This window comes from Hemicordylus capensis, chromosome 2 (genome assembly GCF_027244095.1).
Source record: "Hemicordylus capensis ecotype Gifberg chromosome 2, rHemCap1.1.pri, whole genome shotgun sequence".
NCBI lineage: Eukaryota > Metazoa > Chordata > Lepidosauria > Squamata > Cordylidae > Hemicordylus > Hemicordylus capensis.
The window spans coordinates 266,723,116-267,004,013 of record NC_069658.1 but is presented as its reverse complement, the minus strand read 5'-3'; the positions used below and the strand labels follow the sequence as shown (position 1 = coordinate 267,004,013).

General features: G+C 47.0%; 6 protein-coding genes across 21 annotated transcripts; 2 read left to right on the top strand and 4 right to left on the bottom strand.

Moving 5' to 3' along the window:
* Positions 1-7,717: 7,717 nt before the first annotated feature.
* Positions 7,718-81,022, bottom strand: LOC128345048 (G-protein coupled receptor 22-like). Of its 3 annotated transcripts, XR_008316235.1 has the most exons (3): positions 80,889-81,022; positions 9,032-17,372; positions 7,718-7,923 (listed from the first exon to the last, which is right to left on the bottom strand). XR_008316235.1 is itself a non-coding variant. In XM_053296364.1 (2 exons), the coding sequence occupies exon 2, from the start codon at positions 17,300-17,302 to the stop codon at positions 16,013-16,015; it is 1,290 nt and encodes a 429-aa protein (XP_053152339.1). In that variant the 5' UTR covers positions 17,303-17,372; positions 80,889-81,022; the 3' UTR covers positions 7,718-16,012. The 3 variants fall into 3 exon arrangements, 2 of the variants coding, with proteins under 2 accessions (XP_053152339.1, XP_053152340.1); XM_053296364.1 differs by having other exon boundaries at positions 7,718-17,372; XM_053296365.1 differs by lacking the exon at positions 80,889-81,022 and adding an exon at positions 80,161-80,259 and having other exon boundaries at positions 7,718-17,372.
* Positions 81,023-93,207: 12,185 nt separating this feature from the next.
* On the bottom strand, positions 93,208-125,735 carry LOC128344212 (sodium- and chloride-dependent creatine transporter 1-like). 3 transcript variants are annotated; one of them, XM_053293884.1, is made up of 15 exons: positions 125,578-125,735; positions 124,207-124,660; positions 120,796-121,044; positions 114,129-114,260; positions 110,563-110,815; positions 110,049-110,181; positions 108,848-108,982; positions 108,528-108,631; positions 106,883-107,007; positions 106,383-106,495; positions 105,465-105,602; positions 103,979-104,081; positions 103,129-103,229; positions 99,130-99,300; positions 93,208-95,243 (listed from the first exon to the last, which is right to left on the bottom strand). In XM_053293884.1, the coding sequence occupies exons 2-15, from the start codon at positions 124,235-124,237 to the stop codon at positions 95,100-95,102; spliced, it is 1,932 nt and encodes a 643-aa protein (XP_053149859.1). In that variant the 5' UTR covers positions 124,238-124,660; positions 125,578-125,735; the 3' UTR covers positions 93,208-95,099. The 3 variants fall into 3 exon arrangements, with proteins under 3 accessions (XP_053149859.1, XP_053149861.1, XP_053149862.1); XM_053293886.1 differs by having other exon boundaries at positions 124,207-124,355; positions 125,578-125,728; XM_053293887.1 differs by lacking the exon at positions 99,130-99,300.
* Positions 125,736-132,256: 6,521 nt separating this feature from the next.
* On the bottom strand, positions 132,257-191,095 carry USP19 (ubiquitin specific peptidase 19). Of its 3 annotated transcripts, none has more exons than XM_053300943.1 (26): positions 190,941-191,095; positions 190,107-190,383; positions 182,670-182,798; positions 178,906-179,039; positions 178,194-178,568; positions 170,792-171,044; positions 170,266-170,422; positions 170,032-170,103; positions 168,057-168,172; positions 161,595-161,809; positions 160,802-161,000; positions 160,541-160,674; positions 159,234-159,392; positions 159,028-159,138; positions 157,847-157,957; positions 155,387-155,488; positions 152,720-152,860; positions 152,386-152,504; positions 152,112-152,249; positions 151,521-151,912; positions 149,775-149,885; positions 142,574-142,790; positions 141,486-141,638; positions 139,659-139,822; positions 138,392-138,576; positions 132,257-136,597 (listed from the first exon to the last, which is right to left on the bottom strand). In XM_053300943.1, the coding sequence occupies exons 2-26, from the start codon at positions 190,246-190,248 to the stop codon at positions 136,379-136,381; spliced, it is 4,248 nt and encodes a 1,415-aa protein (XP_053156918.1). In that variant the 5' UTR covers positions 190,249-190,383; positions 190,941-191,095; the 3' UTR covers positions 132,257-136,378. The 3 variants fall into 3 exon arrangements, with proteins under 3 accessions (XP_053156918.1, XP_053156921.1, XP_053156920.1); XM_053300946.1 differs by having other exon boundaries at positions 132,257-133,327; XM_053300945.1 differs by having other exon boundaries at positions 161,595-161,803.
* A 20-nt stretch (positions 191,096-191,115) lies between these two features.
* Positions 191,116-201,889, top strand: LOC128347007 (uncharacterized). 8 transcript variants are annotated; one of them, XM_053300953.1, is made up of 4 exons: positions 191,116-191,292; positions 197,954-198,043; positions 198,656-199,786; positions 199,887-201,889. In XM_053300953.1, exons 3-4 carry the CDS (start codon positions 198,685-198,687, stop codon positions 200,885-200,887), a joined length of 2,103 nt encoding a protein of 700 aa, XP_053156928.1. In that variant the 5' UTR covers positions 191,116-191,292; positions 197,954-198,043; positions 198,656-198,684; the 3' UTR covers positions 200,888-201,889. The 8 variants fall into 8 exon arrangements, with proteins under 8 accessions (XP_053156928.1, XP_053156926.1, XP_053156929.1 ...); XM_053300951.1 differs by having other exon boundaries at positions 198,502-199,786; XM_053300954.1 differs by having other exon boundaries at positions 191,116-191,354.
* A 4,115-nt stretch (positions 201,890-206,004) lies between these two features.
* LAMB2 (laminin subunit beta 2) lies at positions 206,005-276,829 on the bottom strand. 3 transcript variants are annotated; one of them, XM_053300940.1, is made up of 34 exons: positions 276,713-276,829; positions 276,402-276,486; positions 268,807-268,976; positions 267,215-267,350; positions 265,092-265,165; positions 258,368-258,556; positions 257,759-257,822; positions 256,398-256,600; positions 254,926-255,046; positions 253,171-253,359; positions 251,648-251,827; positions 250,769-250,881; positions 249,111-249,190; positions 248,165-248,300; positions 245,885-246,043; positions 243,630-243,757; positions 240,475-240,595; positions 240,162-240,354; positions 239,737-239,880; positions 237,710-237,941; positions 230,885-231,048; positions 230,378-230,602; positions 227,911-228,128; positions 225,949-226,045; positions 223,402-223,774; positions 220,963-221,147; positions 217,964-218,205; positions 217,466-217,669; positions 217,064-217,208; positions 215,846-216,053; positions 214,083-214,224; positions 211,580-211,756; positions 208,164-208,323; positions 206,005-206,619 (listed from the first exon to the last, which is right to left on the bottom strand). In XM_053300940.1, the coding sequence occupies exons 2-34, from the start codon at positions 276,427-276,429 to the stop codon at positions 206,483-206,485; spliced, it is 5,337 nt and encodes a 1,778-aa protein (XP_053156915.1). In that variant the 5' UTR covers positions 276,430-276,486; positions 276,713-276,829; the 3' UTR covers positions 206,005-206,482. The 3 variants fall into 3 exon arrangements, with proteins under 3 accessions (XP_053156915.1, XP_053156916.1, XP_053156917.1); XM_053300941.1 differs by having other exon boundaries at positions 276,752-276,770; XM_053300942.1 differs by lacking the exons at positions 265,092-265,165; positions 267,215-267,350; positions 268,807-268,976; positions 276,402-276,486; positions 276,713-276,829 and adding an exon at positions 262,101-262,147.
* On the top strand, positions 230,586-234,891 carry LOC128347008 (uncharacterized). Its single transcript, XM_053300956.1, has 2 exons — positions 230,586-231,498; positions 232,266-234,891. Exon 2 carries the CDS (start codon positions 233,282-233,284, stop codon positions 234,512-234,514), a length of 1,233 nt encoding a protein of 410 aa, XP_053156931.1. The 5' UTR covers positions 230,586-231,498; positions 232,266-233,281; the 3' UTR covers positions 234,515-234,891.
* Positions 276,830-280,898: the final 4,069 nt, after the last annotated feature.

The window sequence follows — 280,898 nt, the reverse complement described above, 5'->3', positions numbered from 1 at the left end:
TTCATCGGAGGCTACCAGTAGCTGTGTGTGGCTAGGTTCCTCCTTCTACAGTAGGATTGGCGGACTTGGCAATCTGTAATGACAGTGTTGCCCCCAACTGCCTTATAACATCAACATCCTGACTGTAGGATACAACACGATAGCTCTGTTGCATGTTTTGGGGCTCATACCTGGGCTGCATATTTTTCCTTGCCTCTGAGGCCATTCTTACCTTGAGCCTCCTGTATTGCAACACTGAGCCACCTAATGGCGCAATGGGGAAGCAACTTGCCTAGGGAGCAAGAGGCTATCTGTTCGAATCCCCGCTGGTATGTTTCCCAGACTAGGGGAAACACTTACATCGGGCAGCAGCGATATAGGAAGGTGCTGAAAGGCGTCATCTCATACTGCACAGGAGAAGGCAATGGTAAACCCCTCCTGTATTCTACCAAGAAAACCACATAGCTCTGTGGGCGCCAGGAGTCAACACCGACTTGAGGTCACAATCTCTCCATTGCAATACCACCCTGATTACCTTGTTTGTGTGCCTGTGATACCCCCAGACCCACACTCTACTAAACAATTCCCGTTCTACTCCCTCCCCACCTCCCAAACTTGGCCACCTGCCCCATGTGTCCGAGCTGCTATATTTAGCCTTGTTCCTGCACGCGCCTCAAATATTCTGTGTTGTTTTGTTTCTCTTTTGCCTGTGCTGCTGCCGCCAAGGGGTCAAGAAGTCAACAGTGGACGCCATCCCCAGCCAGACTCTGGGTGGCTGGCTTCCTGTTGCTCTTTCTCTTTTGTGTCGAGGCACTGTCAGAGGAAATGCCTTTGCAAAAGGAGATGGGTACATATGGTGGAGGGGAAATTCCTGAGGGGCGGCAACATACGCTGCTCCCTGCTGGTTGGGCCAGAAATTCCCCACCACCCGCTTGGCAGGACGAGCTGGATGTAGCCTACGAGGCTAGGCCTCTTATCCATATGTTCCAGAGCCCTTGAGGGAACTATTGGCTGGCACCACACTGCCCAGCAAGCCACCCATCCAAGTGGGAGGTGTGTTTGCTGCTTCGGGGGGGCCCAGCTAAGAGCCTGTCCACACAGCTTCAGAGGGCAGAGGCTGCTCCATGCCATTGTGGCTGTGTGTACATAGCTGTGACCTGCCCCCATCATTCCCAGCGAAGGGAGGTTGCAGCTGTGATGATGCACACCTGCAGAGGCAAGGGGCAGCTGCCGCCTTTGAGATCTGTGTGGGTGGGCTGCTCTTGGCTGGCTTGGGAGTAGTGAGTGCACGTCCCTCTTGGAGGGTGGCTTGCCGCACAGTAAGTCAGCCACTGTGCTGTGAGGCTGTACTAACAGCAGGCTCCTGTCCCACTATCAAGCCCAGCTTATTCTGTCTCTGCAAGAGCAAGGGAAGATCACACCCTCCAGGCTCCAGCCATATACGTTCAGTATGTAGCTTTTCACGTGTTCAGGGTGCTGTATGTGTACCTGATCCTGTCGTTCACCTGTCAGCTATACCTATTTCAGAGTGGCACAAGACCAGCTGTTTTATTTCGGAACTGGGACCTCACAGCTTTGCTGGTGCTTACTGGATATTATAACACCGATTCTAAAAGAACTGCACTGGCAGCCAATATGTTTCTGAACAAAGTGCTGGTTATTAGCTATAAAGCCCTTAACAGCTTAGGCCCAGGGTACTTAAGAGAGCGCCTTCTCTGTAATAAACCCTGACGCCTATTAAGATCCTCTGGAGAGGTCCGGTTATGGTTGCTGCCAACTCATTTGGTGGCAACTCGTGACTGGGCCTTCTCTGTGGCTGTCCCAGGGTTTTGGAACTCGCTCCCTTCTGAAATAAGAGCATCGCCTTCTCTGTTTTTAGTAGGACCCTGAAGACGTACCTATTTTTCCAGGCTTTTAACTGAAATCTAATATTTACATTTTAATGTGTTTTTATCTATTATGATTTTTATCTTTTTAGGAATTTTAAATGTCTGTATTTTGTATTATGTTTTAATTATGAACACCGCCTTGAGATTTTGTATTAGGCGGTATATAAATTCAATGAATAAATAAAATAATAATAAAATAAATAAATAAATATTGACATCCTGAACAGTCTTGGCACAACCCAGCCAAAGTTAAACACATTTAAGTCCTATTGTTTTCAATGGGAGAACCAAGCATGTGCCAAAATATCTCGGCTTTTGACATCTGTGGGACTGACTCAAAGGTGCTTAACTTTGTCTCTTTAATGCTCCGGGAGCGAGATGCTCTTTGACAATAAAAATGTTCTTACGTATCAGTGAGAAAATATGTTGTCAGGAAATGTACATTTAGAAGTTAATACTTCCAGAATGCTTCAGCAGAGCATGTTTCCATATACTGCGGAAGCAGCTTACTCATGGTAATTCCATATATCCCTCTTGCTCACTTAGTGTATGTTGGAGGTAAGGCAGCTGTGGTTGCTACCTGCTGGATAGCCACTCTCTGCTAGGGCCTGAACCAGCAAAGAGAAAAAGCTCTCTCTCCTCTTCCTTTGTTGAATTGCCTGGCAAGGGAGGTAGAGGGGGACACCTTCAAGCATGTGGCTGAGGCAGTGCATTGCATGCATCAATGCTGGAACCAGCTTAACTCTTTCAACAATAAGGAGCACTGTGGAACTGCATGGTGTCTTCTAGGGGTTGCCACAAATTGTGCACTTTGTTTGAGAAAGGTGGGTATGTTCCATGGGGCCACGGATCAGTGGGAGAGGATGGGCTCCACATAGGGCTGAGAAAGACTCCTTTCTGGAACTCTTGGGTCCATCCAAACGGCAATAAATTCTGCTGCGCTGAGTGCGAGTTTACTCACCTTCCACACACTCCCACAGGTAGGGCCATCTCTAGCTTTTACAGGGCCCCAGGTGAGAAAAGGTTGCTGGGGATCCCCTATGATGAATCACTATTTTATATTATTTTTAGTTTATGCCAGCCAAACTTGACAATGTTTAGCCACCCCACCAGCGCTGTCTCAAGCTTGTGTGGAGGTCCCCATAATGAATCAATATTTTTCAGCCTTAGAAAAGTTGCTATCACTGATAGAAGAGTCTGCTGGAACTAGGTGAGCCACCCTTCTCCTACCTTGCACACAGGTTTCTATCATCCTTCCCCACGTGAATTCATCTTATGTTCAGACACAGAGTAGGGCCCTCCTGTGATTTCTGCTGTGCTGCCTGCTGGCCAGCTCTTGTAGTCCATGAAGAACCAACTGTTGGAGAAAAAGTAATAATCGGTTCTTTGTGGAATGCAAGAATCGGCCAGCAGGTGAGAGTGCAAAAATCGGGTGAGAGCCCTGCTCTGTGACTGGTGGATTCACATAAGAAAGGATGAGGGACGGCTGCAGGAGTTTGTGGAGGATGGGTAAACTTGCATTTGGAACAGCGCAGGAACAGTGGCATTTATTGCCATCTGCAGGACCCCCTGAAGAGTCACTGCCTGTCTCTGTTGATAAGGCAGTGTAGATAGATGGACTCATGGTCTGGCTTGGTAGAAGGCAGTGTCGTACATGGGATGGGGTTTGTTCCATTGCAAGCTGCTATGGGGTAAAATTAAAGTTGGTTGTGCACTTGGTATGTATCCTTAATGTGTGCTTCCTTGAGTTAGAATATAGGAAATGGTGTGGAGGGTGGAGGGACCCTCAAACGTATGTAAATCTATAACTTCATAATGCAGTGTTTGCAAATTTAACTTGAACTACTTGAAGAAAACTCAGTGATGGGAGCAAACCTTTTCAGAAATTCTGACACGGGCTGTGTCTGAACATGTGCAAGGTGATCTTCTTTTGTGCAGGTGTTTAAAAGTACACAGTTCCTCAGGGCATGTGCAGACTGCTCTTGCCCTTTGATGAGACATAATGTATGTATATCCCACCTTCCTTCCAAAATGGAACTCAAGGCAGTGTGCACAGCACTCCCAGAGAAACACTAACCAGGCCCAGCCATGCTTAGCTTCAGCAAGGTAGCTACATTTTGTGTCATAACACCACAGCTCTGAGAAGAGCTACATATTATTATTAATTATATAATAATAATAATAATAATAATAATAATAATAATAATAATAATAATAAAAACTTTTATACTGCCCTTCCAAAAGGCTCATGTAAAGGCTTATATGTAATCATACTTACTTTCCAATACATATTATTAATTATTATTATTGTTGTTGTTTACACAGACAGGTGTTATTGACTGGTTTCTTTTATCCAGACATCGAGTCCTTCCCAAGGACCTAGGATGGCTGAATTTTATTATCAGTGTTCTTGCTGTTATTATTATAGATATTGTCACAGAATATAGGCTGTTGTTCCAGTGTATCATCCCTGCTACCTTGTCATGCCTTTGTTTGTAGTCAGTCTGTGCGATCTTTTTACAACAACTGATTAGGTGGTCCACGGTTTCATCTGCTTCTTTACAGGCCTTGCTGTTTGTTGTGGATTTTTCGACTTTAGCTCTTATTGCATTTGTTCTTAGTGCCTGTTCTTGTGCGGCCAATTTTAAACTCTCTGTTTCTTTCTTCAAGTTGCCATTCTTAAGCCATTGCCAGGTCTTGGTGATGTCTGATTTTCCAGTTACATTGTGAAAATATTGACAATGCAGGGGCTTCTTTTTCCATTTTTCTGCTCGGTTCTTGACTTGTTCTTTCTTGTAGGCCTGCCTTGTTTCATTGGTGTTGAATAGTTTCTCGTTATTGACCATCTGAAGTGCATCTTCTTCACTGTCCTTGATATATTCTTCAAGGCCTCTTTTCTCCTCCTCTACTGTTTGATGGACTTGCAGCATTCCTCTTCCACCTGAGCTGCGAGGGAGGTAGAGCCTATCTATATCACTGTGGGGGTGCAGAGCATGATTGATAGTCATTATTTTCCTGGTCTTACGATCTAGCGTCTCTAGCTCTGCCTGGGTCCAGTCTATTATCACTGGGGGTTGTTGTTATTATTAATCAATGAAAGGACAGCGTGCAAAGCACCCCCCTTTTAGGATAGCATCTTTGGGTTGCTTTTAACATGCATTTTATGAATAGGAGTAATTAACACTGCTTTTTCCCCAGGGGGAGCTTGATGTGCTAAGACCCATCAGAATGTAAGTTTTTTTCTCTGCTCCCCAAAATGCTATATTCTCTCTGTGGCAGCCCAAGGCAGTCTGAGAAGAGGGTTCTGCTCCTGTAACATCACCACGAACAATCTGGCCTGTGCTAGATTGCTCCTCCCATCCTCTCTCAATGGATGAATGAGGGGAGATATTCAGTGGTGGCGGCAACTCTTCCCCCCCCTCCCCTGGAATAGGAAGCAAAGGAGCTGTGGCCTTGGTGGGTAGGAGGGAAGGAGGAGGAGTGGGGTGGGCTCATGGCCTGTGAATTTGGCAGCCGGGCTCTAGTTTTGAATCCCAGGAGCACAGCTGACCTTGCACCCCTCTGAAAAGGCCAACCGGCTCCCCAGTAGTCAAGCCTGAATTCACATGAGAGGGAGGCGGGTACTAAGGAGGGAATGGCACTCCCAACACCTGGGTAGCCAATTGCATCACAGTGCGGGGGGGGGGACCAAGAACAGACACACCACTGAAGGGCCAAACTCTATTGCCGTGTAGCACTGTGTAAGGCCTGTTCTTGGGACCAAAGGCTGGGGAGGGGGGGACATCCAGCCAGGCTCCCAGAGCCATGTGCACTCCTGAGAACCAGTCCTGAGTCAGCAAAAAGCAAGGGAGGTGGAGGAGGAGGGGAGAGTGACTGTGTGCTAGCCATGACCTGGGTAGGAGAATGTGGCCATCCAGCATTTTGTCTAGGCTGGAGGAGCCACACACCTTGCGCCGTCCTACTGAGACTGTGGCTAGCACATGGTCCCTTTCCCGCCCTCTTACCTAGATTCTTGTCAACACTTGGCCAGTTCCATACATGGGTATGGAAACCTGGTTGGATACTCTCCTGCCCAGCTTTTGGTCTTGGGAACTATCATGTTAACTTCTGGTGTGCTTACAGATTTGTATTTACCTTGTTAAAAAAAAGAAGAAAGAAAGAAAGGCTGTGCTATCAAGTTGGTGTCAACTCCTGGCGACCACAGATTTACCATTGGTTTACCATTGCCTTCTCCCACACAGTACAAGATGATACCAAAGAGATGTCTGTATCAGGTGGTATAGAAACATGATAACTAAACACCTTCCCCCTGCTAACTGAGCAAAGAGGCACCTTTTAAAATTGGTGATTCGCTTTATTTAGCAGGGGGAGAGTAACTGGCCCTATCCACCCCCAGCACAGCATCCCTCCCGTGGCTGTTATGTTTCTTTTTTAGACTGTGAGCCCTTTGGGGACAGGCAGCCATTTAATCAATTAATTAATTTCTGTATGTAAACCACTTTAGGAACTTTGGTTGAATAGTGGTATATAAATACTTGTCGTATTCATATTCCTTTACAAAGAGCCTTCAGGAAGGAGAGTACTGAAGAAGCTGCAGGGGAGGGTGTGTTTAATCCTCTCCCCCCCTGACAATTTTCATTTGAACCCTCAGATTTGTGTTTACCTTGTAAAGACAATAGAGGTGATGGAAAACTGTTTCCCAGCCTCATAGACACGTAAGCTTCCCTTTAGGTATGTCCAGTTTACCTAATGGATAGCATCTACCTACAACCCATCTACCCTACCCCAAAGGCAGTGGGCCCCCAGACAACTGTCTCCTCTTGCCCGATTGTAGCTACGCCCCTGTACAATCACTTGTATGCATGTACAGACAGCATAAATGCAAGTACAACAGAACACCTACATGAAGTTAGTCTTTTTCAGCATCACTGGAAGCATCCTGAGAGCATGCCCTCCCTCCTGCTGTTACTCCCCTGAGACTGGTACTCAGAGGCATCCTGCCTTTGAAGCTGGAGGTGGCCCATAGCCCTCCGACTAGTAGCCATTAATAGACCTCTCCTCTATGAGGGGCCTGAATCTAGATTCCCTTTAAAAATGGAAGCAGGTGCAGTCATTCATACCACACCACACCTAAATGTAGAGATACACTTGTATCAGAATATAATGTCTGAATATGGCTAGTTTTCTGCATGCTGGGCTCTACCACAGAGGTCTTAGGTCACCTCACTGGGCTTAAGCAGGTGAAGGGGAGGGAGTTCCAAAACGAAAAGTATTCCCCCCCCCCCCGAAACATGCATTTTCACAAGTGATGCTCCAACACCTACCTTGGGCATTTTGTCACCTTGAACATTTCTACTAGGAAGACAGGGTATAAATGTTTAAAACACATAAACATCTTTTTATGTCTGGAAAGCCAGTCATGAATATCAGTGTGGTACACATAGCAGAAGTGAACAATTATTTTAAGAAACTGAATGTATATTCTAAATCAATGTGGGATTTGATGTATATGCAGGAAATGTGTAAACGGATTCATATCGTGTGTGGTGCCTGTGTTATCAGCCTATGGCTTGCAATAAATTGAACAATTTGGGAGCAGACTCTTCTATTAACCACTAGATGGCAGCTGTGTTTCATCTAGTCACCAAAGTTGCCATATCTTCTGAAAAGCAAGGCCCAGTTCTGAAATTAGAAGTTACACTGGAGAGTCATCAGCAATGCAAGGGGGAAATCTTTATGGCTTTACCTTTTAATTCCATCCAGTAGGTCATCCCATAGCACTGTGGTGTTTCTTACTCTTACCACATGAAGCAAACGCTACATCGCCTGCTAAAATAACACCACAAAAATCAGAAAAGTTTTTTATTTGTTATTATTGATCTAACTGATGGAGGTTCTGGACTTTGAGTGGGAAGAGTTCAGGAGATATTTACAGGAAGAGTCACTTGGTCCATAAAGCGGGAAGTCTTTTTGCAGGTTTCCATCCAGAATGCATCCATAAGATTCTTCTCTCTAGGTAACCAAGATCACACCCCAGTGCCAAGAGTAGGGTTGTCTGTGTTTTGAGGACAGAGACAGAGACGACAGATGCATTGCCCCGTTTTCATAAAATCCTCTAGGGTATAACATACCCATAATTTACACAACCCTCACCTAGTAGGTTTGGGGTAATCAAAGGACATTTCTTGGCACTGGACTTCTGGACCACAGGAGCAGCATCCTCAGTCCTGCCTTAATAATATCCTCCATTTCCTCCTCTGGTTGCGCTTTAGGACCTACCTACTGATTCAGACTAGGAAGCTTTGAAGTAAAGAGATGAGTTGGGTTGGCACCAAGGGCAGCCCATCCATGAGGCAGGGAGGGACAATCTCCTCAGGTGTGGGGAGGGGCACAGGGGACAGCAGATGACGGGCTGCTGCCACCAACCTTCCTTACCCTGCTGGGGCAAACCATTCATAGATGGGAGGCATCATGTTGTTTGCCTCAGGTAGCACGTCTTGGACCACCCCCGTTTGGCACTATCCCTCCCAGGGTTAAGAACAGCCCCCCTGGATGAGGCTCGAGACCTAGTCCAGCATCCTGTTCCCCACAGTGGCCCACCTGGTGCCTCCAAGAAGCCCACAGGCAAAAGGCGAGGGCACGCCCTCTCCCCTGCTGCTGCTCCCCTGCAACTGATATTCGGAGGCATTTTGGCTCTGGGAGCACTTTGACTCTGAGGCTGGAGGTGGCCTCTAGCCGCTGGACCAGTAGCCATTGACAGACCTGTCCTCCATGAATTTGTCTAAGACTATGGGAAGAGAGCTGGTCTTGTAGTAGCAGGCATGACCCCTGGTTATAGTGCTGCGAGGCAAGGAGAAAAATCCCTCTCTCCACTCCATGCATAATTTTATACACCTCTATCATGACTCCCTGCAGTCGCCTCTTTTCCAAACTAAAAAGCCCCAGATGCTGTAGCCTTGCTCCAGGTCCCTGATCATCTTGGTTGCCCTCTTCCTGCACTTTCCCCATTTCCCTGGTGGGCAAGGTGGGGCAGTTTTGGTCGCTAACAGCCCTTGCTTCTGTTGAGCTGCCTGGCAACTGTCTGTCTTCCCTCACCAAGGGCCTGCTCTTCTCATGCTCTCTTTACCATCATCCTTACAAAGCCTCAGTTTATGGGAACCCACCTTCAAGTTAAGGCCTTCCGCAGAGAAAAGTAGTTTCTTCTTCACGATTAATTCCTGAGAATAAATGTGCCTGGCCTGAAGCTCTGCTTTCTGACCTGGAAGTAGTAGGCCCTTAACATCATGGGAGTGGAGGCCGGCTATAGTTACTCAGTGGTAAGAAAGAAGCATTGTGCACGAGTTCAAAGGTGGTCCCCTTTCCCGCTGCCATTTTCCATCTTCCAGGACTGAGCCCTGCCTCACACTGGGTTCTGTTCCTCTATCCAAACAACTCTAACTATAGGGGAAATGCAACAGCAACAACTGCAGTTACAACTGGAAGGCAAAACATGAGAGCAGGAGCTAATTTAAGCTTTGAGCCTCCAGACGTTGTTGGAGTACAACTCCCATCATCCCATTGTGGCTTGAGATGAATGGAGTTGTACTCCAACATCTGAGGGCCCCAAATTGGGAACCCCCGCTGTAAGGGATAACCTTGAACTGGAAAGGAGTGTGTGGTGTTTGTGACAAACATGCAGATTCTCCTCTTTCTCCCGTGTTTACCAAATCCATGGATAGTGCATGGAGGTTGTCTGTGGAGCTGCCTCTTGGTACCTGGTTCTTGTCTGGAAAGGAATGGAGGTGCACAGAGTACATTTATGAAGGATATCAGGCATCAGGGTACTTGAGGGATGGTGTGGAGAGTTGCATAGCTGAGGGCTTATGGGAATTCAGGAACTGTGTTGCAGGAGAATGTAAATTAAATGTGACATGATTCACTGCAGCATCAGAATGAAATCCTGACACTCTGTACAGGTAGCACAGTGCCTAATAGGAACTGCATTCACTGAGACAGAGAGTGAGGTGTGTTTGACATCAGCAGCAAATGGAGTAACACTGAAGTGGTGGAGCAGACTAAGAATACTGAAGTTGTGGCAAGAAAGCCAAACATTTCCATGAATACTCAATTTGAGCTGGATAATGCCACACTGGTACACCACCATCAATGCCGAAGACAATTGTAATAAATGCTGACAATTACAATGGGGCTGGTGACAGCAAAGTAACACCGAATCTACAAGTCAGGAATACTCCACAGGACAAGGAGGGCTGGGTAGATGTCTGATGTATCAGGGAAATTGGCTACTGCTGGGAGCATGAAATTAAATCAGCCACAAGCAACTCTTAAAGGATCAAACATGGTTGGAATTAAAAAAACAAAAAACAACTGTGTGACGCATACCCTTGATTTGTACCATCCTATCAAGGCTCATGAAAAATTTACCAGGGAAAGACTCATCACAGCACAGAGAAGCGAGCCTGTGAGATGTCGCTAGGAAATGAGTTGATCTAAAGTATTTCTGCCTCTAAAAATGCATTAGACCTTCTCTGTTTTTTCAATGCATAAATTAACCTCTGCTGACATTGTAAAGCAAGGCTATGGCCATAATTTCAAATACATTTCTTTAAGCTTGCAGCCAAATCAAGGACACCTGGTCTGTTGCCTGCATTTCTTGGAGCCAAAGCTCTGAAATGACAAGCAGCAAGAGGAAGCGTCAAGGCAAACCTCATGCATCTTCAACCAGAAACCGCACGGTACAGAGCAACTGAGCACCAGTAGAGGGCCATATAGCCGCCACCTTGGTCTGTGATGCAGATCATGGGGCATCCTGAAGGCCAGATAGACTGGACACACTTCAGCAAGCGGCCAACATAAAACTGTTCTGCAGCTCTGTGCTGGTGTGCATACACAGTTCTAATTCTGGAGAACTGGGACCCTTGAAGTGACATAATCTTAGAGAGATGGTCCATAGATATCCAGATAAGCTTGCAGAGGCAGGCTTAAAGCTTTCAAAATAACACAAAGAGGTCATTCACACAACTGAAAAGTGGGTAGGATAAGTGTCCGACCCAGATTTGGGAGCTGTGTGTGCTCCCAATTTTCAGTTGTGTGAGTGCAAACTACTAGGTAGGAGGAAGAGCTGGGTAGGACAGCACTGTCCTACCCAGCATTTGGCCACAGTAGGAGGAAAAGCTGTCCTACCCAGCTTTTTCTCTTACCTTGCTTCCACACAGTCACTTCTCTCTCCTATGTAGTTGTTTGCACCCACACAAACAAAAATTTGGAGCATACACAGCTCCCAAATCTGGGTAGGACACCTGTTTGGGGTTGGGTGAATGATCTCAATATAGTAAGTATCTCCTCCCATGGCTTGTGGCAAATGCACAGCTCAGTCACAGAGCACACGCTTTGCATGCACGAGGTCCCAGGTTCAACCCCTGGAATTTCCACTTAAAGCAGGACTACCCCATTCCCTGACTATTGGCCACTGTCACTGGGGCTGATGTTGTAGTCCAAACACAACATCTGAAGGTCTGAGGCTGTGCAGCCCTGAGTTAAAGGATTCCAAGTAGCTAACCTTGGGAGAGATCTCCGCCTGAGACATCAGAGAGCTTTTGCCAGTCAGAGAAGACAGTACTAAACCAATGATGTGCTTTCCTATCAAGCAGGTTCATATATAATAAACAAGAACCATTAATAATTTTGTATGAAAGCAGTCTTCGTGGGGAGGTTATATCCAGGCTGTTATTGAGCTGGAGGGAAATCCACCATTGGCATTATGTGGTGTTTTGTTTTGGGTTTTTTTTGTTTGCTTCCCACCCCTTCTTCTCACTTAGATAAGATAAATACTATCACCCAATTTCAGAAAAACAGATTTGCTCCAGGAGGATGGGGGAATGGGCTGTTCATTGTCACATCTTCCTTTGAAGGAGACTAGTTCAGAACAAGCACTCATCACTAACTGATAAAGGTAACAGACAGTGCACTTGGCTTGATGGTCAAGATACATTTCCCTCTCCTCATGAGATCTGAGTTTTACCACACCTTGGTAATCCACTGAAAGCAAAGCTGAGATCTCACTAGGTGGAAGCCCACGCAGGGAACATGTTCACTGTGTGAAAATGATGCAAAAAAACCCCATTGTGCTTCACACCACTTGCCTTTGTGGGAGACAGTCGGTGTTTTGACAGCCGACTCTTCTATTTTTCTTCTACCAAATCCTCCATCAGTGTCTATAATGAGCAAGTCAGTTCTTCTTTGGTCATGGTTTGCTGTGATGGGCAACATCCAGCACGGCACGTTCACACCCAGTTTACAGTAATGGGAAGCCATTTGTTTTTTCTGTGGTTGTGTTTTTCCTTATCTTCTATCGTCCCCTCTGCCCCTGTCTCAGGTGCAGTCTTTTCTGTGCTGACTCTTCTGCCGCAGCCCTATATCCAGCATTTCTGTATTTATATTTTATGCACCTGTTGTAAAGGAGTTGGCAGGTGTCTTCCCACGCTCTAAAGGAGTGACTCTATAATTAAGAAGTGCCAAACAGGGATCTTCTCCCACGTTATATTTTTAAAACAAACAACACTATTCTCACCACACATTAAGCTAATTTTTTTGCATGTGTACACCTGAGCTCTGACATTAGATCATATTTTTAAAAAGCCTTAACTTTGCAAAGACTAGTAATTTCTTCTTTATAAACCATGGCCCCACTGTCACATATCGCTCTTTTGGAGAACTCATAATTAATTTACGGCTATTTCAGCCTGTCTCTTCAGCAGGGCTTGAGGCAAATAGTAAAGTTTTAAATGAAGACCATATGGCTGCCGGGGGGTGGGGGGCAGGGGGAATGGAAATCTATCAGATAGAAAAACATCAATATAAATATAAATCTTCATCTGGGCTAGATTAAACAGGCGTACCACACTTCTGAGAGGCTTCTCAGGTCACTGGTCCCCAGGGGAAAAGGAGTTCTATAATGGGGTGGAGTGGGGACAGGTCCCACAAATTGCCTCATCATCACATGCTCTTTGTAGATGGTCTAGTCAGGAGGGTGTGCTCAGAAAAGCTTTGATGCATCAGTGGTGGGGGTGGAATGAGCAAAAATGGATGTGAGGTGTTTGATAATTGTTTCTGCTGCTATCTTCCAGTGTGACCACCCCAGGGAAATTATGAAAGCAACCTATTATCTCCCCGATGATCATGTCTTGCCAGGATAAACCTGTGAATTCCAACTTTTATCTAAAGAGACAGCAGGTTGTTCATGTGATATCAACTGGTCCATTCCTCTGGGAATCCCACTGTTTCTGACACATTTCACACTTAACTCACCAGCTCTTTATTACCTTCAACTGTGGGCCACATTACAGCTTCCAGCATATGACACCTATGACTAGAGTACACAAATACACAGAGAGGAGAGAGCCATGTGATCTTCTTCAGCTGCTGACAGAAGGAATCCAGGCACTTCTATAGGCTGGGCACCATTATTTATTTCAGCCAGCTCATTATTATTTTTTTAATTATTTTTTTTGCCACATGGAATGGAGAAGGAAGACATATTAAGTCTTTTGTTGAACACCTATGTGTGAGTTTCGTGTGGATGGAGAATGCTGAACTGTTAGGACTAGGCAGAAATAGGGCCGGTGTCTGTGAATCTCTGTAGGCCTCTGTGTGTACAGTGGTATGTCCATGCAGAGGGCAGCTCCAACCCCAGGTTTTAGGAAGCCCAAAGAAAGGGGTTGGCACTGAGCTACTGCCCACCCACCAGGGCACAGCAGTTTGCTGGCCTCTTTGAAGACCTCTCCTACCATCACTTTCATGCTTCTTCCACCACAGAGTTGCTGAAGAGCCAGGCGAGTCTGGGGTTCATTCTAAGGAGCTGGGAACTTGACACTTGGGCAACTATGCTATTTGGGAAGGGCCACAGCTCAGGGAATGGGGCTGCAGCTCAGGGGCAGAGTATCCACTTTGCATGCAGAAGGCCCCAGGTTCAATCCCCAGCATCTCCAGGTAGGGCTGAGAGAGACTCTGGCCCGAAACCTTGGAGAGCTGCTGCCAGTCAGTCAGTGCAGACAATATTGAGCTAGATGGACCAATGATCTGACATGGTATGAGGCAGCATCCTATGTTTCTACTTTGCTAGTGATAGAGCACATACTTGGCATGCAGTAGGTCCCAGGTTCAAGCTCTGGCGTCTCCAGGAAGGGCTGGGAAAGACCCCTGTCTAAAACCCTAGAGAGCCACTGCCAGTCAGCACTGACAATACTGACTTAGAATGTGGCAGCTTCAGATATTCCACCATTTGCAGGGTGCCGGGAAGCAGTAAGAGAGCATATCTGCAGCTGGTATGCAAATGTCAAGTGCCTTCCTCCCTTCCCCTTCCCTCATGCTGCCTTCAGTTTCATTACAGCAAGGGAATGATCTCTTCAAGATGGAGTGGCTGGTGGAGTGGCTGGTGGAACCTCAGGCTCCCTGGCAGTGCTGGGACTTTTGCAAGTGCCTGAACATTCGTGGGTGTTTGTGGGAGCCCTGGCTGGGCAACGTGAAGGGCAACCTGTACATTCCCTCTGATCAGAGGATGGACTGGACTGGTCCTTGGGAGCCATGCAGATCACAGCTGTGCTCTGCAGGAATCCCTCGTAAGGAGTGATATGAAGCTCCAGGCCTCGCTCATTTCCTTCTGTCTTGTTGGTCTTGGCCCAGCTCCTCGTCTATGCAAGCCCAAACACAGAAAGCGCATGGTCAAGTCCTTTCGCTAGGAGGCCCCCCAGCCCCATATTGGCCAATCTCAAGCCCTGGCACCCTCCATTTCGCTCACCCTCTCCCCCAGTGGCAGGGATGGCTCTTCTTCTCTAGAGATACAGTGTGAAAGGGTCCCAATCCTGTTCTTCTGCCAGTGGAAGTCTGTTGTGGCAGGTGGGTGGGGAAGAGAGCCACTTCTCTTTCCAGGGCAACTTGCTTAGGAACCTAGGAGGCCAGGGCCTAGAGGCGTCCAACTTTGGACCAGAGAGATTGATAGAAAGAGCTGCTGTGGGGCACTGCTACAGTGATGGACCCTGTTTCTCTGAGGAAGCAGTGGCCCAGTAGTGGACCCTTGGATCTGGCAGATCAGCTGAACCCAGCATCCGACGCTGGGAGCCAGTGGCCACAAATGACGCCAGCAAAGGAGAGATGGAAAACACGTGTCTGTGGCACCAAGGCTCTTTGATGAAGGGGTCAGGAAACTAGTTCCCATATGCAAGTGGGACATGAGTACAGAGCCTAGCATAAGCCTCGGCAGAGATTTACATCCTCCAGGCATCAGTCACTGGAAGAGGCAAGTGGGAGAACTACGCCTGCAGTTTGGAAAGGCCTTAGCAAGTGTGGAGATGGCTTGGACCTGACGTGCTGGAACAGAGCAACACACAGCTTGCCAAATCCACGGGGGTCTGGAGACGAAGCACAGCATGATAGTGAGGCTCATGCTGGTCCCAGCCTTTGCCAAAGCTTGTGTTTCTCCCTCACAGGAGTTTTCTAGACCTCCTCTCCCTCCTTCTGCAAGCAGAGCTGGTTCCAGCCATCCTGTACTTAGCCAACAATAAAAAGGGGCTGTAGAACTGATTAGACCCCTGGGGTGCCCACTGGCTTATACAGTAGGGGCTCAATGGCCCTATATGTAGGGAGCTCATCAATGCCAAACATATTGTTGGCACGATACGAAACATTAAATAGTTGTAGTAACACTTGTGGGCCTTTGCAAGGCGAACTGGTCCACACCATGGGTGGGAAACTCTCTGAGCCTTCACCTTTCACCTCAGTCGAGTGGTTTTAGCATGGGCTACAGGAGGGCCTTATGCTTTGGTGGCGGGTGGGGCAGGGAGGGCCTTGTGAGGGATCAGCATCACCTCCGACACTGAAACTGTTGCGGTCTCAGTGAGGTGTTGATGGCTGGCCCTCGCTTCGTGGAAAGACATTGCTCACCCCCACTTCTCTCCTTGGTGGCTTCAACTGAGGGGTTAGCACCATTTTTGTAGTTTCTGGCGTTTTTGAGGGAGGCTCGGTGCCTGCCCCTCATGCTTCAGAGGTTTCAGTGTTTGGCACCCACCATTCACCAGCTTGGGTGAGGCAGTGGATTCCTACACACACCCAAACTCTCCCGGACATTTTGAGGGCTCTACATCTGCGCCTCACTCCTTAGTGGCCTCGGTCAGGCAGTGTTCGGCCCCATCGCTACCCCGTGGCCGTCCCTTGCAGCTTTTGCGCGGTGGCTCCACCCAGGAGTTATGGATGACTGTGCCGCCAGGTGCGGGGTCCACCTGCAGTGCCGACACCACCCGCTTCTTCAACTTGCTGCGGAGTACGTTGCGCAGCTTCTGGCGGGTGAAAGCATAGAGGAGAGGGTGGAAGATGGTGGTGCCGTAAGCCATGGCCAGGAAGCAAACACGCAGCTTACCCAGCAAGGGGCTGGGCCCAAGAGACAGGATGAGCAGGTTGGCAATGGACAGTGGGGCCCAGCACAACAGGAAGGTGGAGATAATGAGCAGGGACATGCGGAAGACTCGCCGCTGGCGCTTCCTCCGGTCACGGTGACGCTTCACTGCCCGCCGCAGTGCAATGATCACAGAGACCGAGGCCTGCACCCCCATGGGTGGCGGCGTAGGGAGCGCGGGCACTGGCTGAGAGAGCCGCTTGGCTTCCCCTCCGCTGAGAGCGCTGCTGCTGGGCTCTGCCGATTTCCGCCGCTTTCTCTTCTTGGTCTTGCGGCGCTGGCTGCGCTTGAAGGTGCTGCCAATGCTGATGTTGAGAGCTTGCAGGATCTTGGCATAGGTCACCAGCATGACGGCCACCGCAGCAAAGAAAGTGGGGATCTGGATGGCCAAGTGATAGGAGGTGCCGAGCTCAGCATGGAATTCCTCCGGGCCAACGCAAAGCACCGTGCGGTTTTGCCATATGCTAGCATGACCAAACTCGCCCTCCAGGAAGGGCACAAAGAAAACAGCCAGGGAAAGCACCCAGACGCCAGTCAGGAGCAGGATGGCACGGCCCGGTGTCAGCACGCGCTGTGCCGGCCGCACAGAGATGTCGTAGCGGTCCAGGCTGATCACCAGCACGTTGGTGGCAGTTGCCACACTGCTAAAGGTGATGCAAGCCTCGTGGAAGCAGCAAAGCAGGGTGGCAGCACGATCTGGGGGCACCAGCACCACCACCATGGTAAGTGGTGCACACACCACGCAAATGAGCACGTCCAACACGTGCAAGTTCATGGTCACCATGTTGCTGACTGAGTCAACCAATCCAGCCTGCAGGCAATAGAGTACCAGGACTGTCAGGTTGCTGCTGACTCCCAGCACGATTTCCAACATGAGGAAGCCTGTCAATGAGACCTGGAAGCCCAGTGGGTAGGGCAGAGTCCATCTGGGGTCAGGGGTCACCCCGTCTGTCGTCTCCAGGACGGTGTTGAACATGGGAGTCTCCATGGCTGAGAGGGGCAGGGAGCTGTGAGCATAGTCCTTGGACTGGGCTGGAGGTGACAGGTGGCTCCCTCACCTGTGGGGAGAGAGATTCCATCAAATACCATAGCAGTAACATCGACCTTTGCATTGACAGCAGCCTGGGACAGTATACACAATGGCCTAATCGGGACCCTAGGATGTCCTCCTTGCTCCACAAACATTGCATAGACATCCCCTCCATCATCTGAGCAATGCCAGTAAAAAAAGACAAGGATACTAAGGGCTCTTCCAGATAGTGGCCAACATGATGTGCAACGGTATGGGATCATACTGCGATCCATGTCAGGGCTGCTGCAGACCCGTAAAGCAGTGCTGGCACTGCAGAGAAAGAGCAGTTGCACAGTCAGTACAACTGTGCAGAATCAGCACTGCCTTAGAAATCCACAGCATCCCCAAGGTGGTTTGCAGTGCCACTGTACCCACTGCAGACCCATTCCCATGCGTTATGGGTCTGCAGCAGCCCTGGCACCCTGCAGTGGTGCTATATCACTGTGCATCATGTCAGCCAATGCTACATTCCAACTTCAGTGCAAATTACGGAGATATATAAAATAAGTGCCATCTGTGGCAACCCACGAATTAACTCTCCCCACCCAAGTTGGGGGGGGGGAGTTTGAAAGGCACAGTTTATTCATGGATTGCCGCAGATTGCCAGCTGATGGTGCTAAGAAGATTACGCGATGTCCTTGTGTGTGATGTAGATTCCTTGTTTTATTGTAATTTGTGCTCAAGTTGGAATATATCACTGTCCAAAAGAGCGCTAGCTCAAATCCTACATCCATTCATGCATGGTGGCGGCACACTTTTTAAAAAACAGGGATATCTCACCACAAGGTGGGGAAAAAGAGCCTGCATTGCCTGCAGTGAAAAAGAGATGCAAGATATGCATTCCCCACCCCCACTGAAGCCTGCCTTTGCTGAGTTTGTCTCTCTCCTTTGCCATATAGAAGCCAGTTCACAAGAACAAGTAAATAGAGGAATTACTTCTTACCTTAGGGTGAGATTTCCCATGTAAATAAAGATTATGCAAGCCCACCTTTCAAGTGAGGGGCAAAAGAGTGTATGGAGAAGAGAATGTGACTGAAAGCTAGGACTGGAGGGACAGATAACCACACAGATGTGCACGCACACCCTTCAGGTAGCAGCTGAGGCTTTCTAAACATTACATGTATTTATCCAAACATGTCCTCAATTACCATGAAAGCAACACTTCTTAGGAATTGAAATTCTACACACACACACACACACGCACACAGTCATTCCTCACCTATCCAAACCCCTACAAATCAGGAGAAATAGCACTAAAGAAGCTTCTGAAGAAGACTTCAACCCCAGCTTTCCCAGCAAACTAAGCAATTGACCTACAAGCAATATTGACAATATTCCTACAAGCAAGTATTTAATCCCATTGGCTGTTTCTGCTCAGGAAAAGCAGCCAGGAGGGAGGAAAGGACAATCTTAAGCAGAGAAGTGACTCAGGGAGGGGAACGCTCAGCCCCTCTGCTGCTTCCTGCTTTTCGGCTGCAGCTCCCTCCACCACTGGGGGGCAGAATGTGTTTACTCTTGTAAACCTGTGACTAGAATGGGGGGGGGGAGGCTGCTGAGGCAGATGCAGTTACGGGGGCGGGGGGAGTGGTGGGTGTGAGAAGGGTGAAGTACCCTCTGCCTACTACTTCTCAGCTGAAAATTGTTCAGACCTGAAGCTGCTTTTCCCAAGAAGAAGCAGCCAGTGCGATTTAAATACATACATTTGCATGCAATGTGTAGGCTAGCTTCAGGGAGAGAGGATGGAAAGAAAGGCTGCTGGTTAAAGCCTTCCATATACTCCGAAAAGAAAAGAAATGACCCTCCCTCCTCCAGTATGAAACACTCACACAAAACCTGGATAGAAATGGATGCACAGTTTATCATAACATATTGCACGGCTATCGATCAGTGCCGTTCCAGAAGGGGGAGGAAAAGCAAAAGCACAACACAAGGGAAAAATTAGCACAAACTGAGGAAGATGCCAGCCAACACCAGCTCCTTCTGGCACTTTGAGAAAGAATGCAAGCCAAATAATCGCAATCACAATTCATCAACCCAGGAAGAAAGACTAGGGCTAAAGATTTCCAGTCTTAAAGAACAAAATCAAACACAAAAGCAGATTAATCTATTTTGGAAGTGAACCCAAGAAGGAAAGCAACCCACTTGAAAATATAAAATATAGCTACCAATACAATGCTCCTGTGATTCTGGAGCAACTGAAGAATTGGGGCAGGCAGCCCCTGACTCTGTCTCTGCGATGCACAGGTGCTCTGTCTTGAGTGGCAGGTCAGCAGCATGCCAGCCAGGGCTATCCAGCTGCAGTCTTGGGCATGGAGGGACCAGGGGCAGGGGGGTCCTAGTGCCCACCTACACCTTTCTGCCAATCCCATTTTAATGGACGACAGCTAAATACATTCTGTCTTTGGAAAAAACCATCAACCCCCCATATAAATGATAGATGCTCATTAACCAACATATACAAAATAATAGTGTTTTCTTGCTTCACCAATTACAAAGGTTAATTTTCAGCTTTGTATTGAGCTTTAAACTCTTCCACAATAGAAACGGAAAGAACACACACAACTTTCTCTTAATCCATCACTGAAGTCTTCTTACCATAGAGAGGAAAAATACAGGGTGCTGCTCATGACCACCAGAAAGTAAGTTGGCAGGAATTGCAGGTTACTGGTGAGCGTGTGCGCACAATCAGTGTGAGTCACAAGTTGTGCACATTTCATGTTGTCTGAACTGGCCAATTGCTGGTACCCCAGCCACACTTCCCTCTGTCACCCGACTTCAAGTGTAGGTGATGAATGTCAGGTTCTCAGAGAGAAGAGAGGCTCAGGCCTGTACACTGGTGGGTTCAGACAACAAGAAAATGAAAAGCAGATGAAAGGAGCTGCTTGTGCTGGGCATGCACGCTCTCCAGGAATCCCTGGTTCCTGCCAAATTATTTTCTAGTGGTTGTGTGAAGATGCCCACTGTCTTATCTGGTATAGAGTGTTGATCTTAACACTGGGAGATTTCTCCGCTTCTCACTACAGTAGGTCATCCAGTAAAATTGGCTTTCTGGCAGTAGATTCAGGAAAGGCAAAAGGAAGTACTTCTTCACACAACACACAATTGTAGAATTCACAAAATGTGAATGATGGCCACCAGCTTAGACAGCTTTAAAAGAGAATTAGGGAAATTCATGCCATAAGTCTATCAATGGCTGTTTCAGAGGCATACTGCCATGGACTGGAACATGGAGGTTGCATATCGTTCTCATTGCTATCTATAGGTAACCGCCATGTTCCAATCCAAGGCAGTATGACTCTGAATACCAGTTGCAGGAGCAGGGGAGGCAAACAGCAGGGGACCTTCATGTCCTACTAGTGGGCTTCCAAGAGGCATCTGGTTAGTCACTGTGGGAAGCCGGATGCTGGACTGAAAGGACCTTTGGTCTGACACAGCAGGACTCAAACCCCTGCTCAGCCGTCAACACATTGGGTGGTCACTTTCTCTTACCCTTCATGTGGTCCTTTAGAGATACAAACAGGGATGATGTTCTCAAAAGGCTTTGCACATTAAAGTGTGCTATATACAGGATCAAAAACGAAGATGAGGTAACCTGTGTTATCCCATTTCCCAGCTTGTACATCAATGGCCAATCAGTCTATCCTCACAAATAGCTCAGGTAAAATGCCTTTAGTTCATGGCACGGTTACATCACCACTTACCTAAAATGAACTGCAGATATTATTCAGCATTTTGTAATGCTGGGTTGTTACAGGTCAGAATAAAAGTTACTTTACAGAAGAAGGTTGGAACAGAACAAATTGTAAAGAGGGAGAAGGGCTAAGCAGTTGACAATCCCCAGATAGCACCCTGCCTGAAGAGGCTGGGGAAGGCTGTATCTACTGTTATTATGGACCACCAGCCATAAATCAATAATTTGTTTGTCATAATATCATATGATGTATTTATACAAAACACAAGGGCTAGCATTGGACTAGACAAGGCCTGCTCAACTCCCCCCACCCATTGTTTTTGGACTACAATTCCCATAATCCCAAGCCATAATGGCCAACAGCCAGGGATTATGAGAGTTGTGGGCCAACATCTGCATGAGGGCCAAAGTTGAGCAGCCCAGGACTAGCCTAAATCCACTTCTAAATGGAGTGTTTAGTCTGGGATTGTCAAAGTTTGTTCACTCTTTTTGTGTAGGGGGTTCAAACAGTGATGTCATGCCTTTGTTGTCCATCAGTATTTTCTCTGTCCTTAAATGGCTACATGTATTAGCACTGACTTTTTAAAGATCAGAGGTACAGAAGTGTAACGGATGCACATGTGGAGCGTTAGCACTGCTGCTTCATTAAAAAAAACAAAAAACAGATGTGGTTTTGAGCTATTTTGACCTATTTATGCCCAGATACAACAGAAACAGGAGTGGTAAAAGGGAGAGAATCAATCACACTATTCTGTACTATGAACCTCCCAGAAGTGTGGATGAGACTTAGCACGATGAAAGTGCACAAAAACATGCTGGTGTGAAAGCAGCAACACAATACAAAATAACAGGTTGCGACTCTAAGCAGAAAAGCAGTGATTGGGCGGTGCTACAAGGAGCACGTCTGGAAATGCCCAGAAATATTTGCTCAGGGCTGGGTGGGGAGAGGTCTATTAGTTCCCGTCCCCTGAAAGGCAGGAAGACTCGTGGATAATTTCCAGGAGCCAGAAAGATCAGGTGTAAAATATGGTAAGATGGCACAGCACTTGTCTTCTGGTTCTCTTTGACCTCTCAAAAAGATCGGGCCAGACATTCTGTCTGCGTCTCTTGAGAGAATTTAGCAGAAAAGGCTGTAATCTCTCCACACACCTCCATGAGACTCAGCTTCAGGAATTCTTTCTTGCACTGCCTTGCAGGCTCGGTTACAAAGCAAAATCTTCGTTACCCCAGTTGCCAGAGAAACTCAAAGATAATGCTGCCAGGGTGCAGCATTCGCGGCTGGGTTCTCTGGCTCTGATCTGGGCAACAACATAAACAGCTGCTTCAGCAAGAAGACAATCTCTTCCATGTTTGGGATAGAGTATTTTTCATACTGTATGCAGGAACCTTGATTTAAACATTCCATGGGGACACCCATGGGAGAGTGTACAGTATAACTGACCATTTTATTTTGCTTTTTTGGTCTGTGCAACCTGTTCTTTCTTCAGGGAGTTCAAAGCAGTGTGCATTTTCCTCCTCCCCTCTTTTAACTTCATACCAACCATGTGAGACAGGCTAAAGTGGGCAAGACAGTGATTGGCCAAAGGTTACCCAATGAGCAAGAATAACTGTCATGATCTTTTCTGAGCGTCAGAAATACCAATCTCAGCCTCTCAACGCAATAGATTACGGACCACCTCTAGTCCTGCCTCAGTTTCCCCTGTAGCCGGGGGGGGGGGGAGGGAGAGCACACAAGAGCACTATAAGCTCCAAGCCATCAAGCTGCCATTACCAGACCTTTTAGAGACATGTCAGCTCCAAGAAGCCAAAACACTTGAGACTAATTAGCTCACTTCAATCTAGCATCCCACAAGACAAGCAATTAGAAGCCTCATTACCGTAGAACAAGAAAAGGGTTATTTAGGTACATAAAAGGAGTTGGGATAAAGTAAAGGTAGGCAAAAAGGGGGTTTCTCAACCACAGAAAAGACGGGAAAGGCACAGTTAGTACCTCTGCTAACTGGGCAAAGAGGCACCTTTTTATTGTGGTGATTCTCTTTATGTAGCAGGGGGAGAGTAACCGGCCCTATCCACCCCCAGCACAGTATTTCTCATTACCGTTGCTGGTGTCTCTCTTATGTTTCTTTTTAGACTGTGAGCCCTTTGGGGACAGGGAGCCATCTTATCTGTTTATCATTTCTCTGTTTAAACTGCTTTGGAAACTTTTTTTGAAAAGTGGTATATAAATATTTGTTGTTTGGTTTAAATGACAGCTTATCTTAACTTTATTATCTGTTTTCAAGACTAGGTTCTTGTGAGCGTACCAACATTCAAATTTAGGATCAGATATCACACAGAACTTCCTGTCCATTGTCTGCCCTCTTCTGGACCCTAAACTTAAGTGAAACAACGGGTTTTATCTCCTTTACAGGTAATGTTATAGGGCAGGGCATGACAAAGGTGCCAGGGAGCCATGGTGCCTAGAAATTTAACCATGGCACTTAGACAAAAATATTCATAGGTAAAGTTATTTAATAAAATATTTATTTGTCCCAGGCAGCAGCCCTGTTTCTCTTCTAAGTATGCTAAAGGGGATAAAGAGAAGACCAATTACCCTCTCCCTCCTCAGTGTCCATCACTACATCCACTAATGTTGTCAAGTATCCATTGCCTGGCTCCTAATTTTTTGGGCTAACTCCTAGATCCAAAAAACAATTGTCAAGTCCTGTTGTGGGGTCTGTATACACAAATCAGCTGCCAAGTAGAGGATGCTTAAAAAATGAATCCATGTCCCCCACCCAAGATTCCCAGTAGCAGGAAACTGGGTGGGTGGGTAGAGGCAGCTGCCATGACTGGCGATTGGGTAATGACATACACAAGACAGCTGTTTTTCACACACAGGTTTTCGCACCCTTCTGTTCTTTTTGGAGACAGAACACTGAACTAGATGGACCTTTGGTCTGACCTCGTAAGGCTATGCTTATTTTCTTGATGTAAAATAACTTTTTATGGGGGGAGGATGCCAAGTCCTGAAAAGTCCTTGGATTAAGATGAAAAAGGAAGTTAATAGCCTCATGACAAGGCCAAACTACACATTTCACTGCAGCCGTGAGTAATGATAGTTGTAGCTGAGGATAGTTGTGTCCTGAGGAGGGGGTGCTGTGCAGCAGAGAAGGGGCAGAAGGAAGGGAGCCTTCACCCAGGTCTTGACACAGACAAAAAAACTGGACCGAAGAGCCAACCCAAAAATTTAGGAGCCAGAGACTGGACATTTGACAGCCTTATCAGACTTCGTGGCAGAGCTGTGGAGAGGGAGAGTAAATGGAGTTATCTTTATCCCCTTTACAAGTAACATACTCAGGACAGAAACAGGGCAGCTGCCTGCTGGGACAAATACAGATTCTATTAAATAACTCTACCTCTGAATATCCTTGTCAAGGTATCATGTTTAAATTTCTAGGTGCCATGGCAGCAGCTTCTCCAAGGTTGCAGGCAGGAATCTCTCTCAGTCCTATCTTGGAGATGCCAGCGAGGGAACTTGGAACCTTCTGCACGGAAGCGCGCAGGGGCTCTTCCCAGAGCAGCCCCATCCCCTGAGGGGAATATCTTGCATGTAGCCTCCCACTCAAATGCAGCCAGGGCAGACCCTGCTTAGCATCCTCCTTCACTACAAAGTCACCCCCACTGTAAACAGCTGACGCAACATGCATGTTGGTCCTATCAAGCTAGCTTTCAAGCAGAGGCCCAGTTTTGATCAGTGTTAAAGGTGAAGAAAGTTGCAACATTCTGTGTGTCGCAGAGGGGGTTTAAAAGCCCTGAAGACAGATACAGGTGGCCCTCGTTATTCATGGGGGTTCCATTCTTGCCAATTAGCACGAATATGGAAACTGCAAATGAAGAAACCTTACTCCTATGGGAATCCAGGGTTACCCTGAAAAAGCACACTAAAAAGCAGGGAAGGGGCAGAAATAAGGGTAGAAAAGCATAGTATCTTGTTCTCCAGGTATGCCCAGTGGCGCTCTTACTCCTGGACCAGGGCCGAAGTCCAGGGCCTCCACACACCCTGGGGCCCCCCAAATCCTCTCTAGTGTGTCCTGGGTGGTGTGGGTGCTGCTGGACTGCACTGTACCAGGCAGTCAAGTGTGATTATGACCTGTGCAGGGTGCCTTAGAATCAGAGGGGGGAGTGGGGAAAGAAATATGAGGGATGGGGATATGTTATGTGTCGAAATGTTTCTGCTAATGCATATTTGTATGGATGAGCCTGAAGCGTTTCGGCACCTCTTTGGAGAGGCGCCGAAACGTTTCAGCGTGGGGTTCCCTTAAGAGGAGGCGGGCAGGTCCTACCTGCCCATCCTCCAAGCCCCCCCCCCCAGCTGTGGTGCTGTTTAAACAGAAATACCTCCGTGCAAGTGGCAGCTTGTGCCCCTTGCCCCTTTACAATGCCGCACTGTGGCGATGGGATGCGTCCCCCGGCATCTCTTGCGCGGCGTCAGCACGTAAATGGCATCCGCACACCGATATTTTAGAACTGGAAAAGGTGCAGAAGAGGGCAGCAAAAATTATCAGGGGCCTGGAGCACTTTCCTTATGAGGCGAGGCTACTTGACCTTGGAAAAGAGGCAACTAAGGGGAGACATGATCGAAGTGTATAAAATTATGCATGGAGTGGAGAGGGTGGACAGAGAAAGAGATTTCTCCCTCTCTCACAACACTAGAACCAGGGGTCACCTCATGAAACGGAAGGTTGGGAAATTTAGGACCAACAAGAGAAAGTACTTTTTCACACAGTGCATAATTAATCTGTGGAATTCTTTCCCATGGGATGTGGTGATGGCCACCAGCTTGGATGGCTTTAAAAGGGGCTTAGACAGATTCATGGTGGACAAGTCTATCAGTGGCTACTGGTCTGGCGGCTGTAGGCCATCTCCAGCCTCAGAGGCACGATGCCTCTCAATACCAGTTGCAGGGGAGCAACAGGAGGAAGAGAGGGCATGCATATACCTCTTGCCTGTGGGCTCCTCAGAGGCACCTGGGGGGCCACTTTGTGAAACAAGATGCTGGACTAGATGAGCCTGATCCAGTAGGGCTGTTCTTATGGAGATAAGTACAAATTACCTATATTTCATACCATGGATAAAGAAACTGAGTTTCTAAGGCCCGTCCGCAGATACATGAAGCTGAGGATAACGAGGGTCTCCTGTATACACGTTGTCCTAGAATGTGCTCAAAAACAAACACACACAAAAACCAAAAACAAACTCTAGTTCTACAAGTTTCCTACATGTCTTTAAGAAAAGCTGGCTGTGGTAGATGCTGCTTGGCTAATGCCTGTGACATCACTAACATAGCCTCCTCCCCAATCTCTGGAGCAGATTTGTGACTGCATTTTAAAATCTTTATTACCTTTTTGGATAAGGTGAATGATGAATGTACTGGTGTATAAAATACTATATACGTCAGTTGAAAATGTTTCTCTCTCTCTTAAAAAATGTACAGACTGAAGTGTGAAGGACAAGACAGAGCTGATCCAGCACTTGATTTGTATATGTATGAAGGCTGCAAAGCCAGGTTCACATCATAGGTGAATAATCTCCTATGACCAATGTTGCACCTGTCTTCACCCTAAATAATTAGCCTACAGTATGTCATGCTGCAAAAAAAAAAAAAAGTTATCTCTTCTGTATACAATGTTAAGAACATCAGAGAGAGCTAAGAACAAGGAACAAGCTGTATGCTACCTTCCCTGCAGAGAAAGAAAGACTGAAAATGTTCAGTTATATATTACCTGGGACTAATTATTAATGCATCAGGAAACTTCAGAGGAGCCATCAATGCATTAGAGGAGAAAGCTTGATGAATGTTCTATACAGTGAAGAAACCACTAATTAGGCACCACCCCCTTCCCCTGTAAAATTAATGCTGGAACTTTCTTCTTGACAGCTTCATCCAAATCCTTTACTTTAGGGTAGTGAAATCTGAAAACCAAACCTGGCAAGTGACTCAATGTATTGAGACAAAATCCCCCACAAATTAGCCTGCCATCAGGAGCTCATGGGGGCTAGCCAGGCAGCACCTGTGTGTTTCCTGTATGTCCAGGATTTAAAAAAAAAACATGACCACAGAACAGAACTGGGTTATTTTTCCCCTTGCTACTGTGACCTACTCAGCACTTGATGAATTTGCTTGTCAGTCCTCACTTTGTTTTTCATGTTTCAAATTCCATCTTTCTGAAGCATCTCACATACGGAATAGCCCTTCCTCACAAAGGCTTAATCAAGCCCCTGCTCTTTACAGTTTTAGGCGACAAGCAAAAGCCTTTCTGTTTCCACAAGCTCTTAATATTTGATAGGTTTACTATTCTCTTGCTGCTGTTTGTTCCAATTGTGGCATTTTGTTTTAGTAATTGCTTTTAGGCTTGAATTGTACACCTCCCTCCGTGTGTTAAGTAGCAAAGCAATTTAAAAAAAAAAGAGTATTCTATTCTTATTTCATGTTGCAATTCCTTCTTGACATATCCCCCCATGAGACCCTGATCCCACTATGTGTCACTCATAAGGCATTTTATAACTGTAATTTGCAAAAGGGCACAATCTGTGCGGCTTCTGTTATTCCTATTTTACAGAGGGGAAATGAGACTGAGAGTGGGTCATCCAAAGCCACAAAATAAATCTGTGGGACTTAAATCAAAGTCCAGCGCTCTATTCAGTGAGAATTCTCTACTCTACTTCAACTGAATTGGATTGCTGTAGATAAGCAAAAGCTTTTGCAGGACTATCTGCTGATATTGGGGGTCAGCTACAGATTGGAGGGGCCCTCAGCCAAGTGCCTTGATGCAGGGGCGTAACGAGGCTGGAGTGGGCCCAGAGACAAAATTTTAAAATGGGCCCCTCGCTGATACGTACACACTCACTTCACATGTGACTTGCCTCTGGGGGGCCCCTCGAGGCGTGGGGGCCCCCAGGCAGCCGCCTCCCCCTGCCTAATAGTAGTTACGCCCCTGCCTTGATGAGCTCCCAAAGTCCTAATGGTACACCTTGGTGGCAGTGGCCACCTTCTTCTTTTTTTAAAAAAAATTAATAATGCAATGTACCCACCCATAATAATGCAGCAACAGGGTGGGAGTATTGTATTATTGGGAAATATATTTTTCCCCTATGGAAATTGCTTTATGAACGTTTTGTTGATATATAAAATTAATAAAATTAATAATAATGATAATAATGATAATAGATGGTGGCCGCTCAGACCTACTCCAGGCCTCTGTTGTCCATATCACCAAAGTGAGCCCCCACAAGATTTGTAGGAGGCTGACTGGTGGTGGCGCCCGCAGCAGCTCGGAGCACTTGGTCAAGCCTCAAGGTCCTGTCTAATATCCAGTGTGAGCTTTCTAATGGCCATGGGTCAGTTCCTGCACTAGCTGACCTCACCATACCAGGCCTGTCCTGGAGCCTAAGGCCCACCACTTCAATGGATGCAACCTGAGGATTCTCTGCCTTAAAAACCCTGCTTTAGAATGGTGAAGAATTTGTTTTTGAGGAATTGTATATACTAGCTGGGCCAGGCACAGAACATCTGTGCCTCTAGTTTGCCACCCCCCTGCCACCGCCCCCCTGCCGCCGTCTTCTTCCCCACCTACCTCCGCCATCCCCCTCCCATGCTTCCCCTGCCTGCCACTACTTCCCCTGCCCTCCTGATGTTGTCGCCGTTTTATTCCTGGCCACCTGCCCGCCCTTCTCCCTTGCCCACCGGCTGGCCACTACCACTTTTTGCCACTCTTTTGTTTCCCCACTGGCTGGCCGGCCACCACCGCCATTTTCTTCCCTCCTGCCCCTGTTGCTATCTGGCAGCTGTTCACAAACTCTAGTGAGAGCTGCCACGCATGGGATTAGTGACGGGTATGCCTAGGAGAGAGAGAGAGAGAACGATAGAGAGAACAGCAGATGAATCCTGACCTGAGTTTCAGCTGCTAGATGGAACAGAATAAGAAATTATATCAGCATAGCAATACTTGCGTTCTGAGGGAAGTTACCAGTGGTATTGCCTTTATGCTGGCAGGATCCTACCAGAGCAAAGGGGAAATTTGGAAATGAAAATGTGGTGGGGGAAGAATGTTTGTTCAGTGGTTGGTCAATGCTTTTAACACTGCCATCTAGAAAAGTGATGGGGTGTTAAGGCCCCTCTCCCCACAGCTCTTCAGTCAGTAATGGTCCCATTGGACATGGAGTTGTGGGGAGGGGGGCTTTTCAAACACCATGTCATTCTTCTAGTTGGAAGTGTTACAATCTGAGGAACATCCCTGGAAAGGATGACACAAGCCTGGTGGATGCTCTCCAATTGGGAATTGACAGAGGGAGTGTGACTCTGTTGGTCCTTTTGGGTCTCTCGGTTGCTTTCAATACTATTGACCACAGTATCCTTCTGGAGCGTCTGAGGGGGTTGGGGGCAGGAGGCACTGCTTTGCAGTGGTTGCGTTCCTACCTCATGGGCAGATTCCTGATGGTGTCTCTTGGGGACTGTTGTTCTTCAAAATCTGAACTTTTGTTTGGTGTCCCTCAGGGCTCCATATTGTCTCCGAAGTTGTTTAACATCTACATGAAACCGCTGGGAGAGATCATCAGGAGATTTGGTGCAGGGTGTTATCAGTATGCTGATGACACCCAAATCTATTTCTCCATGTCAACAGCATTGGAAGAGGGCATAACCTCCCTAAATGTGTGCCTGGAGGCAGTGATGAGCTGGATGAGGGACAACAAACTGAGGCTGAATCCAGATAAGACGGAAGTACTCATTTTGCGGGGTTGGAACTTGGGAGACTATTTTGATCTGCCCGTTCTGGATGGGGTCACACACACCCAGAAGGAACAGGTAAGCAGTCTGGGGGGGGCTTCTGGATCAGAACCTCTCCCTGGTGTCCTAGGTTAAGATGATGGCCACAGGTGCTTTTTATCAGCTTCGGCTGATACGCCAGCTGCGTCTGTTTCTTGAGATGAACGACCTCAAGACGTAGGTACATACACTGGTAACCTCCAGACTGGATTACTAAAATGCGCTCTATGTGGGGCTGCCTTTGTATGTAGTCTGGAAACTGCAGTTGGTCCAGAATGCGGCAGCCAGGTTGGTCTCTGGGTCATCTAGGAGAGCCCATATTACTCCTGTGTTGAAAGAACTACACTGGCTGCAGATACGTTTCTGGGCAAAATACAAGGTGCTGGTTATTACCTATAAAGCCCTAAACAGCTTAGGCCCTGGGTATTTAAGAGAACGTCTTCTTCGCCGTTATTTATTTATTTATTTATATTTATTTTTACATTTCTATACCGCCTTTCGTTATACCGCCATGAGCCCCACCGCCTGCTAAGATCATCTGGAGAGGTTCATCTGCAGTTGCTGCCAACTTGTCTTGCAGCTACTCAGAATGGGCCTTCTCCATTGCTGTCCCTGATCTTTGGAATGTGCTCTCTGTTGAAATAAGAGCCTCCCCATCTCTGGCAACTTTTAAAAAGGCACTGAAGACACATTTATTCACCCAGGCTTTTAATTAGATTTATAGTTTTAAATTTTTAATGCTGGGTTTTAAATGATTGTAATTGTTAATTGATTTAACATCTTAAATGATTTTAATTGTAAACTGCCCACAGACGCATGTTTTGGGTGGTACAGAAATATTTTAAACAAACAAACAAACAAACCTCCATCCACCCCATTCACATGTTGCGGGTACAGAAGTACATTTCCTGTCTGCACCATGCATCTGAAGGGCCTGTACCCAAGTTTACTGTTAAAATGAACAGTCATTCACACAAACAAAAGTATGAACTTACAGAAATCTGTACAGTCTTACAGCACGATATCTGAATTGGGCTATAATGTGGGTCCATGAACCTAAGCAGTGAACCTAAGCAGTGACTCTGACCATAAAAGTCTGACTTGTAAAGCTACCTGCATGGGAGACCACCTGGGGCATGTCTGTAAATGGCCCTGGCCACCTCAGAGGAAGAGTGGGGTATAAATATGCAACATATAACAAAGCTGGACTGAAATGGAGACTAGGTAATTAGCTCCAGAGATGCTCCAAGACATTTTGCTGCCTGAAATATGACACACACACCCCTCATCTGCAGGTGGGTGCTCAGCACTACATAGGACGCTGCCATAAACTGAGTCAGAATATTGGTCCATCTCACTCTGTATTGTCTACACAGACTGGCACCGGCTTCTCTAAGGTTGCAGGCAGGACTCTCAGCCCTGTCTTGGAGATGTTGCCAGGGAGGGAACTTGGAACCTTCTGCATGGAAGCAGGCAAATGCTCTTCTCAGAGCAGCTCCATCTCCTAAGGGAAATATCTTACAGTGTTCACACATGTAGCCTCCCATTCATATGCAACCAGGGTGGATCCTGCTTAGCTAAGGGGACAAGTCATGCTTGCTACCACAAGACCAGCTTCTCCCTGGACCAGCAGCATGGCCTCCTTCTCAGGCCATGCTGCCAAGAGAGTAGTGGCAGCATGTGAGCACTCTCACACTTTGCCACCAAGCCAGGCAGTGACGGTAGGGGCATTCCTAGCTCACATGGATGGGGGTGAGAGGAAAGAAGAGGCATGCTCCAGTGAGGTGAGGAGGGAAAAATGAACAGCATGCCCCAGTGGGGTGGGGCAGGGCAGTGGAAACAGGAAGCAGAAAAGCCCATGGTAGTGAGGGAATGGTGCTTGCCATCCCCTCCCTCCCTCCTTGCAGCTGCTTCCCCCCTGCCTCATGAAAAGGCCATCCCTGACTAGCTGGATAGGGAGAGAACCCAAACAGCTCACCACACCAGGCTTGCTCAGCGTAGCCCTCCCACCACAGCAGTTTTTGAACTACAAATCCCACAATCCCCAGGCACAATGTCCAATAGCTAGGGCCTATGGGAATTGTAGGCCAACATCTGCATGAGGGCTGAAGCCAAACAGCCTTGCCATACACCAACCCGTTGCAGAACAAGGCCCCCTTCACCTTTGTGCTTATAGAAATAGTCAGTATGGCCCTTAATATTTAGTTTCACCACAACTGGGCTGCCAGCTTCCAAGGAGTGCTGTTGATCTGAGGTAAACAAGTAGGCTGTATTATTACAGTCTCTGAAAGGACCAACAAGCCTGGAAGATGTTACAGGGGTCCAGCATCAGGGCTCAGGCATCACAGGGGTACACAGAGGTCAGGAGTGTGTCACAATCTATTCCGTAATTGACAAAGGAGTGTGGGAACTTCACATCTCTTTGTATGAAAAGTAAGAACGTTCTTTCTGTGACGTCATCTTAACCAAAACAGTTGAGACTCCTGGCACCCCAAAGCACGAGATAATTAAAAACAAAACCAGTGCTAATCAAAACACAATTGACTCATATATATTTTAATCCCTGCTGGAAGCCAAACAACTCCCAGTGACCTGGGAAGCAAATAAGCTAGCAATCAAATCTTGAAAACACTCAAATCATAAGGCCAGCAATTAAAATGACAACTTCTGAATCATCGGAGGAAACAAATCAAAGCTACTATCAATTTGGACTGTGCTGCAGTTAAACTGCACAGAACTGCTGCAGCTGATGGCTATTCTGCTGTAGATGAGTGCACAAAACAAAAAGTGCTTAGGAACACAGGAAGCTGCCTTATATCAAGTCAGACCATTCTTCCATCTAGCTCACTACACTGACTGGCAGCTGCAGCTCGCCAAGTTTTCAGGCAGGAGACTCTCTCAGTCCTGCCTTCCAGATGCCAGTAAGTGAAGATTGGACCTTTTGCACACAAGCAGATGCTCTACCACTGAGCTATGGTCCCATTCCGAGGGAAAGATCTTACAGCAGACAGTGCTCACTTGCAGTCACCCATCCAAATACAAGCCAGAGCAGACCCTGCTTAGCAAGGGGGAAATTCAAGCTTGCTACTGCAAAACCACCTGTCCTCCCCACACTTCCATACTGGCTGTCTTCTCTAGAATCCCCATCCTCTATACACTTTACAGAGAGAGCACCCACATGAACTCGTTTCCAAACTGTTGATTTCTAGCATCCCCTGCATTTTCCTCCAATGTTTTTTCAGACCTCATTTGTGGTGGTATCAGCTGAAGCCCAAGCCTCTATGCTGCGGAGCGACAAAGTGTTAGTAAGGCTTTCAGGACTCTTGTACCTTTAAATGAAACACTCCCTTTTATTTTATTGCATCTGTTGATCTCATCTGGGGGATTAGTGAAAATTAACACCACCGAGATAATGAGGCACCTTTTAAATGGTTATAAAGTTTGTCAGCCTCTTTAGGATGCAGAAGCATTTTAAAATCTATTTTGCAATGTAAAGCACTTTGTGATCTTTTGTTGAAAAGCAGGATACTGCATAAATAATCATCATAACAGCTCCTTGAAGAGTCTGCTAAATTGACCCATGTCAATTTCTGTTCTCGTAGCGTGGAGAGGAATCAGTCTTCGATTACCGATTTTCTCTCATCATTTTTCTTACATAGTGAAAAAGGACTATTTCACTATTAGAATAAAATAAAAGAATGAGAGATAATCAATAATTAAAGACTGGGACAGAAACTGGCATGGTATAATTCAAGGCTGTTCAAGGAGCAATTACTCACTAATTTCCCAGCCAGGATCAACTGAAGCAATACAATGAGCTAAACCTGCAAGACCATACATTTTCATTTGAAGTTGCCAGGGACTTTTGCTGAATGCAACATACATGCTAGGGAGATACCGTGGTTAGAGTGATGGACTAGGACTGGGAAGACCAGAGTTTAAATCCCCATTCAGCCATGAAACTCACTGGGTGACTCTGGGCTAGTCTCAGCCTGATCTACCTCAGAGGGTTGTAGTGAGGATAAACATAACCATGTATACCACTCTGGGCTCATTGGAGGAAGAGTGGGATGTAACAAATTTAAAAAAAATTATAGGAAGATCTTGGTTGTGGGGAAGGACACTGCTAGTTAATATAGTGCTATACTGAATGCTGTGAGGAACCTGTGTTTTAATTCTGGCTAATTGCAGAAAAGCAATATTCTAGCAGTGCTAAAGGGCTCTAATGTGGAAGACCCCTGTTTTATTAATTCCATCAGAGAGACCCTGATTAATCCATAGTATTTGTTAGGCAGCCTTTGGGGTGTTTTATCAACAGCATCTGTGAATGGCAAGATTTTGTCCCGCAAATTAAAAGCAGGTCACCTGGCTTTAGGAAGACTGTTCTGAATTCACGGAATGTCTTCCTTTTCTCATAGGACCGTTCTTCATAATTCAAGCTTAAAAACAGTTAATTCCTTGGTTGCCTGTGGCAGCTAAGAATTGCCTTGAGGCAACCAAGCAAGGAGAGCTATTTGTTGCAGTAACACCTAAGTGACCATAGGCTAGGGAGAAAATCTGGGGGGCAAAACATGTTCTCAGATCCGGGGGAACAGATTAGGTCATTGGGCACCCCCCCCTCCCCAGCAGTGATACAGAGCCTCCCTGGCCGCACTGACATTTTTGAAAAACCACAGGGAATCGGATCACAGAACTCCCAGAGTTATGCCTTGTTTGGCCCTACCTGAACCAGACAGGTATTTTTCTGCTTCAGTCCCCCAAAGCACAAAATAAGCTTCCTCAAATAAGTGGGTTTGGAGACTGTGCAAGAATAAGTATATTCAGTATGCAATCCCAAGAGAAAGAGGCCAATGACAAAGACAGCATCAAACTGCAGATGCCTACCATTGAGTCAGTGATGGAGAAGGAACTCTAAACATCAGGTCTGGCCCATCTGGGTTGTGTTCCAGGCACTGTCTTGACAGATTCCAGAGCAATCTGTCCCCTTGCATTTTGGCAACCCTCATCTGCCTTCTTCTGCCAATAAAGTGTCTTTGACATTGACCCAGAGGGGAATCTGATTACCTAGTCATGTAGTGCAGGAAGGGAGAATAAACATACAAGGCCAAATACAGAGCCATCTCCCTGGCATACAAACATTTGGAAAGGGCACTGTATGCACTTACTGGCATGTGAGCTTAGGAAGTTGGAACTGGGGACATCCCACACCCTGTGTGCCTGAGTGGTGACAGGACAGTCCATTCATTTGCCCTAGCAATTCTCACTTTTGCTCAGACTGGAAAAATCCCAGAGCCTCTCCACTTCCTTGTTTCCTGTACCAATGTTCTCCAGGAGCTTTTTCAGACAGCAGGCTTTACCACAGGTTTACCGTGAGGCTTTACTGTGAGTTTGGGGCATAACATTGCAATATTCCAATGCAAGAAGAAGATTTTTTTATCCCGGACATAAATTGGGCTAGGTTCCAATACAGAGGGGAAAACCCGAATCGTGTGAAGTGCTCTCTGAACTATTGCATGGTCTTCAGGGTAAATGTGGCCAAAATGTGAACGCACACTCACCCTCCCAAAGTAAAGTCGCGGTAAGTTGCCATCTGGAAAAGCTCCAGCCACAGGATTTGCAAAGAGCATTTTTTCAGAACTGTATGTTCTATATGTCTACAAGTTCCCTGCTCAAATGCAAGATCTTGCCAATATAATGTGCAGAGCACATTATAATCTCTATGTCAGGTTCTACAAGTGGACCTCATTACTCGCTGTCCTGACATCTGTAGTTCTATGCATCTGCAGTCGGGCAGTTGATACTCAACCTCAGTATACATGGTAAATAAAAGTGCTTTTAAGTGCATATCTGTGGTAGCTAGGTGGTTGGAAATGACCATTTTGCAGTGCAGAGCCATTCCATGGTTCTTTTTTGGGAGGGGAAATTCCCTGCAATCTTTTGTGGTAAAAGGGCAGGATTCCAGCTTTTGGGGGGCATTGCTGGACAAATGCCTGCAGAGCACAGCACAGCACTTTCCGTCTCTTATTTCTTCAGATTTTAGTCATTTTTAGCTATTTTTGCCCTCTAGGAACCTAACCCCCCGATTCCCATTGCCTCAATGCCTCATCCACAGTTTCACTATCCGCGGCTTCAGCCAAAAACGGAACTCCGCGGATAATGAGGTCCACCAGTATTTGCCTAAGAGAGCTCTGAGCCAGGATATCAGGTCTCTGCACAGCTCACAGTTCTTACAGGCTCTTACTGAAGGCCAGCTATTTCAGGTGAACCCGCTCATTAATTAATAGGAGCAATTCATATTGTCTGAGGCTGCAACTTGCTGCACACTTGCTTGGGAGTAAGACCCAGTGAAATCAGTGGGACTTACTTCCCAGTAAACATGCATACATTTAGGCTGCTAGGCTGCAATACTCTGCCTGCTTGCAGACCTAATGAAGCACTTGGAGAAGGACCTCATGCTAGCACAAAACTGTCGTGCTAGCTACTTGCACTAAGCCTGGAACTTGCATCCCATACTAGTGTGGCTCTTCCACAAGCATGCTTGCGTTTGCACAACAGCGCAGAACTGTGGCACTTCTCATTTGTTTTAAATGGAACGGCCGAATCATGCAAATTCTTGGGTTGTTGGTTTTAAGCACAAGTCTGCAACCTTCTTGTGCTAGCACAACTTTGCTTGTTACACAAGTGCTTCCTTAGTCAGAATGTCAGCCAGTGGGACTTGCTTCGCCAGTAGACATGCATTGAATTGAGCTGTATGTGGCCAAAGTGAATTATGACCTGGCTGTGCTGGATGCTGAAAGCGGAGCTTGGCAAAAGCCATCTAGTATGCTTGGAGCTTCTTGTACTTTGGGGCTTGCCTGGATACAGCCCTGGAATAAGCATTACCTCAGATGGCTGCTCTTTTCCCTATTACGCCTTCCCGGCTTGAGAATTCTTGTAAAATAAACAGAAGCTCCCCAGAACAACCCACTTCTAAGAATAGGGGGTTGAATACAATGTGTCTTAAGAACATAAGAACAGCCCTGCTGGATCAGGCCCAAGGCCTCTCTAGTCCAGCTTCCTGTTTCACACAGTGGCCCACCAGATCAGGGGCGGAGCCACCAGTGGGCAAATGGGTTCAAAGAACCCGAGCCACACACCCCACGGGGCCATGCTTTGCAGCCCCAGACACACACCCCGCATCTGACATCAGATGCGAGGGGAGCTATTTCGCTCCCAAATGGGGCTGCGTAGCCCCATTTGGGACCAAAATCAGTGGCTGGAGTGACTCTCCCTGCCTTTTAAAGGCAAGGAGAGTCGCTCCGGCCCACGCTGCTCAATGCAGCGTTGGTCGATCGCCCTCCCAAATGGGGCTGCGTGGCCCTGTTTGGGAGAGAGACCACTCCCCCGCATCTGATGCCAGATGTGGGTGGCTTGGCTAGCTGGCTCCCTGCATCTGATGTCAGACCCGGGGGCAGGGCCAGGGGGCCACCACGGCAGTGGCTGAACATGGGCCGCCACCAGCCTCCCTCCGCCACTGCAGCAGATGACTATGAAGCCCACAGGCCAGAGGTGAGAGCATGCCCTCCCTCCTGCTGTTGCTCCGCTGCAAGTGGTATTGAGAGGCATCTTGCTTCTGAGGCTGGAGGTAGCCCATAGCCACTAGACTAGTAGCCACTGACAGGCTTGTCCTCCATGAAGTCTTCTTCACTCTGCTGTTCACCTAGACTCATTTTCCATGTCCTTCAATTTTTTCCTCCCTTCTTGCCATCCCTTGCAATTAATCAATACATGAGTTCAGATTGGTTTGAAAACCTGAATTTTGGAAGCTGGTTAATGGAGAAAGTCAGTCTAAACAGACTGAATGAAACTTGCATAAGGCCATAAGAGAGAGGCCTGCCACAGCAGGCGAAAGGCAAGCAGGTCAAATCCGGACTTGCAGTCTGGAGACCAGAGAGCAGGTGACACAGGGAGAAACTCTCTGCACAGCTGCTTTGCCCAGGGCTGATGATTGCTCTTGAGCATCTGGCTTCTATGCCAAATATATGCACGGGGCGGCGGGGGGAGGAATAACCATGAAAGATACAATGGCCCGGCAAACATGCCACAATCACAGTGCAAAGGGGTGGCAAGGGCAATTCCACTCCATCCTGTAGTGTGTCTCTAAACAGTAGCAGCAACAGAGAACAGCCTACTTAAAAGTCGCCTACAGGGAAGCAGCTGGTTGAGGTGAACCATATGGATCTCGCAGCCCTTAAAGTCCAGGGAGGAGGACGCACTATCCTCCACAAATTAATCCTGTCAGGAGCTGAGAGGCTAAAATTCTGTCTGATTTCATTACAGAACAAGAATGCCTGCATAGGCCTGCATAGGCCTGCATATGCAACACTTCTAAGCACTTTTTCTGTGGCTACCACACGCCCAACAGCTGTTTAAATAGGCCATAAAAACTAACCATGAGAGAGCCAGGGCCATGAGAACACAATTGCTCAAATGTACAAAAGAGAGAGAGAGAGAGAGAGAGGGAGAGAGAGAGAGAGACCATTTAACATGTGAGACCATCTAATCGATTTTCACAAACCAAAGGAGGAACTTCATGGAAGCATATCCCAGCTTATATCTCTCCAAAAAAAGGGACTGGACGTCCGGTGTTATGATGTCACCCTAAAAATAACTGCATCAATGCAAGAAAAAAATAATGTGGAAGTGAAAGGAGAAAGAGATGCTTGAAGCTAGAAGAAAGGTAAACCCAATATCCACCCCCAGCACAGTACCTCCAGTGACTGTTGCTGGGGTCTATCTTGTGTTTCTTTTTAGATTGTGAGCCCTTTGGGGACAGGGACCCTACTTATTTATTTATTATTTCTCTGTGTAAACTGCCCTGAGCCATTTTTGGAAGGGCGGTATAGAAATCGAATGAATGAATAAAAATAGCCGAAGCATTGCAATGCACAAGAAGTGATGCAACAGGACTTGTCTCATTGATTGGGAGGTTCTGTCTCTCCTGGTAGTACAAGAGACTTTCGAGTCTGGAGGCAGACCCAAAACCAGTGCAAGGGTTCCCAACCTTGAGACCCCAGATGTTGTTGGATTACAACTAGGGATGTGCACGAACCTGTTCGGAGGCCCTTTTATGGGCCTCTGAACAGGTTCAAACACTGGGAGGTTCAACGTTTGAAGGCAGGGAGGGTCACACTTTAAGGGTGGAGGAGTGTGAACTTATCCCTCCCCCTCCGTTTTTGCCCTGCCTGGGCCCAGTATTTGCAAAGTCCTACGGGGCAGCAGTGTACCTCCCTGCCGCCCCATCCACTCCCTGGCTGGAAGTAGCTGGTGGAAGTAGCTGGTGCGTGTGCATACGCCGTATTCACATGCAAGCCTGCCCAATGTGCGTGAGGATGGCGCACACATGTGCGCCAGCTACTTCCGGTCAGGAAGCGAATAGGGCGGCAGGGAGGTATGCTGACACCCCATAGGACTTTGCAAATACTGAGCGCCAGCAGGGGAAAAGCAGAGGGAGTGGTAGGTGCACCCTCCCCTGCCCTTAAGGTGCAACCCCCACACACCATCGAACCACCCCCGCCTGGTTCCGTGCACATCCCTAATTACAACTCCCATCATCCCCATCTACGGTAGCTGAAGGATGGTGGGAGTTGTAGTCCAACAACATCTGGAGACCCCAACACTGGGAATCCTTGGCCTAGTGAATGCTAAACTTAGGGGAAAGACATATGCAACACTTTTAGAGCAGTACAGCCACTCTGGAAATGACTTCACTGTGTTCAGTCCCAATGAGCTATTTCCTCTCTATTTATTTTTTATTTATTGCTCATTTGTATACTGCCAAAATACAAATCTCTATAGTTTACATAATGTTAAAATACAACATAAGATTAAAACAGTTAATACATTAAATAATTAACTAAAATCTTGGATGAATGGTTGTGTCAGTTTTAAAAGCTACTAGAGAAGGCAAAGTTCTTATTCTGACAGAGAGCACATTCCAAAGCCTTGGGAAGACTAGAGAAGGCCCAACTTGAGTCGTCATCAGATACACCGATGGTAACCATAGATGGACCTCCCCAGAAGATCTCAATAGGTGGTGGGGTTCATGACAAAGAAGGCATTCCCTTAAATATCCTGGGCCCAAGCTGTTTTATAGGTAATAACCAGCACTTTGCATTTTGCCCATAAACATATCAGCAGCCAGAGTACGTCTTTTAAAATAGAAATGCTATGGCCTCTTCAGGTTGATCCAGAGACCACCCAGCAGCAACATTTTGCACCAGCTACAGCTTCTGGACTATGTACAAAAGCTGCCCCACACAGAGTGCATTGTAGTAGCCAGGCCTGGAGATTACCAGCATATACACCACTATTTTAAAACCATTCATCTTCACTAATGGACCCAGGTGGTGTATCAGTCAAAAGTTGATTTTTTAAAAAGCACTTCTGGCCACTGCCTCAGTAGGAACTTAGAAAACTGCCTTATACTGAGTCAAACCACTGATCCATCTACTTCAGTATTGCCTACATGGACTTGCAGTGGCTTCTCCACAGCTTCAGGCAGGTCTTTGCCAGCTCTACCTGGAGATGACAGGGATTGAACCTGGGACTTTCTAAATGCAAAGCAGATGCTCTACCACTGAGCTATTATTTCTTGTTTACACAGTCCAACAGGTGTTACTGACTGGTTTGTTTTATCCAGACATCGAGTCCTTCCCAAGGACCTGGGATGGCTAAATTTTATTGTCAATGTTGTTGCTGTTGTTATAGATATCGTCGCAGAATATAGGCTGTTCCCAGTAAAGCTGCATTTTGTAATTGGCTGATGGTGATTTCTGTGGCCCCTATGGTGTTGAGGTGCTCTTCAAGGTCTTTTGGAACTGCACCCAGGGCGCCAATGACCACTGGGATTATTTTGGTCTTCTTCTGCCACAGCCTTTCAATTTCAATTTGCAGATCTTTGTATTTGGTGATTTTTTCTATTTCTTTTTCTTCTATTCTGCTATCCCCTGGTATTGCTATGTCGATTATTTTAACTTGTTTTGCTTTCTTCTCGACTACAGTTATATCTGGTGTATTGTGTGGCAGATGTTTGTCTGTTTGTAGTCGGAAGTCCAATAATATTTTTACATCTTCATTTTCTTCAACTTTTTCAATTTTATGGTCCCACCAATTTTTGGCTACAGGTAGCTTGTATTTTTTGCGGATGTTCCAGTGTATCATCCCTGCTACCTTGTCATGCCTTTGTTTGTAGTCAGTCTGTGCGATCTTTTTACAACAGCTGGTTAGGTGGTCCACAGTTTCATCTGCTTCTTTACAAAGGCGGCACTTGCTGTTTGTGGTTGATTTTTCAACTTTTGCTCTTATTGCATTTGTTCTTAGTGCCTGTTCTTGTGAAGCCAGTATTAAACCCTCTGTTTCTTTCTTCAAGTTGCCATTCTTAAGCCATTGCCAGGTCTTGGTGATGTCTGATTTTCCAGTTATATTTGCAAATATTGACCATGCAGTGGCTTCTTTTTCCATTTTTCTGCTCGGTTCTTGACTTGTTCTTTCTTGTAGGCCTGCTTTGTTTCATTGGTGTTGAATAGTTTCACGTTATTGACCATTTGAAGTGCATCTTCTTCACTGTCCTTGATATATTCTTCAAGGCCTCTTTTCTCCTCCTCTGCTGTTTGATGGATTTGCAGCATTCCTCTTCCACCTGAGCTGCGAGGGAGGTATAGCCTATCGACATCACTGCGGGGGTGCAGAACATGATTGATAGTCATGATTTTCCTGGTCTTACGATCTAGCGTCTCTAGCTCTGCCTGGGTCCAGTCTATTATCCCTGCACTGTATCTGATAACAGATATAGACCAGGTGTTTATGACTTGTATGGTGTTCCCGCCATTGAGTTTGGACTTTAGAATTTTTCTAACTCTCCTGATGTATTCACTTCCAATTTTTCTTTTAACTTCAGTTTGTGCGATGTTAGCCTGGAGAATGCCCAAGTATTTGTAATGTTCTTTCTCTTCCAGGTTCTTGATGTTGCTTCCATTGGGCAGTTCTATTCCTTCTGTTTTTCTTATAATTCCTCTGTTCATTATTAATGCAGCACACTTGTCTAGTCCAAACTCCATTGCTATATCGCTACTGAATATACGGACAGTGTTTAGCAGTGATTCGATTTCTGACTGGGACTTTCCATACAACTTCAGATCGTCCATGTACAGCAGATGGTTGATTTTACTTGATGTTTTAGATGTTTGGTATCCGAGGCCTGTTTTGTTTAGTATTTGTGAAAGTGGGGTCATGGCGATTAGAAACAACAGAGGAGATAGTGAGTTCCCTTGGAAAATGCCTCTTTTAATGCTAACCTGTCCAAGTGTCTCGCCATTGATTGTTAACTGTGTACTCCACATGCTCATTGCTTTTTAAATAAATATCTGAATGTTTTTGCTGACACCAGTTGTTTCTAAACATTTTAGTATCCATGTGTGATGCAATGAATCGAAGGCTTTCTTGTAATCAATCCATGCAACACTTAGATTGGTTTTTCTTTTCTTGCAATTTTCTAAAATCATTATTATTATTATCATTATCATCATCATCATCCATCCATTCATTCGATTTTTATACCACCCTTCAAAAATGGCTCAGGGTGGTTTACACAGAAAAATAATAAATAAATAAGATGGATCCCTTTCTCCAAAGGGATCACAATCTAAAAAGAAACATCAGTTAGACACCAGCAACAGTCACTGGAGGTACTATGCCGGGGGTGGATAGGGCCAGTTACTCTCCCCCTGCTAAATAAAGAGAATCACCACGTTAAAAGGTGCCTCTTTGCCAAGTTAGCAGGGGTCAGTTAGCTATGGCCCCATCCCCAGGGGTGGTATACATGGGTCACCCATCCAGGCATTGACCACACCAAAACCTGCTTAGCTTCAGTAAGGGCAGTATCACGTACCCTTAGAGCATGCTCTGGGACCAAACCATCAATCTGAGATACCAGAGAGAGGTTTGAATCCAGAAGTACTCCCAATACCTGTTCCTTCTGGGGGAGTGTAATCCCATCCAGAACAGTCAGGTCCAAACCATCTCTTGAGTTCCACCCCACCCCCCCAATGAGTAAAGGTACAGTGTGCCGCCGAATCGGTGTTGACTCCTGGCAACCACAGAGCCCTGTGGTTGTCTTTGGTAGTACCCTCCATCTTATTTGGATTCAGTCTATGTTATCCCTGCCCTGCAGGCAGGCATTTAGGGGAGCTATGCCATTTCCTGATGAAGATTGACATGGAAAAATAAATTTGGGTGTCAGCAGCACAGTGATAACAGACCATACCAAATCTCCTAATTATTTCTCCCTGTGGTTTCATGTAGACATTAAAAAGCAGTGGAAATGGTATAGAGCCCTGCAGAACTCTTTAATGCTGAGCTCTGAAAAACCTGGTTCTGCAAGTCTGAAACAGAGGTTGACTATGCACTGACAGCACTGCTGGCTGATGCCCTTTGTTCCCCCTAATCTCTAGCTCACAGTTTTGCACTTTAAAAAAAGGTTCCCCCTTTTATCAAGAAGACTACAAATGATTAACATGCATGTGGCACTTTTTAAAGATGATTTTAAAAAACCACCCACCCGAAGCATGGAGGGTAGGAACAGACAAGACTGGTGGCTGAACCAGCATTGGATTCAAGGGCATGCACACCTGTCCTTTCAGTTGCAAAGCCAAGAGCAAGCCAGACTGTACTATTAAGAACATATTGTAAATTTTGTGAGCCTCTTTGTGAGGTATCTGAATTTAAAAGGCAGAATATCAAGCCCCTCAAACAAATAATATGCTTACCTACACCCTCAGGCCTTTCTCCTGTTATCTTGCCGAATCTCCCAGACTCTGATGAGGTGGGAGTCATATATAATTTGACCTGGAAATGTTCTGTTCATGGCGATGGCCCCAAAGCCAGGATCACACTGTGTGACCAGCCTTCTCAGGCTCGCTTCTTGTTTGTTCCCAGTCTTACTCTTAGGGAACAGACGTCTGCCTTATCCATCAGTGTGGCATCACAAACTTTAAATAGCCATTCCTTTACAGTAAGTATAATCAATGATTTACAAGCTCTAGCAAAGACAATTTTTGCAGCCACCAATATGTTTGCAATTAGTAATTAATAATGGATAATATAGCAGGATTAATCTGACGAAGAAATGGACAAGCTAATTCTGTGAGGTTTTTGCAGAGATGGCTCTCTTTTGTGGCTTCTTGGAACTGGAAATATGATCGAGAGAGACTCATTTTTTTCTTTGTTTTCTATATAAACGTTATGTAACTTTGTTTTGGTTTTTTTAGCTTTTAGAGTTAAAAATATGTATTGTCTGCTTAATTTACAAAAACTCATCTAATCTCCGGGGGGGAAATGCAGCAATTGACTGTACTGCTGCCATAGGAGAGCCAAGTCACCAGATCTTCCAAGGAAGAACCCCTGGCTCATGATAGCAGAGTGGTGGTTTGTTTTATTCCTAGCTGTGACACAGGCTCATCATGTGGCCTTGAACTAAATTATTTCCTTTTAACAAAATGGAGGAGAAGCTGCTCTGTGTGATTGTGATAGGAGGATTGTGAATTCTCCTGTCTCCTAGATGAAGGTGGGTCAGTTCTTCTGCATATCCAGGCACCACCAACATGATGCATGATAGTATTGCCCAAAGTCCCTGTACAAAACTGTACAGATAACTGTACAAAGCCTGGCTAGCAGTGGAGATATGCAATGAAGGAACTGATGCACGGAGCAATGGTTAAGAAAGCTAGATTTGAAAATGCAACATCACAGACCCATGCCAATAGAATGGTTAAAATGGCAAAGCCAAACAAAAAACAAGCATTGGAAATGTGCAGTGGAAACAGGATTACAGTTCCAAAGAGAAAAGCTACAGAGGAACAGAAGACATGAACATTCTGATTGTACAATCAATGCAAAGCATACAGTCTGAGAAGGACAAAGGGGCTGCAGGTAAGATGCTGCAGTGCACTGCAAGAATGAAAATGAAAGCATCAGGCTGCTTGCTGCAAAAGCCCTGCAGATGAGGAAGATGTTTAACCAATGTCGTCAGGGGAGATCGTCACTGTCAGAGGTCGGCAATCAAATTCAGTCAAAGGTTCAAAGTGGATTTGGCTCATAAAATGGCTATGCAAGGAAAGGAATACTTTTGATCCAGATATAATTCCATTAAAGACTCCAAAAAAGCTTGGGCAAAGGCTGTGAGCTATGCCAGGTTAGCTCCCATCAGGACTGCAAGCAGCAATACTGTATCTGCCAACACCAGAAATTTCCAAAGAGGAGGATTCCATTTCTTCCTTTTTGACAGGATCACCCCTTCTCCCCATTTCATTAACCAACCCTTGCCCTGGAATTCCCTATTCCTTGCTTTACATGGAAAGTAAAACGAATAAAACTAGACTTGGCATTTTAATATTTGCATTCATTTAGGAGCGTATACTTAAATCTGCAAGGGGAATCAAATGCATAAACACAGCTTCAAACTATCCACTGGTTTCCATGCTGCGGGAATAGCTGGGATAGAGGGTGGCAGTTCCAACAGAAGGGCGCTGCGGGAGGCCTCAGAACCCAGCCAGGATCCCTCTCTAACCTTTGTGCCTCATCAGGTTGTGGTGCTACTGCACTCGCATGTCACTTTCTGTATGGTTGCCACAAAATGGACACTCCTGCAGCAATTCCCAGAGGTTCCTGGTGGGCCACTGTGTGATACAGGATGCTGGACAAGGTAGGCCTTGGGCCTGATCCAGCAGGGCTGTTCATATGTTCTTAAAAGGGCAGAGATGCCATCCATCCTGCTAGCGGTGGCAAGGCAGACTCCTGATGATGCTTGAGAACACTGTGCTTGGATGGGCTGTAGGGCTATAAGCCCCACTCCTGCCCCAGGCAGGTTCTACAACAGGGGGGCAGCTACCAGAAAGAAACAGGCCTTACTACCCAACCGAGCATGCATCCCCAAGGCTCTGTACTAGTGAGTCAGGTACTGGCTTTGGGGGACAAAGGTGGAGGGGAAAGAAGAAGTGTTCTCTGGCCTACACAAAGAATTAAATTCTATAGGCTGGGTTCATGACCCAAACATTGTGCTAGAGGGCAAGAACCCGCAGCACCTTAGAAACTAACAAATATATTGTGACAAAAGCATTTAGAGGCCACTTTGCCATCCTTACTTAAAATGAGCCATGATTAAGAGAAAAGGGGTCATCTAATCAACCGGATAGACAGAAAGATCTCCACCTAGAAAAATAATGATTCACACAATACATAATTACCCTCGTGAACCTTATCAGATTATTTGGTGATAGCTGCTGACATAAACCCTTTAAAAAAATTAATATGACGCGTAGGTTGGGTGATGGCTCCTCGCAATGGTAGTCAGAGCTTCTATGTGTATATCTCTAGTTCCAAATAGTGGGGGTTGAAGGCTAATTCAGAAAGCAGAATCTTGGGGATGGGGCCAAAGCTCAGTGGTGGAGCATCTGCTTTGCACGTAGAAGGTCCTAGGTTCAATCCCTGGAAGCACCCAGTAGGGCTGAGACAGGTTCCTGTTGAAGACAGGGGCAGAAGGAGGCCAGCTGCAGCCTGGGTCCAGCCCGAGCCACTCTGGCCACAATGCGAACACAGTGCTGGCCAGGGATTATGCCTGCAAATGGGGCTGCACGGCCCCGTTTGCAAGCAAAGATACGCCCCCTGCGTCTGATGTCAGATGCAGGGGGCATGGCTGGGGCACAAGGCGTGGCCCCTGACTGGCGGCGGCTCAGGCTCTTCGAACCTGTTTGCTCAATGATGGCTCCGCCCTGGTTGCAGATTCTGGAGAGATCCTATCAATCAGAACAAAGAATACCAAGCAAGATGGACCAAACACCTGACTCAGTATAAAGCATATACCTTACATATGTATCTGTCTACAGCTGAGCTGACCTTTATTTTGGAACACCACTGGAGTCAGTTATGTGGGATTCACAGCTCCCATAGCTCTCCTGGTCAGCTTGGTGTGAGATTAGCATAGAATGAAGTACTCCAATCTTGATATTAAAGCTTTCTAGATGTGCTTTTGTGATAAGACAGACTATCACGACTATATTTATTATTTTATTTTATTTAACATATTTTTATACTGCCCAAAATTTACATCTCTGGGTGGTTTACAACAAAAACAGAAAAGTTAGAAGATTAGTTAAAACAGATAAATGACAACAAAGAAATTAAAACATTGGTTAAAATCTCTACCCCTGCTAACTTGGCAAACAGGCACCTTTTAACATGGTGATTCTCTTTATTCAGCAGGGGGAGAGTAACTGGCCCTATCCATCCCCAGCACAGTAACTCCAGTGACTGTTGCTGGTGTCTATCTTGTGTTTCATTTTAGATTGCGAGTCCTTGGGGACAGAGATCCATCTAATTTATTTATTATTTCTCTGTGTAAACCGCTCTGGCCATTTTTGGAAGGAATCAAGAAATCAAATAAATAAACAAAAAATAAAAATAAAATAAATGGCAACAAAAAGTTAAAACATTACAGAATTTAACACAATGTTAAAACTATGAAAATGGTATTTAGTTAAAAGCCTGGGTGAACAAATGTGTCTTTAAAGATTTTTTTTTAATTGTCAGAGATGGGGAGGCTTTTATTTCAGCAGGGAGCGCGTTCCAAAGCATCGGAGCAGCAACTGAGAAGGTCCGTCCTCATGCAGCCACCAGACGAACCGGTGGCAACTGCAGACGGACCTCTCCTGATGATCTCAATAGGTGGTGGGGTTCATGATGAAGAAGAACTTCTCTTAAATACCAGGGCCCTAGCTGTTTAGGGCTTTATGGTTATAACCGGCACCTTGTATTTTGCCCAGAAACTTATCAGCAGCCAGTGTAGCTCTTTCAATACAGGAGCAATATGGTCTCTCCAAGATGACCCGGAGGACAACCTGGCTGCCACATTCTGAACCAGCTGTAGTTTCTGGACTACATACAAAGGCAGCCCCACATAGAGCACATTACAGTAATCTAGTCTGGAGGTTACCAGAATATGTACCACTGTTCTGAGGTCCTACCTTTCGGAACCTGCCCAAAAGGTGTTGGGAATTCTCTGTGGTAAGAGAAACCCTTTTTCATTATAGCAGAGTGCACAGAGGCACAACACAGCGGAATTTAGTTATGCATGCATGTATGCTGAGTGAGAGTAAAGTAACTTGGAGCCAGTTCATAGTTTCAAATCCATATAAATGGTATTTATTTATCTAGAATGCCATTCTAGATAGGAAAGTGAGGAGTTAGGATCTCTAATCTATCTAGCTAGCTGGATGCAGATGGATTCTGCATCTCTGCACACATGGTGCAAGGGAGAGGAGTTTGCATGTTGCAAGGTAGAAGGAAGGGAAGAAAAAGAGGGAGAGAGGAAGGAAGTGCCTGGAAGGAAGGAAGTGAGATTAGCAATCGACAGATCAAAGGGATAGTGTCAGAGCAGTAGAGAAGGGATGACCAATGTCTTGACCCTGTAACCCTCTGACTCACTAGTCTGTCCTCCTATGTCATTGAGACAAGAGACAGCGCATAGTCCTTCACTTCCAACAAAAGGTAGGAGTGGAACCACTGCAAAGCAGTGCCCTCAGACGCTCCAGAAGGATACTATGGTCAATAGTATCAAAAGCTACCGAGAGGACCAAAAGAGTCACACTTCTTCTGTCAATTTCCAATTGGAGAGATCATCCATCAGGCCGACCAAGGCAGTCTCCACCCCATAGGCTGCCTGAAAGCCAGTCTAAAATGGGTCTAGATAATCAGCTTGTATCTGAATTTCCCTGAGGCGTCTGGCTGGCCACAGAAAACAGAATATGGATGCTAAGGAAAAACTGATAGCTGGGTGGAAGAGCACACGCTAAGCATGCAGAAGGCTATTGCCCAAGATATCTTATAGAGCTGCTGCCAGTCATAATAGACAGACCAAGGCAAAACAGACTAATGGTCTGGCTCAGTATTCGGCATATATTATTTATATAACTGGGTGGCACCATTCCCTCTAGCCTGCGTGTGCACATACAGGCTTAAACCAGCCCCCACATGCAGCAATCTCGAAGAGCTGCTCACTCGCCCTATTGCTGCCACTGGCTGCTGCTCCCGAGTCCCCTGGGCTCCCAGACAGTGTTCCCGCTGAGATTCCCACATGTTGTTGACTACATCTCCCAGAATCCCCAGCTGCAATGGCTTTTGCTTGGGGATTATGGGAGATGTAGTCAACAACATCTGGGAATCCCTGTTAGAGAGAAGAGAACTCTGCTCCCAGACAGTGCTGCTTCCCCCATGGCTGCTGTTCTGCTCTTGCTTGCTGCTCTGCTCTCCCCCCGCATTCGCCTTTCCCCTGTTGCTTGGGATCTTGTATGGCAAGATCGTGGGAATTGGCTCTGCTCTCATTTGCTGCCGATGCTGCAGCCACGTGGGCTTTTGCCAGCACGGCGGCAGGGGAGAGTTCCTCTTTAATGAAATATTTACCCAGGGAGGGAGGGTGGTGGGATGGGCGCAACAGTGGCAGCAGCTGCAAGAAGTGGGGGGAGGGGAGAGTTCCCTCTGTCACCGGGATGGGAGGCAAGCACCTTTCAGCTCGCCTCTCTGTTTCCAAGTGACTGCATGGGCCTCTCTCCTCTCTTCTAAGCAGCCCGTTTCTGGCCTTCCTCCACATGGAGGAAGCAGAGAGGCCAGAGAGATCAGTGCAGTCACTCCGGAGGGGAGATGGAAGGAGCTCTCCACCTCCCATCCCAGTAACAGGGGGAACTCCCCCTAACCCCATAACTGCAGTGCCCCATCCCACCCTCCCTCGGTAAATATTTCATTAAAAGTGAACTCTCACCTCCTCAAAGAGCAGTCAACAAAGCAACTGAAGCAGTTGTGGGGTTAAATAAAGTGTAAAAAGCTCAAACAGACAAAGGCTGATTTAAAAACAAACAAACAGGTGGTTATCTCCTCAGTCAAGGCTCTAACCAAACTATGCCAGCAAATTTGGAGAACGACACAGTGGCCAACAGATTGGAAGAGGTCAGTCTATATATCCATAACAAAGAAACGAGACTTAACAGATTGTACAAACCATTGCACAATATCCTTAATTTCACATGCTAGCAAAATAATGCTCAGGATCATCCAACGCAGATTAGAGCCCTACGTGGAAAGGGAAATGCCAGATGTTCAAGGTGGTTTCAGAAAGGGTCGAGGAACAAGAGACATCATTGCTGATGCATGCTGGATAATTGAGAAAGCCAAAGAATACCCCCCAAAAAGTCAATATGTGCTTTATTAACTACAGAAAAGTCTTCAGTTGCATCAACCATGTCAAGTTGTGGAATATCCTTAAGAAAATGGGTGTCTCAGAACATCTCATTGTTCTCATGACAAACCTATACTCAAGGCAGGAAGCCACAGTCCAGACAGAACATGGTGAAACAGACTGGTTCCAGATCAAAAAAGAAGACAGACAAGGCTGTATACTTTCTCCTTATTTATTCAACTTATATGCTGAGCATAATACTGAGAGAAGCTGGATTGGAAGAAGATGAACGTGGTTTTAAAGTCGGAGGAAGAAACATCAATAACCTGAGCTATGCTTATGGCACTACTCTGATAGCTGAGAATGTGGATGATCTGCAAGCTCTAGTAATGAAAGTCAAGGAGCACAGTGAAAAAATGGGACTAAATGTCAAGAAGACTAAACTAATGACAACAGGTACAGCAACCAGCCTCAGAATTGACAATGAAGACACTGAAGTGGTGGATAGCTTCTGCCTTTTAGGATCGACCATCAACAGAAAAGGATCCAGCAGTCAAGAAATAAGCCACAGACTAGCACTTGGTAGGGTTACATTTAAGGCCTTGGAAAAGATATTTAGATTCCACGACGTGTCTACACCTACAAAGATTAGAATTGTTCGAACAATGGTTTCCCCCGTGACACTCTATGGATGTGAAAGCTGGACTTTGAAGAAGCAAGATAGAAAAAGCATTGACGCTTTTGAACTTTGGTGTTGGAGAAGACTTTTGAGGATACCATGGACAGCCAGGAAAACAAACAAACAAATGGATCATAGAACAAATCAATCCAGGTTTCACTCGAGGCACAAATGACCAGGCTCAAACTATCATAAGCACATTACGCGAAGACTCAGCTCCCTTCAGAAGTCCATAATACTGGGAAATGTTGAAGGAAAGAGAAGAAGAGGATGACCAGCAGCAAGGTGGATGGACTAAATTTTGACAGCAATGAATGCACCACTGAGAGACTTTAAAGGCCAAGTTGAAGACAGATCATCCTGGAGAGCATCATCTATGTTGCTGACCCCTGCTGACTGGGCAAAGAGGCACCTTTTACCATGGTGATTCTCTTTATTTAGCAGGGGGAGAGTAACTGGCCCTATCCACTCCCAGCACAGTACTTCCAGTGACTGTTGCTGGTGTCTATCTTATGTTTTGTTTTAGAATGTGAGCGCTTTGGGGACAGGGAGCCATCTTATTTATTTGATGTTTCTCTTTGTAAACCGCCCTGAGCTTTTTTGGAAGGGCGGTATAGAAATCGAAATAACAACAACAACAACAACAACAACAACAACAACAACAACATGTGTTTGCTAAGAGTTGACACCAACTTGACAGTACTCACTCACTCACTCACTCAATCAATATTTCCTGGTAGTGAGTTCACAATACTGCTGGGCAAGAGAGTTGAGGGGTAAACAGCTGAGCAGAGGGTTAATAAAGAAAGAAGGACCACGTGGCAGAGCAATTCATTCATTGCTGTTGCTGAATCTTTCCAAACTTTTATTGACTAACTTGATTGAGTACCTTTCCAAACCCTCTCAATGAACCCCAAAAGGCTGAGGTAGGAGTTCCGCTAATAAATTATTAATAATATGTATAAATGATAGAGTATTTGATGCTGGCATGGTGCCATGGAAATAATACAAAATTTTGCTTCCCCCTCCCCAAGAGAATATATAGTTTAGAATGTTTACTTATTGTTTCGATATTCATTGAATATTAGCTGAATTAGTTCATATGTTTTTAAAAGATGTGCTTTAAAAAAATCTTACCACATAAGGAAAATACCCACGCCCACCCACAATACTTTTGCTATTATATATATATTATATATATAAAAACCCACGCCCACCCACAATACTTAGAGAGAGAGAGAGAGAGAGAGAGAGTTATATTTTTAAAAATTATGTGCAATCCTTCTACTGTGATTCTAGAACAGGTTACAAAATGTTTTACTGCTTGATCTGATATAGCACAAAACAATACATATATCAATAGACATTACTTCTTTTGTTGTGCTTGTGTAACATTAATCTCTGGTTTACTTTTAAATTGTTTTAAAGTTTTTTGTATATGTTTTTAACTGGTTTTATGTTATTGTTAACTGCCCAGAGACGAAAGTTTGGGGCAGTGTGCAAATTTGATAAAATAAAAATAAAATAAAATTATTACTACTATTACTATTATTATTGATGCACCTCTTTCAAATAAAGAGTTCTGAAAGTGGTTAATATTGGCATTGGAAAGGAAAAAAGTAAATGATTCCCTGAATTTTAAATTTAAATTCAATTTTAAACAAACAAGGCTTAGAAAACAGGGAGTTATTTTTTATTGTTTTATTTCAGTTAATAAAATTAGAATTTATTATGATTTAGTTATTTAATCAAAATAATATTTATTATTATAATAGAGCCCAGAGCCCCTGGTGGCGCAGTGGTAAAACTGACGCCCTGTAACCAGAAGGTTACAAGTTCAATCCTGACCAGGGGCTCAAGGTTGACTCAGCCTTCCATCCTTCCGAGGTCGGTAAAATGAGTACCCAGAATGTTGGGGGGCAGTATGCTAAAATCATTGTAAACTGCTTAGAGAGCTCCGGCTATAGAGCGGTATATAAATGTAAGTGCTATTGCTATTGCTATTGCTATTTTATAGGCCACTTTTAACCAGCAACTGCTATTAAAACAGAATAAAATTATAAAATACACTTCTTTCCTTTGATATTTATGTTTGCGTGCACGTGTGGTATTTATAGGGGAACACACTATAGTGTGCAAACTGCCTTGATACTGCTGCCCAGAACAAAACTCATTCCGCTCACCAATAGAAAAAATTAGAGGGAGCGCTGCTGGGTGGGCCACTGGCTGTTTGACTCAGTATGGCTACTCTTTAAAGAGCTTGTTGGAGAGTGAAAAGGTGTGCTTGTAGGAGACTCTGAGGCTATTCTCACGAGCAGCAGGAACCAGGCTAAGGGAGCCCAGCCCAGTTCCTGCTGCTCGTGTGCAGCAAGAGGAGCTGCGCAGCTCACGGCGGAGGCTCAGTGGCAAGCCAGCTTACGAAGCCTGCCGCTTAACCCGGCTTTTGGGCGTGAGAGCATCTGAAAATCTGGTTAAAAGATCATTTGTCACTGCAGCATGGCTCCACACCGCAGTGACTCACAAGTAGCCTCCCAGTGTTGGGGGGCTCCCCACAAGGCACCGCACCCTTGTACAGTGCCTTATGGAGCTTCCGGGGGTCGAGGCCCCCCACACCCACCCCTCTGACCCACCTGGCTCCATGATGGGGCTGGTAATCATCTGGGTGGCCGATCTAGATGCCCAGGGCATTCTGCCTGATCGTCTGCGGGGAGAGCGGGTCAGACCCGCTCTCCTCACAGACCTGGTTTTGGCTCTGCACATGGATCATTTGTATAGCCTTATTGGCGGGTATCGGCAGCACTGTGAAATACTTAATTTGGTCCCAGGATCTAGTCTGAAGGCAGCTGAGGCAGCCACCTTGCTGAAGCTAAGCAGGGCTGATTCTGGCCAGTGCCTGGATGGGAGACCATCTGGGAATTCCACGTGTGCCACCTTGAATTACAGCATAGAAGGAAATAAAATATCCCTGTGTTAAGGTAGTTTTACACACCATCATTTTCCTACTTGAATTATCACTTCCAAGTAGCATGCACATGACACACGCACACCTGTGTTTGTTTAACTGTGTGTGCATTATCCATCACATATGATGGTGCATCCACTCTGCATAAGAAAAAATTTCCCTGCATAAGAAAACAATAATCTGTGAAACTACCCTCAGTTCCCCTGCCCCCTGCTTATTTCCTGTATCTCAGACTATAACCAAGACTCTCAATGCAAAAAGTCTCCACACTCTGCTGACTTGTCCTGGGGCTGCTTCATTGCTGTGGGATCTCTTGCAAAGCTGGAGATATTAAAGGCATAAATCTCCACGGAGCGAGGTGCTGGCGGGAGGGGACGTGGGCCACAGCTGCTAACAGACCCATCCGTCAGCAACAGCATGGAACGTGCGTGGGGGTCTCTTGTGACTCATTACAGAGGTGGCGTAGGCTGCGAGTGTCAGGGACAGGAACAAAGTTTGCTCCAAACCCAGAAAGGAAGGAGCTATTGTGAAGTCTACATTCTAAGGGGGAGAGAATGAGACAAACACTGTTTTCTCAGGCATCCCAAGTGCAAGGGTGAGAAAGCCAATGAAGGGATGGGAGAAAATTGCCGAAGGAGAAAGGAAATGCAGCAGAGGTGGCATGCCACAGAATAGTGAAAAAGAGCATATCTACACTACAATCTATGAGGCTATTCACACGGCCTGCAAAAATCGGGCTGAGGGAGCCTAGCCCAATTTTTGCATACCGTGTGAACCACCGGGCTCGGCTGCGAGCCTGGTGGTTCCTGAGCGGGTAACCCGCTCAAGTAACCCTCCCCTTAAACCGGGTTTGCGGAGTGAGCACTCTGCAAACCTGGTTTTTTTTGCTTGTGAGTTGCCACGGCACGGCTACTCAAGAGTAGACCCCCAGCCAGGACGCTCTCCAGCATGCCCTGCGCGCTCATGAAGGGCATGCTGGAGCTACCGGGGGCCGCACGGCCCCAAACTCCCCAGCCGGCTCCATCACGGAGCTGGCAGTCGTGTGGGTAGCCAATCCGGCTGCCCTGGCAGGGCTTCCTGATCATCTGTGGGGAGAGCAGGCTTAGCCCGCTCTCCCCGCTAACCCGGACAAAGCGGGTCTCACTGATTGTGAGACTCGCCTCTATATCAATTTATCCATCATAGTTCCTTCCAAATAATGCTGAAAATTGGAGTGGCATAAGGATTATGGACATTTTTTGTGGGAGATTTTCATCGCTGGCTCAGTTCAGACATCACTGGCAAGCCATGGTTAAGGAAGTGTATCTATGTGTTGGTGTGATGTCTCAATTGACAAATCTTGGTTTGCGACCATCAAACAGGAACGAGAAACTATGGTTAGAAGTGTGTTGTAAACCATGATTTGTGCTAATTATGGTTTGGCAAGACATCTGAATTGACAAACCATAGCAATAGCCCTCACTCCACCTCCAGAGGCTGCTGCATCACAAAGGTGCAAGTGAATTTATGGAGCTGAGTAATACAAGTACAGACAAGCAGTTCCAACCATGGTTTGGCTATTGGCAAACAATTTGGAAACTCAAACCGTGGGTCAGGTTCTAAATTATGGTTAGCACAAACCATGGTTTGTTGAGATGTCTGAATTGAGCCCCTGGGGCTTCGCGCCGTGCCTACTCATGAGGAGACCCCCAGAGGGGAGGTGAAAAGCCGCCTCCCGGCTCCGGAGATCTCGCCAGCATGCCCCCTGCAGTCGCGCAGGGCATGCTGGAGCTTGCGGGGGCCAATCAGCCCACGCTGGCTCCATCTCAGAGCCAGCAATCGTGTGGGTGACCGATCCGGCCGCCCAGGGCTCCCTCCTCGCTCATGAGTGGGGAGAGCGGGCTTAGCCCGCTCTTCCCGCTCACTGCAACAAACCAGGTCTCACGGATCGTGAGACCTGGTCCCCTTTCTCTCAGAACTATGGTTTCCCTAAGGCAGAGAGCATGACTACTACACCTATTTAAGTATGTGGTGCAGAAATGCCCACATTGATGTTATACAGATGAGATTCAAGAACCAGTCATGAACTCTGCCTGCTTCCCAAGGAAATAATTTCCCACTCTCACTAACCTGCATTCAGAAGGTTTCCTTGTAATACTGAGACACAGGCTTTAAACCTTCCCAGTATTTAATTGTCATTCCAAGATAGTAATATTTTGGAATAGAAAACATGACAACCTTGTAATATGACAGCCAGGGGCACAGCAGCTGAGTAACTACCGACTATCTCTCTCTGCAAAAGGACACAGGAATGGAACAGTCCTTGGATTTATTTATTTTTATTTATTTAACATATTTTTATACCGGCGCTACAACTGAGGATTGATAAGGAAGAAGTAAAAGGTGTGTCCCAGCCAGGGTCCACTTAATAAAGGTAAAGCTGCTATGCTACACAGCTAGTCATGTTCTAACTCTGAATCAGAGAGCAATCAAAGGCTGGGACAGGGAATCCCAGACTAAAATCCTTGCTCTGTCATGAATTTACAGGATGCCCTTGAATAAGCCACTCTCTCAGCTTACATTACTTGTCTGGAAAAGGCAAATAAGGGTGTAACTAGATGTGGCATGGGTGAGTTGTGATCAGGATCACAGCTGGTCATGGTTTACTTTTTAAATTAACAGCCGCCGTGGGGTTGTCGGGGAGAATCAGACTGTGGCGCTGGGGTAGGGCAGGATGGTTGCCTGGCCTGTTCTTATGCTTTTAAAAGCAGCTTGAGGGTCAGAAACCAGCAGGTGACACTTTCCACAGCATGTCTGCACATCAAGCAGCTGTTCAGGATACTACTACAGTGGCAAACTGGCTGAAAAGCTAGTGAACCTGGAAGAGATAAGGACTGTGAAATACTTCACATATTGAGAGAGCACACAAATGACTACTGTAGGGGCTCTTCCAGACAGTGATACGTTTCAGCTTCAGCTGGATGAGGGTGGGTCCAATCTAACAGTCTTGGCAATTCCCCAAGAGGGCTGAGGTGGAATTTCCTACAGCCTGGAAGGAGGAATTCCCTCCTTACGATGCTTGTCTCTTACCATAGGGCTTGACAAACTTGGGACACCAACTTACCATTTTGCTTAGAAATTTAATTTCTTAATCGAGGAGACTGAAGTCCAAGAGACTGTATTGTTCCCTATCACTTGGTTTGTGGAATAGATTCTAGTAATTCAAAAGTCAGAGGAGACAGCTGAAAACCCGAAGGCTGAAAAATGAGTCTGGCTGCTAAAATTTTGGGCTGACTTTTAAATCCAAAGAAACTGTATCAAGGCCCTTCCTGCCTTTTCCTCCCTTGCTCATGCTTTTTGTACAAGTCCCAGCACTTCTTTCCTGGACACTGATTAAAAAAAACAAATCTGAATGCAAAAACCCAGGGTGGGTGGGAAAGAAGCAGAAGCAGCAGCAGCAAGAACTGTGTATATTAAGTCAATAAAACCAGCCTGCTTAATTTCTGCCCATGGTGATTTGTGGTTTTGCGATTTCAGAATTTGCAGTCCCTTAGCATAGAACTTCAGTGCCCTCTGCATAAAGTGTATTAAAGAAGTCAGGTCCCTCCCAGCTTCTGCTTTCTCTCCTCATAATCTGATGCAGCACAACCTCCCCCCACCACCATGGCAAATATGTATACAGATGTAAATTAAAACAGACCCATCAAAGCCTGGCACCACAGCAACCTGCTAATGAGGCTAATGAAGCAATGTCAGCTGTCTCTGCTCCAAGGATAACAAGCTCGGCAGGAGCTCCTGAGGCGAGACAGTCCACTGTGACACATATGCTTCAGGGGCTGGGCAAACCAAAAGCGGGTTAGGCACAAGGAAAATTGGGACACATTGTCTCTTGTATATGCATCATTCTTCCCTAGGAACAAGGAACTTGGGTCCCAGGGGAAAAGAGGTGGGCCTGCATTGCCCAGCTCAGGAAGCTGAATCCTGACAGACCATGGTGCTCAGCAAGTGATTGGTACAGAGCGTATCTATCAGTCTCCCAGTGCAAAAACATTGAGAGCCTTGCAGGATCACACCAAAGGTCTACGTAGTCTGTGTAGACAATACTGAGCTAGATGGACCTATGGTCTGACTCAGTATATGGCAGCTTCCAATGTAACATACTGCCTCTTAACTCCTGCAGTGGATAAATGTCAAGGCAGTGAACATCCCACTTATATTCCAGGGGTGTGGACATATGCAGGTAGCTTAACCTGCCCCTTTAGGGCCAGTTTCAACATGACATTTGTTTGCTAGCATCTTAAAAATACAAATGGATTAATAAAGACATGAGGTTTAGAAGCAAGATGTGGAATATTTGTACATCTCCACAGAGGTCCAAATTAGGATTGTGGATAGCTGATGATGATGAAGACTTACTATTTGAGCCTTTAAAATGTAAGCAGGAAAATTCAACCTCAGAACGGGCAAAAGTGAAAAGAGCTGGGTGATGAGGGGGAGGGTGCATTTCTGCAATCAGGACAACCTAATCACAGCTGAAGTAATTCTTCTCAAATTGTTATTTGGGTCTCCCCAATTGATGACATTGTCTTATGGTGTCTAATGGATGCTAAAAACAATGCAGAATAAAAAAGGTTTGAGGCACATTGATTTCTTAGGTGCTAGGACTGAGATGCATCCTGAACAAGGTGCGTGCATGTGTTAAGGTGTATATATTATTATCATTAAGACTATCTTTATATACCACGTTTAAACAAAAACAGTTCTAAAGGGGGTTTACACAGTTCAAATTGTAAGTGAATTTTAGTTTTAGGCATAATCAAGATAAATGTACTATAATAATAATAATTATTATTATTATTCATAATACATTTTATCTACTCCATAAAAATTGTTCTCTGGTGCAGCTCACAACACATTAAAACATCCAATACACATCAAATCACAAAACAAAATAGAATACAAGACAATTTAAAAACTTGTTTCTAAACAAGTTTTAAAATTCTAGATTAGGGCCTCCCTCAAAATTGGTGGCACCTGTTAGACTATCTGACAGTCTCCACTGTGTAGGTGGAAAATTATGTCTCCTGCTTCCTCTGTAGGACTCCTTTCCATTCCCACAATTCAGATAATATTGGCTATTCCTGTATCACATAATACACATACGTAAAATCCTGCCTTCGCTCAAGGCAGCTCAAAATGATCAAAAACCATCACAAAACCTTTTTTTTAAAAAAAGGAATCAAGTAAAAAGCACCATTAACTCTAACTCATCTAGACTTCTGCTTCCAAACATCTTCCTGAAAGGTGAGCCTTGTATCTAAAAGCCATTAAGATCCGTGCTTTGGCAGACCACCTCCGGGAAGCCAATCATATGACAGGGAAGAAATGGCCATGTTTCTATTGGATTGAATTTTTAAAAATTACTAGTAGCCGAAACAAAACAAGAAATAGAATGGCCGGTACACTGTGGCATGGTTTGCAGAACAAAGGAAGGGAGATTCCTTCAGATTGCCTTCATGACTGTAGATATTTATCTTAAGGGGTATGGCATTATTTGTTTATTTATGGATATAAATATGTCTAGATTGCCTTTCTAGTTTCAAAAACATGCAAGATGGCATACAAGATCAACTTGCAAACTAGCAACCATTAAAAATAAAACCACACACAACCCAGAAGATCACTACAGCAGAGCCAAAAAAACCAGAACAAGTTAGCCTTCATGCAAGGCCACAGGCCTGGTGAAACAAGCGGATTTTAACTGTCCTTCTGAAGGCAGAACGACAGATAAAACCACAGTGTTTCACCAGGCCTATAGTGAGGGGACTAGGCAAGTTCCTTGGAGGAGGAAGTTCTAGGACCTGGGCATGACCACAGAGAAGGCCCTATCCTGAGTCCCTATCAGCCATGCCTCTACTGATAACAAGACCTCCCCAGATGTCTATAGAAAGAAGGCAGATTCATATGGAGTAAGGAGGTCCACCAGGCAGTCCTATACCACCCTTCAACAATGTTTCCTAAATACTGGAGTGAGTGCAGTATCAGGGTCAAAGAAGCACAGAAGCGTATAGACTTCAACATAACTAGTGCTTAATCATTTCTAAAATGGTTCAGCAGGTTGAGCTCCTTTGGGAGTCAGAGTTCGTGACTTGAAATCCATTCTCTTCAATCTTTCGCATGTAGGTACTCTGTAACGAAGGGAAAGCATCCTGCACATGCTCAGCCTCAGAGGCTGCCATTGCTTTGGATTACTTCTGGCAAGCCCTGAGCGGACTGTCTCATGTTCTTTAATTCAATGCTGGTGACTACTGGGCTACAATTAGTTAATATTGCCATTTTAGGGTTGCCAGAGAACAACCCAGTGATCCTGCCTGTCCTTTTAACTCTTATAGGGCAGTGGGAGTATGTGCAGTCTCTCTCCCACCCCCCTCCCATTAGCTAAAAGGAAAAGAAACATTGGTCCTACCTGTGAAGGGTTCTTTTTTGCAGTGTCTGATTTTATCCGTGAAGATGGGTTGTGTCCCTATATCATGCCTCAGGAAGACAGGAATGTAGTTAGATTTGCATGTGACCTCCGGTAGGCTGGTAGGCGAAGCTCCCTCTAGACCCCAGTTCCGGACTGTCGAGCCCTAAGATAGCATATACTAGAGGAAAGAGACTCCGGGAAGAAAAAATAAGTCAGAGAAACAACAGAGAGTCAAGAGAGTATCAGAAAAGGTTGCACCAGCGGTAAAGAACCATCTGCAACCCTGGGAGTCGCCACTGCCCACTACTGTGCCCTTGTAGCATCCAAGAAGGAGAGGGGAGTTGAAAAGGTAGTCAGTGGGAGGGCCAGATAAAATCAGACACTGCGAAAAAGAGCCCTTCCAGACTGGTGAAGGACCAATGTTTCTTTTTCCGCAGTTGTCTGATTTTATCCATGAAGATGGGACGTACCCAAGCTAGAGGTCTTGTAGAAGAAAGGGAGGGAAGTGGACCCTAGACTACTCTTTGAAGGACAGTGCGCGCCACAGCTGCTTGATCGGCATGGAAGGAAAATGTTTAATGAAAGGCGAAATGGATGCCCAGGTGACCGCTTTGCATATGACGTGGAGTGGAGCGTTTGCAGAGAAAGCCGCAGAAGTACTTGTGCTGTGTGTGGAGTGCGCTGTAATGTCCCCTGGAACTGGAAGGTCGAGGGATTGGTAGGCTAAACAGATAGTAGCTTTGATCCATTTTGCCAGGGTAAGCTTGGATGCCTTTAGGCCTAGAGATCCAGGGTGGAACGAGACGAAAAGAGCATCCGTCTTACGGTGAGGGCTGGTGCGTTGGAGGTAAGCCTTGATGGCTCTGCACACATCTAGGGTGTGCCATGCTTTTTCTTTAGGATGCATAGGTTTGGGGCAGAAGGAGGGAAGGACTACTTCTTGGGATCTATGAAAGGTGGAATTGACTTTAGGGATGAAGGTTGGGTCCAGACGGAGAATGACTGCATCCTCTGAGAAGGTGCAAACGTCCTTGTGTGCTGAAAGGGCCGCCAACTCGGATACCCGTCTAGCTGAGGTGATGGCAACTAAGAAGAGGACTTTGTAAGATAGGATCTTGAGGGGAGTAGTGGTGATAGGCTCAAACGGGGGCCTCGTAAGAGTGTTGAGCACCTTGTTCAAGTCCCAGGAAGGGAACCTATGAATTGGCGGCGGAGCTAAATTGTTCGCTCCCCAGAGGAAGCAGGAAATGTGAGGGTGGAGTGACGAGGATTCTTTTATATTCAGAGGAAGAATTGTAGCTAGGGCTGATACCTGCCTGTGTAGAGTGTTAGGACGCAGTCCCATGGTTAAGCCTTCTTGAAGGAAAGACAGAACTTCAGAAACACCCACCCCCGATGGTGGCAGTCCTCTTTTGCGAGACCATCTGGAGAAAGCAGCCCAAGTCGTCTGGTATTTGTGGCCCTTAGAGGGGCGTCTTGAGGCTAGAATGGTGTCCTGTGCAGCCTGCGAGTAGCCCGCTTGAGCTAGTCTGGAGCACTCAATCTCCAAGCGTGAAGTTGTAGCCAGTCTGGGTCCGGATGCAGTACGGGACCCTGACTGAGCAGGTCTCTGGCGAGGAAGAGACCATGGGTCCCAGATTGAGAGAGACATCAGATCTGCGAACCACAGACGCCTGGGCCATCTTGGGGCTATTAGAACCACGTCCGCTCTTTTGAGGATCAGCTTTTGGATCACCCTGGGAATGATGGCCATTGGGGGGAAGGCGTAGAGGAGGCCCGGGGGCCAGGTCGCTGTGAGGGCATCCATCTGTTCAGTTGAGGGGGAGGGGTATCTGGTGAAGAATCAGGGAAGCTTGTGATTTCTCTGAGATGCAAAGAGGTCCACTTCGGGCAACCCAAACACTCTGGTGACCTGATGAAAAACCTTCGGGTTCAGGGACTGCTCCTCCATGTCTAAGGTCTGGCGACTGAGCCAGTCTGCTGCTAGGTTCGTCACACCGCTCAGATACTCGGCTATGATGGAGGCTAGATGGGTTTGAGCCAGGCTGAACAAGAGACATACTTCCTTCATTATTGATTTGGACCTTGTGCTGCCCTGATTTGCAATGTAGGCTTTGGCAGCCACGTTGTCCGTCCTGACCAGAACATGATGGCCCCGGATCAAAGGAAGGAAGCTCACCAGAGTGAGGCGAATGGCTCGCAATTCCAGGAGGTTGATGTTCTTTGACAATTTGATGGGAGACCAAGTGCCCTGAGCTAGATGGTGGCCTTAGTGGGCTCCCCAGCCGGTGAGACACGCGTCGGTAGTGATCGTGACCCTGTGGGGTGGCATTAGTGGCATTCCCCTGAGCATTGCCAGTGAGAGCCACCAGTGGAGAGATCGGAGGACCTCTGAGGGGATACAAAGCATCTTGTGCATCTTGGAGGCGATGAGATCCTGAAAGGGTCTGAGGAAGGCTTGGAGGGGGCGGGAGTGCCAGCGGGACCACGGGGTGCACTCCATGCAGGACACCATGGAGCCCAAGAGTTGAGCCAGAAGGGAGAGGTCTGTCTGAGGTCTGTGGAGGATAGGTGTGATCAGGTCTGATATCTTTGCTATGCGTTCTGAAGAGAGAGATATGGTGCCCTTGATGGTGTTGAAAATTGCCCCCAGATGTTGAAGAGTTTGGGAAGGGTTCAGGTGATGCACAATTGACAACAAATCTGTGTTGTTCCAGCAGAAGGAGCGTGTGTTGGACGTCTTGTTGTGCTTGGTGTAGGGAGCTGATCGTATAAGCAGGTCGTCTAGATAGGGGTGGACATGGAGCACTTCCTCTCGCATCTTGGCCACCAGGGCCACCATGATCTTTGTGAAGGTTCTCGGGGCCGATAAGAGGCCAAAGGGTATGACTTTGTATTGGAAGTGGTTGGAGAGGACCCGAAAGCGAAGAAACTTGCGATGTGGAGGGGAAATGGGAACATGTAGATACGCCTCTGAAAGATCTATTGATGCTAGGTATTCCCCTTTGCGCACCACTTCTTTGATGGTATGAAGAGACTCCATTTGGAAATGGTGTTTCTTTATAAAGCGGTTTAGGTGCTTGAGATCAAGCATGGCCCTCCAAGACCCGTCCTTCTTTGGTACCAGGAAAAGGAGGGAGTAGACGCCTTAAGATTGTTTGGCTGTGGGAACAGGTTCTATGGCATGTATCTGGAGCAGATGACTCAGAGCTTGAGACATCCGCTTCTTCTTCTCCGGGTTCTTGGGGGCAGGAGTGATGAGGGAGAAATCAGGTGGATAAGCTGTAAAGTCTATTCGGAGACCGTCTGTGATGGTATTTTGCACCCAGGCATCAGAGGAAGACTGGCTCCAGATCATTGTTACCGGTTCTGCTGGAAACTTGACCCGAAAGACTGGTGGGAGGGTTGGAACCTGTTATTTCCACGGAATCGTTGCTGTCCCTGTTGCCGCCAGTTGCCCCTGTAAGAGGTGTTGAAAGAGCAATGGTCCTTGGAGGAATTGGAATAAGGTCGAAGCCCAGACCTGTAGGGACAAAAATAAGGCTGGGCCATGTGACCTGGGTGTTGAAAATCTTTATGAGGAGTAGGCATTGTCTTCTTTTTATATTTGGTGTCCACCAGGACTTGATCTAAGGAATCCCCAAATAATTTGGCTCCCGAGAAGGGGGAGGATGCCAAGTTAAGCTTAGACTTATGGTCCACTTTCCAGGTTTTTAACCATAAGCACCTCTGAACCGCTACTCCTGCCGCCATGGATCTGGAAGCGTGCTTGGATGCAGTCGAGATTGGAATCGGCTGCAAAGGTGGCTGCTTTGGCTAATTTGTTGATGCCTAGTCTGAGTTCTTTATTATCTGGAGGAACGAGCTCGATATTTTATTTTATTTTATTTATTTATTTATTACATTTTATATCCCGCTCTTCCTCCAAGGAGCCCAGAGCAGTACACTAAATACTTAGGTTTCTCCTCACAACAACCCTGTGAAGTAGGTTAGGCTGAGAGAGAAGTGACTGGCCCAATAAGTTGCTTTGCCCAGAGAACTGCGGCCCTAGAGAAAATTGAGTTTGCTGATGCTGCCCTGATGATGGTAGCAGCACCGTCATGAATTTTCCTAAGGAGAAAGTCACATTTCTTGTCCTCTGGTATCCTCAATTGTTTGTCTCCGTCTTTGTTTATCAACATTCCGGACACCAGTTGTGCCACTGGGCCATCTACTACAGGAGAGACTAAGAGAGACATAATATTATCAAGTAGATTGTACAGTTTCTTAGGACATGGAGTAACTGGTCGAGATGCAAAGAGCATCTTCCGTTCTGCCACCATAGTATCTTTAAAGAGAGGGGGGAAAGGAACAGAGGAGGAAGAGGATGTGGAAGGAAAGACAGCTTGGTCGAGGGATGGAAGGGAGGGGGGATAGCATCCGGAGATGTATCCTTAATGACTCTGCGTGTTTTGGCTAAGAGAACATCAAAGTCTGATTGTTAAAATAGTCTAATTGAATTAACCTGGTTAGGTTGCTCATCCTCTTGCGATAGTTCGCCTTCCTCCGTAGAGGAGGAGGAAGAAGAGGAATCCCCTGATTGTGGTTGAGGCGGGGGTGGTAGAGTAGGGATAGGAGGAGGAGGGGCTGAGGGTAGAGTGGGCTCTTGTGGAGCTGTAGGTAACCTTTTTTTTTTTTGGTAGGATATGGCATATGCCCTTCATAAGAGGACGACGACAGTGGCAATGGGTCCGCTGGATGTTTGGATTTGTGTGATCTAGGAGATCTGGGTAAGAAATGACCCCTCTCATTGGATGGAATGACTCCACTGGTGGGGCTGGAGCCCAGTGAAGATGAGAGAAAAATTGGCTTAGTGGTTTGAGGCACAGCCTGGGGAGGAACGAGTGAGGCAGACCCCATCTCTGATCTGATAAAGGATCGAAGCCAGGCTTCAAATTCGGGTTCTGGCTGTTTAAACTGCCCCTCAGGTACTGTAGAAGGATTACTCACAGATGGAGTCAATTGTCTGGTGGCTTCCAATGCAGCTCCAGCTTGTGCAGCAATACGGCTGGTAGAGTTGGAGAACGATGATTGGGATACAGGGGGATTAGCCGGCAAGCCGGGGTCCCCCTCTCCCATCAAGGATTTTGCGTCATTCATCGCAGGCGTGAGAGAGGCGCCTGTTCCGATATGCGCAGCAATAGAGCCCTCTTGATCCAAAATGAGCGCCTGAGGAAGCCATTTAGACAGGCGCTGTTGGCAGACAGCTTGTAAAAGCAGCCATTCACTGAGACAAACTACTGGCGGTTTCATTTTGCACTTATGGCGCTTGTGTTTGTCGGAAGCATTTTTAAGCTTTTTCAAAGACCTGCCGCCCTCCGGTTCGCCATGCTTGGTCTTTTTTGCTGCTTTTCTGCTGGGGGGCTCGCTTGGGGCAACAAGAGAAGTGGCCGTTTGTGCCTTAGAGGCATCTGCCGGCATGCCCAGCTGATTAGCGGATAGCGGGGGTGGAGAACGTTTCAAGCCGTGGGAAGCTTTTTCGCGGGCTTTAAGGCTCGGAGCCATTCCAGCCCCTTCGGAGGGTGCCCCTTTGGACACAGAGGTGGCTAAGAGATCCCCTGCCACAGTGGGATCCATAATAGAGGGGGAAATGGAGGGAGGGGGGAGTCAGAGGCAACTAAGGCAAAACCGAAAGTAAAAAAGAAGCAGTCAATTAGCCAAATCAAAAACTAAAAAAGGTGTTTGGAATTTGCAGAAATACACAGAGACTCCCTTCCCACCCTCACACAAAGGAAAAAAGGGGAAATAAGGTAGATAAGAACAAGTCTGAAGTAGAAGATTGAAGAGGTTTCCGAAGTGTGTGTTTGCCTGAGGCAAGACAGGAACGGAACCGGGGTCTAGAGGGAGCTCCGCCTACCAGCCTACCGGAGGTCACATGCAAATCTAACTACATTCCTGTCTTCCTGAGGCATGATATAGGGACACAACCCATCTTCATGGATAAAATCAGACAAGTGCGGAAAAACACAGAACATGCCATGTGGACTTGTTTCAAAAGAAAACCGAGAGCAGAGGTGAGGGGCTGTTTCCCTCAATGCCATGAGTGTACTTTGAAGTGGCTTCGCTCAACAACAGGGAGTATGAATAACTCCCTGCTGATCCTTTTGCTCACCTTCCTCTCCAGTGCTCCCTCTAAGGCATGCGCGTGTGCATGTGCTCACACATTTTTTGATGTCCACTCAGTCAATTTTAGATCCCGCTCAGTTTGAATCAGGAACATCCCACTCTGAATGCATATGGACACACATTGCCTTGATACTGCTGCCCAGAACAAAACTCATTCCACACACAGATGAAAAAAATTAGAGAGAACACTGCTCCTCTCCTATCTGATGTGAGATAAAGCTGGAGTCCCGCTATGTACAAAAAAAAAGGAAGGTAGGCAAAAGAATGGAAGAGGGGGAGGCACAGTGGCTGCAACATCTCATAGGAACATAGAAAGCTGCCTTATACCGAGTCAAACCACTGGTCTATCTAGTTCAGTATTGTCTGCACTAACCAGCAGCAGCTCTTCAAGGTTTCGGATAGGAGTCTCTCCCAGCCCTACCTGGAGATGCCGGGAATTCATTCTGAGACCTTCTGCATGCAAAGCAGATGTGCTACACTGAGTTATGGCCTCATCTCCTAAGGCCTTCAAACATTTGGGAACAGGCAGAGCTCTGGGTTGCAATCTGGCAACCATCATGCAGTGGCATATGACAGGCTGTGCCTCTGAAGTCCATAGGTAAAATTATCACAGACAGCAACATAAACACATGGGGCAACCATAACTGTACATAACATTCCAAATGCAGCCTCAACATAAATTTGTTAAAATGTATTATGAGATGATGGTGCTGCTTGTCTTGTTTCCAATCCCTTCCCCAATAAATCCCTAGCATGGAATTTGCATTTCTTCACTGCTATGATACATTGACATTTTCAATGAGCTATTCACCTGTGACCCCCAAGATCTCTTTCCTCATTAGTCACTGCCTGTTCAGGACCCATCAATCTATATGTAGATGTTTTGCCCCAATGTATCTCACTTTACATTTCTATTGAACCTCATTTGATATTCTGTTGCTCATACAGCCACTTTGGAGATATCTTTTTGGAGCTCTTCACAGTCCACTTGGGTTTTCGCCCCTTCACTGCTCATGCCTGACCACGGCAAACCATCTATGAACAAATTAGGTAGCACTAGTACCAGTACAGATCCTTGGAAAACCCCACTGCTTACCTCCCTCCATTCTGAAAACTCTCCATTTATTCCTATATCTCCTGTTTCTGATATATCTGATACCTGTTTCTGATATATCTGATACCTGATAACCAGTTTCTGATATATCTGATACCTGCTAAACTTACTTGGAAGCCTTTCCACTGCTCTGACATGGAGGCTGATTTTGGTGACAAGTATATTTTTAAATTATATTTTTATTGTATATATTTTGCTTGTTGTATATTGTTTTGAGCATTCATTTGTGAGGTTGGATACAGATGATGATGATGATAAGAGAGATTAGCAATTGCACTTTTGCGTTCTTGAATTATTGGGTATGTGCCATCCAGACCTGGTGACTTGTTAATTCGTTTGTGTGAACTTCATCTCTTGTCACCTCTGTTGTTTTAGTGCTTCAGCTGCCATCCTGGAAAATGCAGCTCAGACATTGGTATTTGTACATCATCCACCAACACAAAGACTAACACAAATAATTCATTCAGCTTCTCTGAAATCTCCCTGTCCTCCATTAACATTCTTTTGTCATCTAACAGTCCAAACACCACCCTGTCCCCTCCCCCAAATGTTTCTGTGTGTCATATTTGTAACAATACAGTATATACTCTTCAGAATCTTCTCCCCCCCTTGCTTTATTGTCAACGTACATTTGCTTTGCCAGAGAGTGTTCTCTCTTTTTATTCTCCTAATGTGGGCAACAGTTCCACTTTTTAAAAGGAAGATTTCTTGCCTTTTATAGTTTCCTTAAGTCAGCCACACTGGCATCAACTTGGACAAGTTTGTACTCTTCCTAATCTGGGCTAAACATTCTTACAGTGTTTCTGTTATTGTGGTTTTAAAATTATCTCCAAGCATCTTGAAATATATGACTGACGTCTCTGCCTTTCAACTAGTCACCACCTTTTTTTAGACATTTATTCTTTAGAAATTGTGACTGTGTTGGACTTTCTTGGCAGCTTTCCACATCTTATGTATATTGAATTTGATAACATTTTGGTCACTATTACTAGCTATGATGATACTTACACATCTTGCACTAGTTCCTGGGCACCAGCCAGAATTAAGTGCAGGATCCCCTCCTCTCAGGAAGGTTAAATGGCCAACTGCTCACAAGCATGTTGTATCTTTGTTACTTTATCCAGTCGATGTGAAGGTGGTTGAAGCTACCCATTATAACATTTTCTCCCTTGCCTGCCTCCCTAGTTTCTTTCTCCCCCTCATTCTTAGCATTTTGGTCAGGGGGGTGATGATAGCATGTCCCCAATACTAAAATTACATTTCAGGCCTGGTATTACTATCCACAATCAGCTGCGGTGATGCAGCAGGGGGAAATCTGCCTAGAGTGCAAGGGGCTGTTAGTTCAAATCCCTGCCGGTTCCCAGACTGTGCCTAGCAAATACATTTGTAGACATCTATATTAGGCAGCAGCAATATAGGGAGGTGCTGAAAGGCATCATCTCATACTGCACGGGCAGAGGCACTGGTAAACCATTCCAGTATTCTACCAAAGAAAACCACAGGGCTCTGTGGGCGCCAGGAGTTGAAATTGACTTGATGGCACTATGGGTACTACTTCCCACAGCAATTTTGTGAAGCAACTTTGTGCCCTCTTTGACATAAAGTACACCACCCTGACTGCATCCTGCCGCATTCTTTCTATAGCTCTTATATCCAAAAATAAGCCCACTAGGTTCTCCTGCCAGATTTCTGATAAGTTCATGATACTGGTGCCTTCATTTAGCACTAAGTAATTTAGCTTCCCCATCTTGGAGAAGAAACTGAACTGAGGAGAACTGAGTTCATGCTATCCACTATAATAATACTTAGCATTTTCCAGAAGTTTTTCACATAATTCTTACAACAAGCCTGTAAAGTGGCTAAGTTGTATTCAGGGGTGTACATAGAGGGGAAGCTTGAGGAGCAACTCCTCACTTAAATTTTTTTGAGGAGACTCTGGCTGACATACAATGCAATGTTACATGCACTTTGCAATGTAACATTCATGTAGTTGTGCAAGAGCGCTCTTGCACCAAATACAAGTTATTCTAGTAAAAACGAATCTGTCTAATTTCCTTTCACTGTCCCTACAACTGAGCTTATCTGAGTTTATGTATGACGTCCCTCAAGGCTCCATACTGTCTCCAATGCTCTTGAACATCTACATGAAACCACTGGCAGAGATCATCAGGGGGTTTGGTGCTGGGTGTTAGTATGCCGACGACACCCAGATCTACTTCTCCATGTCAACATCATCAGGAGATGGCATAACCTCCCCAAATGCCTGCCTGGAAGCAGTAATGGGCTGGATGAGGGAGAATAAACTGAGACTGAATCCAGATAAGACAGAGGTACTTATTGTGCAGGGTTAGAACTCCAGAGGCAATTTTGATCTGCCTGTTCTAGATGGGGTCACACTTCCCCAAAAGGAACAGGTTCGCAGTCTGAGAGTACGTCTGGATTCACACCTCTCCCTGGTATCTCAGGTTGAGGTGGTGGCCAGAAGGGTTATCTATCAGCTTCAACTGATACACCAGCTGCGCCCATTTCTCAAGATGAACGGCCTCAAAACAGTGGTACATATGCTGGTCACCTCCAGACTTGACTTCTGCAATGCACTCTATGTGGGGCCGCTTTTGAAAGTAGTCTGGAAACTCCAGTTGGTTCAGAATGCAGCAGCCAGACTGGTCTCTGGGTCATCTCGGAGAGACCACATCACTCCTCTGCAGATAGAACTACACTGGCTGTCAAAAGGTTCCCGAGCAAAATACAAAGTGCTGGTTATAACCTATAAAGCCCTAAACGGCTTAGGCCAAGGGTGGGGAACCTTGGCACTCCAGCTGTTGTTGAACTACAACTCCCATCATCCCCAGCCACAATTATTGTGGCTGGGGAAGATGGGAGTTGTAGTTCAACAACAGCTGGAGTGCCAAGGTTCCCCACCCCTGGCTTAGGCCCTGGGTATTTAAGAGAACGTCTTCTTCATGATGAGCCCCACCACCCATTGAGGTCATCTAGAGAGATCTGTTTCCAGTTGCCACCAGCTCGGCTGGTGGCCACATAGAGATGGGACATCTCGATTGCTGCCCTGAACTGTGGAATGTGCTCCCTACTGAAATACTATCCTCGCCTTCTCTGACAATTTTTAAAAAGCACTTGAAAACCCACCTCTTCACCCAAACTTTTTCAGCTTTTTAAATGGTTAAGTTTTAATCTGTTTTGACTTTTAGATTGTCTAATTTTTTAAAAGATTTTTGTATATGTTTTAACTTAAGAACATACGAACAGCCTTGCTGGATCAGGCCCAAGGCCCATCTAGTCCAGCATCCTGTTTCACACAGTGGCCCACCAGATGCTGCTGGAAGCCTACAGGCAGGAGTTGAGGGCATGCCCTCTCTCCTGCTGTTATTCCCCTGCAACTGGTACTTAGAGGTATCCTGCCTTTGAAGCTGGAGGTGGCCTATAGCCCTCTGACTAGCAGCCATTGACAGACCTTTCCTCCGTGAAGTTATCCAAACCCCTCTTAAAGCCATCCAGGTTGTTAGCTGTCACCACATCTTGTGGCAGAGAATACCACAAGTTGATTATGCATTGTGTGAAAAAGTACCTCCGTTTGCTGGTCCTAAATTTTCTGACAATCAATTTCATGGGATGACCCCTGGTTCTAGTGTTATGTGAGAGGGAGAAGAATTTCTCTCCATTTTCACCACACCATGCATGTTTTTATAGACCTCTATCATGTCTCACCAAAGTCATCTTTTTTCTAAACTAAATAGCCCCAGGTGTTGTAGCCTTGCCTCATAAGAAAGGTGCTCTAGGCCCCTGATCATCTTGGTTGTCCTCTTCTGCACCTTTTCCAGTTCTACAATGCCCTTTTTTGGATGTGGTGATCAGAATTGTACACAGTACTCCAGGTGTGGCAGTACCATAGTTTTGTATAAGGACATTATAATATGAGCAGTTTTATTTTCAATCCCCTTCCTAATGATCCCTAGCATAGAATTGGCCTTTTTCACAGCTGCCACACACTGAGTCAGCACTTTCAATGAGCTGTCCACCAAGACTCCAAGATCCCTTTCCTGGTCAGTCACCGACAGCTCAGATCCCATCAGTGTATATGTGAAGTTGGGGTTTTGGGTCCCAATGTGCATCACTCTACACGTGCCAACATTGAACTGCATTTGCCATCTTATCGCCCACTCACCCATTTTGGAGATATCCTTTTGGAGCTCCTCACAATCTGTTTTGGATTTCACTACCCAAAGGAGTTTGGTATCATCTGCAAATCTGGCCACCTCACTGCTTACCCCTGTTTCTAGATCATTTATGAATAAATTAAAAAGCACTGGTCCCAGTATAGATCCCTGGGGGGACCCACTTCTTACTTCCATCCATTGTGAAAACTCTCCATTTATACCTACCCTCTGTTTCCTGTCCTTCAATCAGTTAGCAATCCACACATGTACTTGTCCCCTTATCCCATGACTGCTAAGTTTTCTCAGGAGTCTTTGATGAGGAAATTTGTTGAAAGCTTTTTGGAAGTCCAGGTATACTATGTCAACTGGATCACCTTGATCCACACACTTGTTGACACTCTCAAAGAACTCCAAAAGGTTTGAGAGGCAAGATTTCCCTTTGTTGAAGCCATGCTTTTCTCTCCCAGCAGGACCTGTTCTTCTATGTGCTTTACAATTTTATCCTTGAGGATGCTTTCCATCAATTTGCCTGGAATGGACGTTAAGCTAACCGGCCTGTAATTTCCCATATCACCCCTGGATCGCTTTTTGAAAATCGGTGTTACATTTGCTACTTTCCAGTCCTCTGGTACAGAGCTTGATTCCAGAGATAAGTTATATATTTTAGTAAGGAGGTCAGCAATTTCACATTTGAGTTCTTTGAGGACTCTTGGAGTGATGCCATCCAGCCCTGGCGATTTGCTAGTTTTCAGTTTTTCCAGACAGTTTAGAACATCATAACTTGTTTTATGTTATGTTACTGTTAACTGCCCAGAGATGAAAATTTGGGGCGGTGTACAAATTTGACAAATAAAAGTAAATAAATAAACTGGACTAAATTTGGTCCAAATTGGTTAGGCAGTTCACAAGTTTGCACCCCAAACGTTCATGCATAGGGTTGTCAACATCCCACTGCCTGAATACGGGACACAAGTGGGGGGAGGGTGTCTTGGGGTGGGGTCATCTGTGGGTGGGGTCATGCTAGAAGCCTGAGTAGCTATACATTTGTTAAAACAACAACAAAACAAGCCCCATGATTTCACAAACTTCTTGTTCACACAGACCATCCCACATAGACATAGAGCAAGTGTCAGGTGAAAAGGTAGGAGAATCCCCCCAGGTTTATGTTTACTTACACACACACACTACACCCCCACTGAAGGCCGCACTGAAAGGCTTTTTTATCTGCCAGAAGTGGTGAGTCCGGTTAGCAGGAGGCTGTTGGTCTATTTACATTTGATAGGTAAACAATTAGCAACTTGCAAGATGTAAATAAAACCAGGTAATTGCTCCTGCAAGTTTGCAGAGACTTCTTTTGCGGACTTGGTTGTTCATTTTCCATATAATATGGACTTCACCCAGACTTCAAAGGACACAATGCAAATGCATTGAGGGATGAAGAAGAGCCCCAGGCTCTGCCAATAATGGGGTGAGAGGGGAACAGCATCCCGTTGGGACAAGAGATTTTTGCCTCAGATAGGGACTTCCCATATAATATGGGACTGTTGGGAACACTATTCATGCATCTGCCATCTTGAATTGAGGTGGATGATTTAATCACAAACTACACCAGTGGGGAATCCTTATGTGTCTATACAGCTGTAGCAAATTTGGTTCAAATAGGTTAGGCGGTTCACAAGTTAGCTCAATTGCGCCTCAAATATTCACACGTCCACCACCTTGAACTTGAGAGTCAGCATAGTGTAGTGGTTAGAGTGTTGGACTAGGCCTGGAAAGACCCGAGTTTGAATCCCCATTCAAACTTGAAACTCACTGGGTGACTCTGGGCCAGTAGTGTATCTCTTATCCTAACCTACCTCACAGGGATGTTGTGAGGATAGAAATAAGCATGTATACCAATCTGAGCTCCTCTGAGGAAGAGCGGGATATAAATGTAAAATAAATAAATAAACTGGAGTGAATGATATCATCACACTGTTGAGGTGTCCCTGTGTGTCACTTATTACAACTGTACCAAATTTGGTTCAAATTGGTTAGACAGCCCACAAGTTAGCCCTCTTGTACCTCAAAAGTTCACGTGTCCACCATCTTGGATTGGGGTGGATGAAATCACCACAAACTACGGAGGTGTCTCTGTGTGTTCCTACAGCTGTAGTATATTTGGTTCAAATCAGTTACACAGTTCACAAGTTAGCCCACTTGCACCTCAAATGTTTACATGTCCGCCATCTTGAATGGGAGTGGATGACATCATTACAAACTACACTGTTGAGGTGTCCCTGTGTGTCACTCACTACTACTATATCAAATTTGGTTCAAATTGGTTAGACAGTCCACAAGTTAGCCCACTTGCACATCAAACACACGCCCACCATCTTGAATCGGGGTGGATGACATCATCACAAGTTACACCACTGAGGCATCCTTACAGCTGTGCAAATTTAGTTCAAACTGGTTAGATGGTTCACAAGTTAGATCAAGCGCATCAAAAATTTATGTGTCTGCCATCTTGAATTGGGGTGAATGACATCATCACAAACTATGCCATTGAGGTGTCCCTACAGCTGTACCTGAGCTGGTTCATATTGGTTCAGGCATTGCGAAGTTGATGGGGGTCGGACACACACACGGAATGTTGGGTGATCTCATAAGCCTACTGGAAAGTAGGCTAAAAATTGCACAAAGGCAGTTGCACAATTGCCGGCCATAAAAAATAATGTCCAGCAATTTCATAGGAAGCTGCCATATACTGAGTCAGGCCACTGGTCTATCTAGCTCAGTATAGTCTTCACAGACTGGCAGCGGCTTCTCCAATTCTGCAGGCAGGATGAATCTCTCTCAGCCCTATCTTGGAGAAGCCAAGGAGGGAACTTGAAACCTTCTGCTCTTCCCAGAGCAGCTCCATCCCGAGGGGAATATCTTACAGTGCTCACACTTCTAGTCTCCCATTCATATGCAACCAGGGCAGACCCTGCTTAGCTAAGGGGACAAGTCATGCTTGCTAACACAAAACCAGCAATCCTCTGCTTCCAAGCTATGAAAACTGTCTTAGACTGTTTCACAACTTTCACAACTACTTTTGCAAAAATTTCTGCATGTAGCATAATTGTGCAAAATTTACATAGCACGCATGTAATGTTGTGCAGTAAGTCAGCCACCTTTTGGGGTGGGGAAGAAAAATAACTTTTGAGGATTCAAGAAACTGATTTTTAGATGTGATGGTGGTGGTGGGGAGAGCTCCTTAAATGCTTAGTGGGGGATTTGCACCCCTGGTAATATTACCACCATCATCCCCATATTCAAGATGGGGGCTGAGAAGGAATAGCTTGCTAAGGCCACCTAGTGAGTTTATATGAAATAGGGTAGATGCAAACCAGCAATTTCTTGATTCATAGCTCAATCTCGTAACCACTATGCTACACTATACCACATTGGCTCACTGCTAGTTACTGCAATCAGGAGGCTGAAGTTTTTCCAGATTAATCCAGAGTAAAAGGACATGATTCTGTTCTGCACTGGTGCTCAGTTGGCATTTGCCATAAACACATAGACGGCTATGTTGCTTCTTTGAGAGAGGTGCAGACTGGACTGTCACAGATGGCAGTGCTGCTCTCTTGGTGAAAAGCACATTTTGAAGTTATTAAAAAGAATAATGCCAATTGCTGCATCTGAGCACTTGCTTTTTCATCTTTCCGGACATCTGTCAGTTCTTTGCCTTTCCTACTGCTCAACTGAGCACAACAGAAACAATGCAATGGAATTGAAAAGCAAAAAAGCAGTATTTTCATGTAACGAAAATAATTACATGTGCACAGATTCCATCAGTCATTACTTTTCTCCTTCTTTAACACTTCAAACCAGGCTGAGGGAAATGAAGGGAAGGACATGCTCCTCATATTTCTGCACAAGGGGTTAAACCGTTAAAATATTGAGCTAGCAGTCCTGCTCTGACAGGGCCAAGGTCACCCTGCCTTCAATATACTCTTGCCCCCACTCCAGAGAGAGACCAATTTCCAGGTCATTTGGAGTTAACAGTACTGCTAGGTTTCCAGTGAGTGTGGCTTCCTTAACCGATTGGGTCTGGGCCAGGGAACTCACCATGCCCACTAAGAAATGGCTGAGATGCACAATGAGGAATGTTTAATGCTTCAGATGTGCCTCATCTTGCTTGGTGAGGGATTGGCTGCTTATGGGAAATATTCACATCGATGAGGCCCCAATCCCACAATCCACAGAGTTAGACACAACTGGGGTTCTACAGTGCATTCCACACATGACCAGCCAGTCAGGTGCCTTATCACTGGTGAGGCGTGCACGCATATGTGGTCATGCACACAAGCGCACGCACACGCACAGACACACACGGTGTGTTAAGCCATCAGTAATTTTCTCAACTATAGGAAGCAGCCCAAGAATCTCATTTTTAAAAAAAACAAAGAATATTAAGCTGTATGAGCAAGCTGCTGCATCATGAAAAGAGTTTCTTTATGGACACTCAGATAATCTGCCGAAAGACCTCTGGGCACAGACACTGACTTGAGAAAAAGGGATGCCAGGCACAGCTCCGCATGGTCCATTAACCCTCATGTTGCCAGCTGAGACTCATAAACTGAGCCACAAGAGAAGATGAGCTGCTGTGGAAGAACAAAGTGGTGAAAATCTGTCTCCTTAGAGTCAGCCCAGCACCGTTTGACCTCCTCAGCCCTATACCATTAAGCAGTGCTCTTCTCTGTGTGAAAACCATTAACCGCACCCAGTAGCAGGGGAGGTGGAAGAGGTTGTAACTCAGTGGTAAAGCACATGCTTTGGATGCAGAAGGTCCTGGGTTCACACCTGGCTTCTCCAGTTAGGACTAGGAAAGACCCCTGCCTAAAACCCTCAAGTGCCACTGCCAGTCCATGTCCACAGTACTGAGCTAGGCGGATCAATGGCCTGACTCAGTAAGGCAGCCTCATTTGTATGCTCAACATTTACTAGAGTGCCCCAGTCTTGTCTTCCCAGTTCTCAACCCTACAGAGTCCCTTTCCAATGCCCTCTGGCTTTAAGTTAAAACAGAGCTCACCAGCCTTGAAACAGGTGAAATAATAACAAACAAAAGTATAGTGTAGTGCAAAGAGAACGAAATCTTCTCTCAGTCATGGGGTTCTCTAGTGACCTCAGACTAGTCGTCCTCTCTTAGCCTAGCCTACCTCACAGGGCTGTTAGGATAAAATGAGATTACCCACAAATACGCCATTTGCTGAGTTTGTATGTTGTTTTTCCTCCAAGGGGCTCAGAAGTTGCTCACCTCATAACAGCCCTATGAGGTACATTAGGCTGAGTGTGAATGACTGGCCCAAGGTCATTCCGTGAGCTTCCAAGAGGGGATTTGAGCCTGGTCTCCAAAGTCCTAGTTCAACACTCCATCCACGGTTACCCAATCCTTTTCATCCCAAGGCACACCAACATTAAAAGGGGTGAGGCACACTATCCCCTCCCCAACACATACATACCTTTCCCTCCTCTGTGGTGGCAAATCTGCCATGCAATCCTAATTTTTTTGTTCTTGCTTCTTTACTCTTTCAACCTCATGTGCCTCCTGGTTGAGTCCCTCCGCTCCAAAAGCGGGGAGTTTTAGAGCTGACCCAGAATGAGTCCGCGCAACACACCGGCCCGTGTCCCATGTTTCATCGGTTGGGAAACATGGCACTACCATGGGTGTAAGTAGGGGAGAGGAGGCCTGTGTCCGCCCCTCTCTCCAGCAGCCCCTCAGAGTGAGGGAGATAATGAAGAAAATAGGGAGGGTGGAGTTAGGGGACCCCCAGGAGCTCAGGTCCTTTGAACCCATTTGCTCAATTATAGCTATGCCCCTGGGCATACTGGCTTCATATGCCACGGTTTGTTCCTTGGAAGAAGGATGAGATACATATGAAGATAAACAAATGAATGCCTTTGAGCATGTACAACATGTTTTTTCTTCTTCTCACCACTGCGCCTAAAGCTCTAGGATCAGAGGAGGAGGACTTTTAGGTCACAGGCTTCAGTGGAGGTCTTTGAGCCCCTGGATCTCTTATTTTAGAAATTCAATTCCCAGAGTTTGCAACAGAAGGCAGCTCCATGTCCTCCAAGAAATCAATGTAGATGTTTACTCCATCCTTTCCCAAAGTCTCAGGGTGGGTACAGCATTTGAAGTGAAACACTTATAGTTGCAAGCGCCACTTCCCTCTTAGGCCTATAAACAGCCATTCCCTTTTCTAACCAGAACACTTCAAGTGCCACCATTCTGACCCACGACTACACTCCTTCTCTAGACAAGAAATGTTCTATATAATCAGAGACAAGATCACACTCATATATTCAGCACTGATCTGGACTAACTATTCCCTCCACACTTATTCCAGTGCCGTACTCCCAATCAACGTCTATGGACCAGAATCTCTACCTCAGCTGCACACATACAATAGGAACACAGGAAGCTGCCATATACTGAGTCAGACCATTAGTCCACCTAGCTCAGTATTGTCTACACAGACTGGCAGCAGCCTCTCCAAGGTTGCAGGAATCTCTCTCAGCCCTATCTTGGAGATGCCAGGGAGGGAACTTGGAACCTTCTGCTCTTTCCAGAGCGGCTCTGTCTCCTAAAGAGAATATCTTACATGCTCACACATCATCGCCCATCCATATGCAACCCAGGCGGACCCTGCTTAGCTAAGGGGACAAGTCATGCTTGCTACCACAAGACCAGCTCTCCTCTCTACAATGAGGGAGGGGTGTGTGAAATTCCAACTATCTACTACCTTAGATGGGAGAATGACAGGGTGCTTAAGTAAGGGCATTAAAGAGGCACAATCGTTATAATGCACCTTAGGATTCATTTAGGAAGGAACCAGGAAATCATCAAATCCAGCCCCCTGTCCTAAAAGGCAGGGTCCGCCCTCCTCCACAATTGAATTTCTCCCTTTCTTCTCCCCTCCCCATTAACATGCATGCATTATCCATATGACTGCAAGCTCCAGAAGGGCAGGAGCAACCTAGCCAGTCAGTTGTCTCACAGCCACAAGACCACAGCATCAATGCTAACATAGTATCTGGGCACCTCACAACCAATCATTTGTCTTCCCAACCCCTGCAGCTTGGCAAAGAAACATCATCATCTTCATTTTATAAGTGAGGCACACTGAGAGATTGACTTGGCTACAGTCAAAAATTAGTCTGCTTTAGAGTTACAAGCAATAATAAATCAAAGACGACCAGCTATCAGACACACACACACACACACACGTGTGACAAAAATCTAGACTCCTAATCTTCATCTCCCATCAAAAAACCACGCCAAACAAATGGAAAAAACCTTCACTGCAAGTCACATTTTTCATCCAAACAAGCTAGGAGGGCTATTTCCCAGGAACCCCCTTCCCTCATCCATCAGACTCTTTCTTTAATCCATAGGGCAGACACAAATCCTGTTCCTAGTCATCCTCAGTAAAAACCCCACTTTCAAGAGACTGAAGATGCCCTTCTATTCAGAGAGCTTTATTTCCACAATACACATTTCCCTGCACAAGAAAATCACAAAACTCGCATGCAGATCATCTCATAACTGGAGGTCCTAAACATATTTTTAATTATACAGCCATGTCTAGTGGCCATTTCACTCATTACTCAGAGGAATACAGGGTTTGGCACTGATGGAACACTTATTTAAGGAGCTGCAGCCTATCACATCTCCCTGCTGAGTGTATCATATAGTGATACACATATATGCAAACCCATTTGTCATACTCACGTTTCACACACTTTAAACAGCTTCTGTGCACACTGAAATATGTGGTGTGTGAAGTGGCCCTATCTGGCAATAGAGGAAAGGAGGCTTGCTGGTTCACATCCCTGGTTTTTCCTTGCCTTCCTTCAGCCATCATTTGACACAACCTTGGTCAAAGTAAGAGTTTCAGCATCTCATGGAGGGGAATGGGGGGTGGGTTGTCAAGGTACAGGAGCAGATAGTTACTAGTGTCACAGGATGGCAAGCCAATGTTGTCAAGAGAGAAAGGTTTGCTGAGACTTTGCATTTCCCAAATATTTTTGGCATCCTAATCCATTCTCTGTGCTTAGGGAACCAACCAGTCCTGCCTCCCAATTTTCAATCCTAAAATGATGGTGGTGGGGGTGGGAGAAACCTCTTTCCAGCTCAAGAATGCAAGGCTCCTGACTCCTTGTCCTGCACCCGTCTATCTCTGAGCCAGGGGGGTCCTCCTTTTCCTCCCAGAGATTTGACTCCCAAATCCTCATCCTTTCTTGCACAGCCCTCTCCTCCTCTTCCCCCAAAGAAGTCAGGAACCCCAACTCACCCTGCCACTCCACCAGTTCCCTGAAGTCAAACTCTCCCCTCCTCCTCCTCCCTAAACAAGCCTGGGCAGGCTTCAGAATCAGACTGCCCCCACCTAACACCTCTTTCCTTCCCAATCGTTCCGGGCCAGGAGCGGGAGCTTTCCACCTACCGGGCTGCTCTGCCTGCCCGTGCACAGGCTGCAGCCGGCTCTGCTGCCGCAGGTCGCTTCCCAAGGTCAGCGAGAAGCGGAGGGCTGCTGCCAGCGACTCCTTCTTGCTGGCCTGCCCACTCCCGGGACCCTCTCGGCCAGACCAGAGCGAGGCAAAGGGGGCGGGGAAAGGGCCACTGTTGGCAGCCCGGGGGGCGGGGGGGGGAGCTGTGTTCCTAGGCTTCGCAGACAAGAAGCAGGTGGCAGCAGCGTCTCCCTCCGCTCCGCCTCACCCTGTGGGGAAAGGGGGGGGGCTTCACTGGAGCCCCAGCAGCCCCTGCCTTCAAAAGCGAAGCTCACGCCCAGACGACAGTGCCTCGGAGCGTGTGCAGAGGGCATCGCTCAGCCCCCTCTGAGAGTTACTGCCTGCTCCCACGCATCTGCCAGGCAGCGGGCTTGAGCCCCTATCCCCAAAAGTCACCCGCAGAGGAAGGACGATCTTGGCGCACTGGCCCTGCTGCCTCTGCGTCCCTTCGCCTTTCGGAAGCCCAGCCAGCCATCGCAGAGGAGAGGGCTGCAGGGGGTGCCTCCCGGCTGCCCCCAGGCTTGGATCCGGCAGAGCTCTCGGGAATCCGCAGCAGCCGCGGCAACAGCCCCGGCCTGGCTGGGCTTTGCGGCCGCGGGCATCACTGCTGCCTGCCAGCGCCTATCCATCCCCAGAGCAGGGGAGCGCCTGGCCGGGCACTCACCTGGGGCCGAAGGTTTGTGGCTCAGCTGTGGCGGCCGCGCAAGCCCGGCTGCGGCATCTCGGTGCGGTGGCTGCCCGGCGGGGGCTGCTCTTTGCCATCCTCCTCATCCTCGCCGCCGCCTCGCCGCCTTCTCCAGCTCCCAGCGCTTCCTTCCAGCTCGGCGGGCTTCGCTCCTGTCTCTCCCTCCTGGCCCAGACTGTGCAGCCAGCGTCGAGCTCGTGGCCGCGCCGCGCGCCACTGCCTGCCTGCACATCTGGAACCTGCGCGCGCGGGCCAAATCTGTGTTGCTTTTTTTCTTTCTTTCACGCAGCTGGACAGACCCGGACGCGCCGTCGCTGAGGAGAGCCTCGCGCCTCTCACGAACAGCTGGAAGAACCTCCCCGACCCTGACTGGATGGCGCGCAGCAGCTGGAAGGAGGGGCTTGGCACGTGCTCGGCAGCCCGGGCTTCTGCACAGCCACAGCACGTGCCGGGCAAAGGGGTAGCAGCAACCCTTACTGCGAGGAGGAAAGGCCTACTGCAGGGTCCCCCTTTCCCTGTAGGCACCAGGGTCACACAAAGTCACGTCAGAGGAAGAGGATAGAATAAATTGCACAAGACAGAATAAATTGGGTAGAATAAATTGCAACCTCAGGCTCTACTACATAATGGTTGCATTACACGCCAGAAGCAGCAGCATGGAAAATGTCTCTCCCGCCACCAGCGTAGAGGCAATTCTCTAGTCCTGACCAGAAGCAATTGCCCCGGGAAGGAACCCGCTCAGGGAGCGGCTGCAGCAATAGGCGCCCTAGGGGACTAAACCTTAGAAAGGATCGGGAGTTCTAGAAAAGCCTTCTTCGATGTCTCGAGATGGTAGAGAGGGGAGGTGATTACTACGCGTGGTGGCTTTGCAGGAATCACCACATTGCTAAAGCTACAATCCCATTGATTAATTGATTGATTAAGTGCTGTCAAGTCGGTGTGGACTCTTAGCGACCACATAGATAGGTTCTCTCCCATTAATACTTCGTCCCATTAACTCAGGGGGGCATAAGATCAGCGTATAGGCATAGGATCATTAACTCCAGTCATAGGATCAGTGTATTCATAGGAAGACACTACTTATATTGCATTTAAAAAGCCTGAACTATTTAGAATTGGCAAATTTTTAAAAGGTCAGTGGAATAAATATGAAGTGTAATACTGTTCTACTATTTGTTTGTTTGTTTATTTATTTGATTCGATTTCTATATCGCCCTTCCAAAAATGGCTCAGATAAATAAATAAGATAGAACCCTGTCCCCAAAGGGCTCACAATCTACAAAGGAAAATAAGATAGACACCAGCAACAGTCACTGGAGGTCCTGTGCTGGGGGTGGATTGGGCCAGTTACTCTCCCCCTGCTAAATAAAGAGAATCACCACGTTAAAAGGTGCCTCTTTGCCAAGAGATGCATTATTATGCATTTATATATCACTTTCCAATCACAAAAGTTCTCAAAGTGATTTACACAGAAGGAACAAGAACATTCCCTGTCCCCAAAGGGCTTACAATCTAAAAAGAAGCAGGAAGGGGACACCAGCAACAGCTGCTGGACTGAATATGGATAGTTGCTCTTCCGCTACTGAATACAAGAGAGCCACCACTTTAAAAGCACTTGGCAATGGGTAAGTATATATTTGAATAGAAATGTTTCCTCACAGCATGTAAGGCAATTAAAATGTATTCAAATTTTACTGGTAGGTATGTTTTCTGGGCCCAGAGTGCTGTGGGAATTCTAGGAGTCAGAGTGAAAAATTCAAGAACGGAGGGACAAGCAGAAGTGGGATGCAGGTTTAAGAAAGCGTGAAGCAGCCCGGAGTGTGGAACAAGGAAGAGAACCCAGGAATGCACGCAAGGGTCAGAGGATCAGTGGGGAAGGACACAGACATTTGTTGTGCAATTGTGGCTTGTGTGTGTGACTCCTGCTGCAAGAGTCAGTGATGATGCAACAACAACATCTACTACAGTATTTATCCATGTAGGATATATTTAGTTATCAGTTCTATTTTTAATTTGCAAAATATTACAATCTTTATTGTGTTCCTAACATGTCTCTGAAGTAGGTCACTATTATTTTCATAGCAGATGAAAATTGCAGGCAGCCTTGTTTGTCCCTCAGAAGGGGCGGGAGAATCCAAAAGTCTAAGTAACGTAATACCTTGATTAGGATCAACCAAGAAGAGTCAAAAATAATGAGGAAGCTTTTTAATTCATCCAAACCCTTTCCTCAGCAACATGTTTTTCTTGCCTTCTGCTTTTGCTTAACATCCAGCCTGATGAGTTTAGATAAAAGCTTTCTCATTACTTTGTTACTCTTTAGCTAGTTCTAATCAAGGTAACTTTGCTATTCTTATTCTGTCCATTATATATTCTGTATATATTCAGAATATCTTCTGTCACATCTCCACAAAAGGAAGTGCCTGATTGGTGGGTACCAGAGACAGAGACTTTTTAGTGTTGGCTCCCCAACTATGGAATTCTGTCACTGGACAGAATTCCCCAACTATGGAATTCTGTCACATGTTATTGGCAGAGAACTGAGGCCAAGAAGCCTACCAAAGCCAAGATTGAAGTCTAATTCCCATCTTCTGGGCAGCCAGCACAGGCACCGAATAGTGTGACTTCCAGAGCAAATATGAGTGAATTGTATTTTACAAGTCATAGATATCCTGTGTTCACATGAGGAGCCCTGCAACCAACTGAGAGAAGGACTTGCCCAAGGTTCTAGTGATTCATATGGAAGGTGTCCTTTCAACATGCATCTGTGCTCATTTGTCAGAGCTGACTTTGGTTGTTGTGTACAAGTGCTCTGATTGTAAGCAATGCAGGCCATTTCCAAGGATTTGCATCATGGCATTCACAATGAACCCATGGCAAAGGTAGGGCTTGAACCTTCTGCTAGCCTCATGGCACAGAGAAGAGAAACTGGAGGCATCTGCAATTGATGAGCAAAGGCAGGAAGGATCATGGAGGCCAGGCAGTAGAGAGGAAAAATGCTTTAAGGAGAAGTGGCCCAGGCAGGAAAGCCCATTGTTTGTCTTGCCCTTAAACCTTGGAATTGGTGTGTGGGGGGGTGTGGGTGTGTGGGGGGGAGTATAGGTTGGCAGACTATATGTTCTGCCAGTTCCATCACATCTCTACAAAAGGTGGGAGGAAGTGCCTGGTTGGTGGGTACCAGATACAGAGACTTTTTAGTGCTGGCTCCCAACTGTGGAAATCTGTCCCTGGGGAAACCCACCAAAGCCCCCTCTTCTTCTTTTTAGATGGGTACTGAGATTTTTATTTTTATTTTTTATTGTTTTATTATTTATTTTATATTATCACTGGCTCTTGAATTAGAAATTAGATGAAAGCTGGGTTTTCATACTGATCTGTTTTTGTCATGATTGTATATTTTGTCTTCTGTTTATATCTGTAAAGTCAGCTTTTGACTACATTTCTGGGGAAAGACTTTGGATGAAATTGAAAGAACTATCAATTGACACCCGCCTTCTGCTATTAATTATTAATCTACACAAGAATTCTTGTCTAAATGTTCGATATACCCCAAGAGGTCATTTATCCTCAAAAAATTCTACCTTTAGAGGAGTAAGACAGGGTTGCATATTAGCACCTATCTTATTTAACATTTATATCAATTCTGTAGTGTCCCGTCTTTCGACTCCTGCTATTTGCCCTCCAAAACTGGCCAATAGACATGTTCCCATTCTTCTATATGCAGATGATATGGCCATCATGACTCAGACCCCCATAGGATTAAAACGTGCCCTTGGTATATTATAAGTTTTTTGTAGGGAGGAATCCATTGAGGTCAATTTCCACAAAACAAAAATCTTAGTGTTTGCCAAACGTCTAAGATATCACAATTGGGTTATGCAGGGGCACAAAATCAAGCAGGTCAACTCGTTTAAATATCTGGAGTTGTCTTCCAGTCTTCTGGCTTAGGAAATGCCCACTTACATTTGACCATACAAAATGCTCAAATTTCTATAAACAAAATAAAATCATTTCATTTTAAGAGAGGGGCCTCATTCATCCCAGTGGCGATTAAGTTATTTGTCGCTAAAGTTTATCCCTTATTTTTTTTATGGTGCCCAATTGGGGTCCCCCAGTAATTTTGGCCCACTGGAAGCTGTACAGTCTAAATTTATTAGAGCTATTCTTCAAGTTCCCCCCTGCATTCCCAATTCTCTCACCAGACGAGAAGTTGGTCTTGCTAGGGTTGAATTGGGTTACTGGACCTGTAATATAAAGTTTTGGTTAAAACTGGTTTTTGCCAATGTAGGTCTGGCTTCCCTGATAATGATTGATGATTTTAACCATAAGTGGAAGACCTTGGTTGAAAATAAACTTCTTCAACTTGGGTTCTCTTAGGAGGAAATTCTTAGATTAGGACATGATCAGGCCTGGCAGGTTATTAAGCAGCGTATTGCTGATACAGAGTTACAAGCGGATACAGCCCATCTAAGGAGTGGTATCTATCTGGGGAAACAACTTTTTAATTCCAAACCGGCAGCATATTTAGATAATATTCTTATCCCTAAATTTAGGCGCCCATTTACTCTTGCCCGCCTAAACACCCTTCCGACGGCTGTTAGGGATGGTAGGTATATACAAAGGGATTCCGTTTAATTTAAGGATTTGCCCCTGTGGAATGGGTGCTGTAGAAACTACCCCTCATGTTATTTTATATTGTAAATTTTACAGTGATGCTCGTTTAAAACTAATTTCACCTCTCCTGGGGAAGTTTCCAGAGCACTCTGATGTATTTTACTTAGAGTTTTTGCTATCCAATTTTTGTAAAGAGATTACCTTCAATGTGGCTAGGTTTTGCTACATTGTTTGTACTATACGCTGTAGTCTCATGTAATATTTTTATTTTCTTTTTTCTCTCTTCGTTCCCCTCTTTTCTGTTGTTGTTGTACTGTCTGATCTATGATCATAATAAAGTTACTTACTTACTTGCCTTGGTACAATTGTATTTTTAAAGACAGGGCGTGTGTGTGTGTGTGTGTCAAATAAAAAAGTAACTCCCCAAACAGGTTGTGTTCAAAACACAAACTTACAAACAGGTTGTGTTAAAAAAGTTCATTTGTAAGTTGGATGTTCATACCTCAGAATGCATATTGTTCCCAAGAGTGGTCATGTATGTGCAGAATGGAGTTTGTTAGTCGTGGACTTGCTTAGTGTTACGGAGCTTGGTTTACAAGTCGGATGTTTGTAACTCAGGGAGTGCCTATAACATGATGTTCTCGGTTGCTGATGGAGGACAATATAGCTCATGGTTTGCTTATTGACCAGAAACTAGATTATACTTCTGTGTTGCCATCTCAGCAAGAGACACCTGTAGGTCAGAACCTCAGATTAAGATTGGTGGGGGTTCTACATCCTATTTCTTAGCCACCTCAAGTTATTAATGATGCTGTGGAGGAGATCAGTTGTAAGGCACATGTTTTGTACATAGAGGATTTCAGGATCAGCCCCTGGTTTTTCCAGGTAGGACTGGGAAAGATCCCTGCCTGAAACCCTGGCAAGCTGCTATCAGTCAGTGTACTGAGCTAGACAGACCGATGGTCTGACTTGGCATGAGGCAGCTTCATAGGAGATGTGACCCTCTTCCCTTGATGAAGATATTCAGTGGAACGTGCACACAGGTTGAAGGGAATGTACTTTGGCTCCCACCGTGCACTACAATGCTGGCGTTTGTTTATTGAGACCTCTTCCTGCTCTAGTAACATTTCACTGTACAGCTGGCATTCCTTCCTCAGCAAAAGTATATAAAACAGAGCAAGTCAGCAATAAGGTGCCCTGATGTACTCTTTATTTGTGCCTCTTTATTTGTTCAGCTTAGTAGATGGAGCCCTTGTATTATGTTACTCTATCATAAGGATGCTTTGGTTAAACAGCCATGTTGTGAGCAGGGCTGTCCTTAGAGCATGGCAAGCAGGGCGACCGCCCCGGGCCCCACTCTTTTAACCCCCATTAGAATTAACTGGAAGGGGGCCCAGCGTTGGCTGATTTGCTCTGGACCCCGCACCCTGCCACAGCTCTCTAAGGACAGCCCTGGTTGTGGGGTGTTGCAACATTGGCCCTGAATAGAGCAGAGGGCTGGACCATTAGTTGCCCAGTTATGGTCAGTGGTTAATCTGATTTAGGGAACCTCCTTCAGCCAATGAGGAAAGAAGTTTGCTCACAGCTGCATGTCGTCAACTGAGAAATGCTCTCTGCTCTGGCACAGAACTCCTCTCAAGGCCCCCATAAAACAGGATGCTGCAAATGCCAGGGATGCTCCTCCACCTTTCCATATCTTCTGAAAGGAGGTTGTGACATTTGGGAATGTCACTCCATGGAGACCCTGAGGATTAGAGCAGGGCAGAAGAGAATTGCTGCTGTTGCTTCTATCCAAGACAGCTGGAAATGGCACTGGAAATGCTGCCAGGAATCAGGCTTGTGCTAGCAGCCTTTGCCTGGAGGTTTTTCACACATAGCTCTATGCCTGGGGTATCTGAAGAGCGGCAGCAGATTTGAGGCATTTTAATTCAAAGGATGAGATGGACCATTTGCATAGCCATCAGCACCTCCTTCGCATAGCCATCAGCACCTCCATCAACACCTTCAGAGAAAGCAGAACAGAAGCTCCTGAGTTTCCCCCCCAAAACGCTGCTAGAAATAGAGGATTTTTTAACCCAGGACATAACTCGGGCGAAGCCAGAATTCGCAGCATCCCTTTGGAGAAAAACAAAGCCGTCTGTCCTGGCCCCTGATAGCCTGCAGGGAGGTCGGGTTAAATCCAGCGAATATGTGGACTGGCACACTCCAATCAGGAGTGGATTGGGTTGGGGGGGGGGAGGCTGGGAGGGAGCCCTGTCTGTAAAACCTCCTGGTGGGGGAAACCGAAGCTGAAGCAGAATAGTCGGTAGTCTGGACTGCAGAGTCTTTGCTGCCATCTGGTGATCATGGTCTAGGAGAGCTATATTTTAAAGACTCTGCATAGCTTTCTCTTTTCTGAATGAAGGGGGAGTACTTCTGCCTTCTCCAAAATAAAAAGGGTGGGAGGAGAGACTCTCTTCCCAAATAGATCATCACAGCATTCTGACTCATATGCAAAACTCTGGCTTGCACCACCACGGCTGGTCTCAAATGCCCACTCAGTGCCGTTTCTCTTGGGTCAAGGTTGGATTGGCTTGTTCTGTCCCAGCTCTTCAGCACCTGGCCCAGCTGGCCCAAGAGAATTGCCAACTGCCTAATAAAAGCATAAACAGTGAAGTAACTTGTTTCTCATTATGTTGCCATGTTTGCTCAAGTGTGTATCTATTATCATGCCCTGTGGTTATGCTTTTACTCTAAGCAGAGAAGATTGCAAACGTGCAATAAAGCCCTATGTTTTTTGCCCCATTGGTCACAGATAAAGCCAAATCAGCATTAGGGTACCCCTAGTGCAACAAAAGATTTGAGGCAGGGCGTTTGAAAATCTGTTTATTAAGAACAGAAGCACACAAATAAATAGTGGTAGTTGGCAATTCCTGGAGAGCCTGACAGGGTTATGTAACTACAAGAATGCTGTTCCTTAAGCAAAACACCAAGCTGCTAATTAATGTATGCTTGAGAGGACTCTTAGCATAGTGGGGAGGAAGAGAGAGAGGGTGAGAGACCAAGTAAAAGAGGGACGGCTGTATACCTTTCCTAATGCTTCAAGTGTGTTGGCTGTTTTTCTTTAGGTCTTCGCAGCGGATGGCAGGGATAGGTGATGGTGTGCAGATATAGCACTCACAGAGAGAGAGCGCTAGAAGAGCCTAGGCAGTTTGGGATGTGAGGTTGGAATTCACAACGGACCCACATTAGGGAGATCTCTGCTGGAAATCTCAGGGAGAGCTAGAGGGGCCTGGATAGTCCAAGGAGCAAGTCCTGGGGCCTGCAGCTGCCCCACATCAGGAGGACCTCAGCCAGTGGAAGTTGCTGGTTAGGGACCAGAGCTTGGGGTTCAGCTGCCTGGGGAAGGGCCAGGTTGGTGCAGTGGGAAGCAGCTTAAGGCTGACAAACCCCAGTGGAAGCAAGTCCAAGAGGGGTCTCTAGGAATGCCCCACCACAGTCCAGTTCCAACTGGTGCAGTTACATGATGAGGTCTTGGCTTAGCCTTCTGAGAACACACACACACACCCCTTATAGGAATTGTTGTGCCCCAGGGCATAGCTGGACTGAGATTGACTTTGTGAGCTGCCCTGAGCAGTAGTATGCTGAATGGGCAGGTATAAACATTTTAAATAAATAAATGGATGCTAATATTATATATACTGTGCCACTCTTTAAAACAGTACACTCCCACTTTGCATGATGGTACTTATCTTGTTTCCAGTGTAAGTAGGAATATAGGAGGCTGCCATATACTGAGTTAGACCATTGGTCCATCTAGCTCAGTATTGCCTACGCAGACTGACAGAGGCTTCTCCAAGGTTGCAGGCAGGAATCTCTCTCAGCCCTATCTTGGAGAAGCCAGGGAGGGAACTTGAAACCTCTGCTCTTCCCAGAGCGGCTTCATCCCTTGAGGGGAATATCTTACAGTGCTCACACTTCTAGTCTCCCATTCATATGCAACCAGGGCAGACCCTGCTTAGCTATGGGGCCAAGTCATGCTTGCTGCCACAAGACCAGCTCTCTTCTCTCCAATTTGAATGGTTGTCCAGGGGCAATCCAACAGTGTCAAAACCTTATTTCCCAGATAGCCTCCTGCCTTGTGGGCCAGAGAACCTACTGTGCTGGCGCTTTATGCTGATACAAGACTGGCTTTCTCCAAGGTACTAAGATGCCAAATCTTACTGCTGACTATGTTCCCATGCCACCAGTGCAGGTGCTGTATTTTGAAAGAGCGGGAGGCAAGTTGTCTGTGAACAGTTATGTCCTCTGCCACTAAAATTGTGCCACCCTCAGCTGACAAAATGTCTCCTGTTCCCTTAAACAATTTTTTATCCTTGAATGTTTGAAGCTGCCTTATATTCAGTCCCTACTCACTTTTCCTGTAACATGCCACTCCCTCCCTACCTTCAGAACCTTCCTATATTCCACAAGATCTTTGGATTGTTCCCTTAATTTCTGTTCCCAGTTGTAACCCAGCTTTAAGCATGCATAATGGTAATTGCACAGATTCCTCCCACTGTAGCCTTCTCTGTCCTTCTGTTGTTTTACTTATTATCTGTTTTATTTTGTAAGTTCTTTGTGGAGTCGAAACCTATTTTTACCTTGTGATTCTTGCAAGTGCCAGGTACATGGACAATGATGTAGGTAGGAATGAATAAGGTGGCTAGTACTGGGGTTTAAAGAGCCAGGTCACGTCAGATTCTGCAAGGAGACTCCACCCATCACTCACCTTGTCAACATCTGTGACTCAGCAGATTCTGCTCTGACTCCTCCTTTAACTTGCTGGATTTGGCCTTCATTCTACCTGCCCTAGCTTTATACCCTAGCCCCACCCAGGGGACTAGTGACCAGCTAAGGCAAAGGCAGTGTTTCCAGTCATCTGGTGCAACTGGGCACATAGATGTTAGTCCTGGTAGTGCTGCACAAGGCCATAGTTTTGCAACTACTTAGGACAGTGTGCCCACACCTGCAGTGCTACAGCTTGTCTTGTGGTAGCAAGCATGAATTGTCCCCTTTTCTAAGCAGGGTCTGCCCTGGTTGCATTTGAATGGGAGACTAGATGTGTGAGCACTGTAAGATATTCCCCTCAGGGGATGGGGCTGATCTGGGAAGAGCACCTGCATGATTGCTTGCAGAAAGTTCCAAGTTCGCTCCCTGGCTCCTCCAAGATAGGGCTGAGAGAGACTCCTGCCTGCAACCTTGGAGAAGCCACTGCCAGTCTGTGTAGACAATACTGAGCTAGATGGACCAATGGTCTGACTCTGTATATGGCAGCCTCCTATGTTCCTACTTACACTGGAAACAATATAAGTACCATCATGCAAAGTGGGAGTGCACTGTTTTAAAGAGTGGCACAGTACTCCTGGGCCTGGCTTCCATGTGTGCAGGAACACCAGCATTGCCTTGCATATCGTGTGGGCCAGTATTTTTGAAAACAAAAATTGGCCATATAAAAGTTGATTACCTGAGTCAATCCAAGTGTCCTCTCCTGTCATGCTTAACAGATCAGTACTGTGACAGCTCCAGTCTGCTAGAGTGGGTAGAAGGAAGATCCTGGCCCTTTGTGGGCTACTGGCCAATTTGCAGTTGACCTCTTCCTCCCCAATTAAATTCTTGCAAAGAATTCTGGCTAGGCAGACCTTTATCTGGTCAAATCAGACTTTTCTTCTCTTTCTGTGGTTGGATCATCTCTGAGCCCGTCAAGCCCTTATCATCTTTTCACACCCATCCTGGTCCCAGAAATCCTACCCCGCTACATATAAGGAGCAAGACCTTTTACCTTCCCACCTGCCAGACTTTCTGTGCTCATGAGGGCAGTGGTAACCCCATTTCTGGCATCACTGCTGGTCTCAAACAACCTCCATTGGTTGCTTTTTGTCGACACCCATTTGCTTGCTGGCTGCTGCCAGCAGCACCACAAAGGAGAAGTAGCTCTCGCCCAGCTCTAGGCTAGAGTGGCATTCACTGCTTCTCACACACACCCCACCACTTCCTCTTCCTCCTCTTTACAAAATGTGTGCAAGGAGGAAATGTGGCCATTGGTCTGCCTGCTAGGTGTAACATGACTATGCATTACCACAACCCCAGCTGAGCAGTCAGGTGGGGGTGGGGGCAGTTTGGTGGGGGCAGTATTTGGTATTTGTTTCGGGCTACCACTGCAGTCACCTGCTCACAGTGAGCATCACTGCTGAGCATCATATTCACACATTATGTTCAATCACATACAATCTGTGTACAGTGTATGTAAATGCAGACTTGTATGTACATACAATAGTACTTCCTATCTATAGCCTGCATTAGAGGGGGCCTGTACACCCAGGTACACTTTTAAAATACATACATTTACAATAAACTTTGTACATACAAGTACAAAAAACACACATGTACATCCACACAAAAACATGTAATATGTACAGATGAAAATGCACACAACCTAATGTCTGAATAGGGCTTTTATGGTTTCCCATCTCTCTGCCCATGGCTTCGGCAGTACAGACAATACCATTCACCTATCAGAAGCTAGAGGAATCCCTGAACCCTGCCATCCTTCATAAGGTCTTGCATAAAAAGTAATGTTTGGCCACATACACACGCCTTTTAATTTCAGTGATCAGAACTGGTGAGTATTGGATATATTGCATTTTAATGCAGTCCACTGGCGGGTTCAATGAATGCCAGTGATAAGGTGACAAGAGTAAGGATTTTTGCTCAGAGTTAAGATTCCTTCACCCAAGTCCACAGATTCTTGCCTTGCACAAAGCCTACCGCTTTGTACAAGTTACCTCCACAAACTTATCCAGGCAGGCCGCCATCACTTTTTGAACTGCCCAGAGAACAACTGTTATGGGGTGGCCAACAAATAAAGTTATTTATTATTAATTATTATAATAAATAATTATGATAATTATTATAATCAAGAACATAAGAACAGCCCTGCTGGATCAGGCCCAAGGCTCATCTAGTCCAGCATCCTGTTTCGCACAGTGGCCCACTAGATGCCGCTGGAAACCTAAAGGCAGGAGTTGAGGGCATGCCCTCTCTACTCCCCTGCAACTGGTACTCAGAGGCATCCTGCCTTTGAGGCTGGAGGTGGGTGGCCTATAGCCCTCCGACTAGTAGCTGTAGATAGACCTTTCCTCCATGAAGTTATCCAAACCCCTCTTAAAGCCATCCAGGTTGTTGGCTGTCACCACATCTTGTGGCAGAGAATTCCACAAGTTGATTTATGCTTTGTGTGAAAAAGTACTTCCATTTGTTAGTCCTAAATTTCCTGGCAATTAATTTCATGGGATAACCCCTGATTCTAGTGTTATGTGAAAGGAATAATTTCTCTCTGTCCATCAAACATGTGTGTGTCTCTCTGTCCCAGAAAGTACAGTATGTTTCAAAGGGAATCCAAAGTTCAAAAGTTTGAGAAACACTGTCCTATGTTTTCTCTAGTAACCCAGTTCCTGCTTCCCTTTTTTTTTGTTTTGTTTTGCTATTGTGGTTATGGTATTGCACAATGCAGTATAGAAAAGTTACGCAGGTAGCTGCTTTATTCCTAATCAGACCACAGATGTAGATCATAGGGTGGCTGGCCCACCCAATAAACAGACACCAGTAAAACTGGCCTAGAACGCAAGGGAAGGCTCAGCATTCACAAAGAGACCATTGACACAACACATGATCTCTCCCATATTTATTGTCAGATGGTCAGATTTGTACCACATTGAGTATGTAACTGCAAAAAATAATAATAATAATAACGGCGCTGGGGAGGTGCAGAGGGTGGTGGGGATTACAGCCTGGTGTCGTGAAGGGAAAAGAGGGGCTTAGCCAACCCTATTTGGCACAAATACTCATATATTACAAATGCATATAATGGGAGGATGTAGCAGCATAATTGTGAGCATCAGTGTGCAGGACGAGAAAGGCTTAATGCACCTGGTCAAGTAGGGTTACCAACATTTGACAAGTGTAGTTTTTCTCACCAGAAATAATGAAGTTCTGGTGGCATACCTTAAAGACTAACAAAATGCATTTTAAGCTTTTGTGGCCACTTTTTAAAAAACCTTTAAAGAGATGTCACCAGATTCTGTTTTCTTTTCTGCAACAGACTAACACACACAACTAACCCCCACCTCTGGCATTTCTTGTCATGCTGGGCCGCATCTTAGTACTTGCATGCTGAGAAAGGCTACACCTGTTGATTAACCACCTGCCTTGCAGATGTGAAAGGTACAGAAGTGCTGCCAGAAAGAAAGATGCTGATTTTTAAAAGAAATCTGTATCTCCAGTGCATCTCCCTATGAGTTTTATTTTATTTGGGAAGGGAGATGGGGACAGCAGACAACCAGCTTGTTGAAGAAAGGAAAAGGAATCCCCCCCGACCATTCCTGTGATAGCCCTGCCCTCTCCCCATATGTTTGGTAGGACACACAAGAGGCCTAGTTGTTATCCTCTCTAGGAGGTCCCTTTTCTTTCTCCATGAGAGGGAAATTTGGGAGTTTCATCCTGAATTCAGGGATTACGTTGAGTTGGCGCACCCTTAATCATGGCTCCAAGGAAGCAACTGTCAAGGCCCGAAAATGGACAAGGATGGTAAAAGCCTTTCGCTAGGGTGGGGGAGCGGGGTGGGTGGGCAGCAGGGATGCATGGTACATTTAAAGTGGCGAGGACAAGAAAGGATGCTTAGGCCACAAAAGGCAATTGCTACATGGTCAGGATCATTGGTGCAACTCTCACTGAAACTGTTAATGAAGCATGATTTGGGGAGTGAGCTGAGGAATAAGGTGTGAGGAGAATAGGCCACAGAGTACTAGAAATAGGTTGTAGTTGGCATTTTCTGCCATTTTGGAAGTGGAACCTGAGGAGTGCAATGCCATTAGCCCACCTTAGCCAGCTAAAACTAGCTTGGGGATTGGGGGCAAAGGACTGCAGGTATAGCCAGAGAGCTCTTTCCCCTAAAGGCTGAGTTTCACACACAGGCCGGAGTTTGACGTGTGTCCTGGAGGAGGTGCAGGGTGATCAGCTGGAGCTTTTACAAGGTGGAAGCATTAAGTAGTCCCACAAAGCCTGGGGTAGAGCTATCCCAATTGCTCCTATTGCTGGAGATTTAGTTGCCAGCCTGTGTGGTATGAGGGAGCGAAGGCCCTTTCCTGAGGATTGAGTGATAATACTGACAGCAGCTGAATGAGGTGATTGATTGCCCCCTCATCAACGGAGGGGAGAGGCTTGGTCTTTGCTGGGTGGGGTGAGTTAGTGAGTAAGGATTTCTTTTCCACTGCTCCTTTTCACACCTCCATGTTACAATATAGTCTCCTGGTCTGACCTGGAGCTTTTCAATCCACTTGGGTAGTCAAGTGTGCCTCACTGAAGACGGCCTTCCTGAGGTGCGCAGGCTGCAAGAGCAAGCTACGGGTGGGGTGGGGCTTTCTCAATCTTTTTGCACGGTTTCCTGGCTCTGTGAGGGGCTAAGCCTTCAGTTGGCTTCCGCCCTTTCCCCCGCTCCCTCTGCCCTCCCCTCTGACTGATCTGGGTGTCTTGTGTTAGTGCTACAGGGAGGGTTCAAGGAGATTAGATCACAGTCTCAAAAAGCGTCGCCTTCTCCAGAGGGGCTGCAGCAACACTGTCTGGTGGCAGCAGCTTTGCCTCAGCTTCCGGGGTCATGTATTCCAGATGGTGGTGGCCCCACACAGGGGTGGTCAGCAATTGCCAGCGCTGGGGGAGAAATGAGGCAGTGTCATCAATGGTCAACTTGGACTTCAGTTGGTTTATGTTGTTTACCTATAAATTCATACCCCACTTAGCTAGCCCAGGCAGGCTCTTGAAGCAGCTTACATCAAATCAAATAACCCTTAATACCGTAAAAACAAAGTAACAAACTCTACAAACACTTTTAAGTGGCAGGCTGAGACCAAACAATTGGTGCCCTGAAACCACCCTTCACTACCCTCCCAGACCCCAAAGGTATTCCTAAACTAGAAGATATTTATAGCTTTTCTAAGAACCGTGAGACACCCAGCCAGGCAGGCCTCCCCAGGGAGAGATCTTCCAAGAAGGTGATCCACCACAGAAACCGGTCCTTCCACTCTCCCTGTTCCTCAACCAGATGCCAGAGACGCCTCACTGCCAGTAGGATAGGCACCATACTTAGCCCAAACTAGGAGCAGCTTGGCATATGCTATGGAAAAATAGATAGCGGAGGCTGTGCATATACGTACTTTTCATATAGAGGCTAGTGTAACATGTGTGAACTCACCTTCAGCCTCCCACTGTTGTTCTATAGCAGAGAATGCTACTGATATTGAGTGAAAGACAGGGCAAGCCCCAGATCCTCGGGTACTCTGAATACGATCCCTAATCTGCATCCCCCGCCCTCCTGCCCAGGGGTGTAGCCACCATTGTGTGAACGGGTTCAAAGAACCCGGGCCGCCAATTGTAGGGTCCACTGAAGCCCCCAGGGGGGCATGGCTCAGGCTCTGGAAGAGCCCTGAACAAACTCCTCACGCCCGGGCTACTAAGAGCCATGAGCCAGCGCTTGCCATCCTAGCAAGCATCTATTCCCCTTTACGTCATGTGCAAAAGGGGCGTGGCCTCAAGCTCCAGAGAGCCTGAGCAAGTGCTTCCCTGTCATTTCAGGCAGCACTTGCTGCCTGAAAGCATCTATTTTCCCTTTCTCTCCTTCTCTGGAGGAAGAAAAGGGGGAATATATGCTTTCTGGAGGGAGAGAAAGGGGAATATATGCTTTCAGGCAGCAAAAGGGCAGGGAGGGGATTTCTCTTGGGGCTCAGTCACGCCCCGTGTGTCTGCCGTCATGCGCACGGGATGTTGTCAGAGGGGCCGCCAGGCAGGGCCGGACCCAGACCACTACTCAGCTGGCTCTGCGCCTGCTCCTGCCCTCTAATCTGTGCTTGCACCTCTCTTCACTTTGATGCCTTGCAATACTGCAAGTTGGCTGGCTGGAAATGGAAAGGTATGTCATGGTTGCTTAGCAACTGCAGAACCCACTTTCAAATGCCATTTGGATGACTGGAGATCACATTCTCTGGATGCTAGGCAACTCCAGAAGGCTCTCTTCCCCAGATCCAGCAACAAAGCTGGCCAGGCAGCCCAGAGTTCATTGCAGTTATCATGGCTTTGCCTAACAGATGGCTGCACAGTGTCTACTACATGCTTAGCACCCCATTCAAATATCTCATTTGTGAAACAAGAGTCAGCCCTGCTCTCAGTCTTTGATGGAGGCATACTGGAAGCCTCAAATATGGCGTGCAGGATAGTTAAAACTTTTGTTCAAGTTCCAGACGTGATCTTATACCCCATATACTCACTGCTGCAAGCTTCTATTCTACTTTGTACTACATAGGAACATAGGAAGCTGCCATATACTGAGTCAGACCATAGGTCCATCTAGCTCAGTATTGTCTACACAGACTGGCAGCGGCTTCTCCAAGGTTGCAGGCAGGAATCTCTCTCAGCCCTAACTTGGAGAAGCCAAGAAGGGAACTTGAAATCTTCTGCTCTTCCCAGAGTGGCTCCATCCCCTGAGGGGAATATCTTACTGTGTTTGCACTTTTAGTCTCCTATTCATATGCAACCAGTGTGGATCATGCTTAGCTAAGGGGACAAGTCATGCTTGCTACCACAAGACCAGCTCTCCTCCTTATATCTTATCTTCTGTGCAAACGCCAAGCAGGGACCTTGCACAATTTGCACAGCAACACCTGCTGGCTTTGCATTCTGGGAAGAATCCATCCTTTCCCTCCAGTTGCTAGAAAAGCAGTAGTGGAAAAGGATGGATTCTTCTCGGAATGCAAGAGCTGGCCAGCAGGTGGAACTGTGAAGATCACACAAGGTCCCTGCTTGGCATGTGTACAGAGGATAAGATCTTGCAAGGAAGGAGCACAGAAGCTTGCAGCAATGTGGGAGTAAGATTGTGCTTGGAGCTTTCACAAAAGCTTAGAACATCTCACCATTGATTGCCATCAGGAAGCATCCTTAGTTCCATACAAAAAACTCCAAAGCTAGTGACTGACCACATCCTGGAAGGATGTAACAGGACAGGAGCATGGAGGGCAAAAGCACAGCTGAAGCTTCACATCAGCATGCCCCTCTAGCATTCTGGATCTCAAGGTGCTGTTATTAATTTTAAAAACTCTCACATGGTCTGAGACCCGGTACTTGAAGAAGCACTAATGCCCATTTGAAATTGTCCAGACAATGAAGTTAAGATCAACTTCACAAGTCCTACTTTCTGGCCTGCCACAGTCGCAGATTTGGTTTGCGATAACTAGAGGCAGGACCTTTTCTGTGGTGACACAACTGTGCAATGCCCTCCCTAGGGAGATTCACTGGCAATATTGAAGGAGGCCAACAAGATCCAGGAGACCTATTACTGAATGTTTTATAACAACTGTAGGTTTTAACTACTACTATATTCATTCATATATATATATATATATATATATATATATATATATATATATATATATGGTGTACCCATCACTAATCCCATGTGTGGCAGCTCTCGTGAGAGTTCGTGAGCACCTGTCAATTAGCGATGGGGGCGGGCGGAAAGAAACTGCTGGCCAGGAGAATGGCCAAGCAGGCAGGGAGAAGAAGCGGCGGCCAGGCTGGCCGGCAACTGTCCAGGGAGGAGAAACGGCAGCCAGAACAACTGGCTACCGGCCAGGGCAGAGAAGCAGCAGGCAGGCTGGCTGCCAAGGGAGAACGAACTGGGGCAGGGGAGAATGAAGTGGAGCTGAAAGGAGGGAGAGAACAAAATGAAGATGGGAGAAAGACAGGGAGAACTAGGGGCACAGATGCTCTGCACCAGGTCAGCTAGTTATTCTGATTCCTATTATTTGATGGATGTATTGTAGTACTGCTTAATATTTTTAATTGCGTTTGCTGCATTTTATTGTGACATTTTATTGTCACTTTTGTAAGCTGTCTTGCAAGGCCTTTGTGCTTAAAAGGAGATATATTATTTATCCCTTAATAAATAAATGGCATCATCCACAGAAGCCTAAGATAGATATTTTATTTATTTATTTCCATTTCTATATCAACCTTCATCAGTGGCCCAAGAGCAGTGCACACCATCTCAAATAATAAAATCCATTTGGAACATGAAATAAAAACCAGCAGCCTCAAAGCCACAAAACATCTTTTCAACCAAGCTTTCTCCGCTTTTAAAAATGTGTTGGTTTTAATTTTGTGATTGATTTTAAATTGTGGAATTGTTTTAACATTTTATATGTGTTTTAATTATTTTATGTTAACCGCCCAGGGACGAAAGTTTGGGCGGTATATAAATGTGATAAATAAATAAAAATAAAATAAATAAAATAGTACATAGCAAGACCATCACAATCCTTAACAAAAACCTGCATACATAGGCAGTCTTCAATTGCTTCTAGAATACAGGGAGGGCATGGATTGGATTTCCCCGGGTAGGAAATGCACAGTTCGTGGGCAGTCACAGAGAAGGCCTTATCATTTGTCAGGCTCAGTATGCTGGGAACTTTTGAGTATTGGGCGACTCTGACCTGATAGTCAGGACTGGACACGGAAAGTCAGGCCATGATGAGAGACCAGAACTCACCTGTTGCAGGGAGCCCTTGCTTCGCAGCAGCTTGTAAGTGAGGGTGCAGGGAATGCAGAGCATGGAGGCGAGGGCCAAGGCCCAGCCAATAGCCTCACCCCACCATGGGTAGATGTAGTTCTTGTTGTAAGTCAATGGCTGGTAATTTACCACATGGAACAGGAAGATGCCCTGGTTAGGGAGGGAGAGGCCAGAGACAGTTTAGCCTTGGGGGTAGAGTGGAGACAAAAACACCCAGTCCCAGATCTGTGGCCCCAAGGGATCAACTTTGTGTTCACTAAACGCTTTCTACAAAATCCATGCTTCATCTGGCTACCACTGAGAAGTGACTCTGTCTAAGGAGAATGATGAAGAATGGGAAGAACCCCATGGCTCTGTTCATGGAATAGGTTATGCCAGGGGTTCTCAAACTGCGGTCTCCAGATGTTGGACTACAACTCCCATCCTCCTCAGACACAGTGGCTGGGGAGGATGGGAGTTGTAGTCCAACAACATCTAGAGACTCACATTTGAGAACCCCTGAATTATGCAAAGCCAGGGGAAGACAGATGTTATATTAAAAGGGGGCTCTCACACACATGGGCTGGCATAGAGGGGGGTAAGGGGGCAGTTCTCGCCTTCCCTGGATTGTATAACACTGGATGCAGCCTGTTGCGTTTTGATTTCTATTTACTTATTTTGTATGTTGTGTATACTTCCCCTGCCCTGGAGAAATTCCTGCTAACACCCATGCTCACACAGCAGTCCCTTCAGCTGAAGCTTGACTTCCTCCCAGTCTGCAATCCAAATGACATACTGGCCATCAAATCCAACTGTGGTTCAGCGGTCAGTGTTGCCACCCCCCTTCAAAAGAGAAGGTGCCAGCATGCTAAAAAAAACTATATGTAAATGTTTGTTCATGTATCCATTCATGTACTGCCTTACTTTTAAAATAATTAAAAACAACAACAACAACAACAGCTGAACAAATCTGGAGGGAGGCAGTGACATGCGAGTGTCAGTCTAAGACCTGGAGACCCAGTTCAAACCCCCACACAATAATTAAACTCATTGGGTGATCTTGGGCCAGTCTTGAGCCCTGTACGCCTAACCTACATTGACTGAGTTACTGTAAGGATAACATGGAGGATTTTTAATCCTGCCTTGGAAGGAGGGCAGGATAAAAATGTAATGAATAACTAAATAGGCACCAGCTAATCAGCACTGTCCATAACTGGTATATGTTGCAAACTTGCAGGGTCTCCCCAGCTCTGCCCCTCCCAGAGCTTGAACCTGGAGAGGAATCCATAATTTTAATTAAACTGAGGTGAAGCTGCTTCTATACTAGCCCCATTGCTTTATACATGTTACAGCTGTCTTCTTCACCTGTAGAACAGCACAATAATATTACTTAAGCTGTACAATTATCCTATTATACAATTTACATTTTAAATTTATTTTCAGAGTTTGGAATTTTATGTTCACTTGTCTTGATCATAGGGACTGGAGAAGGAGAGATCTCTGTCTGATGTCCAGCAAGGTGAAATAATTATTAAGTTCTTACGATTCTTAGGATTGAGATGCATTAACAAATAGGGTAGCAAGAATGTTCTGTGTCCACACAAACACATTACCTGTGGGTGTTGGTCAGCACATGTTCACAGAAAGTATGTGTGCACACATACTTTTGTGATGCACTCCTACCTCTGGAGTAGCATACCTACATGTAGAAAATGATACATATGGTTTGAGACCTAACCACTATCTCTTGGCAAACCTGCATGGGGGCAAAAGAACCTGCTAAAATGTCACACAGGAAAGCACATGCTGTTCTGAGAACTGTGGGGAAGGGCCCTGTTCTTTTTTATGAGGGGAAGGCACATTCTTTTTGATGTAGATGATCCCAAGCTCAGTCCCTAGTATCTCCATATCTCCATGCCCAGTAATCCTGTAGTGATCTGATTCTGTCACACTGTAGCATGACCTAGAAACAGAAGCCAGGATGAGGCTTGGTTTTCAGTTGCCAGTGCCTGCTGTTAAAGGATCTCAGGTAGCAGGCTCAATTTCTACAAAGAGAAACAAAGCTTGCCCTGTGACTGAGGTGGCACAAAAAGGAGAAGAAGCTGCCCATTTCTCACAAATCCCTTCTGTTGCATAAAGTCATCTAGTGACGCATACTTTAAAGGGGTGGTTCTTTTATTTAAGAACATAGTAGCTTCATAGAACATACAGGCTGGTCCTGCAAAGAGCAGTCCTTGAAGCAGCAACAGGGCCTAAAGGACTGCTCCTGGGCAAACCCCACTGAGCTGAATGGGAGGTTTGCATGGGAGCAAAGAGAGGCCTTTTGCTCAGTAATAGATCATAGTGTCTCTTGTTTCTTCAAGCACTGGCACAACGCCCCATTTCCACATTCCTTGTGTCTTTGCACCAGAAGAGTTTATTTCTGAGATGCTTCTAATATTACTTTTTCCAACTCATGTGCAAGGCCCTGGGACCTTCACTGCTATTTGCATATCTTGCTACTTATAACATCTTGCCTTCCCTCCATGGAGTTCAGGGCATTATCCCCAGAGCAACTCTGCAAAATAGGTTAGGCTGGGAGAGGGAGAGAAAGAGACAGCTGGCAACAGAGTAAGGATATGAAGCCAACTCTCCCTGTCAAAGTCCAATGCTCCATCCACCAGATCAGATTGGCTCTTATACCTGATTGTTTCAATAATACTTTCTGGATGCTTTTCTACATGTATTTTTAAGACAAAAGTAGAGAAATGCAATGTTTTAAACTGTTTCAGTGACTTCCTGATCACGTAGGCATGATCTACTCAGCAAAAATGAGGCTCCTTCAAAGCTATTCCGAAGCCTCAGCTGATGTAGAATGTTCAGCTGATGTAGAATGTTCAGCCAGGCTGATTTTGGTAGCCTCTTGTGTGGAATGTTGTTTCTCCATATTTGTTTCTCATTCCAATTGAAGGTGCTGGTTATTATCTTTAAAGCCCTAAAGCCCTTAAGGCAGGGGTTCTCAAACTGGGATCCCCAGATGTTGTTGGACTACAGCTCCTATCATCCCCACCCACTGAGGATGGCCTTCAGTCACAACATTTGGGGATCCAAATCTTAGAACCCTTGCCTTAAGAACCACCACTACAACTTCCACTGCCCACCTAACTACAATCTTTGGCTCTGTTCAGCATGCCAGTGCCATCAGAAGTTTGCTTGGCAGGCTTGCAAGACAGGGACGTCTCTGTAGCAGCATCCAGACATAGGAATGCCCTCCTGCGGGAGGTCCGAGTTACTCGGTCTCTTTTGATCTTTCAGCAGATACTCACAGATACTTAAGAAAAAGTGTGACGTAGAAGTGTGCTTCACACTATGGGTGTGCACAAATCAATTTTTGCAATCTGATTGGAGGTCAAGTTGAATCACAAAAACTTGAATTGATTTGTCAAAAACAACTAACTTGCCTGGCTGCCTTGATTAATCAACCTCCATCCATTTGAACTGATTTGAGTGATTCAGCCGCCATTTTGAGGCCAATTTCCCAGGGAAAACAGGCCTCAAAATGGTGTTTGAATCACCCAAATCAATTTGGGTCCAATTGGGGGTGATTCTCCTTGACCCTGAATCAGGCTCTCTATCTTGCAAGCAATTTGATCTTGAATTTGCGAATTACCCCGATTCAACCCGAATCTATACGCACAGCCCTACTTCACACAAGATTTGGGAAGGTCTTGTACCACAGGCTGCCATCTGGCATCCCTCACATTTGAATATGGTATATGAATGTGGCAGGGAGAGAGCAAAAATGACTGTTTCTTTGCATATGCTGTATTGTTAAAAATGTATGCAAATTTTAAATTGCCACTGGCTGGGGATGAGGTAGGCTTAAAAACAGCACAGGTCCAATCTGATACAGTAGCTAGTTTAAAACTGAGCACTGGTTAACCTGTGTGTGAAATCTAGTTTGAATTCGCCCATCTTCAGGAAGGAGCCCTTCTAATCTCACCCACCAGTCTGACTCACCACACACACTGCTGGAGTAATGACTGCCCAGCACCATTTCATATAGGGCAGAGGACGGTAGCCAATCATGTGGGCGATGTCATCCATGAAGCGGTCAGCTCCTGCAGGGAAAAGCAAATCAGAACCTGATCTTAAGCCAGGTGGTCCCTACCCTACAAGCCTGAAAAGGATGCATGAAAGCAAGGGCCATACATGCTGCGAGGGACTGTAGCTCAGTGGCAGGACATCTGCTTTGCATACAGAAGGTATCAGGTTCAATCCCTGGTGGCATCTCCATGTAGGGTTGGGAAGGACCCCTGTCTGAAACCCTGGAGAACTGCTGCCAGTCAGTGGACAGTACAGAACTAGATGGAGCCAGCGTGGTGTAGTGGTTAGAGTGCTGGACTAGGACCGGGGAGACCCGAGTTCAAATCCCCATTCAGCCATGAGACTTGCTGGGTGACTCTGGGCCAGTCACTCCTCTCTCAGCCTAACCTACTTCACAGGGTTGTTGTGAGGATAAAAATAAGAATGGATACCAATCTGAGCTCCTCTGAGGAAGTGTGGGATATAAAATGTAAATAAATAAAAAATAAAAACTATATTCTGCGACGATATCTATAATAACCAACAGTATTGATGATAAAATTCAGCCATCCCAGGTCCTTGGGAAGGACTCAATGTCTGGATTGACAAACCAGTCAATAACACCTGTCTGACTGTGTAAACAATAAATAATAATAAATAATAATAATAGAAGGCCGTTTCATATATTAATTGGCCAGACTCAGGGAGGAGACTACGTAGGGAGTGGGGGTCGCAATCTCACTTTCCCTTAATTTTCTTGTCCTGAGTATCCCTTGCTTCTTACCGTAGACCCATGCAATCACCACACACTCCCAGAAAGCCTGCCACAAAAGAGTGATTCCACTAGCTGAGTAGTTGTCAAAGAGTTGGAAGACGTACATGCCACCCTAGGGTCACAGGAAAAGAATCCGTTAACGTGCCTTACTGTGGTATCTAGAGAAATGCCAGCCATGGTGACAGCTGGGCTAGACAGATGGGGTCTACAAGAACTTGTGTGCATGTGTTTTGTGCATGCTGTGCATCACACAGACACATTCCACATGCTCACCTGCAGGATCCCTGTTTTTCCCTCCTTGCAGGAATGTCCCCAAGTATAGCAGTTTACTTTGGCCATGCGAAGGAATGACAACCATTTGCTGAGGCTTCTTGGCCATAGTGATACCTGCTATTGACAATCAAGCCTGCACAGCTGCATCCTGGGTTCTGTTTCTAGGTCACATGTGACGGAGTGTTATGTAGAGTGTGAGTGTTACGGACTGGCTTTCATGCCTATAGCTGGAAAAATCTATGTGTATATATATGACAATTACCCTTTGCCACTGAATCTCTAGCTAGTTGGGATGGGACTTGTCAAGGCAGTGATCTCCACTATTTTTCAAGTTGGGGCCACTTTGGCAAAAAACAACAACCCCCAAACACCTCAGTATGAGAGGTATTTCTTACCGTGCTTTTCACAGTGCTGGGAGGGCCCTTTAAGAGAGATGGAGCTCTCTCTTCAGAGCTCTGTGGGGAAAGGCTACACTTCCCAGCATTCCATGCACTCCTTTCAGGGCGCTACAAGAGCTCAGAAGGGCTCCATTTCTCTTAAAGGAGCCCCACCAGTGCTGGGCAAACTACAGCACTGCACAGTGGCAATGGTCACCTCTGCATGGTGCCAGAGGGACTGTACAAAGTATTCCACATGAGCTGATTCAGCTCAGCTGAAACTTCAGGTAGGCCCAATGGCCAGTTAGTCAGAAAGCCACACTTAAGCGTTGATGGGGGCTGCCACTGGTCCCATGAAGAATACTGTGCTAAGAAATCTAAGTAAGCCTAAATCTGATGCACAGATGTTGTTGTTTTTTAATCCTAAGGATTGTGATAGGACTCACGGAAGGAGCCAATCTCTGTTGCGACCTTACATGTACGGAACCGCCTTCCCCTTGGAGGTTTGCTAGAGTCTTAGCCTGAGCATATCTCACATGCAGCATTAAAGCTTTTCAGTCTGAGCAGGTGAAAGCAAGCAAGCGTGTGCGCATGTGTGGGGAGACATGTTTTAACTGGCTACATTTTGTGTTAATCTTAACAAGCGACATGAATTACATCCAAGGGACTACAGGAAGCCAGCCCCCGACCGGGAGCACTGGTGTAACATGTCCCTTCCTGGCGGTCTGCCCCACCCAGGAGATGAGCTGTTGCATTCTGCATTGGCGAAACCCTCCAAAGGCAGACCCATGAGGTGTTCGCTTTGCGCCGCCACCACCACCACCCTGCCCTCCCGTCAGCCTCACCTGAGTCACCATGGAGAGGTCGATGATACAGCAGACGAGGCAGCAGATGGCAGCAGTGACCTCTCTGCGTGGGGAGCCTGCTGCTGGCTGTGGGAACAGGTCCAGGATCCCGGTGATGAAACCCTCCACTCCCACAAACTGACAAGAAGGAAGAAGATGGAAGGAAGAGAGAGAAGGGAGAATTCAGATGTTGGGCTCCCGTGTCTGAAATGAGAGTGGCGTGGCAATGCTCACGCCTGCTGGCCTGGCGACTCCGACCCTTGACCTGGGCACTGTGACCCAAGCAAGACAGCCCTAAAGCTGAGGTGTCTCAGGGTTGGCAGTGCTTATTGAGAGCCTCCTGTTCATGCTCAGCTGCTTTTTTTATTTCATGTGTGCAGCCCCCATGTTGGAGCCAGGCAGGGATGGAAAGTGGGCAGCCAGAAGCACAGTGGCTGTATAAACAATCTCTTCTTAGTGAGAAGAAAATGGCACTCTGCACATGCTCAGCAGCACATTCAGCCCCAGCAAATGCATCACATCTCTTTCAGGTGGATCTTGGTGAGACTCCAATTATACACTCTGGTTCCCCTTTACTTGCCCTATTGACATAAAATCCCCCTCCAATTCCCACCATGCCATTCTCATCTGGTTGCCTCTGTCCTTGATTGGATTGGATGGCATGCTCTCAATCCCTAGGGTTGTTGTTTTTTTGCCAGCCCCTGCCCTTATGCACTTAACAGCATCTTTATCTGCTCCTGTGAGCTGGCAATAATGCATCTTTATGCCATGAAAAAGCTTCACAGGCCAATTTCTGCAGGTCATGTTGCTGTTAAAAAGCACAGGAGCAGACCAGGATGTTTATTTCTGGTCAGCTGGCAATCCTGGCCTTGCGCCGTTGGTATTACCCACCCTGTCCTATCCCTCATGAGTGGCTACCTGGCTGTCCAGCCCCAGGACAAGAAGCATGAAGAAAAAGAGTGTCGCCCAGAGTGGGGAGAGTGGCATCAGTGTCACAGCTTTGGGGTAGGCAATGAAGGCCAGACCTGGACCTGTAAAAGAACAAGGTGACTTAAGAGGGGAGATACTTGCATTAGGACCAACAACTTTGGCTCTTGGACTGTGTCTGAGGAATCAGCATGGCTGCCTGCACTTTTTAAAGAGGGGTGGCGGCTGCAGATAACTATTCTAGCATCTGCCTCCGCATATGGACCTGGACCATTGGCCCCCGCTAGCTCTGCCTAGTCTGTCCAGGGTCTATGCAAAGGTTCCTTCCGAGCTCTGCTGTCTGTGATACCACTGAACAGAGGCCCTTCTGCATGCAAAGCACATGCTCCAATACGGAGCTATTTTTACCCATGCAAAACATCCCAAAGAGTGCCCTACAAGGGAAAGCACTGGGTGTGTGGGTGGGAGGAAACTCCCAATGCTGCACTCACCTGATTCAGCCACATGGGAGATGTCCACACCCTGTTCTGAGGCCATGAAGCCCAATACTGAAAACACCACAAAGCCGGCAAAGAAGCTCGTTGAACTGTTGATCACAGCCAAGATGTAGGCATCCCTGTAGGGGATAGGCAAGTCAACAGCCATAAGCCCTGCCTGGACCAGCCGATACTCGTTGTCCTCAGCCTGCCTTTCACCCCACCCAGCACTAGCAAGGAGAGTATACTGCATTTCTAAACTGCTGGGCCCAGAACTTCCAGCCTGCCTGGAATTCATCATGCCTTTTGACCCAGGAACTCCTCTGCTAAATCCGGGTGTGGGGGATCTGGCTGTGCTTACTGGGTGAAGGAAATATACTCTGCACATGTTCAAGTCTACTCTGTCAAGTGTTCTGGGACTGTATCTCAGCACTGGATACATGTTCTGGGGTCCAAATAAAACTGGGGCTGTGAAGGGTAAGAAACAAAAGATTCCTTCCAATATGGGTAAGATGAGATGGGTGGTATGGCAGAAAATTTCCAGCTCACAGCAAACACCTGACCTCCTACTAGGCCTGCTCAACTTAGGCCCCCCAGTTGTTTTTGGACTACAACTTCCATAATCCCCAGCCACAGTGGCCAATAGTCAGGGATTATGGGAATTGTAGGCCAACACCTGCAGTAGGGCTGAAGTTGAGCAGCCTTGTAAGGAAACTCCTTCATGAAGCCAAACACTTCTTTGCCATTCTCTTCCTGCCGCTATGGGACTGAAAGGGTTTTTGGAGCAGTAGTGTATATACCATCAGAGGCTTTTGGGGACTGTGGATAAGAGGTCCTGTCTTTTTCATGCTATCCTCCCCCAATTCCTCAAATTTTGCACTTAGAATAATTGCGCAAACATTGTTCAGCTGCTTATTTTACCCAGGTTGCACAATCTGGAAGTGTGAGTGTGTACAGAAAGTGGAAGCTGAGATGATGCACATAAAATAGAGGTTAACTGAGGCAATATAAAGGCCTAAAAAGGGCAGGGCAGGGGGAACAGACTCCCTTACCAGCACAACTGAGAACTTGCACCAAGAAAACTTGAATGTTGGGGCTTGTTGTGTACGTTATGGAAATTGGGCACAGCTGCATGCAGGTGTGCTTTGCACAATTCTACTTCATGGGGAGGATGCTGCATTCTCTCAAACCCCAAAGAAATCTTTCTCAGCGCGCGCACACACACACACACACACACACACTCCAGCTTCTGAATGTCACCAGGCATTGTCCACACATTTTCAGTTTATCAGAAACAGAAACTTGCTTTTTTAAAGAAAGAGAGAGCGAGCGAGCGGAGATTCTCAGGATGCTGAATTGAGTGCACTGTATCAAACCTTGCCCTTGTGTTACTTTGAAGCATACACACCGGCCTGGAAAGATGGCAGGGGGTGGTGGGTGTCCCCAAGGGGGATCAGGAGCAGAGGGGGATAAAGACACCGCTTTTTAAATGTGCCCATAGCATTTTCAGACTCTCTCTGGGGCTAAAAACTAAATGTTTTTGAAACAACATATTAAGAAGCAGAGTTTACCAGGATTCGGTCAAAGCTAGCCGATCCCATGTCATGGAACTGAGATTCATAAGGATCTCAAGACACCCATATGTGGGTTGGGGCCTCACCTGTAGCAGTTGTTGTGGAAGCGGTTGTAGCTGCCAAGGGCGGTCAGGGCTCCCAGCCCGATAGCATATGAGAAGAAGATCTGGGTACCAGCATCAATCCATACCTGGGGTGAGGGGAACAGTCGTGGTATGAGCCCCACCAAGTGGGGGCAGAATTCTGTTTGCATGGCCTGGCCAGGCCACAAGGGGCAGCGGTGGTTATATGCAAGGGTCTTCTTCCCTGCACACAGACACTGGCTACAGCCTTAGCGTTTCCCCATCACTTCCCATATTGAAAGCTTCCACTTCCTTCTCTCTGTTTCTCGCCACCCAGTTCTTACCTGAGCCACAGCAAGTTTGGACCAGTCCGGTTTCAAGTAGTAGATGATGCCATCAAGCGCCCCAGGCAAAGTCACTCCGTGTAAGAGTAGCAGGATAAGAACAACATAAGGGAAGAGAGCGGTGAAATACACCACCTGCAAAGCAAGGGTTTGACTTGAAGACTGCAACACAATGCCAGTGACTGCTAGGCTGCATTGAGCCTAGTGAGGTGGAACGTGTGGATGCCTGGATTGGAGGAGAAAGATGGAGCTCAACAGGAACTAAGGGTAATGGAAAATCTCACTGGGAAAATCCCAGTCCACAGCTATGAGAAGACGCCTCATCAAGACCCTCTGTTTCCTACAGTCCCAGTGATTCCCACCCCTGCTTCCTCTAGCTTCCAGAGCAGTAAGTCAGGATAATGATTATGTACATGACCTGTTGAAACATTAAAGGGTTCATTTTCTTATACAGCAAATGATTTGGCAGTTGCACTGAGACTAGAAATGGGAGAAAAGTATGGGTTAACAGTTGCAGAGGGAGTGTTTTTAGTGTGACACTAGAGGAAAGAGGACAGTGAAGTAAAGGCCTTCTCTCTGGGCTCAGTTATAGGAACAGAGATAAACACGTTTGTTTGGTTAAGTTTGTTAATAAGAGAGTTGCATTTAAGAACATAATCTCCATTGTCACCTCTTCAGGGAAGCCATACTGCTGGGATAAGAATCTGCCTCAACACCAACAAGCGATTGGTTGTGTGAACGCTCTCTGTCGTAGGAGATAACCTTAGAAGTGATACGATGCATGCCAGTGATATGATACTTTCGCACCACTGGTTATGCAAGACTCCTCCATACACCACAGTCATTAGGTAACGACTACTGCTGCTAACTGGTGTCATGCACAGGAGTTAAACAACACTGATGTTACACCATGGTGGTATAACTACTGCCTAAAAACAGTTGCGCGTATGAGGCCTATGTCAGAAGTAGAAACAGCCAGCATGTCATCAGATTTTCTCTCAAGGCCCAGGAGACTGGATGCTTGAACTATTTCTAAAATAAAAACAGCTTTTCGGCCTTCACACGTTGATAGGTTCTGTAGTAAGAGCCATATCCTGGGTTCTAGGTTATGGTTGTTGGGATACACTTTTACACTTTCTGCTGAAGAGTTTCTCCTGAAGCAAAACATATACAGACCCCTGGGGGGGAAAAACCCAGTTACCTTCCCAGTGGACTTGACCCCCTTCCAGATGCAGAAGTAGACAGTGACCCAAGTTGTGATCAGGCAGAGGATCAGCTGCCAGCTAAGCTCTCCTGGTTCAGCCAGATCCCCTGAAATCCGTAGCACCTTGTTCCTGAGGGGTAAGGAGTAGGGAGGAAAATGAGCAGATGGTGCAGCTTTAGCAGGAGAAAAGGGTACTTTCAAGGAAACCGCCTTGCCTCTGTTCATACCTGGGGCCAGCCCACCCATTAGGCAAAGTGAGGCAACCCACTTCAGGTGACAGAGTTTGAGGTATCATTACAAGGCAGTAAACCGTTGGTAATTATTATACGTTTATCCCCATGGAGGCATCATTTGGATTTTTATGTCCCCAGCACCAAACTGTCCAAATTGCTCCCAAAGTTCTCTCATTCCTCCCCAGAGGGGCCACCATCTCCCTTTCAGGAACCTTAGCCTCCCACCTCCCCTGGAGACCCCCACCCAGACAGTCCTCCTGAGACCAGCACCCACTCACTCCCAGAACTCAATGACGGGGGAGCGCTTGTCGGCCATGTTGCTGCAGTTTCGGGCGGTGCTATTGGTGCTGTTGCCACAGACGCCCAGGTCAAAGAGCTCCGTGCATTGTGGAGTGTTCCATGAATGGCCGCAGGTGGCCCACGGCAGGGTCTCCGTCAGAGAGTGCACCAAGTAGAAGAGACCCCAGACTAGGATCATGATGTAGTAGGAATTGCAGAAGAAGACAATGACCATGGAGGCCAGGCCCAGACCTAGACACAGAGAGACAGAGCGAGAGAGCGTGCGCTGGTCAGAGCCTACACCAGGGGGGGCTGCACAGCTTTGGCCCTCTTGCAGATGTTGGCCTACAACTCCCATAATCCCTGACTATTGGCCACTATAGCTGGGGATTATGGGGAATTGTAGTCCCAAAACAGCTGGAGGACCAAAGTTGTGCAGCCCTGGCTTACACTTCCTCTCACGGGTTTCCCCTGAAGCAAAACACGTACACATACCCCTGAGAAAACCTGCCTGTTTTCCCAGTGGACTTAATCCCCTTCCAGATGTAGAAGTAGAGATAATGACTGAAGTTGTGACGAGGCAGAGGATCAAAGGCTTAGGAAATCTAAAAGGATTGCCTCTCCCCCTATGAGTTCGGCTGCCTGATAAGATCAGCTAGGGAATCCCTCCAAGTGTCCTGCTGTCATCAGAAGTATGGTTGATGGGAACACAGAAGGAGATCCCTTTTCCCAATTCCCTTTTCCCAGTCTGTAGAACACCCTCTGCAGTGAGATCCAGCTTGCCTCCTCCCCAATTACCTTCAGTTGAATTTAGAAGACCTTTTGGTTCCAGCAGGCTTTGAATCTGACAGATATGGCTGGATGATACTGCTGCTCCCAGCTTGTTTTATTGTGACTGTTTACCTGCTGCCTCTTGTCATTTTACAATTGTGTTACTGTCATTTTTGAAAGTGATGCAAGCCTCCCTTGTGCACTTTTGTGAAGGCAGGACATAATTTTAAGTAAAATAATAATAAGTGGGGGCCTGAAAGAGGGAAGCATTGCACTCACACTGGGGACCTGGTCTACACAAAGCAGAATGAGGTAGGAATGAGGTGGAAGAATGGAATGTACCACTTTCAACTGCAGGTGCCGGATCACATGAAACCATTCCTATGTTAAAACGAAATTAGATCTTCCGGCAAGTAGGGAACAAGCACAGCAGAGAGCAGGGTTGCCACAACTTTTCTCCCCGATGTGCTGGGTGTTGTTTTTTTTTTTTAATCTAGACAAACATTTTTGTCTAGGGCACCCCACCTATGTTGAAGTGGTACAGTGCACTGTACAACTTTCCTGTGCTGCACACATATAGACTGAACAGAAGACTCACTCCCCTCAGTTTCTCCCAGCAAAACTCTACAGCTGAGTTGAGCAGCTGACAATTAAGACTCTAGTGCTCTATTGAGGTGTGTGTGTGTGTGTGTGCATGCGCATGCGCGCAAGGTAGAAATATTCTGCATCAGGGAAACTTGAACCGGAATTCTGTGGCTCGCATCAGATATGCAAATGAAACATGCTGCATATTCTGCTTCTGCTAACCATGGGGAGGAGCAAGGATCTGCTGAAGCCCCTATTCAACTGGGTTGGAAATCCTAATCAGTCCCCTATTTAATTCCTGACACAAGACATTGCCCATAAATGTCCAAGGCTTAAGGACTAGCCATTTGCACTTTTAAAATTATTATTAACATAAGGTGAAAACTTATTTTAGATCAAGTACTATATTTGGCGCCATTGCAGAATATTCAGCCCCGGTGATGGACAAAAGGCAGGCGCACTTTGTCCCAACTGTCATGTATGGAAAGTTGGATAACATAGTTTTAGGCCTCTTGCTCCAAACCTTTTGGGCCCTCCTCCATTCACGGATGGCCAATCCCTTTAACTCTGTCCACTGTGTCCCCCCCGCCCCAGCGCTACTGCATCTCATCTGACTGCAGTGCCTGGGGTGCTCCTCCATTTGCTGATGCATGTCACCAGTGTCTGAAGGTACAAACGCATCGTGTATACATGGTGGCTGGTGCTGGAGTCTGAAACAGGGCGGTGGCTAAACAGTCAACATGCAGGGCTGCTCAACTTCGGCCCTCCTGCAGATGTTGGCCTACAGCTCCCATAATCCCTGAAGATTGGTCACTGTGGCTAGGGATAATGGGAGTTGTAGTCCAAAAACAGCTGGGGGGGGGCCCAACGTTGAGCAGGCCTGGTCAATAGCGACATGGGATTCCCGACACCCAGAGTCAGAGGATCTATGTAGGCAGACCTGGTTCTGTACACATGCACAGCCCATCTCCACTCGCCCTTCTGACCGACTCCCTCGTCACAAGTAGCCCGTTCTATAGCCATAGCCACAAAGCCCCTCAGAGCTGCCAAAGCAAGCCTCCAGCAACCCCCACCTACTTAGCTCAGGCTCCCTGCCCCCAACCTGTGTTCCCTGTAAGAGGGAATCCCAGGTGTTGTTGACTGCAGCTCCCAGAATCCCTACCTGCAGTGGGCCTTGGCCGAGGATGTTGGGAGTTGTAGTCCATAACCTCAGGGATTTTCTGTTAGAGGGAACACTGCCCCCCAACCCTTCCACTTGGGCTTGAAGTGGAACATCGGGAAGCCCGGTCTGTTGCTCCTTCCTCTCTCCCCAACCAACGGGTGGCTAAACACTTGGCCTCAGGCAGCCCACACTCTCTTCTATGGTAGAGGTTTTCAGACTTCCTACAGTCAGAAGACCCTTTCCACATAAGCATTCCCAGTGAGGAACTCCCATACAGTACACTGCAGAGGATTCTGGGACATTTATGGGGACGGATTGTTGTTCAGTGGCAGAGCATCTGCTTGCATGCAGAAGTCCCAGGAAAGACTCCTGCCTGAAACCCTGGAGTCCCACTGCCCGTCGCTGTGGGCCATACTGAGCCAGAGGCACCAATGTGGTCTGCCTTGGTACAAGGTGGCGTTCTGTGTAACCTATGTCATGCTGTAGCGGGGAGTTCTTGTGAGGGGCTGGCCAAATCCGGAGGGTTGCTGAGCCACACACTCCACCCCAATGACATGAGAGTGCACCCTGGAATGTGTGCAACACTTTCCAGCATGTGCACATGGCTGGCTTTCAGGGAAGCTTCTCCGCCATGCAAGATGGCCTTCCTGACGAACCTGCAAGAAGCTCCCATGAAGCCTCAGGGGTCCTTGGAAGACAGTCTGAACACACTACTGTGCTGCAGCACTCTCTTATGGTACTCCTTCACTCTTGCCCTTAACTGTTCAAATCTCAAGACCGCCCCGCTTACAGGAGAGAGGCTGTCCCTCAGTGATCAAGCGCGTGCCTCGTGCATTCAACCTGGGTCTCTCCAGGGAGGATGGGGGGAAACCCTGTCTACAACCTTGGAAAGCTGCTGCCAGCCAGTGCAGTCAATCCTAAACTAGACGGACCAATGGTCTGACTCAGAAGAAAGCAGCTTCATGTGTTCATATATGCCTCACATTGCCATCAGCGCTGGTGGCCCTGGGTTGGAGAGGAGCCCTACCAAACCAGGAGCCTTTTTACCTTTGAAGAGGGGAGCAATGTTCCAGGCGGCGATCCCACCTTGCTTCATGAACTGCCCCAGGGCCACCTCCAGGAAGAAGACGGGGATCCCCCCAACAAAGACGATGAGTAGATAAGGAATCAGGAAGACACCTGCACAAAGAAGGAGAGTCAGCCGGGGGAAGCCGCTGGCTTGGCAGCACAACCTGGAAGCAGCCCTGGCGCCTAAAGGGAGTCCGAGTCTTGGAGACCTCCTTCGACAGATAATCATGTTGTACTGAAAGTAATGGGCTGGATGTAATGAGCCCAGAAATAAGAAGTCCAGTCTCATTATATTTTAGCATGCTTCTCATACATCTCTGCTTAGTGAGCGGTTATGAGCTGGACATGGGAGTCATGTAGCTGCCAGCCTAAGAAGAGGGCAGATCCTTCCTAGCTGTGCGGGGCATGGAAACTCCCCATTTAGGATTACCTGAGCTGGGGAACTTGATCCCTAGTTTCTGTTTTCCTTCTGCAATAAACAACAAGAACTCACTGCAGTGGATATAATCAATTTTTATATATATATATATATATATATATATATATTTTAAATCAAGAGCCCCTGGTGGCGCAGTGGTAAAACTGCCGCCCTGTAACCAGAAGGTTACAAGTTCGATCCTGACCAGGGGCTCAAGGTTGACTCAGCCTTCCATCCTTCCGAGGTCGGTAAAATGAGTACCCAGAATGGTGGGGGCAATATGCTACATCTTTGTAAACCGCTTAGAGAGCTCCGGCTATAGAGCGGTATATAAATGTAAGTGCATTGGTATTGCTAAATTAGATTTTTTAAAAAATATATATATATATATTTTTTTAAGCTTCAGCTATAGTAAGTTTCTCTTTAAAAATAACCTGGTTCAAAATGAAACATGAATGCAATGCAAACCAGTGCTCAGATTATGGAGGGAAAGATGGGGGAAGGACCTTTAATGAAATCCACAATCCTGACTCATCTCAATTTCAGCCAAATCACGGCCCCACTGTAACCTTCTAAACATGTAACTAATGGGGCTATCACAAAAGATGTGGACGGTGTGCTCCCCTCCCTGGCCCCAGTAATTCAAACATTCAGCACATAGCCCAACATACTGAGTAAGGGAATGCCCCTCCAGGCATGCTCAGGCATGTTCCCTGCACATAACTCTTACTCTGTACGTCAGGCACTCGCTCTTAAAACTGAACCTTCTCTTTCACTTTTGGGAGGCTGCTTTTCTTTGTAAAGAAAGAACTGTGGGGAAACCATCTTCGTCAGTCATCGGTTTTTCATATATTTTCAGTCATCAAATTGTCATATATTCCAATTTTTCATAATAAGAATTATTTATTTATTTTGTACCATGCCATATATAATGGCGTGGCACTGAGGGTCAGAGATTGACAAGTCACCACAGGTGTCACCCGATGACAGATCTGAGAGATATTTTATTATTATTTTATACCTATTAACTTCTTGATCTCTACAACTGGCTCAGAGCTGGTACTCTTATTGTTTAAAAAAAAAAAGAAAAAAGCTTGGCTCTACCTAGCAATCAGCCAATTAGAACTATCTTTGGGCTTATGTGTCTAAGATACCAGGCTCTTTTGCCACATGGCAAACTTCAAAACTGAGGGGACTTTCAAAAGCAGGTGGTGATTTGGCATGGGGTGTGGGTCATGTTATATGCATTTGAAAAGGATTTAAAATCCTACTTGGCATGTCCAAATGCTTGGGTGTGCTCAAAAATAGCTCTTCGGATCCCTTAATGACCTGTGCAGCCCATCACACACTGTGCACAAATGATACTGAGAAGTTCTGACCATAGTCTGGCTAAATTTGCCTTGTATTATGAGAGACTTGAAAGGAGAAGCTGTCCTTTCCTCAAGTTCTGTTGATTTCAATTACTGGAGAGTTTTATACCATGCATAAAGGAGTAGGCGCCTCACAAGAGAGCAAAGCTTGTTCACAGGTCAATCCCACTGTGCCCATTGTCCGTAACAGTGACTTACAACAAGGCGGAGATGAGATCTGGAGGGACCAGGGATTTCCTAGTTCATCCTTGCAGTGCAGTGCTACATCAGCCTTTTCTGCTTCATCTCCCCCTGCCCTGTAGCTCTCTGTGTTAGCAGCACACAGATGACCTAAATCAGTGTTTCTGGCTGCTACCAGAAGTCCCTCCTGCCCTTCGCTGAAGCCTGGAGAGACAATGGAACTCCCATGCCTTAACATTTCAACCCATGTGCAGCCAGCGGGGCTGCTAATCTGAGTAAACTCCATGCCCTAGATCTGGGAGTCAACGGTTAGGTGCAAAAATGTGCCCTTTTCCAGGCGTTTCTAGCAACCAGTGTCTCTTAAGCAGGCTGTGTACCACATTTCAGGGGCTCCAGCTCCTCCCAATTCCTCTTTTCCAGTTATGGGGTCTTAAGCCATTTTACACATTCATTGGAGGCAGTCTTCCCTCTAACAGGGATTCCCAGATGTTGTTCACTACAACTCCCAGCATCCCCAGGTGCAATGGACTTTGGCTGGGGATTATGGGAGTTGTAGTCCACAACATCTGGGAATTCCTGTTGCGGGGGGGACGACACACTGATTGGGGGATATGGTGATCAGTAGTGGCCCATCCTAATGAGCCAGGAAGGTACAGCTGCCTCTGGGTTCTGGCAGCTCCAGTTAAATGCACAGCTCTACTTGACGAATGGCCAGTCTGCAGGCAGTGCGGCTCTTGAGTGGGTTGGGAGAGAGCAGAACCACCTGAGCTGCTTCCTTTGGCACCCCTTGGCTGATTAGGAGAAGCTGCTACTGATGGTAGTCATTGCTAAGTTTTCTGCATTTGCATCACTGAGTCTTGTACATACACCGATTTGTGCCATACAGTGTAGGTCACCCCAGACAATTCTTTTTGAGCATTTGCTGGATATACTGTACTGGAAGCTGAATGCTGCATAAGTTAGCATACCCCTGCTAACTTGGCAAAGAGGCACCTTTGAATGTGGTGATTCTCTTTATTATAGCAGGGGGAGAGTAACTGGCCCTATCCACCCGCAGCACAGGACCTCCAGTGACTGTTGCTGGTGTCTATCTTATGTTTCTTTTAGATTGTGAGCCCTCTGGGGACAGGGATTCAACTTATTTATTTATTATTTCTCTGTGTAAACCACCCTGAGCCATTTTTGGAAGGGCGGTATATAAATCAAATACATACATACATACATAAGGCAGTGGATGCACACAACCCCTGTGGCTGAGGCCAAGAAACCAGGAAGCACAGCCAGATTTTCAAGCGCTTGCCCCTGTGGCTGCCATGTACCCAGTGGCCCTATTGAGCAGGGCTTTACTTTGGGACATTTCACTGCACTAAGTCTGTTGCAGCATAGCTCTGCTGTCATATTCTTTGGGGTTTTGCATATTGCTATTTTAGATGCTGGTTCTGCCTACAGCCAACTTGAATGCATTGCCATCTCCACAGGACAAAGGAATCACTTAAGCCCAAGGCAGCAATGGGCACATAGGACGATTCATCCAATTATTCCCACAACAGCCTTGCAGTGGTGGAGAGGAAAGGCTGCTATGCTTAAGGCACCATCAGGGCGTTCTTCTCTGTACGTTAAAAGTCAAGAGTCCCAGTTCTGCTCAGCAGCCATTCCTTGGGCACATACTAAATTCTGCAGATGCTTCTTGGAGGACACAGGCTGGCTTCTGTCTCATTGAGCGGATCTGATTCGCTAGGAGAGTTTCTCATCCCACCCTGCTTATGAGAGAAGCCAATGAACAAAGTGCCTGCAGCTCCCCCACCTCCCTCTCTGAGCATGTGATGCTGCATGTTCTTGCTCATATTCTGTACCTGGGTTGTGCTTTTCCCACTAGGGACAGAAGATGCATGAATACGGAGGGCAGCCATCAGAGTCCCATGGGGGAAGGGCAGGGGGTGGAAGAGAGAGGGAGCACGGCTGTTCCTAATCCAGGACTCTGTTTGAAGGTTCAGCCCATAATCTATTTTCCATGTCAGGGCTCAGTTATAGAAGACGCAGAGCAACATTATAGACCACCTCTTGAGCACATGCAGAGTTCTTTCCTCTCACCTTTTAGCGAACACAGCTACTAGCTAGTCCCTAATCATGTGGACTGAGACATCAGGTCTTCCAGAAAAGAGGGGTGATAGGTTGTAGACATGCAGCAGAAAAAGGAGGTAGTGAGGTGGCAGAATGGACTCATTTCAGACTGCAAGTGGGGTGTGTGTCATTTTTTGAATGTTCCTCTGTGGATAAAATCTCCCTGCAGGTAGAAAACTAGCACAGCAGGAAGCAGGCTAAAGTAGAAGCCGACGTATTTGTTTTCTTTTATTTGCAGGGAATGCTTTGCATGGGAGAACATTCAAAAATGGCAACTCCTCCCCAACCTACAGCCTGAAGTGACGCAGTCCACGTTTCCACCTGATTCTGCTGCAGGCATAGAGCAGGCCTTAGGTTAGAGAGAAACAGCTTTTGTTCAAAGATCAAAGTCTGTTGAAAGAAGAATTATTGGCCACTTCCAGACTAACTCCCCACCAACACACCAAGAAGGGAGAAGAGAGCTGGTCTTGTGATAGCAAGCATGACTTGTCCCCTTAGATAAGCTGGGTCCACCCTGGTTGCATATGAATGGGAGACTAGAAGGGAGAGCAGTGTCAGGGGATGGAGCTGCTCTGGGAAGAGCAGAAGGTTCCAAGTTCCCTCCCTGGCAGCATCTCCAATATAGGGCTGAGAGAGATTCCTGCCTGCAACCTTGGAGAAGCCACTGCCAGTCTGTGTAGACAATACTGAGCTAGAAGGACCTATGGTCTGACTCAGTATATGGCAGCTTCCTATGTTCCTACCGTAAGCTGTGTCTTGGAGGGTTGAAGGGCCTTCAGGTAGATAGCTTCAGGAGGCACAGGTGGCTGAAGAGGGAGAGGTTTGCTGGAAACCACCTTTCTGCCCTTGTGCCAGGGAAAACCTTGGAGTATCAGCAGAGGGTTGGGCTGGCTGTTGGCCATTGCTTCTCTGGTATGCATATTAATTCTGCTTTCACATCTGATCTACAAGTCTTGTTTTTTTTAATGGTTTCCAAAACTTGTATGACTGGAGATGACAGTAGAAGAGAAGAGATGTGTGTATACCTCCGGAAATGAAGCCTCTCTCAAACTACTTTCATATCCAGTTTCTCTCCAGCCTTTGGGCCAAACTACAAACCATATTAACTGATTTATTGGCCCCAGTGTGCTTATTTGTTGAGGAAATAAACAAGGTGGAGGAGGGGGCATCTGGATAGGGACAAGGGAATGGAGGAAGGGGAGCTTTTGCCCTTGCCATGGTCCTGATCCAGCTTGCCCTCAATTGCTATTTACCAAATTAAAAAAGCAGCACATCAGGGTCAGGGTCAATAATATGATTTACTTAGCATGTAGTTTGGCCCTTTCTCATCTGAGCCTTGGCAGGTCTCTTTCTGGAAAATAGGCGCTGCTGGCACTTTTTTTGCAGCTGTAAAAGGCACACACCAAGATAAAGCTGGGTGGAGGGGAACATACGGATGAGTATTTTTTAACAAGTGGTCATTATATAGCTGTCTGGGAACTGATAGGTTGTAGCATTTCTACACATGGAAAGAACTGTAGCCTCTCACAGATTTCTTCTGATCAAGCTCACAGGCATGTGTGGCCAATTTTCCTCACACAGAGAAACAATAAATAAATAAGATGGCTCCCTGTCCCCAAAGGGCTCACATTCTAAAACGAAACATAAGATAGACACCAGCAACAATCACTGGAAGTACTGTGCTGGGGGTGGATAGGGCCAGTCACCATCTGAGCAGATTCTGCCCACTGGTTTCACACATATTGAATTCTCACTGTGGTGATCTTCCTCTTAGAAAACAGCTCTTCTCTATTCACCAAGCCTGACCAGAAAACAAGATCTACCCACAGTGCATCAGGGCTTATGGGAGAAGTTGCTATTGTAGCAGCGAGGTCAAGAAACTAGTTTATGCACTACACTTTTGTCCCCTTCTTCTTCCAAAGAGTTCAGAGTGATGTACGAGGTTTTCTTTCCCTTTCCCACACGCACAACCCAGAGGGATACAGATAATCAAACTCCCTCAGCCTAGCCTACCCCAAGACCTCTCAGTGGGCTATATGGACCAGGAGAGATTTGCACATAGGCCTTCCTGGTTAAAGTCCAATACTCTAGCCACTACACCACAGTGGCTCTCTACAGTGATTGAAAAGGATGGGTACTGAAGAGAGGGATTGGGGTCAGCTCTCCAAAACATTCAGCCGTGGCTTGCTCCTGGCAGATCAAGACTATATTTACCTGTATTCAAGACTTGGTTTTTCGCCAGTTCTTTGATTTTAGAAATGGGAGTGGGGGTAGTTCCATCTTAATTCAGAATCCTTTCTCATGGGTAAGCACAAGTATTTAAACTGTATTTTTAAGGGGGTCGGTAGCAATCTCATGGATCCGCTTTGAACTAGAATCCATTGCCTCATCCAAAGGTGTCCAGTTTTAAGAAGGGGACTTCCTTAAGTGGCATCATCAGCTCTCCATGGTTTGGATCCTTGCCCCCCACCCAGTCCCCAGCTTCTCCACCCAAGAGTGGGTCTCTGCTAGACAGCCCCACAACCACCCAGCCGGACCCCCCAGAGCTGCCCCTCACCTCCTCCATTCTTGTAGCAGAGGTATGGGAAACGCCAGACGTTGCCCAGCCCTACAGCAAAGCCAACACAAGACATGATGAAATCCATCTGCCGGGTCCAGGTCTCCCGTTCAGGAACGGGCAGCTTTCCAGGGCCCATGGGTACCACCAGAGGGGTGGTGATGGCTCTCTCCTCAGGGGTGGGCTCCCCTGGGCCACCCATCGGCTCGGCACTCTCTGCCTCAGCCACCTCCGAGCACCCACTGCCCTCTGTGGAGACAATGAAAAGGCGTTAGCTCGATAGCAGCATGGCGGGGGGGGGGGGGCGCGGTAATGGTAAGCTGTGGGGAAATGTTACTCTATGCCTGCATAAATCCAGGAAAGCTGAAAAGTACAATTGATTCTGGCTTCCTTTTAGGCCCTTCCCCTTAATCGGCTACTAGATCGGAGGGCTATAGGCCACCTCCAGCCTCTGAGTTCCAGTTGCAGGGGAGCCACAGCAGCAGTGAGGGCATGCCCTCATCTTCTGCCTGTAGGCTTCTCAGAGGCATCTGGTGGGCCACTGTGTGAAACAGGATGCTGGACTAGATGGACCTTGGGCCCGATCCAGCAGGGCTGTTCTTATGTTCTTTTTTTGCCATAATGCTTCCAGGTTTTCTCTCTGCCACCACCAGGGCTTGAGGCTTAAATGAAAATTAATAATTCAGCCAGAATCACCTGAAATCATGTGGCTCACAAAGCATTCAGTTGCCTAACTTTCTTAAATTATACTTATGAACAACAGCTATTGCTTTTACAGGGAGAGATATTTCAGAGAGGAAATGTAACGATCAATAATAGAGTTCTCTTCTTCCTAGGTTTCATACGAGACCTCACTTAACATGCATTAGTTACCCCTTAATGTCCTTCTGCAAAACTAGCCGGTAACATATTTTTGCCTCAAGTGGCTGCAGTGAATATCTTGGGTTCCCAGGCTCCCATGCAGCATCCACATGGGTGGGGCATGAGACTCAGCTTATGAGAGCTAAGATTTCATCCTGGGAAGAGTGACCTCTTCCTGGGGGGGGGGGGTGTTGGGAAGCATAGAGATGGGCCACGGCATCCCCTGTGATGTTGCAGGCTGTATCTTTAGGCAGAATTAGGCCACCTGCCTCAGGCAGCAGATTTGAAGATACCAGGCAGAAAACTCTCACTTTAGTTATTCTGTTTTTACCAGGAGGTGCCATTTGGATTTTCTGCCTCAGGCACCAACATGTCTTTTGGCCAAGTTTGCCTCTCTCTGCATCCATTTCCTCCTGTGGCTGAAGGCATCAGAAGTCAGCCACAAGAAAGGCTTGTGTGTGAGAAGAGAACATACTGGGCTCCTGAGCACTCTGAGCTTGCTGTGTATCCTATTGTCTCCCCTGCCGGGGCAGGAGTGGCATTCTCCCAAGCAGAAATCAATGCTTTGCTCCTTGCCAGGGAACCTGCTTGCAGCTCCTGGAATCCTAGCAGGGCTGAAGCCCCTCCCTGTCATTTCACGGAATGCCATGTACTTCAAACACAAACACACTTTGGCAGTAGGACAAACACAAGAATTTTCTAGGCTACATTTTATATAATAAGAAGCTCCTTAAAAAAAACTCTCTCTCATTCTGGAGTCCTAGTTTCGACGTCACAATGCAGGGAGGTGAGTCACTCACTAGGCAGCAGCTCTGAATCCTCTCTCTCTCTCTCTCTCTCTCTCTCTCACACACACACACACACACACACACACACACACACACAAACTTGCACAGCAGTCACCACACTCACAATGGGCTTGTACGTTGTACACACATGTAGAGTCACGCCAGACTGCATCTCGGACCGAAGCTTGTATCTTGGACCATTGCACATGCTGGTTTGCAATCCCCCACCCAGGCCTGAGGGTGGGCTTTGAGGGCCACTCTCATTCAAGCTTTCTACTTCTGGCCCTCCTGGGATTAAGGCACAGCTCCCTCCCCTTGCAAAGGGAGAGCCCTGCCAGACAAAGCTAGTAGGAAAAGATGGGGGTGGGGGAGAGAGGTCTGCGCTGGAAACTACCTCTTCCAGCTGGATCCCAACCAATGGCAAATCCTCAGTGGCCCTGCCTCGTGCCATGAACAGCCAGCCCCTCACACCTCCACATCGCTGCCCCCCCCCCAACCCACCCACAGGAACACCTCACACCAGAGGAGTCCTGTGAATCGCCTTTGTGCTGAGAAGCCTGGCGGAATTACCCGCTTTGGGCAGCACTGAGGACAAGAGTTGTGGGCAGGGCAGAGCCGCACTTGAGCCCAGACACAAAGCCCCTTCTCCTTGTCTGGCTCCCCTCCTCTCACAGCCAACATGCAGCCAAGGCCTCAGCATGTGACTGAACTAATCCCCATTTGTGGGGCTGAGGCTGCTGGACAGCCTCCCCCCGCCCCCCGCCCCCAGTGTTTAGATCAGCCACTGGGCTGGATGCACTCACAGGCATCCTCGGAGGCAATGCTGCCAGGAGCCCGTGCTTTCTCCGGGGAAAAGGAAGCAGGGGCAGGAGGCAGCCGGGGAAGGGAGCTGGGAAGGCGAAGAAGAGGAACACCATCCTGCTCCCCTCAATCCTCCCTCCACCCCGCCCCGCCACCTTCTGCTCCTGCCGCGTTGTTGCCTTATAAGGGGCTGCTGCACAGCACCCTCCAAGGTCTCACATTTGCCAGCTCTGTGCATCGTGGATGAATCAGCCGGTACTCTCAGGGCACTACCAGCTGCTTCAGGCATCCAGGCATGCCGTGTATGGGAGATACGAGAGCCCAACCAGTAGTACACCTATCACACTGGTGCCACCTCCATGAGTTCACATCTTGTTGGCTCCAGATGAATGAGCCTGGAGAAACTACCACCCCTGGTTGTCTCCTCATCACACACACACACAGAGCCATGAATGCAATTTACAGCACGGCAGTCAGAAGTGCATGAGCGAATAGGTCTGTGTCCCAGGCAAAGCACAGAGGGGGGAAGTGAGGAAGCACAGGACATTCTGCCACCGAGAAGCAATGGACTGAAGAGCGGCAGGATCAAGACAGGACGTTCTGGCACAGGGAAGAATGTGGGGAGGGTTGGTCTTCCAGCTGCTTGAACCAGTCAAGCCCCGGCAGAAGGGGGTGCATCATAAAAGCAGCACCTGGGAGGGGTTAAGGGTGCTTGTGCTAACTTTTCTCCCTAGCCAGAGCTTCTTAACCTGCATTCATTTTGGTGGGGACCACAGAATGGCGGGGGGGGGGTCAAGTTACACACAGTTTGGGATGCTGCTTCGTACACAATGAGCAGCCCTGTTACTTACCCCCAAGCCCACCGTCTCAGGGACAGGACTCTGCTTCCCCCCTGAATTGGTCACAGCACCCCTACCCCCTTCCAGAGAGACGCCAGAGAAGCGCAAGGCCAAGTCCTTACCTGAACATGTCTCGGTGGGCACTGGAGCCATGGCACTGGGCTGGCGATAGGGCTCCGTGGCAGAAGACTGAGACGGGTGTTGGGTCGGGAAGCTGGCTCCGGGTCTGGGAGGGGATCGGGGTGCAGGCTCAGAAGCAATCCACAAAGCACTTGAAGGTGAGACGAAAGAACCTCATTGATGGGGATTTACACCAGGGAAATGGGCAGTGGGCGAGAGTCTGGGCAGGGCCTCGAGCTCAAAACCAGGCGGCACGGACAGGGCTGAGCAGATGCTCCATCGCTCAGCTCTAGCACCGAGCTCTGCTACTCGAAGGAGAATGGACAGAGAAAGGCACTGCATCTGCTCCTGCTCCCCTCCCAGCTTGTGCCTCATTGGCTACTGCTCCTGGCATCAGGCTTGTCTGTAGCATTCTGGGAACTGGAGTCCACCTTGCTGCTGGGTACCATGGAGATGCTGGAGGATGGAGATAGGCAAGTGCATATGTAACCTTCTACGTTTTTGTTTTTGTTTTCCTTCTACACTGTCAGGATTAAGTTAGGGAGTCTGATAGCAAAGCAGACTCAAAGGTCAGTGCATACCAAATGAACCATATTTAGATCTATATAAGCAACAATTACAGACACCCCTTGGCTTACACTGTCTCCTTGATTCAAAAGCTGCAAAATTACCTGAACACTGCTATACCCGCAATACTAAAAAAAAATCCAACACCTGGCTTAGTCCTCGTCTCTTTGTATCAATTTGGATGCTACAGGACTCCTTGCAGGTCACCATTTAGAACCACTGAGGTATCCGTTTCTGGCAATCTCTTCTGGAGTTTGTTTGTACAAACACTAGGACAAACTGGACCTTTCAAGAAGTTTGCAATTAGAATCTCTGTGCTGGCTTTCCCCAGCTCCTGTAAACAGCAGCCACAGGGGTGAGAGGAATCCAGATTGGGACGGTGGTGTGGGCAGAGAGTGCTTTTAACTATCTTCCCCTATAATCGTCCCGATCCAGATTGCTTCTCTCCACACAACTATTGACAGTAAAAGAGAAAGAAAAGCAAGCACAAAAGAAAAACTGCACACTCCTTGTAAAGTGAAGTTCAACCCACAATCCACCCAGATCAAAGGACAAACTGCTCAAGAAACTAGAAGAACCCTACAGTCGTGGTTTTTTTTAACGAGTCCATTTGCTGATCTGTACCAACTCGCACAGTTTACTGTAGTCCCCTTTTATGTACAGAATCATAGAATTTTAGTGTTGGAAGGGATCTTGAAGGTCTTCCATTCCAACCCTCTACTCAGTGCAGGATAATCTGGCACAAGCAGACTTTTCTTCACCTTTATCTTACCATGCCAAGCTGCTGAGGATTTAAAATAGCTCACCAATAAAAGAATATCTCTTTTCTTCATTAAGTTCTCTCTCTCAGGAACAAGGCTTGAGACGCCACCAGCAAGCATGCAAAGTGAAACTAGACAGTCACAAGATTGAGAACGTGCAATTTCTAGGGTGCTCTTCCCCCTCCCTTTTCCAACCTTAAAGGGCCGCACACAACACACACACACACCAGTGTTACACATAGCTACCACAATTGCCTCAACTATCCAAAATCTCTTGGCAGTATCTCAGGACCCAGGGAACACAAAACACAGGACGCAGAAGCCAAATGGGAAAGGCATAAAGTGGCATCAGGGGATACGAGAGGCAGACTGGGTGTTGTTATAGCCTGCTTTCCAAAAACAAAACATTCTCAAAGTGCCTTACATTACATAGCAAATGGAGAAATAAAGTGGTTTCCTGTCCCAAAAGGGATCACAGTCTAAAAAGAAACACAAGGCAGGCACCAGCCGTGTCTTTGGGAAGGAAGAGGGGAATCTGGGCGGCCATCAAGGGAGCCCAGTTACACTGACTTTCCAGTCTCCCAAAGCCACACAAAGGGGCATAACTATAATTAAACAGGTGGAGACAAATGTCCCTGAGCCCTCGAGGGAAGGGGATCCTGCCAGTTGGACCACCACTTAATTTCCCCTCCCTCAACTATCCTTTTGCCCTAGAGCCTTTAAAGGAAGGGCATGGGGGGGCCTGTCCCTGGACCCTTGAGGGGAGGGGTCCATGCTGGCTGGACTCACTCTTCGCTTCCACCATCCTGCCTCTCCGGCATGCTGCTGGTCCTGATCAGAGGCCTCATATTTTGGAGTCCTTTCCAAAAGGGGAGGACGAGTGCTAGGCAGTGTTTCTCCCTCCTCCTCTCCTCCTGACGGGCTGGATAGTTCTCAGGTTCAGCCTAACCCTCCCTCAGACTGAATGACAGGGATGGAAAGGTCACTGAGCGTCAGGTAGCCTATCATTAGGCGAGTAGGGAAGGATGCTGCCTGACACTCCTCCCCCTCCCCTGAAGCAGAGAGAGAGCTGGAAAGACCTTCAATTAAAGGAGTGTAGGGACCCTTTTAAAAGTCTGTCCCCATTAAAAAGAACAGATTAAAACCATAATACTCTTACTTCCTCTGCTCGCCCCTCCCCCAGCCAAATAAAATAAAATAATAACATAAATAAATAATAATAATAACTAGCTGGGCCAGAGGCAGAGCATCTGCACCTCTAGTTCGCCCGCCACCGCTTTCTCCCCCCACCCTTCGCCACCACTTTTTTGCCCGGCTGCTTGTTGCCTTCTTCACTCGCCAGCCGCTCTCTTCCCCCCACTGCCGCCTTCGTCTTCTTCCATCCGCCTCCGCCGTCATCATTTTCTTTGACCGGCTGGCCACCATCCGCCGCCATTTTCGTTGCCTGCCAGCTGGCCAGCCAACACCACCATTTTCTTCCCCGTCCCCATCGCATGAGAGCTGCCAGTGCCACGCATGGCATTAGCAATGGGTATGCCTCAGAGAAATATGTATAAATAAAATAATAAATAAATAATAATAATGATAAATAAATAAATAAGAATAAAATCTTTAACTGGTTTCAGTTTACCTCTAAATTCTGGGGCCAAATCTAGGACTGTTTCCTATGGAAAACTTTGTCTGGAGTGGGTATGCATTCATGATATAGAGAGAAAGACAATGTGAATGGACAAATAAGACAGAAGTGGAGAAATATATGAGGTGATTGTAGTAGGTATATATATTTTAAAATGGTTCTGGACCAAGATTATGCATACACTCAAGTGTGTGTGTGAATATGTCTACATGTGTGGGGAGTGTGTGATATTACACACACCCCTTTAACTTTTGTTTGATTATTTAAAAATATTGTCAGCCCTTTTGGGACAAGATTATTAATTCTAAAGAATGCTGAGCCTTTCAGGAAGAGTGGGAAATAAATGCAACAAACAAATGTTGGCATAAGAGTGAGAAAGGGTGTGTTGGGAATGTTGCATGCTTCACCATGTCCGTTCAGTTCTTCTGCAGCAAAAACACAGGCAGTGGGTGGGGGTGGGGGAGGGGGAGAGAAGGCAGGTGGGGGCCTGGGCCCATCTTCACTTTTTATCCCAGGGCCCACTCCAACCTTGCTACGCCCCTGCACACTATTGATTTCCATTCACACCTGAGTGTCAACTGCTGCTCTCTGACCCCTCTCATCTGTGTCCTTTACTCATCTGTTGTTTCTGCTGCCATTTTCAATGCATGGTCATGGGCCCACCTCTTTTCTAGAGTCTGTGAAACCATCAGCTTCAAACTTCTGTCTAAAATCATGAGACCTAGAAGCTTGCATTTTATTAACCCCTGCTAGCTGGGCAAAGAGGCACCTTTTAAACTAGGCACTAGATCTGTTATCATTAGCAGGAAGAAAGCAACAGCTTCTATCCAGCACCTGTGCATTGCCTTTCCAGTGGCTGTTGCAGATGTCTAATGTCTTCCTTTTTAGAGCCTCAGTACCTTTTTGGAACAGGGAATCATCTAATTCCTTTGATAACTTTTCTGTTGGAAAGTGGTATATAGTTTTAATAATAAAATAAGAACAGAAGTCAAGTTTTTCAAATGGCTAACTTCTTCCTGAATCATATTCCATACTGCCCTAAGTGGGCGAGGTCTCTGCATGAGGGAGGCCTTTCTAAGTATGGAGAACTTGGGACAGGTAGTACCTCCAGCTGGTGGTAGGAAGAACAAAACAAGACACTGCTCTTAAAAGAGCTGGTGAAGAGTTAAACATGTGACCCACAATCAGAGTCCCGTCCCCAGCCATGAAAATTTCTGGATGGCCTAACATTTATTCGATTTCTAACAAAACCTTTGCCTGTCCTCCAACTCTGTAACTTGGAGGTGATATTGAACTCCCAACAGCACTGTTGTAAAGATAATATATGCAAACCATTTAAACACTTAATACTGACATAGCCCTTTTCCTTATGTGGTGTTATAGCTTCACATGCACATTGTAAAGGCTGTTTCTTTCCTCCCTTTCTTGTGAGTGTGAGCAGCCCCCATCTCTCAACCCCCGCTCATGAGAATTGAGATTTGGAGCACATTCCCATGGATAGTGTGCTCTGTTGCCATGGTGTCCAGTGAGCAAACAATTCCATGCCACAGTTAAATCTCCTTATATGCAAACATGCCCACAGGGCCCCTTTTCTAGTCTGGGGAGTGAGGGTAAATGCCTCAGAAGGTTAGGCTGAAGCAGGGCCTCAGGCTGTTCCCTTTGTACTATGTGAAAAGAGGCCAAGAATGATTCCAGGGGCCAGTTCCCCAACAAGAACATAGTGTATCTTCATTCTACACCAAGCCCAATAGATGAGCTGAACACTGATGGACTTTAGCAGGCGGCTTCATCCAGCTCTGCCATATGCTCTGATCCACACCACTACAGATTCAGCAGCTTGCACACTTTCTGACTTCTTCTACATTGGCTTGGCTGCTGAGGCTATTTGAGGGAATTGACCAATTCTGTATCTGGGAGCCAGCATAGTGTAGAACATTGAAGCTAGGATAAGGCAGACTTGAGTTCAAATCTTTATTCAGCCATGAAACACAGTGACTCCAAGCCAGTCACTTGTCTCTCAACCTAATTTGCTTCACAGTGCTGTTGTGAGGATAAACATAACCATGTTTATGGTTATAGGTTTCTTGGAGGAAGTGCAGGACAATTTAAAAATGAATTAAAATATATATAAAAGTAGAGGTGGGTGTGGTAAGGGTAGGGTCAATTGCTTGTCAGACATCTTTGAAGAACCTTTGATAGTCTGAAGATCACAGCTCAATTTTTAATTTCTGTTCAGTCATTTGTAATATATCGGCTTGCAGTCCTGCTACGAGCCAGATCCTTGCTCTCTTCCAACATTCCCCACCGTACTTTTCGTAGGGGCCTGGCTGGAGCAGACCACAGATCCATCAAGCCTAGCATTCCTTGTGCTAGGCTGTGGCCAGTCAGATGCCTCTGTGAAGTCGGACATGAAGGTAATAACCCTCCCCTGCTGTCGTCCCCCCGCCACTCCTTCCCACAACTGGTATTTAGAGGCATACCAGCTGACATACCCTGTAGCATAACACAGAAAGTTCAGTGTGGCCCATGTGTCTACAACACCCTAATGCACATGCCCATGGTGCTGTGCAAGAAGGCTGTTTTGAGACATGTGATCGCACAAGGTGGTGACTTATCCCACAACACCCTTCTGGCACAGCATGGTAGGTGTGTGGGTTATCACCCTGCAGTTGTTTTTAAGTTGTTTTCTCCTGTTATGTTGCAGAGTATGTTAGCCACTGCCTCTAAAAGGAGATTCACATAATGATCAACGGTCTGCGATAAACCTCTCTATAAATTTGCCCAATCTTCCAATGCTAAAGGCCATCACTACATCCCATAGCAGCAAACTGTATACATTAATTATGCATTTATTGTAGGCAGTACTTTCCCAACTGTCAGTTAATTTAATTGCATGACCCTGGATTTCCTATTCACAATGCTAACCTTCCCCACTACTCAGAATAAATGTCCCCCCGGCCCAACCTTGGTGAGATCCCTCACTCTCATTCTCTCTGATGCAACTCTACTTCTACTATGCAGCTAGCTCTCAGAGTGGGCTTCTTTAGGGGAGAAGTGCGGGAGAGGCAGACATACTGACAAGGCATCTCCACAAGTTCTCCCTGTTAGTCCATGAGCCAGACCCACGTTTTGACCCTTGCTACCATCTCGGGAAACAAATGTTTGTAGTGATTTTTTGGCAAAATATATCCCCTCTAGAGATGGAAAATAGGTGATAGCATTGATGCACTTACAGCTTTGTTTGTTATCACCTCTTCTTTATCCCTACCCACCTATATTGGGCAGCAAGGATATAGGAAGATGCTGAAAGGCATCATTATTATTTCTTGTTTACACAGTCAGACAGGTGTTATTGACTGGTTTGTTTTATCCAGACATCAAGTCCTTCCCAAGGACCTGGGATGGCTGAATTTTATTGTCAATGGTTATAGATATCATCGCAGAATATAGGCTGTTCCCAGTAAAGCTGCTTTTTGTAATTGGCTGATGGTGATTTCTGTGGCCCCTATGGTGTTGAGGTGCTCTTCAAGGTCTTTTGGAACTGCACCCAGGGCGCCAATGACCACTGGGATTATTTTGGTCTTTTTCATCATCATCATCATCATCATCATCATCATCATCATCATCATTTTATTTAGCAAATTTATTGACCACTTGACTTCCTTAAGACTTGAGGTTGTTTACATAAATTAAATCAGTGTGGGTGTGGGAGGGAACCCCCTCCCCAAAGAAACCCTGGCAGAATAGATAAGTTTTCAGGAGTTTCTTAAAGGACAGAAGGGAGGAGGCATTACGAATCACAGGAGGCAAGGTATTCCATAAGGAGGAGGCTGCAACGGAGAAGGCTCTCCCACGAGCCTGGGCCCCATGTACCTCCCCTGGGCCTGGAACTCTGAGATGGCCCACCTGAGACGACCTCACAGGGTCAATGTTGGACAGGAGAGGTGGTCCTGAAGGTACACAGGCCCCAAACCCTGAAGGGTTTTATAGGAGATAATAATCTCATACTGCACAGGTGATGGCAATGGTAAATCTCTCCTGTATTCAACCAAAGACAACCACAGGGCTCTGTGGTCGCAAGGAGTCAACACTGACTCGACGACACAACTTTTCTTTACAAATGATTAGGGTAAAATTGCAGTAGTTTTTGCACAGAGGAAAGGGTGAGTTAGGGTAACAATGAACAAATCATCATACTCCCTGATAATCTTTGGAGGACATTCCTGCCAATTGTTCCTTCCTTCTGGCACTATCCATAACATTTTATAGGAAGGGGGTGGGGGTGGGGAGAGAGAGACTGACTTTAAAGTTTGTAGACCACCACTGCAAACCTGGCCACTGCAGGCCTGATGATCAGATAATAAAAGCATGACTACACACCTAAAGTTGAAAGTATCACAATGCTATCACCTATTTTCCATCTCTAGGGATGTATACCTTTTCAAAAGTCACAACAAACATTCTTCTCCCCCAGCTGGTAGCAACCACACCAGCTGATTCATGTACTGTATGGATCATCCTGGTTGATCCAGAAAGTGTTAAACAGGGAATCAGCAGGGTTAAACAAAAAAAACAACCTCACCCCTTTTAAAAAGTTGCCATCCTTTCATAGTTCTAGTTTCTTGGAGAGGGATACACATAAGAGCCTGTTCCCTCTTGTTTGCTTTAACCAAGGCAAGGGTGACCAGTGCTATCTAAGCTACCCCTTTTTTTCTTCTGTCTGAATCATGCATGCTTTTCAAGTAGAAACTTATGCATAGTTTTAAGGTCCATTCCCTCCCACCTATCAAGATAAGGTGGACTTTTCTCACAAATATCTCCCGGTATGAAATCAGAAAAGTTGCCACATCAGAAAAAGTGCTAGTTTTCAAACAGTTTTTTAAAAACATAGTAAACTTCTGAGTTTTTCTACATGAAGACTTTATCTCAACAATGCATGGGAAATCAGACCTCAGTTACACTTGGGGCTGTGTGTACTCTGCAACAAGGTAACCCAAATTCCAGTTTATCTCTACAGTGGTGCCCAGACTGGAAGCCCATGCCAGGGTGGCAAGGCAGCAGACAGAACAGCACACAAACACAGGAACAAGCAGTTGAGTAGAATTTAATGACTCAGGACCCAAAGACAAACACCAACTTTATACAAAGAAAAAGCGAGACTGAGGCCTCCTGGGAGCGGGCCCAAGACAGCCTCATTTGGTTACAGCGATTCCGGGTATGGGTAAAAGGGGATGTAGGGCTAAGGATTTAAATAGAGATGGTGATGGCAGTAGCTTCCCACTCCAAGGAAGTCACAAGGGGCAAAGAAATCCAAAAGGGCAGACAAGAAGCAGGACAAACTACAGCTCCCCATGCCTTGTGTGGAGGATGAGAAGGCAATAGCAGGTGCCAAGGGGCCAGCCACCAGCCCCCCTTCTTCCTAACTGCCAGACTAAGCGATGCTGATGAAGGGGCAAAAACAAAGGAGTCAGCGAGAGCTGCACCTCCCTCATGAAGGCCCATGTTGCAGCCAAGGTGGTATCCTAAGCTTGGCATACCAAGAAAGAGCAGACTTGGGAGGGTGGGGGAGGCGAAGGGGGACTGTGGAAGATGGTGAAGCAGGCACCCATGGTATGGCAAATTGGGAGAAGGCCCCTTAGGGGCAGACACCAATGACCCCCTCCCCGCTCCCAAGTAGGACAGGCTGGGTATACAAGAGGAGGAGTGCAGGGCTTGTCTGGGTCCACCTGCCTCAGTGCCAGGCAATCTAACTAGAGCCTTTGGGGCTGGAGCTTCAGGAATTGCACTGGGGGGCTCAATGGACTTCCCTCTGCATGCTGGCACAGAGCAGCCTCTAGCAGGGGACACGAAACGGAACCTTTCCAACTGGTAGGGGAGGAGGAAGGGGTGGAGCAGAAAGTGCTTGTGTGCTCAAGAAAAGGTCACAGCAGCTCCTCCTCCTCCCCACTGCAGGGGTACACCAGGGGTGGGGTGGGGTGGGGAAGCCACAATATAAAGCCATCTTATGTACACTCCCACCCACCCCCAGTGCAGGATGCCTTAGTCAACTTCCTCCATGTTGCTGTAGGATGGAGTGGGGTGCTCTGGAACCCCCTCCGGTGGCAGCGTAGGCGCAACTTCAGGGGCCAGGCTGGTTCCAAAGGGTGGCGAGCTAATTCCCTGCAAATAGAACAAAGCATTAGACAGCAGCTATGGGAGGAAGAGGCACAGGAGACCATGCCACAAATCCATCTCCTTCCCACCCTGCCAGGGATCCTGTGAAAGGACTTTTATCTGCTTCACAATCGGAAATATTTACAATGTTTTTGAAATTCAGAAACAGATTCTGGAGGGGGAGGAGGAAATTATGCATATATATTAGCAAGTTTGGATGGCTGTAAAAAATTGACTCGGACCTTAGATTATTCTCTCATCTTGAGCATTTGTGTGACATACATAATGATGCATTTTGATAAGCATGCAATCACAGATGTGCACTGATGTTACTGAACTGCATTGGTGCAGACTTAAAAGTATAGTTCACATTCTGACTTTTTAAAATTAAGGTTGTTGTCTATACTCACATGCAGCCTTATTAACAATTCCCTTCTTCCCTAGACAACTATCAGCCTAGGCAAGCATGTACTTTGCACTAATAGAGTCTGTTCTATGCCAACGTACCCAAAATTCTGCTACCTCTATAAACTATACCAATGGGCTTATTATCTGCTGATTTTGCGTAATGTATTTGCTTCTGCTAGTAATAGAGAGGAGCAAAAAAAAAAAACCATGCAAGCACTGAAAGGCTGCTCACTTACTGGAAGCCCTAATGAACTTCTCCTTTGGCTTTACAGATATCGCTAGACACCGCCCACACACATCTTACATTTTCTTTGCGGCGATATGGGCTAGAAACTAGTTGCTTATTTTAAATGAAGGCTAGAACTCACAAAGTGCTGAATCTGCAGTAGCAAATACTAAGCTTGCACAGGATTACAGACAAGACAGAACTTCACCCCAGCCCTTCTATTCCAGTTCTCTCCCCCTCCCCCCGCCCCAATATTGCCTTTTTTCTGCTGCTGTTCTGTTCAAATGCAATGAACAGCCCAGCCAATTCCTTGGTCCCCTCTAAACCAGTAAGCAGCAACAGCCGTGACAGGACAGGAGAGATGGCTAGTGGAAAAATATACATGTGGGCAACGAGGACTGACAGAATCCTCCTAACACATTTATTTGCTACTGCAGCTGCTAATAGAGGGCAGATGATGAGAAAGAAATGAGCCTGACCATCTCTCTTTAGAACAGCTTAGGTTTATTAAATACAATAAATAAAACACAGTGAAAGCTTTTCCACAGAGCAATTCAATGCCTTTCTCAACCATGCTGGTGGAGAATAAACTAAGGGACTCTCCTCAGCTTGGGAAGGCTCCCACCAGAACTATGCCTAGATCAGGCTGTCCTCTTTGACACTGATGTGGCTAGAGGCTGCCCTTTTCCTGAGGCACAGCAGGGACATCAGCAGAAAAAGTCTCAAGATGCTGGGAAGAATGTGAAAGATGTTAGGTTTTCACAATGCAGCTGATGGATAACAGTAACAATGGAAAATCATTACACACAACTCAAACAAGGGTGTTACAAAGAAGTAAAACCCTTCCCCAGAATCACAAGCCCTTGCATATCTGGCTGCAGACAAGGGCACAGGTTGTAGGTATTTAGTGGTCTAGGGCAGTGGGCCCCAACCCATGTTCTGTGGACCAATGGTGGTCCATGAAGGTATTGCAGTTGTTCCATGGGTGGAGGGAATTGAGACAATGTAATAATAATAATCCCATGTGCCTCGCTGTGCCACATGCCGTCATGCTCTTAAGGGGCCCCCTTTGGGGGGGGGATGGGGGGAAGAATTGCCTCCATTGTCAGTCTTCCCATTAGGTAAGGGTTATCTTTTCCCCACTGGTAGGCCTACTGGAGGTAAATGTACTGTGATGAGTGCAATATGCTTGTAAGCATTAATAAATTATTAGAAATAGCTGCTTTTTAAATATGCCTTGATATGTGTTGGACTCTCAGCCATAGGCTATGTTAGAAATGTTTAAAAACTGCTTGCTTATTGTGGTGGTCTGCAAAAGCTTTCAGTAATGATGTAGTGGTCCACATAAGATTGGGAACCACTGATCTAGGGAAACAAGAGAGAGCCTTCTTGGACACGAGGAACCATCGCCTGCAGATACAGATGAGCCGGTAAAAGGGCCCCACACCTAAGTCTACAGAGTCGCTACCTCGTCGCTACCTCTTGTGTGTACAGAAAAACAGATGCACCCATAAATTCACAGAGCCATATATGGATCAGAAAAATAAAACCCAAGTAGACCTGTTTGGCTAGGACCCTGTGCTACAGAATGTTTAACGTAATACAGGGCTGGCTTGACACAGGAGGGTGAGAAAAAGACTTCCTCTTGTACTTTAGGCATAAAACTAAACTTGAATGTAGACAGAAAATACCTGAAAATACTGCTTATTAAAAAAAGGGGGGAGGGGAGCGGGAAGAAGAGAGAAAGAAAAGATACTTCAGACTGCAAGCCAACACCATAATAGAGAGGGAATCAAATCCACACGTCTGGAAGAGAGAGTCAGTAGTGCTCCCCCCACCCCTCAGAGGGGCCCATTCAAAAGTGTGTGCCAGAGACCTCTTCTCCATCTGCTCAAAGCACAGAGCTAGTGTCCACATGAAGAAGTTGGCATGACTTTTAAATAATAGGCACCAGAGTGGGGTAAGGACGGGGATGTCAACCCATCTTAGAGTTGCTATCCTAAAGGCGGAGAGTGGCCAACGCAACAGTATAACCATCCAAGTAAAGAGGCCAATATTTGTAGATCTGCAGCCTCTGCTGGAGCACATACATTTACCAGCCCTTGATACACATAGGCCAAAGCCTACAAGAGTCACCTAGACAAGGTACATTCCACTGAAGCTTCCGGGGCAGCTGAACCAGAAGGACCTTTCCTAGGCTGCCAATCCCCATGGTTAGCCAAGGAGTGGGGGTGGAGAGCGCGTGTGCGAGCAACTAGGCCTGGACTTGGCACTTGCTCTGCAGGGAGGTCTTGGCACAAGTGCTGCTTCTTGCACCCACTTGGCGAGGAGCGTCCCAGCCCCTCGCCACAAAGATGCAATACGTGAGAGCCAATGGTGAAGTCGGCTGGCTGCCCCCCTGTCCTGGTGCCTGGCTTCCGCTGCTACCTCCAGCGAGTTTGATAGATGAGCGGGTAGAAGACATTCAGGAAGAGTGCCACAATGGCTGCCATGGTGCCCAAGACAAAGTATCGGACACGGCCTTCATCGGGACACTCTGAGGAGGGATGCTTTGTTCTTTGGCTGCAAGAGCTCCAAGGATTCCTCATCAGCCTCCTGGCAGCCTCCTCTTCAGCCTCCAGTTCCTGCCAGAGCAGAGAAGCCTGCGATGTGGAAACCTGCGTCAGCACTTGAGGAGAAAACAGCAGCAAATCCCTCCATCACCCACACTCTGCCCTGTCCCTTCCCAGAACAGCCTGCCCTGCACACATTTTCACGGCTGCTCTCTCTGCCAAAGCCCCATTGATTTCCCCATCTGGCTACAGCTTCAACAGCAGGCTCAGTTCAGACCCAGGGACTACCCAGGGACAGAGTGAGCAGCACAAGCCACAAGATGATGAAGGGCAAACCCCAGCTTGTCAGAATGAGGCATCCATGTTGGCTGGATGGGAGGGTTCTCCCAGTCTGCAAGTCTCAGTGCCAGCTTAATCCTTTCAACAAGAACCAAGTAATCACAGCAAAGCTTTCTTGTACACACGAAGGTCATTCAGCTGACCAACCAGTCACATTGAGTGAGAACAGGAGGATCATTCATAAACAGCCAATCGCAGTTGAGTTTTTCTTGGCGAGAACATGAGGATCTGATGACAGCCAGTCACATCCAAGCGTTTGCCGGTGAGAATACGAGGATCTTTTATAAAGACGACAGCTAATCAACAGCCCAGCTTTGGCAAGTGAAAACTATCAGAACATTCAGAGACGACAGCCAATCATAGCATTTTTTTTTTTAAAAACCAGATGCACAGGAGAGTTAGTCACACGGGATAACTAGGTTTTCCACATACCGAAGAATCATTCAGACCAGTCAGTCAACCATAGTGGCTTTCTACTTGAGGTTTAGGCAGGCAGAATCCATAGCATCTTCCCTACTCCATTCCCTGGATTTGTAGATAAGGGGTTGCTGCTTCCCATGCTGCCCACAGTATAATGCTGGTTGGGGAGGGCATGTCGGAACCAAAATGAGGTGCCAGTGTCCACAGGCGTGAATGCAATCTTGGCCTTAGCACAGAGGCCTCTCTGGCAGTTTCTCTGCTTGGATACATCTGTATCTGCTCCTCCCCAGAGTAGGTTGCTCTCATTGGCCTCAACTTGCTGAGCACGCAGGCCTAGCAAGCCACTGCAGATGCCAGATGCAAGGCAGGCCATCCAGCTTCAGTAAACCACAGGAGGCTCAGTAGTGGCAAGATCAATGCAGCCTACAGCCCCGGACACAGCAAAGTTTGACCCTCTGCCCAAGAAGTCTCTAGGGCATGTGGAAGCAGATCCCTGAGATGACATGCCAGCATCCCCCAACCCACTCACATCTAGGAGGCTTTTGTCCCAGACCAGGGCTGCTGGCAGTGTGTCTGAAAGAGCATCATGATGGCATGTGGCCAGTGTATTACCTGGGGGATGCAGGGGAGGAGGAGGGGAGGCTCCTAAAGCACCAGCAAAACTGAGTGCAGAGTTTAGCCCCATGCCCTATACATCCACTAAACTTATGCCATCCAGGCTGCTTATGCCCTCTTCCTCCACAAATGCTTGCCTTATTTTGTGTGGTCAAGAGCATCCTTTACTCATTTTGCACAAGAGATGCTGCTGTCATCCAGTGCCCTGAAGCGGAGTATCATCCTCTGCCCCGAGGGGATCTTTGACTCCAACCAACTCCCCAGGCTCATTTGACCCAATGCAGCCTTCCACACCTGAGAGGGGTTTATCTTTCAGAATTCTTCCCAACATCCCTGATGCTGGCCTCTTTTTAGGATACAACCATTAATTCCATTAGAAACCCCACAGCCCATCATCATCTCAGCAAGAAATGCAAACTGGAACCAGCAAACACCTCCTCTTCCACCAGCAGTAACGCTTCAAACCAACTGATGTGATGAGATGCACAAGCAACTGCCAGAAGCTCTCACCTGATTGGCTGCTGCTTCAGTGGATGGGGCCAAGTCAGCCCGAGGGTCTGCAGGGTGAGGCAGACCTCGAGGGGGTCTCTCTACAGGAGAGTTCCGTCGACGGTAGAAAAGCACGTAGGCATATCGTGTCACCACTTGGCTTTCATCCACTGTAGTGACAGTGCTGTCGTCAAAGAGCCGCCATCCTACATTGGGGTGGGGGGTTAGAGAGAAGGCTGTAAGCACAGAATCCTCTAATGCACACACACACACCTCTCCAACAAAGGATTGGACCATGACCCAGCTACCCGTCTGTCTACCACCTGTTCTTCCTTAGTCTCACAGGTCGACAATGTTTAATCAAGGAACAGCATGAAATTTGCCTAGGGCACTTGCCAGATTCCCTTCCATTCAATTCTGCTGTTGCCAAGCAATGGGAAGGGTAAATTGACTGGAAGCAGTTGTGGGGTGGTGGGAGAGTTTGAGACACAGTTGTCTTACCCCCATTAACAACTTCTACAGACCACATTATTGCACCTCCCACAAATGCTAGAACGGTGTCCTGTTTCTCTGTGTGAAAAGGAAGCTTAGTAGCCAGCTATTAGAACTCAGAACAAGATTCTTCACATACAGAATAGTAGAAGACGCCTTGCTTAGAAGCCTCTTCTAGCTAATATTGCTCCTCGAGAAAAAGCCTATATCCTTTCAAGCCTCCAAGATTACCAGTTCTGTTCCCCACTATTTTCCTGATCCCACAATGTGTGAGGATCTTCCACCAATTTGACTCTGGGGAGCCAACAGGAAGGAGCCATTTTAACCATTTCCCTGCAACTCCCTTTACTTGGGGCCCAACTATCCTTGGCTGTGACAAACTCACCCATTATTTTATTTAACACATTTTCTTAAAAACACATTTTTATACTGCCCAAAACTTACACCTCTGGATGGTTTACAACAAAATAAAAAACAGAAAGTAAAAACATTAGTTATAAAGGGAAGGGGACACAATCTTTTTCTTTTCATAGTGGAGGCTAAATTGTGTTGCGGAGTAACTATTTTCCAGTCTTGAGACCCTACTGGTACGCGAGGTAGACCCTTCCTTCGCACCTCAAAGAGGCAGAAGACACCACCCCCTCCGCTGCTTCCTAGATGGGCTCCCTGATGTCCCACGAGATTCAGCCAAGAACTTTCTCTCCACGTGTATCTCCAGAAGCCCCTACATGGATAACTGGAAACTGTTTCAGCCAATCAGTAGTCATTGGACCACCTGCTGCCTCCCCCTACTTACCCATATCGCTGCGCTGGCTGTTCTTGTCACTGGGCAGTCGAGCATAGGCCGTGTAGTGCCCACCAATCATGCCCCCATAATGGTTGATAACTGCATACAGGTCATACATGGGCAGCTGCTGCTCATCCTTCTGGCCAATACAGAACTTGCTCAGGTCCAGGCTCCTGAGGAGAGAGATGGCGCCCATGAGGCAACTCCTGCCTTTGTGTCTCTGAGCAAGGGCCAGCCCAATTCAGGCCCCAACATTGCTCTGAGGTGGGCCAGCTTGCCAAGACACAGCTGGATGGCAACCCACTGTGTTTGTTTTGTTAGACGGAGAGCTCACCTTCCCCTAATTATCAAGGATAGGCAAGAGTGCACCTCTGTGGTACTCAGATGAATATATGAAAAGGGTCTCATGTATACCTGTATAGCTGCTGTGTACTCTAAGCCATGCACTCGCATATAGGCAAGGCCCAGAGTGCCCAGAGAGATTCCTGTGGTAGCTTGCTTTAAGACATGGACTTGTTTACATATCTAAAAAATCCGATAAAGAGCAGAAGGCAGAAACTAAGATGTTGACTGTCAGAAACCTGAACCAAGGTCATTCTGTTTCAGATTTAATAGATTTCAGTAGAGCAGCTGCTGCAGAAGGGAGAGAGAGCTCTGTGGCACTTAAATAAGTTCATCACAGTATAAGACTATTGCATCAAATGCATTAAATGGTCAGAGAAGGTGGTGAATGTACACTTACTCCAGGAGAAATTCTGTGGATACACATATAGCCATTTCATGCATCTGATGAAATAGGCTCTTGCCTATGAAACTATTATATGCTCTGTAGAATTTGTTTGTGTGAAACAGTCAAACTTCCTTATAACCTAGAGATAACAAATTTTACAGGAACAATCCTGCTACTGAAAAATTCAGACACACTATTTTTTACACTGGAATATGGGGTATTCCGAGGAACGGTTATTTTTTTTTTTTTTTTTAAAGAAGAAATTCAGAATATATCTTAACTGTTGTTCAACAGATTTTTAACACTAAATAATCAGACTAATAATTTCAAAGTGACATATGTATAGCTAACATGAACTGCGCAGACTGGTAAGCGGGAAGTCAATATTTTTAATTAAATGTAATTGGATTGTTAAGGTATTGTAAAAACCAATAAAATTTTAAAATGCAAAATGCAATAATGTCAAAGTGACACAAAGCTCCCCAAAAGCAGAAAATCTTTCTCAGATTCAAATTTACTACAATTTAAATGTATCGTATATGGTCATTAATCAATAAAATGAATAATGTTTGAAGTTGCAATCTGTCAAACTGTTTTTACGTCCTTTCTGCAAGCAGATTAATAAAAAATTCTATGACAAGTTTCCTGAACTTTCCTATAAGTGTAATCTATGCAAAATGACTATGCCCAGTCAACGACGGGCCTCACCTACTAGCATCGATATAACACAATCCTCTTTAAAAGGTACCGCAGGCCTCTGTTTTTTCTTTCCTACCAAGAGAGTCTCTTTCAGTCCAGCATCAATTCCATCCTCTCTTCAGAATCAGATGGACTTAACGGCCTCGTGAAGCATCCTCCCCGCCCCCAACAAATCCAGCTGAGCACAGATAAGAATTCAACGTGAAGAGACTGACCAGAAAGGTGCAGAGCTACAGCATACACCAAGTTGGCAGTCTCTGGCTGAATGATGCTAGGACAGTGGCCAAGGAAGCACTACAACCATGTTTGATCCAGGCTAAGAGCCTGTTGCTACTCAGGGGAGATGGCACCCAAATGGCTAGGCAATGCCCAAGTAACAGGATAACATGCAGTGCAGCATCACTCACCTGACTGGGAAATCCACCATATCATTGATCTTGTCCCTCCAAATAAAGCTGCGGAAGGAGAAGCGTTTGAGCTGGATGATGAGGACATTGGGCAGGCGCCACAACATGAGTTGCTTGGATGCTTCACAATGCTGCTTACACTTTGGACAGTACCTGTGGAAAAGGGGTGGTGGTGAGGAGACAAGAGTGTGCCAAGTCAACACCAGCTGGTGCTATAATCAAGCAACTGCACTTTGTTGTCCTCTCTTTTGCTGCATTAACTAAGGAGGACCAGGACAGTGTTGTTTAGGTTTCCAAGACCAAAGTGTCTAGGCTTTCAACACAATTGCACTGTGGGAATATGGTGGCTGACATGAAAATCCCAGGTTTTCCATTTAGAAGAGAGGTTTCTATACAATATGGTTTCAGAGGAAAAGATGTCAGTGTGTGCCATTAATGCTAGACACAGGAGAAAGCTTGACGAGGTCATCTTGCTTGACAAGGTCATCTGAGGGGGCTCTGCTCCGGGTGCCAACAATGAAGGAAGCTCAGTTGTCATGCACACGGGACAGGGCCTTCTCTGTTGCTGCCTCTAGACTTTGGAATGCTCTCACAGTGGCTATTCGCTCCTCAGTCTCCATCATGGCTTTTAGAAAGCATGTGAAGACTTGGCTTTTTACTCAGGCTTTTATGGGATTGTCTCCATTGCTACTGCTTTGTATATTGTATGGTTATTTTTATGTATGCATTTTAATTTTTAAAAAAAATTAGATCTGTTTTTATATTTTAGCATAATATTTTAAATGTGTAATTTTTATAGTCCTGTTTTAATTTCTTCTATGTGAACCACCTTGTGATTGTTTTTAATGAACGGCAGCATATAAATGTAACAAATAAAATAAAATAAATAAAAAGTCTGGGTGAAGAATCTCAGGAATTAGCTTCATTCAATAGAGCTCTCAGCCCTTTCCACGGCCTCCATCTAGACTCAACAGTTCCCACCCTTCTTACTGAACAGCACTCCCGTATTTAGCGTGGCAACCCTTTCCCAAGCTGACCACACACACTTTGGAAGCACATAGAGAAGTCCCTCCAAATCCTCCGCTTACCAGGCCTCCTCTGGGGCCAGCACTTCTGGCTTGGTAAAGAGGTTGAGGCACTGCTCGAGGGTGAAGTGGCCTGCCCTGGCGGCCTCACTTGCGGAGCCTGGGTCCTCGACGCACTCCAGATCCTTGGACTCTACCAGCACAAACTCCTTCAGCCTCTCGTTATTCTTCCAAACCAGGGCCAGGGAACAGTCATCTGTCAGGTCCAGTGGGACATCCCCTGTAAGGGCCAAAATGTTTACAGGTCCTGTTTTCCCTGTCTCCCCACCAGGAATTTTCTATTTAACATGTCTATATACCGCCCAACACTCAAGTCTGGGCAGTTTACAGTAAAAAAGCACAAATCAACACATTAAAACCATCTGAAAACTTAAAACAATATTAAAATCTAGAATCCCCTTTGGGACTCCTACTTCAGAAGAGTAGCTGAAAGGGAGTATGGAACAGGGAGCATGAGGGGTGGGGGAGGCAAACAAGAACACGTAAGATCCATTAGGACAATTCACAAGCCAGAACTTGTTTGTACCTCACAATGATCCAGTGAGGCAGGGTACTAATATTTATTTTTATCATTATTTATACAGGAATTGGGGACAAGATAGGTTTCTCCACCTAAGTTGCCCATCTGAGTTCCAAACAACATTTTATGCATGGGACATCATGCTGGCTCCTCTAGGTTAATGGATGGGAAAGCCAGCAAAGCCGCTAACAATGCAAGAAGGGATACATGTGTGGGAGTTCGGGAGACCGATACAGCTATCTGGAATGCAGGAGAAAGGGACACATCAGGGGTCCCAGTACCTGTGTTTGCAACTATGTAGCAAAGGACAATGTCAGCTATGCAGTGGCAAGCATAGTCCTTGTCAAGATTTTTGGCTCTCAGTTATGTGCTCCCCCCACCCCCGAGTGTGGTGCTGGCTTGGGCACCCCTCAGACTGGGCTTTTTGCATTCCATATACATTTGGTATCAGGCACACAACTCAGCATCCTGAAGAAGGAGCCCTTTTAGTGAGACAAAGCCTGTTAAATCCTCAGAAAACTGGGTGGGAGGAGTACTGAGTAGGCTTTCAGTGCTTTGTATATTTCCTCCCTATAACTATCAAAATGATGTAATATAATATATACAGACTATAAGAACAGCCCTGCTGGATCAGGCCCAAGGCCTATCTAGTCCAGCATCCTGTTTCACACAGTGGCCCACTTGATCCTTCTGAGAAGCCCACAGGCAAGAGGTGAGGGCATGCCCCTCTCTTGCTGTTGCTCCCCTGCAACAGCAGGGGATTGAGAGGCATCTTGCCTCTGAGGCTGGAGGTGGCCTAAGGCTCCAAGACCAGTAGCCATTGATAGACCTGGCCTCCAGGAATTTGTCTAAGCCCCTTTTAAAGCCATCCATGCTAGTGGCCATTACCACGTCCCATGGTAGAGAATGGAGCATTGGTTCACTTACTGTGAAGGCTTCTTCTGGCTGCTGGAGTCAAAGACATCTCTATGGGTTATCCTCCTCACATGCTCCCAGGCAGGACTATGCTAATTAGCTATGAGAACAGAAGCCTACAAGAGCTCGAGGAGAATAGCCCTGATCCAGTTCTTTCAGGCCAAGGCAGTGAAGGTTTGGGGGGGGGGGGGGGAGGATGCCACTTGTAGCGGTAAAATCCAATACACAGGTAACAATATAAAGGGAAAAAACAGAAGGTGCTAACTATATGCACAACTATGCTACATGTAATGGATATAGAAAAAAATCAGACTCAGTATGTTGATTTAAGCTCTGTAGCAACTGTATTGTTATAGTCTTCCATAAACGTTTCTTCCAATTTGACCATTACAACAATAAGGGGAAGACTGTTCCAGCTGTTCCCACAGAAGTAGACAAGCATTCCCAACTAGGTGGGCTGAGATGTCCTTGACTCCAGCAGCCAGAAGAAGCCTTCACGGTAAGTGAACCAATGCTCCATTCTCAGCTGCTGGGGTCAAGGACATCTCCATGGGACATACCACAGCCCTGTACATCACTCTGGGAGGAAATGCCTTTGTCTACTCCTGGGGAACTGCCTGCTGCAGTACTCTTCTATTGAATGCTGCCTGCACTGAGGAGTACGCATCCATTTTGTAGTGTCTAGTTAATATTGAAGGATGCTTCCACGTCGCTGCCTTACAGATTTCATGAACTGGAGCATTTGTTGAAAAAGCAGCAAGATGTAGCAGCTGCTCTCGTGGAGTGTGCCATTATACATGGAGGTGGACAGAGATGCTGTGTCTCATATGCTCGCGTGATGCACACACTGATCCATTTTGCAATGATAGAAGAGGTCACTGCCCTACCCATGGATGTGGGTAGGAAAGATACAAACAATTTATCAGTAGTGTGGAAGGATGCGGACCTCTTCATATATTGCTTGAGGCATTGCCTAACATCCAGCATATGCCACGCTTTTTGCAAACGGTGTTGCGGATGAGGACAAAAAGAAGGCAGATATGTGAGTTGTTGGTGGAAGGCTGATAATACCTTCAGTCGTATGAATGGATCTGGAATAAGGCGCACAGATTCTTGCGAGAATATGCAGAATGACTTGTGAATAGATAGTGCCTCAAGTTGTGATACCCTCCTTGGTGTGGGTGGAAAGGTGTAGAGTACACCCCTGGGCCATCTGGCTTATGTGGTACCGAAGGCAGTTTGTGCTTTGCGTTTGTCCTTTGACTCTACTAAAATGTCCTTAAGGGCTGTTAAAATAACCAAATAGGTCAATGTTATCATACAGAAGTGCTGTTAGGTTAGTTTTAGAATGCGTAGAGTCCACCTGCCAGCTTTTAAAGCTGAAGGTAATGTCTTCACCGAGGCAGCAGAAGCCCTAGATGAAAATCTGATAGAATCCAGTGTGGAGTCCGCCACAAAAGCTTGTGTCTTCTGGATCTTGACCAATTGTTGCCACATTTTAATAGGGTCTGAAAGTGGATCACTCATTAAGTAATCCACCCATAACAAGGATGCTCTGGTGACCATAGAGGCTGCTGCTGAACAGCAGGTTGTCAAAAAGGAGTTGCCATGCACCCTCCTAAAGGCAAACTCCACCTGTTTATCTGATTGATCCTTTAATGGTGCCTCGCCATCCCTGGGCAACAAAGAACCTGATATGAGCTGGAGTACAACTGCATTTTTAATAAGTCTGATGGTTCTTGCTGAAAGGAATAAAACCGGTTTCCCACCGCCGTTGGCTTCCTATTTGTTGCAGCAAGAAGCCATTCCTGTTTTATTGCCTCTGTAAAAGGATCAGGCATAGGCAAAAGAATGTCTCTGTGTCTTGGCTTAGAAAAAACTAAGTCTCCCTTTGCTCCAAAGAGGACTCAGATATTACTTTGGATTGTAGCCTGAGAGTGGCTATGGCTTTTGACATAAGTGGATTAAAGTCCTCAGATACAAATAGTCTCTGTTAGGCATTTCAGCCTCTGGCTCCTCTCCCCCCGACTATTCCCCTTCCTCCTTATCCAGGATATGGTCTGGTCCTGATTACCCCCATCTCCCTCCTTAGGTGCTGCCTCAGTGTCAGCCTCCAGATCAATTACAGGCCCTGCTGGGATATAATAAACTAAATCAATATGGCACTTATCAGGGGCCTAGGTCTTCTGTAGGGGGATCCCCCGGATCTGGACCTGAAAGGTCAGATGAGTGTTCTGACTGCTTGCGTTTATCATTTGTGTATTTTTATACTTTTATCTGAACATGATTTACTAATATGCTTTCTTAGGGGATGGATTACTGATCTTGGGGGGGGGGGGGGGAGAGAAATCCTCAGATGAAGAGGAAACCTGTTGCGCTTCTTTGATTTTCTGCTCCTTTTGTGGTGCTTAAGTTGGATGGTGTCTGTAATGGCATTTTTGAACCATGCCTGCCAGTCGGGGGAACTGTTTTAGGAAGACTAGGGCTTGGCTCTGAAGGACCCGGTGGGGGGTTGCCCCCTACAAGGAGATATCTCACCATTTTTGTTGTTGTCCTGGGACTGCTTTCACTCACCCCCTGGAATGACTGCTGCAAGCGTTTGCCCATTAACAGAGCGCTTAGAAGCCTCTCCTTTTTTGGTGCCATTTCCCGCTCCACACCCCACACCCAACAGCCTGTCTGCTGTGGAGGGCCTTCCTGCCGCCCAGGACCTCATCCCCGCTGCAGTGGGAGGAGGCTGGGCAAAAGAATGTGCTGCAGCCCTCTTCAGCCAGGCCAGGAGGAGCAATGATTCCTCCGACATCTCCCCTGCCTCTTTCTCTCTGCTTCTCTTGGAGGGGTGCTGGGCTGCTGCACACAAAGGTTTCATGGCCCAAAGGCAGGAAACTCGTTGTAGCTTTGTCAGTAGTCTTGCCGGGCAGCACTTTTACAGCCAGTAATGAGGCACTCAGAGGCGGCAATCCCGGGGCTCTGGTAGCCGCGGGGAAGTCACTCTGCCTCTTTCTCTTAGGCACTAGTATCATTCTCATCTGCCCTGTGTGCTCCATGGGCAGAAGGAGGGAAAGACAAGGGCTCAAGGAATCAGGAAAGAAAATGGATCAGAAAGGAAGCATTGAAAATCTGAAAACAGGCATGTTTTTTTAATGAAGTAGAATTAATAGAAGTTAGAAGGAAGAGTGATTTAGCATGTAAAGCAGTGAGAAAACTATCAGGAAAAAACAGGAGTGGAGAGAAGGAACTGAGCTGCCTGGAGCTACGGCAGGACTGAAAGAACTGGGGCGGGGCTATCCTCCTTGGGCTCTTGGCTTCTGTTCTTTTAGCTAATTAACATAGTCCTGCCTAGAAGCACGTGAGGAGGATAACCCATGGCGATGTCCTTGACCCCAGCAGCTGAGGTTAATTGCATAGGTTAATTATGTGCTGTGTGAAAAAGTACTTCCTTTTTTCAGTCCTAAATTTCCTGGCCTTCAGTTTCATGCCATGACCCCAAGTTCTAGTGTTGTGAGAGATGAAGAAAAATTTCTGTTTACTCTCTCTACTCCATGCATAATTTTAAAATACCTATATGTTTCCCGTAGTCACCTCTTTTCCAAACTAAAAAGCTCAATTCTGAAGCCTTGCCTCATAAGGAAGGTGCTCCAGGCCCCTGAGCATCTTGGTTACACTCTTCTGCACCTTTTCCAGTTGTACAATGTCTTTTCTTAGGTATGGTGACCAGAACCGTATGCAGTACTCCAAATGTGGCTGCACCATAGATTTTAATAAGGGCATTAGAATATTAGCAGTTTTATTTTCAATCCCCTTCCTAGTGATCCCTAGCATGGAATTGGCATTTTCACAGCTGCTGTGCACTGAATTGACACTTTCAACTAGCTGTCCACCATGACCCCAAGATCTCTTTCCTGTCAGTCATCAACAGCTCAGATCCTATCAACATATATGTGAAATTGGGGTGTGCATGTTTTTGCCCCAATATGCACCACTTTACACTTACTTACACTGAACTGCATTTGCCATTTTTGTCACCCAATTCCCCAGTTTGGAGAGATCCATTTGGAGCTCCTCACAATCTGTTTTGGATTTCACTACCCTAAGTTGTTTAGTGTCATCTGCAAATTTGGTCAGCTCATTGCTTACCCCAACGTCTAGATCATTTATTAAAAAGTTGAAGAGCACTGGTCCCAGTACTGATACCTGGGGGACCCCACTTCTTACTTCCCTCCATTTAGAAAACTGTCCATTTGTTCCTACTCTGTTTCCTGTACTTCAACCAGTTACCAATCCACATATGAACCTGTCCCCTTATCCCATGGCTGCTAAGTTTACTCAAGAGCCTTTGGTGGGGAGCTTTATCAAAAGTTTTTTGGAAGTCCTGGTTTACATAGTATACTTGATCACCTTTATCCACATGCCTGTTGACACTCCAAAAAGTTAGTGAGGTTTACCCTTGCAGAAGCCATGCTGGTGGTTCTTCTTCAGCAAGACCTGTTCTATGTGTTTAACCATTTGGTCCTTAAATATACTTTCCATCATTTTACCAGGCATAGAAATTAAGCTAACTGCCCTGTAATTTTCCTTATCCCCCTGGATCTCGTTTTGAAAATCAGAACAACTCTGGCTACTTTCCAGGCCTCTGGTACAGAGCCTGTTTTGTAGGGAAAAGTTACATATTTTTGCTAGGAGCTCAGCAACTTCACATTTGAGTTCCTTCCAAACTCTTGGGTAGATTCCATATGGACCTGGTGATTTGTTAATTTTTAGTTTTTCAAGACAGTTGTTAGAACATCCTTTCTCATCACCTTAAACTGGCCCAGTACTTCAGCCTCCAAGCCTGGAATGGAGCTTCTCAGAAAGGGTATGTGATCAGTATCCTCTGCCATGAAGACAGATGCAAAGAACTCATTCAGTTTCTCTGCAATCTCCTTATCCTCAATAATCCCCCTTATGCCCTCATCATCTAAGGGTCCAACCACTTCCCTGGCATGTTTTCTGCTTCTGATTGTATTTAAAGAAGTTTGTTATTCCCCTTGACACTTCTAGCTATAGTGCTCCTCAAACTCTCTTTTTGCATCCCTTATTGTCTCCTTGCATTTCTTTTGCCAGAGTTTATGACCCTTCCTGTTCTTTTCATTTGGGCAGAAATTTTTCTGAAGTTCTGAGTTCTGAAGGAAGTCTTCTTCCGTGACTCTACTTGTTAGCCATGCTGGTGTCCTCCTGAACTCGGTGGTACCTTTCCTCCTTCTGGGTATACATTTCAACTGAGTGCCTATTATTGTGGTTTTAAATAAGCTCCATGCTTTCTGGAGTGATTTGACCTTCCTGACTTTCCCTTTCAGCTTCCTTTTTACCAGTCCCCTCATTTTTAAGAAGTTCCCTCTTCTGAAGTCCAAAGCATCTGTGTTGGACTTCCTTGGCAATGCTCTACTTGCATATAAGCTGAATTGGATTCACACTATGGTCACTATTCCCCAATGGTTCTACAACTCTGACATCTCTCACAAGTTTGCATAGTTCACAGGTTTCAACCTTTGGTGCAGTCACAGTGTTTTCATGATTTTAGCACAGGATATGCTTGGCTCCTTACTATAGCCAGTCACAGCATCCACACTTGCCCACTGTGGGCTCAATGCTACTTTGCACTGGCTTGATAAACCCATAGCACCATGAGGGCAACCTCTCCCTAAGCCTGCATGGCTCCTTCCCATTGGCAGTGCCAGATTTCAAGAGGCCACTCTTTTCAAAACACCAAGCTCTTGTTTTAATATTCACCTTTATCCTCCAGCTTCTGTTCTTTGTTGGCTGCATCAATCTTGTTGATGTAGAACTGTGTGATGTGAGAACTCAGACCTTCTGTTGGATGCTGGTAACCAGGGATGGCAGCTGCAGGCAGGAGGGGATGGAGCAGTCAGCTGTAACACCACAAGCAGCAGACAATTCTTTTCCCTGCTCAGCCTCCCCATCCTGTCCCACAGTATACAAAAAGCTAGCCACTCAGAAAGATTACAGTAGTCTTTCTCAATTGGTCTATTGAAGCACTCTGGTATGCCACGTCACTGATCTGCTGGGTGAATAAGGGAGTGTGTGAGCTCCAAATATGAGGAGTTTAAATTCCCTGTGCTTGGAGCCAACTTGTCCCATAATGCATCAGGAAGGGCCCTTCCCAGTGCATTATCGGACGAGTGATCTAATCTAGGGAGCTTGAAATTCTTGTGTTTCGAGTTCACTCACCCCCTGATGCACCTGGCGATCCTGGCCCTTCTCAGTGCAAGGACCTGTGGCTGGCAGGGCTAGGGAAGAAAGACAAAACATCTAAGTGCTGCCTGCAACATGGGATGGGCCCAAGCAAGATGGTGGGCCTCTGTAATCCTGCGGCTGCAAATGTGAGGCTTTCTTTTTGCAGTTTGCTGATATGGTGGACACAGGATGATAGTGGTGGACAAACATTTCATCAAATAATTTGTTCTATTAGCGCATTCAACCAGGGGTCTTGCCATGTACTTACTAAAAGTGTTTCCTTTGTAGAAAGTTGGAGGGAGACAAAGACAATGAAGATTTGATTGATGAAAGGGAGCAAAAGAAAAATAAGAAGTGTTTCATTTATGAAAAGGGACGAGGGAGAGAGACATAAAAGAGGTGTTCCTTTAAATAAAAGAGGGCGGGGAAGATTTTTTAAAAGTAAGAAAAAGGTATTTGTCACACAAAGTGCAGGAGTGGGGAAAAAGAAATATAATTTTCAAAAGTGGATCTATTTCATGAAAAGCGGGGAGAGTGAGAAAGGATTTTTTAAAATGAAAAATGGGGAGAGAGCAGATGGGGGAGAAGAGGATTTGTTTCATAAAAATGGGGAAGCGAGAGAGCAAGATAAAGAAAAGGTCTGTGTTGGGGGATGGTGTCCCCCCCCCACCACTTTTAAGTGTAGGTGTGCCTCAGGATGAAAGGGAACACCTGCTATTCAGCACGCTTGAGACCTCAAAGAAGTTGGGGTCTTTGGAATCCACACAAACAAAATGGTGCGGTCCTGCCTCATGATAACATTTGCTTTTAATCAGCAATGCTGTGCTGCTGCTCAGCCAGTATTCACCAGTCAAAGAACAGAACATGGTGTATGTGGAACAACTGTGTCCCTCAGACAACCTTTTACTTTTGGCTAGGGGTTGTGGGGCAGGGAACTAGACAAAGTGCAACTACACAGAGCTGTCTCGTTTAATTGACTTTGGGGTTATTTTGTGTGTATTTTGAGAGGTGGGGCTGTACAGACATTCATCTTCTGCCTATACTGAGCTCCTGGAGTAGTATCTACATGGCGGTTCTGCCCCCTGTCAAGGGCCACTGTGCCTGGGGATGATGGGCGTTGTAGTCCAACAAAAGAGTCCCTCTGCAGATCCAAGGTTGAGAACTCTTGCACTAAGGAATGCTGGAATCCTGGCTGCACTGAAAAGCTGCAAAGAGCCCCCCTGCAATGCAGCTTCTCAAAGCTCCCAAAACTTTGCCTCCAGTCTAGGTCAGGTCACTTACCTTCAGGCTTGGAAGCTCTCTCACAAGGCAGCTCCTTTTCCACACAGCTCCTGGCCCGGGTGTCCAAGGAAGGCTCAGAGAAGCCTGAATCCAAGCTTAGGAGGGAGCTTCTTCCTGTGGGGACTTTGCTTCTCACAGCACTGGTATCCCCCAACTCTGGCTGTAGCTCAGGGGCAGAGGGAGATACTTGGGGTTCTGGAAAGAGGTGCGGAGCTTTGGTGCCATCTCCTGACTCCATGGTGGTAGTAGTAGTGTCAGCAGCGGCAGACACAGCTGTAGCACAGCTGTTCCTGGCAGGAAGTTCTTGTTTCTCAGGAGGCTGGGGCGGCAAGCCCTGTTCAGGTGACATCCTGCCTACCTGGAAGGGTGGCTGAAACACACTGACAGAGTACCTGGGCAGGGAGAGAAAGCCGACAGTCAGAACAGGCCCTGCAATGCCTGCAACAGAGAACATATCACAGGTGATGGAAATGCAGCTCCCTCACAGCCACTCCCAGACCAGTCAAGGTCTGGAAATGAGCCCAATTGCAGCCATTCTCCGTTCAGTCACTGCCCATTCAAGCCAGGAGTGCTGCCATCAAGCTGTCTTACCTGGCATAACCTTCTAGGAGTTGGGCCAGCCGTGCATAGGTGAGACGCGACTCAGGCACGCTGATGAGGAAGGGGAAGCCAATGTTCTCAGGGAGACACGAAGCTTTGTGGTCGGACCAGTGTGTTCTCTGACACCCTCTGGAAGGGGACAACGTACTTAACGTGGAGGTTACTTGCATGCACCCTCCACCCCCACCCCCGCTTTTAGCCTTGGAGGAAGCCTTCTCCCACAGCCCTTGGCTCTATCAAAAAAGAAAAGAAGAAGACAACTCACACATTGCAGTAGCCAACACGATAGCACCGAGTGCAGCGCTTCAGCTTTTCCTCCTCCGATTGCTGCTGCTTCTGGCAGGCGGCACATTTGGTGATGGGCCCACTGGGTACCTGAGGGCGCTGAGAAGAGAGAAACCACTTGGGGCAAAGCAGAAGCAATGGCCACCTTGGCTGGAAATCTAGACTTCTTTCATGAAATAAGATAGGCAGCAGGTTGAACCCGAGACATCGGCATGTTCTAAGAGACTGCTGTCCATCTCTCTCTTGTCTGCTCAAGGGCTGCCAACCTCCCCCACAGCTCTGTGAAGGGCCCAAGCATGGCTCTTGGCACTTACTTGCTGAACCTGCAGCTCCACCACACGCTCCTTGGCCAAGTCTGGAGAAAGCACCTCAAAGCACAGCAGAAGGTCTGTAGGGGTGACAGAGTCCAACGAGTGGGAAGGCGGGAACATGCGGTGGAAGCGGTTCTTGTTTACCTTCAACCCAAGAAGAGAAGGAAAGTAAGGTCCTGTATGGGATAAGCCTATTTCCCCCTCTGGTTTCACACAAGACATATAGGTGGACCTCATTATCTGCTGGGGTAATGAGACCTTGAGTCAATGGGAATTGGGGGGTTAGGTTACTTGAGGTTAAAAAAGGGCTAAAAAAAGCAGGGAGGTGGCAGAAATAAGAGCAATAAAGTACTGCATTGTGCTCTCCAGCAATGCAACCCCCAAACCTGCAATTCCTCTGATTTTACACACAAAAATCGCAAGGAATTTCTTTTTTGAGAGCCACGAAATGGCTTTGTGCTGTAAAATGGTGGCTGGAAATGACAGCAGAAGTCATTTCTGGCCACCCAGGAACTACGGATAGGTGAATTTTGGCTATTTTTTGAACCACGGATAATGAGGTTGGGTCTATATAGCCTGACCGCAGATACACAAAACTGCAGGTGCCAGGACAAAGACCATCACTTTTTTTCTGCTTGTGAACTTTCTAGGAACTTGGCTTGGCTTGCCAGTACTCAAGATTTAATTGCAGTTAGAGACACTCTTGAAATACAACAGTCCTATAGTGTAATGTGCTGTGGTAATGAAGCCTTCTAAGGACCAGCACATCTGTCAAGAAAAGATAGGAGAAACAAACACAAGGCTGGAAAGAATGAGAGTGGCGGTGGTGCCAGTGGTGAACCTGGAATATTAATCTATGGAATTCTTTCCATGGGATGTGGAAATGGCCACTAGTTTAGATGGCTTTAAAAGGGGCTTAGACAAATTCATAGATGATAGGTCTATCAATGACTACTAGTCTAGTGGCTATAGGCCACCTCCAGCCTCAGAGACATGAGGCTTCTGAATACCAGTTGCAGGGGAGCAACAGCAAGAGGGGGCATGCCCTCACCTCTTGCCTGTGGGCTCCCCAGAGGCATCTGGTGGGCCACTGTGTGAAACAGAATGCTGGACTAGATGGGTCTTGGGCCTGATCCAGCAGGCCTATTCTTATGTTCTTAATATTGCGGGGAGGAAACAGAGGAAGCTGCCACATACAAGGTGAGACCATAGGTCCATCTAGGTCAGTATTGTCTACACAGACTGGCAGCAGCTTCTCCAAGGTTGCAGGCAGGAATCTCTCTCAGCCCTATCTTGGAGATGTCAGGGAGGGAACTTGGAACCAAGATGCTCTTCCCAGAGTGGCCTCACCCACTAAGGCAGTGGTTCCCAAACCGGGAGCCTCCAGATGTTGCTGAACTACAACTCCCATCAGTCCCAGCTTGTGGCTGGGGCTGATGGGATCTGTAGTTCAGCAACATCTGGAGGCTCTCAGTTTGGGAACCACTGTGCTAAGGGGAATATTTAAGGACTCTAGATTCAGCTCTTGCTGAGCCCTGGCAGAATGTAGTCCTAGGCGGGGGCCAAGAAGTAAAAAAACCTGCAGGGAAGAGGGAAGAAAGATTATGCTAGATGTGGCAGTGGGGAAGGAAGCACTTTTGTGAAGAGTAGCTAGGAAGAGGATGAAGGTGAGCCAAAAATAGGTTTCTTCGTTAAAATCAAGAATTGGGTTCTTTTCTCATTATGCTACCAAAGAAGTTGGGCACAGTACTCTGGTTTCTAAGAAAAAGGTATTGGGTTCAGGCCCATGCCACAGCCATTCCAGGTGCTCTATAATCTTGGATCTTTAACTGTAAGCCTGTGGCAAGGAAGAGTTGATAGCTGTAATATACCAATAGTGAGAGAAATTCACTCTTCACATGCTCAGAGGCACTTTACTTTGTAAATTCCAGTATATAGTCTTGGTAAACAGATTTCAGGATTTATTTTGGTGATCCCTAGCACAAATAAAGTTCTGGACAAGGCACCATTTGCTCTGGGATTTTGTTGCTTTGGTGGATACACAAGGCATGTGCATGAGAGCCCCAGTATGATGTGCTGTGACCAGTGAGAAATGGGGCTGAAGGGAAATACCATACTCAGCCTGGGACAGGAGTCCTGTGGTGCTGGCACACAAGGGAATTTGGGGAGGCTCTGAGTTAGGGAACCCAACAGAGGTGATTAGGAGCCTGGAGTGAGGGGGCAGGGCTGAGTTTTACACTGATTGATCTTATCAGCCAAACACTATCAGGCTGCCAGACTAGTAGTTCTTAGCTGTATGTAATAAATTTCTATCACCTGGGCAGCCATGACCAGATGAAGTTAACTGAGATGTGTGCTGTAAAAGAGGGAATGCATTCACAGAAGTGAAGGCTCTAGAGGTTATCTGAATGTAGGTAGTGCCTCCTATCCATCAAGAGCACAGAAAGCTTCACCTGCTTTGAGCCTTGCCTGCAGCCTCACAATTGCAAGAGAGGATTATTATTTATTTACTTAACCTATTTTTCATACCGCCCAAAACTTGCGTCTCTGGGTGGTTTACAACATACACGGAGCAGAGAGCCACTCCTGCTGTATTCAGGCGCAAGAAGCCAACTGGAATGTGCAATGGGCAGCACACTGCCGTCATCACTGCATAAAAGCAGCACTCACCTCAGCCAGGCGCAGGTTCTCGGGATTCACTCGCATACTATGGGACACGGAATCTAGCACCTCCATGGCAGTGGAGTTCTCTTTGCTAATGCTCACCAGGAACTGTTGGGGAATAGCACATGTTAAGGTAGGCATATCATACAGCCACGGCAGCAATTCTCCCAGTCTCACTGTTGGGACCTGCTCCTTTCACAAAGGCATTCCTCAACGGCAATAGCCTCAGCTCTGTCACCGCCTCCTCCATGGTCACTTGACTCCATCCTGAACGTATCTGCTCAGGCAGCCCCTGGTCCCTTTCCCTACTATTAAACCCCAATGGGATTGTACCTGTTCTAGGCTCTGTACAGCACTGGGCATGCAGCACTGAACAGCACTGAACAGTCATTCAGTTTTTATTACAGTCTTTGAACAATATCACATCTAACACAATATAAAATTTTAAACACAGGCATATTAATAACATAACTGTACACTGGATCTAACCATTAGCAAGCAAAGTGTGACGAACCCATACTGCAGAACAGAATTTTGCAACTTTGCGTGCGATAGACGAATTTGCATCTATTGGCAAATATCTGATGTAGAATTTGTCTGATCAACCTGGCAGATTATATAAGAGGGTCAATTAACCTTCACTTAAGAACTATATAAAAGAAAGACCGCAGGAGCACATGTGCAACTGACTCAATCTCATCAAATTTACAGGGGGAATATCTCTGCTCGATTGGAATTCTACTATATCTACCAGCCAAAAGTTCTGAAGGGAGGGCATTCATATGGGCCCTCGAGAAGGCCCATCTATGTTTAGGGAAAGTAAGGAGGAACAAATAATCTGTTGGGTGAGTTCTCATCACGCCACTGAGCAGGTGGAATGACCTAGATGTCCTCAACAGGTCTTTTTGAAACTCAATATCCCAGATCCTTTGTTTAGTAAGTTCTTTGGCCCTGAACAAACCCACAGAGAGGACTGCCTCAGGTGAAAAACCATAGGTATGGAGTTTCCTGACACAGTTCTTCCACCAGCTCGAGCAGTGCCTATCCAATAAGAAGAAGAGAAGGAGACTAGAGGGCAATAAGTTGATTCTTACCCAGTTTATTAGTATTAGATACCAAGCTCTGGCCTCTATAAAGGTAACGTCCGATTCCAATCTCAGAGGGGCATTAGAAATACATTTGGGGGTCAGAAATCATGTTCTTAAGAACCTGGCTTGGACCCGCTCCAGGAGAGAATAGTTAGCATAGGGTCCCCACTGTACCCCATATAACATTTGAGCCATCAACTTTGCCTTGAATAAGTTGATGGCAGCTGGAATGAACATCCCTCCTTGGCACCCGTGGAAGCTGAGAGTTGCTGATGCACTTCTCTGCAGCACTGAACCAAATCACAGTATTTTGTACTAACAGCAGCGGTGATTCACAAAAGATATTACAGGACCCAACAAAGGCGAATTCACATATCATAGGACGAAGGAGGGCATAATGGTTTCATACTTAATTTGTTGTACTTATACGAGTAAAACTCATTACTTGCAGAGGTTCTGATCCTCACCTACTAACCATAATGGAACTGTGAAAAACCGTGAAACAGCAAAAAATTTATAACTGTTTACTGTACTATGCTCCCATGTGCTCAGGAATGCCCCCCCATACACAAAATACCCCCCAAACCACAAAATGTCACAGAAAAAATGTTTGTTGTGTTTTGTTTGACACAGTTTTTAAGATGTGCATGTGTGACTGTAACTGAACTCTCTCAACATCTGCTGCTGAGCTCCCTACAGTCTCTCTCTTCCAAACTCCATGAAGGCACTTTTCTTCCAGTATCATGGCATGGCGTTAGAAACAAGGAATTTAGGCAACCAACTACAGGAGGTAAAGAGGGGAGAGTGTGCGCGCGTGCATGTGTATATATATATGTATATGTGTATATATGTATGTACGTGTGTGTGTATGTATATGTGTGTGTGCATATATATGTGTGTGTGTGTGTGTGTGAGAGAGAGAAGAGAGGAGGGAGGTGTGTGTGTGTGTGTGTGTGTGTGTGTGTGTGTTAAGAGAGGAGGGAGGGACGGAGGGAAGGAGAGAGCGTCTCTCCCTCCCCTCTTAACTCACACAGGTAAGAGGAGAGGGGTGAGAGAAGGGGGGTGAGAGAGTATTAAATTAATTACTGTTTCACTTGCCTCGTCTGCACACCCCTTTGGGTTCTTGAAAGTGAACCTGTCACCCCTGCTTCCTATGTGATTTGAGGCAGACCTGGGTTTAAACACAGAGATCTGCACTGTCTTATTAAATCTGGCCCTCAAAGGCAAGTTTCTAATGGTATGTCCTGTCTGAAACTTTCAGGCATTTCTGAAGCTCAAGACCACTCACGATACCAACTACAACGCATGATGCTTACAGAAGGAAACGGAAGGGTCATTTCCTATCTTATTCCTGGAAGGGTCTAGCAGCTACTCTTACCTTGACAGGTTTCTTGTGGGGTTCCTTTGCAAAGTAATAGATTGTCAGCACTTTCTGCTTCTGGGGGAGAGGGACCGGCAAATAGAGGAAGGGATCGAACGTGATGGATACCTGCAACCAACAAGATTTAGCAGTCAGAACTCACTGGGCATGACACACTGAGCAACCTCAAAAGATTGATTGATTGTTAAATGTATATACCGCCTTTCATTAAAACAATCCCAAGGGGGTTTACAGCAAAAATTTAAACACAAGATGGTAAAAAAGACACAATTAAAATATTAAGCTAAAAATATAAAACAAATCTCATTAAAAATTTAAAACAAAAGCATAAAAGCAATACAGAGTATAAAGAGCAGCAGCAGAGAATCAAATAAATGCCTGGTCAAAAAGCCAAGATTTTACACTCTTTCTAAAAGCTGTGATGGAGACCGAGGAGCGAATAGCCACCGGGAGAGCATTCCAGAGTCTGGGGGCAGCAACAGAGAAGGCCCTGTCTCACGTGCAAGACAACCAAGCCTCCCTCATTGTCGGCACCTGGAGAAGAGTCCCCTCAGATGACCTCATCAAGCAGGCAGTAACCCTTGGTAGCAGACAGTCCCTCAGGTATCCCGGGTCCAAACCGTTAAGAGCTTTAAAGTTCAAAACCAGCACCTTGAATTGGACCCGGAAACAAACTGGTAGCCAGTGCAGCTCTTTCAAAATGGGTGTGATGTGCTCCCACTGGGCAGCTCCAGATAAAACTCTAGCTACCGCATTTTGCACTAGCTGGAGTTTCTGGATATTCTTCAAGAGCAGCCCCACGTAGACCGCATTACAGTAATCCAGCCGTGACATGACTAAGGCATGGGTAACTGTGGCCAGATCTGCCTTCTTAAGAAAGGGACACAGCTGGCACACTAGCCAAAGCTGTGCAAAGGTACCCTTGGCCACCGCCTCCACCTGAGCTTCCAAAAGCAGAGCCAGGTCCAGTAATACCCCCAAGCTGCGTAAAAGATGTCAGTAGAAAAGGAGCAACAAGTTCCTTAACAGCAGGCCATAGTCAGCTGAATGGAGATACACATACTAAGGCAGTGCAGAACTGCAATAAAGTGTGTCTTAGTGTTAACTCCATGGGCAAAGTCCATCCCTTAGTGGATACTGGCAAGTGGCTAGGGAGCCCAAAGGGCCTGGCATCCTACCTTTGAGCACACAGGGCACACCAGCTTGGATTTGTACTGGCCCTGGAACAGGTCCACAATGAAGGAATCATTCCTCATCTTGTGTCGTTGCCAGGCCTCTTCTGCAACCACCTGGCAGTGGAAGAACAAAAGCAGCAGTGAGTGATTGTCTTGCTAGCTTAACTCTTCCTCTGCTTCCATCAGTTCATGCTCAAGAAAAGGTTCACCTCATCAGGTCGCCCATCCGAGTCCACCGTTTCTGTATAGGGCTTGTTCTGAATGCGATTCAGATCCTCATGGAGCCCATCCAGCAGAAAAGCCATGAATTCCTGGGCATCGTGTTGAGCATAGCCTGTGAACTGACTGGCCTTGCTGGCCACAATTGCCTGCAGGAAGAGTTGAGTGTAATGAGCAATCTGGCTATATGGCCTTGCTAGTGGGAACATGAATACACATACACATAAACCTCTACCTGCCTACCAAAGTTGGCATGAGGAGAAATGCCTAGCAAGATGAAAATGTGCTTGGAGGAACTTGACACAGGATTGTCAGAGGACATATGAAGCAGGAACTGTGCTGAAGCTTTTGCTTAAGTCTAGTCAATACTTTGATGAGAGACCATCTGAGAATCTCATGTGCACTGCCTTGAATTCCATGTCAGAAGGGAGCTTAGATATAAAAATATAGTAAGCAAACTTTGGGCTGCAGGGGAAGGCAAGTGCCACCAGAGTAAATGGCTTCAGGGATGTCGACAGCCTAGATCAAGGATGGAAAAATCCCAGAAGATTACTGCTTAAGCATCTAGGAATCCAAAGTGCTTTTCAACCTCAAACACACACCAATATAAGCAGTGTTCTCTCTAACAGGGATTCCCAGATGTTGTTGACTACAATTCCCAGAATCCCCGGCAGCAATGGCTTTTGCCTGGGGGTTGTGGGAGTTGCAGTCAACAACATCTGGGAATTCCTGTTAGAGGGAACACTGAACGTAAGTAAATCTGCACAATTTCTCATTACTCTTTCCCATTTATTATGATGTCAGGGTGCAGGGGTGGGAAGGCTTATATATTGCAAGGAATCCTAGGTGGGTACCATGTATCTTGAGGCACTCTGTCCTCATACTGGCTGCAGCTGTTGTAGGATCCTCATCCATGTGTGCCAGACTGTCCAGTGCCAGAGATAGGGGCAGTATTGCCCTCACTGAAATAGCACCCAAAAAAGGTAACTACTCATACAGACAGGAGAAAATAAAGTAGAACACTCCTAGAAACTATTGGGATGGGGGATTACATCTGTTCCATCTCTGGTGACACCCCCAGCCTCAAGAATTACCTCTGCCTACAATGTACATAGATAGCCTCATCATAAACTCTGCTTGGTCATGCTACAGTACGAACAGAATGTTGGGCACTTCATGCATGTAGATTATTTTTGCAGCACCAAGTTCTAGGCAGACAGCCTCCCAGTTGTCCACTCGTGCTGCTCCAAAGCAGCTCATCCTCTTAACCTACATAAGGCTTTAAAGGGTGCCTTACCTTCAGCTTGGAAGGCTGGAAAGCATGGTGCGTGCCTTTCCAGAGTGCCCTCAGCAGCATGGCAAAGCTAATGGCCAGGCGCCCCCCAGTTCCCAGTGGATTATTGTAGTTTATTTCCGATTCAAAGGAGCGATCTAAGAGGCACACAAAGGGAGAGGGTGAGGCTCAGCGCACTCTTGTTGCCACTGCTCTGGCTAGCAGGAGGTAAAGACCAACCAGGGTGCACACAGAGATCCCCTCCTGCCCCAAGAGGTGGCTTACCATGGAAGTAGTCTCGCAGCTCCCGTGTGTTGGAGAGGGACTGGATAACACTATTCATGAAGCAAGTGTTGCCCAGGTTCACCAGCCCCGTGAAGCCTGGCAGACACACCTTCTTGTCCTCCTCCTCCTCTTCCTCCTCCACGCTTTCACTGCTGACGGGGCTGTGAGTCATTGGTGGGACCATGCACGTTGGCTTGGGCTAGAAGGGAAAAGGCTACTAGCAATCCAGGAGGGAGGCTTCCATTTGCTGCCAAGCAACCTGCCTTTCCCCATACAGTTTCTAGCTCCTGTACTCTTGGCACTCGCTGCCACCCCTGTACCTCTCGCCTACCCACAACCCCAGCCTTTGCTCCTATGCCACAAACAATACATCCATACCAGTCACAACACTGTAAATGTCTCAGTCACTGCTATGAACAGCCAAGAATCCCATCCATTCAGGGAGGATTGTAGCACCATAACCAATTGCGGAGACAAACAGGGATGCCCAGTACCATTTACAGGTTTCCCTAAAATATCCAGCTAGCGTATTGTTGAACCCAACTGTTGGGCTAGAATTACTTTGAGTCTGAACCCGCCCAATAATTCTGATGTTTTTATTCTGCATTAATTTGAATTACAGCATAGACTACACAAGTTGGACTAACTCTTCCCACCATTCTTGCAAGAGACAATCCCATAAGAATCCAAGTAATTCCTCACTTCCTCTCCCAATAATCTGTCTGCCTGGCTATGCCAGAGCCCATAAGACCCTAGGAAAACAGAGACCCTGGCATTGTGCAGGAGTTCTCACCGAGGGCACATGCAGTTCCTGTTTCACTGGCACATGCTCAGACACTGTCCGGACTGCAACACCATCCAGGCCGGCGTCCTCTGCTCGTGGCTTCTCCTTCTCACCTACTCGTGGCTCCTCCTTAGTGGACAGCGGGTGCTGGTTACTCCCAGGTTGGTTTTTATCCAGGGGGGTAGGGCCTGTTGACATGGCAACCTTCGCACCACCCACTGCACCTTAAAAAGGGGGAAAGTGGGCTTGTGGTTAGCAGCACCATGTGCCCCAAAGGCATGAGGCATGCTGCTCAACAGTCTACCTCCAATGCTGCATGGTTGCTGTACTGAGCATGAAGATGATGATGAGCTCCTGATGTTGGGCTTAACTGAAGAGGAGAGCTAGTCTTGCAGTAGTGAGCATGAATTGTCCCCTTCGCTAACAGGGTCTGCCCTGGTTTATATTTGCATGGGTGACTACACTTTACAGTACTGTCTACTGTAAGGTGTTCCCCTTCAAGGATGCAGAAAAGAAGCATTGGTTCACTTACCATGAAGGCTTCTTGCTGCTGGAGCCAAGGACATCTCTGATTGAGTTATCCTTCTTGCATGCTCCCAGGCAGAACTAATTGAAATGTTTCATAAGCCTTAAGAGCCCTGGATGGATAACCACGCTCAGTTCTTTTAGGCTGAATATGAAACTAACACAGAACATAATAACTACAGAACAGTTAACGGAGTAACACAGAACAGAGAAAGATGTCACCAAGGTTTTGCATTATGGTATGCTTAGGTTTCCCATGGAGTAGGCCAGGACGCCGCCTGGGAGGGCCAAGATGTCCTGGCAGCAAGAAGCAGCCTTCACGGTAAGTGAACCAATGCTCCTTTTTCTTCTGCCTGGAGCCAAGGACATCTCTGACTGGGACATACCATAGCTCTGGCCATAACACTCTCTGGGAGGGAGCACCCTTGACTACTCTGGGGAAAGAACCTGTTGAAGCACTCTGCGACTGAATGCTGCCTGGGAGGAAGCATACGAATCGATCTTGTAGTGCCTTGTAAATGTTGATGGCGCCTTCCAAGTAGCTGCCCTGCAAATTTCCTGCACAGGTGCGTTGAATGCAAATGCGGTAGATGTTGCCACAGCTCTTGTAGAGTGTGCCAGTATGTGTTCCGGTGAGCACAAATGTAAGGACTCATACTTGAAAGATATGCATGCATGTATCCATCTGGCAATAGCAGTAGAAGCCTGATTGCCCATGGAAACAGGAAGAAAATTTACAAATAATGCTTCCGTATGCCTAATGTCCTCTGTACGCTTTAAGTACATCTTGAGACACCTTCGTACGTCCAGCTTGTGCCACTCTTATTCCTTTGGATGTACAGGTCTAGGGCAGAAAGATGGTAAGATGGCATCCTCCGAGTGATGATATGTCAAGGTCACCTTAGGCCTGAAGAAGGGGTCTAGTATGAGACGTACCGAGTCAGCCGAAAATACAGAGATTCTTGTGGGAGGACAAGGCGTGCAGTTCTGAGACCCTACGCATAGACGTTACTGCTATTAGGAAAACACTCTTGTAGCATAAGATTCTTAACAGTATGGATCTTATCAGTTCAAAAGGTGGTCCCTGTAGTACTCGCAGTACACAGTGCTTGCAGTAGATCTGTAGGTCCCAAGATGGAAACCGATGTACCACCATGGGAGAGAGTAAGGTTGCTCCTTGCAGGAACCTTTGAATATGAGAGTGATTTAACACTCTGTCTCTTGAAACCCCTGGGATGATTCCAGCAAGTGATGTCGCTTGTTTCTTTAGCGTATTTGGCTTTAGCCCCTTGTCCAAACCCTCTTGTAGAAAGGCGAGAATATCATTACGAGGAACTGAATTTTTTTGCGACCAGCGTAGAAATGTTCTCCATGTATATTGATAGATGCGCTTTGTTGAGCCTCTTGTGAATGCTACCATGGTATTTAAAACCTTGTCAGTATAGCCATATTGTCTCAGTATTTCCTGTGCAGTCTCCAGGCGGCTAGCTGTAACCAGCCTGGATCATGATGCTCTACTGGACCTTGATGTAGCAAGTCCGCTGATACAGGAAGAAACCATGGTTCTTCGGATACCATGTGGTACAGTTCTGGGAACCATGGTCTCCTGGGGCAGTATGGAGCCACCACGATGACCTGTGCTCTCAGTTGTCGCACTCTGCAAAGGAATCGTGTGAGAATTGGGGTTGGAGGAAACGCGTATAGAAGTTCCGGAGGCCACACTGACTGCTTCCACCTGTGGACATGGGAAGCAGGTGAGGAACCTGCAAAGAAGTTGACCTGTGCTCTCCTGAAGTGTCGGGTGATTTTCTGGAACACCCTCTGGTTGAGTGCCCACTCACTCGGTAGTAGTTGTTCCTGGCTCAGCCAGTCCGCAACTGAGTTGCGGTCTTCCTGCACATGGTGGACTATCACTGATGCTATGTGTTTTTCTGCCCAAGCCATGATCAGCTCTGCTTCTGTCTGTAGCGATCTCGACCTGGTTCCCCACTGTCTGTTTATGTGGGCTTTTGCCATTGTGTTGTTGGTCCTGATCAACACATGTCTGTTATGAATCAAGTCCTGGAATACCAATAAAGCAGGACGAATAGCCCTCAGCTCCAGCCAGTTGATGCTGTGAGTGGATTCTGTTGAGGACTACCGTCCCTGTACTGCCCTGCACAGAAAATGAGCCCCCCAGCCGGTCTTGCTGGAGTCTGTTGTGCTTATTATTTGGGGTGGGTCTAGGAACTCCCTGCCGCAACTGAGATAGCAGCTCATCATACACCACTGGAGAGATTCCAGAATGAGTTGAGGTATGGAGAGTGTAATGTTGGTCCTTTTGGCTATAGGATTCTGAAACTTTAGTAGGAACCAGTGCAGTGTCCTCAAGTGAAACCTGGCCCAAGGTATGGAGTCTAAGGTGGCCACCATTAAGCCAAAGAGTCTTGCTAATGACAGTAATTTTGCTTCCCAAGCCCAAATTACCTCTGCTACCTCCTCTTGAAGAACCTGCATTCGCTCTTCTGGTAAGAAGAGTTTTTCCTTGCAGGAGTCTATTAGTACACCTAGGTGTAAGATTTTGTATGACGGTGTCACGTGGCTCTTTTCTCTGTTTACAAGGAACCAATGCTGAGCTAGCGCTTGCAGAGTTAGCTGAAGGTCCTGATGCTGCTAGCACGGGACAGAGATCTCAAAAATATGTCATCTAAGTAAGAAAAAAAAAAAAAGCAAACTCCCTGTAGTCTCAGGTGAGCGATCAAAGGCGTCAGCACCTTGGTAAATACTCTTGGGGCTGATGACAGTCCAAATGGAAGAGCCTTGGACTGGTAATGTACCCTGCAGTACTTGAACCTGAGTAACCCTCGACTGTCAGGATGTATTGGAACATGCAAATATGCCTCCTTTAGATCTATGGAAGCTAAAGGTCTAGGTGTTGCAGAGATTCCGTTATGGAGCAAAGAGATTCTATGCGGAACCTGCGCTTCAGTACCCAATGGTTCAGAAACGTCAAGTCCAGAACAGAGAACTGTGTCTGAGAGAACTGTCTCTCTTGGATACAATGAACAGAATTGAATAAACCCCCTCGCCGTGTTGAGATGGTGGAACCAGTTCTATCATGTTTATTTCCATCAGGTGTTTTATTGCATTTAGTAAACCTATGTGCTTAATAAGCCAACACGATCTTGGCATGGGTATGAATCTGTTGGGAGTAGTAGTAATTAATCTGTATCCTGTTGCAATTGTACTTAGCACCCACTGGTCTGTGGCGGTCTTCTGCCACCTATGTAAGAAGGCTGACAGTCGCCTTCCCAGACCTCTTACAGGCAAATCATTGTTGCTTTTGTGGTCTGGACTGGCTTGAGAAGTTCTGTCGGTTCTGGTTGTATGCCCTGGCCCCCCTCTGCTTGTTCCATTGGGGGCGCAGGGATCTAAAATCCCTGTCCCTCCCCCGAAAGGAGGGTTGGAACGAGCAAAATGGCTGAAACTGGAACTGAAAGTTCCTCCTGAGTGGTGGGTGTTCCTGCGTGGTGTGTTTTTCTTTTGACTCCACCAATACTTCTTTAAGAGCCTCTTCTCCAAAGAGCTTTATCCCATCATAAGGGACTGCAGCCAGATTTGCTCTGGACGCCAAGTCTACAGGCCAGTGTCTTAGCCACAGATTGTGTCTTCCTACATCTGTTGCAGTAAATGCCCTGGAGGCGAAGTGCCCAAAGTGGCATCTTATACAAACACCTGGGCCTTTTGGATCTTTATTAGTTGATGTCTAAGGCTATAGCTGACAAGCAGAGGATCTTGAATCAAGTCATCCAACCATACTACAGAGGCATGGGATAACACAGATGCTGCCGCTGACACCCTAATGGATAATGAAGAAACTTTGTTTGCTCTTCTAAATGAGGCCTCTATATGCTTATCATTTTGATCCTTAAGCGCTGATTCCCCGTCTCTAGGGAGCAGTGCCCCATTTAACAGAGCTACCACCAGTCCATCTGTGGAAGGAACTTTGAACATATCAGTTGCCTCTTGCTGAAAAGAGCAGTATTTGTTAGCCACTGCTAGGGATTTTCTGTTAGATGTAGCCAGTATCCATTCCTCCTTAACTGTGTCAGCAAGCAGTTCAGGTAAGGGAAAGGCCACCCCTCTGCTTTTCTGTTTGGGGAACACCAGAGTTCCTTTAGTAGCGGGTGCTGATTCTGCAGGTGCTGTGGGCTGGAGCCCCAACGTATTGATGGCCCTGCTCACAAGAGGTTTAAAATCCTCCTGGGAGAATAAATGCTGTGACAGGGTAGATGCAGGGTTGTCCACTCCTTCTCCTCTTCCAGTGGGTCCAACCCTGGGTCCCCAGGTGGAGTTTCCACAGGGATGACAGGTACGTTAGGGTCATTTGGAATATCTGCATGAGTAGTACGTTGTAATATGGTAATAGAACTTGAATCGCCTGCATTTTGTCCTACAGGCATTGACATATTAGGTGTAGGGTTAGGGGACTCCTTTCCAGATCCCTCTGAAGAATGTATCCCCCCTCCTCTGGAATCAGCTTTCCCTTGACTAGTGCAATGATGATGCCTTGTTTCCCTGGTGTGCTTCCTTTTTCTTTTGGCTTTTCTAGGGGAATGGCTTTCAGAGTCCTCAGATGAGGATGATGGAGAATGCCCCCTGCCTCTCCTTTTCCCTCTACATTACACCTTTTAAGGACAGAGCTATTGTCTCCTTAATCCAATTTTGCCATGTAGCGGGCATTTCCTGGGGCAAATTTATCGTTGTCATATCAGTGGGTGCCACTGGAGGGGCATTCATGCTAGCCGTGACAAGGAAGGATCTCACCAGTGCCGAGGTAGCGTCCCTCTGTGAGGCTGCAGCAGCGTCTCTCCTGTGCCCTGTACTTGCTCCCTGGCAGTCTGTGGCCAGCACAGTTGGAGTCGGGGAGGTGTGGCTGGGATCAGCGGCGGCTCTCAACCTTCCCACCAAAGCCGTTGAGCTGTTGGTGAGTGGTAATGGCGCGTGTCTGCTGCTGCTGGGAGCTCAGCCGTGGTAGGAGCGAGGCATCTGCCTGGCCCATGCTGGCCGGCTCTGAGCCTTCCTGAGCTCCAGTGGAGCTTCTTATAGTGTGGGCCGGTTGGGAGGGACCCGGTCCAGTGTCCTCCATTTCAGTTAAATCACCTGCCACGGCCATTGAGGGCAGCGGTGCGGAAAGCGGACAGCCCGGGGCTCTCATTGCAAAGTTCCTCCTCTCGGTGAGAGAACATGCCTAATAGCCTGTTGACACTCCAAAGGCATACAGGGAGAGAAGTGAAAGTAAAAAGCAAAGCATTTTTTGGTTTGTTTTTTAAAAGAGACAGTAGCAGAATAAGTAGCACAACAAACGGAGAATAGACAAGTAGAACAAGAAAAACAATCGTAAGACAAGGATTAAGAAGAGCATTCTAAGAGAAGCTATGGAGATCTGCCTAGGAGCACAGCAGGACTAAAAGAACTGGGCGTGGTTATCTGTCCCCCGGCTCTTAAGGCTTGTAATATGTTTCAATTAGTCCTGGCTGGGAGTATGCGGGAAAGATAACCCAATCAGAGATGTCCTCGGCTCCAGGCAGCAGAGAAGTCCCAGGTTCACTCCCTGGACAGGCAGAGCTGGGAGAGACTCCTCTCTGAAACCTTGAAGAGATCCTGCCTGTCAGTGTAGCTAGATGGACCAATGGTCTAACTTCCTATATGTTCCTATGTAAAGCTACACAGATGTGCTGAGAGGGACTATCCTCCACAATCCAACTGATCTGATTCCTAGTAAGACCCAATATTACAAGCCTCTTCCCCAGTCACAATCTAGAGCTGACCACATCCTCTGAGCTGCCCAAATCACAATTCCTGCACTTGACATCCTCAACCTAGTCACTGTTCTCACAACCACCCTCCTCGCCATGTCCCAAGGGAACCCCAACAGGGCGAGCTCCAAAAAGCCAAGGCGCAGACCTCGTGTGGCAGGAGCCTCCAGGCCCCCCCAGCGCTGGCTGTGCCGTTTCTTCAAACAGATGTCAATGCGGGCAATGGTGAAGTTGTATGTGCACTGGTCTGGCTCAATGAGATTCCTGCAAAACATAAGAAGGGCGGAGCAGTGGGATCAGAGAACAGCAGGCTTATCCTAAAGAGAGTCAAATACTGCTATGAGTTATAGAGAACAAATAAGCAGAGTACCTTGCTCATCCCATTACAGGAGAGGGCAAAAAGGACCTTCACCAAAAAGACTCTACATACCGCCCGCATCAACGTATGTTTGGCAAGCCAACATCAGATCAGTAGCCGCCTGATGAGTTGGCAGCAGCCACAGGCGAACCTCTACAGATGTTCTTAGTAGGTAGTGGGGCTCATGGCGAAGAAGACATTATCTTAAATACCCAGGGCTTAAGCTCCTTAGGGCTTTATAGGTAGTGACCAGCACCTTGTATTTTGCCTGGAAACGTATCGGCAGAACAGTGCTATTCCTTCAAGACAGGAGTAATATGGTCTCTCCTAGATGACTCAGAGACCAACCTGGCTGCCGTGTTCTAAACCAACTGCAGTTTCCAGACTACGTACAAAGGCAGCCCCACAGAGCGCATTGTAGTAATCCAGCCTAGAGGTGACTAGCAGATGTACCACTGTCTTGAGGTTGTTCATCTCAAGAAACGGATGCAGCTGGCGTATCAGCTGAAGCTGATAAAAAGCACCTCGGGCCACCTGCTCAACCTGGGACACTAGGGAGAGATTCAGATCCAGAAGCACCCCCAGACTGCGCACCTGTTCCTTCCAGGGGTGTGTGTGTGACCCCATCCAGAAGAGACAGCTCAAACTCATCTCTCGAGTCCCAACCCCGCACAATAAATACCTCTGTCTTATCTGGATTCAGCCTGTTTGTTATCCCTCATCCAGCCCATTACTGCCTCCAGGCAGGCGTTTAGGGAGGTCATGCCTTCTCCTGCTGATGCTGACATGGAGAAATAGATTTGGGTGTCATCAGCATACTGATAACACCCTGCACCAAATCCCCTGATGATCTCTCCCAGCGGTTTCATATAGATGTTAAACAACATCTGAGACAATATGGAGCCCTGAGGGACACCACACAAAAGTTCAGATTTTGAAGAACAACAGTCTCCAAGAGACACCATCTGGAATCTGCCTGTGAGGTAGGAGTGGAACCACTGCAAAGCAGTGCCTCCCACCCCCAATCCCCTCAGATGTTCCAGAAGGATACTATGGTCAACAGTATCGAAAGCCGCCGAGAGATCCCAAAGGACCAACAGAGTCACACTCCCTCTGTCAATTCCCAGTTGGAGATCACCCATCAGGCTGATCAAGGCAGTCTCCACCCCATGGCCCGCCCGAAAGCCAGTTTGAAATGGGTCTAGATAATCAGTTTCCTCCAAGACCGCCTGGAGCTGGGAGGCCACCACCTTCTTAATCACCTTGCCCAAACCATGGAAGGTTGGAGACAGGCCTGTAATTATTTAACTCTGAGGGATCCAAGGCAGGCTTCTTCAGAAATGGTCTAATGATTGTCTCCTTAAGACAAGGAGGCATCCTGCCCTCCCTCAGAGAAGCATTTATAATCTCTACCAGGCCCTCTACAACAGCCTCCCTGTCGGACAGTATAAGCCATGTCGGACAAGGATCAAGAGGGCCAGGGTCATCACATAAGAGGAGCTGCTGGACACCTTGGCATCAGACTCTGTAACAATTGTGGAGTTTGAATCCAAGAGGATTCAATCACCTCTTCTGCCCAGCATCCCCAGTTTTGAGATCTAGAAGTAACATATGCTAGTCTTTAAAGTACTGCTTTCATAGACAAATTCAGAAGGGAAGGGAGCCTTGTCAGGTTAGTACTGGATGTACAGATGGGAAGGACAGACACTCAACACTGGCTACATTAGTCAAAGGGGGTGGGGGAGAGGAAGAGGGAGAGGAATACCTGAGTTTCACTTGCCACCTGAATACTGTATGAGAGCCACAGCCAGGATGCAGTCGCAGAAAGTTGACATCACTGCAAAGAGAAGAGAGTTCAGATACAAGCTGGCAACACAAGCAGTGCATGCAAACCCAACACAAGGGCCATCCATTCTTCAGCGCCAAGACCAGGTGTCTCCCAGCCCTGCAGCTGGCTACACTAATGGGCACAGTTCAGTTCCAAAAGGAGTCACCATACCTCGTCTGGAACACTAGCGTGAAGTCCTGCTCCCGAAAGAGCACCCTGGACATCTCCTTGTGAATTTCCTTCACGTAAACATGTACCACCATAGAATCATTCCCTTTCTCATATGAATCATTCTTCACAAATGTCAGATTCACAACGGGCTCTGGTTCTGGGAGGGAAAGAGGGGTGGGGGTGGGGGAAACAAAAGATAATTTCAGACGGATTGCCTAAGCAGCACCTCTGTACCACCCACAACCCTACAAAGGAAGGGAAAATATGACCAAAGAGATGGTCACTCCAGCATGTGACCTAGACTCACAAGTGTCCCTGGGAGCAGGAATAGAATGCAGAACATGCATGCCATGACAGAATGCACTTATCAATTAGGGATAAGACTGACCCATACGAGACCCTGGAGAGATGCTGTCAGTCAGTGTGGGCAGTACTGAACTAGATGGACCAATGGTCTGACTCAGTTGACAACAGCTTCATAGGAGATGGGCAACAACAAGATGCAGATCCCCACAGCCTTCCTCACCATTAGCAACAGCCTCTAGAGCATCACTGTCCTTGGACCAGCCTCTCTTCTCAGGGTCCCTGGTTGGCAGAGAGGATGAGAGGTCTTCGTTGAAGGCAGACACAGCTCCTGGCCCCTGTGGAGCCTCAGGGGAACTGGTTGGTTGTGGGATCATCTTCTCTGCACAGGGTCCAAGTTGGTGGGGTAATGCCTCTGCAGAAGCTACAGGCAGCTGCATTTCCATAGGCACCGATTCTCTTTCCAGGTTGGTAGCCTGACAATGAGAGAGGCACAGTCAGATGCTGAGATGACCGCCACACAGTGTATTTATTTAACCCCGCGGTATGCCACAGGCCAGTTTGCATCATATGTCCTTGCCTTTAGAATCATCCCTTACAGCCACTACAAAATGGCAGAGGCATGCTACAAATTGGCCAAAGTCATGGAGCCCCTATGGGCCCATTAAGTCAATATGCAACTTACACTTAAATGGAGCAGGGTGCCATAATGTTTAAGGGATCAATTAGGGAAGCCTGCCAAATGAAAAAATCCAACACACAAATGAACTGGGAGACTCTTGCTGTCACCAGAAATAGTGATAAGCCAGTAGGATAACCAAATTCAGAGAATCAGAAAAAATTCAGTGATCTGTTTTATTGATATTTGCTTTAGTTAAGGCTGTCACTCTTTGGGGCATCTTTGAAGTTTTCCTAGTGGCCAGAAATGAATGACAAGATATAAAGAGCTCATCCTGACCTATTACATCATTAAGTACCTAAAATCAGCTGTCTCCAGTACAGTCCTCAAGCACTACTGAAAAACAGGTTGCTCACCTGTAACTGATGATCTGGAAGAGATCCGTTGACATCCATAAGAATGGGTTCTGCGCCTGTGCAGAGACCACGTGGTAGCCATGCCTCAGCTTGTCGAGGCGTCCAAGCCCCGCCCCCACGCTGTGCGCGTGCTATTTGAGGGCTGGCTGGACGCCATCTTCCTCAGTTCTTGGACGACCGCCGATTTAAGGACGACCATCCGGAGTACAGGTGAGTTCATCGAAGGAGCCATAGGTAAGGATGACAGGTAAGGCCACACAACCATACGCAGACTAGATTAAGCCCTACTGCAGAGGGGAGGTTCGGGAGGGTCTTATGGATGTCGACGGAGCTCTTCCAGATCATCAGTTACAGGTGAGCAACCTGTTTATCTGGGTCGAGATCCATAAGAATGGGTGTTTAGCCAGCTCCTCAAGGAGGAGGGTACAGTAGAGGCTATTGCAACACCCTTTTAAGGACGCTCCTCCCAAAACTAGCCTCTGCAGCAGAGCGTACATCCAGAGCGTAGTGCTTCACGAAGGGTATCTCTGAGGACCAGGTTGCTGCCTTGCAAATGTCCTTGAAAGAAATCCCCGAAAGGTGTGCGGCCGATGAAGTGTAGGCACGAGTTGAGTGGGCCTTGATGGCTTCAGGTGGAATCTTGCCTTGTAAGCAATAGGTAAGTTTGATGAGTTCGACTAGCCAAGATGATAGGCGCTGTCGGGAGACGTTAGTGCCTTTCTTGGGGCCCTTGTAGGCTATGAACAGTCGAGGAGTAGAGCGAAAATCCTTCGTCCTGTTAAGGTAGTATAACAAGGCCCTTCGAACGTCTAGAGCGTGCATTGTGCGTTCCAATGCGGTTGAGGGATCTCTGAAAAAGGTGGGGAGGACAATATCCTGGTTTAGATGGAAGTCCGAGACCACCTTGGGCAGGAATGAAGAGTCAAGACGCATCAGGACTTTATCTGGGGAAAATCTGGTGTAAGGCGGATCAATTCTCAATGCAGTGAGTTCGCTCACCCTTCTGGCTGTAGTTATGGCCACTAGAAATGCCGTCTTCAAGGAGACATGTTTCAAGGAGGCCGAAGCCATAGGCTCGAAGGGGCCTTCTGTGAGCAATGAGAGAACCAGGGAGATGCTCTATGGCTGTACAGGAGTTCTGACGGGTGGAAAAACATTCGACAGACCTTTGAGGAATGCCTTGCTTTGTGGGTGTGAGAACAAGGTCTTCCCTTCGCAGCCCGGATGTTTTGACGAAAGGGCGGCCAGATACACCCTCAAGGAGACGTTAGAGAGGCCTTGAGACTTCAGGGAAGTGAGATATAGCAAGACATCACGTCTGGGTAGGAAGCCACGTGTTCTAGCATAGAGCCGGAATCTGCACCATTTACTGGCATAGTTACATCTGGTGGACGGCTTACGTTGGTTAAGGAGGATGTGATCTAATGTCCGATTCGCCAGGCGGTGAGACGGAGAATCTGTACGTCTGGATTCAGGACTTGACCGTCGTCTTGGGACAAGAGGTCTGGAACCTGAGGGAGATGAGAGAATAGACCGTTTGACAGTTTGAGTACCTGAGGAAACCAGGGTTGGCGGGGCCACCATGGTGTCACCAGAATCCTTGATGTGGGGGTGGCCAGCAACCGGGCAACCACTCACTTGAGTAGCGGATGCGGGGGGAACATGTATGGCCTTTCCTGCGTCCAATCCAGTTGAAAGGCATCCCCCAATGACTGGGGATCGTGTCCTGCTCTGGAGCACAAGTGGATACATTTTGTGTTCTGAGCAGTCGCGAAGAAATCTATGGTTGGTTGCAGCCAGTGGTGAAACAGGACGGCAATGCAGTCCATCCTCAGAGACCATTTGTGGTGGCGCTCCCCGAGGAACACCCGGCTAAGGTCGTCCGCTAGGACGTTGTGCAGACCCCTGATGTGAATCGCTTGGGGGGAGATCCGGTGCCGGATACATCAATGCCACAGATGAACACTTAGGGCACACAAGCTGCGTGACACTGTTCCCCCCGGCGGTTTATGTATGCCAGAGCTGTTGTGTTGTCGATTTGAACCTGCACCACTTGGTCCTGGAGCAGGGGTAGAAAGGCCTGAAGAGCCTGAAACGTAGCTAAGAGCTCTAGAAAGTTGATATGAAATTGGGACTGAGCTCGGGTCCATCCACCTTGTGCCTGATGATTGTTGCAGTGTGCCCCCCAAGCCATGAGGGACGCATCCGTCGTCAGCCATACTGTGGGAGTCGGTGTTTTGAATGGCACGCCACTCAAGAGGTGACTCAGGTTGGCCCACCAAGCCAATGAACGGAGGACTTGCGGGGGCAACTCTAATACCCTCTCTGGGTAATCCAGATGAGGACGGAAGACGGACAGGAACCAAAGTTGGAGCTTTCGAAGTTTCAACCTTGTAAACGGGACCACTGCTGAACACGATGCCATCAGGCCCAGGAGACGTTGTATGAGGTGGGCCGGCTGCTTGGGTTGTCTCTGGAAGAGGGATACTAGTGCTTGGATGGCCAGGAAGCGGTCCTGCAGTAAGTATGCTCTTTGAGCAACAGTGTCCAAAACTGCTCCGATGAATGCAAGTCGCTGAGACGGTTCTAGGTGGGACTTCTTCCAATTTACTTCGAGCCCAAGGTCTTGGAGAAGTGTTAGTATATACTGGATCTGAGAAAGCAACTCTCTTTTGTTGCCAGAAGACAGTCGTCCAGGTACGGGTAAACAGCCACTCCCCTGGTCCTGAGACGGGCAATCACGACAGCCATACACTTGGTAAATACTTGGGGAGCGGTGCACAGTTCGAATGGCAATACTGTGTACTGGTACACTTGATCTCCTACTGCGAAGCGGAGGAATTTCCTGTGCCTGCCTCTGATGTTGATGTGAAAATAGGCGTCTTTCAGATCCAGAGTTGCAAGCCATCGCTCGCCTTGAAGGAGAGGGAGGATCTCTTGCAACCCCATCATTCGAAATTTTCTTACTTTCACAAACTTGTTCAGTTGGCAGAGATCCATAATGGGCCATCCTTCTTCGGAATTTGGAAACAGCGGGAGTAGAAGCCCTCCTGCCGGTATGCCCACGGAACCTGGATGATGGCAACCTTTCGCAGCAGTTCCTGTACCTCCTCCAGAAGAGTTTCCGAGGGAGGAGTGATTTTCATCTCCTTGTAACTCGGAGGGGTCTTGAACTCTATCGCGTAGCCTGTTGATATGATCTTCAAGACCCACCAGTCTGATGTTATATTGTGCCACGCAGGGGCATGGCTCGCCAGCTTGGTGATGTTGCATGGTGAAGGTGGTGAGGCCCTTGCTGGCGGGGATGGGGAGTGGGGAGGTGTCCGTGGGCTGTCCAAATTCTCAAAGATGCTTCTGGGCGTCAAGTGATTTAGGTTTCTGGGACTGGGTATACTTGCCCTTGTTTGCATAGGAAGAGTATGCCCTTGTTTCCATAGGAAGAGTATGACTTCCTGAAGTCACGCCGGTCCTGTTGGCGATATGAAGGAGGTTGCCTTGCTGCAAGGAAGCGAGATCTATAGCTGTTAGAGGAGGTTGAGGACGATGCTGTGAAGGTCCTGGCAGTAAATTTCGATTTCTTCAGCTGCTCCATAGTTGTGTCTGTAGCCTCACTGAAGAGGCCGGTGCCGTCAAATGCTAGGCCTTCAATCTTGTCTTTCATGTCAGTTTGCAGGCTGGTGGAGCGCAGCCAGGCATGACATCGAAGCATTACCGCTGCTGTGAGAGGTCGAGACTCGGATTTGGCCAGATGTTTGGCGATGCTGAGCTGCTGCCATGTCAAGTCTTCTGACTTTTCGAGAGTCTGGTTGAACTTCTTTTTGAAGTCTTCCAAAGGCAGAGAAAGCAGATCAGTATGAAGAGACTCCCAAATGCCATGTGAGTATTTTGCGGTGCATGCGGCATAGTTGGCAACTTTTATAGAAAGGCATGAAGTTGAATAAATCTTTCTGCCTAATAAGTCCAGTTTTCTGCCTTCTTTTTCAGGAGGAGTGGAGTAACGTCGTCCCGTTTTAGAGGAGGCGGCGCAATCCACTAAGAGGGAGTTCGGTGCAGGATGTTTCAGAAGGTAAGTATTATCCGTATCCTATATGCGATACAAACTCTCTAGCCTCTTACTCGTGGGTGTAGAGGTGTGAAGGACTTCCCACGTACACTTCGCTGCCCTGGAAATTACTGGGAGCATGGGAGGCACCACTGGTTGTGTCGGTTGGGCTTTCGACATGAAGTTATACACTGGGTCATCGACTGTGGAAAGATTAGAACGGATGTCGAGGCCTAGAGCCTCTGCCATGGCCCGGACATGTCTATGGTACAACCTCATCTCTTCATTCGGAGAGACATATGTCGATGGCGGGACGTCCACAGGCGGGTCGACATCATCTTCGACATCAGACTCGAAATCCGATGAGCCACAGTGGTCAGATTCGGAGCGCGACGGAGAGATGAGAGGGGCCGTCTGCGTGTCCGTGGTCGCAGTGCGAGGAAGTCCGATGGGGTGTGTTTGGGTCCCCGTTGAGCAGAGTTGAGGGGACTTCGTCTGGGTGGCTTGCGGCACGGAGCGGACTCGTGGAGTCTGAGAAGCTGTAGTCACAAAAGTAGGTAAACTCGGAGGCAAGGCGGCAATCGATACTGGTTGAAGCGGTCTCCATGGTCTCAGCTGATCATCCGCGTACGGGGCAGCTGGAGAAGCAGTACGTGCATCGTCCGCGGAGGGGGCCGTCGCTGGCTGGTGGACGAAGCCACAAGAATGCCAAGATGAACAGTCCTGGAGGTGGTCAGCAACAAGAGTGGTGTCTGGAGGTACGACGGGTGTGTTCGGGTCAATCGTAGACGCCGGAAAACCCGTGAACGTCGACGGCTTCGGAGTGGTAGTAGCAGAGTCCAACATCGATAGCAGAGTCTGCTCCACCGAGGGATCCAACGTCGAAGCTGCCGCGCCGGGAAACGCTTGGGTGTCCACATCGGCAGCACGAAATGGACAGCTAGGAGACACAGCAGTTGACATCGAGACTCGAGGAGTGTGGAGACTCGATGTCGATGGCCCAGGCTGTCGAGTGTGAGGAGAAGCAGGGGCAGATGAGGACACTGGCGTCAGTGCTGGAGAAAGCGATCTAGCCCTCGATATTGAACGGATCGGTATGGATGAGACAGCCATCGAGAGCACGTTCGGTAATGAGTCCGTTGCCGGAGAAGTGGGCGAAGGCCTGAGTGCCTGAGACGCAGTCGGGGGTGACGGGGTGTCCGTGAGATTGACCGTCTTCTGGCGCTTAGTTGGCACTGGAGATCCTGGAGAAGGGTCACCGTGCTTAGCTTTACGGTGCTTGGAAGATGAGTGCCCCAAGCGGTGTTTAAGCAGCGGTGGGGCGTGCATCGATGTAGACGCAGACGTCGAAGCCTGAGCGGTCGGTATCGAGACCGAGGTCGGAGCCAAGTTCTTGGACGGCCGTGACCGACGAGGGGTCGACATCGAGGGAGATTCCATTGACTTCGGTGCTGGCGACTTAGGAGCGGCAGCTGACGAATGCGGGTGGCTAGCCGCTGAAGGGCTCAAGACATCGTCATAGATCGCTGTCCACAGGCGTAGCGCCCTATTTTTACGAGTTTGTTTGGAGAACGATAAGCATATTCGGCAGGTGGAAACATTATGCTGTTCTCCCAAACAGAGCAAGCAAAGCTCATGTAGGTCCTTAGAGGGGAGTTTGGCGTTACAGCCCTCACACCTCTTAAAAGACTTTTTTTTCTTCAGTCATGACGGGGCGCGCGAGCGAGTAGTCAGGGCCGGTCCGGGTCGGAGAAACGCCAGAAGAGACAGGGAAGCCAGAAAAAATGGGTCGAAACAACCTACCGGAGAACGTCAGCCAGTCCGAAGTCATACACAGGTAATTCAGTCCGTTTTTTCCTTTTTAGATGAACTCACAAAGGAAGAATCCGACAGGAGGCGGCAGACCGAAGTCAACACGCTGAGGCGGTCGGAAAAGAACTGAGGAAGATGGCGTCCAGCCAGCCCTTAAATAGCACACGCACAGCGTGGGGGTGGGGCTTGGACGCCTCGACAAGCTGAGGCATGGCTACCGCGTGGTCTCTGTGCAGGCGCAGAACCCATTCTTATGGATCTCGACGGATCTCGACCCAGATCCACAGTTCCTGCCCACATAGATAATTAAATAAGCGGGAGGCTGAAACCCCACATAGCAGTTGGAAAGAGGGAACTTCCACTCAAGGCCCTACAGGTACATTGGGTGTCAGTCAGTCTCAGCCTGTACTTCCTCCAACAAGTGAGTTTCTGGGGAGTAAGACCTCTTAAACTTTCAAAAGTCAATTCCTGTCCTCAAAAGCAGAGAAAGACAAGTAACAAAACTAGGTCGTATGTGAGCAATACATCTGCATTTTTTAATCAACACCTCACTTTCTCCTTAATAGAGACAAGAAAGTGCAGGTCTTCCCTCTGACCCCCAACCTGCAGCCATGTGGTAGAATAAGAACATGGCCCACTGTCTTATTTAGCAGCAGGATAAAGGACCAGCATAGCCCAGCCTTGGGCCAGAAGACTGCAGAGAATCACACACCCCTCTCCCATCTCTGCTCCTCACCTTCAGGTCCAGCGAAGCATCCCCTTCGGCTCCCCAGCCATTCCTTTGGCTACTGACATTCCCACTGAGCTCTGTGCTGCCCATGCTGCTGCTGTTCCCTTCTTCCTCAGACAGACTGGCTTTGACACACACTGCCTTTTTGACGCTAGGGCCACTTGGCAGCCCTGGACTGGATGAGTTCTTTCCTCCTGTAGTTTCGTTCCTCCTGGGGGCCCGTTTTGGGCTGGATGGCTCTTGTCTTCCTCTGGATGGCTCCGTGGTGCTCTCGGGTTGGGGCTCCTCAGATACTGTCTGTGTAGAAGGGTGTTTCTCCTTGCCATTCTCCTTACATGCAGCCCTCTTGGTCTGCTCCCTTGAGCTATCCTTGCAGCGCTTCTGGAAGAGCGGTATTAAACCAGGCTTAAAATGGCTATATTGAGTCAGAAGAGCAGGCTCCTCTTGAGCTCAGTGGACATGGAATATTTGTTTATAGTAAACAGACTCACTGCCAGCCACAAGCAAAGAGTTAACTGGCTGCCCTGAATTACTATAGCCAATATGGCTCCCTGCAATGGATCACTGGCAAGCCTGAGCAAAAAAGGGACCAGTCAAACATAACCAGAAGAAATACCTTTGCTCCAATTCTGCCCACCCTTCCTAGCTTCCAGGGTCTTTTACTTGCTAGGAAGTGCTAAACATGCATGGTTTCAGGAAGAACAAGGCTGAGCCTTACCAAGAGTGAAGCCCAACTGTGCAATGGGATTTTCTTCTGAAGCACCAACTGCAGGATGTTGCCCTTCTTGTACTGGACTTTGCTGCAGGAGCTCTCAATCTCTTCATAGAACTGGCAGCTCCACTGGCGACCATCTGAGGGGTGGTGGATAGGATATATATAGGAGAAAAGTTTTAAGGTTACACCACTCAGTTCTCCTCAACACAACACAATAGAGAAGTCATAGTAATAAAGCACATACCCTACAGGGAGAAAGATCCAGGATACATTCCTGGCATCTCCGATTAACAGGTAGCAGGTGATGGAAAAAGCTTCTGCCCGAGACCCTTGGAAAGCCCCTTCCATTCACAGTAGACAGCACTAGGCAAGATGGCTTGACACTGCATAAGGCAGCTTGACACACTCACTATACACATATCAAGTCACAGCTGACCAAAACAGAAGCACACCTATGCCGATATATTCAGGATAGTGTTGTGCTAGTCTCATGAGATACAATGGCTACTTTAGAGGATCTAGACTTCTTTGTATGGATGCAAAACTATGTTGTGCAACAGGAATACACTCTGAATTGATTTGCTTCACTGGCAAATGTATATTTCATACAGTTGTCATGATAGTATGTTTTTTGTTTGAGGGCTTCTTTAGAGAGTTTGGGGTTTTGTACTTCACATTTTGTGAGGGTCTGAGAAAAAGAAACTGAAATATAGGAGTGGGAAAAGAGGAACTGGAAGCCATGAGCAATAGTAGATAATTGTGCTCAGGACTGTTTCCACTGTTTCCACAGTCATTTCTGCAGCTCCGTGGGATACATTTTTTTTTTTTTTGCTTTAAATTAAGTTAAGCTTCTCAAGATCCTCTACAAGCTGTTGGGTTCTACAAAAAAATGCCATATTTCACTCTCCATGACAACATCACAGCCAAACACATTTCTAAAGCTCTTAATCCTTATTTTGAATGTTTTGCCTTTCTTCCCCCAACATTTTAACAAGGTTCAAATAGGCATTTTTCCTCCCCACCCCACCCCCGCTGTCAGAAACAGCAGTCCCAGCACAGAGAGTAACATGCTCCCAATCTTATGAGCCATGTGTTTTAGGGATAGCATTTTTGAAACTGAATTGAAAGAGCAACATTAGCTGATAATACCAGTGTTCCTTCTAAATTTTCTCACAGGATACATTTTGTTCTGGGTGGCAGTATCAAGGCAATGTGCGCAGGGGCAGATCCAGGGAAGTGCAAAGGTGCAGTGGTACCCCCTGTGAATTTGGATTGAGATTGGGAGCAGCAGTGTCAAAAAAGAATTAGCTTCCCTTCATGCTGGTAGTCCTGCCCTCTCCCAACAAGAGCCTGATCTGTTTGCCTGCAGTTTTGTGCTGCTCCCCCACTCAGCATTTGAATTGCAGAGCGAGGAGGCCAAGAGGAGCAGCTGAATGTGGGGTGGAAGCTGTCTGTTTGGCTTGTCTCACTCCAGGAAAGTAAAACATTAAAAAATCCCAACCCTTATCTGTTTTGTTTGTGTGTAATTTGTTCCCCTTGCTGTTGAGTTTGAAGATACTAAACTGCTTATATCTCTAATCTTTGTGTGTGTGTGTTTTCATTCCCGCCTTATTAAAAATATGTATATGCTGCTTTTTTGAGAACAAAGTTCTCAAAATTGCTTAAATAGCAAAATATGTGGGAAAATGGTTCTCTGTCAACATGTTTCTCCTTATAATCATTACTATTTTATTTTGCTTTGTGCTTGTAACAGTAGACCATATATATAAATAACTTACATAGTGTCTTTTTAATAAGCTTGTAATGGACTAATAGATTGCAACTTCTTGAAAGTAGCTTCACAAATTGCTAATATAAACATTAGGTATTTCCACCAAAAGTCTATTTTTATACACTTGCTTCAAATTCAGATCACAAGGAAAAAAATCTTTTAAAAGCTCCCTCGCCCTTGAAATGCTTGCTTCAAAGAAATTGGGTAACTCCATATACAACATTCTGCTGTCCAGTTTGATACCAAATTGGTGGCTTTTCCTTCTGTAGCGTATAGACAAACTATAGTTGCATATGGTTTTTGCTCAAATGTGATTCACAGAAGAGATCAAACTGGGCTGCTTACTGCTGTGATAGGTATAAAAAAGCTATTTGAATTTGCTTCTGAATTTACATGCTTAGGAATGGAGTGCATGTGGCTAAAAGTCAAGACAAACATATATGTGTGTGTATATATATGAGACATATCCTATTCTTCCTCCAAAGAGTTCAGGGAAGTGTACATGTTCTTCCTCCCCACTTTTATCCTCACAAAAATCCTGTGGGGCAGGTTTGGAGGAGAAAGAGAGTATCTCATTGAGTTTCATGAATGAATGGGGAAGGCAAGTTCCCCAATCCTAGTCTTAACACTAGGTTCTCAACCGTGCGTGTAATGATTGCAGGAAAAATCTGATGCAGAAGAAAAAGGAGATTCATTTTTACAAGTGAAGCAAACTAGTGGGTAGGAGAGTGTTGGATACCTTTTGAGCATGAAAGGGTTTAGTTATCAAAATGTAGGGAGGCTGTGGGCCCAAGCCCTGCATCTTTTAAATGCCTAGCAACACCTCTGCAAGGAAGAGAGGGAGAGCAGCAGGATCGTCCATGCAAATTCTGGTATTGGAAGGTATGTTCAGAATTTCTTCTAAAATATAATCCAACCCACCACCAATTTGCGTTTGACACTCCTGGCATAGTGCATTTTCAAGGGAAAGAAAATCCAAGCCCAAATATTTTTATATATGAAAAAAATATATATTTGGGGGGGATTCCTGTTGCACCCCCTTTAATGTCCTGCTGGATCACCCCGAGTGTGTGCGCGCATGCATTCATAAGGGGCCTTCCTGATTCAACCTGAGCGGGATCTAAAATTAACTGAGCAGACAGCAAAAAAACCCTTGTGTGCACTCATGCACACACCTTAGAGGGGAACACTGACTGGGACCTCTACCTTAAGAAACATTTAGGCTCTTCCGCAATTCCCTTGTCACCAACCAAATAAGTAAGACCATAATGTATGCTGGTTTGGCAATGTCCTCCCTCCTAGGAATCAAGGAAGAGGTTTGATTTACTTCTCATTGCCAAAAGTGGTTCATGCCACTTGTCAAAATCTGATCAGTTGATCTGTCCTTTAGGACTGTGCCATGCGATTCTGAAGTAGCTACTAAGCAAAGCCTGAAATAGGTACCTTCTGATAACTAATATCTGAGAGTAGTCTGATTCTTGCTCATGTACCTTTTTGTAGCTCTCCTAGACACATAGAGTCCCCGTCTAGGTTCCCTGAAGCATAAGCCACTCTACAAGGGGAATGTGTTGCTTCTAGGCAAGAGTTCTCTTCATCCACCATCTAGGCCTATGAAGTAGAGAAGTGCCCCGTGCCTTTTACTGAAGGTGGCAAAGTGCTTCCTGGTAGATCTTTTCCTTGGTAGTTTTGGAGCTGTGCAGAGCATGCGGATGACTCATTTTGTAGACAAGTAGAGGATAGCCTTCTTACTCCCAGCAGGGCTGAGAGTCCTAGGTTCCTACATGTCTACACTTAACACAACTTTGCTGCTGCACCTTTTTTCCTGCTTTCCCCCCTCCCATTTTGGCCTGCATGGAGACTTGCTTTAGGAAGTACAATTTCTGCTACTGGTCGCCTGCACTGAAAAAAGGCAACTGCTGTAAAGAAAGGAGCTAATTTGCCTCCTTTGAGATTTTGACTAAGAACTATTGGGGTGGGGGGAGCCTACATCACACACCAGGTAAATTGACAACACAGCTGGTGTCCGTGAAACAAGTATCCACTTCCTCTGTCTTCAGGGCCCCGCTGCCCATATTCAGCTTCACAATAACCTCATCAGCATTCTGCTTCCAGTCCAGCAGCAGGTCTAGGAAACAAAAAGGGACAATGCAATGTCAGTGTCTCACTTGTTACTCCAAAATGCATTGCTAATTTCTCAAATTGGAGTGAAGGACTTGAAACAAAACAGGATATGGTTATTAACGAAGTACAAGTGAAGCATATCCCTTTTACGCATGGCATAACCGACATATGGAATTCATTGCCACAGGACAGAAACTGTTAGGATGGAAACCAGCACACATCATTAATATGTGAAGGATAGGGGGCTATTAGCTGCATCAGTTAAAGTAAAACCACCATTTTTAGAAACTGTACATGCAACAGTCTATTGCAGGGCTGCACAACTTAGGCCCAGGGTTGATAAAAACCAATGATTTTTTTTAAAATGGATTTTTAAAAAATCAAATTGATTTAAAAACAATTCATAGGTCAAATATATCATCATGAATATTAATCATAACTTCTAATTATATTCTATGAACATGTTAACAGCAGTATATGGGGATGAGAGATAACAGAGCTGATCAGTCCTATTCTGCAGGGCCTTACCCAGATGGCAGGTTTAATCGCGGGATTACGCAACTAATCATTAGTCGCATAGAAGCCGCAGCCTGAAGCTGAAACAAAAACAATTCTGGGGCTGCTTTGATGCAGTGTACCTCCGTTTCCTCCAAATTGTTTTCGTGAACCGTTCATACTGCTTGCTCCCGGGTCTTTCTCAGGTCCCTTCTGGCCAATGGATGTCTAGAGTAGGTAAGATATCTCGCCTTTCCCCCCACCATGCATGTGTGGCATCGCTTTAAAAAAACTTTCATTTTAATGAATAAAAAACTTTTTAAAACAATAACCTTGTTTTTAGGGGGTCTTCCAGAAGACTGCCGACTTGCAATGTTAATACCAACATAGAACCCGCCCCCTCCTACATAAAGCCTGTTTTAAAATGGCACTCTTCTCCTAGGTCTTTTGACAATGAAATTTGCACTGGGGTCAATGGATCCTTTTTTATTCAACTTTTATTTTATCATTTTATTTGTTTTAACTTCCACAAGACCAGGTGGCCGGCAAAATCATCTAGCTTGCGGGAGAGAGCCTGCCTGGCCACTTGCATGGCGGTGTTCGCTCAGCCAGAACCTTGCTGCTTCCCTGCCAATGCCTGGGCACTCATAGCAGCCTAACTCTGAGGAAGAGCTCCACGTCCACAGCCCAGCTGGTGCCTGTTGCCAAAGAGGACGGACTCAGAAGAAGGCTGAGAGTTGGCCCCGGCCCGACCAAAGAAGGCAGCTTCCCTCCACACCTGCCCTCCTGGCCAGAAAGCAGCTGAAGAGGAAGCGGGGAGAGCAAGCCAAGCCAGCCGGAAGGGTGTGCGAAGCAGGGAGGTAAGCAGGTGGATCCTTTTTTATTTCTCTCTCTTTTAAAAGTCCCCGCCACCCTAGTCTCGACTTCCACAAGTCCACTGACCCAGCAAAGTCAGCGGTCTTGGTGGGTGTTCCACAGGATCACCCAGCAAATTAATTAAATAATAATAATAATAATAATAATAATAATAATGAAGCAACAAAGCTTTAGGAACAATCGCTCTATCACTATGGCCTCTCCATATATCTCAGAAGAAACATTGGGGTACTTCAAAGTATCCCAAAAAGCCTTGTAAAAAGTGGAACTGTTTAGCAGAGACATAATTTGGGCTAAGTTCCAATGTTCAGGGGAAAACCCAAATCTATGTTTGGAGTGCACTTCACTATATTACATAGACTTAGAGGTAAATCCCTCTGATGCATACCTACAACTCCAGGGCACTTTGAAGTAAACTTGCCATATGGGAATGGCTCCGGCGGTTCTACATACAGCACATACATGCGTCTGTGTACATGTGCGCGCGTGCACACACACACACACACACACACAGTCAAGCCCTTGCTCCCCACCCAAAAAAGTGCAAAGACAAAGAATGAATAGAGGATTTAGGGGGATGGAGTAGATCTGTGGAAGGAGGAGGAGTCCGGATACAAATGCAAGGGATACAGAAGGGAGGGAAATAGAAAGTGAAACCAAAAGTGAACAGAATATATTCATGCAGTCCCGAGGAAACTTTTTCTGAGTGTATCCTCCACCTCCATTGTAGAAAGGAAACATCTTTCATGGCAGCAGGCCATAAGAGGGACCCCATTTGGGAATATTTTAATGAAGTTCCTATACCTGTGGGCAAGAAATGAAAACAGTGCAACAAAGAAATGCAAAGTCTGGATGCCCAAATGATAAGAAGTGTGTACCTACCTTCTAAAAATGAAACCTACATCTATCTCTAAATGTGTATTAAGGTTATAGTAGTCAACAATAATGTATTTTATAGAAAATGATTAAATAGCAACTTCTGGACTAGTAATTTAAATCATTAAAATTGAGTCCTTCCGTGAAGCAATTTAAATTGTGATTTAAATCAAATCAACCCTGCTTAGGCCTCCAGCTGTAGCTGGACAACAACAACCCTAACCCCCCGATTATTGCCCACTGTGGCTGGAGATGATGTAGTCCAACAAAAGCTGAAGGGCCAAAGTTGAGCAAGCCCTGGTATTCTGGGAGTGGATACAGTGTAATGGTCAAACAAAAGCTGTGCATCAGGAACTATCCCGCCCCCATCCAAAGAATCTCTCACCTCAGCTATAAACGTAGATAAGCTATTATCTCTCAGCTTCAACTCCACATCTGCAACACGAGGATAATGATACACACTACCGCTTTGTGGGATTGTTATAAGGATTGTTACAAGATGGTGTATGTGGATTCCTTTGAATGCTCTGAGGTGCTCTATAAACTCCAAGTATCAGAGTCAATTAATAAATACAAGGCAATAAACTAATAAAAGAAGCTGTACATCAGAAGAAGCATGTCCCCACTTGTAAGCCATCCCGCCTGAAACTATCAGTATGGCAACAGGATGCTGACCCAGAGAGACCACTGGCATAATCCAGCATGGCAGTTCTTGTGTTCCCATGGAGGGGAAAGATACTGTTGCTGTTCCTCCCATGGAAAGAGGCCTTCACATACTTGAAACCATAGTTGTTGAACTTCATGCCTCAAAAGGGCCAGTATCAGGGATGTTCCTTCCCTACTGGAGCAGCCCTAAAGCTCTGTCATACTGTTTCTACAACTTGTTAGGCAGATAGGAAGCAGCTCTCAGGCCTGAAGGAAAAAAGCCACACAGTGCAGACGGACACACAGCAAGGACAGATAGGGAGGCTCAATACTTGAGCCCTGTTTAGTCATGCACCCCTCTGACTTACCCTCCTCAGAGTCCCTCTGCCAACTGGGTTCTACCAGTTCCAAGCCAGGGAAAGGCTCTAGTGGGCAAACATACATATAAGTGATCTCTTACAGCAATTGCCACCCAAAACGGCAGAGACATGCGTCTTATCCACTCTTAACATTGGAACAGATCCTCCATGAGTCACAGTCTTCAATCTTTTGACCCTGGCCAGGTCCACTGCAAAACAATCCCCTGCTGCCTGGGTAAAAAATCTGCCCAGCAAGTCAGTGACACATGAAAAGGCAGCAAAGAGCAAAACAAGGATCAGAGAACTGTCACTTTTGGCTGCCTGGCCTGCAACAGTAGATGGCAGGTACCATGTCAGGTTATGATGTCTTGAATGGTCAACAGCTTAAGGAAGAAAAAGTGTCCTAGCCCCCTTCTTGGATCACTGCATTGAATATGCATAGAACCTGACTTGGGAGAAAGGATACCCATTGAAAAGTGTGGTCTCTGCTATCTTTTTCATGAAACCAATGTCAAAAGTGATCGAGTCAGAGAGAGAGGGAGTGAGTGCACATGTGCAAGCAGCAAGCATGAGGTGTGTGTGGGGAGGCATATTTTAAGATAGATCAGCATTATAATGGTGAGTTAGGTCCACTGACCCTGCATGAGATGTTAATGAATAAGCAGTCCTCCCCACCTGTACCAATATGGTCATCCCTGCCTACTCCGCAATTATGTTGTAATGTATGAATTATGTATGAATACAATCTGGTAGGGAAAGTATGCAAGGCTACACCTGTGGAACAATCTTCCACTTCACATTCCAACTACTTTCACCAGTAAATACATGATATAACAGCATAGCAGAGAAGAGTGGACGACAATATAGCTAGCCTAGCTATTCTACATCCACTGGTAAACAGTGAAAAACAGAAAAGGCTCTACGATGACAAGTAGCAAGCCTTCCCCTAAATTGTTTTACCAGCTTCTAAAGAATCCCAGTTCTAACTTTTAAAAAGGAAGATTGTAGACTTCATGGCTGCAGCAATAATGTTTTTTAAAAAAACGCTTCCAGGGGTTTTAAACTGTTTTTAATGTTTTAATTGTTAATGGTTTTAAATTTTTTTTTTAAATTGTACTGATTGTTTTTAAAATGACAAATGCAGGTTTTGTTTTTGCTGCTTGCTGCTGTGCACTACCCAGAGCCATTTGGATGGGGCAGTACATAAATAAATAAATAAATAAATAAATAAGGGCACCAATGGCAAAGTCCTGTGAAACTAAGCAGTCTAAATGAACACACTGTTAGCACAAAGTCCCTTGTAAGGGAGCTTTTATTTAGATCAAGAGAAGAAAACTGGTTGCCACAAGACCCACCTCCTCCCATCAACTGAATAATAAATGCTGAATACTTAACATAATTTATAACTGTTGTGGTACTCATTATACCATGAGAGGTAACAGTATCAGATACTGTTTAAAAAATTTAAATTGTTGTAATGTTTTAAACTTTTTGTTTGTGTTTTAACTAATGTTTTACTTTCTGTTTTTATTTTGTTGTAAACAGCCCAGAGACATAAGTTTTGGGCAGTATAAAAATATGTTAAATAAATAATACAATCAAAATTAGTACATTACTTCCAATATTAACTCTTATAAGTTAGGGCTTCCACAGCCAATGCCTCCATTTATCACCAGTAAGTTTCCTATTGGCCATCCAGTGATGATATTATAAGTTCCTGATTTAGTTCTCTAGAATTGTATACAGTCACTGTCTGTGTGTTAGGAGTCGGTGGGGGGTGGGGGGAGTACTAATGGCATATTATTTATTTATCAAATATGCAGACTACCCCAAACTTCTATCTCTGGAAAATTTACAACATAAAACAAATTAAAATAGAAATTAAAACTTTAAAACAATTTAAAACTACAATCAAGTTAAAAAGCTTGGGTGAAAAAATAAGTCTTTAAGGACTTTAAAAAGTTGTCAGAGATGGGGAGGCTCTTACTTAAGCAGGGAGCACATTCCAGAGTCTTGGACAGCAACAAAGAAGGCATGTCTGGTGCCCCTGTGGCACCAGGCATGTTGGGTGGCACCAGGTGTGTTGGTGGCAACTGCAGACAAACCTCTCCAGATTATCTCAATGGGCGGTGGGGCTCATGGTGAAGATGACGTTCTCTTAAATAACCTGGGCCTAAGCTGTTTGGAGTTTTTAAAGTTATCACCAGCACCTTGTATTTTGCCCAGAAACCTACTGGTAGCCAATGTAGTTCTTTTAGTATAGGAATAATATGGTAGGTATCTCTGATATTTTCATGACCCAGAGCTCAACCTGGCTGCCACATTCTGTACCAACTGCAGTTTCCAGACTACGTACAAAGGCAGCCCCACATTAGTGCTAACAGTAAAATAAAGAGAGGCTTTTTTCTACTACACAGTCTTGAAGGGAGTGGAGAAGATAATTATTTGAAAGGTACATGTTTATTTTGAAAGCTGCCATGCCAGAGCTCCCACAATTCGCAAAACATGTTTGCGTATATAAGAGAGTGCAAAATGATGGAATCAGCACTTAGGAGTTTAACTGCAACTTTGCGTCAAGCTCGGGATATGGAACAAGCAGGTGATTTTTAGAAGAGTATACAGCAAACTCCTTACCATACCCTTCTGAAAGCAACTGTCTTGGCTGAAAAAGTTATCCAGAAGAGGCCAACACAACCAAAAGGAGAGACTGATGCTAGCCACCACTTTATAGAACATTAGTCATCAGTGTCATAATTCACAGAGTAACTTACAGCAAGTAAAGAGGAGAAAGCCCTCACATTGTGGCCTATGTTCCCTGAAACAGGGATTCCCAGATGTTGTGGATTACAGCTCCCATAATGCCCAAGCAAAAGCCATTGCAGCTAGGGATTCTGGGAGTTGTAGTCAACAACATCTGGGAAGCCCTGTTAGAGGGAACACTGGTTGTAGCTCCATATCTGCACTTCTTAAACATACATGTCTGACATGTATGTTTCAGAAGCCCAGATATGGAACCACAATAAGTAAATTGGGCCTGTGTAGAGGACACTGAAACTGCTCCAAATCACACATCCTTGGTGTCATGGATATATACATATGAGCAATCACATATACAATCAAGCACCACTGCTAAGATTTTGTCTTCCTCTCCTTAGATCTCTGAAATGGTTCCTTGTCCCTTTGGACTTTAATTTGTAGCACCTGACAAGGCTCCTCAAACTCTTCCCCACAAACATATCTTAATTTACTATGATCCCTCTGTGTTCTTATCTCCCACTTATTTATGAGATGTACAGCCTGCCACTCTGATAAAAACCAAGGTGGCTAACAAAAAAAGTTACACATACAAATAAAATGCTGAGATGAGCCATAATTAATACAGGAGAGAATAAAAGCAACCATAATCCTTAAGAGAGAGAAGTTTCATTAGAAAGTCACATCATCAGGACAAGTCACAGGAGAAAGGACACCTTTGTTCTAAGCTCTCATCCCCAAATCCTTGCTCTTAGCCCCTGCTTACCAATTTTAGTCCAGTCCATCATATGTTGTATACTCAAGCTCACACAACACTGATTAGCTCCTCCTTCACACACTTTAAGCACCTTTTTGTACTCACAACCAGAGTACTTTTTAAGATTTGTTACAAAAAGGCTTGATTCTTTCAGTCTGTGCCAAGACTAAGCAGGCATTCCAATTCATTAGCAGATGCAGTTATGAAACCAGAACTGGGAGTTTACTCTCTATTTGTCGTACTGGAGTAAAGAGATGATCCTGTATATATATAATACAACTCTAATCCCTCCTGGCAGAGAGAGTGTTGCACCTGGGTTCTGTGAAGCACCTTTCACAGGTCACGCGCAAAACAGACATTAAGTAACAGCAGTATCTTGGTACTGGAAATCTTATTTCAGTCCTAATCACCACCAGCATCCCGTTGCTGGGTGCCCTGGGATTCTTCTGAGCTCTATGGACTCTGCAAGTGATCAGTCCTGTACAGATGGCTTTCCGGCTCCCCAGGGGCACACATGGGGGGATGGATATCCACAACACAAAGGGCCTACCTTTCCTTGAGTCACTGCCAACTGGCCGCTCGCCTTCCTTGCTCTCCTGATTGGCCCGGTCCTTCTGCTTCTTCTTGTTGGTCACATCCTCCACGGCCCGTGCGGTTCTCCTCTGGCCGGGGGCACTGGTGCTGCTGGACATCTTCAGCCGTTTGGAGGAGATAAGCGGCCCGCCGGGGTCAGTGACGGAGTCTGGGTCAGGGGTGCGACGCTTTCTTCCCGAGCCAGCTATCTTGGCGACTCTAGGTGGTCAATCTCTCTGGCAAGGAACAAATGCCTGGGGGCATGGAGGGAGAGATCAGAGCGGGGCGGCAGCGGCGGCGGCAGCAGGGCAAAGAGCTCGGGGCTGTCAGAGGAGCCCTGCTGTCCAGCTTCAAGGCAGGCCCGGGACTGGGGTCTGCAGCACCCGGGGAGGAGGAAGACGCCCCGCACCGGCAGGCCCCTCCCGCAGGAGGAGATCTTTGCTGGGGTGATTCAAGGCCACCGAGAAGCCGCAAGAGGAGGAGCCCTCCCCAGCCCAGGCGACTCTAGGCCGCAGTCTGCTCCTTCGCCTCCGGCCTGGTCGCCATGGGCGACCTGGAACGGAGGCGAGGCGAGAGAGAGCGAGAACTGTTAGTGTGGGCGAGGGGCGGCGCCCGACGCTGCAGCGCACCCCCGTCCGGTCTTCCGCGCCGCCGCCGCCGCCGCCGGCTCGCTCCTCCTCCTCCTCCTCCTCCCCGCACAACAAGGGCAGCGGTGCGGGGCTCCTGCCTCTGCCACCTTCCCGCGCTGCCGTGCCGTGACGCGGCTCGGGGGTGGGTGGGGGGTATTTTGTGGGGGGGGGAGGGAACTCACCCGGACGCTCCTCGGCCGGCTCTGGCTGGCTCCTCCCCCGCTCCCACCCAGGGGCAGCACGGGAAGGGCAGCACGGGAACCGCGACACCGTGACGCCACTCGGAGGAGGGGAGGGGGAGAGGGAGAGGGAGGAGGGGGACCTGGGAGGGAGGAGAATGAGGCGGGGCCACCCCGCTCAGAGGGCCCGGATGTCTCGCGAGAGCCAGGTTCGGCCAACCATAGGGGTGTGCGCTGTTTATTGCTGGCGGTGAGAAGAGACAGGCGGGTGTTTGTGCGCGCGGTGGTTGAGCGGCGTGGGTGCGTCGCCGCGGAAAGCTGGTTTCCAGGCGCGCTTTTCCGACTGCCAAAGAAGGTACCTTCGTCAAAGAGAACGAACCGGCCTGTGGGAGTCCCTTAAGTCTCTGGAGCCGTTTTGTACGTTGGTAGGCGAAAGTACCAAAAAGTAGCCTTCTCCTCCCCTCGCCCCGGGAACAAGCTGAGTTTGAATTTGGGGGGTTCTTCGCGCGTTTCTGGATATGGGCCACCAAAGAAAGTCTCCCCCCCGCCCAAAGGAACACGCTGCTGGCCTCTGTGACTGTCTGTCTTTCTTTCTTTTCCGTCCTCTTATAAGTAGCTAGTCCAGGGGAAAGGGATGGAATCTGTGGATATCGGAGACCTTTTCGCACTCCCTCCCCCCCACCCGCCCGCCACAAAAAGCAATTCATCAATGCGAACCCTGCTTAATAAGGGTTTTCTTTTAAAAAGATAAAATAAACTTTTGTTCTGTTCTTCGTAGATCACAGAGCAAATCTACTGGAGCCAGGATGGATAGGTTTGGATGCGGGGAGGATGGGGTTCGATCTAAATCACTTTAAATCAAAATTTAAATTTTCAAGACAAGGAACTGTTTTTTGCTGGGAAAACTAGAGCTCTTTTCATGAGATACAACTGAAGTGCATTCTCATGATTGATTGGTAGGTAAGTCAATGTCAGTCTGTAATAGAGAGTCAGATAGAGAATAGATAAGTATATAAGAATAGAGAGTAGATAACTTAGTTTTAGGAGACTGTAAGTGTTATGGCATGTTTGTGATGAGAGGTTTAACTTTAGTCAGGCTATTTTTAAACGAAATTATGAAACTTGGGATTTTATTTACTTTCTTAAAAATCCAATTGAAAATGGGGTATGGTGGTGGTGTGGAATTATACACCCTGACCAAAGCCTGCTCTTCTTGTTAAAAAGCTAGACATAAAAGTCTCCCTGTTCGGTTGCATCTCTCTGTCTATCTTCTATTATATTAATTCTCCTGGGTGTGCCTTCGAATGTGCGTCCCAGCACCCAGCTGATTGGCTGGGCGGCAGAGGCACCTGACTGGCTGAAGCACACCCAGGAGGATTGGCCGGCTGGGCGACCGCGGAGGCGAGGCGGCGGGTCCGGGCGGCACTCGGCCCGGCAGCCTGGGCCCAGCCGGTCACCGGGGCAGGTGTGGCGGGGAGGTAGCCGGTTCCAGAGAGCGCACAGATGCTCTGTGTGGGGGTTGGCTAGTATATATGTATATTTCTCTAAGGCATACCCATCGCTAATCCCATGCATGGCAGCTCTCACGAGAGCTCACAAATAGGGATGTGCACGGAATTCTGCCAGTTTGAAGGCGGTGGGGGGGTCTCCCTTTAAGAGTGGGGGGAGGCTGCACTTGCCCCTCCCCCCGGCATCTGTTTTTTAAGCAGCCCGTTGGGGTGGCAGTCAACCTCCCTGCCGCCCTGTTGCCCTCTTTGCCGGATATGACCAGAAGTTGCTGACACGCGTGTGTGCTCAAGTCATGCGCACCAGCAACTTCTGGTCATAGCTAGAAAAGGAGGGCAACGGGGCGGCAGGGAGGTACACTGCTGGCCTGATGGGCTGCTTAAAAAACTGACACCAGCAGGGGGGGAGCGGCAGAAGGGATAAGTGTATCCGCCCCCCGCTCTTAAACCGAGACCCCTGCTGCCTTTGAACCACACTGCCACAGTTCCGTGGACATTCCTATTTGTGAACGAGCTGCCAGCAGGGTGAGAGGAAAGCACAGGTGGACAGGCTTGTGGGCAAGGTGGGAAACAAAATGGCGGGGTGGTGGTGGAGAAAACAGCAGCAGCGGACGGGGGAAGAAGGCGGCGGTCAGGCGGGGAATTAAATGGTGGGGAAAGAAAGTGGTGGTGGGCGGGAGAGAACTAGAGGCGCAGATGCTCTGTGCCTGGCTGAGCTAGTTTTTAATATTCCTTTCTACCTTGACCAGACACCCAAAGTGGTTTACAATATTAAAAGTAAACAAATGATACAAGATTTGCAAAAGCATTGTTGTCTCAGGCTGTTGAGGGTATTTTCAGGAGCGGAGGATGAGCTCCCTGGCCTGAGTGCCTCCTTTCTTGTGTTCCCTCTCAGGGCACAAAGGTCTTTCAGTATTCCTGGGGAAATGAGGGAGGGGCTCACTGTACTTGGTTCATTTTCCTTATGGTGTGTAGGAGATACATCCTTAAAATACCTAGCCATTCCTAGTCTCACTTTATGGTAGGCATCTTTGAAGTTTTATATCCAGATTGTAATATCCCTCAATTTAAAAGTTGTCATGGCCCTCGCTTAACCCTTGACAAAGCCTAGGCTCTTGGTTGCCATGATGCGAGTAGTGTTTAGACATCAACATTGAAAAGAGAGAGAGAGAGCGCGAGCAGGGAATAGTATTAAATGTTTCAAAGGTTTTTAAAAAAACATTTACGCTAAGAATCCTGAGAAAAGCCCTTTAATATCTAAAAAAGAGGTGGGGAGACACACAAAAGCATTAAGTGTGTTCCAAATTTTGTTTTAGTAACTATGGACCCAGAAACTCTGAAACAAATGGAGTGTTCTTTAGCAATTTTAACCTTTAAAAAAAATATACACAAGCCGTGCATTTTTAGTAACAAAATGAATCTTTGCTAATGAGATGTTTAAAGGTTGGCTGCTCACAGTTTGTGGGGTGTTGTGTGAAGAATACTCTTTTCCCCATGTGCACATGTGTTGAATATGGATTCATCTACCTGGAAGTTTGCTTCTGACAAGAACTTAGAGATTTTCTTTTCTTTTCTTCCTTCTCTTTATAATCAAACCATACAAAATTTAAAAGACCATTCAAACATTAAGTAGGTTTCTCAAAGATAATTCAGTAAAGAACAATGTATACAAGTTACATTGAAAAACTTACTTTTAGGCAGGTTACAATCACCAGTTGCATCCGTTACAACAACAAAAAACCATGTACAAAAATTGAAAGTTTCAAAAAGAAAAACTCTTGGTCTTGTTCTGAAAGACAGCATGCAAAAGCTACAAACAAATACAATTCAAAAAGAACATAGCCCAATGGCCAGGTACAAAACTTGTGGATGTTTAGCAGATGGTATGCTTTATGTCCTTGAACACACTGACAATTATACAATCGGAGTCTCACTAACTTTTTCTCTTTTCATAAATAAAAGTTGCTGAAACCTCTTTTTTTGTTTACTGTTAATTGCAGCATCTAGCTGTTGGTGATCTTGCCTTGTTTTGACTAACTGCTCATTGAATGCCACAGATTATCTGCCTAGCTGCACAGATTAGCTAGGCTGTGTCAGAAAAAAAGCTACGCTATATCTTTCTATGCAGTAAAAGGTGGGAATAAAATGGTTGCTCTAAAGACAAAATAACTCCTCTCTGGCCCAGAATGAATGTCAGTTCCAAAATATAAGAGAGCCAGCATGGTATAGTGGTTAGAGTGCTGGAATAGGAGCGGGGAGACCCGAGTTCAAATCCCCATTCAGCCATGAAACTAGCTGGGTGACTCTGGGCCAGTCACTTCTCTCTCAGCCTAACCTACTTTACAGGGTTGTTGTGAAAGAGAAACTCAAGTATGTAGTACACTGCTCTGGGCTCCTTGGAGGAAGAGCGGGATATAAATGTAAAAATAAACTTTCGTCCAGTGGAGCTATTCAAGGTTGTGAAGGGGCTAGTAGGGCCCCCTACTCCCTTGAATCAGAATTTGGAACCATCAGTTGCCCGTTGTGATGCTTTTTTTTTGTGGTCAAAATCTCTCGTATTTGGGTCGATCTAGACTTAGACTCCACAATTATCGCGTGTCAGATGCAGAGGTATCCAGCAACTCCCCTTATGTAGTTAGACTGAATCAATTTCAGTTTGTGACTCCTGAGGATGTCGACAAGCTGCTCGGAACGGTGCACCTGTCTGTCTGATTCTTGCCCAACATGGCTTATGTTATCTAGCAAGGGGGTTGTTGTGGAGAGCCTGGTGGCAATTATAAATGCCTCTCTGAGGGAGGGCAGGATGCCTCCTTGTTTAAAGGAGGCAATTATTAGACCTATTCTTAAGCAGCCTGCCTTGGACCCCTTAGAGTTTAATAGCTACAGGCCTGTCTCCAACTTCCCATTGTGATTGAGAGGGTGGTGGCCTCCCAGCTCCAGGCAGTCTTGGAGGAAATTGATTCTCTAGACCCATTTCAAACTGGTTTTCGGAAGGGCTATGGGGCGGAGACTGCCTTGGTCGACCTGATGGATGATTTCTAATTGGGAATTGACAGAGTAAGTGTAACTCTGTTGGTCCTTTTGGATCTCTTGGTGGCTTTTGATACTGTCGACCATAGTATCCTTCTGAAATGTCTGAGGAAGTTGGGGGTGGGAGGCACTGCTTTGCAGTGGTTCCGCTCCTACCTTTCTGGCAGATGCCAGATGTATCGCTTGGAGACTGTTGCTCTTCAAAATCTGAGCTTTTATATGGGGTCCCTCAGGGCTTCATACTGTCTCCAATGCTTTTTAATATCTGCGTGAAACGGTTGGGAGAGATCATCCGGAAATTTGGTGCTGGGTGCTATCAGTACGCTGATGACATCCAAATCTATTTCTCCATATCAGCATCATCAGGAGAAGGCATATCCTCCCTAAATGCCTGCTTGGAAGCAATAATGGGCTGGATGAGGGATAACAAACTGAATCCAGAGAAGGAGGAGATACTTATTTTGTGGGGTTGTCACTCAGGAAGCGATATTTGATCTACCTGTTCTAGATGGGGTCACACTTCCTCAGAAGGAACAGGTATGCAGTCTGGGAGTGCTTCTGGATCCACACCTCCCTGGTTCCCCAGCTTGAGGCAGTGGCCAGAAGCGCTTTCTATCAGCTTCGGTTGATACGCCAGCTGCGTCCGTTTCTTGAAGTTCATGATCTCAGAACAGTAGTACACTTGCTGGTAATCTCCAGACTTGATTACTGCAATGTGCTCTATGTGGGGCATTACAGAACATTACAGTGCATCTTCTATAAGCCCCTTTAGCCCATACCACACATGTCTGAGTGGTAGAGATCAGCGGTCAAGCATAGTTCCCAAGTAGACAAGTGGTTTCAGAGGCTTTCAGTGGTTTCCTCTCCTCTCCCTAGGATGGGGGTTCTTTGGCTTGGGACCCCAGATGTTGTTGGACTATAGCCCCCATCATCTCTAGCCACAATGGCAGCCCATTATAGTTGGAGATGATGGGAGTTGTAGTCCCAACAACATCGGGACCCAGGCTGTGAGAACCCCTGTTGCTCACTTTGAGGCTATTCACACAATGGGGCAAAATCAGGCTAGCAGAGGCTAGCCCGATTTCGCCCCATTGTGTGAACCACGGGGCTCGGCTGCAAGCCTGGTAGTTCCTAGGCAGGTAACCCGCCTAAGTACCCCTCCCCTAAAACCAAGTTTGCAGAGCGAGTGCTCCGCAAACCTGGTTTTAAATATCATGAGTAGCCACGAGGTGGCTCCGCACATAGCATACTGGAGCTTCTGGGGGCTCCGCGGCTTCCAAGCTCCCCAGCACTGCCAGCTTCATTACGGAGCCGGCAATTGTGTGGGCGGCTGATCCGGTCGCCCAGGACTCCCTCCCCGCTCACCCTTCTAAACCAGGTCTCACTGATCGTGAGACCCGGCTCACTGTTTAGTGTATACTGGATGTGATATTGATGAGCACCTGACAATATGCTCATAAGAGCTGGTCTTCCAGATGTGTAAAACTGCAATGCTCCTGGTTGCAATTCTGTTCTATCCAAAAGCAGGCTTATGGGGGGTGGAGGCAGGGAGTGTAGGTTGGAAACATTTGTGGGCTTAATTAAAAAGCTGTTTTAGGGCTTAATGCCATTTATGCATAGCTATCAAGACAAGCATTTTGAGATGAGGATTTTGTTTTACAGCCTTTCATAATGTGCCAAAATTGCCATCCTGGTTAGGATCTGGCAGAATGCATGAATGAGTGGCTCGGCATGAATGCTGTTTAATCCCCTTGCGTTTTTGGGTGCAGCTTAGTAAAAGACTGTTAGTTTCTATGCCTGAGGCTGCAATTGCTGCTACAGAAGAAATCAGTACGGTTCCCCAATGGGGACAGTGCCAGTCAGCTTCCTGTTATGTTTCAGGGAGTGCTTGGTGTGCTTTCCAGATGCTAGCAATGGCTCTCTAGTTGCTTGCTCCTTAAAATGCTATGCATGGCAGAGGTCTACTACACTTTCAATATTCCTCATCTTGCTTTTTGAAGGGCAATGCAAGAGGCTCCCTGAAGAGGCAATAGAGACCCTCTTGTTCACTCCTGCCAGCCAGGTGGAGATTCCTGCACTCCAGGCAGATACTGCCTCCATCCCTTCCCCTGGCAGCATGCCTGCAGGTGCCCAGCTCAGGGGACCCTTGATGCCGAATGCCACACAAGGAAGCGAAAAAGGTCTCCTGTATTTTGTTTTTTGGATGTATATGCAAAATCAGCTAGAAGGAGCCTCCCCCAATCCCCACTAATTCTTGGACTTTTGGCACTTGGAGAGGCTCCTCAGTGATGGCTTTGTACCACTATTCTGCCACCAAAGACACCATCTGAGGCTGGGGGTGATGCAAGTTGTAATTCAACAACAGCTGGAGGGCCAAGATTGCTCACCGCTGCTGTAAACTGTTGTACTTATTTAGTCCTTGTCGAATTACCATATTCCGTGCCCTAGAGCCAATCAGAATGTTTCTTTTTGTTCTTCTAGGGCTGTCAGCTTGCACAGCTTCCAACAAATCAAAGAAGCAGACAGAAGAAGCCCAACCAATTGGAAGCGAGCATTTATTCTCATCATAAGGTTGGCTTTAGTTCCATCTCCCATCTGTTTCTCTCCAAACCATGAAGCTGGAAGAAGGATGCAGGGAGCTTTCTTCCTGGGTCTGGCAGCCGTGGGGGCAGACAGCTAAAGAGAGAAGGAGAAATGCTTTTTGGTTTGAGAAGGGAAAATTTTCAGTGAAATGAACTGTCCAAGCAGACCATAAAGAGGCCTGCTTTTTGTGATCAATTACAGTCGAGCCTGGCTCAGAGGGGAGCATCTAGGGGGCTGAGAGAGCCGCAGCTGTTGAGCTCATCAGAAAGTAGCCCAGGCAGCCCGTGAATCTGGCAAACTGTGCGGAGGGGTGAGATTGATCTGCATGGATTTAGCCTCTGCATAGATGCTGATCTTTGGCCCCAACTGATCCTACACTATTTGGTTGGTGTGAAAAAGACAAAGTCATTTGAAATAGCCTTTTATCTATGGCTCTCTTTTCTTAGGGTCAGAAAGAAAGCTTTGCATATGGTCCTGCTTAGTCCATTGTTGCTGAGGGACACTGAATGAGTCTGAAGTAGATTGGCACAGGAAGATGGATCTTTCCTCTCCTCACTCCCGACAGTTCCCTTAAATATATTGTATTTATTTCTGCATTAGTCTTTCCATAAGGAGCCAGGGTGTTGAAGATGAACACTGTAGAAGAACTTCGAAAAACCTCTTTTGCCGGGCTTCCTTTGAAAGGCAAGCTACAGGTCAAAGAGATGGGGCCAGATCAGCCATCTCTGATGCTCCAGGAGTCTATCAGTGATGGAGGGGAAGTGTGCACAAGGAAGTTCTCCACTGACTGGTATGCCAGAAAGGAATGGCTATGTGGAAGTGCTACCCAAAATGCATTGTTCTGTTTCCCCTGTTTGCTGTTTGGGGGTGACAAGGCATGGACTGAGACAGGAATGGGAGACTTAACAGATCTTGCAGACAAGACCAAGAAACATGAGGTATCCAAGACTCACTTGGAGAATTGTGTGAAGCTGTCAATGTTGGATCCAGCAACCATGGCAGTGCAAGTGGATGACCCCCTCAGTCTGTCTGTAAGAAAGCACAATGGAGAAGTTGAGAACAACAGAGCCATCCTTTCTAAAATTATTGACTGTATACGGTTCTGTGGTGCTTTTGAATTAGCACTTTGCGGTAATTATGAGACTGAGGATTCAGAAAATCTAGGAGTTCTCAAAGGCCTGGTTGATTTTGTGGCATCCATTGATTCAGTCATGCAGTGTCACCTGCCAAGTGCCATAATGTTTGGCAGACCACTAAAGACAATTCAGAATGAACTGCTTGACTGCATGTTGATGGTGGCAAAGGACCATATTAAACAGCAGTTGAAAATAACACCTTTTGTGGCAATTCAAGTGGATGATACACGTGATGTGTCCAGTGATTGCCAAAATGTACTTACTTTCCACTACATCGATAAATATGGCTCCCCAGTGGAACGATTCTATGGATTCACAAAGCTGGAAGACTATCGAACTGAGACCATCACTGCAGTCTTACTCCAGCAATTGAATGAGGTGTTGCCAGAGGAGACTGACAGGCAGAAACTCATTGCTCAGAGCTATGATGGGGCAAGTGTGATGCGAGGGGAGAATGGAGGAGTGCAGAAGAGGATCCGTGATGTCTTTCCTAATGCCCACTGCATTCACAGCTATGCCCATCAACTGCACTTGGTAATGCAACAAGCAGCATCCCAAATCAAAGAAGTGATGGTTTTCTTTGCAGGGCTTTCAGGTATGTGTTCTTTTATTGCTGTATTATTGATTTACTTTATGAGCTTTCTAGAGAACAATTGCTATGAGGCAGCCAATAAAGTTATTCTTATTACTTTTAGGGTTCCCGGAATTCTTTAATGGTAGTGCCAAAAGGAATGAGATTCTGGAGGAAGTTGTGAAGAGAAGACTCCCCGGATCATCTTGTACACGCTTTAACTTCAACGTTCAAACAGCAAGTGTGGTGTTCAAGAGGAGACTGGAACTTATTGAATGTTTGGAGGAAATAAGAGCTTGGCCATTTGACCGCAGTGCAGTCTTTCAGGCGCGTCTGTTGCTTCAACTGCTGGAAGATGGTGAATTCCTGTACTACTTGTCCCTGTTTCATAGAATAACGCCTCATGTGGATATCCTTGGCAGTCAGCTCCAGGCAGCAGCCTTTGATTCTGTAGCTGTGAGGAAAGCTATCTTGGACTTTGTGAGTGCCATCAGTTCTGTCAGAGACTCCATTAGAGGCTTGTTTGCTGAGCTACCTCCACACTCTGAGCTGCCTAGTGGCCAAACGAAGGAGGCCCTGGATCAAGTTGCATCAGAAGCCTGTGACCTCATCATTGCACATGCACAAGAACGTTTTGCATTCACAGGTCATCTAGCAAGTGCAACACTGGTGCAGGCAAGCTTGTTTCCAGCACACAACCAGACATTTCCACAACAAGCACTTGATGAGGCTGTGGAAACCTACACAGTGTTGGAGGAGGAGAGACTTAAGACTGAGCTTTCCATTTTGTATGCTAGGCGAGATTTCTACCGTTGCAAGGATGCTTCCACACTTCTGCGTGTGCTTTTGGGGAATAATCTGGAGAAAGCTCTGCAGCAAACCGTGACACTGCTGAGAATCCTAGTCACCACTCCAATGACAGCAAAAGCAGAGCAGACCTCCTCGGCTCTGCAGAAAATAAAGACTTTTCTACAAAACACTGTGTCGGAGGAAAGGCTTGATGCCTTGGCAATGCTCTCAATTGAGAAGGAGATGATTAAAGACATTCCAGACTTCAATCATAGAACCATAGAACTGTTTGCAAGACAGCCAGAGCATCAGGCTGACTTCCTTTACAAAGAATAAATGCATGCTGGCGAACAGAACGGCAGGGAATATTACAGAGAACGTTTCACCTACAGTCGGTGGTGCTACTGGCTATTTAATCCAGTGACATAAAAGTAGCTCAAGAAAAAATGTGAGCACATTTTTACTCCAATTGGGAACATATGTAAAAATACTCTTTAACCATCCAGATTGCTAGTACTGGTCAGCAGTTGTTGAGGATGGATCCATGTTAAGGGATCTTGTATATGCATTCATTGTCATGGCAGTTTCTACATTCCTAAGGCAAAATAGACAGGATGCTGTGGTGCTATAGCAACTAAAATAGTGCCATGGCAACAAAAAAGATGCCAGTTATTGACAATTCTAAGATGACTGTCATGGCACAGTAGTAATGCCCTTAACACTATGGCAACCACATTGAGGCAAAGGCTGGTATTTTAGCAACAGTTCATGCTCTAGGGCAGGGCTGCACAATGTTGGCCCTCCCCTTGCTGGACTACAACTCCCATCATTCCTCAATATTCCCCACTGACAAACAGTGGGAGGGCCAAAATTGTGCAGCCCAGCCCTAGTGAGAGAGAGCGACACCAAAGCTCTGGCAGAGGTGCTATGGCAATAACAGAGACTGCTTGACCTTGAGTAAATCACCTTGTATGTTATAGGCACAATCACACTGCCTGGTACCATGGGAACACCACTAGCAACTTGTCAAGCATTACACAGCTGCTTGTATATTATAGATTGATGGCATTGTTCTTTTATTTTTATAGCCTGCCCGTTCACAACATTAGCACTGAACTGACACAGGTAGACCTTAATACAATTTGAAACAAGTAATTTTGTTTATTGAATTTCAGTCTTGCTATTTTGTGTGTAGACATTATTTGTTGCAGTGCTGCTGCACATTCTGATGGGCAGAACAGAACATATGCCATGACAGATGTTGTGTGACTCTCAGCCCCCCTAGCATGGCCACCATGCAGTCTTCAGTAATAAACCTTTTAGCCTGTGTGAAGGGAAGATGGCTTTCATGAAATCACTATTGCTGTGTATCACTGTAATAACTTTTTGTTTACAATTAGATACAAATCAAATTCATAGGACATGGGAGGGGACCCTAACAGGGATGGTTTTCTTGCCCATCTGCCATGTTGGTTGAAGAGGTAACACCATATTGCAACTCATGTGCTGATAGGATACAAACCAAATTCACAGGAGAGGAGAGCAGGTCTTGACAAGCATGACTTGTCCCCTTAGCTAAGCAGGGTCCACCCTGGTTGTATTTGAATGGGAGACTAGAAGTGTGAGCACTGCAAGATCTTCCCCACAGGGGATGGAGTCACTCTGGGAAGAGCAGAAGGTTCCAAGTTCCCTCCCTGGCAGCATCTCCAAGAGAGGGCTGAGAGAGACTCCTGCCTGCAGCCTTGGAGAAGCTGCAGAGCTAGATGGACCTATGGTCTGACTCAGTAGATGGCAGCTCCCTATGTTCCAGATGGGATAGGGTCCTAGGTAAGAAACTTATGTTAAGATGCATGAAGATCTACTTGTTTCTCTTCACTGTGGCCTGTAAAGGGTTTCCATTGGACATATATCTTTTACACTGTATGTCTTCTTACAAAGAATGTATACACTGCTTTTCAATGGGGTAAAGTTCCCAAAAGTTCCCCAAACGGTTTACAAGCTATAAATAAAATGGTTCCTTGTCCTCAAAGGGCTCACAATCTTAAAAATAATAAGCATAAGATAGGCAACAGCCACTGGAGGGATGCCGTGCAGGGGATGGATAGGGCCAATAGCTCTCCCGCTGCTAAATAAAGAGAATCACAACTTTGAAAAGGTACCTCTCTTGCTCAGCATTACATTTCAAAATTTAATACTATAAAACAAAATATTGTATAGGACTTGCTGTGTACAGTTAGGAAACTGGAACCAGCTGGTGCACTTGACAGCCTGGGGTGGTGCTGGTCCTCCTACACGATTTAGGCTTATAATGGCCTATGGCAGGGCTATACAACTTCAGCACTCCAACTGTTTTTGGACTACAACTCCAATTATCTCTAGCCACTGTGGCTGATTGGTATGATGGGTGTTGTGGTCCAACCTTTGCAGGAGGGCCAAAGGTGTACAGGCATGCTGCTTAATCAAAAGCCCAGTGATGCTTCCGTGTGCACTGGAAGCTCCCTTTTGTGCAGACTTCTCTATTTCAAATGTGTCCCTTTGTGGCAAGTACACAGGGTCACAGCTGGAGCTGCACCCTTAATTGATATTAATGAAATGTTAAGACTGAGGGAGGTCTAAACCACCTGTTTCCTGTTCAGGTCTCTGTACACATGTATGGGGTCTTAGGTGAATGACTATACATGCAGTCTGTCATGCACACTTGCAGATTTGGTTGCGGGCATGTATGGTAACAATCCTTAAAAAGGGACAGCCCTTGCTCCATTGTCTCTTGGCCACCTCTCACCTGATGTGTTCCCTACATTGACAAGCAGGCACTGAAGGATAAAAGTACATTCAGTTATGGCTTAGGGGCAGCCTTATCTCTGGGGGTTCAGGTTCACTGGACTCCTTGCTGCCTGGTGCATTACTGCTGCATCCTGTACTTTGGCAGCTGCTGTGAAAGCAATAGGCCTTGCTCATCCCCCTCAGCATTGGAGTCATAGCAACATAGGAAGCTGCCATATACCAAGTCAGACCATAGGTCTATCTCACTGAGTATTGCCAGTACTGGCAGCGGCTTATCCAACCTGGTTGTTGCTGAAATGTGGGGCCATGACAATCACTGAGGACATCTCACCTCTACAGAACTTTCAAAGCATTTGTGTCATTGCATGAATTCAGGGGTTCTTAAGCAGCCCCTAGCTGAAGTTGGACTATACCTCCCATCATCTCCAGCCATAGAGATGTGCACAAAACAGAATTTGCATCCTGTTTCGAGCTTGAAATGAAATTCAAATGGCCAAAATGTTTCGTTGGAAACAGCGGGCAAGCCAGCTGTTTCAACAAAACAATTGTGAAATGTTTTGAGTGTTTTGGCCATAGGGAACAATGGGGGAAAAAATCTAAACACCTCATTGTTCCCCATGGGTAGCTCCTAGGGACACCAAAGTGGGTTAGGTGATAGGGCATGATGCATGCTACCTACCACCCAACCCACAAAAGAAATGGGCAAGTGGGTGATCTTTAACCTTTCCCCCCAAACTGCCATAGGATCCTATGCAGGTTTTGGGGAAAGGTTAAAAATCACCTCCAGGAGCTATTAATGGGGAACAAACGGGTGTTTTGAGTTAATGCATTGTTTCCTATAGCCAGAACAAGCTGCACTCAGAGTGCATGCACATAAGTTTTGCATTGTAATTTGCAACCCTGCCTTGAAACATACTGTAGAAGCACACAATAAAAGGGAATCTGTATCTCCCAACACAAAACACACATTTCAAACACAATCCAAAAATGGCCAAAAAAGAACCATTTACCCAGAATCTACTACCAGCACTGCAGTAAAATCATTGGCACATGTGCTCTCATATACAATTATGACTCCTCACTTCCTAGCATTGCAAATGTTGCCACAGCAGTATCCTTACTTAGAAGCAAGCATAGCCATATGCTCAGCTAGAGCAACTTCAGCCACATTTTGACTGGGTACAGCTTGCAATGCAGATTTCAGACCAGAGCAGTGACTGAAGCACAAGTTAGTCTCAAGGCCAGACTTGGAGCTCATCATAGTAGTCCCCAAGAAATATTACTTACACACACACAGAGAGCTGCCACTGTCCATTTCTTTCCACAACACTATCTCACAAACAAAACAACCAGAACTCTAGGCAGGTACCCAAGTTCTGCTTTTGTCAATCAGATCCAGCAAAACCAGATCATTATAGCAGCAACAGCACAGCATATCATACTCAGTGCTGAGAAAAGAAAACCACAAAATCAAACCTTCCTTCCTCTTCAAGAGAGGCATAAGGGCTCTCTCTGCCTCCCAGTCCCTTTGAATACATTTTGAATCCTGCTTTTGTGTCGTTTCCCCCCCCCCCAGCCAATGGGGATACAATTGCCCACGATAACAATTGATTTGTATGGTAACTAAGAAGCAAGGTGATCACAAGCCAATCAGAAGCCAGTGCCAGAAAACCAATTAGTGAGGGGAAAACAGGCCTCCAAAATGGCGCTCAAACCATTTTGATTGAAACAGGGTTGCTCTGCTCACAGCTCAAGACAGGCCTTTTATTTAAAGGGTGTTCTGTTTCAAGCTTGAAACACTTGTTCAGCGTTGAGACATTCTGCACATCCCTACCCAGCCACAACGCCCCCATGGGCATTGTGGCTGAGGATGATGGAAACTGTAGTCCAACATCTGGAGACCCCGGTTGAAAACATCTGCAATAATTTAATCCAGTACAGCCCTGCCTGCCTAATCCTTTGCAGTAACAGTTTGTAAAGGGGTTACAATCAAGAAGTTGTGCAGGATAGACCTGCCATATGTGCCTTCAAAAACATTATTCTGCAGGGGTACAGTTTTGACACAAGTTACTTATGTGCTGTCACAGATACATAAACCTATAGAACGAGGATACTGGAGAGCAGGTCCTAAATCCAAAGCAGTTATTTGCACTCTTCTAGCATTTGTCTTGGATACAACTAAGCTAGAAAAGAATATTACCTCAGTGTGTTGATGCGCCAAAATCTGCTAATATTTTTGTATTAATTTATGCAAGTAGTTTATTATGATTTTTTCTTCCAGACTGTTGATAATTGCAGAATCTACCACCATAAAATTTAGTGCTTGTGCGAAATAATTTCACACAAGTTCTAAGAAAGAGAGAATTACAAGAAGCCATGTTTGAAAAAGGGAATTATTTAAATGTGAAAAGTATAGAGATGTTTTCAGAGCAATATGCACCAATTATCCTTATAGTGCTAGAGGAAACTACATATTTTTGCATTTCAGATTTCCTGGGGGAGACAAGAGGGTTACATTTGAGCAATTAAGGCCTAGTGTGCATTGCTGCTTCACATTAAATCAATCCCATCAAGGCCTTGCCCTGGAGCAAACTAGAAGTGTAGATGTGCTCTAGGTGCTGGAGTGAGTTGTGCAAGTAGATTTGACCCAAGAAACTACACACTGCAGCTGAGAGAGCCAAGTCACTTTGGGCCTTTATTCACACACAAATGCAAGCTAATGGGTAACAGACATACCATATCAATGTAGCTGTGGCCTCTGACACCCCCCACCACTCCCTGATGTTTCAGCAGCAAAGAAGAGAGTAACAGAATCCAAACACTTAGTCTTTACAGTGCCACAAGACTGTTGTTTTAACCACAATTATGCCTCCGGAACAATTCAGAATGGGATTTTGCCTGTGGCATCCAAATGCTGCGTATAGTTCTACCCTGTGCTGGATGTGACTAGGGAGGGGATTCTAAGGAAGGCTTGATGCTGTATTGTGCTCCTCAAGGAGGCGGAGAGGAGGGTGAGGACCCATGTCAAGTGATGCTGGGAAGGAATGAGGATAGGAAACAGTGCTCCAGGCACTAGCTAGGCTGGGGTAATCAAGTCTTCATGCACACCTGGGAGGAGTGAATGGGACTATACATGGGGATCGTGCATCACTGGCATGTATTGTAGATTTGGATCTGCTGGTTGATGTCTCCCAAGATGCCCCTCATCTTGGCCTCCAGCCCATCCAGTTGGGCTGCCTTCTCTTCCAGCAGCCTCTCATTTGCTTCGTATGTTTCTTCCAGTGCTGAGTGGGGATGCAGGTAAGTAAGAGAGAGAAAGGGGGAAAGGAAAGGGGAAAGGGTGTAAAGAAAGGACATATTAATTTCACTTTCCCATTCCCTCTTGTAGTTGCAGACAGAACTATGGTGGGCACTCCCTTTGAGCAAAAGAACTAACCCCCCTCCCCCAGTGAGGACGCACTGTCAGCCCACTTCTGGTCCCTGATGCTCTCAGGCAGCTGTGAGGAGGGTGGATGGAGCATTGTGCCAGAACCTCCCCCCTGAACACCCAAGTGCTGGGGGAACAACAGGGAGGGAGGATTAGGTAGTATACATGAGTTTGGGGGACTGGCTCAGTGGGACCCTTTTATCATCAGAATCATGCATCCTGAGCAGTTGCCTGTGCTAGGTGCAGGCATGAAAGCAGCACCGCACAGGACAGGCCTCTTCCTGGAGCACAGAAGTGGTTATTCAGTGCTGACCATCTCAGAAGGCTGTGTTCTGCACACGACACCAGATTATGTGCTGGTGCCATCAACTGACAAAATACGCCGAGCTCCCTGCCAAAAAAATTCCTGCCCCGTGAGATGCTCCTCCCGAGTGCTTCGCAAACCTGGTTTTAAAGATTGTGAGTAGCCACAGCTCCGTGCTGCAGTTACTCACGAGTAGACTCCCTGAGGGGAGGCAAAAAGCAGGCTCCAGGGGTCTCCCCAGTATGCCCTGCACACTTGCGCAGGGCATACTGGAGCTTCTGGGGGCCGCACAGCCCCCAAGCTCCCCAGCCTCCGCTGGCTCCGTCATGGAGCCGGCAATTGTGTGGGCAGTTGATCCGGCCGCCCAGGGCTCCCTCCCTGCTCGTGTGTGGGGAGAGTGGGCTTAGCCCGCTCTGCCCACGCACCCTCCAAAACCAGGTCTCACTGATTGTGAGACCCGGATCACTGTTTTCTATTAAAACACCTCTTTAGGTTCTTAGCTTCATGATACATGGATCAGTGAGTGACCAGAAAGGGAGGATATATTTTTTTGAAAAAAATACTCAAATAGAAAGAGACCGAATTTAAGACAATGCCTTAAAAGATTGAGGTAAAAGGTTGCCAGAACCTAAGGGGTATACTCGTGAGTCAAATTGGCCGTAAGCCAGAATTTGGCTTTTTTAAAGCCAAATCTGGCCACCTAGTAATCTGAATTCAAGACAACCCCCTATATTTAACAGGAAAAATACTGGAGGAAAAACCTTGTCCTGGATCCAGGTAAAAGATCAGAAATGTGCAAAGTCTAGTGAAGACTCAGACATCAAATGGAGGATGGAAAGGGGCTTCAGTAAAACTCCCTCCCCCTCTCCCACCTACCCTCAATCTTTATTGTTTTCTTTCCCCTAATTCTACCATTTCAGTAGGGGGGTGAGGAATGTTGGAAATCTGAATCTTGGAAGTAGAATACAAACCATGTGCAACATTTCGTCCGAGTGCATAACCTGGGTTTTCTGGGCACAGAATTCTGAAGCCCAGCTTGCTTCTGGCAGGCCACACAGTCTCTCTCGACTGCAGAACTCTCTGCCGTGGGCACTCACCACTCAGCCGCTGCAGTTTATCCTGGGCGTTACGGAGCAGCCCCTTGGCCTCGTCCCGCAGGCGCTCCGCTGTCTGCCGGGCCCGCAGAACGTGCTGGGCTTTGCGTTCCACCTGGTCCTTCATTTTGCGGTACTGGTCACTCAGTGGCCCTTCCAGCACCTGGGATGCAGCAGGAATACAGGGCAGGTGGGTGAGCAGGAACTGCAGACTTAGGTTCCCTGCCCACTCAAAGTTGCTCAGAAGGATGGCCCTAATCAAAGGCAGAAACTGCCTCATCAACATCCCTTTGGAATAACTCAGTAGGTTGGGTTTTATTCATGCCATTGAGCCTTCTGGTCACCATATCTGACACTAGGAAGAATTTCTTCTAGCTCAGATTGGCCACTGTACGGAGGGTTTTTCTATTTCTTTTTCTATCTTCTGTGGTGTGTGTGATTTTGTACAATTGCTCAAGTCACCTGGAGCTATTTTTCCTCTAGGCATTGTATCTCCGCTTGTGGCCTAGACTGCACACAGCTAGATCAAAGTGGGAGCTGACGGATGGTCAGTCCTGCCTCTTGGAGTTTGGGGCTGGCCTTTTAACAACCCCCCATCTCTATGATTCAGTGATACCAAAGGAATGTTTCGAGAAGGCTGGCTGTCACGGCCTGGTGACTAGAGATGAAGGCAGGATATCAGCCTGGTCGTCCACTTGCCAAAGGCTCCAGCAACTATCCAGCCTCCCAGCCAGCAGCAGAACTCCATTTGAAGGGACTGCTCCCACATTTGGGACAAGAAGCACGTCTGCTGCGGCTCCATTTGCTTTCATCTCCGTACTTCCCAAGTGTGTCTTGTCAATTTCATACAATTATCTCATGGTTTATAAAAAATCACAAACTCCCTAAATAACAGAAAGCCAATCACTGCTTTCCAACCTAATGTGCCTTACAGAACTGTGAGCAGGGAATAGGATCTTAGGGGATGCTGAGCTCCTTGGAGGAAGGGCCAGCATAAAAATGTAATAAACTACAATCCCACGCCTCTGCTGCAATTCTTCTAGAACATTTAGTAATAGAAATGGGCTGTGTAATGATCAGGCAGTAACAGCCTTTCCTTTCCTGTAAAGAGTGAACCCTATCCTGACTGACAGGCAGTGACCTCTGGGGATCAGCCACTCAGCACACGGTGGCCAGGACGTAGACGGCCTGGCAGCAGGAAGTGAAGGGAGTCTTTGTTCTCAGAAGGAGCCAGGAGCGAGTAGGGATGTGCACGGAACCAGGCGTGGGTGGCTCGATGGTGGGGGTGGGGTGGGGTGTCTCACTTTACGGGTGAGGGAGGGTGCACTTACCCCTTCCTCCACTTTTCCCCAGCCAGCACCCAGTATTTTACAGGTCCTATGGGGCGGCAGCATACTTCCCTGCTGCCCCGTTTGCTCTTCGGCTGGAAGTGGCCGGAAGTAGTTGGCTTGCGTGCGCCCGGTGGGAATGAGAGTCTCCTTGGACAAGCACCCAGATCCAGGGAGGGGTTAAGCTCTGTAATTAGGGTGTGGTGGAACTTTCCCCCACGTGGGCTTGCTCTGAGACAAAGGCTGGGCTTAAATCTGCTATTCGCTACAGGCTGTCTTGGACATTTGTGATTCCTGACCAGAAACATTCAGATGAAATTGGCAAGACTTAGAATCTCTGGAGACACATCTGGAAACGAAAGCACATTAAGCCAGCAGCAGAAATACAAAAAGTGGGGCGACAGCTCCAGGAGAGAATGTGAAGTACCACAGAAGAATAGGAAGAGTTGCGAAGTATCAATTTACATCAGAACTGCTTGATTTGCATTATGTCTTGTAAGTGGTCTTGAAACTCAATCAGAAAATCAGGATCAGAATCTTGTAAAACAAAAATCCAACCAAAGCTGAGAGATGGAGTTGAAATCTACCGAGGCTAATGTTGATTGTGCCGTTGAGTCGGTGTCAACTCCTGGCGACCACAGAGCCCTGTGGTTCTCTTGGTAGAATACAGGAGGGGTTTACCATTGCCTTCTACGGCACAATCTGAGAGATCATGATGTCTTTCAGCACCTTCCTATATCACTGCTGACCGATATAGGAGTTTCTCATATTCTGGGAAATCCCCCACCAGCGGGAATTTGAACCAAAAGCCTCCTGCTCTTTAGGCAGGTTGCTTCCCCACTGCACCATTAGGTGGCTGAGGCTCATGTAGGCCCTGCAGATATAATGCGATGAGGATGCTCCCTTCACTCAGCCTCTCACTCACTCCCATCTTGATGGGCTACCACTGCTATCTTGGCCAGGCTGCCAAAGACTCCCCGATGAGCAGAAAAGCATCCCCTGGAACCATGAAATGGAGCTGGAGGCACATGCGATTCAGATGGCTGAGTGGAGCCCCAAATAGAGATGTGCTCAAAATGCGATTCGGTATCTGAATCACAGCACAGTCCCTTGAAAACTGAGGGCTTATGCGGCCCCTTTAAGAGGGAGGAGAGCAGGTCCATACCTGCTCTTCCTCTGCTCACTGCCACCTCTGGTAATCGCGGCACTCCCTCCAGCTATGAGGGCACATGGCCTCCGTGCACATAGCCTCTGCGCATGTGTGGCGGCCATTTCCGTGGTCAGCTTGGTTGCTGGCCATGCAAAGGGCTGCTGCGCACTCCCAGAGGCCCATGTATATGCCAGTCACGCGGGACAGCTGGGTGATGCCCTGCCGACACATAGTCATAGCTGGGGGAGCACCGCAATTACGGAAGTGGCAGCAAACAGAGGAGGATCAGGTATGGACCTGCTCTCTTCTGTATTAAAGGGGCTGTGCAGCCTAGGGATGTGCACGGAACCAATTCATGAATTCGCAGGGGTGGGTGGGTGGGGCGGTAGCTTTAAGGGATAGGGAAGGGGCTTCTTCCCTGTCAGCCCTCGCCCCACCGCTCCCCCCACCCACCGGCGCCCTCCAAAAAAGCGGGTGCGCTGGGCTGTAGCCTTCCTGTTTGCAGCCCTGATCAGCGTTGCCATGGGGGCGATGCTGAGCAGGGCTGCAAGCAGAAACGCTGCAGCCCAGTGTACCCGCTTTTTGTAGGGCGCCGGCAGGGGGAAAGCGATGGGGTGAGGGCTGACAGGGAAGAAGCCCCTTCCCTATCCCTTAAAGCTACCCACCCCCACTCCCGGCCTTCAAACCGGTTTGGAAACCGGTAGACCGAACCAGTTTGGCGCTTCAGAAAGGGAGCGCCAAACTGGTTCCGTGCACACGCCTAGTGCAAGCCCTCGGTTTTAAAGAGATTGTCCTGCGATTCAGAAACTGAATCATCACATTTCGAGCCCATCTCTAGCCCCCAAAGGAGCTGCATCTTTGCCTCCTTCCCTTGCCCCTCCAGTCCTTGGCAGGCAGGAGTCCTCCCACTCCCTTCTCCCTGCCATGCTGAGCCTCCCTACCTGTTCGGCCTCCTCAGCCCGATCCCTGGCCGCGCTGGCCGTTTCTTCAGCTCGTATGGCTGCCAGGCTGTTGTTGGCCCATTTCATCTTGAGGGCATCCACCTGCCTGTCAAGGCGGCCTACCCGATCCATGGCTTCAGCCAGCTGGCCCTCAGTGCTTGCCGTTTGCTTTTGGATCTGAAGGGAGGCAAGAGTGGGGGAGACTGCGAATGATCAAGCAAGCACGTGAGCACTGTCAGATATTCCCCTCAGGGGATAGCACTTAGCAATAGCACTTACATTTATATACCGCTCTATAGCCAGAGCTCTCTAAGCGGTTTACAATGATTTTAGCATATTGCCCCCAACATTCTGGGTACTCATTTTACCGACCTCGGAAGGATGGAAGGCTGAGTCAACCTTGAGCCCCTGGTCAGGATCGAACTTGTAACCTTCTGGTTACAGGGCGGCAGTTTTACCACTGCGCCACCAGGGATGGAGCCGCTCTAGGAAGAGCAGAAGGTTCCAAGTTCCCTCCCTGGCATCTCCAAGATAAGGTTGAGTGAGATTCCTGCCTGCAACCTTGGAGAAGCCGCTGCCAGTCTGTAAAGACAATACTGAGCTAGATAGACCAAAGGTCTGACTCAGTATATGGCAGCTTCCTATGTTACGCGCCATCTCTCACTGTTGTGGGAGCATCTTCTCGCCCAACCCCATCGAGCATCCAGCAGGACAGCATCCACAAGCACCACAGTATGGTGCTGGAGACACACAGGATTCAGATGGCTGAGGAAGGGCACAAGAGGAGCTGCATCTTTCCACTTGCCCATCCCGTCGTCAGCATGACACTCCAGTCCTCCCACTCCCTCCGTGCTACCATGATGCTCCTCCCCACAATGCCTGGAGCAGCCTCCTGCCTGAATGCACAGATCCATCCTTCCCCACACCTTTGTATTATGGAATCATACCAGTCTTTAAGATTAGGACTGGATGGGGAACACACAATATTGGCTAGCAAACAGAGCCAGGAGCCTAACTGAACTTCCTGACTGACTGCACTGGAGCAGGAGGGAAGCCACCATTTTTTACTCCCTCCTCTTCCTCAGGAAGTGGCTGCACAGCCCTTGGGGGACATATTTTCAGGTGGCACAGAGGACTTCCTGGGGAATTGGAGGGTGTCAAAAATGGCTGCTTCCCTGCTGCTCCAGAGCAGTTGGGAAGTTCTGTTAAGCCAGTGGTTCCCAAACAGGGAGCCTCCGGATGTTGCTGAATTACAACTCCCATCAGCCCCAGCAACAATTTATTGTGGCTGGGGATGATGGGAGCTGTAGTTCAGCTCAGCAGCATCTGGAGGCTCCCAATTTGGGAACCACTGTGTTAGGCTGTTCTCTCTCTTGTTGCTGTATGCCAGCCCCTGGACTTTGAATCCTGACACACCATCTCCTCTTTGCCTCTTTCTCCATATCTGAGGCTCCTTATCGTTGGCTGGAATGGGCAAACCTGCTCATCTGTGGCTGATGAGGCATCCTGGTCCACATCTCTCAGGCTCCATCTTAAACTCCAAGAGGCTTCGGCTTTGACTCATCACCCCCAGTTGCCCTTCGCGCTCAGAAGAAGCCCAGAAACAACCTCTCAACTTCTTGAACTGAGTAGGTCCTTCCCTAAGAATGGTACTCCACCCTTCTGAGATGCAGAGCTTTCTCAGATTCAATGGACTCACCCAAAGCAACCAGCACAGAATGAAACAGGAGCTCAGAGAGCAACTGCAAACAAAGCTTTGGTTTATGTATGCCGCCATAGGCAACTATATCGAGACAGGATCACAGGAAGCTGCCTTCTGTTGAAGGAAGACCACTGAGCCAACTAGTTGAGCATTGTTTACACTGACCGACAGCAGCTCTGCAGGATTTCAGAGGAGGGTCTTTCCCAGCCCTGCATGGAAATGTTGCCAGGGATTGAATCTGGGACCTTTGACATAAGAACATAAGAACAAAAGAATAGCCCTGCTGGATCAGGCTCAAGGCCCATCTAGTCCAGCATCCTGTTTCGCACAGTGGCCCAACAGGTGCCGCTGGAAGCCTGAGGGCAGGAGTTGAGGGTGTGCCCTCTCTCCTGCTGTTACTCCCCTGCAACTGGTACTCAGAGGCATCCTGCCATGCAAAGCAGGTGCTCTACTACTGAGCTACAGTGTCTTTGTGCAAAACTGTGTTGAAGTTGTACCTAAGCCCCTGAAAATATGGAGCTGCTTCCTCTCCCACAAGGGCTGAACATGCCACTGCCCCCGCCCCCCGGTCTTCTCTAGAGCCCCACTGACAATGAACTGACCCTGAGCTGAAATCCCTGGGTGGCTCCCTCCCTTCTCCACCTGGTATCTGATTCCCAGTTAGCCCCCTCCTTGCTCTTGTGGGGCACTGCCCAATAACAAGGGTTCAGGGAATGGGTCCCAAGGTCTATACTTGGGCGAGGTTCAAGGGGAAAGCAGGGGAAGAGAGATCAAGCACTCTCCATGGGGCCTGGCACTTACCCTGTTAACAGCTTTCTCAGTATGAAGGATATCATTGGCGGCATTGCGGATGGCTCTCTCGGCAGCATTTTGGGCACGCCGGGCATCATCTAGAGCCTGAGTCACTGCTTCAGCTGTACTCTTTACAGTCTCTGCCCGGGCACTGGAGGAAGAAGATTGCTGTGACTGAGAATAGTCCTGTCTCCACAGTTCTATCCTGATGTAGCAACAGGCAACACAGACAAATCCATAATTATCAGAAGCCATTAGCCATGTTTATTAAATGGAGCCTCCATGTTTAGGTGCAGTGTATCTTGGATTACTAGCTACTAGGGGGGGAACAACAAGGAAGGGCCATTTCTCCCACACCCTTCTTGTGAATTTTCCAGAGTATCTAACTGGTCACAGCTGAAGATAGAGCAGTGAACCAGATGGGCCGAGCCTGGTCTGATACAAAAAGGCAATTCTTAATGTTGCTTACTGGACAGGATCTTGCGTCCAGCTGCCCCTATGCATAGAAGGGTTTCTGAAACCTTCCGCATATCAGTGAAAGGTCATCTTCCTGTAGCTGATGTTGTTTCCACACTAGAGCCCTGCTTTTCTGCAATTAGCTGGAAGTGGAACTAAAGTAAAGGATCTACACAACATGTAATACAGCGCTACATCAGCTAGTGTTCTTATGGCCAAAATCCTTTGATGATGTTTACTCACAAGTAAGCCCCATTTAGTAAAGCTCCCTGGAAATTTCCAATTAAAAATTACTGCCGGAAGACTGAGCTAATTTTATTGCTTCCTGTTTGAATAGCTTTCCTGAATAGCCTCATTGTCAGTTACTGTTTAGGGAGAAGAAAAGGCTTTAATTACCAATTTCCTCTCTTTAAAAAAAAAATGTAAATAGCCCTATTTTACTATGCTTTCCTTTTTAACAAGGAAATCAGAGTCAAAGCCTTTCAACCCAGAACAGAAATGACATGGGGCAATTCACAGAGAGGCTATACAAGGGGCAATTACTCATTCATACTCAGCTGGGATCAGTGGAAGCAACAACAACACAGGCTGAATCTGCAGAGGAAATGTTTAAAGGCACAGGTGCCCTGAAAAGTCTTAATAATGCTTCCCTGTCCACACTGGACAGGAGTGTGCTATGTTTTATTACCAAAAAATTGCCTCATATCAGGACTGAAAAGACAGCGGATGACAACACAGGAAACATTAGATGGCGATGAACAGATGGCATCATTCTGGATGCTTTGTTAAAAACAGATGAATGAACAAAGAACTCAAGTCCAACTTCAGAGAAAAGAACTCGAATCAACACCACTCCTGAAGTCTAGATGGTAATCCCACTGAATGCCTCTGTATTCTGTACAGCACAACTACTAGAGCTAATGAGCATTTTACTGTTTTGATTAATTGTGGCTCTAGCACTGTCTGGCACACAGAATACTTCACCATTTTTAATCTCCCAACACCCCTTTGAAGGAGGTTGGGCAAGATACTGCCTCTCACCCTAAGGCCAATTAGGAGCCGGTGGGATGTGAACCGGTTTCCAAAACCCGACAGTCAGTCTATGACAGTCTCCTGGCCAGTGGCTGCAAAGTTTCCGGGCACAGGGCTTGTTCACCACTGTGAGCAGCTAAGCTTTTTTCTTCCTTCCTCCGTGTCAAGCACCATGTTACTGCTTATGAGGAGCAGATGATTGAAGGGCTCCCCCGTTTCCAGTCTTTTAGCCCTTCCCTAAGCCTAAATGGTGCCTCCTCCTCCCCACTCCTTCCCACACTCACCTGGCACGGCGCGCATCTTGCAGCAGACGCCCTGCCCTGTTGACGTCTTCGGCTGTTTGGTCCAAGATGGCGTCCACGTTGGCAAGGCTGCTGACACGCTGCTTGATCTCCTCAGCGAGATGGTGGATCTGCTCAGGAGATGCTGGGATGGAGAGTTCCAGCACACGGGAGGCCACCAGCGCAATGCTGTCAGGATCAGCCCCCTCCACTAGGTAAGGAAGGGGCCAGTTAGTGCTGTGAGTGGACAGAATGACCGCCTCCCCCTACAAAGGCCTGGCTTGCCCTGTCTGTGCTTTCTGCACCCCTCTTCTCTCATTCCTGTCTGAGTCCCCATCCCACTCACCCCCACAATAGCCTCAGGGGCATCGGCTGCTGCTTAACATAGCCTGAATATGCTGATCTCACCAAGACAGGAGGTGGATTTTTTAAAATGTAAGGAGCCACTTTAGGAGCTTGTCAGGCAGGAACCAAGGAAGTGGGGGGAAAGATGCTGGAATAGGGCCCAGTCTACCCATTCCTGAGTGCCTCCATTGTGGAGAGAAAGAGCTATTGCCTCTTTTGAATGCAGAAGAAAACTCTGGGATATCCTGATATAACTAAACATGATTCTCAACCATGTGGGAGAAAATGGGGTAAATCTTCTTATACGTAAAGAGACGTGTGAACAGTACAAAAGACAGACAGACCCCTTATTAGAGTACCTAATTCGTGTGATGGCCACAAACTGAGATGGCTTTAAATGGGATCAGATAAGTTCATTCGTGACTATTGGCTCCAATGATGGAATGTGTTAACGGTCAGATGATGTTGAAAGCCCCCCTTTTTTATGGTGGGGAGTTATGATATAAATTTAATAAATCAATAGGAACATAGGAAGCTGCCTTATACCGAATCAGCTCCTTGGTCCATCTAGTTCAGTATTGTCTACACAGACTGTCAGCAGCTTCTCTAAGACTGCAGACAGGAGACCTGTCTTGGAGATGCCAGAGAGGGAACTTGGAACCTTCTGCATGCAAACATGCAGGCACTCTTTCCAGAGTGGCCCCATCCATATCTTACAGTGCTCACATGTAGTCTCCCATTCAAATGCAAACCAGGCTGGACCCTGCTTAGCAGAAGGGGACAGTTCATGCTTGCTACCACAAGACCAGCTCTCCTCTCCTTCTGCCCTACATCTACCGGTAGGGCAGAACATTCTCAATCTGATTCTGTACTTACAACTTAGGAATCCCTTGATTTGCTGAATGAGGTCTCGCAGTTCCTTGTTAGAGCGCTCTAGCCGGGCTTTGGTGGCATTGGCGTTGTCCAGCGCTGCCTGTGCTCTCTGCTTTGCCTCACTTGCCCGTGCCTTAGCCTCGGTCACCTGCCAAAAACAGACCGGATTCCCTGGTCAGCCAGCAGGGGGCAGCAGAGACACAGGAAAACACACACCACTCTGATTCCAGGAAAACCATGGGGCAGTCACAGCCCACTCTCACTTTATTGCCTCGAGAAGGGCATCCAGGCATTTGTGCAGGGCCCCACTTGGGCCTTCTGAGGGCATACAATATGCACAAAGCTGAAAGCCTGTCTTCCCCCACCCAAACAATAAACCCCACTGCCTCCTCCCTCAAGGCTCACCTGGCGCAACAGTAGATCCACATCAGCCACAGCTCGGCGCAGCTCGCCTTCAGCATCCCGGGCTCGGTTCAGGGCCTCACTGGCCGTGGCCACAGCCCCATTGCAAGTGAGGCCCCCACAGTGACGCCGGCCATCTTCGTCACGGCAGCCAGCCCCTCCGCAGGGGCTGCTGGAACAGGGGGCATCTCCTGGGGCACCACATACCTAGGAGAGGAAGCAGGCGGGACAACTGCTGAGGTGGTGGTCGTCTCTCACCCCCTTTCAAGACTGCCTCACTAGACCCTCCACCACCACCACCACCAACTTGAGTTACCCTTCCCCATAAGCCAGACTGCCCACCTACACTCTCCTTGGGGCTGGACTCTGATTGCTCGAGGCAGGCAGTGTGTGCCCCCATTGCTCCCATCCCCCACAGTTCAGCTCCATTCTCAGTGCGGACTCTTCTCCGGGCTTCCCCTGGGTGTCCCCTCCCCTCCTCTCCCCAGCCGGTCCACCCACCTTCTCATTGAGCCGATGCAGGCTCAGCCCTCGGACGCGTGTGGACAAGTCTTTCAGGGCTCGATGGTTGGCCGCGTTCTGCCGACTGAAAGCATCTCTCCGGGTTGCCATCAGGCGTTCCGTGTGGCGCCGGGAAGCAGCCGACTGGCTGACGGGGCTAGGCACAGCTAGAGTGGAGGCGTTGGCCCGGTGCTCAGCCTCACGGGACTGCACAAAGGACTGGCGGACGCTGTCGTAGGCCCCTGTCCAGAGCCAAGAATTAGCCAGGCGCATCAGAGGCTTGTGGTGGGCAGGAAAACCTCTGAGAACACCATCTACTAGGCCCCTAACCCCCTCCACACACACACACAAGTTTCCAAAGGCCTCCTTTCCTATCTGTAAAACAATGAACCAACAAACAGAAGCAGGGTTGGTGAAGGAAGGAGAGGAGAGTGAAGGAAGCAATGCCGAATATGGCCCATTTTCTAGCCATACATGGAGCAGGGGCAGCATTCCCAGCCTTCTCCTCAGGACCTGGAGGCTGTTTGTTTTGGGGAAGCCATAGAGGCCGGGTTAAGACAGGCGTGACCCTGTCCTTTCTCTGCCTGAGGCACTGGCCTCTGTGACAGACAGGTGGGTGAAGGGGAAGAAGGGAGTAAGCTGGGGAAAGGGCTGGAACTCTCTATCCCAGAGTGATGAAGTGGTTAAGAGAGCCAAAGCAGCTTCCTATGTTTCTAACTGGACCCAGACCAGTTTTTTTGGGCATGGGGTCATAGCTCAGTGGTACGGCATCTGCCTTGCCTGCAAAAAGGTTTCAGGTTTGATCCCTGGCATCTCCAGGTAGGGCTGGGTCAGACTCCTGCCTGGAACCTTGGAAAGCTAGCTGAGGCCAGTCAGTGTAGAGAAGGTGGTTGAAATAGATGGACCAATGGTCTGACCCGGTATAAGGCAGTTTCTTGTATTCCTATAACCCTATGGCCAGAAGATCCAGGCTCAAATCCTCCCCCCAGCCACAAAGCTTACTGGATGACCCTGGGCCAATCACTATCTCTCAACTTAACCTACCTCACACAGGGTTGTTGTGGGGATAAAATGCAGGGTGGGGGAAGCATGATGTCTGCCATTCATAGCTCCTTAGAGTGATGGCAGGATAAACCTATCAGCAGCAGCAGCACCTCTCTCTTCTCTTGCCCATCCCACTTAGCTGGGATTTAGCTTGCAAGGCTCCTCACGAGTATACTGAGAGGAGTTCTTCAGCATATTATGAGACCAGGTGCTTTAATACTTTTCAGACCATCTCCTCGGCATTTACACTTGTACATGGAGTGGGGAGTGGGAGCATGCCACCGGCCCCCTCCCGATGTCACTATGCCCTGCTGGCCCTGCGCTGAACTCTGTGCATAGACCGAAGGGTCTGAAAAGGGGCTCCCCTATCGTGCATACAGTTTCACTTATCTAAGAGCTCCCTGCAATTGAGAATCTTTGCAATTGAGAATCTTTGCAAATGGGGCTGCACATACGGTTGTGCATGCCTAGGTGCCCCTTTTCAGGCATTCAGCTCTAGGCACAGGACGCCTGGCCAGCAGTGCACCCCTAGTTCCCTCTCTATGCCCAGGGTGTGTGTGTGTGTGTGTGTGTGTGTGTGTGTAAGAAACTGGCTGAAAACATCTGTTCTCGGGAGCATGTGAAGAAATGTTCTGTGCGTGAAGAAAAACACCATTTGAGCCTTCCTTGCTTTTATCTGTTCTGTCTGCTGCTGCAGCAGAGAAGGAACACTGTTCTGTTTATAATGCAGCTTGCCTCTTTGGCAGTGGGGATGGCTGCAAGGACAACAGCAAATGAAGTCTCGGAGGTGCAGAAAGTTCTGCTGCCTTCTACTGAATCAGGCCATTGGTCCATCTAGCTCAGTATTGTTGCTCTGCCCTGACTGGCAGGGGCTCTCCAGGGTTTCAGGCAGGAGTCTTTCCCTGGAGATGACAGACAGAGGCTAGACCTGGGACCTTGTACATGCAAACCATGTGCTCTCCCACTGAGCTACAGCCCCATCCCCTCCTGTACTGTTGAATATCAGTTCTTTAGTCCCTGGGCATACTATGACTTCAAAGGCTTTGCATTATTATAAGAACAGGCCCTGGGCTAAAAAACAGGCCCACAAAAGCTTCTACAACCAACACTCCAAGCTTTGGTCTTTGCCCTTCCCTTCGATTGGTATTGCCTCAGCACCCTTTTTTGCTGCTTTCAGAAGCTGCCAGCAGCCTGGTCACCACTTTTCCTCATGATGCTGTGTACACGTTGTCCCCACAATGTAGCTGAGTAACATATCCCTACAGGTGGCCATTATTACTTAAGCCCTTGTTATTATCCCCATATGACAGATGGAGGACTGAGAGGGAGAAATAATGGCTTGCTTAAGGGCTTAGACAGATGTAATCCATAGAGCAGAGGGGCTAGATGTGCCTTCACCACATGCAGTACTCATGAAAAGTACAGCACCGATTGGCTAGCATCCGTTATGTCACCAAAACCTCCCAGTACCAAGAACAGTTTTGCAAATATTTCCATTTTTAAAATAAGACAAAAAGATGAAAGGCTAAACTGATAAATGCCACACAGAGCTTAAAAAATAATAATTTTAAAAGTGGGCAATTCTCCTGAAGCATGGGGAAAGTGGCAAGACCAACATGACTTACCTGATACCTGAATGTGCGTCTATCAGGCCAAGCTGCAGGAAGCCAGGCTTACACTGCACGTGAAGAACTCACAGCAACCTCTCTTTACATGTTGTGTGTGTCTTCACTTTAAGGCTGCACAGTGAGGTGAAATTTGAATCAAGAACAGACAGCTCATGCTCTTCAGCTCTATCCTCACCAGAGAAGACACTCCATGATAATTCCTAAGTGGAAGCTAACAATCAAGGGTGTTTGGGCCAAGCCAAATGAAATCCCAAGAAGAGCCGCAAACAGTTTGAGAGTTGCTTTGACTTTCAGGTGACTTTGACTTTCAGTACGTTGAGCACTTACCCAGCACATTGGCATTCTTTAGGGCATCTAGCTGGCGTGTCAGGTCTGCCAGGCTGAGGTTGAGGTCACGAGCACTGCGCTCCAGCGTGCCTAAGGCACGGTTGGCATTGAAGTTCTTGTCCTGGGTGGCTGTCAGCAACCCCTCCAGGTGGGTGAGGGTTTCCGTGACATCTGCTATCTCCTTCCTGATAAGAGGATGTGAGTAAGAATTACAATGTCTCCCCCACCCCACCCCACCCCCACCGTCCCTATCCCAGGCAGGCAGAATGTAGCAGACCACATCACTGCAAGGGCTGCAAACTTTAATCACGGAATCGGCTAGATGAATCCATTCAAAGGCATCCCTGATTAATCAGGCAATGCATGCCACCTCTGCCCCCCCCCCGCCAATGTTAACTATGTTTAGTATGTCCTTATACACACACAAAAGAGACAATTCCCTCTCCCCTTTCACTCTCACACAGGAGGGAATGCCTTTTAAGATGGCACCTGCTCAAACATAGGAACATAGGAAGTTGCCATATACTGAGTCAGACCATTGGTCTATCAAGATCAGTATTGTCTTCACAGACTGGCAGCGGCTTCACCAAGGTTGCATGTAGGGGCATATCTAGGATTGGGCAGGCAGGGCATGTGCCCCGGGCACCACTTGAAGGGGGGGTGCCATTTTTAAAAATAATTAAAAAAAATTTAATGGCCACTGAAAACAAGATTTGCCACCGTGCATGCTCAAATGGCCTCTGTGAGGCCCTAGGCCAGGGGTGGGGAACCTTGGCACTCCAGCTGTTGTTGAACTACAACTATGGAAGTTGTAGTTCAACAACAGCTGGAGTGCCAAGGTTCCCCACCCCTGCCCTAGGCCATGCCAGGCCTTGCAGAGGCCATTTGAGCATGCATGGTGGCCATTTTGTTTTCAGCGGCCATTTTTAAAAAATTATTTTTTTAAATGGCCACCACACTTGCTCAAATGGCTCCTGCAAGGCCCTAGAGGCCAGCAGGGGGAGGGGGAACCTTTGCAGACCCCTCCCCCCATGATCTTTAGGAAGCCCCCCAAAGGGGCTATAGGTAAAAAAAAATTTTTAAAAAATAATAATATAATATAAGTCCCTGTACACATATTTAGTTTGGCACTGTGTACAGAGAATCAGGGCTTGTGAATACTGAGCTGAAGCTTATGAGCTAGGATTGTATTCATTTGCTCTTACTTTGCTTCTTGTGATAAGTGAGTTAAATGTGATGTCTTAATAATATGGCTATTAATGGTGAGTTTGTCCTTGAATCAGTGTGAAATCCTTAGTATTAAGGCCCACTGGGAGTTTCTTGCTCGCTTTCTCTCATTTTAACTGTCTGAAAGACTAGAATATATTCCAAGCAGTGACACAGTTTACTCTGCATATCCTTTAATTATTTACAGAGTATCTGGGAAAAGTCAAATTCTCCATTTATTTTTAAAACTTATGTAATAGCTATGCTACAATGCATAGTAGAGAATTAGACAGGCACTTCTGTTTAGTTTTCCAAGTACACCTCCACATAGTATTTGGGTATTTCATGAGCCCCAGAATACTGAAGTTTGTAGTTTTCCAGCATTTTTTGGTCTGGCTACGTCCACTGCTAAGTAGTTTTTGAAAGATTAAAAGATTAACGAGCTTGACTTGTATTTTTCAGCTGATATTATGGTAAAGTTATCTGAAAGCTGGGTGTCAGATGTTTGGACAGGGGGATTTCAGTGCTTGCCCTAGGCACTATTTCAAGTCATGCTTGCTACCACAAGACCAGCTCTCCTCTCATACATACACACACATCATCCACAAACAGAGAAAGTATCCCTTTTTCATCACCATATTCCTTAGTCATATACATTTGTGTGGACATAGTTGATTAATTTAAGGATCACTGGATCTACTGACTACGATCCCAGTAATCAGATGACTCCCCTTTTAAAAGGGGATTTTTTTATAGGTCTATCAATAGTAACAACAAATCTAATAAACAAGGATCCTCCATATCCAAAAGGAGCATATCTCCGATTACCGGACAGTGGGGACAGAAAGCAAGGGATGGCTACCTCCCTCATATCCTGCTTGTGAGCTTCCCATCAGGCAGACCCCTGTTGGAGGGAGACTGGATGGACTGTTCTGCCTGGTCCAGTCCAGCAAAGCAACTGAACAGATGCCTCATTCCGAGTCCAATCCCTGGGTCCCATTTTGTTCAGTATTGTCTAGTGGCTCTCCAGGGTTCCAGACAAGGTGTTTTCCAAGATGCTATCTGGTGTTGCTGGGGATTGGAGTTCCTGGCCATTTTGCACAGAAAAGATGTGCTCTGTCACTAAGCCATGGCCCCAGTGCTAATGCTTACTCTGCCCTTCCTCTGCTTGGGGCTCCAAGGCTTCCCCTTCCCCTACGTCAGCCGCTGATGCTGAGACCACCCTTCACTCACCGCAGGTCATCCATATTACGCAGGAGGTGGGTGATGGCGCTGGCGGTGGCATTGCGGGCATTGACAATAGCCTGGACGGCGCTCAGCTTGTCCTGCAGTCGGCGGAAGGCCCCCTCGAAAGCCCCAGTGAGGCCAGTCTGTTGGAGGAGTTGGGCACGCTGGGCCAGGCTCCGGGTCTGGGCTGCCAAGTCCTGCACGATGCGGTCCCAATCCCCGAAGCACTGGTGGCAGGGCTGACAGGCGGGGAAGTTGCCAGCAAAGCCACGGGAGCACTGGTCGCAGCGCACCCCCGACACGCCCGGGCGGCAGGAGCAGTGCCCAGTGATCCGGTGGCACTGGGGCGCCTCGATCCCACGTGGGTCACAGTCACAGGCTGCCCACAACATGAATCGAGTCAGCCAGAGAGATTACACCCTCACCCTTCCCGGCACTCCTAAGCAGCACCATCCTACAAGGCATTGCCCCTCGCCCAACAAAAATCCCCAAATAGGTGGATCTGGACCCAAGAACCCCAAATCATTAACTTCCCTAAAATAACTCTACCTACTGAAATAAATACAGTCTCTAGAACATAACAACATAAGAAAAGCCCTGCTAGATGAGGCCCAAGGCTTGTAAAGTGTTGTTGTTTTTAAATGTATTTTAATTGGTTTTAAATAGTTTTAATCATTTTGAATTGTTTTTATATTGTTTTTAGCATTGTTTTAATTGTGGGTTTTATGTCTTTTTAAAAGTTGTTGTTGAGCCTCTTGATGGGGCAGTTTATAAATGTAATAAATAAATAATAAGGCCCATCTATCCAGCATTGGATGGATTTAATGTTTTATATGATTTCAATTGTATATCGCCCAGAGACGTAAGTTTGGGGCGGTATAAAATATGTTAAATATATAATTGGCCCACTGGATGCCTCTGTGAAGCCCACAGGCAAGAGGTGAGGGCCTGCCCTCTCTCCTGCTGTTGCTCCCCTGCAACTGGGACTCAGAGGCATTCCGCCCATGTGCCACTCGCTGGTGGATTAATGTATAATATATTCAGACGTAACCATGGAACAGCTTTATCATAGAATCAAGGGTCATTCAGTTGAAATGGCAACTAGGATCTAAAATTTCACCAGCTTTGATTGCTCCCATACTTCTACAGTGCTATCAGCTTCACCACCTTGATGATTGTGAATGAGCCTATCACTATGTGGCTTCTTCCAACCTGTCACCCCAAGGACTGATCAGGAGCTTAACAAAAGGGCTTAATTTCCTTAATGGCTGGAAGGTCAGCCTTCTCCAGCCTTCTGGAATGCCACACAGGCTTCAGCTTGCCGAAGTGGCAGAGAAGCAGCAGCAGTTATATAGTTTGAATCTGGGCAGAGACAGAGAGAGGCTGGGAGCTGACTCTGAAACTGTGATGCAATTGCTGCTCTTTGAGAATCCAAGGTGGCAAGATTAGTGGTGGTTGTGCTGTCTGTTTTAAAAGTTGGCTTCCGTACTCTGGTCTATGACCGTAATAAAGACTGGATTGGATTAGATTGGAAAGTTGGCTTCCAGTGCTCTCTTAGTGCATATTTTTGTATACACTGGCTGACATCCTGACTAGGCCGATGCATCCGCCTGACTGATGAATCTGTAGGACCTACCCCCACTCCTGGTGCTGTGTGGGGAGAGCGAGACATCTGCTCCCACCGTGGCCCTTGCTATGCAGCTCTGCACATTTCTGGCACTGAGTGAGCCTCTTTAACAGGAACCGGAGTTTTACAGGCAGTGGGGGCGGGGGGGCAGTCAGAAGGAAGCTAACTGGGAGATTGGGAAGCCATGCAAGGACAGCTGGGAACTGTAGTTCCTCACAGAACTATCCTCATCGGGATAACTCTAGGAAGAACTATCATTTCCAGCTGATGTCATGGGCCTTCCTGGCCAGCCCTGTGCAACTCTGGTTCCTGTAAAAGAGGGCCTTCTGGTAAGAGAAATGTACAGAACTGTGTGGAGAGGGCTGTGGAGAGACTAGGGACCTCCCCCCCAGCACTGGGGGTGGTGCTGGGTCCTAGAGTTTTATTGGAATTGGACATTGCAATGCACTGGCCTAATCCTGACTAAATTCCTCAGTATTACTACTCAAGAGTAACTCTAAAGGGCTACTTAATTTAAACAGAACTCCCTCTAGTAAATTTAATCAATGTCAGCCACTGGCATTAGAAAGACATCCTAAGTCTTCAATGCTCTCTCAAGGAAACAAACTCTTTACAGAATTGAAAACCTCCTACTGCTTGGGGGGTGGGGGGGAAGCTGGATGAAGCCCATCAACGGGAACTCTGCTCACTGCTCTCTGGATCCAAGCCCTTCTCTTCATAGCCATGAGGACCAGAAACCCACTTTTAAAAAAAGAACGAATGCTGATATTTTCAGGATTTCTGTATGGGATGGAGCAGTCAAAGAACTGCAGCGCACGTGATGTTCCATTCATCCCTGTTATTTGTCTTTGCCACCTCTGCTACCTCCAGCTTTTGTGCCCTACACCCCAAGGTCCAGCTTGTGCCTGCTTCCTGGCCCTACTCACCTCTGCATTGCTGGTTGGGCTCACCCCAGTGGTTCTCCTGGCATTCGGAGCAGGTGCGCCCCCCAAAACCTGGCCGACACTGGCATTGTCCTGAAAACTGGAAGACAGAACCAGTTGGAGGCACCAAGTCAGAAATCCACAAAGCCAACCCTTGTAGACCACCCTGCTACGAAGTAGAAGAGGAGGAGGGCATGGACAGGTTACCAAGGCACACAGATGCCAGGCCCAATTATTAGAACAACAACAACAAAAACAACAACAGTAATAATAATCATGTATGCAGAGTGTTCAAACAGATTCACACACATTATCTCAGTAATCCTGACAGCAGCAGTAATCCTTACAACATTCCTGTAAAGCAGGTCAATAGCAACCCAATAAAGTAGGCTGGGGATGGGGCTGTAGCTCAGTGATAGAACGTCTGCTTTGCAGGTAGCAGGCCCCAGGTTCAGTCCCTGGCATCTCCAGGTAGGCCTGGGAAAGACTCCCTGTCTGAAACCCTGGAGAGCCACTGCTGGTCAGTAGAGGCCAGAGGTAGGCAACCTGGGCTCTCCAGCTGTGGTGGAACTACAACTCCCATCAGCCCCAGCCACAATAAATTCTGGCTGGGGATACTGGGAGATGTAGTTCAACAACAGCTGGAGAGCCAAGGTTGCCTCCTCTGGGGGTAGACAATATTGAGCTAGATCAGGCCTGCTCAGCTTTGGCCCCCACCCCCGGCTGTTTTTGGACTACAGCTCCCATAATCCCCAGCCACATTGGCCAATAGCCAGGGATTATGGGAGTTGTAGGCCAACATCTGCAGGAGGGCCGCAGTTGAGCAGGCCTGAGCTAGAAGGACCAATGGCCCAGAAAGCAGTTTCCGGTGTGTCTTGTTACCATCTCTGTAGTGCAGATCGGGCACGGCGACGGAGACAACAGTGGCTTGCCTAAGGCCACCCAGTAAGTTCATGAGGGAGGCAAGACTGGAATGGGGGACTGCTTGGTTCACAGGCATGTTTATTCAGACGCAAGTCCTACTGTGTCCAATGCAGTTTGCTGCTAGCCAGGTAAGTGTGCCATAGAGTTGTGCTGCCAGTCTCTTAGCCACGGTGTTAGAGGAACTCAAAGGAGCTCCTGCAGCGCATGCAGAGAGAACCAGTGGCTGCACTTGCCAACAAGAGAGCTGCTCAGCTAAGCCTGCCTCGGACCCAACTGCCCAGTGCCAGGTCAGATCCACACCGCTGCCCATGCACTTCACTTGCATGTAAAAACCTCGTGTGCCTAGTTCTGTGAGCATCCTGGCACCAAAGTGGAATAGCTTTGGAATAGTTCTGGAACATAGGGATGTAGGATGCTGCCATATACTGAGTCAGACCATTGGTCTATCTAGCTCAGTATTGTCTTCACAGACTGGCAGCCGCTTCTCCAAGGTTGCAGGCAGGAATCTCTCTCAGCCCTATCTTGGAGATGCTGCCAGGGAGGCAACTTGGAACCTAGATGCTCTTCCCAGAGTGGCTCCATCCCCTAAGGGAAATATCTTACAGGGGCGTAGCTAGGAGAGAGGGGGCCTGTGTTCATCCCTCTCTCTGGCGGCCCCCCAGAGTGAGGGAGATAATGCAGAAAATAGGGAGGGGCTGGAGGGCCCTCAGGAGCTGGGGGCCCATGTTCTTTGAACCCTTTTGCTCAATTATTGCTACGCCCCTGCTTACGGTGCTCACACTTCTAGTCTCCCATTCAGATGCAACCAGGGCAGGTCCTGCTTAGCTAAGGGGACAAGTCATGCTTGCTACCACAAGACCAGCTCTCCACTCTGGTGTCTGGGGAACTCCATGATGCCGCCACCCAGCGCTTCCGTCTCCTCCCAACAGTGGGGTTTTGTTCACCTCTTGCAACTGGGTGCTCTCTGCTGCTCCTCCAGGCTCAGCCAGCATCTCTCTGGATGCTCCCATCGACCTCCCTCGGTACAGAGCTTGGACTAACCTGATTGCAAGCCGGGCTGAGTGAGTACTGGGGATGGCAGCCACAGGGCTGGCAGCCTTGACCACCGGCTAGGTTCCAGAAGTTGGGGGCACAATGGTCGCAGCTCTGCCCTTGGACGTTGGGCAAGCACTGGCACTGCCCGCTGTACCGCTCACACTGGCACTGGTCCTGTGAGGGGCACTCACTGCGCACTGTGCCCAGGAAGTTACAGGAGCAGCCTGCAGCGAGAAAGGAAAGGGCTGTTTAACCCACTCCTCCTTTGGGGAAATGGCACATCAAAGCGAAGCACACATGGGTGAGCCGAACAACAGCGGCACATAAAAACGGAATGTGTAATATGCAAACGACAGAAATTGTCTCTCACACATAATTTTGAGGCTTTTATTTTCAAGGCCGAGTAATCATGCTTTGACAGGGTTGTGTCTGACAGGAGATATGGGCACGCAGCAGCAACAAAGAGAATCTGCTTCTCCGGCAGCTCCCTCAAGCAACACTATGTGATGAAGTCATCATCCCTTTTTCTTGTACATGGCGGAGAAGAGTTGACTCCATACCACTGGAACATAAGAACAGCCCTGCTGGATCAGGCCCAAGGCCCAGCTAGTCCAGCATCCTGTTTCGCACAGTGGCCCACCAGATGCCGCTGGAAGCCACAGGCAGGAGTTGAGGGCGTGCCCTCTCTCCTGCTGTTACTCTCCTGCAACTGGTACTCAGAGGCATCCTGCCTTGGAGGCTGGAGGAGGCCCACAGCCCTCCGACTAGCAGCCGTTGACAGACCTCTCCTCCATAAAGTTATCCAAACCGCTAAACTCAGTTCCCAGGGAGGGACTATGGGAACACCATGTTTTCAACTATCATGAGGACTAGAAATATACTTTTTTTAAAAAAGGAAATTCTAAACTGAAATTGTCAGTCATCTGAAAAAGACACCAGATACTGTCAAGGATAAGCCAGAGGTCATGCCAAGCAGACAGGAAAAGCAACTGGACAAACACATCAGATCAAGGTAACCTTGATACGGCGGCACGGTCAGCTTCAGACAGGAAGCCTCTTATAATCTTCCTGTCTGCAGGGGAGCCAATAACAGGCCTCACAAGGCAAAGCTAGCACAGGGCTTGAAAACTAAAAACTGTTTTGTCTGAACCAGTTTCCAAGACTGTGTATTAAATTATCTTTGCATTGGTACATGCCTATGCCGCATCAGATCAGGAGGAAAGGGAAAACTGCCCTTTTTATTCAGGCTTTTGGCCAATGAGCTGTCTGCTCTTTTTACATTTCTAGCTATGTTTTTTTCTGTTTTTATGGCTTTTATTGAGTTTTATTGTTTTATCTGGTTTTTATGTTTTATTGAATTTTATTGTTAACTGCCTTGGGGTCTTAGGACAAAGGGAGGTATATAAATATAAATAAATAAAATACTGAGCTAGAATGTCAAATTCCACAAAGCATTTTGCAATCATACCCTAAGCAGATTCCTAGCTGGCCAGTGTAAAACCAGCCTTGCCCAAAAGAAGGGGGTAGAATGCCTTAGATACTTCTTATTTAAATTAACAGTTGTTATTGAGATTTCAGTTAGGGGCTAACCAAATGATACGTGACAAAATCCCTAAGGTATAGCCAGACCACCAGTCCTCAGTACCCTCTTTTCTAATAATGTATTGAAAAAGCCATTTGGATGCCTTGGGTGATTCTCTAAGGCTCCTTCCAGCCCTAAGAATGATACCTTTTTAACTTAGAGAGATGACCCTCTCTGCTTTATTGGAGGACACCAAAGGTCAGGGCTAGGAAGGTGGCAATATTTATTTATTTTATTTTAACATTTATATCCCACTCTTCCTACAAGGAGCCCAGCGCGGTCTACATGGTTATGTTTATCCTCACAACAACCCTGTGAGTAAGGTTAGGCTGAGAGATATGTGACTGGCCCAGAGTCACCCAGTGAGTTTCATGGTTGAATGGGAATTTGAACTCGGGTCTCCCCAGTCCAACACTCTAACCACTACACCTGACTGGCTCCTACTACTCCACACTGGAGCAGCATGCACTGGACTCTTTTTAAAAAAACAAACAATATCCTGCTCTTCCTCCAAGGAGCCCTGAGCAGTGTACTACATACAGTAATCCCTCGACCTACAAACTACTCGACTTACGTTGTTTTTGAGTTACGAGCGACAAAAAAGACCGGAAGTAGTTGCCGGTTTAGATTCAGCTTACTCGACCTACGAATTTTTAGATGCAGCTTCCTCGAATTACGAATGTCTTCAGACTTCCGTGGTGCGCTCCTCGACTTACGAAAATTTCGACCTCCGAACGTGCGTTCGGAATGGATTATTTACGTAAGTCGAGGGACCACTGTACTTAGGTTTCTCTTCACAACAACCCTGTGAAGTAGGTTAGGCTGAACCTACTTAGGCTGAAGTTAGGTTAGACTCTGGTGGGCATCAGTCTCTTTACAGCGGATACTCACGGTGGCAGGTGCGTCGGGTGGCATCACCATAGTAGCCCCCTTGGCAGTGCTGGCACTGGTCCCCCTCCGTGTGGTAGAGGCATCGGAGGCATCGGCCTGTGCGTCGATCACAAGATTCCGCGTCTGCTACATCAATGTTGTTATTACATGCACAGGGCTGGCACCGCCCCCCGGCCTGCCAAGGGTTGCCATAGTAACCAGGAGCACACTCATCACAGCGTGGGCCTATGTATGACAAGAATGGCCTTTGTGATGGACTGGCTCGAGTAGAAGCAGACCCCGTGCCCGCCAACACTACAACCATAGATCTTTGACCTACAACAATTCTTGGCCACAGCTGCAGAGTTTCAGCGGAGCTGGCCCCTGACATGAGGCGGAAACCCCTGCTCCAATGCAGCTAGTGTTTTCCAGAAAATCATTTCCTTCCACCCACTGCATCTCAGGCCCCACCCCTGAGTCTACGAAGTTTGTGAAGAGGCACCACCATATCAGACAACTGAACTTTACCTGTATAGCCTGCAAGGCAGCTACACATCACTGATCCGGAGTGGCTCTCTTGGTGGCAGGCAGCAGCAAAATGGCGCCCAGAGCCAGGTGCTTCAGGGCAGGGGCAAGGACGGCAATGGCCCCCTGAGGCCAGCACCGGGTTCCCATAGTATCCAGATACGCAACTGTAGATGGGAGGAACATATGGTCATAGCTTGTCTCGACAGGAGAGTCGACATTGTGAGCTCGGAGGAGGAAGCATGCAAACTTTTGAGCTCCTGTTTTTATTTTTTTAGCGATTGGTTTTTCTTCTCTTTATTAATTAGGTTTTTGACCTTGGTTTTTTATCTAAACTGAGCTGCTTAGTTTGGAAAATAGCAAAGCTACCTCCAGGATGCTTTTGCAACTAGAAGTTTGTGTTTAAATAACTATAACAATAGATTCTTCTGGCTCAGCGTTCTTCGGTAGGGGAGTATAAGGAGTGCTTGTAAGGAGTGCCAGCAGTTCAGCAAGCAATGAGGAGAAAGCAGTTTAAGGAGCAATCAAAGAAATCAAAGAAAACAAATTTTCTTGGAAAAAGCTCCCAGCATGCTAAACCTTCTAACATAGAAAACACAGCTGTACAAGCGCAGTATGTAAGTACTTTGAATGCTGGAGATACTGGGGATACTTGTATATCTTTAATAATTCAGCTGAGGGACCAAGGAGTAGTCCATTGGGGGTTTGCCAAGAACAGAATCATGCATGCAATAAATCATCTAACACCCATTGTAATCTGAGTGGGGTAAGCGAACCTCCATTACTATGCATGGATGACTCAGCTAATTCACTTTCTAATGCCACAAGGAAAACGTCCTCACCTGCTACTAGTGAGGGAATACCATTCAAAATGTCAAAACTTATATTGGAGACTTTGATATACTTATTCCAGTGTTTCTCTAAAATCTCAGCTCAGATGGACTCTTTAGCTGTGGTGGAATTAAAAAAGCTATCTAACTTAGTCTCAACTGGCAGTTCTGAAGGCAACAAACCATCACGATTAAAGGAAGGCAAACAGTTTGCTGATGTTTATGTCCAAACAGGAGCGCAGTCTCCAACCGCTGATAAAATGCTGACAACTGAGAGCCCTATTATATATAGGGGGGATGTTGGTTCGTCCCCTTCTGGCAATTACACCTTAAGTAGCAAACAAAGAACCTCTCAGTTAATATATCGACCAAAACATATTATTTTGGATATTTGTCTAAACTCAATTAATCATCAGCGTTGAAATACAAAAGGAAAAATTAGAGCCTCACTTGCTCAGATTTTGTGCTTTCCAATGCAAGCAGTTGATTTGATATAATTTCTGAACTAAAAACCTAAATTGCTGCTCAAATTTGACTATGCTTTAATTCCACAGTCTTTGCTTAGAATGCGGAACCATTTGGCACAATGGGAGATATTTCCCAGGAGGGTGATCGAGGAGTCTTTGAATGTTCCTGATGACCCTGTAGAACTATACCTTGGGACCATGAGGAATTGCACGGCTATGCGAGTGAATCGGATCACTGGTGATCTACAGAAGAGAGAACTCTCTTGTAGTTCCTCTCCAGTTATGAAAGATCAACAAACTCAGTTTAGGTAGCAGGATCCCTTTTGAAGGATGGCTTATGGTCTAATATTTCCAAGTTAACATCTCTTGAGGCCATTCTAATAGAAAATCGAAATCAAAGGAAGAAGACGCTACAGGAGGAAAGTGCAAGAAATATTATGACACTTGTCCTTTTACAGGAGAATGATAAATTTAACTCCTCCTGCACCAAGGATCAATGGAGCAGCTTGCCCACTGCTGATTCACACCACCTGAGACAGACTAAAATCTCTTTTTTTCCCCCTCCCTCGGAAAAGACCTTAGGAAGTTTGGAAAAGGTATCAAGTTCTCTTCTGCAGAAATGACAGTCTCAGTTTGCTCTTGACAAGCAGAAATATCTGAAGCCTACATCTGGTTTTGCACTGTCTGAAGGGAATATGGAAAGCTTTACAGAGGTGAAATCCCCTGTGCTAACGTTACTGATGGGTGATGGCACTGGACTTTTATTCTTGGAGTCTTCGCTTGAACAATCTATCCCTGCTTGATCTGAGATTTGTAATGCGAGCTGCAAACAGTCAACCTGGAAAATTCTTGGTTGGAATATTGCTGGGTGGAATGGGAAGAGAAATGATACAGAGTTTATTACATTTATATAACAGTGGGATATTTTAGTGTTTCAGGAGACATGGACAAAAGAAGAGATTAATATCAGTGGTTATACTATTTACTCAGTGAAAGCCCATTCGGATACTAACAGGGGAAGGCTGAAGGCCAGATTAGTATGCTGTATATCATTAGCTTTGAATGTAGAATATATTCGAATATCTGACCTCCCCCCTTATGCTATGGCAATTCTAATTAAGGCTAAGAGCGGAGATTTGTTATTGATTAATGTTTATCTGCCTCCAGGTCAAACAATCAATTCCTCTATTACTATTTGGCAACAGTTGGATTTATATATAACTGAAGCAACACTGAATTATACTTATGCTTCTATAATCCTTATGGGGGATTTTAATTCTAGATGTGATGATACAATGCTGATGGCCTACCATTTTTGGAAATGGGGCGATTGTACAGACGGTGCTCCTGTTCCCAACCGTTTTCCTAAAGATAAAGCCATCAATTCATCAGGAGTCCAACTGCTCTATCTAACTAGGATATCTGAGCTGACAATATTAAATGGTGCTATACCCCCGGATATTCCTGGGGAATATATGTTTCTTTCCTCGTGGGGGAGTAGTGTTGTGGATTATGTTATGTTTTCTGAATCTATTCTTCCTTATGTCACTTCCTTCGAGGTGGGTGAGCAAATTTTCAGTGATCATTTTCCTATGTTCATTTATTTAGATCTTCCCCAGGAAAGGAGGGATAATCTTTTCCCCTGTGTTTTTGATGATAGTTCTACCAATTTAAGTTGCAAAATAAAATGGTCAAAGAAAGTAGAAAGTGAGATATCCATGTTCTATGACTCTCCCGAAGGTAGAAATCTATATAGTTCTATTGTGCAAGCACATTTAGGCCCGCAAACAATTACTGCTTATGCAAAATTAGAAGATGCTCTTATACAAAAGTTTTCACGTTTGAGCAAGTCACAGTCTCCACACGCTCATTGTAAGAGAGCAACAAATAATTGGTTTGACTCACGCTGTAGGGCATTATGTAAACAACTGAAGAATATCTACAGAGAACATAGATCGGGCTCAGAACAATTTCTTCCACCTATCTATTTTCAGATAAAGAAAGCATATAAAAACAGTCTCAAATTTGCAAAACATCAAGTCCTACGAAATGCCTGGAATAAGCTTATAATGGCTACTAATAACAAAGATAGCCACACTTTTTGGAGAATTTTTTCTGTAACAAGCCGAGTTAACATGCCTTGTAGGATCTCAGCTAGATCGTGGGAAACCCACTTTTTTGCAGTTTATAATAATGCACAGCGTAGTCAGGTTTTTACACCATCTTTGATTGATGTGTTACCCCGTTGGCCCCCCATTAAGTCCTGCAGAAATAACAAACTTAGTAGGATGTTTAAAAACTGGAAAAGCCCCTGGTCCAGACCTTATTGTTCCTGAATTATTAAAAGCTAATATAGAATGGTGTGCCTTAGTTTTAGCCAATTTATTTACATCTATTAATAGCACAGGAATTATACCAGAGCAATGGAAAACAGCTATAGTTGTTCCCATATTTAAAAATGGTTCTGATTTGGATCCATCCAATTATAGGCCTATAAGTTTGCTGTCTGTGGTTGGTAAGCTATATGTTCTTTATCTATTGGATAAGCTTGAGGCATGGATCTCAGAGAACCAGATCCTTGGGATTGAGCAAGTGGGTTTCAGAGCAGGCCGCTCTGCTCTTGATCATTGTATGATCTTGCATCATCTAGCGAAGAAATATTCTAGTGGCCCTAAAGGCAATTTTTTTGTTGCTTTTATAGATTGAAAATCTGTGTTTGACTCCATTTCCAGACACTTATTATGGTCCAAACTCGAAAAAACTACAATAGATAAGAGACTTATTTCTGATGATGCAGCTTTATTCCAAATCTTCACTACGGGTTAGGTATGCCACCAATGGGGCTCTAACTGATCTAATTCCTTCTACTTGTGGGGTCAGACAGGGTTGTGTCTTGGCCCCTACATTGTTCAATCTCTTTATTAATGATTTGGCCCAATGTCTGGAAAAGGTGGATTCACATGCACCGAAGCTGGCTAATAAAAGAGTGCCGGTTTTGTTATATGCTGATGATGCGGCTGTATTATCTCAGACTAGACTAGGGTTGCAAAGATTGCTGCATGCTTTCACCTGCTATTGTAATGATAACAAGCTAGTTATCAACTATAAAAAAAAAATCAAAGGTCCTGTTTTTTTCCAAATCCAGGAAATAATATAAATGGGTAGTAAATCAGAACCCTATTGAGCAGGTTTACAAATATAAATATTTAGGCATTTTTTTCCACTATAATCTTAATTGGAATACTCATAGGCTGTCTTCTATTCATACAGCCTGTAAAACTCTTAGTGCCTTTCTGTGCTTCTACTATTCTAGAAGAGGCCAGTACATTCCTATGGCACTCCATGTATTTTGGGCTAAGATTGTGGCTCAATTACTTTTTGGAGCCTCACTATGGATACAGGGAGTAACATCTGATTTGGAGAGAGTACAGTCTATATTCCGAAGAGCAATCTTTGCAGTGCCTAGGTGTGTGCCATATTCTGCTCTTTGCCTGGAATCTGGGTCCTTCTCTATAGCCTGTAAAGCTTGGGAACTTACTTTTGCTAGATGGATTCCCGGATGGATTCCCGGATCTCTGTTTAGAGATCCGGGAATTTTCTTTCTTCCGATATTTATGGTTGGACTCATCCAACCCCCTGGCTATCTTATGTAAATAACAAAATAATGCAATTGGGGCTTTCTCCTTCTGAACTACTTACCCTGGATAATAATAAGGTGAAGGAAATACTAATCCTGCGGTTGCATGATATTGAACATCAGGAACTTATGTCCTCAGCTAATAGGACCTGCTCTCCCCTACATTTTGGGATTTTCCCCCGCTATGGGAGATAGAGGTGCTAATTATTTAACAACACTTCACTTTTCTAAGTTTCGGGTTGCATTTGCTTGGGCCCGTTTAAATGCGCTGCCCTCCTCTCTTTTGGAAAGGAGGTTTGCTAAGGATCCTTCAACTACAGTTCTCTGCCCTTGTGGCTCTGGCCTCCTGGAAACTGTTATCCATGTTCTCTTATATTGTTCTCTGTATCGTGATGTCAGAGAAGAACTTATTTCCCTGCTGTTAGTTAGATTTCCCGGAAGGTGTGAGCTTTTTTATACACAATATTGCCTAGCGGATACAAGCTGTGAGGTTACAAAAGTAGTAGCTTTTTTTTTTTTTAATATTGCTATGAGATTAAGGTCTCAATTAAGGTCCCAATTTTAGGAGCCATTTTACTGTTTTTAAAGTAATCTATTTCGGATGCTTGTATACTCTTTTATTGTGTGTTATTATCAGTTACCATTTGTGTTTATTAGCTATATTTGTTATTCTGATTTTTATCTCTTTGCTGGCCAACGGCTGTAATAAAATTGACTGACTGACTGACAGGAGAGTCAGAGATCTGAGAAATTCAGATCCAACTTGTCAAATCCCTATTGCACCATGGATCTCAATGGGTAACCTTGGACTGGTTACCATTTCTCAGTCTAACCTACCTTGCAGGATTGTTGTGAGGATAAATGAGGGAGAGAAACATGTATGTCACCTTGAACTTCTTGGAGAAAGAGTGGTATAAACCAACGAAGGACTGTGATTGTGCATTCTGCTTATCTGGGGGTTTTTTTACCTTAAACATTCTGGCTCAGAATACATATGCCTAAGAATTTTAAGTTTTGTGATTTTTCAGATCTTTGAGTTTCTAGTTCTCATGGCTGTGGAAAACAGGCTGGAGCCTGCTGAAGACCAAAAAGGGATTCTAAAAAGGGATTCTACTGATAAGAAGGACACACTGTTCAAAATTATCTTCCATAAAGCTTGTGCCCAGACTCAACTGTCATCTTACCCCAGTCTCGATGGCCTTTCCTTATGTACATTAATTCATCATCATCATCATTATGCATTGAATTTATATCCAGCTTTTCTGCGGATTTGCGCTCAAAGTGGCATACAAATACAATATTGTAAAAACAATTTAAATACATTTTAAAAATACAATGGAACAGAAGCAACCGAGATCAAACTCATAGCAGCAGCCATCCCCACTAAACCATTCAAGCACCAAAGGATTGTCTAACAAGGAAAGTCTTCACATTCTAGCAGAAGGCAGCTAATGAGAGGGCTAGATAGGCCTCCGGGGGAAAGGCATTCTGCAACCTAGAAAGGCCTTGTCCTTTCACCAGACAGGGCAGTTTGGAGGGCAGTGATACTCACAGCAGGTACCCCTTTGAGGATCTTAATGCTCAGATATGGCTCATATTAGAGAAGGTGGCCCTTAATGTACCCTGCCCTTAAACTCTGTAGGGCTTTAAAGGCAACAGCCAGCACCTTAAATTGTGCTTGGAAACAGGGGCCAGTGTTGGACTTTATACCAAGAAGTTGCAGACCACGGTCTGGTCCTCTGGAAGTTAAGTCCATGGCCAAACATAACCCCAAGGCCTTCACTTTTGTACCACAAGCCTGGAACTTCAGAACTGTAGGTGAACAAAGGCTGCTTTGGGAAGGAGGCAGGGGTAGCTGGTGGCCGCACCCGAACGCCCTAGTGCTTTCCCTCACCTCTGGCATCGTTCTCCTTCTGTGTGGCCTCTACAATGCAGACAGCTACCTGTCCGTGGATCACATTCCTCTGAGCGGCCGTTGCACTGGCATGGCCGGCAGTTTGGGAAACCCCAGTGGCCAGGCTGGCAGTGGTCACAGCGAGGTCCAAAGGCACCCGGTCGGCATGGGCACTGTCCATTGAAGCTGTCACAGAAGCCACTCAAGGCCCCTTCACTGCTGCACTGGCATGCTGCAAGGCAAGGGAAGAGATTTCATGCATACTCTTCTCCGTCCTCACAATACAAACGCAATGCTCTGTGCTCCTGTATGCTTCACACCGCAAACCCACTTGTGATGTACCGCTCCTTGCATGGGCCCAATTTCACCCAGGTCTAGAGCTGTTCGTAGCCTGTGCCTAGAAGATTCAAATTATGTGCCCACTCTGTTAGCCATATCAGGAATGGAAGGGTACTTATTTTGCACAACATTAATTCATTTGCATCCTTTTTCATGAGCCTGATATTTGGATTTTTATAGAATCTGTCAGATTTTGGGGCAAAGAGCAGGGCAAAAGGGATGGTGGGGGGCAGCAAGATAAATCAAAGCCATGTTCAAATACGCACTTCTATTCAATAAACTGTGGCATGAGTACTTGGATAATGCTATTATATCGGCCAACAGAAAGATAGCAGCTGAAGAAAGATATCAAGATACACCACAATAAAAAAGAGAGGGAGGAAATCCACAACTGTTTGCATAAATGATTAGTAGAACACTTTGCATAACTCCACAGGCTCTGTGCTCAAAGAGAGCCTAGAAAAATAACCCAGGGCGCTTTCCAGATTATTTATTTATGTAATAAATAAATGTGAAATGTAATAAATAAATAAATAAATTATTGGCTACAACAGCAGTAAAATGCTTTGGCTTGGCAGGATCGAATTGAAAACATAAATAAAGGATGTTGCGCTAAGCCACCAGCAAGGGGAGCAGTCTTTTTTTAGCTTGCACAAACCTCCTACAACCGGAAAATGCAGCTTTTTTTTTTTTTTTTTGCAACGTTGTAGCACTGTATTGAGAAGATAAAACCCAAAAGGCGGCATTGGAAATGGGCAAGGACTGCGATGTCGAAACACAGGCAGTACAGAAGCACACTCAATGAACACGTAATGTCAATGTAGTAGTGGGTAATCTGGAAAGTGCTCAGAGGGCTCAAACAACTTTTTTTAAACATTCCCAAATACCATAAGATAATGTCAGGCTGGTTTTAACGGCCAAAAGCTGGGTAGGAAGAGCATTCAGCAAGGTGTTTAGACTCGTGTCTGCTCCCAAGAACTGGTCACATGTCAGCAAAAATCGAGGGGGGAGGAGGGCTAAGGGATCATGTGCTGGCTGAGATTGGGATAGGATGGCGCAGTCCACTGACAATGATTACCCAGCTTTTTATCGAGGGTGCAGGAAAAGCACATCATGCACGGTCCTACCCAGATTGTGGCTAACACATGGTCACTTTCCTGTCCTCCTGCCTCAGTTTTTGCCAACACACAGCTGTTTCTCAGGCATGATGCACACAGGCCTGACAGCCTGGCTGGATGCTCATGCTACTCAACCAACCCACCTGGAAGCTATGGAAGTTTTGCCTCTTAACTGAGTATTTGTGCAAACAGAAGAACTGGAGATCTTACACTGTTTTTCGTTTTAGAAGGGTAGATTCAGAGGGAGCGGGGTGGGGTGGGCGGGCGGGATGCTGTTTCTTCCCTTCCCTTCCCTTCCCTTCCCTTCCCTTCCCTTCCCTTCCCTTCCCTTCCCTTCCCACTGCTCCATCTTTCTAAATCCCAGCAACTTCCCCACCACCGGCTTACAACTGAGTTTCAAATATGTGCTTGTGCTTAAGACCACAACTTCTTAAGAGTGAAAAGAACCAGACAAGTATTTGACCTGAGTCCTCTTCTGTTGCGGTACCCATTGGTGTTGAGTCTCTGAAACTGACCAGTCCCAAAAGAAGGCGCGAGAGGAAGGATGGGCCAGACCTGCATTCCACTCACCTTTACAGCCATTGGGCCCGAAGCCAAAGGTGCCAGGGGAGCAGCGCTCGCAGCGGCGGCCCGTGACATGAGGCTTGCACTGGCACTGGCCACCATCCGGGTTGCATTCCGAGCTCAGCGAGCCCTGGGGGCTGCACAGGCAGGCTGGCGGCAAAGGAAGAACGTGAGGAGCAGAAAGAAGGGAAACCCTGCCCTTTTGCTATGAGCAAGCAGCTCCTCCCGCAGGCTTCCTGAGCCACCTGAAAGGGCCCATGGGGGAAGAGGAGAGGAACTCCTCACCTCCCTCCCTTGAGAACGGGACAGGGGTCCATGCACTTCAATCCCCTTAGGAGTCTAGGGCAGCATTTGGATTTCCCCACGTTTGCTGAGCTAAGTGCGATGGTCTCCCAGGCAGTGAATTGTGGGGAGCCCAGTTTATCACTCACGCAGAGCCCCCTGGTGAATGATGGCGGACATGCTGGTGAGCAAGCTGGAACATGGCTCCGGAGCAGGGGCCTTAATCACAGGCCGGGCCTGCTGGGCACAGCGGTAGCGCTCAAAGGTCTCCTTGCGGGCAATGGAGGCAGCATCCCCAGAGATGAACATCTCCAGGAAGGAGTAGCGCGGCATCAGGACCAGCTGAGAAAGAGGGGAGTGGGAGACAGAGGGGAGGAGAGTGCGTCACTGCCCAGTAGTTTCAAGCCACAGATCTCCACGAAGTAGGGGCTGGGGCCCAGGGGCCCACCTCTCAGTACTTACTGAGTCCAGCAGTAGAGAAGCCCCTTGCAAATGCTCACGCCCTCCATAGCGAGTGAACTCCACCCGGATGGTGTAGCTGACCCCTTGCTCCAGACAGACTGGCTGGGGCAGCACCACATACCTGCAGAATGAGAGAAGGCCCCAAACAAAGCGACTAAGAATACAGCACCCAGCATTTCGACAAAGTGTGGTTCTTACAGCATCTTCAACACCAAGGATGCAAAGTAGCCCCCTACCCAGTCTCAAATGTTAACAGTACTTACTGATTGGCATATCTGGACAACTTTCCTTTGCCTCAGTGGGAAGAGGCTGGCAATTTCAGTAGCTCTCTGTCTAGGCACCCACAGGCAGGGAGAGGTGGGGAGGAGTGGGAAATGGGAAAGAATAATTGCCACTGCTCATTTGCATGTTTCAGGGTTGTTGGCATCCTGCACATCCATAGGTTCTTTGCACAAAAATCTGGCACTACCATTAATTCTCAACACGTTAAAAAATAAAATAAAATCCAGTCCTCATGGTTACAGAGAGGAACTTGAAAATGTAGGGTCTAGAGATGTGCAGGAGATGGCAATGGTAAACCCCTCCTGTATTCTACCAAAGACAACCACAGGGCTCTGTGGTCGCCAGGAGTCAACACTGACTCGACGGCACACTTTATCTTTAGAGAAGGTTAGGAACAAGAACACAGATTATCATGGCTTCTAGGAAGCAACTGTCACCTTGCTTGCTCACACACCTGTATGCTACACATATCTATGCTTCTGGGTCAACTTGGCAAGAATCTGCACCAAACTTTGCTCTGAGGAAACTTGCTAGAGTGAATAACAAATGAACTGCAGACTAGACTGAGGCAAGAGAACATCAGGGTACCCCAAGGGGGCAACCGACTCAGAGGCAAGATTTTCAAAAACAAAGAGATAACATCTATTTGTAAACAGCCGGGGAACAATGTATAATATGGTAGTTGGCAACCTGGTATAATTGCAGTTGTGCAGGGAGAGAAGGCAGCTCCAAGAGAAGATGAGGAGGAGGAGGGCGAGACAAAGTGAAGGCACTAGCACTAACAGCCTGGTAGTTGGCAAGCACTGGAATGTGGGCGGAAAGAGATACAGTACAGGAAAGAGAGAATCAAGAGCACCTTTGATACCTGTCCTCAGTCCACTGCCTTGTGCATGGATGCCAACAAAGGGTGACTTTCACTGGGGAAGATTTAGTGGGTCTCAGCCGCAAAGCAGCAGGCAAGGAGAAACAGCAGGGTGCCAGCTGGACATCAGATTCCAAGGTCTGTAACTTTCTGTGTGCCCACAGTTAGCTAAAGGGGAGCACTGCATTTCCCAGGCAAGTCAAGCAGAAGGTTAGTCCGCAGCAGGCCCATGTAGGGAACTGCCCAGCCTCAGTGGCCTGGGGATTTTGCTGCAGAGTCCAGGGCACTCTCAGGCCATCAGGTTTAGGGATTAGTCCGTGGCAGGCCCAAGCAGAGAGGAACTCAAGGGCTCTTGGTTCCAAGAGGGTCCAAGGCAATCTGCTGCAGGTCTCCCCACAACAGGGAGGGAGGGAGGGAGGGAGGGATGAAGCGAGGGAGGCTCAAGCATAGTGATTTCAGCTCAGCAATTCTGAACCCCACAGTTCAGTGTTCCAGCTTAGGGACACAGCAACCCTGTGATTTAGCTTAGGGGAAAGGATTTGAGCACACAGCTGCGTGGTGCTCAAGCAGTCCGGCTTCTGCACAGTAAAAGACAGCATGTGCTACCAAGACCCCACAATCAAGATTTCAGCACACGCGTCAATGAAGCCTTACTGGTCACTGAAGCCTCACAGGAAACTGTTGGCCAATTACCCCCAGTCACCATGCTTTTCTCTTTTCAGTGCCACCCCCCACTCCCCAGCCAATTACTGTGGAAATCTGGCACCTTTCTAAATACTCCTTGTACATGCTATAAAGGAGAAGGCTTTAGGAAACCTAAATCTTGGAAGCAGAATAAATTATGCCAAGAGGGAAACAATATTTGATTTGTATAATTTCTTCTGACACAGTTCTTCAGAGTCATTTGCACAAAATCTGATTTTTAAAAATTCAGAATACACCCTTCTATGTAATTGTTAATTCATGTACAGGAGAACCTCAGTGTTCCTGTGGGTTCCATTCTCTGCAATTACCGTGGATAAGGAAACTCCAAATACTGAGTCATTGGGGCAATGGGATTCTGGAGGTTAAGTTCCCGTAGGCCTGAAAACTGCCCCCAAAATGGGGGGGGGGAGTTTAAAGGGGCAAAATAAAGTACCCTACTATGCTCTGCAGGCCTCCAGCGATCCAACAATGCTCACCAGAAGTAGGAAATCGTCCATTTTAAAGCACTTTCCCGTTATTTTTCACGGGGGCTTACAAGTAAATGAGCCACAAAATGGCTCAGTTTCACAAATGTTTCCTGCCATCTTCCACACCAATCCGTGGATATGTGAGTCTTCATCCTTTGTGTGCTGGTTTTTGGACACGTATATTGACGTTGGGTGCCAATTACCCAACTGTGGATACGTGAAACCGCGGAGTGCTGGGTCTGCGAATGCCAAGGTTTGCCTGTAAATGTATACACATTTAAAAGGTGTCCTTACCTTGCAGTGGGTGTTTTACTTATACACACACACACACACACACACACACACACACACACACACACTAGCTGTTCAGTAACAAAACCAGGTCAAGATGGCTTTAAATCACAGTTCCACAACTTTGGCCCTCTTGTAGATGTTGAACTACAGCTCTCATCATACCTAACTATTAGCCATTGTAGCTGAGGATGATGGGAGTTGTAGTCCAGAAGCAACTGGAAGCTGTAGTTGTGCAGCCCTGCTTTAAATTGACCAGGATGTCACTCTGACTGGTCCTAACACTCTCTGGGTATTCCTCAAAATTCACAGCTCCCTATCAGAGTTCCCTCTAACAAGGATTCCCAGGTGTTGTTGACTACGACTCCCATAATCCCCAAACAAAAGCCATTGCAGCTGGAGATTCTGGGAGTTGCTGTCAACAACATCTGGGAATTCCTGTTAGAGGGAACACCGCTCCCTATAACTCCCTGTCTTCCCAAGGCAAGCTATATATTTTTCACTAATACATTCAAGACACCACTAATTCCAGGTTTCTCAGGACTCACCGGGATGTGGGTGACAGAGCTGTGGACATCAAGTCATCAGCAGGGATGGTGTTTCCACATGGGCTGCTGGTGGGGATGGGCCCAGGCCGTACCACAGACACTTTCACCTCCTCCCATTTTCCTGGCAGCTGAGGGGAGAGGAGAATTTACAGGCAGTGCTCATGGGCCAGCTTGGCAGAATGGGAGGCTGGGTCAGGAAATGCCTGTAGGAGTCAGGCCAATGGCTCTTAAGGGCAAGCTTTTAAGATCAAAATCTCCCAGGCCAGTGTGTGGGTGACGCAGTCATGTGCCCTCAGGCACAGGGCTGAAGAGATTCAGTACACCAGACCAGAGCCAACCTCCAGGTTCCAGAGGGCCGCCAGCAAACTGCTCTCCATGGGCCCACTCTTACGTGAGAAAGTCACACTACAATACAAAGGCCATGGACAAAGGGAGTCTTAGTGATTAGCAGTGAGCCCTCAGCAGCTGCCACCATCCCTGTGTCAGGCAGGAGGGTGTACAGCACAGTGAGGGGCCAAGGAGCTGCCAGGGCAGGGCACAGGTGGAGGGAAAGAAGGACAGTTTTTATAAAGAGCTTGTGGCCACCCAGAAGACTTCTTTTTCCTTAGTTCTCCAATGCAAATCTACATGTTGGACCACAGGGTTTCCCCTTCAGTAAAGGACCACCTCAGTGCTTCACTAGAGAGGCAGGGATAGGACTGCCAGGATTTGTTCCTCTTTATCCAGGGATTGCTCTGATTTGCATAAATGTTCCAGGGTTCCAGGATTTTTACCAGGAGGGGAAAAAGATGGGGTGGGTGGGGAAGGGATGGAGCCATAGCTCAGTGGTAGAGGATCTGCTTAGAATTCAGGGGGTCCCAGGTTTGATCCCTGGCACCTCCAGGCAGAATTGAGAAAAAACCCTGCCTGAACCCCTGGAAAGTCACAGACAATACTGAGCTAGATGGGCCAATGGTCTGACTCAGTATAAGGCAGTTTTGTATTTTCCTAAGAAAGTCAGGTATTCCAGAAGGTTTGTTGATAGGGAGTGGGGACAAATATTATTATTTACATTTTACATACTGCTCTTCCTCCAAGGAGCCCAGAGAGGTGTACTACATACTGAAGTTTCTCCTCACAACAACCCTGTGTTAGTAGGCTAGGCTGAGAGAGAAGTGATTGGCCCAGAGTCACCCAGCTAGTATCATAGCTGAATGGGGATTTGAACTCAGGTCTCCCCGACCCTAGTCCAGCACTCTAACCACTATACCACGCTGGCTTAATGGGAGAAGGAAACATGGGAAGCCTCTGGCAACTAGTGAGGATGAACTGGCCTGTATAATGATTGCTTCCCTAATCAAGAATCACATACAATTATCTAGTATAAGTCTTGATGCTGAGGAGAATCATACTGCCAGCTTTTGATGGTCTCTGCTCTTACAACTATAACAAGTTGTAATCTGCAAGGCAGAAATTAAACAGAGTAAGGTTTTTCCCCTGACATAGCAATAAAATGATGGGAAAAGCTTCACCTGCTCAATATCTGCCTGCTGTTAAAGTTGGAAGAGCAGACTCAGTAAAAAGCTGGCCATTTTAGCTTCTTCTAGTACACATCAGAGCAGAGAATGGAAACAATATGAAGCATTGAAGGAAACCAGGGACCATGAGAGGCCCAGAGACCTAGACGAGATGGAACCATAGGCATCGTTGAAACAAAATGCCAAACAATTTTGAAATCAAAATTTCTTGAATCGAAACTCAAGGTTTCTAGGAAATAGCCGAGCAAACCCAGATACTGGCTCCCATTCACTGTGGAGGCAGGAGAAAGACAGGCCCTAGAGAGGCAGTGGAGGTGCCTTCCTCCTACACAGTCCTGGCCCAGTCTTTCTTCTGAGAAGAGAGCCTACCTCCTAGTGGCCCAAAGAGGGGAGATTCGGCGTCTGGACCGCTGAATGGTGACAAGCAGGAAGAACGCAATTTTTCAAATTCCTGAACATCCAAAATGTGGGGTTTAAATTTTTGAAATGGAAACATAGTATTTCTTGCAGAATTTTAGTCTATTAGCTGGTATGTTAGTATTAACATTATTCTCAGATTCACATAAAAATCTGAACCATTAATGTAAAAGAAATCTGAATGCACATATTACAGTATGGAATTTGTAGACTTGAGCTTAAATGTTATGTTACCTTTTTGTTTATTTTGGTTGCTATATGGGGTGGGGGGTAGGAGGGTGGGGACAGACCTATTGGGAGGATAAGCCAAAATGTGGGCACCTGAGGTTCATAGCGCAGCAAGATGTCGTACTCCATGGAGAAGGGCACATTGTTGATATGGAACTCCACCACACTGCCCTCCAACACCCGTGCAAATCCCAGCCCTGTCCAGGTGGCTGGGTGGCCTGTAAGGTGCACTCGCTTCACTACTTCCGCTCCCTGCCAAAAGAAAGTCCAATAAGACATTGCCCTTCCACCAGGAAAACACATGACAAGCCTGGTAACACATCTGTTAACTGCCCGGGATTCTGTCCTCATCATTCTCAGCTTGTTGAGGCCTGAAGGTGTAACCCATGGAGCTCCTTAATAGAGTTAAGCAATAACTACACTTGTTGAGAATTACAGAAAATATCCACACGATGGACTTCAATGCCCCTCGATGCTCTTCACTGAGCTGTAATGCACTTTAAATTAAGGTAGGAATTAAGCCTGTTGCTGGGCGATGTGTTCATGATGTGCTAGTGACTCTGGACGCAAATATCAGCTGCCCAGACTTATAATGTAGAGGCCAGATGCAGAAGGTCATCTAAACCAGGGCTGCTCAGTTCCAGCCCTCCTGCAGATGCTGGCCTAGAACTCCCATAATCCCTGGCTATGGGCCGCTGGGGCTGGGGATTATGGGAGCTGTAGTCCAAAAATATCTGGGGGCCCCAAACTGAGCAGGCCTGATCTAAACCATGATTTAGGGTATTGAGAACAAGCTGTGGAGAGCTTCAAGATCACATTCTCTCCCTCCACTCTCTTCCTCTTATGAACACAAGAAGAAAAGAGTGAAAGTACTTGTTTTCACTTTAAGAATAATCTACAGTTCCCTGTTATGTAGAAACTTGGGGAACTGCAGTTTGTTGGCTAATCAGAGTTAGAACAAGCCAGGTTATCAAACTGTAGTTTGACATCCTGGTATGTTCTAACCCAGACTAGTTAACAAACCACAATTCCCCAAGGCCATATGCAGCCATGCACAATGCAAAACTATGGCTTGTTCCAAAGCAAAAAGCAACACTTCCATTCTCCTCCTTCCACACATAGAGGAGACAAGGGGAGGGGAGGCATATGAGTCTGATTTACAGCATCATCTGAACTGGGCCAGGAGGTAAACTGGAGGCACCTAAAGCACATTCATTTAGCAAAAATGTGTACTTCTTTACATGTCTGCACAGTCCACACAGATAAGTAGGCCACTGCACCCTAAGGGGATCCCAAAATAAAATGAAAAGGCATCTAGGGAATGGCCTGAGGGCTGATGAACCTGCTACACTGTCAAAGCTATGCAGGTCTCGGCCTGCTCTGTGCTTGACTGGGAGACTGCCTGGGAGCCTCATGTATGCCTGCCTGAGAAGAGCAGGCCAGAAATCCAATGCATGCAAATATAAAACTGACGGGACACTCACCAGTCTAAAGTATCAAATCTACTTTGGGGTCTACGTTTTGTGTCTATCAGTCTTACATGGCTGATCTACACCTGACAGACTGGCAGGAAACTTGCGCACATCTGCTGTGTACCGCCTCACAGGCGAATTGGATACACACATGCATATGTGTGTACATGCAGCAGGGAGCATGCTTTTGATAAACAGGCCCTTCCAGGCCAGCTTTGACTTCTCTCCCCTTTCCCCACATCTTGCCCTCACTAGATTCTGGACCAGGGCGGCCTTCCCATGAGGCAAGGTGAGGCAATCGCCTCAGGCAGCAGATTACTGAGTCACCAGAGAAGTAGCAAGGCACCCTCCTGCCCCCCTGTTTTATTAAGGGGGGGAGAATGGTGCATACAAGGGGGGCAGCATTTGGCACCCTGCCGTGGGGTACACTGAGGCCCTGAGCCTCCACTGTTCTAGGCGGGGTGTCATGGCAGGAGCCATGGGGCACAGGATCCTAATGAATGGCTCAGAGCCCCGAATCTCATCTGCCCCCTCCCTCCTCCATGACCTCTTCCAGAAAGGAAGTGCAGCAGTGGAAGCCCCGGCACACAGAGTCTGGGAGGGAGCTCCCGGCCACACCCAGTTCTCTGCTGCATCCACCTTCATGCGTGCTGCATTAGAATATTTTTTTAAAACATAGATAATTATTCTGGAGGTGGAGACGTGATTGAGTTTAATTATCACAAGGGAGCTGGCCCCGGATCTTTTAAATACCTAGCAATGCCCCTGGTTCTAAGCCATACTAATGATCTCATGCTGGGAAATGAGATCTTTTGAGTCCAGTGGCCTGCCCACCGCCAGCTTCAGGCTCATGATGCCCTGTACCACCCCCACCCTCGGTGTCCAGGGGCGCCTTCCTCACCTGGTGAAGCCGTGCCTCTTCAGCCTCGTAGGTGTAGTGATCCAGTGCAATGTGGTAGTAGCCAGTCTGTACTTGGCCACACTGCCTGCCCACCATATGGCTGCGGCAGCGGCACTGCCCTGTTTCTGTGGCGCATCTGTATCAAGGAAGAGCAAGGACTCAAGGAGGGAAATGGGTCAGAGCACATCAGGCTGGCCCTATCCCGTTTCCTCCACCGCCACTCAAAAGACTATGGTCTGAAGACACAAGATGCAGCCGTTGTGCTGAAGCCAAGCAGGGTTGAGTGTGGTAGGTACCTGGATGAAAGACCACGTGGGGACCATATGGACACCACCCATGGAAGAAAGGTGGCATCTTTATTTATTAGGGAGACAGAGAGAGAAGGGAGGAGGGCAGGGCTCTGTCTCTCCCCATCTCAGCAAATAAAGCTACCTGCTCCATTGCCATAATGGATATTGCCCTCTGCATTCTTTTGGTACAGGCACCCTGAGTCATTCTTAAGCAAATTTGTACAATCTCCATATTCTCCCTAGGAGAGGAGAGCTGGTCTTGTGGTAGCAAGCATGACTTGTCCCCATAGCTAAGCAGGGTCTGCCCTGGTTGCATATGAATGGGAAACTTGATGTGTGAGCACTGCAAGATATTCCCTTCAGGGGATGAAGCTGCTCTGGGAAGAGCAGAAGGTTTCAAGTTCCCTCCCTGGCTTCTCCAAGATAGGGCTGAGAGAGATTCCTGCCTGCAACCTTGGAGAAGCCACTGCCAGTCTGTGAAGACAATACTGAGCTAGATAGACCAATGGTCTGACTCAGTATATGGCAGTTTCCTATGTTCCTATGTTTCCTGGTTGGGCTCCCACTCCAGATTCTTTCTTGCTGGGCCTCATCTCTCTGTCTCTGTCTCTGTCTCTGTCTCAAACACACACACACTTCCTCTGCCATCTGCTTACTGGTTGTCGTGGGCACCCCCAACATCACAGTCACAAGGCCGGCAGCCATGGAGGTCCGGGCTCAGAGCCCAATGTTCAGGCTGAGAAGAAACAAAGAGCATTATTTTAAGGACCTGTTTTTTCTAGGATGCAGCAGGATGTTGGGTGAGGAGGACTTGTGCTCCAATAAAATTTGCTTGGGTGGAGGAGACTTGGTAGATGGGTCTTGCTTCAACCTCAGGGCTTGGCCAATCACTATATTTAGCACCAGAAAACAAATTCCACCCCCCCCAACCCCTGGTCAGACTGGTAGTGAGATGAGTATGAGCACCCCTACTTTTCCAGCAGTGTGTGACTTGGCTCACTGGCCTGAGCAACCGAGAGTTGGTCCACAGGCACCCTAGTGCTTGCTCCTGCACCCAACCTACTGTGGTCTGCTTATGTGGGTTAACCTGTAGGCTGCTGGTACATGGAGGACGCTGCCCCTAGAAGCAGATCGAGGGAAGACAGGCAGCAGGTGGAGCAGAGCTATTATGGCCCAGGGCAGGGCCTCTAGGCCACAGCACGTCATTCACTAGATCACAGATTAAACAGCTGCCTCTAAGTTTCTATTTAGCTCATGCATAAAGCAGATTTTGGTCAGCAGTCAGGTCCCATTAGTTCCCAACGTCTTAGGAACGAGGTCAGCCAGCTTATTATTGAGGACATTTAATACACTGCTATACAAAAAGATTCTCAAGTTCTAACAACAAAAGTTCTCAAAGTAGTTTACATAGCAAGAGACATGGGGGGAAATGGTTCCCTATCCCCAAAAGTCTCCCAGACTAAAAGGAAACTCAAAGCAGACACCAGCCACAGCCCTGGGAGAGATGCTATATTGGGATGAATCGGAACAGTTGCTCTCTCTCTGCTAAAAATAAGAGACTGCCACCTAAGAAGGGGCCTCTTTGCTCAGTTAGCAAGTGTTGTTGTCGTGATAGCTGTGAAGAAGCCCCACAGATTAAGAGAACTCAGGACCCACATAGCAGGTAGTCAGGGGGCTGGGTTTGCAGGAAAGCTTGGCACGATGCACTTAGAAAGCATGGGACATTCAAGCAACATGTGCTCCAAAGTGAGGGCACACTGGCAGGGCCTCTGCAGGGCTGAAGGAAGCTTCTGCCTGCCACTCAGGAGAGCCACTGTCATCAGGCACAATGCTGGCCTAGAAGGTCTCATGGTCTGACTCAATAATGCAGCAGGTTCATCTCTTCTCACACACAAGGGAGTGAGCAGGACTTAAAGCAACAGGAAGCAGAGAATACGTAGCCCCCAAAGTCGGTTCCATGATGGTATGGCCAGCCCTGAAGACAGGGCTTGCTAATTGGGCAAGAGCCACCTTTTAATGTGGTAGATCACTTATATTTAGCGGGGGAGAGCAACTGTCCATAGTCATCCCAGAACAGCATCTCTCCAGTGGCTGTGTCTCCCTCGAGGTGTGCGCGCGCACGTGTGTGTGTGTGTGTGTGTTGTGGTTATTGTTTTAAGTTCATGGTCCTTTTGGGTCAGGAAACCCTTTTTTTTCTTCATACCAGCCTTGCTATGTAAACTGCGTGGAGACCTGTTTTTGTTGAAAAGCAGTATATCCATATTTTTAATAATAATAATTGGAAGCAACAGCAGCAGGATCACCTGGTACTCACCAGACACTGGTTACAGTTGCGCCCAGTCACCAGGCGTTTGCAGAAGCAGTCGCCCGTGACGGCATCACATTGGGGCCCATCCTGCACTGTGCCTCGTGGGTCACAATGGCAGCCTGGGGTGGGGGGAACAGTGGGGCGTTCAAATAAACATGGCACAATTGACTCCATCCCCTGCCACATTTCTTCACTGGTGCTAACCACAAAGGGCTATTCCTGTCTGACCTGTCTTCATCACAGATGCCTGACGACTGGCACTGCCAAGTCGTATCCAACAGAGTCCCCCTGTGCTTTCTTGATATATATCCAGGAGCAACCCATGGTAAAAAAAACCCCAAAGAAACACACCAAGAGGGGTGAAAATGTGAGCGCAGTGATTTTCAAGCTCTTTACTGGGGCAGAACCTGTTGGTGTGCCCAAAAGAGATTCATTCATTAAATAATCAAAGGTTCCTATGAGCCCAATCCATAAGGGAGGTTGCCCATGGTGTCTCGGTGTGAGTTATTGCTCAGGCTTAGCCTCCTTATCATCAAGGAAGGAAACAAACAAGAAGGGATTCCTCGAAAAACTTTGTTAAATGCTCAGCATGCTTCAGATTTCACGCTAAGTTCAAAGGCTAAGTTCTGCATGCTGCTTGCTGAGTTGCAGTGGCACCAGTGGGCTATTTGCCTACATGCCCCACCTGTAGGCTTCCCAGAGGCATGTAGGTGGCCATTGTGGCAAACAGCATGCTGGACTAGATTAACGTTTGGTCTGATCTCACAACAACCCTGTGATGTAGGTTAAACTGGCTGAGTGGAGATCTGGACCTAAGTCCAAACCTCTACTGCTCAGAGGAACCTGGAAAGTTCAGCAATACTCAAGAGGGGCAAGGGTACCTACGCTTGCAGCCTTGTGGGTTTTCCGCGCTCAGTCCAAAGAAGCCAGCTTTGCACTTGTCGCAGCGTGGTCCCTGCACGTGCTCCTTGCAGCTGCATTGCCCAGCAATCAGCCTCAGCATGGGGTCGTCATGTGTGTCACACACCCCGCCATCTAATGTGCCATCTGGGTCGCAGTCACAGGCTGCAAGGCAGGTCGAAAAGGGCTGTCATCAGAGCTGCAAATAGAGCAGATGGCCCCCTTCCCACGGCTCCCTTCCAATCGAGGAAGAAAAAAGCCTGCCACTTTCTGATAGGTTCGTACCACTGCTGATGGAGGGATCCGCTCACTCCTTGGACAGGCTGGCCTGATGTTCCATGCTCAGGTTCTTAGTCATAACTTGACCTTTATTTTAATAAGGGGGAGTGCTAGGCCTCAAGCCTGCTTGGATACTGTGCCCCTTCATCTTGACATGTTTTGCTGAACCCTATGCTAAATTCCACACAGAGACGGCCGGTGCTGCGTCAACACTGAAGAACGAACACCCTGTTCAGAGGAATGTTCTTCTTCAATCCCCCTGCAGGGCAGGCAGAGGCCAAAGTCCCAGCAAAAGTAGATAAGGAAGATTTGGGCTTATTCACATTAACTTCTGAAATCAGATTCTCGAGCCAATATTTGCAGATCCTCACTTACAGTCCGTACAATTGTTGAACAAGGCAGCCTGAGCTTGCAGGAGAACATGCAAAGGCTCTTCACGCGGTCGCTGCCTGGGGGCTCACAATCCTGTCTTGGGGAGAAGAGCTCTAGCAGGGGCAGAGCACAGGCATTGCACGCAGAAGTTCCCAGGACCAATCACCAGCATCTCCTGATAGTGTGGGGAAAGACAGGCCCTCTCTAAATATCCTGGAGAGCTGCTGCTAGCCAGTGTACATAATACTGAACTAGATGGGCCAATTGTCTGACTCAGTAGGAAGCAACTTCCTATGTCCCCAACACTCTTTGGGCGCTTAGGAGGACAAAGTCAACCCATGCTCCAGAAGGAAGCTTGCAGCAAAATTTAACATGCTCCAGCTTGGTACTCAAAGACACTCTGCCACCTTGAGAAAAACAGTGATGAGGTATTGAGGGCCATGGGATTTTGGTTCAGCATAAAAATAAAAAGTGAGTTGTATGGTACCTTAAAGACTTGTCGTGGCATAAGCTCTAATGGACTCACTTCATCAGGTGCATGAAAACATGTGCCACACAACTTATCCTAGACTTCTTTGTGTTTGCTGAAACAGATTAATATGGCTACCTCTTGGGGATGGCTTGAAATTTGCCATTCCAAAAGTTCACCTAACTTCTAAAGGGTAGAAAATTTACACATTCCAGGGATAAGCAGCAGAGCCTTGGTCCTACCCAGAGGCCTCACACTCTGAAACTCTTTGGAGCACTAAAGGGTTAAGCCCTCTCTCCTGAGATGAGATGGAGAGCCCCCGAAGAGACTCCCTCCATATCCCCAGCAACCATGTGGACCTCATTCCCTTGCCCCCCAACATACTCACCACGGCACACACTGGGGTCACGGATGTCCTTGGCGGGATCCTTGTAGTAGAAGGGCTTGCAGAGCTGGCAGTGGCGGCCCATCGTGTTGTGTTGACACTCGTCGCAGACCCCTCCACTGGTGTTGCCCGTGGCCAGGTACACGGCCATGTCGAAGTGGCACCTCTGCGAGTGCTCGTTGCAGTTGCACTCTGCAGAGAGACAGGGATGGCTGCCGAAAGCCTTGACCACCTACCCTGTGACCCGGCCCCACTGTCCAGATACTGTACCCATCACGCCACCACCCGAAACCTCCTGAAACAGATCTGTGGGCCGCTGCCTTGATATACATAATGTAGCATTTGCTGCTGTTTCTTCCTCCACCCATCGCTTTCTTCTTCTTCTTTTGACCGAGGCAGCTTCTTCACTCAGCCTAATGGCCATCCCCATCGCCACTAGATCACCAGAACAGTCCCAAGACCAAACTAGACAATATACCTATTGTGCGATCAAGGCCTGTGTGGCCACATTTACGAAAACAAACAGCAGCTGTGTGGAGCACCAATTCAGATCAGGCCTACCATGGAGGTAGAATTGCTATGCCCTCCAAAATTCCAGATTTCACCCAGATTTTAAGCATCTCACCCACATTGCTCAGCCCACCCAGATTTGCCTGGATTTCAGCTTTCATTTTAAAAAAAGCTAAAAAAAAAAAAAAAGCTTAAAAAAAAAAAAGCTATAGAGCACATTATGGAGCAAAATGTGCAGTCACTCTTCTGCTCAAAAATTATTTTCAAGCCCATTTACATAATATGCAAATTAGGCACCCGGATTCGAGAAGCCAGAATATGGCAACCCTAAGTGGGGAGGGGGAGCCTATCCAAACTGCGGGGCCCCTGCACAGCTATTTACATTTTTTTTAAAAAATGGAGGCTGCAGTCTTACAACAGATGTCATCATCAAATTCAGTTAATATGATGGACTACTTTCCCTGTACATGCATATGGAATTGTTGGAGATGAACTTCCAGTGCATCGACCTTTTGCACCAACTGTCCTAATGACCACTAGGGGCATTGGGAGTAGAGACAGTGAGTCAGGGTCTCCCTATCTGTCCCTACTCTATGACCCCTGAACTGACTCTGCAGCACTTCCTGTGCTGAGTCACAATCCTTCCTTTCCTCCTAGAGAGCAGATGGAAACATCTCTCTCTCCTTACCTATCCACTATGTAGTCCTTTAGATTAGAGATAGGTCTTTCCTATCTAAGTGTATTTAACCAATAAATGTTTAGTGTTTAGTCATACAAGGATCTCCATGTCTTTTCTCTAAACAGCTGCAATATCCAAACCATCCTCTGCTACCTACTCTGTAACTGAAGTGTGTGCTCATTCCTTAGTGCTCTGCTGTTTTACCTATTGTGGGTAAAAATCAACAACCTCTAACAGGAAGAGTGTGTTCTTCAGTGGCCTCCCCTCTGTTGGTGGGGGAGACTTCCCATTTCAGAATACTTCCGGGCCCCAGGGGCGTAGCTAGGGGAGAGGGGGCCCGTGTTCATCCCTCTCTCTGGTGGCTCCCCAGAGTGAGGGAGATAATGAAGAAAATAGGGAGGGAGGGATCTGGAGGGCCCTCAGGAGCTGGGGACCCGTGTTCTTTGAACCCTTTCGTTCAATTATAGCTACGCCCCTGCTTCCGGCTTGGGGGCCCTTCCGCCCAGTTTCTCCTCTGGAGCCCACCATCATCCCATTCTGCTCCCCCAGAGCCCCGTTTTGACACTCACTCTTGCAGGCATTGGTGCGGCGCCCCTCAGCCGGGCGCCAGGGCAGCTCATTGTAGAAGCTGTCACACTGCTCACAGTTCAGGCCTTTGGTGTTGTGTTTACAGACACAACGGCCATGTACCTGGTGGCAAACAAGGGGGAGGGGACAATGGGGAGCCCACCTGAGATGAAGAGAAATAGCTGGACATAAGCCCTGCCACTGAGTGAGGGTGCAGCACTATATCCATAGGGGGGCCCTGTAGAGGCCTGGCTCCCTCTGGGCTACTGCAGGCCCCTCTCTGAATTGTGGGCTTTCATTAAGAAGGGAGAGCGTCTAGTCCTTCTATGGGTGGAGATATAAGGAAAAGCAGACAGGCAGGATTCTAATTGCCACACAAAGAAGTAATACAGTTGCATAACTTTAAACATGCAGGCTGTTCTGCAAGGATTCCCCAGCCCCTTAGGCCTCTAACTACAAAACATCTGGTTACGGGTATACAAAGTGCAAGGTATTTTCACCCCAAATCAAGTCATGTGTATGCTTCCACCTAGCTGGAACATATAGGGACAAAACTCATGGCTGGGTACTTTCTGCACATCCACAATTGTGCCACACAAACAGGGTTTTTGGTATCTTGTACAACATTCAGTATCCCAAGAAATTGTTTTCCAAAGCATGATTCTTGTCCTTCTAGTAACAGATAAGCCTGAAAACATCTATACTTCTTTCCAACTCCTGACTGACCCAAAAAGGATCCTTGCAGCAATAACTGTATGGCAGGGAGAAGTTCAGCAAGTGCAGCTTCTCCCATTATAGTTTTGCAGTGACTGCAGAACTTGTACCAGTTGCATAGTTCCACCACAAGCAATTTTTAAATGCATGGAAGCTAGGGATGTGCACGAACCGGTCCAGAGGCGATTAAAGAGGCCTCCGAACCGGTTCAAATGTGGCCCGGTCCAGTGGTCCAGCACTGGAGATGGGTGGTTCTTTAAGGGGGGGGGATTGCACTTACCCCTCCCGCCGCTTTCCCCCCACCAGTGCTCCATTTTTTGGAAATGTTTTTTGGGTGGCAGCATTCCTCCCTGCCACCCCTGCCCCCATTGTTGGCCAGAAATACCAGAAGTAGGGATCATGCGTGCACCTGTTGCCGCCACACGGGCACCCGTGGCACATGTCGCATGTTGCAGTGGGTGGGTGCACGCGCAGTGGCAGCAGGCACACGTGTGATTGCTACTTCCTGTATTTCCAGCCAACAACTGGGGCAGGGGCGGCAAGGAGGAAGGCTGCCGCCCCAAAAACATTTCAAAAAAACGGAGCACTGGTGGGGGGAAAGCGGCGGGAGGGCTAAGTGCAACCCACTCACCCTTAAAGGGAGACCCCCGCCAACGCCGGCCAACGCCTCCGCAGTCCAGCACTGGACTGGACAGGAGCTGGCATCGCTGCTAATGGGAGTAAGGAGCACAGTATATGCATGTAACTGAGACGGCCTTACCATGCCCTCAACATCAGCGGGGCTGCCTGCAAGTCGAGCACACTCTGAGGCATGTCCATAGCAGAAGCAATTGCCACGCAGCACCATCTCATACACAGCATAGTAGTATTTCTCTTTGATTTCCCGCCGCGAATCTAGGAGGTTGTCTCCCAGAGTGTGCAGCTTTGTCAAGTTTACCCGCAGGTTGGTGACCTTTAGGAGATCTGGGAGGCAGAAGAACGGCAAGGTGGGACAAGAACACAAAGAGAAGCTTCACCATGGGAGCAACTTTCTGGTCCAAGCTGTAGAAAGTCTGGGCTACCTGAACTATAGCGTCTGAGTTGCCGGCTTCCACAAGCTCTCGGCCAAGAATACAAGTACAAGTATCCAAGATCATTTAGAACATTCACAACAGGGAGGGAAGAAAGGGTAACAATGTCCTAGGCGCACCCAGAGCGAATAGCTAAATCCAGCCTCTGCAAAAGCAGACACATGCCTAAGGCCAAAATTATCCAGCCTCAAATAGAACCAGACAGGGCTGATTAACTAGCTAGCTAAATAAAGAGAGTGTGTGTGTGTGTGTGTGTGTGTGTGTTCGTTCCTCTAAGGGGCTTGAAGTTTCTGTGGGTGTATTTGTCTGACTCTAGCATCTACTTCCTTGAGGATGAGAATCTCATATTTGTGCTGGTTATATACATCCACTGGATTTTGTGGGGAACAAAATGCTCCTCTGTATGTATATTCTGAATCTCCATTGGTGTCATCATGTGTATTTGGAAACCACTCACATTCAGAAGCTGCCATTTTACACATGAGGCTTCTAGACTTTCTCTCAGAGAACAATTTGTAAATGAATATTTAGATGCATGCGCACATGTGCAAGACAGTCAGGTATATCTGCAGGGCTCTGTTTATGAGAGTCTACCAAAGGGCCTGCATGTGTTTGTATATACAGGAGAAAAAGCCTTGCAGAGGTGGTGCCACCTTGATACTATGTTTTGGGGACTCAGGTTCCACAGTGCTAAATGGCCAAAGCCAAGCCACAGAAATGGTGCAGACGTGTTCAGTGTTCCCTAAAATAGGGATTTCCAAATGTTGTTGACTACAACTCCCACAGTCCCCAGTTATAATGGCCAAAGGCCACTGCAGCTTGGGATTATGGGAGTTGTAGCCAACAACATCCAGGAATCCTGTTACAGGGAATGCTGGACATACATGTTCCAAGATTCTGCTGTCTCTCAGGTGCCAAAATTCCACTTGTGCATCAAGAATAAACTATCTCCCAAGGGGAATCAGGATACTCTGTATGTATCTTCTCTTTGCCCCTCAACCAACCTCTGACTATCCCCTCTTTTCATCCCACATCCCATAGAGAAACTCACTCTGGATTTTTGGACTGTAAGGGTCTCGGATGTGGATAGCAGGATCCAGCACCCTATAGATGACCTGGAACAAGGAGAAAGAAACTGTTATTCGTTTGTTTGTTGCATTTTTATACTGCCTTTCTGCCTTGACAAAGGCACCAAAAGCAGTTTACAATATTAAAACAAGGAAATTACATAAGGTTAATAAAACATTGTCTCAGGCTGTTGGTCTTTTCAGGGGCCAAGGACAAGAGCTCACTCACCTGGATTCCTCCTTTTACAGAGTACTGATTAATGACAATACCCAGCTCAGAACACCCAATCTGCAGCCTCTGTCTAGACACCCATGTTAAGAAGGAGGTAAACCCGAAAGGCATAACCAACATGACCTATTAAAGCAGGCATCCCCAAACTGCGGCCCTCCAGGTGTTGCTGAACTACAACTCCCAGCATCCCTAGACACAATTTTTTGTGGCTGGGTATGCTGGAGGTTGTAGTTCAGCAACATCTGGAGGGCCGCAGTTTGGAGATGCCTGTATTAAAGCATTGAAGCCTGAGAGACCACCTGCATCTCCTACACCCACTGTGATTATTCCTATTCTTCTAGATGCCCTGCCTTGCACTCACCTCCCCATCAGTAGACGGCTCAATATCTGAGTAACGAGACTCACAGACGACATCATCCACCCGTCTCAATGGTCCACGGGGAGCAGCAGGGAAGGACGCAGGACAGTCATAGGCAAAATAGCGGTATACCTGCCAAGTGCGGCCAAAATCTGCTGAACGCTCTACCAACATGGCGGCTGGCCGGAAGGTCTGTGGGTAGAAGAGAAGTAGGGAACCTTAAATATGCCCAGAATGTTACATTTACCAAGTAAATGTAAGTGGGGTGGGATAAGGTAAATATGTGGCAGCCCATTTGCACATGCATCTTCACTTGATGTGGCACTTATCAAGTGATGGATGCCCATGGCATGAATCAGTCTTTAGGCTCTAATATTAAGGGTTATATGACAAGTACACACTGATTCTGTAAGATCCAAAGCAGCCCTTAATTCTTCGGCTTTCTTCAGTAATTGCCTTTCTCCTTTGCCTTTGGCTTTCTCCTCTATGTTTCATAGGGGTCTATTAATTTTCTAAGCACCATCACAGAAAATGTCTCATTGTGATCTGTATAAAGGAATGTTTGTTCTAGACAGACAAGAAGGTATCTCTCTAAGCTCTGCAGATACACAAGGCCTGGGTAGAAATGAAGTATTTCTGAAAACACTGAAAGGCACCAAAATTATTACCATTATTCGTTATTTCTAAAGCACCTAACATTGCTAGGGAATGTACATACACCACTCCTGTCCAGAGCGTCACAACCTAAAGACATGACACATTAAGAGAAAAAGAATGTAAAAGAAAAGGGAAGGAGGTATCAATTGGGGGAAAGCCAGGATGAAAAGGAGGCAATTGAAGGTAAAAACCAAGGGAGAGAGTGGACATTCAAGTGGTGGAGAGTTTATATAGAATAGAGAGGGTAATCCTTGGTTCAACTAGAAGATTGGTGATTAGGGCCTGTAAAATGAAGGAAGAGCATACATAGAAAGAAGAGAAGAGAGGCACAGAGGGTTAAAGAGACATTTGAACAGGTGTGGCTCAAGGCATTTTGGGCGCCTGAAGTGAGGCAAAAAAATGTGTGTCATCTCATCTCACCTCAGCCCGCCTGCTTGCCGTTCCTGAAGCATTTTTAAAGGGGGCTGGTTGAGCAGAGGAGGCTGCTTGCTGGCAGCCTCTTTTTGCCTTGGTCGCCTTTCACAAGGGGGCTGGAGCAATGAGAAGAAGCTGCCAGCAAGCAGCCTCCTGACCTCAACCTGTGCCAAGGCAGAGACACCATTGGGTGAACGGGTTCAAAAACACAGGCCGCCACCAATCAGGGGCCGCAAGCGTGGCCTCAGACATGCCCCCTGCATCTGACGTCAGGCGTGGGGTGAGGCGTTATTTGGGTTCCAAACGGGGCCACATGGCCCTGTTTAGAACCGAAATAGGATCGTGCTGCGTTGGCAGGACGGCCAGAGTGACTCTCCCTGCCTTAAAAGCCTGGTCTCGCTGCCAACAGAGCAGGGCCGATCGATCTTTCTCCCAAACGGGGCTGTGCGGCCCCGTTTAGGAGGGAGATTGGTCCACGCTGCATTGGCAGAGCGGCCGGAATGGCTCTCCCTACCTTTAAGGCAGGGAAAGTTGCTCCAGCCCTCATTGCCCAATGCAGTGCGGGCCGATCTCCCTTCCAAACGGGGCTGCACGGCCACACTTGAGAGGGAGACCATGCCCCCACATCTGACATCAGATGTGGGAGTAGGGCCAAGGGGCCACTGCGGCAGCTGCACACAGGCTGCCGCCAGCCTCCCTATGCTCCTGACCTGTGCACCCTTTAAAAATTGGTTCCATCACTTCCTGACCTTCCAACTTCCCTGCCCGTTACCTTTTCAACATACAGAGGGTAGGACATGAGAGAGAGGGAGGGGAGGATAAATAGCAGGAGATGCACAGCAAAAAATAGTTTTGGGGGAGAGCAGTGAATCTAGGCTAGGTGAGGCAGCCAAGAGACAGCAGTGGGTCCAGAAAGTAAGTAATAATTTATTATGGTTAAGGACCTGTCAACATACACACCAAAGTATAAATCAGCATAAAACAAAACAAAATCAAAACAGTAAAACTAGATAACAACACATCAGGTTATGCAAAAATTTCAGTTACAACTACTCAAGTTGTTTCCGTCTCAGTTTACAGGCTGCTGCACAGAATCTTGCTATCCCCGCTGTGACAACTGCATGTTGATTCGCCAAAAGATAAGAGATTATTTATTATTATTATTATTATTATTATTATTATTATTTTACATTTATATCCCGCTCTTCCTCCAAGAAGCCCAGAGCGGAGATGCAATACTCTTCTGATTGACCAGGGCTATTTTTAAAAAATGGTTTGTTCCAGATAGTACGAATGACCCGATAACAGGCACAGTGTAAAATAACATGTAAGACAGACTCAATGTCACCCGAATCACATGGACATAACCGGTTCCTTAGCAGTATCCCCTTAAATCTGCCATCCAAAACGCAGAAGGCAAGGCATCAAACCATGCCAGTGAAAAGGCTCTCCTCTGATTTAAGGTGGTCAAGTGCGTGAGGTATGCAGCTGGTTGGGGGTAGTTTGAAAAACCATCTAAAGTACTACTCATGATAACCAGACTTAAATCCAATTGCTTCTCCATATACGCCACACGCTGTTTAATAATTTATTTGGCAGCATCATGACCCAAAGCCAATAAATACTGCGGCGAGAAGCCATATCTGCCCAAATTGTCAGAGAGGCTCTTGCACCAGGATGAGTGAAACTCATATTTCAGAACGAAGAGGGCAAGGCCCTGGAAGCAGGCACATAATTTAAACATAGGAAACATAGGAAACTGCCATATACTGAGTCAGACCATAGGTCCTTCTAGCTCAGTATTGTCTTCACAGACTGGCAGCGGCTTCTCCAAGGTTGCAGGCAGGAATCTCTCTCAGCCCTATCTTGGAGAAGCCAGGGAGGGAACTTGAAACCTTCTGCTCTTCCCAGAGTGGTGGCTCCATCCCCTGAAGAGAATATCTTGCAGTGCTCACACATTAAGTCTCCCATTCATATGCAACCAGGGCAGACCCTGCTTAGCTACCACAAGACCAGCTCTCCTCTCCAAGCCAGTAGTTAAATGTATGAAGCCACACCTGTGCCTCAACTCTGGTCAACCCTGTTTCTAAACGCAAGATAGCATTCGATATGCATCTGGCGACTTGAAAAATGGCACGAAGAAATCCAGATTGAACCACTACTAAGGGCTTAAAATTACAGGTGGGACAAATCTGAACCCTGTACAACGTTTGTGCCAGTATTTTGGCCCGATACACTCTAACTGCCGCAGGAATGTTATGACTCCCATTAGTGTGAAAGAATTTGAGTACAGCAGATGCACTCCTCTGCACACTTGCTGCCGGGTATTCACATTGTGGACCCCAAAAACCTTTTGCATGAAAAACTAGACCCAGGTACTTATAGGTCCTAACCTGCTCAACCCTGCACCCATTAATTTGCCATTTATGTTCTTTTGGTCTCAGCAAATACCATGATCTTGGTCTTTTGTGAATTTATACCGTAACTAGCACCTCATCTTCACAAAACTGTGTGAGTTTTTGGGTCAAGAAAAGCCCCATATCCACCACTTCCACCAATCTGCCACTCTTACTTTGCCTCATTTGCAGAACCCTTGCATTCAAAAGTAATTGCAAGCATTCAAAAGCAAATACAGTACAAGAAGCTTGAAGTGAAGAGAGCATACCTGCCAACATGTCCCTATTTTCCCATGCACCTTGTAGTGACCAGCCTCCCCTCCCGCAAAGAGTTAACTGGAAGTGAACCCTGTCTTGACTGATAGGCTGGTGAACTCCAGGGCTCAGCCAATCAGCACACCAGGTGGGTAGGACCTAGAGAGCTGTTGCCAGGAAGAGGGTGAGTTCTTTGTTAGAAGAAGCTAGACTGGAGGTGCACAGGAGGACATGTGGCCATAGAGGTTGGCTGCAGGAGAATAATTCTGCAGATCCTTGAAAGACAGGAAGCTTGAATTCTCAACAGGCATTTGGTGAGTTCAAGGAAAAAGGAAGCCAAGGCTAGTGGCTTTAGAAGTTTAGAGCAGGTATGCGACAGGATGAGTGAAGAAAAGTATACATGATTTGACATAAAACCTTTTGCTTTTTGTTCCCCAGAAAAGTATTGGAAATTTTTTAAAAAGAAACATGTGCAACAATTAATAGCGTTTAAAATGAAATTTTTATTTTTAAGGCACAGCAGTGTCTTACATTTAACTTGGGTAGCACAAAGAAAAGAAGAACTCCAGATACTACTATATATTTTAATCTTCAATTTGGTGTTGACAAGTGTGTATAATATTACATGCAATATGGAGCTGCAGCTGTGCACTAAGCTGAAATAAAAAATAGCCATCCCACAAATCAATGTTACATAATTTACTAACATATTCTTGGGAAAGGGATTCATAAGAATTCCCTTGTTTTGTTTAAAATACAGCTCATTCCAACAGAAAATATTTCATAACATTTAGTTTTTTATTCTTCCATTTTAGGGCATCAGGGAACAAAAAACTTCTAGCCCCATTTACACCTGCCAAGTTTAAGGGCGTTTCCCTAGATTTTCTCTTTTATCATGTCCATAAAAAGAGGGATATTCACAACAATATGGAAAAGCTAAGCATGTGAGGCCATTTAAAAAATGAACTCACTTCTGTTGTGATGAACAGACACTAGAAAAAACAAGGAATCCAGAATGAAAATTGAATAAACTTTATAGAATATTGAAATTATATATATTTATATAAACACTATTTCTCAACAGTATACTGATTCATTTAATAAAATATTAAAAAAAACATATTTCTGTTATTCAGTATTAATGGGCCCATAGAAGCAGCTAAACTCAATAAAGTAGTTGCATAAAATCTTAAAATTCACAAACTATGTACATACTCTACGAACTTGTTGGTTAAGATTTTATGCAATTACCTTATTGAGTTTACCTGCTTCTATGGGCCCATTAATATCGAATAAAGGAAATATTCTTTTATAATATGTTATTAAATGAATCTGTATACTGTCTAGAAATAGGGTTGTATAAATGTTTTTTCAGTGTTCTACAAAGTTCTTTTTGGGTTCCTTGGTGATTTTTCTAGTATTTGCTTTCAACCCTGTTAAGTCCCCACCACCACCTTCTTCTTTTTTAATCCTACTGGTGATGAACAGACAGGCATACCCTGGACCTAAGGAGATGTCAACATATTAAAAACAAACACTGAAACAGGAAGCACAAACAAATAATTATTCCTGTTTTTGCTGACCTTCACCAACACCTGAAAAAAGGAATTGTGTGCAGAGGCAGCTACCATGAGGCAAACTGCCACAGGGGCAGATTTTGCGTGCTATGAAGGGTAGATTTTATCTATGGTGAAGAGGACAGTATCTCCTATTCCGAGAGGAAATACACAAAGCCTTTTGTAAAATGTGACAGAAGAAGTCCAAGGACACTATGAGGCTGTTCTCATGAGCAGTCAACATAGGAACATAGGAAGCTGCCATATACTGAGTCAGACCATAGGTCCTTCTAGCTCAGTATTGTCTTCACAGACTGGCAGCAGCTTCTCCAAGGTTGCAGGCAGGAATCTCTCTCAGCCCTATCTTGGAGAAGCCAGGGAGGGAACTTGAAACCTTCTGCTCTTCCCAGAGTGGCTCCATCCCCTGAAGGGAATACCTTACAGTGCTTACACTTCCAGTCTCCCATTCATTTGTAACCAGGGCGGACCCTGCTAAGTTAAGCGGACAAGTCATGCTTGCTACTACGAGACCAGCTCTCCTCCCTTAACTAGCTCTCCTCTCTCTATGGAGTATGAACTCTTGCCAAGACTGGGCTAGGGCAGCCAAGGCCTGGGCTTGTCTGCCTATAAGAACCGGAGGGAGCTGAGCAGCTCCTGGCAGTGCCTTGATGGCCAACCCACCTAGGGAGGAGCCCACCTCTTAAACGAGGTTAAGGGAGCAAGCAATCCCTTAACCCCTTTTACCTGATCATGTGCCAGTGCTGGTGCTGAAGCACTGATGGGTGCCCGCCCCGCACTGGGTGATCCCCCAGTATACAGTGCACTAGTGCAGTGCATTGTGGGATCCCCGGGAGCCAGACGAACAAGTTTCAGCCCCAGATCCCTCTGCCTTACTCCATGCTTCATGGAGCAGGGCTGCTCATGTTGGAGCACAGAGCTCGCTCCCACCACCAATCCTTGGATCATCTGCTGGGAAGCTAAGCTCTTTGGAGCCTCCCTGCCCACCTGCTCTTGGCAAGTGTGAGAATCGCTCCTATGTATGCCTCACTCATTCTTCCCGTCTCAGTACTTACTGCAACATGCAAGAGTTAGGAACATAGGAAGCTGACATATACTGAGTCAGAGCACTGGTCCATCTAGCTCAATATTATCTACACAGACTGGCAGCGGCTTCTCCAAGGTTGCAGGAAGCATGCAGGTGCTCTTCCCAGAACAGCTCCATCCCCTGTGGCCAATATCTTCCAGTGCTCACATGCATTCTCCCATTCAAATGCAAACCAGGGGAAACCCTGCTTAGCAAACCAGACAATTCATGCTTGCTACCAGAAGACCAGCTCTCCTCCCTTAGGACCAGCTCTCCTCTGAGCTACCATGCTGAGGGAACTTGTGCCCAGCAAAACCTGGAGACCCCCAGTGCAGGAGGAAGCCACTCATTTTCACATGAAATACCTTGAAAGTCATGATGAGGTGAGTGAAGTGAAATTCTGCCTCCAGGTCCAAGCGGATACTGACCTGCTCCATACCTGGAGAGAAAGAGAGAGAGACACAGACTGAGAAATTGATGATAGGCCCTAGCAAAACACCATTCCATAGGGCAATGGTTTTCAAATTGTGTTCAGGCAAACCCTAGGGTTCCTTGGAAGCTCATCAGGGGTTCCTCAGTGGGAAGATCTGTCATGGGAGACAAGCTTCCCTGGAAGATAGACAGCTTGCCCACTAGTGTCAATCTTCCCCTGAAATATATGTTAGGAGCAATCTTGGTTCAAATAGGTTCATGGAGAATCTTGGTTCAAAGACCCAACAGGCTTGGGTCAACACCCTGTTTGAACTGAATGTGCATCCTAGAACAGGAATGGGCAGAATTTAGGCTCGTGGGGTCTCCTTTGTTTCTCTAAGGAACCCCAAGACCCATCAACCAGAGCCCAGTGCAAAATAGTGGCTTGGGAGAAGTCAGATTCAAAATGGTGACTCTGAGGTGGGGTTAATTTCCTACTGCATCACATGAGCTGTAGGTGGGAGTGTCCTGCACATAAAGTACACAACTATTTCTGTGTTACTACAGATGAGAAGGGATTCTAATGCAAAACTCTGAAGCTGACAGAGCTGTACAACAACTGTGTTAAAGGCAAACAAGTAATATTCCTAATTTACAGACAAGGAACACTGAGGCTGAGAATCAAGCAATTAGCATAAGGCCAGCCATGACAGGTGCTGACCGGGGTGGTTTTTTGTTTTTTGGTGTTGGTTTGTTTTTCTTAATTTGCAGTTTACAATGTGCAGAAAAACTGTGTGCATTTGGCCATCTGGAAGGGTCTTGGTTGCACGTGTGCCATGCTGGTGTCCTGCGATGCAGAGTGGCTGATCTGGCTCCCAGGGCTGTGTCTCTCACGGCTGCCAGCACACGAACTGCCTGCAAGCTGGCCCTTTCTCTGTTGTGTTCTTGTCAGCAGGGCTCTTGTCCCCCACCCCCGCCTGGCAAAGATCCAGGAAAGCAGGGACTCATTTGGGTCTGACTCGGCATTTCCTCCGCGTGGGAGAGAAAGGAAAGCAACAGGGCTCTGGGGATACCCTCTGCAATGCTGCTGCCTCGGCCACACCATGTCCCAAGTAGAGGAACACACTCAACAGACTGCCTGTTCCTGTATCCAGGGCGTGGTGGGTTGAGAGTCAGGCTTTCCACAGGGCAGCACATTATCCTAGAGAGCTATATGTTGACACACACACAAAGGAACGGGGCCTGCTTCATTTTTCTTTTTGCCATGTAAACTACTTTGAGGATTTTTTGATTTGGGGGTGTGTGTGTGTGTGTGTTGAAAAGTGGTATACACATATTTTTCTAATAATAAAATAGTAATGGCAATACTTTTTTCTGCAGAGTTGCCATTGCTTACCAATGTCCTTTGTATACAGTGTCTCCTTTCCCTCTACAGGCCGTGATTTATAGCAAGTTTGTAATAATGATAATAAGTAATACTGATTTATAGCAAGTTTGAGGACCAGCAGTAGAATAGCAGTAACTAAATCCTGTTTTAATACGAATGATCAGTTCTGAGTATGAGTGCCAGGGTAAAAAGAGGGATGGTCGCTTCCTAACAGCTGCCTGGTCTGTGACAGGAACAAAAGCAGCGGGCAATCATTCCAAATGTAATAAATATAATAAGTAAGCAAATGAAGCTATGTTGCAAATAAACCTTTCTCACAATTTGCACCAAGTAAAACTTAAACAACGGTAAGTCTTGTATGGGTGATGCCTCCATAGGAACATAGGAAGCTGCCTTATACTGAGTCAGACTATCTAGCTCAGTATTGTCTACACAGACTGCCAGCGGCTTCTCCAATGTTGCAGGTAGGAGACAGTCTCTCTCAGCCTCATTTTGGAGATGCCAGGGAGGGAACTTGGAACCTTCTGTATGCAAGCATACAAATGCTCTTCCCAGAATTGATCCATTGCCTAAGGGGAATATCTTAGAGAGTTCACACATGTAGTCTCCCATTCAAATGCAAACCAGGGTGGACTCTGCTTAACAAAGTGGACAATTCATGCTTGCTGCCACAAGACCAGCATGTCTTACCATTCTCTGCCTGCCACCAGGCCTTCTTGCGTTGGGGAGCAAAGGTGGTGATCACATTCTCAATGCGGTGGCTTTTGGGGTTGTTCACGGGCTCATAGGGCCGACGTGAGTCACACACAAAGCACTTTTTCTCATCCTGTGAGAGAGAGAAAGAGAGAATCATCTGTCTCTAAGGTTGGGCCTGCTTCAGTGATCACACTCTGCATGCAAGGGATTTGGTACAGGATTCAGCTTTCTGGGAAATTCAGCATTCATTGAAAAACAAAATGATCTAATTTTTAGTCCTCATGGCTGAAGAGATAAACCTAGGGATGATGTTGAGCAGTGCCAGGTGCAACTGCAGAAGCCAAGGGATGAAAATACACATACACTCCAGTAACTGGAATTCCTGGATGTGTGTTCTTTTCGGAACACAAGAAGGACTCCATCGGAACAGACCAAATGTCCACTCAGTCTAGTATCCTGATTCCCATAATGGCCAACCAGATGCTTCTGGAAAGCTCATAAGCAGGACATGAATGAAGGCAATCGCCCATTCCTGCTGTTGCCTCCTAGCAACTGATATTCAAAGATATACTGCCTCTGAGAATGGACGTTCCATTTAGTCACCATGACTAATAAACATTGATAGACTTATTCTCCATAAATTTGTCTAATCCTCATTTAAAGTCTGTCTACACCAGTGATCCAATTCCATAAATTAACTACACACTGTGTGAAGAGGTACTTTTTAAAATCTGTCCTGGATCTATTGCCAATCAACTTCACTGAGCAAACCAAAGCCAAAACATTAAGAGAAACAGAGACAAACTGGTGGAAGTGGAAAGCAAAAATTCCAGCTACAGGCGTGAATGAAAGAGAGTGTGTGTGTGTGTGTGTGTGTGTGTGTGTGTGTGTGTGTGTGTGTGAGAGAGAGAGAGAGAGAGAGAGAGAGAGAGAGAGTGATTGCTTTGCAAAGCTCCTTGTTCTTATTTGTTTATTACATTTGTATACAACCCCAAATGTTCATCTCTGGGCAGTTTACAGCAACATAAAACAAATTATTTATTTATTTGTCTATCTATCAAATTTGTACACTGCCCACAACTTTCATCTCTGGGCAGTGAACAAGAGTATAAAACAAGTTTAAAATATATACAAAAACTAAAAACAATTTAACAGTTTAAAAATTAAAACGTTAAAACCTTAACACAATTTAAAACTACAAGTCTAGTTGAAAAGCTTGGGTGAATAGATGTGTCTTTAAAGACGTTATAAAAGTTGTCAGAGATGAGAAGGCTCTCCTTTCAGCAGGGAGTGAATTTCAGCGCATTCCAGAGTCCCATGGCTAACAGAATCAATTTTGCACAGCATGAAGGCTATGGACTCTCAGAAATCTTGGCCTTGAGTCACAGGACACGTTTTGAACACTTGAAAGCACTATACAAATATACTTTCGCTTGGCGAACACTCAGCTCTAGCCCAAGCAGGAACGCTGCATGAGGGCTGAATGCCCAGCCCCGTCTTGGTGGATACAAGTCCAAGACTGCCACGCCCCAGCCATCAGGAGCCTTAGCCAGTATATCCAGCCACCTCAGCTACGCGTTGCTCACCTGTAAATGGCTGACGATGCAGTAGGACTGGGGACGTTGCAGGCCACAGGTGGAGGTGGTGGAGAGGCGATTGGCCCGGCCGATCAGCAGATCCCCTGTGGCTGGGTAGCAGCTGCCTTGGGAACAGCCGTGGTGGGGCTCAGGCCTTTGGCCCAGAGTTCCCCCCAGCACTATGAAGGGAGGGAAAGTTGGGAGAGAAACAAAGAGCATCAACCACTGTGGCTGGTTCCCCCACAGTCAGAGCCTACCATGGCCGGACCACAACTCCGCTTAACAGTGCTTTAGTTTGCCCCAGGCAAAGCCTGAGTTCTAGGAACAGAAGCATATGAGAGGTGTCTTCCGTGTGGAAGACTGTAAGAGGGATTGTGTTCAGGGAACTTCAAGGGGCATTAAGCCAGGCTCCAAGCTAGACTGCAGTGGAGTGGAGGAGTTATCGTCCACAGAAAGGAAATGGAAGACAGGGAAAGTTCACACTCCAAGGAGTTAGGATTGATATTTGTGCAACTGAAGTGGGTTTCCCGGCTTGTGCAAAGGTGCATTAGTGCAAATACTCTGTGTTACATATATATAAATATAAATATATAAAGGGCGGGGGGAGGCACAGGTGCCAGAGAAAAACCCAGAGTTAGAGCTGGGGCACAGCAAGAAAACAACCCCTCATCCCTCAAAATGTGTGGTGTATTCTTTACTGTACTGCCACAGCAATACAGGGTGCAAAGTACTACCTCAAGAGCGCAAATATTCTAAAGAACTGCAAATTGTAAATATATATATATATATATTGTTGGCATGAAAATCACATGTCCTAGTGATCTACAGGTAACATGAATGTTTGCACAAAGTGTTATTGGGGGGCCGAGATGAAGGGGTGATGTGCAGAAAATTTCTGGTGCATTCAAGAGAGGATGGATAGTGATGGGTGTGGGGAAAGGAAGGCAGGGAAACGGTGGGAAGATGAAACCCACAGTTTTTCAATATGCAAGTCGCCTGTGTGGATGGAACAAAGTGGGGTGGGGTGGGGAGGAGGCTGGAAAAAGAGGCAGTCCGTGTAGACAGCCTATAGGGACTCCACTCCAGTTTGTGTTTATCACACTTCCTGCCACAAATAGAGCTCCCTGTCTGGAAAATCTCATTGTTTATTTCTATACTGCCTTTATCTAGGTCTCAAGGCAGTTTTACCAATTTTCCTTGGTAAGCAGCAGTCAGAGCCTGCAGATCAGGAGTGCGGCTAAAGCCCCTGCTGTCCCTATCCAGGCCGGCCCCCTCTGTGCCATTTGCCAAGGGGAAACAAAAGAACATCCACTGATGCCAACAGAAACTTTTTTCCATGGCTAATAGTATCTGAAGCCCCCCCCCGCGCGCCCCCTCCCGGGTTTGCATCAGGACCATGGTGGGGTATGGTTGCTGCCCTTCCACCACCCTCCCAACAGGGACTTAATCCATGGAGTCTGATCTGGCTGTGACTGACCAAGGAATACTGAAGCACACCGGGGCCCATGACATCTCCAACAATTCATGTAGCTGAAAGCCCTTCTGGGCATTTTTCACACAGCAGGCTTTACCAGGAGTTTACTGTGAGGCTTTACAGCGAGTTTGAAGTTGCCCAAAAAACCCAATGCAAAAAGTGGATTTTTTTACCCTGGATATAAATCGGGCCACACTCTAATGCACAATGGAAAACCAGAATTGTGTGTGAAGTGCCCTCCGATTACTCACAGGGACTTTGGGGTAAATCTGTCTGATAAGTGAACACACATCCTCCATTCCAGAGGAGATGTGAGCTAAAAGCTCTGTGTGAAAAACGCCCAAAGGTTTTTGTCAGATTCCCGAAGAAAAGGTTTATAGCAAAATGTATCAGATTTATTCCATATGGTTTTCGACAGTAAAGGTTTTCCTGTAAGAACAGTTGATGGGTGTTTCCGTTTGAGCGGCTGCTATTGACCCTCTGTTCTTTCTTCACAATATGCAGGCAGTGGCTGGCAAACACACAATGCTCTCGTGCATTCCATGGCCCTTGTTCCTGCCACTTGGCCGCTGGTCAACTGCCTTGACTCTTACACCCCATCTCCTACACATCCACAGACAATCGCCACCTACACCACACCACAGTAGGCTGAAAAGAAACAAATTTGAATGCAGGAGGGTGGGAGGGTAGAGAAACAAACCTAAACTATTATGTCCAGAACAAAGCTTGCCAGTTTGTCAAAATTTGTATACAAATTCTATTCAGCACAATTAGTTTTGCAAGGAGAATCTGAGTTTCTTTGGCACAGAAAGGTTATTTTTGTTCTTAAGTTTATGAGTCACTATTAGCTATTTATTTATGTATTAACACGGGCTTCTATCCCAGCTTTCCTAATAGTCCCACCACAAGGCGGTGGATTTATATAGAACTCAAGCTCAGGTCCATCAAGATACAGATGCCTGTATGTTTGGCCCTTTGAGACAAACAGAACCTTCAAGGGGCCCAGAATAGTCCTAACTGGACTTTTATAGAAAAGACACTTATATGTCTAAATCAGGGCTGAATGTCCTGCCCCAGCCCATAGGAACATATGAAGCTGCCATATACTGGGTCAGACCACTGGTCCATTAGCTCAGTATTGTCTACACCAGGCCTGCTTAACTTAGGCCACCCAACTGTTTTTGGACTACAGCTCCCATAATCCCCAGTGGCCAATAGCCAGGGATTATGGGAGTTGTAGGTCAACATCTACAGGAGGGCCAAAGTTGAGCAGCCATGGTCTACGCAGACTGACAGAGGCTTCTCCAAGGTTACAGGCAGTAGTCTCTCTCAGCCCTATCTTGGAGATGCCAGGGAGGGAACTTGGAACCTTCTGCATGCAAGCATGCAGATGCTTTTCCCAGAGCGGCCCCATCCCCTAAGGGGAGTATCTTACAGTGCTCACACATGTAGCCTCCCATTCAAATACAAACCAAGTTGGACCCTGCTTAGCAAAGAGGACAAGTAATGCTTGCTATCACAAGACCAGCTCTCCTTCCATGCCCATCATTCACCCCCTTGTCAGCAGTGTTCATGGTTACAACCGAGGAAGGGTTGCGCTCAGCATGTGGCCAGAGTTTGGAAACACACTACAAGGAAGCGCAAGAATCTACAGAAGATGATGCAAGTGTGTGTGCTGTGTGTGAAACTCAATAAGTAATTACTGTGGAAACTTTTTAAAGCCTGCAAAAAAATCACAACTGGAAAAGCTCAGTCAGTGTGATCCAATCCTATAAGGCGACAGCAGTTCTATAGAAATGGTGGAACTAAGAAAATAAAGATCAAATCACTGTCTTTGATGGCAAATCTCTGGACCTCTATATAAGCTGCTCACAGTTATCCAAAGGAAGAACAAGATAATCTATTAATTTATTATTATTCCCAAGTTGGTCTTGAGTCTATAATTTCACTCCCACCTCTGCCAGGGACTCACTGTGTGCCTGGGTAAGTAACCAGCTCATTATAAAATCAAGATTATAAAGGACGTAGCTCATTAGGCTACTGTGAGGACAAAAATACACAAGACTGCAAAATACTCTGCAGATCAAAAGTGTTCCGCATGTATGCTTTATCTACCATTATGATGCTTGCTGCTTGAATCTTGCCATCCCCAAAGACCTGATGGCTCAGCTATTCCAACCTGGCCCAGATCATCACAGTCCGGAAGTTTGAGGGTCGCTTCTCTTCTTTCACATACAGCTGCGTTTCCTTCCCTCAGACACATCCCACCCCCTCCCCACAGACATATTCCCCCACCTGCCTCTGTTGCTCATGCTTGGGTGGGTCTGGAAGGAGTCATCTCTCAGCTAGCTTCTCCTCTGCCCTCACCCCACCCCACCACCACCCCCGCCGCCGCCATGGGGCCTGGGAGCGGAAGCTGCAGCCCTGCCAGAAATAACCCTGCCGGGGACTGGCTCTGTTGTTCAGCCAGGCTGGCCCTGTGCCAGGGACGTGGGGGCTGGCCGAGGAGGCTGAGCGGTGATGGCTGTTCTTTAGAGGACACCGTCCCTCTGGAAGCCTGCTGAGGAGAGGAGATGGCCTCACAGCAGCAGCAGCAGCAGCTGTCAATCCCGAGCAAATGTGGGTCCCTCTGGAGGCCCAGGCCTTGCCCCCTCCCTGCCTGACACAGCTGCAAGCTGGCAGGAGTTTAGACATTGGGGGATGATGACCAAAGGAAACTTCAAGGCCCGTTCCTTCCTTCTACTCTTGCCCAAACGTTCCCACCACACCATGCAGCCAGGAATCCTGCAGCTGCCGTGTGGAGGTGGGGAAGGTGCGGGATCCTTCCTGCCCACCCCCACCCCTCTTGCATAGCAGGCTGCTCAGGCACCAGGCCAGCTCCCTCTGCTACAAATCCCCCTGGAGCCAGCTCTTCAAAGGGAGCCAGGGACAAAGGCTCCAGCTGGCAAGGTGGGTGGGTGTGTCGCTTCCCAAAATAGGGGGAAGACACAGTCTCTCCCCCCCTCCAAGGCAGGAGAGAAACACAGCAAGATCCAGCTCCCCAAAGTGAAGGAAAAACACGGAAGTGACAGGTGTATGCCTAAAATCACTTCTACAGCATCTAGGCTACCACACTGTTTTATTCTGGATTATACAAAATGGAGTAACAGCCACCTTCTAGACCAGGGCTGCTCAACTTCGGGCCTCCTGCAGATGTTGGCCTACAGCTCCCATAATCCTTAACTATTGGCACTGTGGCTGGGGATTATGGGAGTTGTAGTCCAAGAAGAGCTGGGGGGGCAAAGTTGAGCAGGCCTGTTCTAGACCCATACTTAAAGGATTCACACTTTTAAAATCACTCAAACGACACAAACAAACCACACTGGATTAAACAAACTGGAATAAATGGCCACTTTCTAGTTTAATACAGTATTCACAAAAACAGATTAGGATTCTGACTCCAACCATAAACAGGCACCGAAAAGGTAGGAAAAGCCACGCTTTACATATTCTTTGCCATCCTAACTGGGAGTATGACAGGGTAGTAAAAGTGTTCCAAGAAGTAATTAGTCTATTAAAGTGCTTGCGTCATGTGGATCATCTCTTCTCTAACACACCTCTTCCGTGGACAAAAGGTGGACTTTATTACATGGCTATCGCTGTGAAACGGAAGCTGGAGGTTTTTCACACCTGGCTTTTAGTTCGCATCTCCTCTGGAATGGAGGTGTGCATTCACATATCGGCCAAAGGTACCTGGAAGTCCCTGCGAGCTATCAGGGAGCACTTCACACACAAATTGGGTTTTTCACTACACGTTAGAGTGTAGCCCGGTTTTTATGCAGGGTAAAAAAAAAATCCACTTTTTGTGTCAGTTTTTTTGAGCAACTTTGAACTCGCAGTAGAGCCTCACAGAAAACCCACAGTAAAATCTGCTGTCTGGGAAGGCTCCTGGGTGATTGCACAAAGCCAGGGATCAATCATGACTTCAAAACAGTTAGTCCAGAATAAAACTATGTGGTTATAACCCCAGTTTGAGAATCAAGGAAAAGAGACACCCTGACCCAACCACTTCTCAGAAGCCAGACGTTTGCCAAACCAAGTCAAGGCCATAGTGAGCTTCCATTCTTGCTCTCTCTGCCACTGCCATGATGCCATATGGTTGGTTACAATCAGAACCCAGCTTCTTAGTAATTTGCTACCTTACTCAAGACTAGAGAGCAGTCCTCTCACTAACACAGGGTTGTCATTTGCCAACCCTTCAGTGTTAGCCTGGAGTCTCCAGGAATTGGCTTCCATCTCCAGGAAACAAGGGCTGCTCCAGAGGGGGGCAATGGGTAGGCAAACATCCCCCTCAGCTGACAAGTGGCTTGCCCCCACCCATCCATTTCTGTTTCAGAAAACTAATATGTGGGACACAGCTCATCAACCCATAAATGCACTTTGCCCCTTCTGTGCCCACCCCCCAATGTTTTTCCTGGTGCCATCACTGTCAGGAGACAATTGGAAGCAATCCTGGAGATATTAGTGACTTTATACTGGGGAAAATATGGGGGTGGGGGATCTCCAAGAATAGCTTCAGTCAGAGTTGGCAAAGCAACCCCAATATCCTTGAAGACATTTCACATTCTATGTGCACCTATTTCTGGATGACTTATTTAATTTCATTTGTGCACTGCCCAATAATAATAAAAACAGCTCAGAGCAGTTCACAATGACGTGGGTGGAGTGGGGATTCTAATCTGCATTAGTGACTGTGAGCATAAAAAGAGAGAGGGCATTCTGGATTAATTAACAGAGTGTACAAAACTGTGATCTTGTGAACAAGACATCAGTAGGTGCTAAATGACTGATTGAGATCATTTATATCCCACCTTTCCACCTCCAATGTGGAGGTGTTCGAGGCAGCTTGCAACTCAAAGATAATCAAACCACTCAAAAACCACTGTTAGCATCCAGCAGTAAGTCAGGTTTAGTGCCAAAGGGACCCAGTATAATGCAACTCCCCCATCATTCATCACCTGAGCCTCAATATGAGGCACATCTAAGAAACACAATTACCTCTGAGGAAGTCCCACTTGACTCTGTGAATGTTTCTTGGGAATGGGGCAGCTTGTTTGAGAGAAGTGGAGTAAAGTTGCTAGGTGAAAAATCAGCAGGTGCAGCTTTGCCTGTCATTGCACCTTGCTTGGGGGGAAAGCTGCTTGCACCTGCTGATTGTTTGCCTCTCACACAGCTACTAAAAGCAACAGAGCACTGTCCACAGCAAAAGTGGGAACCCAAAACTGGTGGTGCGACATTCTAGAATGGGGCAGACATTAATCTTGCCAGCATTTGAATAATAGATCCAGAAGGGACCCCACCCTTGCCTTAGGTGGGGATCTTCACATCACTCACACAGACAGACAGACAGACACACACACACACACACACACACACCCTCAAGTCACTGTAAACTACAAGCAGAGAATAGGAGCTAAGACGACATCCCTCACCAAGGAGGGAGAACTTGATCACCAGACACTATTTATATCATTCTAGAGAAAAAGAAGAGAGGGGATTCTTGTTCAGAGGACAGGGGGCTGCTGGGTTTAGTTTTCACACCCTTCCAGTCTCCAGGGGTGCAGATCCCTGTAAGCATTGGAGGAGATCCCTCGCAAAGTGCTTTTCTTTCCCTCCAAAACAAATGTCCTCTCCTCGTGTGTCTTTCTTCTCCCTACCAACAACATTTAAGTGAGGAGTTGCTCCTCGAACTCTCTGTCCTCTGCACCACTCCTGTCAGGACCACAGAAGACAACTGAGCTCTGTCAGATCATCCGCCATCAGAGTGGCTGCTCTGTGCAGAGTAGGCAGGAGGTTTAGGGTTGACAGGGAGGTTTCTGGGTCAGGGTGTGTAGTGTACCTAGCCCCATGCTCCGAGAGAAGTGGAAGGGGGGCAGTGCTCCTTCTCTGGGGACCTGACCCTAGACGACAGAATACCCCAAATGCTACGCCCTTCCTGCCCCCCTCCAGCCTCGGTGCTCATCCCGAGCCTCTGTGTTGAGCCACTGCTTGTGAAGAGCCTGCCTGCCTCCCAGCTGGGCATCACGCAGCCTTTGACAAGCAGGTACCACGTCCCGACCCCCCGACAGATCTGGACTTGCGGAAGACTCACCTGCCAGCAGCAAACCCCACAGTCTCATTGGGGCACCTTGGTTCGGGGCTCAGTGGGCACCGCACCAGGAGACTCCTCTTGTGATCTGGAGGCAAACCCAAACTGATGATGATCAAGAAGAAGAAGAAGGCGGGGCGGGGGAACTGGGCCTGCGATCACTCTGGACGGGGAGGTCCCCTTTCTGATCTATGCCCCCTCGAACCCCCCCCTCCCCCTTCAGTATCAGCCCCCTTCCGAACCCAAGCCCAGTATTCCTCTTCCGCGAACCCTCCTTGACCCACCATCAGCCCCCCTGACCCCCTTGCACGCACCGACACCTCTCCCTGCCCCCGCGCTCCACACACACGCACAAGCACAAAAGAAGCCAGCCAGCTCGTCTCGCACCGCCTGAAATGATCCAACGCTAAACTTAGTTAGTTGGGGAAAAGTTAGCAGCAAGGCCGAAGGAAAAGCGCGGGGCGGATTCCACCGGGATCTGGTGCTGAATGAAGCGGCCAGACCCACACGCACTGCGTTCGCAGCTCAGCGGCTTACAACTTGGCTGGGAACTGGCCTGGTTTGTACAAAAAGAGCTAGCCATGTTTTGCTTGGCTTTGGAATTTTTAAACGACAAAACTATTTGCTGTGGGACAGTGGGACATTTTTAGCTCAGGGTCAGTGCTAGGCAGATTTTCTTTTTCTTTGTTTTAAGTCATGCACCCTTGTATCAATTCCTTTATTATTTGTGTTTTGTACAGTGCCATCAGTGTCAGCGTGCATGGTGCTTTACAAAGCAGAAGAGGACAAGCCCCTGCCCCAGCCCCCAAGAGGCTTACAAACTATCTAATATGACACAGGGAAGAACAAGGGATAAACAGAGAAAAATAATATGCATTCAGGCCAGATGGTTTCAACAAAATGCTCTTCAAGACCTTACATGGTGAGCTTGTTCTTCTTCAGGTCTTGTGGTATTGTCTGTAGAAAGTTATGTCGGGTTCTTTGCAGCACCCTTAAAGATCACACATCTTTTATACACAGCAGATTTGTCTCCACAGAAGTTCTTTGTGTGCCCATTACAAACCTTTCAAAACGTTGCCTATTATATCTATCCATATCCAGCCAGTTTGTTCATAGGTTATAGTCATGCCAAATTCTGGTTTTGTTGTTCCTGGTTTCCATCATCCCTGTGCCTGGAATTCTATTTGTTCTTGTGCTGTTTAATGCTATTAGTACTTTTTTTTTCTTGCCTCAAAAGAAACTTACCCACCAGTCAGCTATTTTATATCTAGTATTTGGGTTTTATATCTTGTATTTGACCTGGAATGCTATTTGTACTTGTGGTTTTTTCATGCTATTTGTACTTTTTTTTGTCTCAGAAGTTCAATTTTTAAAAACTGTCAATGTTACAAAATAACAATAGCATCGATCGGACACGGCAGCGGGTAGACCGGGCCTCTCTGGCCCGTCCGGAGGCCCGGTCTACCCAGCCGGCGGGGAGTGTCCCCGCGACGGGACAGAGGGCACCTCCTGTCCCGCCCAGGGGAGGGAGGAGCGGGCCTGCGCCCGCCTCCCTCCCGGCACTGGGAGTCACAAAAGCTTGTGTCGAGGGCTGACTTTCAGTAGATCACAGCGAAACCCCCAGTGAGGCACTACCTTGGCGTGGTTGTGGGGCTTGTGTGCTCTGAGGAAGGTGAGAGCTATGCCAGAGGTCCAACCATACTGGACAGGTCTCACCAGAGGAGCCAGACAAAGAGTGCCTCTCCCATCAACAATAGGGTGGGACGTAACTTTAATAAATCTATACCGGATTGGTCGTCGCCCGGGTCAACAAGGACTGCGCCAGGTGCTGGAGTCCCTGGACATCTGGTGGCAAGTGGGCAACGGGACTCAGGATCTTCAGTTGAGCAACCAGGGCTGGAGACTGCAAGGTTACTGGAAGAAACGTCGCTTAACTGAAAAAAAATATACGAAAAATGCCAACAAGGAAATAATGATCTGCTATTACAAGTCTAGTCCAACTAGAAGAGGTTATTTTAAAAGAATGTACCAAATTTGGAAAGAAGCATCCAGATACAGAAATAACAGAACAAAGGCTAGCAGACCAGAGAAGATTCATAATAAGAAATAAAGTATTCACAGGAGTTGAGCTGGAAGAACTGCAAAGAGCAACACAGGCTCAAGATATGGAAGAAGAATTACCACCAATTGAAGAAGTTGCTCAGGCGCAGGTGGAGGAGGTGTTGGAAATAGAGGATGCCACTGTTGCTGAACTGTTTCAAAATTACCCAAAATCAAAACCAGGCAACCTCCCCTTTGCCTTCACCTCAAAAACCCAAATGCCATTTAACAGAAAAGCAACAAGAACTAAAGCAAAAAATAATTGAGCACATGAACCAAACAACCACCAGGGTTCGACTTCCAGCTCTAAAAACAGTTGCCAAAAAACAACTTGCTCAGGTATTAAAAGATGTCAATGCTGCACTTACAGAAATAACAACCAATAATTTGCAAGAAACAAACCAACTAATGTATAGTGCAGCAACAATAACAACACAAGAGCTCGGATATAAGATCAGTGGACCTGTAAAAAAGGAAAGCAGTACATCACCTAAATGGAAGATTAGATTAGAAAATAATATCTCCAGGCTTAGATCAGATGCTAGTAAATTGAAAGATATGAAAGAAAAGAAGCTGAAGAATGAAAACACCAAACAGTATCTGATCCAAAAATACCACCTAGATTCAAGGAAAATTAGAGAAGTCCTGGAAATAATAAAGCAGCAAATAACAGCAGTGTCAAAGAAGATTAGCAGATACGAAGCCAGAATTACACAACACAGGCAGAATCTCTAATTCCAGTCGAATCAGAGACCCAATGGAAGCAACATCAAGAACCTGGAAGAGAAAGAACCTTACAAATACTTGGGCATTCTCCAGGCTGATAACATTGCACACACTGAAGTTAAAAGAAAAATTGGAAGTGAATACATCAGGAGAGTTAGAAAAATCCTCAAGTCCAAACTCAATGGCGGGAACACCATACAAGCCGTAAACACCTGGGCTATACCTGTTATCAGATACACTGCAGGAATAATAGACTGGACCCAGGCAGAGCTAGAGACGCTAGATCGTAAGACCAGGAAAATCATGACCATCAATCATGCTCTGCACCCCCGCAGTGATGTCGATAGGCTATACCTCCCTCGCAGCTCAGGTGGAAGAGGAATGCTGCAAGTCCATCAAACAGCAGAGGAGGAGAAAAGAGGCCTTGAAGAATATATCAAGGACAGTGAAGAAGATGCACTTCAAATGGTCAATAATGCGAAACTATTCAACACCAATGAAACAAAGCAGGCCTACAAGAAAGAACAAGTCAGGAACCGAGCAGAAAAATGGAAAAATAAGCCACTGCATGGTCAATATTTGCACAATATAAGTGGAAAATCAGACATCACCAAGACCTGGCAATGGCTTAAGAATGGCAACTTGAAGAAAGAAACAGAGGGTTTAATACTGGCTGCACAAGAACAGGCACTAAGAACCAATGCAATAAGAGCAAAAGTCGAAAAATCAACCACAAACAGCAAGTGCCGCCTTTGTAAAGAAGCAGATGAAACCGTGGACTACCTAATCAGCTGTTGTAAAAAGATCGCACAGACTGACTACAAACAAAGGCATGACAAAGTAGCAGGGATGATACACTGGAACATCTGCAAAAAATACAAGCTACCTGTAGCCAAAAATTGGTGGGACCATAAAATTGAAAAAGTTGAAGAAAATGAAGATGTAAAAATATTATGGGACTTCCGACTACAAACAGACAAACATCTGCCAGATATAACTGTAGTTGAGAAGAAAGAAAAACAAGTTAAAATAATCAACATAGCAATACCAGGGGATAGCAGAATAGAAGAAAAAGAAATAGAAAAAATCACCAAATACAAAGATCTACAAACTGAAATTGAAAGGCTGTGGCAGAAGAAGACCAAAATAATCCCAGTGGTAATTGGCGCCCTGGGTGCAGTTCCAAAAGACCTTGAAGAGCACCTCAACACCATAGGGGCCACAGAAATCACCATCAGCCAGTTACAAAAAGCAGCTTTACTGGGAACAGCCTATATTCTGCGACGATATCTATAACAGCAACAACATTGACAATAAAATTCAGCCATACCAGGTCCTTGGGAAGGACTCAATGTCTGGATAAAACAAACCAGTCAATAACACCTGTCTGACTGTGTAAAATAATGATAATTAAAAATATGCATTTATTTCTGAGATAGGTATTCTGGTTTACTTACAGTGGTGTTTTGAGGATGAAGAGATTATGCAAGTGTTCATAGAAATGATGGGTTTTGAAAAAGGATTTGAAGGAAGAGAGCTGGCATCCTGCAGGGAGGCAGTTCCAGGCATAAGAAGGAGGAGGAGGAAAGGGCAGAGTCATTTGGGGTACAGGGGACCTTTTGGTTGGCTGAGGAAAGTAGAGCTGCATGACTAAAGGTCTTAGGCAGGTTCGCT

Excerpts from the sequence above, each read along its gene's own strand:
- LOC128345048 (XM_053296364.1), bottom strand. The coding sequence starts at position 17,302 with ATGGAGACTCCCATGTTCAACACCGTCCTGGAGACGACAGACGGGGTG.
- LOC128344212 (XM_053293884.1), bottom strand. The coding sequence starts at position 124,237 with ATGGCTCCAGTGCCCACCGAGACATGTTCAG. Across the intron at positions 99,301-103,128 it reads TTACTCCAGCAGTGTGTGTG|GGCATCTTCCTGTTCCATGT; the intron begins GTGAGTCAGACT and ends CTCCCTAACCAG. Across the intron at positions 95,244-99,129 it reads GCAAGGGCTCCCTGCAACAG|CGCTGGCAATTGCTGACCAC; the intron begins GTGAGTTCTGGT and ends TTTCTCCCCCAG.
- USP19 (XM_053300943.1), bottom strand. The coding sequence starts at position 190,248 with ATGTCCAGCAGCACCAGTGCCCCCGGCCAGAGGAGAACCGCACGGGCC. Across the intron at positions 168,173-170,031 it reads AGGTGGCAAGTGAAACTCAG|GAATCTCATTGAGCCAGACC; the intron begins GTATTCCTCTCC and ends TATGTTTTGCAG. Across the intron at positions 141,639-142,573 it reads CTGGCCCCAGAGGAGGCCTG|GTACTGTCCAAAGTGTAAGC; the intron begins GTAAGCGGAGGA and ends CCTTTTCCACAG.
- LOC128347007 (XM_053300953.1), top strand. The coding sequence starts at position 198,685 with ATGAACACTGTAGAAGAACTTCGAAAAACCTCTTTTGCCGGGCTTCCT. Across the intron at positions 199,787-199,886 it reads TTTCTTTGCAGGGCTTTCAG|GGTTCCCGGAATTCTTTAAT; the intron begins GTATGTGTTCTT and ends TATTACTTTTAG.
- LOC128347008 (XM_053300956.1), top strand. The coding sequence starts at position 233,282 with ATGGCAATTCTAATTAAGGCTAAGAGCGGAGATTTGTTATTGATTAAT.
- LAMB2 (XM_053300940.1), bottom strand. The coding sequence starts at position 276,429 with ATGAGACTGTGGGGTTTGCTGCTGGCAG. Across the intron at positions 255,047-256,397 it reads CCGCTGATGTTGAGGGCATG|GTACATGGCCGTTGTGTCTG; the intron begins GTAAGGCCGTCT and ends GTTTGCCACCAG. Across the intron at positions 223,775-225,948 it reads GCCCAACCAGCAATGCAGAG|CCTGTGACTGTGACCCACGT; the intron begins GTGAGTAGGGCC and ends TGTTGTGGGCAG.